This window comes from Gorilla gorilla, chromosome X (genome assembly GCF_029281585.2).
Source record: "Gorilla gorilla gorilla isolate KB3781 chromosome X, NHGRI_mGorGor1-v2.1_pri, whole genome shotgun sequence".
NCBI classification, from domain to species: domain Eukaryota; kingdom Metazoa; phylum Chordata; class Mammalia; order Primates; family Hominidae; genus Gorilla; species Gorilla gorilla.
The window spans coordinates 48,588,174-48,866,017 of record NC_073247.2 but is presented as its reverse complement, the minus strand read 5'-3'; the positions used below and the strand labels follow the sequence as shown (position 1 = coordinate 48,866,017).

The following is a 277,844-nucleotide window of genomic DNA, read 5'->3' as shown; positions in this document are numbered from 1 at the left end:
TCTGTCGCCCAGGCTGGAGGGCAGTGGCACCATGTTTGCTCACTGCAACCTCCGCCTCCCGGGTTCAAGCAATTCTCTTGCCTCAGCTTCCCTAGTAGCTGGGATTGCAGGTGCCCACCACCACGCCCAGCTAATTTTTTTTTTTTTTGTATTTTTAGTAGAGATGGGGTTTCACCATGTTGGCCAGGCTGGTCTCAAACTCCTGACCTCAGGTGATCCGCCCACCTCGGCCTCCCAAAGTGTTGGGATTATAGGTGTGAGCTGCTGCGCCCAGCCATTTTATCTATTCTTGATGACCAAGTGGAAGTTATGAGGTTGATCCAGCTGTAGTTTAGGAAATCTGACATGCAAGGGAGCATGTTAAGATTTTATGGGCCATTAAAAAGACAGAATTTTAAATGATTACTGAGATCAAAATGTCATTTATTTTCATAACAAATCAGTGGTTTGGGATTTGTTATTCCCAAAGTGAGTATCACTGAGGCTTTGGGCATATAAATATGCCCAAAGGCATATTTATAAATATATGGGCCTTTACCAAACGTGTGAAGCATCTAGTTGTTTATATTCACTTAATGACTGACTCTTTGTCTGCTTCTGACGTGTAGTTAAATGAGCTTGTTGTTGGCTGATAAATCCTCCCAGGACTGAGGAGGTCAAAGTAAAGAACCAGCATTTTGTGGCAACCCATGATCATCTGTCTTACTTCCTTGAGGAAAGAGAAGCCCTGAGCTGAGGTGATCAGCAGTAGGCAAGAACTGATTAATAGGCATCATTTTTTTCTGGCTGCTTTGTGTAAGCAGCTAGGCTAGACTAGTCATGCCTCTGAGAAGGGGTAAAAAATGACAGGATGAATTGGGGAAGCAACCAGGGAGTCATAATCCTGGGAAGCCATTTTTTCACCTGGGTTTAGTAGTTTCTAGAGGAATCCTGCGACCTTGCAACAAGTGTCAGTGAATTGGGCTGGACCATGTGTTATAGGCTAGGCTTTTATTCTGGGAAGTCTACTCTGAGGTGGAGCATAGGAGACAGGATGTTCATTAGGGTGCACCCTTGGGACCAGTATCTGGGGAAAGGAGGGGAAAAAAGCAGAAGCAGATAGAGGGAGAAGATAAACTGTGATGCAGGCCCAACAACAGCCTAGGCAGACCCCCAAGGTAGCTCTGAAGTTAAAATGGCCTTTCAGAATTGCCCCCAGTTGGGCCAAGGTGGCTGGGAATTTTTTTTTAAATTTTTTATTTCTATAGGTTTTTGGGGAACAGGTGGTATTTGGTTACATGAGTAAGTTCTTTAGTGGTGATCTGTGAGATTTTGGTGCACCCATCACCTGAGCAGTATACACTGAACCCACTTTGTAGTCTTTTTTTATTTATTTATTTTTGAGACTGAGTCTTGCTCTGTCACCCAGGCTGGAGTGCAGTGGCATGATCTCGGCTCACTGCAACCTCCGCCTCCTGGGTTCAAGCAATTCTCCTGCCTCAGCCTCCCAGGTAGCTTGCCACCAGCCACACCTGGCTAATTTTTGTATTTTTAGCAGAGATTGGGTTTCACCGTGTTGGCCAGGGTGGTCTGGAACTCCTGACCTCAAGTGATCTGCCCACCTCGGTCTCCCAAAGTGTTGGGATTACAGGCGTGAGCCCCTGCGCCCAGCCCTCCAATTTCTGGCCTTTTATTCCTCACTACCTTCCCACTCTTTCCCCCTAAGTCCCCAAAGTCCATTGTGTCATTCTTTTGCCTTTGTATCCTCGCAGCTTAGCTCCCACTTATGAGTGAGAACATGCAATGTTTGGTTTTCCATTCCTCAGTTACTTCACTTAGAATAATAGTCTCCAATCCCATCCAGGTTGCTGAAAATGCCATTAATTCATTCCATTTCATGGCTGAGTAGTATTCCATCATATATATATATATATAATTTTCTTTATCCACTCGTTGATTGATGGGCATTTGGGCTGGTTCCACATTTTTGCAATTGCAAATTGTGCTGCTGTAAACATGCGTGTGCAAGTGTCTTTTTCCGAAAATGACTAATTTTCCCCTGGGTAGATACCCAATAGTGGGATCACTGGATCAAATGGTAGTTCTACTTTTAGTTAAGGAATCTCCACACTGTTTTCCACAGTGATTGTACTAGTTTACATTCCCACCAGCAGTGTAGAAGTCTTCCCTTTTCACCACATCCACATCAACATCTAATATTTTTTGATTTTTTGATTATGGCCATTCTTGCAGGAGTAAGGTGGTATTGCATGGTGATTTTGATTTGCATTTCCCTGATTATTAGTGATGTTGAGCATTTTTTCATATGTTTGTTGACCATGTGTATATCTTCTGTTGAGAATTGTCTGTTCATGTCCTTAGCCCACTTTTTGATGGGATTTTTTGTTTTATTCTTGCTAATTTGTTTGAGTTCATTGTAGATTCTGGATATTAGTCCTTTGTCAGATGTATAGATTGTGAAGATTTTCTACCGCTCTGTGCATTCTCTGTTTACTTTGCTGACTTTTTCTTTTGCCATGAAAAAGCTCTTTAGCTTAATTAAGTCCCAGCTATTTATCTTTGTTTTTATTGCATTTGCTTTTGGGTTCTTGGTCATGAAATACTTGCCTAAACCAATGTCTAGAAGGATTTTTATAATGTTATCTTCCAGAATTTTTATAGTTTCAGGTCTCAGATCTAAGTCCTTGATCTATCTTGAGTTGATTTTTGTATAAGGTGAGAGACGAGGATCCAGTTTCATTCTCCTACATGTGGCTTGCCAATTATCCCAGCAGCAAGGTGGCTGGGAATTTCTATTCCTGCATTGGTAGGTCATTGGATATGGACAAACCCAGAAGGTTATCAAGGAAACTACCTCTTGGTCACAGTGGTTCACTTCAGCTGAGGCAATCCCTGAAGAAGCTTAGAGCTAAGGGCTGTCTGCCATCAGTGCTCCTAGCACCGGAGACAACAAGAACCTCATTGAAGAGGGATCTGGACAGTGCACCAGAGTGGCCAGAACACCTGGTAAAATTTGGGCTGTGGCTTATCTGAGTGATTATGCCGGGTAATGGGAACTAGGAACTGCAGCGCTAGTTATCAAAGGCAAGTCATGTCACTTGAATTTTGTTGCTTATGTCTCTAAGATACATTTTATTTCAAGACCTGACAGGGAACGGCAGACTTGAAGAGTTCTTGACCTGGCCCCAGCTCTGTCTACAGCGGTAGGGCAAAGCTAGAGTGGAGTCAAGAGAGGAGGTGACACAAGGCTGGGTTGTGCATGGAACATCAGAATGGTGGGTGGGTTTGCCATTCAAGGCCTTCAGCAAGTGTCAAGCAGTCAAGACAGGGCATCTAATATGAAACATGGGGTAACAGTTGGAAGTCCATGCAGTCTATTGGGATGTAGGGGAAGGCAAAGCACTGGGACACAAATGATAGCAACTGCCCCTTGTTAAGTGCTTGTAAGCACTTAACAAGCACTTAATAAGGATCCCTGCTAAGTATTTTACACATACCATCTCATTTAAAACTGCTTACAATTTTGTGTAGTATGTATTATTATTTTCATGTGTATGGGCAAATAAACCAGTTCAGAGAGGAGATTATTCAAAATTATACAGCTGGTAAGTGGCAGAGATTCTGGAGACAGACTGCCTGCATTTGAATTCTGTCGCTTACTAGATGTATGACCTGGAGCAAATTAATTAACGCCTCTGTTCCTCAGTTTCTTCACCTTTAAAATGGGAATAACACCTACCTCTTATAGCTGTTATGCACATTAAATGTATTAATAGCATAAGAGCCAAGAGCAATGCCTAGCACAACTTAAGAACTATATAATTGTTTATGAACTAAGTGAATAGGCCAGTCGAACTCCATAGCCTATGTTCTTGACTATTATGCTACCTTGGCAGGACTCTGATTCCCAGGATGTGCAGTGAGAGAGCTAGGCAGCCTAAGCAGTAGGAAGTACCTAAGATAGTAGGCGACTAATCACTCATTCATGTACTCATTCACAAATATTTATCGAGAATCTTTATATATGGGCTAAGCATTTTTCTGGGTAGTAGAGATAAAGCAATGAACAAAACAGCCAAATTCTCAACCATCATATAGCTTATATGCTAGTGGGAAGACAGGCACTAAACAAAATAATTGATAAATGTGTGAATAATGGCAGGTAGTGGTAAGAGAAATGAAGGCAGGGTAAAGCACAGGGAGCCCTGGAGCTGGGGCTATGGGAAAGGGCTGAGTGTGTGTTATTTTAGAAAAAGAGATAAGGAAAAAGCCTTTCTGATGAGGCGACATTTGAGCAGAGACCTGAATGAAGTTGGGAGGAATTCAGGCAGTAATCTGGGAGACAAGCCCGGGTAGAGAAAATAACCAGAAAGGCAGGGATGGCCCTTCAGAGTTGCCCCAAGTTGAGTGATGTGGGCTGCCTTTAGAAGGAGAAGAAATCTTGGGTGGGGCAGTTTTCTTCAGTGGAGGCAATATCCAAAGGGAGCTGACAGTGGATGGCCATACCCCTGCAGTTCTCCTAGCAGCTGGGGAAAGAAGTGTTTCATTCCTGAAGGGCAATCTGGGTGGTACAACTTCCAGCACCCTGTGCCTGTCTTCAGTAGCTTGTTCTACTATTTGGCTTGCTCCTGAAGAATCCAATCTTTCCCACCAAAGAAGTTATGCTGGACATTTTGAAAATTTCATCAAAGTTCTTGTGTAAAAGGGCAAAAGTTGAAACGTTATTTGGGGTTTAAGTACTAAAAAGTAAATATTGGACACTGATTCCTGAACAACACAGGGGAAAGGAGCAAAAATCTAAATCTGAAAAGTTTTTAGGAAGGGAGTACTTGGCAGATGGATGATTTTAAAATGTGATGCCATGAATTCTTTTGCAACTTGATAACACATCAGCACTGCCCACACATTCTAGAAACCATGTGAATGAAGAAGGCTGTCATTAGAGCTGAAAATTGCATTGTGATTTTGGCAATGGTTCACTCTTAGGCCAGGTTCAGATTTCCCAGTTTCTGAACTCTAACCAGTAATTGCTATTACTGTGTTCGGGAGATGATTGCTGGAGATTGTGGCAAAAAGATAGAATTCTCTGCCTTTTAAGGCATCTTAATCACAATTTTGGCAGCATGGAAGCCTTCAACTTAGTAAACTGAGCAGCCATTTCCATAGCAGAGAAATAAGCTACTGTTTGACTCAGAGATGGCGCTTTCAGCTGTTGTTTGTTGACCTGAGCTGAGGGAAACAAGATGACAGATTGGACAAGCAGCACACTATGCAATTTATGCCCTTCACTGACTGTCAAACATTAATTTAAATTAATTTTAATCATTACCATCTGGTACTTATATAGAAAGTCAGGCCCAGATAGATATTTCCTTATCTTGAATTGGTGAACAGAGCTGTGTTTTGGCCTGCAGCAATGTCCATACACCCCAAGGAAGGGGCAAGAACACTGTGGGAGGGCAGATTTGTATGAATGCCAGGCATGCAGCTATCATCAGCCCTGAATGCTGTAAAAGGGACCTGTTGGTGCTAGTCCCACCATGGGTCATGGCCCCTTCTCCTGTCCCACTCATGGAGGCATAAATGCTCAGTCATGTCTTTGTATTCCTTGACACTGAGAATGGGAACTGGCTGAGGATGGTCTCTGGATGAATTGAGGCATCTGACTCTGTGGCTTAAACCTCTTAAGCAGGTAAAGTGACCAGTAGCCACATTTAATCTGTTCATTAGGAAATTATTAAGCACTGATGACCTTTGAGGTTCCATTACTCTGAGCATCAGTTATTTTTTCTGTCAATCATGGTGCCAGACCCAGCAGGGAATATGGAAGAAGTATAAAGCAACATTCCTGTCCTAGAAGCCAACTCAGTCCCAGGAGGGATTCGCTTTTCTTCTCAGTCCTCAGACTGAACCTCAAGTTGTTGGTGGCTGGTAGGGAGTAGAAGGATTGCCAATGAAGTCCCAGAGGAGTAAGGGAGGAAGAATGGATGAGAAAGCCCTCCATGTTCCTGAATTTTAATTTTTTCATGCAAAATAGCTTGGTGCCCATGAGGCTAAAGGATGCCTTTCAGCAAGCTAGCTCTGGCTTCAGGAGACAAACACTGAGCCCTGTTCATTGCTTTGTGGGCAAAAATCATATGACCTACTTGAGAAAGGACAGCAAGTTTCCCCCTTTTCTTTAAAAATAGAAACAGGTCTTTTTCCCCCTGATTTCCTGCAGCAATGTTAAATACATGCTTATTGCCCCCAAAATCAGATAATACAGAAAAGAAGAAAGTAAACACTTGGTCACAGACAGATAGAGACGACTGTTCATATTTTAGTATACACATCTTTATACACACACACACACACACATCATATATATATATACACACAGATATATATACATATATATACACATATATACATATATATATATACTTATACACACACACATACATTTTTAAAAATTGGATCATGCTATAGTAAGGAAAAGCAAAATCTCCTGTCAGGTGATTTCCTTTTCCAACCAGATTTCAGTATGACCAGAAAGTACAATCGGGGGCTTCAAGCAGGGAAAGAGAGAGTGGCATTGCAAAATTTGCCACTTCAAATTTCAAGGCTGGATGTTGTTTCCAGCTCAAGCTGTATCTGTCCAACCCACCTCTTGGCAACTGCCAAGGACAGACTTGCCAGCTCTTCTGAGATATGGGGCCACCTCTATTCAGGATATGAATCTTGTTTCTTTCTATGAAACATTACATTTTTCCTTTGAAAAAAGTAACAGAAAGCACTGTTCATCATGGAGGGAGAGAGGCAAATACAGCATGGAAGAAACATTTTCAAGAGTTAAAATAGAGCATGGTAAAGAAAGAGAGAATCACTTCCTGCCCTCTTTTCTGACTATAAGAAGTTTAAACCATATTTTAGATTTTTCTTTATGTTAAAAGAGAAGACTATTCATACAAAACTCATTTTGATCTATGTGCATCGAAATTAAATGGACGTGATCTACAAGTGTATTTTGCCCCAGGTCAGGATGAGATTGCAGCTATCTCCTTGAGGGGATTCTAAAACCTTCTGGGGAGAGACCAGAGAATAGAGGCCCACAGAGCCAGGCCATGTAAAGAATGGTGGAGTAAGCCAGGTATGTTTCCGTGGAGGAGGGGGAAGTCTTAGTTTAGTGGAAAGATGGGCTGGACTTATTTTTTATTATTCTGGAAGCTAGAACCGAAATGAAAAGATCAAAAGTATTATGAGGTACAGAGCTGACACATGAGATTTGAGAAGGTGGAGAAGAAAAAGGGGTGAAGACAGCTAATATTTATTGAGCACCTACTATGTGTCAGAAGTTGAGCTAAATTCCTTGTATTATCTTATTTAATTTTCATAGTAATCTTAAGAGGTAGATAATATTGCTGGTATTTTATAGCTAAGGAGAGTAAGATTCAAAAAAGTTCAGTAACTTGCACAAGGTTGCATAGCTGTTAAGTGGCAGAACCAAGTTTAAATTCACATTTGTTTGGCTCCCCTACATCACACCCTCTAAAAATGGCATGGGCGAGCTTCCTGAGCTAACGTGTTCCTGGGTACCTCAGTGCATTCAAGAAAAGACTAGATGGTTATTTGTTGGGGATGTTCTTCAAGGGATTTGTGCATTGGTATAGAGCTGGAACACAAGGTTTCTAAGGGCCTTTCTAACTGGATGTTCTAACAAGGTCCCTCTAAAACATGCCACTCTTGCTTGTCTTCAGGACACCTACTGGGGGATGATTAGAATTTTATTTTTGGCTAAGGCATCATCCTCAGAAAAAGAAACTGAAGATAAATCCCCATACATGTTCTCTTGGAGGACCAACTCCAGCAGACATTGTTGGTATGGTACTCATAACCCCTCAGCACTCACCATGCCCATACATGCCCATGAAGGTTCTTCTGCAAACACCTACAACTCTCTATCTCAGGACTTGCTTTTGGTTCTTCAAGGGCAGGCCGGAAGTGCCAGAAAGTTAACATCTTTGGAAGTAGTCCTCAGCTAATGACAGAGGGGAATTAGAAGATAACTATTCCAGCTTCCATGGCCTTGTTTGGGATAACTCTAAGGCATGTTCCACACAATCTCCCGGAGTTCCTCAGCAGGAATGAGTCCTAGGTCCCCATAGGGGTAACTTGCTGTTACCCCCTCACTTTCTCATTTTATTATTATTTTGTTTATCCCTTCACTCTCTCATTTACCCTCTTCCCTACTAGTGCTTCCAGGGATCACCTTCCAAATAAACTAGTTGCACTCAAATCCTTGTCTCAGGGTCTGTTTTTGACGAAACCTACACTAAGACACCAACATATACAGGGTTTCTCAACCTCAGCACTATTGACATTCATTTGGGGCTGGAGATGTACAAAATGACAAATACACATAAACCATTTTACTGTTTGTGTAACATCAGTTTGGGTTGCGAGGGATATTTTGACTTCTAAGTACTTGTGTGAAGCTATTTACATTTGTACATATACAGATGTATTTGTTTGTCTGATGCGGGGGAGAGACAGTGCACAGAACAGTGTCTCCCCTTAAATACTGATTTTTAAAAAACTGATGTAGAGGCCAAAAATGCTGCTCTACACAGTAGATACCAGTTGTGCCCTCTCCCCAACTGTGACAACCAAAAATATCTTCAGATATTGCCAAATGTCTTCCAGGGGACAAAATCAGCCCCAGTTGAGAAGTGCTGCTTGCTTGAGGTACCTGTGGGAAGCACAGGGAAGGTAGGATTTGGGGAAGCAAACCTGTTAGGGTGGGCCATGGGCAAGCTTCTCAGTGATTTTAGTGGAGGGCACAGGTGGGGTGAGGAGGAGACTGAGTGTGTGTGTTTTGGGAGAAGAAAATGAAACAACTCATTTCATAACTGCCTGGTGCAAGGTGGTCCCTTGTCTAAAGCAGAACAGCTCAGAACTGAACTCAGTACCCCTTACAGTCTCTTTTAGAAAAATGACAAATACACAGAAACCATTTTACTGTTTGTGTAACATCAGTTTTCAGTTTTCAGGTGAGTTCAGTTTGGATGACAGGTCCTTAAGCAGCTATTTCACAGCCTGTCAGTTTTTCGGTTGCCAGGGATATTTTGACTTTTAAGTACTTGTGTGAAGCTATTTAAAAAAATCAATATGTGGTTCCAATATGGGGAATGCTGTCAAACGGAGTAGAGGGTCAGATAAAAGATGCAATGCTTTCTTAGCTAGAGCTTTGGACCTGATTTGGCTGGTATGTTTACAAATGAGGACCCCTGATGAGAGTGACGGAGTTTCAGGGATGGTAAAGGAGACTACAGATGTAGGTTCCAAAACCGCTGTATTCCCTGTAAATGGAAGTAGCAAGGAAGAATAAATATAGGTTAATACCTATAAGACAGTCTTCATCTTATCTATTAGATTCCTGGTTTAAAAAAAAAAAGGTTCTGATTGGGGTTCATCATTACCACTGAATTCTGATACCTTCCAAGGTCAAGCAGGGTAGCAAGCTGGTGCTGGATACTGTACACGCCCTACCCAAATTCCCTTCTCCCTGTTTGATACGCTCAGCACCCAATTTCAGGGTGCTTTTCTGCTAGTTACTAGCACCTGTGACCTTCTTTGGTGGCTTTCTCTTGGGCTAATGGAGTTGCTTCACTTGTACATACCTCCCATGTACCCTGGGAGTTTTTTATCACCCTGGGGAGGCCCACGACCATTAGGCAAGAATATAAAAGCCCAGTTCCCTTGTCTCATGTTGAAATAAACTCTAGGTGTGATTTGCACCCCAGAGCTCCACCTTGAGATCATGACTAAGCTGTGATATTTCCTGACATTGAAGCTTTGTTTATTGGCTTCTTTCTCTGTCCTGCTTTCCCCACTTTGTTTTGGTCTCCCTGGGGGAGCACCTTCCCCATAAATCACTTGCACAGGAATCCTCATATCAGGGACTACTTCTGGGGAATCTGATCAAAGATTCTCAAGGCATCCCAAGGTTTATATTTGAGTGAAAGGGAAGGTGAATTTTACCACTCACGTGTAATGTTTCAGAATCTTACCCTATCCTACAAAATAGGCACTCATTCTTTTTTTTTTTCTGTAATGGATAATTGTCTTGGTCTGGAGAACTGAGAAAACATACTTCTGCCACCTTTGCACTGCTCCTCCTGCTTCCACAACGATCAATGCCTCGGGAGGCATTGTTGATGCTTGCTAAGCCAAGGGAAGTAAGAGGAGCTGCCTTTGCTTGTGTTCTAAATGCCTTGATCTTGAACACTCAAAGCTGTACCTATGTGCTTTCGTGCTTGAAAGGGTGTAGCCACCCACAGAGGGTGATTCAGCAAAACAGGTCTAGCAGTGAGAAAACTTGGATCAAAAACATATTGGGATCTGCTTCTGATACTTACTGGGGTTTGAGAGGATCTCTGAAATTTTGTTCCAAAACTGATCGATCATATAGCACCATTTTTTGAGTTCTTTCTACTTGTTTGGCAGCATTTTCTTGTGCATTTTATCACTTAACCTTTGTAGCATACTTGTGAGATGTTAACATCTCCATTTTATAAGCAAGAAAGCTGAGGCTAATAGAAGTTATATTACCTGCCTAAGTTCACACTCACAGTGACGAAGCTGGGTTTTGAGCCTACCTTGGTCTGATTCTAACGGCTGTGTGCTTAACTACCTCCAGAGTATGGCTCTGATATTGGCTCTTTTTTTTTTCTAAAGTAATGACGGAAAGATTTGTCAACATTTGCACAAGGCAGAAAACTATCTCATCTGGAAAGGTTTATATAGACATTTTTCTCTTCCAAGAGGAATAAGTAAATGTATAGGAAATTGAAATATATTAAATGACCCTGACATGCTGCAATGCAGATAATATTTTATATGGTGAAGTTTTCTCTAAGCTTAGCATTTCCTTATTATAAGGTCAATATGATGATTAATCGTTTATGTACAAGGTAGAAAACAATCATTTTCTTTGCAGTCATTTGGAGAGCATTGCATCTGGTTTAATTTATCTCTTATTTAGTTACCTGCTAGGGTTGTTCTTGGGTTTGAATTTTTGTTTTTCCTCCTCCTCTACACTGCCAGCCTCTTTTCTGCCCTAGAACCAAGGCCAGGAAGACTGCAGAACTATGCACTCATGTTTTATCCAGTTAATTCCCCCCAAGATTGAAAAATGTGACTATTTCTGAATATTAACAGTTTTTGCAAACTTCAAATGCAATATGAGAATACTTCTGGACTACAACCACCCATGAAATTAAAAATGACAATATATCCTGTATTTAGATAAAGGATATGTGTTCATATTTTACCTTAAGCAGTAAAGGAAGACTCCAGGCTTCTTTTTGAAATTTTAAGATGTCAGTTTTCAGCAACAGAGAAAATACAAATTGAAAGCTGCTGAAAAAAATGAATTTTTATTTTTATTTAGTCTGAAGTCCAAAGTTCAAAGCAAAACTCTCTTCTCTGGGGTTCAAATCTTGTTTACCCTGAATAGAATATGCCTTCTTGTTTGTTAGAAAACACACGAAAGTGTTCTAATTGTGAAACAGCACCAGACAAGTGGTATTTAGGAAAGTAAAATACTAAGCATGGACTCACAAAGCCAGAGGATACCCTGTGAGAACATCTTCCAACAGGAAATGGCCAACTCATTCAACTTATATGGATTATTTTCTATTTTGGTAGGATTTATAAATCTGTATTTTTTGTCTTTTGCACTCATTCACATGTTTCAGTTAATGGAGCAAGGTCCTGAACCCTAAGAAGCCACCAGTACCTAACAAAACACCTGGTACATATGCCATTCAATAGAACTTTCTAGAAGAAATAATTAGGTCAATGAATACAAAATATAAAGTGATGAATAGAAAATTTATGATAGGGTTCTTACTGGTATGATTAAGTAATAAAATGGAAACAAATCATGGTCAAGTTCAATGTTTTACAAATTCTATTCATAGTATAGGTTTTCTTTTCCTTCTCAATGGGTAAGGTGACCATGTAATATATATTCCAAATAAGGACCCTTTTGAGAGGGAAAGGGGTGCTATTAATCATTATACCAAGACAACAGGACCACTTTGGACAAACTGTAACTAATGGTCACTCCCAATGAGGGATTAGGAGCAGGAAAAAAATATGTGTATAAGCCTCTAAATTTAAAAATAAGGGAGTTTTAACTCACAAATGAAGATTTAGAGGGATTTCACTATGAGTACTTTTGATGTTCTTACCTCATCTTAGAATTATGGTAAAAAATGAGCCAAATGACAAATAAAGACTCCTTTCTAACAATTAGGAAAGAAAGAGGAATTAAATTGTTATCAAAAGCTACAAGGAGAACTATAAAACACTGGTAAAAGAAATCATAGAAGTCAAACACAAAAAATAGAAAAACATGTGCTCATGGAATGGAAGAATCCATACTGTTAAAATGACCATACTACCCAAAGCAATATACAGATTTAATGTACCCCTATCAAATTACCAGTGTCATTTTTCAAAGAATTAGAAAAAAGCAATCCTAAAATTTACGTGGAACCAAAAAAAAAGAGCCCAAACAGCCAAAGCAGTCAAGCAAAAAGAATAAAGCTACAGGTATCATATTACCTGACTTCTAATTATACTACAAGGCTATAGTAACCAAAACAGCACGATACTGGTACAAAAATAGACATATAGATCAATGAAATGGAATTGAGAACCCAGAAATAAAGCCACATACCTACAATCAACTGATCTTTGCCAGGTCGACAAAAATATACACTAGGGAAAGGACACTATATTCAATACATGGTGCTGGAAAAATTGGATAGCCATATGTAGAAGAATGAAACTGGACCCATATCTCTCACCATATACAAAAATTAACTCAAGATGGATTAAACACTTAGATGTAAGACCTGAAACTATAAAAATCCTGCAAGAAAATCTAGGAAAAACTCTTCTGGACATTGCCCAAGTCGAAGAATTTATGACTAAGACCTCAAAAGCAAATGCAGCAAAAACAAAAATAGAAAAATGGAATTTAATTAAACTAAAATGCTTCTGCACAGCAAAAAATAATCAATGGAGTAAACAGGCAACCTGCAGAATGAGAGAAATATATTTGCGAACTATGCTTCCAACAAAGGACTAATACCTAGAATGTACATGGAACTCCAAAAATTCAACAAGAAAAGAACCAAATAACCCCATTAAAAGTGGGCAAATAATATGAACAGATATTTCTCAATAAAAAACATACAAGCAGCCAACAAATATATGAAAATGCTCAACATCACTTATCATTAGAGCAATGCAAATTTAAACCACGTTGAGATGCCCTCGCACACCAGTCAGAATGGCTATTACTAAAAAGTCAGAAAAACGAGAGATGTTAGAGAGGATGCAGAGAAAAGGGAACTCTCATACACTGTGGAAATGTAAATTAGTACAACGTCTATGGAAAACAGATTGGAGATTTCTGAAAAGCTAAAAATAGAACTACTAAGATCCAGCAATCCCATTACTAGGTGTCTACCCAAAGAAAAATAAATAGTGATATCAAAAAAACGCCTGCACTCCTATGTTTATCACAGCATTATTCACAATAGCAAAGTCATGGAATCAACCTAAGTGTCCATCAATGGATGGTTAGAAAAAGAAAATGTGATATATCTACACCATGGAATACCACATAGACATAAAAAGAAATCATGTCTTTCCCAGCAACATGGATGGCCCTAGAGACAATTATCCTGAGTAACTCAGAGACAGAAAATCAAATACCACATGTTCTCACTTATAAGTGGAAGCTAAATAATGGATACACATGGACATATAGAGCGAAACAATAGACACTTGGAACTCCCAAGTTGGAAAGGAGGGTGGTGAGGGTTGAAAAATTACCTATTGGGAACAAAGTTCACTATCCAGGTGATGCGCATCCTAAAACCCCAGACTTAACCGCTATGCAATATACCCATGTAACAAAAGTACATTTGTAGCCCCTTAATCTATTTAAAAAATTAAATTTCTTTAAGAAATTAGAATATGTGCAATGTTACTAATAAACCAGGGTTCTGGCTGAATGATATCATCAAAATAAATCTTACATGCAAGAAAAAAAAAAAAGAAAAGCTAGGCTGAGAGATTCTGCGCCCTGTGATCCCGCCCAACCCCACCAAGCCCCACCCTCCCCACCCCGCCTCTCCCCACCCTCCCCACCCCGCCTCTCCCCACCCTCCCCACCCCGCCTCTCCCCACCCTCCCCACCCCGCCTCTCCCCACCTTCCCCACTCTGCCTCTCCCCATGCTGCCTCTCCCCACCCTCTAACCCTGCCTCTCCACTCACAACTTCCGTGACTATCTGCTCAATTATCTCTCGCTTCTGGGACCAGCTAACAAGCTTTTGTGGTTAGCTCCTGGTTGCCCGCCAACCATGAGCACCCAGAGCCGCCAAAAGTATACCGCTGGCGTGGAGGCCGCTATTGACCGCCTGATCAACATGCATCTGCAGGCCTCCTACACCTACCTCTCTCTGAGCTTCTATTTCGAAGGCGACGAAGTGGCTCTCAAGGGCGTGGGCCACTTCTTTCGCAAGCTGGCTGAAGAGAAATGCGAGGGTGCCAAGCATCTTTTGATGCAGAACCAGCGCAGCAGCTGCGGCCTCTTCCAAGATGAGCAGAAGCTGCTCCGAGATGAGTGGAGTGGCAGCCTGGCCGCCATGGAAGCCGCCCTGGCCTTGGAGAAGAACCTGAACCAGGCCTTTTTGGATCTGCATGCCCTAGGTTCAGCCAACACAGATCCCAATCTCTGTGATTTTCTGGAAAAGCACTTCCTAGACCGAGAGGTGAAACTCATCAAGAAGATGGGCAACTACTTGACCAACCTCTGCAGGCTGGCCAGCCGCCAGGCCGGGCTGGTGGAGTATCTCTTCAGAAGGCTCAAGGACGACTGGGAGCTTCCAGAGCCCAGCAACCTTTGAGGTGCCCCTCTGCATTCTTCTGGCTTCGGGATTTCGGCCTGAGCTTCTCAACATCCAGAAGTACTCACCAAGCCATGGACCAAATGGAAACAATAAAAGGTTCTTTTTGCAAAATTTTTTTTAAAAAATGCTAGGCTGAGAGGGAAAAAAATGTTTGCAGAGTAGCACGCAGGATCTGCAGTCGGTTTAATGCTCTAGAGTTTTTAAGAAATTGTTCTTTTGTGAGTCACGTGTGTATTTTAAGGATCTGATAAAACTGCATTTTGTCTGTCAGGAAAAATACAGTTTCCTATTCACAAAATGCTGCATACAGTTTTAGTGGTTTAATAATTTCCCTGAGGCCATTCTGGGTACTGGATTGTTCTAACTGTTATCTTTGGTTTTGCCCAGCAGAGCAGAGAGGTGAGTATCTAGAATATATCATATTGTACCCCTCCCCCCAAACCCCTAAACTCATGATAAAATTGCTTTTCCTGATTTTTCCAGTTAATGCGATGCCATCTACCTTTTCAGAGAAATGCATTACGAGCCCTGTGAAATTCGTCTTTGCATCTCCCATTTGGTTGCTACAGAGAACGCTGGCAGTTACATCACATGCTGACCTCTTTATGAAGCCTCTCAAGAGAAATTTTGTTCTGGTCTTAGTATTAGGAATACTAGCACTTCACTTGGATAATTGGTTTGTTTTTGTTTTACAGACACTGTAAGCGATGTAACTAATTAAGTTTCCTTTTCTAGACTGCCTGCTAGAAAGCTTAGAGACAAATTTGTAGTCTACCCAGAGTAAATGAGTAGAATTGTATAAGCATTTTAGTATAAGCTTCATTCTTGTCCCATTTGTTATTCATTTCTTGGTGTATGTTATGGATCCTTTGAAGCCACCTTAAACCCTCCCTGGAACAAGGCTGTGTTTTAAGTAGATAAATAAAGTAAATTTTTAAAATGCAGATTAAAAAAATGGCTCTGCAGTTCATTTTAGAGAAAAGGGAAGATAATTTTAAGGAACACTAAGAGAGCCAAAGCAATTACAATGGAGGTGGGTCAGATGGAGGCTAAATTATAGAAGCCAAGAGAGGAGAAGCAGCAAGTGTAGCATTTTGTTTAAAATGCGTTTCATTTTTCTGGCCAGCTATTTCCTCCTAAATCCATACATTTGTGTCCCACAGATAGTAATAGGTGTGAATTGTTTTCTTTGCACTTTGAAAAGCTGGAATTACAACTTTGTCTCAAACCTCAAAAGTGAGAAGAAAAATTAATTCTTTTCCTACATTTCCTTTGCTTCCTGAAGCAGGAAGACCAAAGGCATGCTATCGTTTCTTTTATCATGGAAGGGTCAGAGTCATAGGAAGAATATTTTGCAGAGACTGGGACAACTATTTCGCTTAGTTAAGGAGAAAACTGTATCTTCCTGTTTTCGTGCAAAGTATTTTGATAATAAAAAAGAATATACTGGGAACTGTTTCCCTAGAGAAAGTTTTTCCCATTTGCTGGTTGTTGGCAGTGAGAGATGTTCAGAAGCAAACAATTGTCTTTAGATTTGGATTGAAAACTCATATCTCTGTACTTAAAATATGTACCTAAAGTTATTTTCAAATTAGCACACAAATATAGACACATAAATCTGAATGAGAAAAAAAAATCACCTAATCCTATGAGACCAATTGAAAGGCTGTAATTTGAGGTAAAATGTTTGTGAAGAAGGATGAGAAAATGTATTTCCAAATAATACATAAAATTTGTCAAACCATTACTTATTATGTTTTTTAATGTCAAGAATGGGGCTGTAGAAGAAAGCTTTATTAAAGTCTCCCAAGTAGGTTAAACTGTTCTTTGGTCATCAAATAATTCTTGGAAAACACTTACTTGCTAATGACTTAAGGTTCTCGGCAAATTTATTTGTGGAAGATGGGAATTTGATGACATTAAATTTCAAGAGATTAATTTGGAAACAAGTCCCACAGTGATTTCCTCTATGGATAAACATTGTGTGTGTGTGTGTGTGTGCGCGCGTGCGCACGCACGCGCGTGTGTCTGTGTGTGTGTGTGTACTTGCACAGAGAATTATAATAATTCTTGTATGACTAAGTTCCTTATACCAGCCTTCAAGACTCTTCTTAGTCTACCCTGTGTAATTTATTAATACCTTTTAAACTGAATTTTCTATTACTTTCCCATTGTTGAAGTTTTGGGGGTGCCAATTGCTCATCTTTCCTTGCATCCAAGAAGCCAGATTGGAATCAAAATAGCTTTTCTGATGGTGAAGCCAAATTGGAGAATGTGTGAGAGCTTCCTACTGCCACCCCCTGAATTAAACAAACCTCATGGAGACTCAGAGGAATGCTGGCAGCCCAAAGGAAGTGGGGAGGGCTTGGCAGGCCCATCGCCTTGTCATTGCAGTGCCGCTGTGCCCTGGCTAATATGCACCAATAGTCACTGGGCTCTGAGAGTTCTTCACATTCACCCTGCTACTTCTCATGGATTAGAAGTGTGATAAAGGTCTCCTGCAAATGACTGCAAGAGCTCTCTGCCATAGCCAAACTGCTCAGTTTGCTGGTCCCAGGACGTGTAAAGCTCCTTTGGTTCCCCTCACCTGGAATGCTCTTCATAGCCCACTTCATTAAATCAAACCCAGCCTGCTTTTCAGCCTAGTTCCAATCTGCCTTATGTGAAATTTTCCCTGACCAACTCAACCCAGTCATCTGGCATGGGTTCACCTTGTTTGTTTGTTTGTTTTGTTCTCCAAATATTTATTGAGGTCCTACTATATACAAGACAATGTACTTGAAATAATGCTGTTAACAAGACAAAGAAGCTCCTTAACCTAAGGAACATGCAGTCTAGTGTTAAAGGCAAATACTAACCAGATAATTCCACCAATAAGCTATCATGGACTATGGTGAATGCTGTGAAAGAAAAGTTATGGGTAGCCATGAGAGGATCACATCTGGGGGCCTGATATGGTCTCAAGACAGTAGGTGAGGTCTCCATGGAAAAGACTTTGGGTTACATTCTGAAGGATGAATAAGAGTTATGTACACAAGGGATGGGGGTGGAGGAAGGATGGTGAGGAGCTGTCCAAGCAGAAGTAGCAGCATGTGCAAAGACCCCCCAGGTAAGAGAGGGCACAGCGCATCTGAGGACCTGAAAGAAGACCAGAGTGGCTGACAGCAGAGAGCAAACAGGAGAGGGGCTCGAGAGGAGATGGGAGAAGGTGTAGGTAAGGACTTTGGCTTTTATCCTAAGAGAAGTAGTGAGCTATTGGAGGTTTCTGAGCAGGGGACTGATATGGTAAGATTTGTATTTTATAATCACTCAGAGTGCTCTGGGGAGAATGAACTAGAGAGGGCCAGAGAGAAAGTGGAAAGACTAACATGGAAGATAAAAGTATAGGGAGAGGATATAGAGAATGGGAGCATGTAACCGTATGTTGGTCGAGAGGTAGTACAGTAGAGTGTAAAAACAGTGGCTGTGAAACCAAACTGCCCAGCTTTGTGCCCTGGTTTTGCCATGTACTGTCTGACCTTCAGCAGATTACCTAAGTGTTCTCAGTTTCCTGATCTCCAAAACGGGGCTAGTACCTGTCTACTTCTTAGGTTATGTGAGGATTAAATGGTGAATACATATTTAAAAACTTAGAACAATGTCCAGCACACAGTAACTTATTAAATGTTGTGGCTACTCTGTTAAACATAAATTATGCCTAGAACCACAGAATGGTTTTTCTCACTAACCAAAACAAAAAGAAAACATTCTTCTGCTTGATGATGGGCATTCAAACTGTTTTATTTATTTATTCATTCACTTTTTAATTTTTTAGAGATGGCATCTCACCATGTTGCCCAGGCTACATGCAAACTCCTGGGCTCAAGCGATCCTCCTGCCTCAGCCTCCAAAAGCAGCCGGGACTACAGGAATGTGCCACCATACCTGTGCTCAAAGTTTTTCAATAACAGTGATTCTGCGAGAGAGTCCACAAAATGGACAAGAATGGCCTTGAAGGAAATACAGATCTCAGAAGGGTATTTTTTAACAGAAATGCCCTTGAAGGAAGCACATGTCATTCCTGGGAAATTTATGGTTGGCTTCACCACCAGCCTGCTTTATTCACTGTGGCTCCGCCTCTTTGCCCCTCCTAAGCCATTGCTCTGCCTGGTTTCAAGCACGGACTTGGTCAACACTGGGTTCTGAAGATTTTACTGGGGACGAGGAAGTCCATGCATCAACCATACGTTTCATTCCAGGAATGGCCCCCTGATATTTCATGTCTTGAGGCTAGTCAGGTCACTAAAAGGTAAGAACAGTGCCTATAAACCAATAACCCAGCCTGATGTTCTGGAATTAAGTCACAATGAGGGACACTTGGACTACTATGTGCCAAACACCTGTTCTAAGCCATTCTCAACATTCCTGATTATAAATGCAACCTCCTAGTGATTCTGGTTTTACATCTATGGGACTGTGTGATCACAAGAGCAAAAAAGCTCTCATGTATCTGAAGACCAGGGTGGCCTATAAACCTGGAACTAGCTCAGGACAAAGGAGAGATCTCACCAGCCCAAAGAAAGCACCAGAAGGTCAAATAGCTGGGAAAACCTGGGCAGGGGAGGCCCTCTCCAGAAAAAGTAGGCTGCTGGACCACACAGCCACAGAGACACAATGAGAAAACAGACAAGCACCCTACTCAAGATCACAAGGACAACAGTTTTTCACTGAGAACTGGGCTAGGAATAGGAAAATTGGCAATAGGCCAGTTGTCCCTAGAATAAATCAGGTAAATTCTGCTCCAGAGAGGGCAGAGCTGGTGGTGCTGTTCTTCAGGGCAGCACAGCCTCTTTCTGCCACACCTTACTCAGCCAGGGCCAAGTTTGTAGACTGCAGCTGCTGGGTCTCCTGGCAGATGTTCTACTCCACTGTGCCACACTCAGCTAAGAATGTCTCACCTTTTTTTTTTTATCAAACTTTTCTTTTTTGATCTATTGTCTTTGAAATTTTCTGGCAGGATCAGTGTGTCGATCTCTTCCAAGATCTTCATAAACTGTTTGGTTGTGGCTTTTCCTCTCCTATCAAGTTTGCAGAGAGCTTCAGTTGGCAAATCCTTGGCCAGAAAACCTTGCTGGAGTCCAGTAAGCTGTTTATTCAACTCTTAAAGTTCGTCAGCTTTCTTCTCCACAGGCTTCACCAAATCTTTCAATTTCTCCAGTTCAACCTCTTCCTCTGGACTGTTCTTTTTCCCAATTAACATGACTTGGCAACCATTTTGTATTCCACATGCTGACAAAGGTATCTCCATTTCCTTCAGAGATGTTCCCTTAAATATGAGTTTCTGAAAAGACAGTGGAACCCCTGTGGCCTCTCCAACAACCTGGGTCAGGTCTTGGGCAATTGGTTCACCACTGGACCTGCTGCAGGGTAACATGAAGGTCATGCTTCTCATTGCTGTGAGTGACGGTCATGCTGAGCTTGGCTGCCACCATTTCCTCCTTGGTCACCTTCTCGCTCCAGGCTGAGCAGGGGTGGATTTTTTTCTTCACCCGCGGTAAGCTTGGCCAGGGGGTCCAGGGTCTCTGACTGGTGAGGCTCCTGGCCTAGCCAGGAGCCCATCCACTTCCAGTCTGGATTCATCTTCTTCTCTTAGTTCTTTTATGACTCCCACTAGACTATAGGCAAATGGAAGCTGGAAGGCAGGTAGCACAGTGGTTGAGCAATGGGCTCTGGGCCAGACTACTGTGGTTAAATCCTGCATCCATTCTAACTCACCTTGGCCCAGTCCCTTCACCTTTCTCAGCCCCAGCTTATTCATCTGAAAAACTGGACATATATGCTCATAATCATAACACAACCCAACTCATAGATCGTAGTGATGATTAAATGAGATAAACCATGAAAAGCCCTTAAACGATGGCCTAGCATATGCTAAATGCACAATAGATGTTAGCTACTTTTATCAACTGTGTCCTAGCTGTGCTAGTAACATCTCAAGTTTGCTTCCCAGTTTCAGTAAAACAGGCAACTTTAGATTCTAGAATCTCCTTTAATGAGCATTCCTCCCTCTAAATAGCTCCTATAGGAATAGGAAGTAAAGTGTAGGAATTTGCTCATTTTTTGATGTGATGTTCAGTGAGTAGGAGGGGAGAAAAAGAAAATGAAGGAGGACCACTCTCTCCTCAACCAAACAAGTAGAGCCATCTTATTTAGGCCCTGGGATTGTTTTAATCACTATACCGCTAAAAAGCAGCCATGGCAGCATTTTAACCTCTTTCTCAGGAAGGACAAGCTGCACAAAGGGGTCGTTTCAGAAGTAAAACTAATTAACTAGCGGCTGCTAGTCTGCATAGTTTCCAATTCTTGGAAGTTTTCTCCACCCACTCTTCGCCCACACATCCTCCTCCTTCCACTTTGTGGTAGCCTTGGATATACCAGAGTGAGAGAGCAGGGACTGAATTGGCACAATCAGAACTCTAGGCATCACTGAGGCCTTGAACTCTTTTGCATTAGGGCCTGTTTAAAGCTCTTGCTCTTCAGGGACCATTTAGAGGACTCTTCCTCTCTGGAAAGAAGCACAGTCTTACAGGTTGAGTTACAAGTGCTACTTATTTAGAAAAGGGAAATATCTTTATTACACTCATGTCATGTTATTTATCTCTGTAAGCCGTTTAGCCACCCTGATGAATAATTTATTCATTGCAATAATAATAAAGCAGGTACTAATCCCTGGGGGATTGGGGTGGGGACACACATTAGGAATGAGTTTTGAATTAATGTAAGCTTTCTGCTTAGTGTAAACTCCCCAAGAAACAAATATTCTCCTCAGGATTTTAGCAATTCTGATGGCTAAATTAGAGATCATAGGAGAAAGCAGAGAAAAGTCTGGATTTCACCAGAAAAACCTCAAAAGCTTCCCAATTGCGCACAATGTCAGGTCAAAGTGAGGGAGATGTGGGTAGAAGCAGCTCTTCTGAGATTTTAAATCAACCACTTATTCCTGCTAAAAATTTGTACCCTGAATATCCTAATGAGAAATACCACATACATCCAAATTGAGGGGCATTCTACAAAATAACTGGCTTGGAATTCTCAGTGTTAGGGTCAAGAAAGACTGTGGAATTACCCTAGGTTAACAAAGACTTCTTAAAAAAAAAAGAATGACAAAAAAAATGGACCATGGAGTGGATAATGGTCTTGTATCAGTGATAAACTTCCTGACTTGAATAATTGCATGGTGGTTAGATAGGGAAATTTTCTTGCTTTTTGAAATCACACATTACGAAAAAGATACTTGCACACGCATGTTTATAGCAGCACAATTTGCAATTGCAAAAATATGGAACCAGCCCAAATGCCCATCAATCAACGAATGGATAAAGAAATTGTGTATATATATATATATATCTATATATACTACTCAGCCCTAGAAAGGAGCAAATTAATGGCATTTGCAGCAACGTGGATGGAACTGGAGACTATTATTCTAAGTGAAGTAACTCAGGAATGGAAAACCAAGCATTGTCTGTTCTCACTCATAAATGGGAGCTAAGCTATGAGGATGCAAAGGCATAAGAATGATAGAATGGACTTTGGGGACACAGGGGAAAGGGTGGGAGGGGGTGAGGGATAAAAGACTGCAAATTGGGTTCAGTGTATACTACTCTGGTGATGGGTGCACCAAAATCTCACAAATTACTACTAAAGAACTTCCTTGTGTAACCAAATACCACCTGTTCCCTAAAAACCTATGGAATTAAAAACAAAATTAAAAAAAGAAAACATGCACTCAAGTATTTAGCATTGCTGGGCGCAATATCTCTAACTTGCTTGCAAATGGTTAGGAAAGCAATTGGTAAATCTGGATGAAATGTAAACCAGAGTTCTTGTACTATTATTGCAAATTTTCTGTAAGTTTGAAATTATATTTAAATAAAAAGTTGTCCCTGAAAAATCAATCTCAGATCATTTAAATCAGACTGACTATTTATTGGGACCCAGTTGCTCAAGGCTATACTTTCTCTATGTCTGGCAACTGTTCTGTCACTTCCTTTGCCAGGGGTGGAAACTCTGACAGGGAGTTAGTAGGTTTGTTTTATGTCAGTGATTGTTTGTCTCCTCTGATGGACTGTAAGCTCTTCTAGTACAAGAATTTGTTTTATTCATCTTCGTAACTCCTGCATCTACCATGGTACCTAACTTATACTAAGTGCTCTAAAACAATTTGTTGAATAAACAGTGTAATGGCTTTTAAGTGACCATTTGGAATTAGATTTCCAGTCGCAGGGCTTCATAAACAATTTAACCAACAGAAAATTCTATATTCCTTTTTTATTCCAAAATATAAACTATGTACTTTCAGATTTGTTATCTAACTCTTATCACCCAAAAGTATGTCAACAATTTTTTAGAAGAGAGAATAACCAAAACAAGGAGGCAAAGGAAATCCTATTATTTTATTGCTACACAAGTGATATTGCTGCTGGATTAAGTATTTTAATTTTTCAGGGCTTATGGTTTATATCTTCAAAGGAGGATCTGTGCTTCTTGCTTTTCTGTTGAAAAAATCTATTTCTTTTAGCCATTATATACATTTAGGACTAAGCAGAGCTTCAGGATTTAATATTCTTTTCAACCTGAAAGGTCACAGAGCATGATGGAAGATCGAGTTTGCTTTTTGGTTTTAGTCTCTTCTATTCAGCTCTCATTTCACCCTTGCGACTGCTATCAGTACCTGTACATATAATCTTATTCTTTTGGGCCTTTCTCTCGTCACCTCAAAAAAAACATCTCCTGATGTTCAGAACTTCTCTGATGTTCACAGTTACACCTCAGTATTATTACAAGCTGACCAAATGCTCACAGCCAGGCCATTTTTTTTTCCTGTGGAACATAAACAATCTCACAGAATACCAAACACAGATAAAGATAACCTGAGACCATTAGAAAATGAAACAAAACAAGGTCACTTCATAATTTTGAATTATGCCATTTGAAGCATAATTTTGTCTAAGCACAGACAAAATCCGAGCCACTGTGCCTTTCACAACAGGCCCAATCATAGGATTGACCCCACTTCTGACAGCAAATCCCTGCTTCTTTGTTCCCCTCCCCAACATTCATCCAAAGCCCCAATTTTATAATAGTTTCTTTCTAACACACTCTTACTGAGACACTGTAAGGTCCCCCATGATGTGTGTTTCCTCACTGCAACGAGTAAAAACCCATGTTGTTGAATTATAGCCATGTTCCTGGTCATCCTTGGCTGAAGAGCATTGGCACACTATTCTGGGGAATATTCTTCCTGACCACACATTCAATCAAATATTTGAGGGGAATTTTAGGGTATCCAAAGAGGGTATGTCCAACTCCTTGTTTTATTTAATCAGAAGTATCTATTGGTAACATTCATTAATTCATTCCAAAAGTATTTATTGAGCATTGAGTCCATAGCAGGCACTGAACTGGGTGCTTTGGATAAAGACACATTACTTTCTCAATGAGCTCACGTTCTGATAGGCAGGACTTCAGTACAGTATGATAAATTGTACAGTAGAAGTAAGAACCAGGTAGTGGTTTGCAAAAGAGGGCATGATTACTTGGGGAAAACTTGGAATACTTTAAGAAAGAAGAGCTACTTAGCTGATCCTGACAGATTATCAGTGTTGACCCATTGGACAAGGGAGGAAGGGGTATTCTATGCAGAGAGAAGGCACTTGAGGAATGGCTGGGATGCCTGGGATGAGAAAGTGGATGGTAAAGAAAAGTCTGGAGAGGAAGGCAGGGCCCCCCAATCATGAAGGACTTAATGGATTTAATCTTGCAGTTGTAAGGAGCTCACCAGAATTTATGGGGGGAATCAACACAAATATAAGCTGTAGCCCCTGCACTCAAAGAGTTTTCATTGTTGTTGGTGAGATAAAACTCACACATAAAAAACAACCAGGGAGCAACATAAGCAATATAAAATTGTAGTTCTCCTATCCTCTTGCTCAACCCTAGAAATTTCCTGTAAATAAGTCCCATACCCATACGATTATTTGCCAGAGGGCGCTCTCTGGCCATGGGAGCATGCTTGGTTTGCCAGTAGGGTAGGACAGAAGTGTCAAGTGTTAACTTCCACCCCGTCCCTAATAGTGACCCTAAACTGATTAGGGATGGAAATGAGTGGATACATATCTGAGCATCCTCAGCAATCAGCAGGATATTTCTGAGGCATATTTTACCCAATATCTCAGAAGGTGGCCAGTGACATTGAGCCCCAGTTGTCCACAGTAGTAACCCTTTCATTTACACCCAGTATATTGATTTTCCTTCTTTTCTTTTGCCATGCTTCCTAAGATTATACCCCCTCTTCCAATAAACGAATTGCAGTCAAATCCTTGCTCAAGGCCCACTTTTTCCAATCCTCATACAAAGACAAGAGTCAAGTATTAAATTATGTTTTACAGTCTCTATCGGCTCTAAGAACTTCTGGAATAACCCATTTTTTTCTTCCAACCAGCATGCCTCACCCTTCTGCCCCCACCACCTTTGCTCTATATATTGCTCATTACCTTGCCCCTAGGTAGGTACCAGACTATCCTCAGGGTGTTGATGACCCCAGAGGATACTCAGCCTGGAAAGCCTCTACTCCCATGAAAAGCTACTGCTTTTCTTCAGTCTCATCTAGGTGAGTGAGTTGGCTGCCTTGCAACTTTCAAAAAACTCGTCACATTTTAGGTGCACTGAGACCAATGCCAGTCATTTCAGCTTCCTAAACATTCATAAATACAACAGCTGGGGCTTGGTAAACACATTTTTCCAGCTAGGGGTCACATGGAGTTCTGTGAGTAATGATAGCCTTAGTGCTGGGCTTGGCCATAAATTTATTCCTCTAAGCATCCAGGGCATGTACCTACTCAGACTCGAGAAGAACATTTGAGCCTATTTCTCTGAAGCAAATATTAATGAGCCGGATATCCATTCTTGAGTCAGCTTACATTCCAATTATTATTAGCTGCTTACATCACTAAACTTGTATTTAGCATGACACCTGTTGCAAAGAGGATCATGTTTCTTTATGTCTGTAATAGCAATTTAAATCTCTAGGATCACTCACAATTTGACATTTAATTTATTTCTATTACAACATGGACTGGAAAAAATCTTTTCGGCATGGTGGGATCGAGTAAGAAGCAAAACCAAAAACAGAAATTTGAATGTGATACCTTTTTAATAATTGGCCAAAGCTAGTAAGAACTTTGAGAGTATATATTAAAACGTGAAATTTAGTAAGTTAGCAGGTTATGAAATCGACATTTAAAAATCAGTGAGGATGGTGGTTAAATGGGTATATATTTTTACTAAAACTCATTGAACTGTGTACTTAAAATCTGTGCATGTTGTTGCGTGTAGATTAGACCTTAATAAAGCTGATTAAAATTCACATATACAAACAATGAAGTTAGAAAACACAATGGAAGAGAAGACGTCATTTAAATGGCAAAGGATAAACCAAAATAAGTAAAATACAATACCTAGGTGAAAACTTACTTTAAAAAGTTTCAAAACCTACATGAGAAAAACTAATGTATTCACATTTCTGAAATACATGAAAATGCCCATGAACAAATCAAAAGACATACCATGTTCTAGGTTAGGAAGATTCATTATCATGAAGGTGTCAATTCTTATAAATTTGCATACTGACTGAATATTTAACAGTATTAAAGAATTATTAATTTTTATGTGATAAAGATATTACAATTATATTTTAAAGTGTTTAATCTTTTACAGATAGATCTTCAAGTATTTATGAATAAAATAGTATAGTTATCTGGGGTTTGCTTCAAAAGAATTCAGTGGTGGGGAAAGGGGGGAAGTAGGTGAGAATATAGGTGAATCAAGACGGTCATGCATTTATAACTGTTGAAACTAAGTGATAGTACAAAAGAGTTTATTATTCTACTCTCCTTAGTTCTCCGTATGATTTAAATTTTTTTATATTAAAAATTTAAATAAAGCATAATCTGTTTTTAAATAAAGTATATTTAGAGACATAATTAATAATTTTCTATTTCTCTCCTTGTTGACCAAACAAAACCTCAAATATAAACCAGTATCTTCCAAAGCCGAAACAAAAAGAAAGAAAGGGGGTGGAAGAAAGAGAAGAAGGAAGGAAGGAAGAAACAAAGGAAGGAAGAAAAATATGTATTGTCAAATAAGGTTAGAAAATATTGCAGACTTTTTTTTTTACTCTCATAGATTCACAGTACATATTAGCCAGTAGTTCTTTCTAAAATTGATTAATTTTAATTTTTTTGTGTGTGACAGTCTCGCTCTATTACCCAAGCTGGAGTGCAGTGGCACAATGTCAGCTCACTGCAATGTCTGCCTCCCAGGCTCAAGCCATCCTTCCACCTCAGCCTCCCAATTAGCTGGGACTACAGGCACATGCCACCACACCCAGCTAATTTTTGTATTTTTCGTAGGGACAAAGTTTCGCCATGTTGCCCAGGCTGATCTTGAACTCCTGGGCTCAAGCCATCCACCCACCTTGGCCTCCCAAAGTGCTAGGATTATAGACATGAGCCACCATGCCTGGCCAATTTTATTTTTTTAATTGACAAAAATCGTATATATTTTTTCATGTACAAATGTTGTTTCGAAATATGGATGCAACTGTAGAATAGTTAAATTGAGCTGATTAACATATTCATTACCTCACATAGCTTTTTTGTGGTGAGAACATAAAATCTACCCTCAGCAATTTTCAAGAATACAATACATTAATAACTATAGTCACCATGTTTTACAATAAATGTCATGAACTTATGCCTCCTGTCTAACTGAAATGCTGTCTCCTTTGACCAACTTCTCCCCAGTCTTTCCCCTACCCTCACCCCACCCCCTTGGTAATCACTGTTCTATTCTCTACTTCTATGAGTTCACTTTTTTAGCTTTCAAATATGAATGAGAACATGTGATATTTGCCTTTCTGTGCCTGGGTTATTTCACTTAACATAATGTCCTCCAGGTTCATCCATGTTGTTGCAAATGACAGGATTTAGTTCTTTTCCATTCCAATATATACCACATTGTCTTTATTCATCCATCTGTTGACACTTAGGTTGATTCCATACCTTGGCTATTGTGAATAATGTTGCAATGAACATGGGAGTGCAGCCATCTTATTGACATACTGATTTCACATCCTTGGGATATATATCAAGTAGTGGGATTTCTGGATCATATGGTAGTTCTATTTTTGTTTTTTTTTTTTGTTTTTGTTGTTGTTGTTTTTGAGACAGAGTCTTGCTCTGTCAGCAGGCTGGAGTGGAGTGGTGCGATCTTGGCTTTCTGCAACCTCCGCCTCCCGAGTTCAAGCAGTTCTCCTGCTTCAGCCTCCCGAGTAGCTGGGCCTACAGGCGCACACCACCATGCCCAGCTAATTTTTGTATTTTTTTAGTAGAGATGTGGTTTCACCATGTTGGCCAGCATGATCTCGATCTCTTGACCTCGTGATCCACCTGCCTCGGCCTCCCAAAGTGCTGGGATTACAGACGTGAGCCACCGTGCTTGGCCTTATTTTTGTTTTTTGAGGAACCTCCATACTGTTTTCCACAATGGCTGTACTAATTTATATTCCCACCTACACTGTGTAAGTGTACCCTTTATCCCACATCTTCTCCAACACTTATATTTAATGTTTTTGATAATAGCCATTCTAACAGGTGTGAGGTGATAGTTCATTGTGGTTTTAATTTGCATTTCCCTAATGATTAGTGATGTTAAGCATTTTTTTCATATGCCTGTTGGCCATTTATATGTCTTTTTTGGGGGGAAATGTCTATTCAAGCCCTTTGTTTATTTTTTAAATCAGTTCGTTTTCTTGCTATTGAGTTGTTTGAGTGTGTTATAGATTTTTGATATTAACTTCTTATTAGATGTATGGTTTGCAAATATATTCTCCCATTCTGTAGATTGTTTCTTCACTCAGTTGATTGTTTCCTTTGCTGTGTAGTTTTTTGTGTGATATAATTTCATTTGTCTATTTTTGCTTTTGGAGTGATATAAAAAAATCATTGCCTAGACCAATGTTATGGAGGTTTTCTTCTGTTTTTCTTTTAGTAGTTTACAATTTTAGGTATGTTTAAGTCTTTAATCCATTTTAAGTTTATTTTTGTGTATGGTGTGAGATAAGGGTCTGATTTCATTCCTCTACACGTGGAGATCCGGTGGTTCCAACATCATTTATTGAAGAGACTGTTCTTTTCCCATTGTGTGTCTTGGCACCTTCGTCTAAAATCAGCTTAACCAAGAAAGTGACATGCGTGTGCACTGAAAACTATAAAACATTGCTGAATGAAATTGAAGAAGACACAAATAAATTGAAAGATATCCTGTGTTCATGGATTGGAAGAACTAATATTGTTAAAATGTCCATACTATCCAAAGCAATCTACAGATTCAATGCAATCTCCACCAAAATTTCAATGATTTTTTTTTCACAGAAATAGAAAAAAACAACCCCTAATTCATACTGAACCACAAGGACCCCAAATATTCAAAGCAATTCTAAGCAAAAAGAACAAACTGGATTATCACATTACCTAACTTCAAAATATGTTATAAAGCTGTAGTAACTAAACAGTGTGGTATTGCCATAAAAAACAGACACACACACCAATGGAACAGAATAGAGAGCTCAGGAATGTAGCTGGTGATTCTTTATCAGGGTGAAGATCGGAAATATCCAGAGAGGGATTATTTTCTGTTTCCTAGATCTTGGTGGGGCCTAGTCAATTATAGCTTTTAAAAGTTCCCCAGGTGATTCTAATGTACATTGAATGAGAGTCACTGATTGCAAGCATATAAAATGCCTAGAAAATTTCTGCAGTCAAGAAACTTGTTTGACATTGCTTACCTTGATATTTCCTAAACTTATGTGACCAAGGAAACTTTTTTTATCATGTAACAACTATTAAGAGCTCCCCAAAGCTGTGTTCTGTAACAGAAAGCAAAATGCAAGTTTGAGCTTCTTTGAATGCTGTCTAAAAAGCAGGAGTTTGGGTTAGATTACCTCCAAGGTGTCTTCTAGCTGTAAAATTTGCAGATTGTAGGGTGCAGATCTTTAGAGTTTAAAGAGTGACTACTGACATATTTAACTTGTGCCTTTGAATTCAGACAAATGATTTCTTCAATTAATAATGTACCAGCAAATTTAAATATGCCCTTAGTCCATATTTTTGACAGCTTTCTGTCCTCCAAACTCACTCTCCTGTCTCCTTCCCCCACCTTTCAGCTCAAATATAACATCTGAATAAAATTAGTAAAACCTTCTAATGTATTTTTTTCACTTTTTAGTGGGAGGAATAGAATTTACGGCACTACCTTAAAAAATAAATTCTGCCAATAGGATAATTACAGCTTTCAAAGAGAAAAGTTTAAGAAGATATCTTTTTATTGACTCTTCCAATTAAAAAGCAAATATCAATGGGAGCTGAGCCCTTTGGGAGTTAGTGATTGTTGCTAGGGTGACCAACCATTCTGGTTTATCTGGGATTGAGCTATTTCCAGGAACACAGGACTTTCAGTGCTAAAATGAGGACAGTTTCCAACAAATCAGGACAGTTGGTTGCCCAAGTTGTTGCCAACCACTGTTTGAAAAAGATGCGGAAGGTGGGCAGGTTTCTCTGTGGGTCAGGGGACATTATACATTTGCCTTTATCTTCTAGCTTTTTTCTACTCCTACCCTCATAGTGACAGACTGTCGCTCAATGTCATCCATCTCATTATTACCTTTTCTTGCCTACTCAAAGGATGCTTTCAGGCAGCTGGGGTAGTTGGAGGGCTGCATCTTTTTCTATTTTACATCTGTCTTCTCTGACTTCTGATCTGTAATCCCATGGCAACCAGAGGAATAAAGAATTGGAAAGACATCTTTGGTTGATTTCCATTTACATGACAATGTGCTGTATGTGGGTGAGCATGCAGGGGCAGAGAGAGGCACACGTTGGGAAACATGCAGTTGACTGGGAGGTACTGAACACAGCTTTGCTTATGGTTGAGCAACAAGCCAGCTGGTGCCCAATTTGTACTGTCCCTTATCGATTGATTAATTAATTGAAACAAGCACAAAACCAAAGGCTTATTTTGGATGCGTTAAAATAATATCTTTACCCAATCCTCGCTGGTAATTTATTTGTTGTTTACTTGGTTCCAAAGTTATCAAGTACCTATCACGTTGGAAAGTTAATGCTTTTCAAGCAGTTTATCACCACCATCCTAGCTAAGTTTATTGGACCATAAAACCACCAGAGGTGATAGATTATTAGTTAGCATCTATTGGTAAGTCACTGAGCTGGAGGTTTCAAGTGTTACACTGAATAACAAGGTTGACTCTCTGTTTTCCAAGCAGCAGTCTTTTAAAAAATACCACACTCTGTTTGGGCGTGGTGGCTCATGCCTGTAATCCCAGCACTTTGGGAGGCAGAGACGGGTGGATAGCTTGAGGCCAGGAGTTCAAGACCAGCCTGGGCAACATAGTGAAATCCCATCTCTACTAAAAATACAAAAATTAGCCGGTATGGCATGCCTGTAGTCCCAGCTACATGGGAGGCTGAGGCATGAAAATAGTTTGAACCCCAGAGGGAGTGGTTGCAACCTAGGTGACAGAGTGAGACCCTGTCTCAAATATATATATGTGTGTGTGTGTGTGATATTTTATATATATGAAATATATATATAATTTATTATCTCTTATTTTTTCTGGGTCAGAAATCCAGGCACAGCTTATCTGAGCCCCCTGGCACAGAGTCTCTCATGTGCTACAATCAGGATGTTGACTATGGCTGCAGCCTCATCTCAAGGCTCCAGCAGGGAAGGACTCACTTCCAAGCTCACTTATGTGGTTGCTGTCAGGTTTCAGGGCCTCAATTCCTCATTAGCTCTTGAGTGGAAGCCACTCTCAATTCCCTGTCACATGGGCCTCTCCAACAGAGCAACTTGATTAATCAAAGGCAGCAAAATGTTCTGCTAGCAAGATAGAAGCCAGTCTTGTATAACTAATCATGGAAGTGAAATCACTTTAGCCACATTCTATTTGTTAGGGGCAAATTACTAGGTCCAGCTCACACCCAAGGGGAGAGAATTGTACATGGATGTGAATACCAGGAGACAGGGCTCATGTGGGGCCATATTAGAAGTCTCCTTTCCATGAAGTAGTTTCAGAAGGAGTATAGCAAACTGGTTGACTGAGCTGCCTCTGAAGCCTTGTTTGGACTCTTGGCATTGCCACTTACTAGCTATATAGCCTTGAAAAAAGTTACTTAATGTCTTCAAAGGCCAGTTCACTCATCTATTAATCAGAGTAATAATTAGCTCTCCAGGCAGTTAAGAGGATTAAATTAAGGGAAATTACAGATGTGGACATTTAGCATAGTGCCTGACACATGGCAGGTACTCAAAAACATGACTTGTCCTAGCCACATTTCCCAAGCAGCAGACCCTGAGAGACAGAAAGATGGATTCCTATCTCATCTTCCTATGAAGATGAGATGAACAGAGGAGAGGAAGAAAGGGCGAAATTTCGGCAGCCATTCTGCAAGAGGTAACTTCAGCCTGATCCTGCCAGGAAATTCTGCAGTGTGAGGCCTCCAAGTTGTATCATCCTGAAGTCAAACAGTCGTGCTTTCAAAGTCCCACATTCTATAGCCATTGGTTAACAGTCACCACCAGGTAGAGGTGAGGGATGAAAACTCTCAGAACTAATCCTCTGACCTGTGGGCAAAATAGCTCCAATAGCCTGAGGGCAGCTTTCAAAGAAGAGCCCACTGAAAGGTGGCAATTCAAAGAACACTGAAATCAGTGGAGGAAAGACACATATAGTAAAATGGCAAAGAAATCTGAAGGAACCTATCTGGAGCACTGACACTGTTCAGTGTATTAGTCAATAAAACATAAAGGTTCCAGTCTGAGTAGTGACATAAAACAAGTTCACAGAAAACTGTAATCAAATACACAATATAATACTTTCTGTGATGGGAGTTTCAGCTGGGGTCTTGGCAGAAGTTTCAACCGGGTCTTTACAAGAGAAGAGAAAAGAGAAGATGTCCAAATTATACTGAATATTGGTCAGGGTTTTAACAAGCGGAGATGAAGGTAGTGGCATGAAAAAAAAGGCATGGAAGTAGACAATCTGGGGACAGGTCTAGGGAACAACAAATAATTCCGTTTTCTTGTAGGGTATGGTAGAAGCCAAGCATAGATGGACTTGGATAGATTACAGAGGAACTTAAACAGAGGGATGGTAAATTTTCACTTAACTAAAAAGAAGCAGGAGCTACTAAGGTTTTTGAGCAGGTAAGTAATCATTGCACTCCTTCAGGAAATTAATTTGACTTTTTTGGATATGATGGGTTGGAGTAGGAAAGGAATGAGGGAAAGGGAAAGATAAATTGGAAGGTTATTAGAAAAGACAATATGAATGATTGTGAGGATTGGGAGTAGGGTAGTGGTAGTGAGAATGGAATAAGGGGGCAGATGAAAATGTTGCAAAGGCAGAGAGCTTACAAATTTGGCAATTGATTAGATACTGGGAAGAGCAAAGATAGGCTTTGAGCTTTTGGGAAAAGGAGATAATTTGTGAGAGGACATAATGAATTTACCTTTGGACCTGTTGAGTTTGATATGCTGTTGGATTATTCAGGGAGTAATGTCCATCAGGAAGTTGTGAGCATATGAATAGAGCTTGAAGAAATAACTAAATTAAGAGAAATAGGTTTCGTAGGTAAAACAATGGACTTTGATTAATTCATCAAAGTTCAAGAGAAAGAAAAAATAAGAACCAAGGACAGAGTCTTGGAGAGCCTTTAGAAGCAAGAGGAGGAAGAAAATCAGTGCAAGAGTCAGAGAAGGAGTATCCAAAATTAGGAGAACAAAGAGGCTTCAGTGTCATAAAAGTCAGGAGAAGAGAGGCTTGAGAACATCAAAAGAGGGAGAGAGGTGGAGAGGAATAGAAAGAAGGATATAGCAATTGGATTTAGAATTAGTAGGTTATCTGTGACACTGGTGAGTGGTTTCAGAAAGGTGGCAGAAATGAAATCCACATTTCAAGGGGATAAATGGTGAGAAGATTATGAGAATTCTTTCAAGAAGTTTGAGTGCAGTGAGTTTGGCAGCTCGTGGGAGGCAGGATATAATTATTTTTAATGTAGGATAGACGTAAAAATATAAGTGAGGGGAAGGGCCAGTAAAGCAGGTGTAATTGAAAATATAAATTGATGGAGCCAGCTCTAAAGTGTCACCAGAAGACAGTGAGATCAAGAGAATATTCATATTCTTCCTTTCATTTTGGGCTCCAGTTGAGTAAGTAAACCCATTCATGACAGCTTCCTGTAGCTGATGTTATTATCAGCGCCCCCCGCCGATTCCCTTTAAGCTTAGAATCTGTCAGATTGTGAGTCAAATAGTGTCTCTAGTAAAAAGTGCTTAATTTCTGATGAAGCTTGCCATTTGAAAAGTAAAATGCAAAAGATGACTATATCAGGATGATGAATAGCAGATGCTTAACTAGCAGTGAGAGCTCACAAATCTACCCACAACACTCATCAGTACGGAGGGAAGCAAAAACCCTAAAACAAAATGCAATTTACAGACCAAAAGGTTTCTGTGAACTAAAGTTTGCATCAGCATACAGACAAAACAACCTTCAATTGGACTTCATGTGCCCAGTCACTCTTGATATCTATAAAGGTAAAGATTAGGGGACAAGTTTGTTAGTCAAGGGCTCTAAATAGAACCAGAAATAGAAGGATCTTAAAACTAGTCACTGTATTGTTTTTCATCTTCAATTTGTTTTGTTTTTTTTCGGACTTCTTTTCTCAGACGCTAGGAGAAGGGATTTGGGATTCTAAATTAGGCCTGGAATGAGGAAAATACAGCTATCTTTACGACATTATTAGTATTTTCCCAGAGTATTACCCTGGATTACAAACATGATATTGAGCTTCTTAGATCCACCAGGACCCCAACTTGTACAGAAAGGGGCAATGGCAGCCCCTGTTAAGAGTTTAGTGGTGGGAGTTAGGACCTCTGAAACCAATTCAGAGCCAAGCTATACTGTGTAGCCACCTTCCTACTGTTAGGTTTACATATGCCATGTTAAACAAACTGGAAGTTAATTTTGCCATATGGTGTGTACATGGAGTGGTTTCTTTTCACCAATCTGTAGCCCACATGACAAAAAAACAACAACTAAGGGCCAAACAATGGAATTAAAAAAAATTCATAGATGTAAATCAAGAAAACATTGCTGAAATCAAAGGAGCCTTGAATATACAGATTAAAATGGTGTACTCAGGAAAAACTGGTACTGAATGCACATTCCAGTTATTAATATCTCAGCTCCAAACCTACCCTTCTATATTCCACTTGATGATGCTGGGGCTGGGACCTGCAAATTACATTTTTCATCAGCCAACTGGCTCCTTGTTAGGACCTGCCAAAGAGCGGATGTGATGATTAATATTAAGTGTCAATTTGACTCCATTGAGGGACGCCTAGAAGGCTGGTAAAGCATTGTTCCTGAGTATGTCTGTAAGGCTGTTTCCAGAGGAGACTGACATATGAGTCAGTGGACTGAGAGAGGAAGACTGCCCACTCAGTGTGAGTAGGCACCATCCAATGGGCTGCCAGTGTTGATAGAACAAAGCAGGAAGAAGAAGGGGGTATTCAGCTTGCTTGCTCTTCTTTCTTTTGCTCGCTCTCTGTCTCTCAGAGCAGTATACCCTTTCCTCCCCATGCCCTTGGACATCAGACTCCAGGTTCTTCAGCCTTGGACTCTGGAACTTGAACCAGCAGCCACCCCAGGGCTCTCAGGCCTTTGGCCTTAGAATTGGGATGCACTATCAGGTTTCCAGGTTTGGGGCCTTACAGACTTGGACTGAGCCATGCTACCAGCTTCCCTAGGGGCCATGCTACCAGTTTCTATCTTTCTCCCCCTGGCAGAGAGCCTGTTATGGGACATCACCTTGTAATTGTGTGAGCTAATTCTCCCTAATAAATTCCCTTTCATGTATGTATGTATGTGTATATATATACATATATGGTATACATTTTAACGTTTTATATATGTCCTATTAGTTCTGGTCCTCTTGGAGGACCCTGACTAATACAGAAAATTGGTACCAAGTAGCAGGGTGTTGCTATAAAGATACCTGAAAATGTAGAAGCAGCTTTGAAACTGTGTAACGGGCAGAGGTTGAAGAGTTTGGAGGGCTCAGAAGAAGACAGGAAGACAAGGGGAAATTTGGAACTTCTTAAATATTGGTTAAATGGATGTGATCAAAATGCTGGCAGAAATATAGATAGTAAAGGCCAGGCTGACAAAGTCTCAGATGGAAATGAGGAGCTGATTGGGAACTGGAGCAAAAGCAGCCCTTGTTACCCTGTAGCAAAGAACTTGGCTGAATTGTGCCCATGTCCCAGGGCTTTGTGGAAAGCCATACTTAAGAGTGATGACCTAGGGTATCTGGCAGAAGAAATTTCTTTTTTGTCGTTGTTGTTGTAAATAAAATTTTATTGGAATACAGTGGGTCTCATTCACTTACAGCCCTTACATTCACTTATATATTATCTATACTTACATATTGTCTAGTGCTGTTTTCACCTGCAAGGGAGGAGTGGATTTATTGCAACAGAGATCTTATGGCCCTCAAAGCCTAAAGTTTTGAATATAGGGCCCTTTACAGAAATGTCTGCTAGTCCTTTCAAAGAGTCACAGAAAAATGTAAAAGGGATGAAGACTACATAACTGACCCCTTTTTCTTCTTTTAAAAAATTTTATTATTATTGTACTTTAAGTTTTAGGGTAGATGTGCACAACGTGCAGGTTTGTTGCATATGTATACATGTGCCGTGTTGGTGTGCTGCACCCATTAACTCGTCATTTAGCATTAAGTATATCTCCAACAATAAAGCATTCAAGAAGTGGCATGACTACTCTTAGCAGCTTACAAACAGATATGGCAGCAAAGAAGTAATCTAAGGTTGAAATTTATAATTAAAATGGAAGCAGAACATATAAATTTGGAAAATTAGCAGCGTGGCCATGTGGTAGAGAAGGGAAGAGCATTTTCAGGAGAGGAATTTAAGGGTGCTATTGTGCATCAACTTGCTAAAGAGGTCAGCATGACTAAAAGGGAGCCAAGTGATAATAGTCAGAACAATAGGAAAAAGGTCCCAAAGGCATGTCAGAATTCTTTGACACAGCCCCTCCTATCACAGGCCCAGAGACTAGGAGGACAGAATGGTTTTAGGGGACAAGCCTGGGGCACTGCTACCTTGTACCACCTTGAGATACTGCTCCTCACATCCCAGCTGCTTTGGTTCCACCCACAGCTTAAAGGGCCCCAGATACTGCTCAGGCCACTTGGCCTTCTGGAGGGTACAATCCATAAGCCTTGGCAGCTTTCACCTAGTGTTAAACCTGAAGGCTCCCAGAATGCAAGAGTAAAGGAGGCTTGGTGCCTTCCACTTAGATTTCAGAGAATGTATTGGAAAGCTTGGGCTCCCAGGCAGAAGCCTGCCACAGCTGTGAAGCCCCCACAGAGAGACTCTACTAAGGTGATACCAAGGGGAAATGTGGGCTTGGAGCTCCCACAGAGAGTCCCCACTAGAGCATTGCCTAGTAGAACCACAGGAGCAGGACCCTACCCTCCAGAACCCAGATTAATAGAGCCACCATCAGCATGCAACCTCAGACTAGAAAAGCCAAAAACATTCAACTCCAACCAGTGAGAGCAGCTATATGGGCTGAGCCTGGCAAAGTCATGGAGTCAGGCTGCCTGAGACCTTGGGAGCTCACCTCTCACACCAGTGTGCCCTAGATGTAGGACATGGAGTCAAAAATTACTTTGGAGCTTTAAGATGTAATGTCTGCACTGTTGGGTTTCAGATTGTATGGGGTCTGTTACCTTTTCCTTTTGGCTGATTTGTTCATTTTGGAATGGGAATGTTTACCCAATGCCTGTATTACCATTGTATCTTGGAAGCAAATAACTTGTTTTTGACTTTACAGACTCATAGGTGCAAGGAACTTGCCTTGAGTCTCAGAAGAGATTTTGGACTTTTGAGTTGATGCTGGAAAGGGATTTGGGGGGACTATTGGGAAAGGATGATTATATTTTGCAGTTTGAGAAGGACATGAATATGTGGGAATGGGGTTGAATGATATGGTTTGGATGTGTGTCCCCTCCAAATTTCATGTTGAAAGACAATCCCCAGTGTTGGAGGTAGGGCCTAGTAGGAGGTGTTTGGGTCATGGGAGCAGATCTCTCATGAATGTCTTGGTGCCATCCTCATGGTAATGAGCGAGTTCTCCTTATACTAGTCCCCATGAGAGCTGGTTGTTAAATAGAGCCTGGCACCTCCCTCCCCTCTCTCTTGCTTCCTCTCTTGCCATGTGATCTCTGTACATCATGGCTCCTCTTTCCCTTCTGCCATGAATGGAAGCAGCCTGAAGTTCTCATCAGAAGCAGATGCTGGCACCATGCTCCTTTTACATCCTACTTAACTGTGAGGCAAAAACACCTCTTTTCTTTACAAATTACTCCCCTTCAGGCATTCCTTCATAGCAACACTACACAGACTAAGTCAGGGGCCCTATAGGGATATTGTAAGGCAGGAGAAGAGACCATTCTTTCTCATTTTTGCATAATGCTCCTGGCAACATTGCCCCAGCAACATCAATTTGTTGGTTCCTATCTCCAGTTTCTTTGGCATTCTCACAACTGACTGATCTTGCCCCTTGAGAGACAACAGCAGCAGCCAAGAGTACACATTCTTCAGAGGTCTGAGGATCAGCTCTGCAGGGCCTCTTCAAGCTCCTGAAATGCTAGCACCAGACAGGCAGCACCCCTTCCTAGAAGGCTGGGGTTCCTGCCTCCAAGCTTCTAGGTCCTGATAATTACTTCCATTTGTTCCCACCCCTCCCACCCCGTCTTAGGAATGGTAGCTGTTTCCTGCAGGTATTATCTCTGATGATCATCCTGTGTACTTACATAGTTGTCCCGTATTTTAATTGTATCTTATTTTTAAGTTTAAAGATTAGATATTATTATCTTTATATTCACTTTTTTTATATTCTCAATTTGGATTTTATCCATTATTATTCCTTTTTGCATTTCAGACCTTATGTCTGCCATTATTTTCTCCTGCTTGAATGACAATCCTTTAGAATTTAATGACGATCTACTGATAAAAGCCTTTTATTTTTCTTTGTCTAAAAAAAGTTTTTTTCATTTTTGTTCTTGAAATATAGTTTCCGTGGGTATGAAATTCCAATTTGACAGTTACTTAATCTCAGAATATTAAAGATATTCCACTGCCTTCTGGCTTCAATGGTGGCTATTGGTCTGACAGTCATCCTTTTATAAGTGTTTGTTAGTCTATTCCTCTCTGGTTGCTTTGGATATTTTCTGTCTTTGTTAATTCACAGTTTCACCAAGATATATGAAGATGTGGATTTTTCTTATTTTTCCTGTTTGGGATTTATAAGAATTTTATAATGAGGTTTGGGTCTGTCAACAATTCGGGAAAATTCTTATCCATTATCTCTTTGAATAGTTGTGTTCCACCATGTATTTTAAGCTTTTCTTTAATAGATTTTATCTCCCATCTCTGGGCTACATTCTAGATTATCTCTTTAGATCTCCCAGCTCGTGCTATCACAACACATTCCTCTGTGGCTCAGCCTCTTGCCTCCCATACTGCAGTGGTGCTGCAGGACCGAGGCTCCCAGTTGCACTTTCTTTTTGTTAATGTGGGCCCTATCTTATGGCCCTCTCAGGAAACATGAATTTAAGTGGAGTTTGTTCCTGGCACCCTCTCTGTTTCGTAGTCATCTACCTTGCCACGTCCTCCCAATTCTCATTTCCCTCCTCCAGGGACAGTCCAGCAAGTTGTCTGGCCTAAGGAGACATCCAATGAGAGAGTGAAATTCCAGTCTCCTTTTCTAACAGGCTATAACTTTATGAGTGATTCTCTTGAAACTCCCATCTTGGTTTTGACAAAGGGAAGTACCCTCGCCCCGAGGTCAATCAGAGAAAGGTTGATGGTGATGGTGAAGGGTCACAACGGCTTACTTTACAGATATAGAGTCACGGACTCTCCCTGAGTTCTCCCATAGTATATACTAAGAGAAGGGAAGGGTAGGGTCTGTTTTGTTTTTTTTTTAAATTTCCAGTTCATATTCTTTGCAGTGGAGCAGCTGGCCTCAACTCTAGATGGCTATCTAAACTTAGATTTAGGGTACTATTTAGTCTTTTATTATCAGCTTTAGGCCTTAACTTTAATTCCAGGGAAACAGAAAAATCTCACTCAACATCTAATCACACATTATTTTTGAGAGAAGTTGCTCAACCATTGGGATACTCAACTGTTACTGTCAGTTGTATTCCTAACTTCACTCGTTAATATACTGTGCTTAACTCAAATAATTTAATGAACATGTGTTTAGAAGAATTATTAAATCTTTCTGAGCTCTTAATTCTGATATAGCAATTTCTTTTATAATTTCTAAAATTCTATCTAAGGGATAGTTTGTTAAACACTTTAAAATGTATGAAATCTATGCAACTCAACAGACCCTATCTTCATCTTGGGTATTCCCTAAAACAGCAGCAAATAAACAAAAACATCTACTTCTGGTGAGCTTTTCAAATTAGAGCAAGTATAAGCACAATCTATTGATTGTCTGGGATGCACACACACTAGCGTCATCCATTAACAATGTTAATTAGAGGAATCATCAATTAAAGTATAGCAAGCCTTGGGCTGAGAATAGACATCACAGAAAACAGTCATGATCTGCTAATTATCTAATCACTAATGGACTTTAGTGAGTTAAACAGCATTTTGACACTCATAAAAACAGTAAAATTTTTAAATAAGATGGCATACGCTTTTTGTAAAACAAGTTAAATAAAACAGAAAAGTATTAGAAAGAACATAAAAATCCCCACAAATCATCTGACCTGGAGGTGAACACTGTGAATATTTTGGTAAACATCTTTATAGACAAATTTTAAAAGAATCACAGTTTGTCATGGTTTTGTGTATCACAAGCACTACCATTTCAGATGCTTCTCAATATTCTCCATAACTTCTTCATATTCTTTCATTTTATAGAAGATTAAAGATTCACCAGTGTCTATTTGCAGACATTTGCATAAGGGAGTACGGTTAACCTCTGGTAAACTAGAATGTAAAGAGGTCATGGAGCCTATTTAGAAGCATCAGACTTTAAGAGTTGCCTATAATTTTAAGGAAATTCCTGAGCTTTAATGAGGAAGACTGTATCTAAAGGCACAACACAGCAAGTTAGTTTTGCCCTGTTGATCCTACGTTGGTATTAAATCAGTGGCAAGTCATTTTTGGTTTTCTTCTGTGTGAATCTTTATAGTTGTCTTTATGGTGTCTCCTTTAATTGCTAAGCAGGACTGCCACCTAGCTTCAATTGCCTAAGCTTTCAGAATGTCAGAGCTTCCATTAGATAATGAGTGGCCAACTTGAAGGTCCCTTCAAATGCCTCTATCACTGTCACTTAAAGTGCCTTTATCCCAGGCCAAAGGAGGTCTTCATTTGGCTTTGCTGTATTATCGTTGCAGACAATGAAGATTTTGGAAGAAAAAATAGAATTATTACTCTTTGTGTGATCCGAAGATAACAGGAATGAGCAGCCCCTTTGGCTACCCAGAGGATGGAGCCAAAGGTACGCCATGGTCAAGTATGGTGGGCAGGGACATTCTTTTTCCCCAAGGAGATCTTAAACTTCATACATCACTCACAATACCAGTTATTTTGTAATAGAAATAATTATTTAATGACTGCCAGAATCAATGATTCTCAACCCTGGCTGCATATTAGAATTATCTGGGAATCTTTTAATCAGTATCAATGATTACGTCCCACCTCCAGAGACGCTGACTTAATTGTTCCAAGATTCTTCCCAGACACTGGTATTTTTAAGCTTCTCAGTGATTCTAATTAATGCCCACGTTTTCAAACCACTGATTGAAATTAATAGAAAGGAGAGGAAACCTCATTATATCTATAGTTTAGATAATGAAAGAAGCCAGTCTGGGGCCAGGTGCAGTGGCTCACGCCTGTAATCCCAGCACATTGGGAGGCCGAGGCAGGCAGATCATCTGAGGTCAGGAGTTCGAGACCAGCCTGGCCAACATGGTGAAACCCCGTCTCTCCTAAAATAAAAAATAAAAAAATTAGCTGGGCATGGTGACGTGCACCTGTGATCCCAGCTACTTAGTAGGCTGAGGCAGGAGAATCGCTTGAACTCGGGAGGCGGAGTTTGCAGTGAGCCAAGATTGCGCCACTGCACTCCAGCCTGGGCAACAAGAGTGAAACTCTGTCTCAAAAAACAAAAACAAAAAAAGCCAGTTTGAGCAGATGCTCAAATTTTGAGGAAGGAAAAATGGGTAAAAGTAATATTTTTTTCATCTTAGTCATGGTTCAGTGCTGTTTCCTTATAGCCAGGATGACCATATAATTTATCATCCAAATCAGGACACTTCTGAGAGTGAAAGAGGGAGCTATTAACAATTATGCCAGAACAAAAATTAACTATAACTGTCCAGGCAACTTGGGACCAGTTGTTGCCATGCTTAGGTACATGGCTTGCCTGTCTTCTTGATCTCAATAGTTGCCCAAAGGTAAGCTATACTGTTGTTGATGTTTTAGTATTTGCCCATTGGAAGACTTTTAAGTCACTTTTAAAACTATGGGTCACCATCATATCAAATTCTAGCAGTCATTTTTTGGAAAATTATTTTTTGTGTGTTTAAAAGATGCATGTTCTCAATATTCTTGTTTTACTTCACCACCTTTCTCTTGCAGAAGAGATAGGAAATGCAACCTATATACATTGCCTTAAAAAAATTTTTAACCACTATGGATACTTTTTAGTACCTCCAGCCAAAGTTAAATGAGACAGAAGTTAGAAACCACTTGCTGTAATTAAGTTTTTAGCTTGTGTGTGGATCTTGCACACACAAACTCAGTCCATTTCCCATTAACAAGGATAATTAAATGTTAATTGGACTTAAGACATTTGTGAATGTATAGTCTTAATTAATTACATTTATTGATTAGCTTTATTCTTCTGGCTAAATGAAATGTCTGTGAGAGCTCTTTAAAGAAGTAGAAAGTGCCATGTAAGTGAAAGACATTATTATATCACTGAAGTTTGTGTTTTAAAACAAATAATCCTAATTTTCCTATGAGATTTGGTTCAATGGGTTTTCAATAGTTTTCTTAACCTGAGAAATACTTCAGCAAATGAAATTTTACTTAGAAGCTCAATATATAAAATAGGTTAAAGACCTGCTGCTTGGGTTGAAGTGGGAAGAGGAAATTGGGGTGGGGACGAGGGGAAGGAGGCAGTACTTTGGCTATTCAGTTCACTCCCCCTCTTTCAGAATAAAGGTATAGGAAGAGAGTGGGAGAGAAACTTTGGGCTTTGAAAATATATGTTGTGTTCCTAGTTTCAGTCCCAGCTTTCTGCTAAAGCCCAAAATATTAACTTACTTCCAGGGGTTTCCTTTTCAACTGATAGAGGATAAGCCAAGCTAATAGATTTACATGATCTTTTACCCAAATTTCCTTCTCTTACAACCACTTTCCCATCAATTGGTGAATGAACAAATTGTGGTATATCCACACAATGGAATATTACTCACTAGTAAAAAACTAAATGAACTTTTGATACACATAACATATCTGAATCTCAAAACCATTATGCTGAAGGAAAGAATCCGGGCACGAAAAAAACCATACACCCTGTGATTCCATTTATATGACATTTGAGAAAAGATAAATCGAATCCGTGGTATCAGAAGGAAGATTAGTGGTTTCCTGGGGCTAGAGGTGGGGAGCATTGACTAGAATGGGGGTGCAAGGGAGCACTTAGGGGTTTGGGAAATGTTTTGCATCTTAACCGTTGACGCTTACACAAGTTTATACATTTGTCAAAACTAATCAAAATATACACTTAAAATAGGTGCACTTTAGTGTATATAAACTACATGTCAATTTCATTGATTAAAAAGTTTCATTTTCTTTCCAAAGAAAGAAAGGTATGGGAAGAGAGTGGGAGAGAAACTTTGGCCTTTGAAAAGTTTTCTTTCAGTTCTTTCCAAACTGGACAAATACTAGTTTGTTCTTGGCACTGATGCCAGTGGAACAAGATGAAATATTACATTGAAATACTCCTATGCAATATATTGATCAGTTGGTCTGCTGTTATCTCCTAGACACTATCATATCTACTTCTAAAGCTTACACTCTAGATGCGAATGTTATTATTGTTTCTACTTCTATGTTTACTCTTAGCTTCATATTATCCTCTGATTCATTTAATTTTCTTTCATCTAATGCTTTCTATTTTTTAGGATGACATGCAGCCATACAAGCTATATGTACTAGAAGTACAAGGTAGAGTATAAATTTTTTAAATAAAATAAAATAAACTTATTTGGGTTTTTAAAAATTATAGCCAAGAGCAATGTGTATTTTTAACTAACTGTATGTATATGTATGCATGTATATATATCTATATTTATATATATAATACAGCATGCATCTCACATACACAAACACAATTACTAACCATTAATAGATTTAGAAATCCAATGAAGTTGGTGGATTTGGGAAGATAGTTCATAACTGTGACAGGTTCAATAAATGAAATATTTGTTGTGTTCTATGAGTCTTCTCCTAAAATAGAAACTGATCAAATAGGATTAACAGTGGACACCCTGTAGTTGAGAAACTTGGCAAAAAATAACTCTAAAAAAACTCATTAGAAAAGCATAGTATGGATTTAGATGTCGCTTTTCATGTTACTAGTAGCAATGGAGGTGAGTAACAATAAGCCCTGCTCTTTCCTGGAATCAAAGCTATCTCATGACACCAATGAAATGTGTTGTTTAAAGGAGATTTGCTGCTGGGAATAATGCCCAAAGAAAAGTAAATAAATAAAGTTTCAGATATGGAACTGAGGGAACAAATTTAGGAAGAACCCTTATTAAGTACTTTCATATCTTATATATGAAATATATAGAAATATGTCCTTGTAATAAGGATAAAAAACATACAATTCTATTTGAAGGTACAGATGGTGCCTGTATGTGACTGAGCTAGCAATTGGCAGTGCAGACATGCTAATAAAATTAAAATTATCTAAGAAAATATCAAGCTCAAAATTTGTTCAAAATCCAAAAAAGGAAACTAAACAAATGATACAATATAAAACATATAGCAACAACTGCAATCTACAATTCTTGCATCAATTAAAATGCTAATTTTTTGTATGTTGAATACCTTTCCTTTAACTTTTTCATAAACATAAATGCTCTATTGGCAAGTGCATTAATTTCTCTTTCCTTCACCATGAATAGTCATAAAGAAATAAGATTATCACATAAACACTTTTCTTTCCTTAAGTTCAAAGTTCAATAAACTAGGGCCAGGCATGGTGGCTCACGCTTGTAATCCCAGCACTTTGGGAGGCCAAGGCTTTTCTTTCCTTAAGTTCAAAGTTCAATAAACTAGGGTCGGGCTAATTTTAGCTGGGTTAATTTTAGCTGGGTTCATGCCAGTAATCCCAGCACTTTGGGAGGCTGAGGCGGATGGATCACATGAGCTCAAGAGTTCGAGGCCAGCATGGTCAACACGGCAAAACCCCGTCTCTACTAAAAATGCAAAAATTAGCCGGGCGTCATGGCACACCCCTGTAATCCCAGCTACTCGGGAGGCTGAGGCAGGAGAATCACTTGAACCTGAGAGGTGGAGGTTGCAGTGAGCCGAGATCATGCCACTGCACCCCAGCCTGGGCGACAGAGTGAGACTCCGTCTCAAAAAAAAAAAAAAAAAAAAAGTAGTTATAAACTAAAATTAAATTTCAAGTGTTGAAATGTGCAACAAAGCTTAGCATCAATATTATCCCTACCGTTGACCCTTGCTACTTCAAGTGTGGTCCACAGATGGACCAGAAGCATCAATATCACCTGAAAACTAGAAATGTAGACTCTCAGGCCCCACCCCAGCCCTGTTGAATCAGAATCTGCATGTTAACAGGAAATTCGCGGATTTTGAATGCAGTTTACCACGAGAAGCCCCGTCCTAAACCAGTAATATAACCAGAATTATTCACAAAATGGCTAAACAACCATTCCAGTGTGCCCTATGTCTGAAACTTTCAGTGCTAAAATTGGGAAAATCCCAGGCAAATCCAGATAAGACGGTCACCCCAGAATTGATCAAAATTCAAGTTTAGAATTGAGGAGGAAAAAAATATGGATGTGGAGAAATTACATCCCGGTCAATTTCCATTCATGTTAGCTCTTCTCCCGTAACCTGTTTCCACTCACTAATTTTAAGTAATAAAATAAAATAAATGAAATGAGGAACAGCTTTCTGCTCTCTGTGATGTTGAAATCTGAGAGCTCTTTAGGTCCTCCTATAAATCAAAACATGAAAACCAGGGTCAAAGGCCTAAGACATAAAACCTGCTTTGTCAGTAAACTTCTTGCCACTGGCTAAAATACTTGATAGTTTCAAGCAAGGTATTCTGTTCTATTTCTTTCCTGGTTTCTCATTCAGGATTGTTGAGCTGTACCTCTGGCCTGTTGTGTGATTATCTTATAGTTGAAAAACCTCCAAGGAAGGCCACCTGGGATAGAACTGTTTGCTCTCATTAGCTGAGAAAACAAACCTCTGTTTATTCCTCTTGCTAGTGTCAGGGGAACTCTGGTTTAATTCCAACATAGGTCTGGGTGTTGATTTCACACAAAGGGATTACCCTATGCATCAGTGAAAATTCTAAGGTACCCTCAAAGGAGACATTTGACTCAACACTGTGTGACTAGGGAAAACTGGGTGTACATAATACATCATAATTTTCTTTTAATACATGTGATTAGCAAATTGTTATAAAGTCAAATCAAGTAAATAAGATGCCAATAATATTGTCTCATCTATCATGGACATGGATGTTTATATTGAAATCATCCCTGATACATGTCTCTTCTGTACGGTGCTGACCTCCTGTGAGTGTGGAATGGGTAGTCACTCATTAAAGTAGTTACCGCCAGTGCTCTACCCACAACCTCTTCAATCTCTTCACCATGTTCATGCTTTCTAGCTCCCTGAAGGCTTTCATTTCCAATATCTACATTTCTTAGTTGGATGACTGCTCTCAGGCAGTTGAAGCCTGATTTGCCCAGCGATATAAAGAGCTGGAAATGCCTGGGGGCCTGTGTCCCCTGAGAGCAGCCCTTAACCAATCAGTGACAGACAGTGAAAAGAAAAAAATATTCTACCTCCCTTGCCACCTGTAGAGGACAATTCTGAGATGTGTTTCACATGGTCTCCATAACTCCCCTATGAGATTGACCCAGAGCAATATTCTCTGGAACCTTGTTTGCTGTCACACCCTGGCTTAGCCTCCTTCTTTTTCTTGTCCCATTTTTCATTTAGTATACTGCCTTTTCGTGGAAATACCTGCTAATAATTCACGATCACATGAATCCTTGTCTTACGGTCAGCCTCTGAGGCACTGAAACTAAGACATTCATGTTACATAATTTGAAGAGCATTTAAATCTCTTCTGTCTTAAAGAGACAGACTGTCTATAAAAATAGATATACAAATGAACCTCAAGCACATGCAAGGATGCTCTACTTAATCATGGTAAGATAAACACATCCAAATTTAAACTACACAGAGATACTATTTCTCACCCATTCAGAGGCAAAACGAATCTCAAGGTTTGACAACATACTCCATTGGTGATGTTGTGAGGAAACAGGCATTCTCATTGGAAGTGCAATGTTTCTGGAGAAGAATTTGTAACATTAAAAAAAAATTATATATGTATTTATCCTTTGACCAGCAATTTCATTTCTAGAAGTCTAGGAAAAATTCAAGATGACATATACCAAAAACTTCACTTCACCACTATTTGTAGTAACACAAGCTTGGAAATAACCCAAACGACCCTCAAGGAGACTGGTTGAATAAACTATGCTACATCTAATCAATGAAGGACTAGTTTATGTTGAAAAGAATGAGGACGATCTCTTTATACCATTGTAGGTAATCTCCAAGATATACTGTTAAAACCAAAAAAAGCAAGGTGAAGTAAAATATGTATAGCTTGCCACCTTTGGCACAAAAAAGGTCTTGGGACACACACACACACACACACACGCACACACACACTTGCTTCAATAAGAAACAATGGAAGGAAAAAATTAATAAAGAAATATTACTTAGAGGAGGGGGAAGGAAATATGTGGGGATATGTGAACAAGAACAATGAAGGAAGTTAGGACTCTCTGAATGTACCCTATTCTATAATTTTGACTTCAGAATCATAGAATAATTTTTACACAAAACCAAAATTAAATTAGACTGTAGTGATGGAATCTAATTATAGTTCAGTTTGGTGGCATAACCACAGAAGTACTATTTCAAGTGATTTTTAAATGAAACCCTTTTAACCCCCTTAAATTCTTTGAGGAATATATCCTAAAGACCAAATAACCTCAAAGAAATCTTACACTACACTCAATAGTCTTGTTTTTAATAATAATATTGTTATTTTTGAGACTATGACATATAAAGCAGGAAAATCAAATGATCAATTATTAATATGTTAATATTATTAGGATATTTTCCATTTAAGAGAAAAGGGATACACATCTAAAATAAGTTAAAAACCCAGTAATCTTAAATTTTTCCTTGGAACTAACAGTATAAACTCATGATTTGCTTTTCACTTTCTAAAAATGTACACATTTTGTAATTCTCTTCACTGAAAAAATGTAGAAGCAATGAAAATCCAGTAGAAACTAGAATCCCTAATGTCCCAATTATGGTCTCTAAATAGCATTTGCCACAAAAAGGAATCAGGGCTCCTTAGAGTAATGTTTGGTTCCACGTCTGGAGCAGAAATGTATAAAAAGAATCTGAGACATCACATTGTTCCACAGAGCAAGGAAGCTATTGAAGCCTATTGAGGTCATGACAAAAAGGCAACAGCATGAGGGGGCTACTGCTGGTGAAAGATGGGACAATTTGAGCATCAAAAGAAATAACGAAGCACACCAGATATGTATATATTCATGGATTCACAATATTATTTGAAAAAAGGGAGGCTTCTTTGGAGGTTACTAGAACATCAACTCTTCTGAAAAATCAATAAAGAGACATAATCAAACATTTATTCTATTTCTTGTACAAGCTATACTTTAGGTAATGACATAACTGGTGCATGGCATTTCTAGCAGCAATCATCAAAACCTATTAACATCATTAGGTGGATGTCAATGGGGACCTTTATAATGGAAGAAACAGACTTACAGCACCTGAACCCAATGTCATCAGTCAGGTCACAGAAGGAAACAATATGGCACAGCCAAATAAGACAGTTGATGACAGTTTAATAAAAAGACTGCTTATTATGGTATGGAAGTGTTTAAGGAAAACCAACAAGGAATAATGAGGTACCCTAGGAGTCCCACAAGGCTGCCATTATTGCTTCTCGACCTTTTGGCTAAGAGAAAGTGTAGTGGAGAAGGATGCCATTAACCCAGAGCTTGAAGAGATAAAGGGAGCAATTACTGGAACATAGAGAGAGAACTGTAGCTATAAGAGAAGGCCAAGCAATGGGAGTTGTGGCCTTTGGTGGAGAAATACAACCACTGCCAACCTGTGGCAACTCAGAAGAGAAGAAACCAAGGGAATAAATACTCTGACTTCACTCCATTCCCATGCAATGATCTACATGTGTCTACCATTAGACAGCCAGGAATCAGAAGACAAAGAATTATGTTAATGCAATCTATAAAAGTCAGCTCCTGGGGCAAAGAGCATGGTAGAGAGCAGTGAAGAGTATAAATAGGAAAAACATATCTGACATGCAAGTGATAAATCCTTTCAGTACCAGTCTGAATCTTCAATAGACCCAACCAAAAGACCAGACTTCATAAGGATGCTCCCAGCATTTAGGATTTTTGAATTCTTCCCTCACTTTGAAAACCAATAAGAAGCAGGCTGATGTTGCCATCAATTCCAACAGAGTCCTCAGGATAGAGGCCATAGGGACCCTATTTGTTCATCCCATTTTCCAGCTGACACACTAAAACACCCACAGTGAGATGCAAGATTTGGTAGGAATTCTGAGCTTCAGGAACTCCAGAAAAGGATAAAACTTGTAACAAATTCAATCTGTCTGGCCCCTTGCAGCTCCTTTAAGTTGATTTTAAACATAAAATTATCTTCAACAAAATCTTGGCAAAATTTTAAATCTTTCTTTCTCTCTGACTAATTATTTCAGAGTTCCTATCCTTTCTACCCATGAAAAAAACCTAATGACTTTTGTCACTTGATAACTAGGGTGAACTCTCAACAAACTAGGTATAGAAGGAATATACCTAAAATCACTAAAGGCCATATATGACAAATCCACAGTCAACATCATATTGAATGAGGAAAAATTGAAGGTCTTTCCTCTAAGATCTGAAACAAAACAAAGGTGGCGCTTTTACCACTGTTACTTAACATGGAACTGGAAGTCCTAGCCAGAGCAATTAGGCAAGAGAAAGAAATAAAGGGCATCCAAATTGGAAAGGAAAAAGTAAAATTAGCCTTGTTCACAGATGACATAATCCTATATTAGGAAAACTAAATACTCTACCAAAAAAAAAAAACCCTGTTAAAACTGATAATTGAATTCGATGACATAGCAGGATACAGAATCGCCATACAAATATCAGTAGCATTTCTATATACCAACAGCAAAAAAATCTGAAAAAGAAATCAAGAAAGCATTCCCATTTATAATAGCTACAAAAAAAACCTAGAAATAAAGTTAACCAAAGAAGTGAAATATATCTATAATGAAAACTATAAAACACTGATGAAAGAAGTCAAAGAGGAAACAAAGAAAAAAAGATATCCCATTCTCATAGATTGGTAGAATTAATATTATTAAAATGTCCATACTATCTAAAGTGATCTGTAGATCCAATGCAATTCCTATCAAAATACCAATGACATTCTTAATATAAATGGAAAAAACATCCTGAAATCTGTATGAAACCACAAGAGACTGTGAATAGCTGAAGCAATTCTTAGCAGAAAGAACAAAGCTGGGGCATAACACCATTTGACTTAAAAATGTACTACAAAGCAATGGTAATCAAAACAGCATGGTACTGACATAAAAACAGACACGTAGACCAATAGAACAGAGTAGAGAACTCGGAAATAAATCCACGTATTTACAGCTAACTCATTTTCTGCAAAGGCACCAAAAACTTATATTTGGGAAAAAAAAAACAGTCCCTTCAAAAAATGATGCAGGGAAAACTGGATATCCATATGCAAAAGAATGAAACTAGACCTCTGTTTCTTATCACATACAAAAATCAACTTAAGTCAGGTGCGGTGGCTCATGCCTATAATGACAGCACTTTAGGAGGCCGAGGTGGAAGCATTACTTGAGTCCAGGAGATTGAGACCAGCCTGAGTAATATAGGGAGATCCTGTCTCTACACACAAACACACACAAAATTAAAGTGCTATCCAGGCATGGTGGCATGTGCTTGTAGTCCCAGCTACTTGGGAGGCTGAGGTAGGATGCAGTGAGCCATGATCATGCCACTGCACTCCAGCCTGGGTGACAGAGCAAGACCCTGTCTCAAAAAAAAAATCAACTTAAAATAGATTGACTTAAATGTAAGACCTGAAACTATGAAACTACTAGAAGAAAACATTAGAGAAACACTTCTGGAAATTGATCTGAGTAAAGATTTTTGGGGCAAGACCATAAAAGCACAGATAACAAAAGCAAAAATAGACTAATGGAATTACATCAAACTAAAAAGCTTCTGCACAGCATGGAAAACGATCAACAGACTGAAGAGAAAACTTACAGAATGGAAGAAAATATTTTCAAGCTATCCATCTCGCAAGGGGTTAATAACCAGAACTTGTAAGAAACTCAAACAACTCAATAGCAAAAACAGAAAACAAAAATAATCCAATTAAAAATGGGCAAATGATCTGAATAGACATTTCTCAAAAGAAGACATACAAATGGCCAAGAAGTATGTGAAAAATTGTTTGACATCACTCATTATCAGAAAAATGCAAATCAAAACCACCATGAGATCTTATCTCACTTGAGTTAAATGGCTATTACCAAAAAGACAAACAATAACAGATGCTGATGAGGATGTGGAGAAGAGGTAATGCTTTTACACTGTTGGTGGGAATGTTAATTAGTACAGTCACTATGGAAAACAGTATGGAGTTTCCTCAAAAAACTTAAAACAGAACTACCATATGATTCACATATCTGACTCCTGGGTATATATCCAAAAGAAAGGAAGTCAATTTAGCAAAGAGATATCTGCACTCCCATGTTTGTTGCAGCACTGTTCATAATAGCCAAGACATGGAATCAACTTAAGTGTCCATCAAAGGGTGAATAAATAAAGTATGGTATTCAATAAGATTCAAGCTGAGAGCCAAATCAGTAAAGAAATCCTAGATAACATAAACAAACACAAAAACATTCCATGATCATGAATTGCAAGGATTAATGTACTTAAAATGTCCGTATTGCTTAAAGCAGTCCACGAATTCAATGATATTCCTTTCAAGCTACTCATGTCATTTCTCACAGAAATTTAAAAAAAAACTATCCTAAAATTCATATGGAACCAAAAGGGAGCTCTAATAGCCAAAGCAGTACTAAGGAAAAGAAGAAAACTGAAGTTGTCTCATTACTCAACTTCAAACTATACTACAAGGCTTCAGTAACCAAAACAGCATGGTACTGGTACAAAAACAGACACATAGACCAATAGAATGTCATAGAGGACCCAGAAATAAAGCCATACAACTGTAGCCAACTGATCTTTGACAAAGTCAACAACAATAAGCAATGGGGAAAGGATTCCATATTCAACAAATGGTGCTGGGATAGCTGGCTAGTCATATGCAGAAGAATGAAACTGGCCCCCTACCTTTTACCATATACAAAAATTAACTCAAGAAGAATTAAAGATTTAAGTGTAAGGCCTCAAACTTTAATAATCCTAGAACAAAACCTAGCAAATACCTTTCTGGACATCAGCCTTGGGAAAGAATTTATGACCACATCCTTAAAAACCATTGCAGGCTGGGTGCGGTGGCTCACGCCTGTAATCCCAGCATTTTGGGAGGCCGAGGTGGGTGGATCACTTGAGGTCAGGTGTTCGAGACCAGCCTGACCAACATGGTGAAAGCCTGTCTCTACTAAAGAAAAAACACAAAATTAGCCGGGTGTGGTAGCGCATTCCTGTAATCCCAGCTACTTGGGAGGTTGAGGCAGGAGAATCGCTTGAACCCGGGAGGCGGAGGCTGCAGTGAGCCAAGATCGTGCCATTGTACTCCGGCCTGGGCAGCAAGAATGAAACTGTCTCAAAAAAAGAAAAAAAAAAGCAATTGCGACAAAAACAAAAATTTTAAAGTGGGACCTAATTAAACTAAAGAGCTTGTGCACAGCAAAAGAAACTATCAACAGAGTAAACAACCTACAGAGTGGGAGAAAATATTTGCAAACTGTGCATCTGCATCTGACAAAGGTCTAATATCCAGAATCTATAAGGAAATTATACAATTGAACAAGCAAAAAACAACCCCACTGAAAAATGGACAAAAGGCATGACCAAACACTTCTCAAAAGAAGACATACAAATGGCCAGCAAACATATGAAAAAATGTTCAGCATCACTAATCATCAGATAAATGCAAATCAAAACCACAGTGGGATACCATCTCATACCAATCAGAGCGGCTATTATTAAAAAGTCAAAAAATAGCAGATGCTGGCGAGGTTGCAGAGAAAAGGGAATGCTTATATGCTGTTCAAGGAAATGTTAGTTCAGCCACTGTGGAAAGCAGTTTGGAGATGTTTCAAAGAACTTAAAAATAAAAGAGAATTGCCATTTGACCCAGCAATCACATTGGCTGGATATATACGCAAAAGAAATACATCGTTTTACCAAAAGACTAATGCACTCATATGCTCATCACACCACTATCCACAATAGCAAAGACATGGAATCAACCCATCAGCGTGGATTGGATAAAGAAAATGTGGTTCATATACACCATGAAATACGATGAAGCTATCAGATACAACGGAGTCATTTCCTTTGCAGCAACATGGATGCAGCCAGAGGCCATTACTCTAAGTGAGCTAACACAGGAACAGAACACCAAATACCACATGTTCTTGCTTATAAGTGGGAGATGAACAATGGGTATTTGTGGACAATAGACACTGAAGACTACAGGGGAGGAGGTAGGAGGGGAGCAGGGGTTGAAAAACTACCTATTGGGTACTATGCTCAGTACCCGGGTGATGGGATCAATTGTATCCCAAACCTCAGCATCATGCAATATATTCAGTTCACAAACCTGCACATGTACCTCCTGAATCCAATATAAGAGTTGAACTTATTTTTAAAATGTGGTATATATACACAATGGAATATTATTTGGTCAAAAAAGAATGAAATTCTGTCATTTTCAGCAACATGAATGGAACTGGAAAACATTATATTAAGTGGAATAAGCCAGGCACAGAAAGATGAATATTGTGTGTTCTCACCCATGTGCGAGCTAAAAAAGTTAATCTCATAGAAGTAGAAAGTAGAATGATGGTTGCCAGAAGCTGAGAAGGGTAATGGGGAAGGGAGGATGAAGAGTGGTTGACTAATGGATATAAAAATACAGTTAGATAAGAAGGAATAAGTTCTAGTGTTCAATAGCACAGTGGGGTGACTATAGTTAACAGTAATTTACTATATATTTCAAAATAGTTGGAGATTCGAAATGTTCCCAATACAAAGAAATGATAAATGTTTGAAGTGATGGATATCTTAATTACCCTGATTTGATCACTACACATTGTATGCATGTATCAAAATATCACATGTACTCCATAAATATGTACAGTTATTATGTATCAATAAAAATCTTTAAAAAATGACTAGGGTAATCATAATATACAGTCAATTTTCATTATTCATGGATACTGTACAGATTTGCTTACTTGCTAAAATATATTCATAACACCAAAATCTATACTTGTGGTGCTTTTGCCATTGTTCATAGACATGCTCAGAGTGACAAAAAATTTTACCCACTCAACATGCATTCTCCTTGCTTAGGTTGAACAATGTGACACCCTGCCTATTTGTTTCAGCTCTTACACTGTAAGCAAGTGCTCTTTTCATAGTCTGTTTAGTGCCACATTTTCCTCATTTTTGTGCTTTTACTTAATGATTTTGCTGTTTAAAGTGACCCCTATATATAGTGCTGAAGTGCTGCCTATTGTTCATAAACACAAGAAGGCTATAATATTTCTCTTTTTTTTTTCTTTTTTACTTCTTCTTTTTTTTTTGAGATGGAGTCTTGCTCTGTCGCCCAGGCTGGAGTGCAGTGGCGCCAATCTCTGCTCACTTCAAGCTCCACCTCCCAGGTTCACACCATTCTCCTGCCTCAGCCTCCTGAGTAGCTAAGACTACAGGCGCCCACCACCACACCCGGCTATTTTTTTGTATTTTTACTAGAGACGGGGTTTCACCATGTTAGCCAGGATGGTCTCGATCTCCTGACCTAGTGATCCACCCGCCTTGGCCTCCCAAAGTGCTGGGATTACAGGTGTGAGCCACCGAACCCGGCCTATAATATTTCTTAAAAAGAAAATGTATATGTCAGATAAGTCTCCTTCAGGTGTGAGATAGTGCTGTTGGCCGTGAGCTTAGTATATAATCTATAACTATATGTTAACGTATAATGAACCAACAATATACATTAAATAAGGTGTCTTTAAACAAAAACACACAGAAAACAAGGTAATGTATTGATTGGTTGCTAAAAATGTTACCAGAGCCTTGCAGGAACCTGACCTTATGTTTTCCCTAGGAGTGATAGTTCAGTATTCACCAATTTGGTGTTTGCAGTGAATTTATAGAACATAACTACTGTGCATAGAAAGAATAGACTCTATTAAATAAAATACTCTGGGAAGTGAAAGATGGCTCGTATGGACAACAGATACAAGCTGCGGCTGCCCTGGACACCCCACTAGTAAGATTATATCTAATGTGTTGTAGCCAGCTCCCACTAACCTGCAGAACTGATTGTGGGCACCCCTTTCCAACTTCACATTCATTGATTCCACATTGCTAGCTTGATATTGGCCATTGTGGGATTATTTACACCATGGAAATAGTCAAACCCTGTAAATCATGGATTTTTCCCCCCTGGGAGAGCCAGTTGCTAAACACTTACCAGCACACCACTGACTATAACTCTTCTTTTCTGTAATTCTCCCCTCAAATTTTTCACCAGTTGGAGGGGTCTTTCCTCAGGTCATTGATTATCCCATATACTGCCTAGAAAATGGAATTAATTTCTTTCTCTAGTTAATTCCTTTTTTGAACACTTCTTCTCAAGTGGAATTGACTAGGAAGCCCCAAATATCCCAAACATAACCATGACAAAATGTGATGAATGATCTAGATCTCACCAAATATGTTGAATTACAGGGAAGCTACCACCAATGATATCAGCTGCCTGCAGCACTGAAGAGAGGAATGCTAAGGCAGATGCCTGGAAGTGTGTGGCAAAATCCCATGCTTTTTGTCTTTGTCTGCTGATGCCCATTGCCTTCCATTGTGGAATAATAGCTCCTCCTTCATTCCACTTTCAATGTCTCTCATATCAAACTCTAACTGGAACTGTGATGGCAAAAGAATCTGGGAAATATAATTTCCAGGCTTTCAGTCCTTGTGGTACAAGAGAGAACTTAGAAGGTGTGGATAATAATGAATATCAGTAAACTCTATGTGACATAGAAGGTAAATAACTCTGATATTAATATATATTAATAAATTATTCAATAAATGTTTCCTATGTGCAAAGCAATGTGCTAGAGCAATAATTTTCAAATTATGGGTAAAAATCTGTAATTGGTTGTAATATAAATTTACTATGTTGTGTTCAATATTATTTCTTAATACAATTAAGGCAGAATAGAAGAGAAATATCAAAGTGTATCACACGTAGTATGAGTAAATTTTTTTTGTAAAACTTTTAGATAGATATATGTATGTATCTACTTGTTTGCTAAGTAAAATGCATTTCTTACTGTCAATTACAGTCAAATAAAGTTTTTTTTAAAAACTCTGCTGGCCGGGCGCCGTGGCTCATGCCTGTAATCCCAGCACTTTGGGAGGCCGAGGCGGGCGGATCACGAGTTCAGGAGATCGAGACCATCCTGGCTAACACGGTGAAACCCCGTCTCTACTAAAAATACAAAAAATTAGCCAGGCATGGTGGCGGGCGCCTGTAGTCCCAGCTACTCGGGAGGCTGAGGCAGGAGAATGGCGTGAACCCGGGAGGCGGAGCTTGCAGTGAGCCGAGATTGCGCCACTGCACTCCAGCCTGGGTGACGAGCGAGACTCCGTCTCAAAACAAACAAAAACAAACAAACAAGCAAAAAAACAAAAGAAGTTGCTTTAGAACAGGGATCAAAAAGCCTTTTCTGTAAAGGGCCAGATAGTAAATATTTGAGGCTTTGAGAACCATACAGTCTCTGTTGGAGCTACTCAACTCTGCCTCTGTAGTGTGAAAACAGCATATATAATAAATGAATGGGCATGACTGTGTTCCCATAAAACTTTATATACAACAACAGGTAGGTGACCAGTAAGATGTGACTAACAAGCCATAGTTTGCCAACTCCTGATTTAGAGCGGTGCTTCTCAAACTATCTGCATTAAAGCACCAGTTTTGTTGTTCTTTTTATTCCTAATTAATTGCAAGCCAGACCAATACATGGTTCTGCTGCCCAGGGCAAGTGTACAGTTCACACCACATGCAAGTCATTCTAGCCAGTTCAACAACACTCAATCTGGCCTATGCCTTGTTCTACTAGACGAGCATACTCATCATGCACTTAGACAGTATGGTAATAGTACATTTCTATAAAAGATCTTAAATATTTACTGTTAATGTGTGTTCTTATCTTGTTGCAAACTGGCAACCAACTGTTCCCAGACCAGCTCCTCTCCATGAACCACATTTCACTGCTTTAGAAAATACAAAGAAATAAAAGATACTGCCATTGTATTCAAAAGGTTTGTAAGCTAATGGAGATGAACTTGTTAACAAAGAGCAATAATACGAAGTAGAATACAATAGGTGCTCTAATACAAAAGCTAGCTCATAGCACTCAAAGTACATGAACATATTTTTCCCAAACCTAATTTACCTGTCTGGAATGGCATATGCCACTTACAAAATTTCAAATAAATTATTTAATGCGTATCAGCCATTATTAAAACTTTGTATTTGATAATAAGATATATGTGTGTGTATCAGAATTATATATATATAAAATAATTTTTTACCATCATTTTTGTTTTGAAAGGTGCTCTGTGAAATTTAAGAGGAAAAAGTACTCTCAGACATCATTATGAACAACTCTTTGTGAATGAAGACTTGGAAAACATCCAACTCAATTACTGCTGGAGCTGCGGTTGACCAACTAGAGACAGAAGCTATTGTTATTTCCATGTCAAATGGCTTGCTTCTGTCTCCAGTGAGAACCATTACTCTCCATATGCTAGTAGCAAAACAATTTAGGAAATATTTTTAGATTTATAAATATATAATATGGTAGATGAGAGCCAGATTATAGTGCGATGGAGTCAAACTTCTTGACATGAAAGTTTCTGGCAATTCCCCCTCCCCATTCCCTCGAAAATGGACTGTTTTCTTGCTATTTCTTTTTCTGCCCAGCAAGGACGGACTTCTGATGACAGACTTGTTTGAGAGCTTCTATGCTGGAGAATCAGAAGAAAATGGTGAAGCAGGGTGTGTGATCAAGAGTTGCATGGAATCCTGATTTGCCTAGATCCATGCAAGCATGGGTTGCTGATGTCAACTTCAATTTTAGTTATGTGAAATGTACTCCTTTGAAAGATAACACTATGTGAGGGATGGTTTTATAACAGTAATATTGTTGCCTTTAAACTAGTAACATTAACTAGCAACGTTTTACCTTGTCATTTTCCTCCCTCAAAGTACTCAATGTTTGAAGCTAGATCTTCAAAATCTGTCAGAGCTACTTTTTTTTGATGAATGCAAAACCAACATGGATAATGCTGAAAGAATCCCATGAGTCATAGATTTTAACACTATTTTTGGCTCTTATAATATTGACTCAATTAAAATTTGGGCATTTTCCCCTTTATAAGAACCTATGAAATGAGGAAGAGATAATCAATATAATCTCAGTTTTACAAACAGATAAATTTAGATGCAAGAGATTAGATACTTGATCTAGAGTCACTTGGTGAATTGGGTCTCCTGATAAATTAAATTACAAAACTGGCATGGACTCACAGAACTTTTGTCCCAAAGAGAATGTCTAGATGATTTTGTCAATTGGAGCAGCTACAGACAAGAATGAAGAGAAGCTTCAATCAGCTACTGATGTTCCAGCAGGCTCCTCATCCTAATATCCTGCCATGAACACCAGCATGCTCCACAGAGACATTACTCTTGAAGAAGGATCATTTGGGACTTTTTGTGCTTTGAAAAAGGCTTCACTCCACCTATATCCCAGACCCCCACCTCCAGCTTCTCCTCTGCTCACATATTACCCAAGAAATGTCATACTCTTCACTACTTTAAGTTGGACTCACAACTGGGGGTATTTGGGACAATGCATTTTTATAAATAAAATTTTTATTTTATACAGTATGTTTTGAGGGGAAAAGACGCAGGAAATATTACCAGGACAAAAATGGGACAGAAAGAGGACAGAATATGAATTTTGCTTGAGTTTATTTTTTATTATGCCATGAAATAGAAAGCTTGGAACTATTCTTGATAGCATATCCATGAATAAATGGGCCAAGGAGGAGCACTCTGAATCAGTCCTGTCACTAATCAGAGAAGGGGAAGTTGCCAGGCTCTGAAATACTTCCCCATGGGCAACAGATCTATTAGGTAGATATCGTCCCTCTCCCTGCTGGCAGAACACGATTAATATCATGGGAAAAGCTCAAGGATGATTAGGAAGCACACATTTTATTTTTAAAAAGCCTAACTGTCTAAAACCTGAAATGTATGTATTTAATTTTCTCCAGAAATTGTTTGCAATCATCTTCCCTTGTCACTGCATTTTTCAGGATAGAGAAAGCTCATGCCTTGTGTTTGTGGTACACTTCAAGTTCTTGGAGTGACTAATAGCACTGCATTCTTGGGTGATTCAGGAAGGACATTTAGTATTGTTAATGTATTATTTTAATAAGTAAATTTAAGGCAGACTATTTCTCCAACTTAATTGCCTTTGTGAAATTCCACTGAGTCTTCCTAGTTTATATAATAAGGCTGACTCTGTTGGAAGGGTGACCTGCCTGCCTGGCCAGAGGGAAGATAAATCGCTTTTTGGCCTAAACTTACTGCCATCATTGATTTATTTTCTCAGATGCTTCAGCACAATCTTACTTACCTAGATCAAGGATACTGCAAGAAAGAAAGCATTGATCTGGGTCAAGAATGGCTCCATATTGTGTTTCTGGTTTTTCTAAGGCAGGAATGCAAACTCAGCATCTGGCAAATGGGTTGTATACAACTTTTTTAGGTCATAAACCTTTTGAATATCTGATGAAAGCTGTGTTGATCCAGGTCCTCTGAGATGGGATTAACTGTGCAAGAGAGTCATTGAGGGAAAGACCTGTGAGGGAAAATGGTGAGAGACAGGTGGTTAAGAGTGCCATCCGATTCTTAGGGTAGGCTAGGAGTGCCATCAGACTGAGAAGCAGATTCTGATGCCCGGTGGAGGAGAGATGAAATGAAGGTAGGCTAGGTGGAAGTGCCTTAGACTTTAATGCATGTCTAAGAAACTTTTGGCAAAGCTGATAAGGAGTCCTCAGTCCACAGGGGCAGGTCAGAGGAGTCCTGCATCTCCCATTGAGGCACCTGCCCTAGTGTCCCTGCCGCACTTACTCATGGCTGAGAGCAGCTGGTGGGGGGCATGGCTTCAACGAGCTGATGGATTTCAGAGCAGCAGTAGGTCAATTATAATCCTGATAGTCGGGTCTGAGAGGGACATTCTCATGGCTGCCACAGTCTCCTTGCACTGCACAGATCTACTTTGCCACACAAGGTCAGGGAGCAGATCCCTACATGGTTTCCATGAACCTCTTTTTCTGAGGAAAAAGCTTAGTAAACGAAGGTTAATAAGATGAATTACAACCCCTGTTCTGCAGCAGGTCTTGGGGCTGCCTCTTCCTCAACTGTCACCTGTGCAGGTTTTACTGGCTTTCCCTGATGGTTTAATCCAAATCTTTTTTCCTGAGATGTCTGAGCCCTTGGGAATCATACACTTCTGAAGTTGCAGTCACCACACTTGCCCATTCAAAGTCATAAATGGGCAAGAGAGTACCTGGAGGCACCAAAGTGTATTATCTGGGCAACACGCACACATTCCTCTATGCTCCCATTGTATAAAAACAGCCCTACTTCCTCCTGATGATTGGCATCAATTATTGCCATAATTGTGACCCCTTTTCTTGCCTGCTGGCCCCTGGACACAAGTAGTTCTAAGTGTCCTGGTGGCAGCCATAGCTTAGAGTTCCGTGGGACCCTTCCTACATCCCTTGGCAAGAATGTGCCCTCTTTGAGGAACATAACCACCAACTCTGCAGAACCCAGAGTTGATGAGACAGGAAGCACAACATCCTCCAGTGGTAAGTGAGGCCACTCATGCTTCCACCCTTTGTCCTCTGGATCTATGTATTTTTTCCTACTGCGGACACAGCACCAGATAAAAGTCTCATATTTAATACATACACTGTGTCCTGAAGGATGATGCCTCCTTCTTTCAGAGTGTTGCTTTCAAAGCAACAATTTAGTTACCCCTTTCAAAGACCATTCCAGCATTGGTTGAGGCCAGCTGCCTCTGGACACTGTGGTACCTGATATGACCAGTGAATCTCATTATCATGGGGTCATTCTCACCCCTCCTTTGCAGTAACATGAGTCTTCTGGTCAGATGTTATGTGGCATGGGATTCCATGATTATGAATCAGGACTTTCATAATCCCTCGATAGTGATGCTGGCTGAGATTCTGCAGGAAGGAACAGCAAACCTATGCCTAGAATGGTTATCTATCCCTGTGAGGACAAACTGCTGGCCCTTGCAGAATGGAAGGCGCCCAGTGTTTTTGACTTGACAACTGACCAAGGGATAGTGTCATATCTGGGAGCTCAGTACGGGTCTCTTTTGTTGACAGGTTGGATGTTCAGAGGCAGCATTAACTAGATCAATCTTGGTAAATGGGATTCCGTGTTGTTGGCCTACATCTCTGCCAAAATGACCCCTCCATGTAGATGCCATGGTGCCAATTCTGGGCTGGATGATGAGAAAGGCTGGCTAATATTAACTGGCTGAGTCATTTTGTCTGCTTGTGTGGCAGATATATTCTGGTGGATATTTATGTGTGATACAAAGATCTTCATACTTTGTGCCCACTCCCATATGTCCATTTACATACCCCTACCCAAGCATCCCTGGTCTCTGATCTAGTCTTCATTTCTAGGCTTCTGACTAGGTGGACAGACCATTGGCCACTGCCTGTGAATCTGTATATATTATTACTTCAGGCTACTTCTCCTTCCACAGAAAGTAGATGACCAGATGTACCACTTCAGCTTCCCATTAGTAGATTTTCCCTCTCACTGTCTTTCAGGGCCACTCCTGAATGTGGTTGCAATGAAGCCATCGTTCATGTTTAGCTTTCAGTCACATAAAAAGCAGACTCATCTGTAAACCAAGAAAGAGGTTTATTCTCCTTCAGCTATTTATATATGAACTCTCCTTCATATGGCTACAGGTGCAGACCAGGGAAGGAGAACTGGTGCATCATTTATGGATGACATGGGGGTCTGAGCTACCTGCTCATGCAATTTACTTGTGTTCTTGAGTCTTGCTTGGACTCCTTCCTAGATGTACCATTTCCGTAGTATGATGGATTGATGGTAGGTCTATCCGACTTTATGACTTGGGTGGGTCAGAAAGAACCCAACTCATAATGAGTAGTTCTGGCTGCATGGTCACTTGACACCCATGGTCAAGTGTTTTGTCTTTATTGGGGCCCAGTAACATGCCAGGACCTGTTTTTCAAAAGGCATAATGTTTTTTGCTGTGGATGGCAGGTCCTTGCTCCAGACTCCTAGGACCTACATTGTTTTGCTCCCACTGGAGCTTGCCATAAACTCCACACGGTATCTTTTTCCACCACTAACACCTGTAATACCATATGGTCTGCTGGACTGTATGGCCCAAGTGGCAAGATTGCCTGTACCATAACCTGGATCTGCTGCAGATTATATTCCTGCTCAGGATCCTACTCAAAGCCAGCAGCCTTGCATGCCACCTTGTATACAGGCTAGAGGAATATTCATAGGGGTGGAATGTGCTGCTTCTAGAACCCAAAGAGACCTACCAGGTGCTGGACTTCGTTCTCCACAGTAGCGCATGTAAGATACAGCACTGTGGTTTACTTTAAAAGTTGTATCCAAGCATGATCCTGACCACTGAACTCCTCTATTGGGACATTTTCCCAGGTCACTACCAGCGAAATCTTTAGCAATAGAGCTACCACTTTGTGCTAGGGACTAACCAAACCCCACCTGTTAACCAGGACAACTCCTGGTACCACTTGTATAGTCCAGCTCCTCCAAGAAGTAGATACTACATGGAATTAGTCATGGAAGAGATGTATTAAGGACAGTGCCTGTGAGGGAAAATTGGGAGGGAACCAGGGAAGGCTCAAAGCAGATCTGACCCTGGGTGAAGGACAGAGAGAAGGGAGGAAGGAAGGATGAGAGAAAGGTTGAGTGGATGCATCTTAGACTGAAGTACAGTTCTGAGGGAGTTCAGCAAGGCTATCAGGGAGCCCTTGAGCCAGAGTTGCCATCAGAGGAGTCCTGCGTCATTGTCTTGGAGCAAGCTGTGGGAAGTGTGGCCTTGGCATCAACTCAGTAATGGATTTCAGAGTGTTGGAGCCATCAGTCAATATGCTCTTGGCAGTAGATCTGAGAGGTGCATATTCATGGCTTCCCAAAAAGCTCTGATTCCCATCACAGAAAAAAGTACTAATATACACATAAAATGCTGTGTATAATTTTATGCAGTTAATTGATCCACTCAGGTATATTCATTGCCTCTCATGGGTGGTTAAGAAAACCTGTTTTCAGAGTTCATTGTTGATCTCACTTAGCAAGAATAGATTTCTGTGAGCTTTTATCTGAAGGATATGCAACACATCAAAAATCACTATAAATTGCTGCTATGATTTGAATGTGTGTATCCCTCCAAAATTCATGTGTTGGAACTTAAACCCCAAGGTGATGGTTTTAGAAGGTGGGGACTTTAGGCGGTCATCAGGTCATGAGGGCTTCTTCATTGTGAATGGGATTAATGCCTTTTTAAAGAAGCTTTACACAGCGTTCATCCCCTTTTGCCCTTCTGCCTTCTGCCAAGTGAGTACATAGCAACAAAGCACCATCTTGAAAGCAGAGACAAAGCCTTCACCAGACACTGAATCTTCTGGCACTTTGTTACTGGACTTCCTGCTTCCAGAACTGTGAGAAATAAATTTCTGTTATTTATAAATTACCCAGTCTCTGATATTTTGTTACAGCAGCGAGAATAAACAAAGACAACTTCTTGAGGAGATATATAGCCTCTTCATTTATAAAAAGGGACCATATACTCTTAATATAATGTAAAGTACTGTATGAATTGTAGATAATCTGAATTTGTCAAGTGGGTATCAAATAAAGATACTAGCCAAAATTATCCCATGTTAGAGATAGCTTTAGCAGTAGGAGTGAGAACTAGCAATGTCTTTTCAATCTCTTGTTTTCCTCCTTTCCCCATCTTTCCCCTGGTCTTTCAATCTTGAACCCCTCTCTTTTCTCGTAGTTTGGCAGAGCAGAAATTTGGTGAATCTACCAACTGCAGAAGGTTCAGACCCTCATTCTAATAAAGAAGGTGCCCAATTTATTTAATCAAATAAGATGATTTAAAAATGTAATTCCTCTTTGATAGGCAGTTCAGTTGAAGTGATGCAGTAGAATACATTTCCAAATCCAGACTAAAGATGATCTTGGGCAACTCATTTATTTCCTTTGCTTTGGATTTCCTTACCTTTCTTAATGTTTACAAATATACAGTTATTTATTTACTTATAATTTTAATAGAGATAAAATTTAAATACTCCCCACTGCACAAATACTAAGGCAACAGCTCAATACATCCTTACAAACAGTTATGTAACCACCAACCAGATCAAGTTAAATTACTGGGTCATAGGACATATGGATGTTAGCTTTGCTAGATACTGCTAAATAGTTCTGCAATGTGGTTGTACCAGTTTATAGTCCCATCAGTAAGGTATAAGAATTTTAGGGCCAGGCACAGGGCTCAAGCCTGTAATCCCAGCATTTTGGGAGGCTGAGGAGGGTGGATCACGAGGTCAGGAGATCGAGACCATCCTAGCTAACATGGTGAAATCCTGTCTCTACTAAAAATACAAAAAAAAATTAGCCGGGTGTGGTGGCAGGCGACTGTGGTCCCAGCTACTTGGGAGGCTGAGGTGGGAGAATGGCACGAACCTGGGAGGTGGAGCTTGCAGTGAGCAGAGATCAGCGCCACTGCACTCCAGCCTGGGCGACAGAGCGAGACTCTGTTTCAAAAAAAAAAAAAAAGAATATTAGCTGTTCCATATCTTATCCTTACATACACTAGGAACTGCAATGCCTTTACATTTTAGCCATTCTGGTGGGGATTTCCCACTTTTAAGTGAGACTAACTGAGCTACTATCACTCTATATCACTCTGAGAGCCTCTTAGAAAGCTTGGGATTGTTTTATCCTGCTAGATACACAGAGTTGTGATGTGGATTCATTTTATTGACTACATGTTAAAGTATTCTTAGTTCTTTGGAAGAGAGCTTATAGAAATAACCAAAAAAAGGAGGGGGTGTGGCTTTAACACTACAAAGGCCCTCAGAAAAAAAAACACTGGAAGTGATTCCTGGAAACTGGAAGTTGTATCTATAGCCACAATTGAAGTGGTATGAGGAGGGAAATGGCCTCTTCAGGGACCAGAGAAGGGGTCAGGTCCAGAGAAAAGAATGGACTGTGTATTTTATTATTGTAAATAACTGTCTGCTCTTACTTAAATATGTATCACTTCTTCCCAAGGCATTTAAATAATTTAATTATCAAAGAACTTGAGTTGTGTTGGGTCAGCAAAACAGATGTTTATAGCCTAAGTTTCAGCTGAGATTTTCCTAATAAAAGGGGAAGGAGAGGGAAGCCATAAATAATCGTAACTAAGTAGTTACTCTTCTTCATTCTACTCTCAGACTCATGAGCAGCAAATAGGTTTGTTTGATGTCTTAGAGTGTAAATAAAATTTGAAGACAAGAAGTATAGATTCAGTATCTTCTTTAATCCTTTCTTTCCCTTAGCTACTCTCCTCCTATCAAACTGCCTTGATTTGTCTATGAGGGTTCTATTTCCAAAAGTATAAAAATAATTTAAAATGAACAAACATTTATTAATTGCTTTCCTTATGCTAGGCAAGGGGCTAGGAACTCTTGCATCTATTATCATATTGATACGTCACAGTAAGTATCTTGCTTAAGTTCTTCTCATCTCTGTGAAGCTAAGATGTTATATTTTATTAACTCTGCTTTAAAGATAGAACTATTAAGGGAAAGAGGCCAAGTGGCCTGCTTTTATACATCTCATGATAATTTTTTTTCAGACCTGGGGCCTCACTCTGTCACACAGGCTGGAGTGCAGTGGCACAACCATGGCTCACTGCAGCTCCAACTTCCTGGGCTCAAGCCATCCTTCCACCTTAGTCTCCTGAGTAGCTAGGACTACAGGCACATGCCACAACTACTGGCTTTTTGTTGTTGTTGTTGTTGCCATGTTGCTCAGGCTGGTCTTGAACTCCTGCTCTCAAGCAATCCTCCCGCCTTGGCCTCCCAAAATGCTGGGATTACAGGATGAGCCACTGCAGCCTACCACGATAATTTCAAGTTCAAATTGATTATTCTTTTCTTTGACTTTTAGATTCAACTGCCAAGTCCTGACAGTTTTCTCTTGGCTCAAATCTTCCGTTTTCATGACTACTGCCCTTGTTCAGGGAACAAACTAGCCAGGAGACTAGTTTCCTAAGTAAATCTACACAACACCACCAGATTAATCTTGAGGAAGCACTGCTTTCATTATATCCCTCTTTAATGTCAAAATGTTCCATGTTCCCCAGTGCCTGCAGGAAAAATTCCAAACTTAGTACCTTATTAATGAAGGTGCTCCTCACTTTCGTGCTAACATACTAAAGACTTCCACAAACAAATCCTCCACTTCAAATCATGTGGACTACTCACTGACCATCAACATCCTCATCTCACACATTTACTAACAGTCATGCCAACTGGAATGCCCTTCTTTTTCTTTGCCCATCCAAATGTTGCCAGTCCTTCAATGATCAAGTTACATCCATCCACTGACCTGAAGGGGTTCCTTATCAGTCTTGCAGGTGGCATTTTCTCACTCCTCTTAGGTCTTGTGGCATTTCATAATTGTATAAAACAGAACAAATATTTACAGAGTGGCAACAGAATGCAAGGTGATATGGTAGATTTGAAAATAAATGATATACTCCTTGAACAGAAAATGCTCAAAATGTGAGATAACAGTAAAAATGGAAAGTTTGAATAGGAAATACGTGATATGTCACTAATATTTTTGAGCACGCGCTATGTAGCAGGCCATGCTCTAAATATTTCCCTGGACTTGCATATACATTTCTATAAGTAGTCATTATTACTATCCTCTGTTTACAGATGAGAAGTCTGAGGCTATAGGACTCAGTCAAGGGCATCCAGCTAAGAGGACCAGTAGGATTGGAATAGCTGATATTCTCATCCTTCAGGCTAATCAAACTAAAAAAAGAAAAGGAGACAAAATCAACATAGAGAGTTTATTTGGGCAAAGATTGAGGATTGCAGCCCAGGACACACTTCCAAGTTGCCTTGGGGAATGCTCCATTTGGGCCTTTTTGTTACAAGATTTTTAAAGGCAAAAGGGGACAAGGAGTTTTCTGATACAAAGTTGTTTGACAGGAATTCTCACTGGTTTACAGCAACAAGATTGGTTAGAGGTTGGTTATGCATTGCTAAACTATGGCTATGAATTATGGTGTCTAGCATATGGCATTTCATAGCTACTTGGCTTCAGTTAGTCTAGAGCCCATATAGCAAGTGCCCTCAAGATGTAATTATTTAGCTCAAGTGGGAGTGAGATTTCGCTGCTGTTGCATTTTAACACCTCTCTGGGCCTGATAATTGAAGAGGGCTTGCATTCGTCAGACAAAAAGTTTCTTTTCCTTCTCAAGGCCATCCTGCACTTAAGATGGGATCCCAAGTTCCAATTCTTCCAGGAGAAAAAAAGATTGGGAGGATGGAATGCATTGAAAGACTAATAGGGAGGTGAATACAGAGAAGCAGAGGAAGGCAACAATTAACAATGGAGAAATGAAGAGATAGAGTGAAGCATGAACCGGTAAAATGGAGCTCAGAATCCTGGAGCTAGTTCTGCCAATATTGATTGTCCTCCCAGGTACCTATTTTATAAACAGATGTGTTGTACAAACTCAGGGTTGTCTTCACAGAACACTTTTGATGGATAGGTTGTGTCAGTGGCTTCCCATTGAACATAAAATAAAAAACCAAACTTCTTATCTTAGCCTCAAAGGCCAATATGGACTGATCCCTGCTGAACTTTTCAGATGTGTCTTGTGCTCCTCTCTCTCTTGCTCGCCATACTGTAGCTATACTCTCTTCTTCCAGTCCCATGAAGAAGACAAGCCCTCTTTCATCTCAGGGCCAACCTATGTACTATTCCCTCTAGCTGGAATATTCTTCCCCTCCATTATTCACTTAATTATGTGGAAATCAGAAATTAAATACCTTGATTTCTTTTACTGGCCTTAAAGAAATGTAATTTTTACAATTATATTTAATGAAAAGCCTTGAGGGGAGACAATCTTATTAGCATAAGCACTTTGAGAATTAATTCAAAGTGTCATGCTGGTTGTTAACTTCTCAGCAAGACAACGAAGAGAGTTTCAGAGAACTCAGAATTTATCGTTCAGTGACTATGTAAAACGACATTGTCAGAAAAAAGAGCCAATTGCGGTGAAAGGTTTTAAAGGTAAGGATATGTGATCTGTCCCTTGCTAATGGGATAAGTCTTTCAGAGAGATGTTCCATGACATGGTTAGTAAATACAAAATGTCTAGTGTAACCACTCTTGCTCATAAAACATGTTTGTTACAGGAATCCCTCTAGTCATTCACTTAAGTGATCAAATGTATTTGTAATAAGAAATAGAAAGGGGTTAATTAAGCTATAAATAAACCTCTCAGCCCTACAGCTGAAGCACTGGCATCACCTCAGACAAATCTGATCCAAATCCAATGAAAAGCCTGTTTTTCCCAATTATTCTCATCAGTCAGGACTCAGTTTAAGGTCACCTTCTTTGAGAGGCTTGCTCTGGGAACTATATTTAAAGCAGTACTACTTGAAATTTGGAAAATCATTTGGTAAAAATACAGAGGCCCAGGCTTTCCTTACTTTGATTAAGCCAGGACAACTGTATTCTTTATTAGCTCTCCAGTTAATTCTGATACCCATAAAAGTTTGAGAACTACCAATCCAAATGTTTATCCTTCCTTTCATCCCTTTATTTTCTATTATAGCATCCAATTTGTTTCCCACACAGCTCTTATCACAATATCTATTTACATGTGGTTGTCAGTCTCCCCTACTAAACTATAAGCACCATGAGGGCAGTGATCGTGTCTTTCTTGTCAATTACTGTATCCCCAGAACCTAACACAATGCTTGGCACACACTTGGGGCTCTAAAAATAGACAGCTTTGTATGCATAGAATTTTTTTAAAAAACTTCATTGTAAATTGTATTCATAGTACAGTCAAGACTTGTTTTATAATAGTAAATCATAAACTTTTTATTTTCTACCAGAATCTTTTTGAGGGAATGCTAATAAATATTACAGATAAAACCAGAATGAGAGCTGGGCCTGGTGGCTCACGCTTGTAATCCTAGCACTTTGGGAGACTGAAGCAGGTGGATTACTTGAGGTCAGGAGTTCAAGACCAGTCTGGCCAACATGGCAAAACCCTGTCTCTACTAAAAATGCAAAAATTAGCCAGGCATGGCGGCAGGCACCTGTAATCCCAGCTACTCAGGAGGCTGAGGCAGGAGAATCACTTGAACCAGGGAGGCAGACGTTGCAGTGAGCCGAAATCACACCACTGCACTCCTGTCTGGGAGACGGAGCAAGACTCCGTCTCAAAAAAAAAAAAAAAAAATCAGAATGGGGTCAGTTGTTCTTGTTTAATCAAAAATGTTTTTTCTTGTTTAATCAAAAATGGTTGTTCCAAAAATGGAAGCCAGAGTTCTGCCTTCTTGGCCTCTCTTGGATCTCTGAAGGCAGTATAGGGCCATGCTTTACAAAGGGTGTTCCCTGGAACAGCAGCATCAGCAGATGATGCAAAAGAAATGGTGAGAAAAATTGCTGACACCTTAGCACAAATCAAAGCAGTAGAACCAAAAATCATTGTGTTCTTCACTATCACACAGAGGCACTTAACAAAAAAGCCAAGTTCACTTAAGAATGTCTTCGATGGCCAGGGGCAGTGGCTCACGCCTGTAATCCCAGCACTTTGGGAGGCCAAATCAGTCCAGTCACTTGAGGCCAGGAGTTCGAGACCAGTCTGGCCAACATGGTGAAACCTCGTCTCTACTAAAAATACAAAAATTAGCTGGGCATGATGGCAGGTGCCTGTAATCCCAGCTACTCGGGAGGCTGTGGCATGAGAATCGCTTGAACCTGGGAGGCAGAGGTTGCAGTGAGCTGAGATCACGCCACTGCACTCCAGCCCGGGTGACAGAGCGAGACTCTGTCTCAAAAAAAAAAAAAAAAAAAGTATTTGATGAAACAGTAAAAATTGTTAATATTGAATTTCATGAGGACACATCTTTTTAATACTCTGTGTGATGAAATGGGAGGTGAGCATTAAGTCCTTCTGTGGCATAATGAAGTATGATGGTTGTCTTGAAGAAAAGCACTTTTGCAATTCTTTGAATTGTGCATTTAACTAGCCACCTTTTACATGGGACACCAGTTTTACTTGTGAAAAAAGCAACTGACAAAATGGTCATTGAAACTTGGATATTTGGCAGACATCTTGAAAATGAACAAAGTGTACCTGTCACTTTAAGGAAAGCAGTTGGCATTATTTCTTGTCAAAGACGAAATTTGAGCATTCAAGAGAAAACTAGAATTGTGTAAAATGTGTATCTACTTCTCAATGCTTAAAGATTTTTCTAATGAGATCAGCAGTGCTATTAACAAATATGATTTTCTGATTTTATATAATGAAATGTGCCATTATTTGGAAGATCTGTATAACTCAGTGAACTAATATTTTCCAAATGATCAATGTGGAATCATGTGTGAGTAAAAGGTCCATTCAAAGGGCAAGATAGACATGAAATTGAATGTAACGGTGTAGAAAAGTTAATTTATATGGTTTCAGATTCCACATTGCAACTAATCTTTAAGGAGTTATAATCAGTTGTGGAGTTTTAGTGTAACAACAAAAGATATCCACAATTAGCTGCAAAGACTATTAAAATAGTCACTTTTTCCAAAAACATATAATGTAAGGTGAGATATAAAACAAGGTTGGCCACTCCATTGATTAACTTAATTTTGTTGTGGAAAATGTAGTTATTTCTCATAAAATATGTTGCCTATGTTAACCTGTAATATGTTTATTATTGTTATAATAAATGAATCAATAAATAAATATTTCTAAAATTTGTTTTACTTTCTAGTGTGGCTTATACCGATATATCCCACATAAATAAAAGCTTTTTAAGATCTTCATAATTTATAAGAGCATAAAGAGTTTCTGAGTCCAAAACTTTTGAGAACTGCTGCCTTAAGAACAGTGTGAAAACTTCCTCTTTTGAGCAGTGCTATTCTCAGACAAAGATGGATAATAAACCTTGATGAGTCCTTCCTAATCTTTTTCCTCTTTTGCCAGCTAGACCTCAAGTCCAGCAATTACTGAATGCCCCTGATTTATTTCACATAAATATATATTCCTGTGATGCCTTTCTAAGCAGAATTTAGTCACCTTGATTGGATTTTCAGACTTGTTGGCCTCCATGATTCCATTTGGCAATGAGCCAAGTCACTCCCCTGAGTTGCATATTTACAAACCAGCTCCTAGACAGAAATGACTAAATAAAGTGTCAGCTGCTGGGCTCTGCCAATTTCAGAAGACAAGCTCATTCCTTGTACTTTTTTAATACCAAATATTCCACTCAATATCTTTCTGATGATGGGATATAAATTTTTACAAAGGGCTAAAGAAAAAATAGTGTTAAAAACAATTGAAAAAATAAAAGGGGGCTAATATTTGTTTAGCATTTGCTGTAAGCCAAATACTATTATATATGTTACTGCATTTAATTCTTCCAACAACTCTATGAGATGAGCATTATTACTCTCATTTTACAGATCAGAAGAGCAGGGTTGGATAACTGTTATACAGTAGAGGAGGGATGAAACCCAGGCCTCAGTGACTCCAAAGACAGAGCAATAGTCAGACAATCTGGGTTGTGTCATATACTTTATAGTGGTATTTTACGGATATGGGGGTGAAAACCCTTCATATAAGCCTTCAGAATTGCCTCAGACCAGTGATCTCAGTGTGGTCCCTGGACCAGCAGCATCAGCATCCCCAAGAACTTGTTAAAGTACAGATTCTTAGGCCTCACTTCAAATCTGCTAAATCAGATACTTTGCAGCTGGGGCCCAGTAATTTGTGTATTATCAAGCCCTCCAGGGGATTCTGATGCACACTTAAGTTGGAGAACCACGAAAACAAGCTTGTGCTTGTCCAACCCGTGGCCCATGGGCTGCATGCAGCCCAGGACAGCTTTGAATGCAGCCCAACACAAATTCGTAAACTTTCTTAAAACATTATGATATTTTTTGCAATTTTTTTATTGTTAGCTCCTCAGTTACCATTAGTATTAGTGTATTTTATGTGTGGCCCAACATAATTCTTCCAATGTGGCCCAGAGAAGCCAAAAGATTGGACACTCTTGCACTAAAGTATGCCAACACAGCCTCAGGAAGCTAGGGCAAGGAGCAGACCAACTGAACAGCTACTGGGGTTGCCAATCTATAAGGGTACTAAAATGCCACAGAAATTAATCAGAAATATTGTGGCAGTTAACTTAAATCTCCTCTTCTCTGGGGAAAGTAAATTGTTCTCATTCCTATTCCATGCAGGTAATAAATTTCCTGTTTTGAATTTGAATATGTGACAGAAAAATAGTATTTGTTATTTTTAATATTCTGCTGTCTTCTACAAAAGGTTGATCCTGGTAACTGGAAAAGTTTTTGCTTGCTGAACATGAGCTCTTCCACATTTGTCTAATAGCCTCTTAGCTCTCTACTCCTCCTTGACGCCTGAAGGATGAGCAGTACAGACCCACAAAAAATCTTATTCATGGATCATCTTAGATTTTATTCCCTAAAACATAGCCTGAGATGGGGATTCTTGTGCCAGTGATTTATTGAGGACACACTCTCAGCAGAAGGGAATCAGGTTGAGGTGTCAGAGAGGGGTGGGGCGGGTGTGTGGAGGGAAGCTAAGCAAGGACGTGGTCTCAAATGGTTACTAGTTTTAGCCTGATCCCACCCACGTGGAGTTCTGGGGCTGAAATTTCACCCACACACCTGGTCCTGCCTGGAGGGAAGGGAGCCAAGTTTTTATATCCCTATATCAGTCACTCATTGACTGTGGGCTACTAGTGGCCAGGTTAGGGTGAGAGTCTGACATCCTGGGCTAACAGTAGTTCCTGGTGGCTGAGAGCAGCACTTCAAAGAAAGAGGCAGCTGTGAGGCATTAGCGCGCAACCCTGTCAGCAGGTGGGGGATGGACGAACCCAGGTGAAAGGCATCTGGATGGGGCACCACCAGCATCTACTACATGGATGTAATTTTAGGTTTCTGTTTGTATCTCTGGATATCAGTGTCCACCTCTGCCTAAGGTGTGAATTTTCCTCTCTATCCCTCGGCCTTATAGAGCCATAGCCCTGGACCAGCCAGCTTCCCGTTCCCCATTCAGCCTATGGGTAAATCAAATCAAGCAGCTGTATGTGTAGGATCCCAGATCATTTGCAGAGGGGCATTTAACACATGAATTATCCCTCTCTATTGAATATATTTCTATACTAGGAACATTGTTGTTATTTCCTAGTTTTTTTCTCTTGTGAAATGAAGGGATAGACTAGATTTTTTAAAACTCTGTTCCAGTTTGAAAATTCATTTGCCTAATGATTTTGCTCCAGAAGGCAGTCGTGCTTGCATTTTCTCTGGGGATGAGTTTCACAAAAGTGTGTATTAGAGACTAAGTCTACTGTCATGGACATAAGTGAGGCATTAATAAGACTGTGAAATGTTTTAGCACATGTCAGGGAATTCAATTCCATTTTATCTGACCATGATTCTTTTATCAATGATTGATTTTAATTTTTCTGAATAATTATTAGGGAAGGATTTCTTTAAAATATTAAATAACTACAGGGTTGATTCTCAAATACTTGTTTCAATGATTTGTGTCATGTGTTTGCCACCCAAAATGGACAGACACTATCATTTTCACTATGGCATCTTAAGGAACCTAGCAGAAACTGAGGCAAGACACCAAAACTATCAGTGCATTGTATGTGTCTCATTGCCCTCAAGTACAAGGTGATATTGAAATGTAAGTTGTTGATGGCAGGGTCTCCCCTACTAGACACTGATCCTTTGTGTGGTTTAAAGCAAAGCACCTATTCGGGTATATGAAATACTAAAAAGTGCCCCCTCTCCATGGACAACATACAAAAAAGGTTTTCCTTCCTCCTGGCTACAAGGCCTGTAAGGAGACACAAGACTTGGTAACTGAAGTGCAGACTGGGTCTCAACCTTTATTCATTTCTTTCACCTGAGACCTTTACACAAACCACAACCTGCAAGGCAGTATGTGGCATTCTTGGTTATAGGAGTCTGATCATTGTGACTTGAGTGGTTTTCTGTTATTTAATATGACCCTTTATATTTGTCAAAGGATATCAACCCTACAAAATTGCCGAGCGGTACCATGTCTCAGATATGCCTCAATCATCTCCATGTAAGACATCGATGAGAGCTTCCAAGACAAAAAGGCTCAAAAGGAATGTGTTCTGAATACTTTTTTCTTATGTAGTCCTCACTCATCTTTATCACATGAGAAGACTTGCTATGGAACTTTGGCACTGGACCAAGGGGCCTCTGACATTTTAACTGAGGTTCTAGGGTCACTTGTATAGGAGATCTACAATGGCATTGCCATGCTGATTCTCTGTGGAGATCTTTCTACCCAGGGACATTACCAAAGTCAAGTAATTAGCACAATATCCAGATAGAAATATCTGATATTGAGGCCAGTTATGGTGGCCCACGCCTGTAATCCCAAGCACTTTGGGAGGTCGAGGTGAGTGGATCACTTGAGCTCAGGAGTTTGAGAACAGCTTGGCTAACATGGTGAAACCCTGTCTCTACTAAAAATACAAAAATTAGCTGGGCATGGTGGTGTGTGCCTGTAGTCCCAGCTACTCAGGAGGCTGAGGCAGGAGAATTCTTTGAACTCGGGAGGCAGAGGCTGCAGTGAGCTGAGAGCATACCACTGCACTCCAGCCTGGGTGACAAAGTGAGACCCTGTTTCAAAAAAAAAAAAGAAAGAAAAGAAAAAATGAGAAATATCTGACATTAAATTTTTTTTTTTTTGACGGAGTCTCGCTCTGTCACCTACGCTGGAGGGCAGTGGTGTGGTCTCAGCTCACTGCAGCTTTCGCCTCTGGGGTTCAAGCGATTCTCCCACCTCAGCCTCCCGAGTAGCTGGGATTACAGGTGCCCACCACCACACCCAGCTAATTTTGGTACTTTTTTAGTAGAGACGGGGAGTTTCACCATGTTGGCCAGGGTGGTCTTGAACTCCTGACCTCGGGTGATCTGCCCACCTCGGGCTCCCAAAGTGCCAGAATTACAGGCATGAGCTACCATGCCCAGCCCTGACACTGAATTACTTTTCTGAAGTACCTGGAAACTTTTCACTGAAAACAAAAACAAAAACAAAAACAAAAACTGATGACATTGAAATCATTGCAGTGTAATCACTTGTGGTGTCTACTCCCAATGTTATTGTGGAGAAATCCTGGAAGAAAAGAGCTCTTTGGCTAGTTATATTAGGTGACAGGATTTATTATGTACACCAAAGATGCAAGGGTCATTTCTAGAATTTTCGTTAAACTTTGGAGTTGTAATAGCTATATAGGAAAAGGGGTAAGAAGAAAGAGGAGACGAAAACAGCTTTGCAAAAGTTAAGGGTGAATTTTCCTCCCCTATTTTCTTTTTTCCTGACAATATAAATAATGTCTGATTAAGATGAAAAGTTAAGAAAGCAAATACATTCCTACAGAATTGGGCTGAGAATGAGGTTAAATCGTATGTACACAATAAAGAAAGCTATAGAGCTTTTTGAGGAAAAAATGACTATATTTTGGCAAGAAAATTATTACAAGTTCTTTACAAGTGAGGGAAGAAGACTATACCATCCATTTAGTTCAAAGAATAACCAGGAATGAGATGGGAGCTCGTTACTATGGCCGACCATTTGGTAAGTGGAAGAACACTTCTTTCTATGTAGGCAATTTGAGGGTGAGCCTTCCACAATCCATATGACACCTTGTTTTACTCTCTGCTGAAAGATATTCCTCTAAACTCCACTCTCTTTCTAAGTGCTTCCAATAAATTACCATGAACATGAAAGTCACCTTTTACATTTACTGGAAAATTTGATGTTTTTTTCTGTAACATTATGAGCCTCTTTCCCCCACAAAAAATGTTTTATTGCACCTTCATTGCAAATCTAATTTGTAATTCATCCCTTGCTTACTCATTTAAGTCAGAGCTGTGTGCTGAAGAATATCAGTCAACCAGCCTGGAAACATTTTTTCTAATAGTAAATGTAGAATGTAAAGGAAATTACATTATTTTGTCTTCTGTAAAATGTATAATTTTTTTAAAAAACTTCACTTATGTTATTTAACATTTTAACTAAAAAATTCAAATTATATCATAATAATTCAACAATACAAACGTTAGTCACCCACAAGAGAAATCTAGTTGTAATTACATTATAATAATTCAATAATGTAAATTTTTATTACCCCAAAGAAAAATTAGAGGAAAAAGATTGGCTAAAATGTTGCAAGTAGTAGATTTATGGAAATATTCAGCATGTGGTGTGAGTAGATGCATGATAAGCACAGATGTGAAAAAAATTAAATTATTCTTGTTGGAGAATTTGAACCTAAGAAAATGCTACTCTAGGTAACCATGGTTTTACCACTTGCTAACCAAAGCTTCTTATGGCTTGTAACAGTAAGTACTCATTACAGAGAAGAGATACATGCTCTTGAAGGATTCCCCACTACCACATTCTCACAAGTTATTGGAAAAAACTTCGGAGTTTGGGCACAGTAATAGCTATATTTTAAGAATTTCGTTATTTGCCTCCATAAATGAATGCCTGTCTACCTCATTGGCCTGAAAATTGTACCACATCTGCAAGATGAATCATTTGGCTTTCTAGTTGGTCCTGGGGGACAGGAACACAGCCCACAGATTTACCAGTAGCTGACTGCCTGGTAAATGTTTACTTATAAATTAGTGTGGGTGATTATTTAGGTAATAAGCATAGATTACACTTAATGGCTTAGACATTATACATTATGAACACAGTATTTTATGTTGAAGTAAATGTATATGATAATTAATATGATACGTAAATGTAACTCAGAAATTGGGAATTAGAGAGTTTAAGCAAAGTTAAGCATGTATTACAGTGCATCAGCACTTAAATTAAAGGCTTAAGGAAAGTTTCACAATGGCAAAGCATATCATACGGTTCACCCATACCATGTGTTAGGGATTTGTTTATTTTTTAGATTCTCTTCTCCTTTCCCCATAAACCAACTCATTCTGCTACTGAAGAACATTGCTTCTTTCTTGACGAGTGACACAACATCAAAATTTAGGCTTCTGGAGCTGAGGTGAGTAATCTGTCAGCAGGGACACCATGACAGCCTGATGACACAACAAAGAAAGAAATGGATAAACATTAGCGACAGTCTGCTTAGGGACCTAGAGAAGGTGAATTAGGTTTTGGCTTTGCAGGGTTACGGTTAAAATGTGTTTTCTCAAGAAAATGGTAAGAGAACAGTTCTGAACTAATATTTATTTATTTATTGGAGGAGGGTATAAATGAAAGTCAACAGAGATCAGACTGATCTAGACCCACAAACACTGCATAATTAGGCCTCATTCCAGGACTAGTGGGTCACAGAGTTGAAATGAGATGCTACAGTGGTAGCCATGACTGAATTTTCCAGTCATAAGTAAAGCATTGGCTAGTTTTAGAGAAATATCATCTCTCCTATTCCAGATCCTTGTGTTTATACTGTGGTTTGATCTCTCGCAACCTAGAGAAGTTTAGGATGAATCAGATGTAGAGTAATCTGAGCAATGTCTGCTCTCTGAAGCTGGGTATTCCTGAAAGAGTATTATCTCTATAGCCAGGAGTATACCGCTTCCCCTTGGTCTGTCAATCACAAATAGTAATTTTCACTTTTATTCTTCTCAACCTCCACAAGAATGACAATAATAATATCAGAAACTATGGTGAATGTTAACTGAGTGCTTACTAGGTATTAGATAGAATACTAAGTACCGTATCATGTACTGGTCAAGAAATATTTTTCAAGCACTGTGCCAGGAGCTTTGGTGAGCTAGAGGGAAATGTTCACGCATTATCTCATTTAATACAACAAAATTCTAAGGTAGCTTTTATTATTATCATTTATAGTTGAGGAAATCAATCCTTGAGATGACAGATAGTGCAGAACTGGGTTGGAACCCAGGTTTTCTCTGACTCTATTCTTTTCAAAAATTATTATTTTTGATTGATAAATTATAATTGTATACATTTATAGAGTACAGCATGATGTTTTGATATATGTATACAATGTGCAATGATTAAATCAAGCTAATGAACATATCCATCACCTTACTTACCTATCTTTTTTATGGAGAGATATTTGACATTTCTTCTCTAAGTTATTTTGAGATATATATTATTATTGACTATAATCATTCTGCTGTGTAATAGATCTCAAAACCTATTCTCCCTGTCTACCTGAAACTTTGTACCCTTTGATCAACAACTCCCCATTGCCTTCCTTCCCATCCCCCATCCTCTGGTAATCATCATTCTACTCTCTACTTCTATGAGTTCAACTTTTTTAGAGTCCACATATAAGTGAGATCATGTAGTATTTGTCTTTCTGTGCCTGGGTTATTTTATTTAGCATAATGTCCACCAAAAAACTGTTAGAACTGGTAACGGAATTCAGTAAAATTGCAGAAAATGAAATCGACATACATAAATCAGTAGCATTTCTAATATACTAATAATGAACTATCTGAAAAGAAAATTAAGAAAATAATCACATTTGCAACAGCAACAAAAAATTACTTAGGTATAAATTGTATCAAGAAGGTAAAAGACCTGTTTACTGAAAACTATAAAACACTGATGAAAGAAAATAAAGAAGACACAAATAAATGGAATGATATCCCATGTTCATGGATTGAAAGAATTAATGTTGTAAAAATGTCCACACCACCCAAAGTGATCTACAGATTCAATGCAACCCCTATCAAAATTCCAATGTCATTTTTCACATAAATCAAAAATACAATCCTTAAGTTTGTAGGGAACCACAAAGAACCCACATAGATAAAGCAATCTTGAACAAAAGGAAGAAAGCTGGCAGCATCACATTCCTTGATTTTAAAACATATTATAAAGACATTTTAATAAAAACCACATGGTACTGTCATAAAAACAGACACATTCACCAACAAAACAGTAAGGAAAGCCCAGAAATGAACCCATGCATTTATGGTCAATTGCTTTTTGACAGAGGTGCCGAGAACACATAATGGGGAAAGGACAGTCTCTTCAGCAAATGGTATTGAGAAAACTGGATATCCACATGCAGAAAAATAAAATTGGACCCTTGTCTCACACCATATAAAAATCAACTCAAAATGGATTAAAGACTTAAATATAAGCTCTGAAGCTGTAATGCTACTAAAAGAAAACATAGGGAAAAAGCTCTGTCTTAGTCCTTTCTCATGCTGCTGATAAAGACATACCCGAGACTGGGAAATTTATAAAGAAAAAGAGGTTTAATGGACTCACAGTTCCAATGGCTAGGGAGGCCTCACAAACATTGCAAAAGACAAAAGGCATGCCTCACATGGTGGTAGGCAAGAGAGAGAATGAGAACCAAGCAACAGGGCTTTTCCCTTATAAAACCATCAGATCTCGTGAGACTTATTCAGTACCATGAGAACAGTATGGGGGAAACTGCCCCTATGATTCAATTATCTCCCACCAGTCCCTCCCACAACACGTGGGAATTATGGGAGCTACAATTCAATATGAGATTTGGGTGGGGACACAGCCAAACCATATCAAGCTCCATGACATGAGTCTTGTAATTGTTCACATATGACCCTGAAAACACAAGCGATAGAAACAAACATAGACAAATCAAATTGCATCAAAGCTTCTGCACAGCAAAAGAAACAATAAATAAAGTGAAGAGACAATCCACAGAATGGGACAAAATATTTGCAAGCCATACATCTGTTAAGGGATTAATATCCAAAATATATAAGGAACTCAAACAACTAAAGAGAAAGAAAACAAATAACCTGATTAAAAAATGGGCAAAGGACCTGAACAGGCATTTTTCCAAAGAAGACATACAAATCATCAAGTTCATGAAAAAATGCTGAGTATCATTAATCGTTAGGGCAATGCAAATTAAACCACAATGAGATATCACCACACACCTATTAGAGTGGCTTTTATTTTAAAAAAAATGAAAGATAAGTGTTGACAGGAATGCAGAGAGGGGGGATCTCCTGTGCATTGTTGGTGGGAATCTAAATTAGTACAGCCTTTATAAAAAATGATATAGACATTCCTCAAAAAACTAAAACTAGAACTCCCATATGATCCAGCAGTCCCATTTCCTAGTATGTATCCAAACGAACTGAAACCAATCTGGTGCAGGGATATCTGCACTTCCATGTTCACTGCAGCATTATTTACAATAGCTAAGATATGGAATCAACCTAAGTGTCCATCAATGGATGAATGGATAGAGAAAATGTGGTGTATATATCCAATGGAATAGTATTCAGCCTTAAAAAAGGAAATCCTGTCATTTGTGACATGGGTGAATCTGGATGACTCTACTCTTAAAAGGTAGTTTTGTGGTCTCTCAGGTACTTGTTCTTACACTTCAACCATACTGTACATGTGTTCCTAGCCTATATCAAAAGTGCAGGTCTTATATTTCAAAGGTGTTAACTGAATATACTTATCAAAGTTATCACATGCCAGGCCCGGTGCTGAGTGCTGTATGTGCATCATACCATTTAATATCCTTTCCTACTGAATGAGATGGTAAGAGATGTAAAATACAGATCGAGAAACTGAGATGTAGGAATTTTCCTGAGTGGTGATGGTGAGAGGTGGATCTGCACCTACCTGTCCCTGGGTCCTGACTACAATGCTCACATGACTCTGATCTCATTGAATCCTCATAACCTTAAGAGGTTGGTTCTATTTTTTATCCTCATTTTTCATATGAATAAACTGGTCTTAGTGAAGTTAAGGTACTTGCCTAAGTTGATTAGGAGCCCAAGATCACAGAGAGAGCCAGAATTTTAACCTGATTTCCAAAACTTATGTTCTAAAACCAATTCCCTATATTGCCTTTAGGCTGCAAAAATGTATTGAGTCCATATTTAAAGTATGTGTCAGGCAAACTTCTAGGTATAATAAAGAACGTTACAGACAGGATTACTGCTTTCATAAAGAAGTTTTCATTATAGTGGGGGGACAGGCAACAAACAGACAAAAAAAAAATAAAAATATCAAGTAGTGCCATTAGAAAATAAAATGTAAAAAGGAGATAAAGGAGCCTTGGGAACCACTTAAGAGTGGGTGGTGTGGGAAGATCTTGCTCAACAGTAACATTTAAGGTGATGTCTGAATGACAAGAAGGAACTAGTTTAGCCAGGGCAAACTTTGGCATAAGAATGTCTACCAGGTAAAAGACACTGTAAACTTCTTAATGGGTTCCTGGGAGCCCCTCTCATTTTTGCTTTGTTTTTAATTGTCTATGGATTGTGTCAACCTTATTTCCAAATAAAAACTTACAAATTCAACTTGGATTAGGATTGTCAGATTCAGTTAAATAAACACGGACAAACAGTTAAATAAGAATTTCAGATAACAACAAATATATATTTTACTGTATGTTCTAAATAGTACATGAGACATACTTAGACTAAAAATTATTCATTGTTTATCCAAAATTCAAATTTAACTGGGTGTCCTCTATTTTATCTGGCAACTCTAACTTGGGGAGAAGTAAATGACTATAAAATATTGTGAATTACATTCGCAATGGTGTTTTGGACTTAAGAGTCATATGTGGATAACAGTGCTGTGAAGTGTCAGCATTTTTTCTTTTTTTCAGGGTCCCTTTAGGTTATTTTAGCTCCAGTGTAAAATTTATAGGCAGAGGGAAAACATCTATCTACTTTTTGTGCGTCCTACTGCCTTATTAATCACTGAAAAATACAAAAGCAAGCTTCATGGGGAGGAAAAGTGTGATTTTTGTTTTTAAACAAAGGGATCCAAAGACCTGTGCACTATGAAGAGAATGAGGCGATTAGTGAAGCGTTCTGAACAGGACTACTGGAAATCTCTTAGCATGGAGGCCTTAAAAAGCTACTCTGAGTGCTGAAAGAGGACACTTCTGCTTTAAAAAATGCTACACCATTAAAGAAAAAGCCCTTCATCCTATTTTAGTGTAAACCTTACATCAGTCATTACAGGCATCTCAGAACTGGAGGGCCACATTGTGGCTTTCCTTTCTTATTTCATCCTGATTTTAAATCAAGTTGCATGTGTGGAAATTATTCCCTAGAGTAGTGCTGTCCAATAGAGCTCTCGGCAGTGATGGAAGTGTTCGATGTCTGTGCTGTCCAATACCAATAGTGTAGCCACCAGCCACATGTGGCTATTGAGCATTCAACAACTTGGTTAGTGTAACTGAGGAACTGAGGAACTGAATCTTCTCTTTTTTTGTTTGTTTGTTTGCTTGTTTGTTTGTTTTGAGATGGAGTCTTGCTCTGTCGCCCAGGCTGGAGTGCAGTGGCACGATCTTGGCTCACTGCAACCTCTGCCTCCCAGGTTCAAGCAATTCTCCTGCCTCAGCCTCCTGAGTAGCTGGGATTACAGATGTGCGCCACCATGCCAGGCTAATATTTTTGTATTTTTAGTAGAGACAGAGTTTTACCATGTTGGCCAGGCTGGCCTCAAACTCCTGACCTCAAGTAATTCCCCTGTCTCAGCCTCCCAAAGTGCTGGGATTATAGGCATGAGCCACTGCGCCTGGCCTGAATCTTCAATTTTGTAAAATTTTAATTAGCTTAGATTTAAATTTAAAAAGCCATATGTGCCTACTGGCTACTGTATTGGATAGGGTAGTCTGGAGGAAGACAAGTATTAGAACATCTTAGAAAAATGTATCACGGCAGTGTTGAACCTAAAGGCCATTCTAAATAAGCTGTATAAGAATAATTTATTTGCGGCCGGCTGTGGTGGCTCACACCTATAATCCCAGCACTTTGGGAGGCGGAGGCAGGTTGATCTCCTGAGGTCAGGAGTTCAAGACCAGCCTGGCCCATATGGCAAAGCCCTGCCTCTACTAAAAATACAAAAATTAGCCGGGCACAGTGGCGGGCACCTGTAATCCCAGCTACTTGGGAGGCTGAGGCAGGAGAATCACTTGAACCCAGGAGGCGGAGGTTGCAGTGAGCCGAGATCCTGCCATTGTACTCCGACCTGGGTGACAGAGCGAGACTCTGTCTCAAAAAATAAAAATAATAATGAAATAATAATAATAATTTATTTGCCTATAGAATAGGAATTTAGCGTGGATAGTCTCTAAGGTCTCGTCCCACTTGAAAATGTTATGCTTCTACGAACCGTACAGGCTGTGTGGTGGCTGCATACTATTCTCTTTTTTTCAATCTCCAATGCCTGGCAGAGGACCTGGCATAGAGTAGATGCTCACTATATGGCTGCTGAAATGAACTGAACTCAAAGGGACCTCCAAATCATCTAGCTCAGAGATATAAAGAGCGCAACACATGTATCACCACCTCCTTTCTAGCGTCCGTGTAAGGCACGCTAATCAGTTATGCCACTCTTTCTGTCTCACACCATAGGCAGGCTCAAAATCCTTCTCAACAGAATTCCTGTAGCCTGTTGATGAGATTAGGGATCTAAGAATTAAAACTCATTTGCCATCTCTATGGCTCAATCTGCTTATTTCATGGGAGAGGACACTGGGACCTAGAGAGTTAATACTCAGACGCTAAGATGGCACAGCTGACTAGTATTAAGGCCAGTTACAGAAGTCAAGTCTCATCACTCCCAGGTGAGCATTCTTTCTACTTTAGACTCTCTACTTTCATTTTAACATGATTCTGTCTCTTGGTTTCTTTAAAATATTTTCCTCTAATAATAGTGGGTAACTCAGGGGTATGGGGAATGGGGAGATGGCGGTAAGATCTAGATGGATGGAAAAATGGATGGATGTAAGATTTCACCATAAATATTTCAACCATGTGAATACATTACGTATTTAATTTTTCAAGTAAATTGGTTTTAAAGATGTTGTTTAATAAGCTCTTTAAAAGATAAGAAGTTCAGAGCATCTCCATAATTGGTGTTTTGGAAAGTTTCCTTCTAGTTTTCCCTACTGAATTTCTACAAAGGATCTACTTTGATGGATTTACTTGATTTATCTTTGTAACTTCAATTGTCTTCTGATGAAAAACAGAGCTCAAGGAAAATGTTTTGCTGTGTCTCTTCCTGAGGTATGTGGTTGGAGAGCTCACATTTTCTTTGTCATCTAGATCTTTGCTACTCAAAATGTGGTCTGCAGGACGGTGGCACCTGCATTAACTGGGTCCTTATTAGAAGTGCTGGCCTGGCACGGTGGCTCACGCCTGTAATCCCAGTGCTTTTCGAGGCTAAGGTGGGTGGATCATTTGAGGTCAGGAGTTCGAGACCAGCCTGGGCAACATGATGAACCCCCCCCCCACCACCACTAAAAATACAAAAATTAGCCATGCATGGTGTCACCTGCCTGTAATCCCAGCTACTTGTGAGGCTGAGGTAGCAAAATTGCTTGGACCCGGGAGGCAGAGGTTGCAGTGAGCCGAGATCACACCACTGCACTCCAGCCTGGGCAACAGAGCGAGACTCTATCTCAAAAAAAAAAAAAAACAAAAAAAATAGATGTGCCAAATCTCAAGCTCCATCTTAGACCTACAGAATTCAAATCTGCACCTTAACAAGACCCTCTAGGTAATTTAAATGCACATTAAGGCTTCAGAAGTACTGGCCTAGATAACAAGGCAATTGACATTTTGGCCAAAGTTAGTGTCCTGAGGTGGCAAGCTGGAAAGATGCAGTGAAAAAAAATCATCCCTGTTATTAGATATGACAAATTTAGGCCTAATATACAAACTTCTATTGAAAAGGGAGTCATGGTTGGCTGCCAAGCAGCCATAGTTGAGCTTGAACCCCTGCTTATTTTATAGGGTCTGTATCAGATCAATAGTGAAGATGATGATAATGAGGGTAATAATTATAACAATATTTACCATGTGTTATGTGTTATGTACTATACGAAAAGCTTTACACATATTACTTTAATGTTCACAATAACCCTATTCCAATTTATAGATTAGATAAATAATTAGAAGCTAGTCCTTTCCAGCTTGCTTTTCTCTACTCCAGAGGCTGAAAGCTAAAAACTACATTTCCCAAACTCCCTTGCAGCTAGGGTACAGGCATCCCACTCAGCTGCATCTACTCCAGACTTGGGTGCAGAAGTGAACAACATGCAGAGGAAGCCATCTTCGGAGAGATTGGATCTTCTGCTACATATGCAGGTAGAGAAATCTATTTCAGCTGTGGTGGCTATAATGGAGTATCTGACATCTAGTTTCAAGGGCCTTAGGTACCAGGCTGTGTCAGTGGTGTTCTGGCTACAAAAGAACCACAGTGTCATTGGGCAATTTTTCTGCCTGTGTTGTCCCTGGCTATATGGTGTCCAAGAATTATTCACTGCACTTCCTTTCCCAAAAGATTCTGGGAGCCGCTTAATGTCTCTTAATACATTACTTTCCATTTATCTACCTAGAGTGGACTCCCGTTTGCAAGTAAGATCCTGGCTGATACAGTAATTGAGACCAGTTAAGTCACTAAAAGCTAAAAAATGGTGGAGCTAAGTTAGACATGCCAGTACTATTTTCCAGAGCAGGTGACATTTGGGATATTGTAAAGTAGACATATGGTTAATATTTCCTAGAATGACAGTGATGAAGATGAAACTAGTGGCTTTATCTGAAAGGAACCATTAATTTTTAAGATAAGTTTTGCCATGAAATTTGGAAATGTTCTATACCTAAAAACACATATATCCCTATGGCCAAACGCAAAGAACGAAAACAAGTATCTAGTCCAGTCATAAAGTAAGGCATGGAATGAGGAAAAAGAGAAGGGAAAAAGTAAGATGTTTTGAATGCCCATTTTATACAGGAACTGAATTAGGGGCTTCTCTAAACATGAACAAAGAGATTCTAAAATAAGAATTATACGACTTATAATGGTTGGCAAACTGGTGGTTGGTGCTCAGGCGGATCAAGGGTGGTAAGAATTTTGGTTAAAATGGATTTATTTGAAAGGAGATTAATCTCACTCCATGCAAATACACTATAAATGCTAATAAGCACTAATGATGTATTATAAAGTTTCTGGAAAAAAAATAGATGTTACATGAGCAAGTAATGTAGTTGGATAATCTCACTTGCCTATTATTTCCCCAAAGGCATGAATGACCAAGTTGGAACCACACAAAGAACTTATCCTCCATTCCTTGTTTCTTGCTTACCATGATTGTCCACTTTCTGTTTTCTGCCTCTGGGAACACTAGTGATCGAGGAGAATAAAAGACTTCATCGTCCACTTCTTCTGGCTTTCTGGGCAAGCAGTGTAAAAATGTCCAGTCAGAGGCAGCAACTTTAGCAGTCTAAAGAGATGGGGATAAGACCACTTTTTGACTATTATATGTGGCAGTCATATTTGTTTTCTTCAGTATCTAAAAACACACATGGCCTGTAGTCAGAGATCAATGCAAAGGGAGAGACAAAGGAGCAGAGTGATGGTTTTATCTCAAGACACCTAGGAGAAATGTACATGGTACTTTCAAATTTTTTTTTTTTTTTTTTGAGACAGAGTCTCGCTCTGTCACCCAGGCTGGAGTGCAGTGGCAAAATCTCGGCTGACTGCAACCTCCGCCTCCAGAGCTCAAGCAATTCTCCTGCCTCAGCTTCCTGACTGGCTGGGACTACAGGCATGCGCCACCATGCCCAGTGAATTTTTGAATTTTTAGTAGAGACGGGATTTCACCATATTGGCCAGGCTGGTTTTAAACTCCTGACCTGAAATGATCCGCCCACCTCGCCTCTCAAAGTGCTGGGATTACAGGCATGAGCCACCGTGTCTGGCAAGTCTTTTTTTTTTTTCTTTTTAAATTTAAGAGAGTACCACTTCAAGTTACACCAGTAACTCAGTTTTCTGGTATTCTATTTAGTGGAACAGTAGACCTTTCAGTAAAGAACTCTACTAATGTAATATGTGGCTGATAGCAAAAGTCACCAATTATAGTCCACTATATTTAAAAAGTTGCTTTGGTGTGATATTATATTTGGAGCTTATCTCCAAATTATTATTTTTAGCACTTGAAGCATACTCCATCACTAGTTAAAACAATTTAGATAAAGGTACTGAGGTAGGGGTGAATTAAACAGGATTATAAGCACTATGCATTAGATTTTTTATTCTTAATGCAAATGTACTAGCAGTTTTAATTTTCTCCAACAGTTAATTCCTGAAAGTTACATTTCCCTATATATTTCTATTGTTCACATACAGATTCAAAACTACATTCCTTCATACTTTCTTACCTCAAAATTACTGCCTTTGTACTAAAATTTTGTTTTACCTCCCACCCAAGCTCTAGGTTCAGGACATTTTGAGTTTCTAAAATACCAGCAAAATTACATGGAAAAAAGTAACATTTATAAATGCCATACATCAATAAAATGACTGTTCTTCAAGCCTACAGTTCCAGCACCAGAAACACATATAAGATTGGCCAAGCAAGTGTAAGTATGAGGCGATTTATATAATTTAAAATATCTCCATGAAAATATATTCCACATGATAAGGGATTAGCCATAATATATAAAGAGCTCCTATAACCAATAATAGAAAAGGCAAAAAAATAGAAAATGGGCAAAAAATGTAATAGCAATTTATAGAAAAAAGGGCAATGCCCAATAAACATAAAAAGATGCTTAACTTCATTAGTAATCAAGGAATTGCAAATTTTAACAAAGATGAGGTGCCATTTTTCCTCCAGATTTAGAAAAATTAAAAATGTAAATAAAAGCTAAACATGGAGAGGATATGGAAAAATAACTATAATATACAGCTGCAGCAGTATACATTTTTAATCTTCTTTGGGTAAGCAATTTAGCAGCACTCTCATATTTTAAAAAATTTATACCACTTCACCGCAAAATTCTTCTCCTCAGGATCTTATTCTCCAGTAATATTTGCACAAAGAAATATGGATAAGCAAGTTCATTGCAGCATTTTTGTAATCGGCATTCTCAGAAATAGCCTAATTTATCAATAGGAAACATTTTAAGTAAATTATGGTTCCACTTATCCTTTGGAATTCTATGCAGCAACTAAAAAGAATAAAAAATATCTAAATGAATGAGCAAGAAAATCTAAGATTTGTTAAGTGGAAAAAGTAAGAATAATAATAAATAAATAAATAATGTCTAAAATATCATTTACAAAAAAATCAATAGTTATGTGTGTATTGAGGCATACATATGTAAATGCACAGAAAAGGTCTGCAAAGAGACACATCAAATTATTAAACAGTGGCTACCTCTAGGAATAGTCTCTGTTAAAGAGATGGGAGAAAGACATTTTTACTTTTTATTTTTCAAACTTCTGTTCTATTTTATATATAACAATAAAGAACTTGTATTTATGTGTTACTTTATTAATATAATATTAATTGTACTTGCTTAATCCCTTTCTCCACCAAAGTAGATTTGTTGCTTTGCTGACAAAACCCCTGTGCATTTGGCTTTTAGGGTATTCCTCCAGAACATTGCTTCTCAAAGTGTGGCCCTGGAGGCAGCAGCATTGCATCACCTGGGAACTTGGTAGAAATGCAGATTCTCAGGTTTCACCCTGACCTACTGAATCAGAAACCCTGGGGGTGGGACCCAGCCAGCTGTGTATTAACAACTCCTCTGGTGATGCTAATACCTGCTCAAGACTGAGAAGCATTGTTCCAGATCTTACTGGAAGACAGCCAAACAGATGAGTCCCCTGGGAATGCCCTGGAGGGCGTTAGCAAAACTAAACTGGATTTAGAGGTCCTTGGAAAATAGAGGCAAGGACTAGCCTGAGGAGCATAGTTAAGGGGCTTTTCTTAGGGGAGAAATCATAAGAAACTGCATGCATCAGAAGTAACCTACTTTCTCTAAACACACAAAGAGTAAAACACTGCAATGCCTCGATTCTTGTGAGAGGGAAAAGCCTGCTCCTCTCTTCTCAGTGGGTTTCAAATTCCTTCATCCAGCACAAAAATGCCTTTCCAAAGGACACAGCTAATCTTTGGAAGGAGAGAAGTCCCTAGGGGATACAGTCAGTGAGTCCTTTTATAGGGAATGAAAGGACAGTCTGCTCCCCCTAAAGTGAATGAGTGATTAGATGGTTCTGGCCTTTATGAATGGAATTAATGAACCTTCAGAGAGGCATCAATTTGTACCTTCATTGTAACCTGGTAACCTTGGAAAGCCTGGAGCCGCTTTTTCTTCTCCTCTTCTTGTCCCATGCTTATCCAAGTGTCTGTAATTAATACATTGCCTCCATGCGCTGCTTCCAATGGATCATTTGTCAGCAACAGCTTGGTACCATTCTAGCATACATAAGCACGCTGGTTAAATAACTTCATGGGACAGTAAAAGGCAATAATAGCTTTACATGTAAAGAGCATACCTCTTTGGCATACTGCTCTGCCAACTTGGTTACACTAGCATCCGGCTCATAACCCTAAAGGAGGAAGAATTTAAATCTTATTTAGGTAATTTTATTATACATGTTTTCTTACATATATATTATTTTCTTTTCAATATCGCATCTCCTTCCCTTTTTCAAGATGTGGTCCCACCATGTTCAGTAGAATATGATTTTTACATCTAGAATTCCAAAACTCAATAGTGCCTTTTGGAATTTAAAAAGACAACCAATTGCCCCAGCTTTCACTATCTCCGACTTCTTTAATCATAAAGGCAAACATAAGGCATGGTGCTTTCTAACTCTTGGAAGCACCTCTTCCGGTTTCCATAATGGCTTAAGACGATTATATTCAGAAGTGTGCAAATGAATGCATGTTTGTCTATCTTTGCACATGCTATCCTTTTTTGTCTGAAATTCTTTCTTCCACCCATTCCATGTGGATAACTTTTTCAGGTCTCAGTTGAAATGTCCCCTCCTCAGAAAAACCTTCCCTGACCATCCCAGCTAAATACTAACAGCTCCCCCTCCCCCATTACACACCTCTCATTCTTTTGCATTCCCCAGCAAGCCTTTTGAGGGCAGGGTGCTTGTTTTGAAAGGCACTGACAGAACAAATACATTGTTTTTGCTAAGATTATATATTTGTCCGGGATGGTTTGGTGAGGGCAGGGTCAGACTCTGGAGAGGCAAGCGAGGTGCCTAGGGCAAAACATTTAAGGAGGCGCTAGAAAAAATTTAAAGAAACACACATTCTCAGCGTCATGCATGCACAAATTCTGCACCCTAGGTGCCTCGCTTGCTCAGCCTAGTTCCTACTCTGGGTGAGGGGACATCATGGGAACAGCTAAAGCTCCCCAAGGTATCCCAGGTTCCCACAGGCAACCTCCCTGCCTCTACCCTCACTCTCCAACCTATTCTGTACACAGCAGCAAGAACTGTTTTCTCTGAAGCCTCTGATGTTTACTACTTGTTTCTTAAGTCAAAGCTGATTAAGAGCATCAAGGCTCCCCACCTCCATCCTCTGCTTCTGTCTCTTTTAATTCTTCTCAACAACTTGCTGCAGGAAAGCCAATCTTATTGTCATCCCTGTACACATCTTGCCCTTTTCTGCCATCACAGCCTTTCACCCTTGAACACCTCCTCTCTTGTCCCCTCCTGGGCTTCTTCATCAAAATGTGTCAGCTCCTCAAAACTCTAGCCCAGCCTCACCTCCAAGACCCTCCATATGGAAGTCTTGTCAGTTCAAACACCGTAATTATCCTCACCTTCCTCTATCCTTCTCATTTTCCCAAGTTCTTAGCATTGATTATGAGTTGATTTTTATCACTTTTCACTGAGGCATTGTGGTGAACGCTGTGGTATGCTCCCGAGATCCCCCTCCATGAATAATCATGAATAAAGGACTTATTCCCCCAGCTGCTGGGAGTGCTGCCAGAAGACGGCTTTCAGCCGTCAGCCCCCTTTGGGCACTGCCTCAGCTGCAGAGAGCAGCCGCACCCAAGGTCACACACCCTTTCGGGGCAACCCACATTCAATGGCTGATTGACAGGAGGGTATGAAAACCTGACCCTCCTCCGCCCAACTCCAGACAGCTGAATGGACATCTCAGATCCAGAACTTTCCATAAGATCAGCCAAGGCTGTTGTTGGGCCTGCATCGCAACTCAGATTCTCCCTCTTACTCCTGCTTCCTTCCCTTCCTTTCCACAGTTGTTGATTTCAAGGGCACATGCTAATAAGCATCCTGCCTGTCCTGCACACTAAACTCTGAGTCTCCTTCCCAAGAAACACAACCTGTGACAGGCATGTCTAGGTTTATTTGTGAAATTGTGTTTATTTGCACGATTGTCTACCATAGTTTCTTCTTCTATTAAAGCATTCTTGAAAGAAGAAACTACTCAGATGTTGATGAAGATGCCTGCAGACATTTTAGCAGCTTTACCACCCTCATATAGCCATGAATTCTGGAGCCTTGTTTATAGAGATTTGGGGAAAGTAATCAATAAAGGCTAGCTAATTTAGCAACTAATGTTGTGAACAGCCATACTAGTAAACAAATGAAGAGACTTGGATATTCCCCCAGGTGCCTCCTACCCTGAAAATTTAGCCTTCCCTTTGGAGAATAGGTTTTATACTCCCTAAGTACAATAATTCTTAGAAAAGGAATCAAAAAGTACTTAGAGAACCAACAGAGAGGTCTGGAAATTAGAAAATCACCCAACCTTGCATGCACTGAGGCATGACTTAGAATACAGAGAGGAATTCTTTACTCACATCTCAGCTTTCAATACTAAATCACTCACTAGCCTTTACATAAATTTTAAAACCAGACAAAGAAGGTGATTAACACACCCAGTTCAGTCTAAGTATTCACTTAGAACAATGTTAAAATCATTACTATTGATAGTTTATGGAGCAGTTTTACAATCATGGACAAAATTATTTTTTCTTGAACATGTAAGTTATTCTTGGTTAAAGAATGGGGAAATAGATTAATCATGGCCTTGGAAACGTTTCAGTGTTTCTAAAATTTACAATAAATCTCCTAGCTTTATCTTTAAAGGAAACAGGTCTACTAACAACTGAAGACTTACAAATTGATGGAATGACTTTTGCACTATCAGACTTTCCAGAAGACTTTGCAAAACTCTTACTCCCACCAAGGTTTAACCAGGCTTTAGTACTCTTTATCATTTAAATGAGTTTCTCCTTAAGAACAATACTGCAATTACTCTGTAATATTAGAATTTTTTCCTTTGATGTTAATAAAACATCTCTGGCATGCAATAAAATGTTTAAACCATATATTTCTTCAACAGAATAAAGCCTTCCAAAAGATCTTCATAGCAGGGAACAATTATTATTAATGTACGTTTCATCTGTGGGAACCAAATGCAATAAGAGTTTGCATTAATACAGAGCCTTTCTTCAAACTAGCTTTGTATAGAGAGTGTACTCACCCTTCCCATAAAGTGAATAAAAGCCACTTTAAGCACATATCGGATCTGACCCTTATTTCAGTTCATGCTGAATAAAAGAGGAGAATTATCTGTTGTAAGGGTCATCTCTCTGAGTCCCTCAAATTTACTATAATAGGATGACTTCCACTGCATGCAGTACATTTTTTTCTATGGCAGGTGTACTTGGTTGAATAGTGTTCTTCAAAATTCACGCCCACCCAGAAACTCAGAATATGACCTTATGTGGAAATAGAGTCTTTCCAGATGTAATTAGTTAAGATGAGTTCATACTGGATTAGAGTGGGCCTAAATTTAATATGGCTAGTGTCCCTATAAGAAGAGGGGGATTTGTACAGAGAGATACAGACACAGAGGGAAAATGGGAATGCCTGGGGCTACCAGAAGCAGGAAGAGGCAAAAAAGGATCCTCCCTGAGAGGCTTCCGAGGGAGTGTGGCCTGTCAACACCTTGATTTCAAACTTGTAGTCTCCAAAACTGTGAAAGAGTAAATTTGTATTGTTTTAAGCTGTGTAGTTTGTAGTAATTTGTTATGGCAGCCCTAAGAATCCAAGACAGAAAGACAAAAACACCTGGTGAAAGCATTTGGTGGTGGTTAGTTTTGTTTTGCAGCAGATGATGTTGGTGATCTACTCAGAGGCCCCCGGGGGATCCCTTTTCATGGCTTCTGCTCCCTTCCCCAGTTTCAGTGTTTTTAACACCTAGTGCGTGCAGTTTGTCTTCAGGGGACAGCTCTCTGGCTACCAGGCTGCTTTTCCCATCAAAAGTGCCAGGGGATTTACCACTCCACCTCTTCTGCTACCCTTGACCAATGCTGGGATAACTTTAGGGCATAACTTACACTCCAGAGCTCACCTGTGAGATCAGGCTGAAGCTACTTTCTGTGGGACTGTGCATGACATGGGACTAGGGTGACCAAATCACCTTGGTTTGCCCGGACTGTCAATTTTAGCACCCCAAACCCCATGTCCCCAGAAATCTCTTGATCTTGAGCAAATCAGGATGGTTGGTCACTGTAAATGGCATCCTTGCTTAGATTCTTCCCTTTCCCTGTCCTGCTCCCCCTAATCCCTTAGGGATCTCCCTTGGGAGTACTTCCTTAATAAATCACCTGTACACAAATCCCCACGGTGGTGTGCCTGTGGTGGTGTGCCTGGCCTAAGGTTGATATTTAGTAATGGTGCTGGAACATTTATTTTTCCATGTGAAAGAATATATATAAATAAAAATATATACCATCTACGTTTGTGTAAGTACACGGTATGATGTTCCCACAACAACAAAGTCATCGAAGGACCCATTTCTCAGAACGTATCCCTGTTATGAAGCCACACATGACTGTACGGTCAAAATAAAGTCTCCCTCCTACCTCTATCCTCAGACCTCCCAGTTCCTTTCCTCAGAGGCAACAATTATTACCAGTTTCTTGTGTATCAAAAGGTTTACATTGGGCCTGTGAAAGAAGTCATGTATTCCATACATGCTGTGAGAGATAGCAGCAAGGTAGGAAGTATGCAGGGGTCATTTTCATAGCCATGTGGGGCTCAAATTTTCTAAGCCAAAAGGCCCCCAGAGTTGAGTTTTGAAATACTAAGCTGGTGTAGATGCCATCACTGTGATCCTCACATTGGATTCACATTTTTCTACCAAATTGCAGCGTTAGAAAAATGACAGTATCATTCCCACGGGTTGAGAATTCTATGCTGCCTGGATTTTATTGCTTTCTTCAGCCTTTGTGGTGGTAATGCACAATGCCAGTCATCATAATGGCCTACAGCAGGGTATTCAAAGGGATAATTCAGACATGCTTTTAACACTAACTCATAGAATAAAAGGCATCAGCCAAGACTATCTCTTATTGTAGAGATGGGAAATTGGACTCTCAAGAGGCCAGATAGCTATTTAATAGTAGGGCTGGTAACGTAACCTAAATTCTGTGGCCTCACCTGTGCTATAATTAAATGGAAGAGAGCTTTTTTTGTCACTGGGTAATTGCATCTGAGGATGATTTAAGAGAGGGGTTAGTTTCAAGGCAAAAAGTTTCCCTACCTTTGGAGTAGCTGCCTGAAGGTGCATTCCAAATTTCGCTGCGCTCATCATGATGGAGTGCAGGATATTGTTCCCATCCCCGATCCAGCTGAGGGTAAGACCTTTCAGAGAGCTATAGTGTTCCTAAAAGGCACGGGATGAAGGAGATGAAATCCAGGCGTAAATTCGCTTATGTGTAGCAATTATTAAGGTTAAAATAAATAGTCTTAATCTCAGTATTAGTGCCTTGTTAAAAGGAATGAATTCCCAATATTTTTGCATTACACAGAGCAACTCAATAATATGAATGTACAATCCCAAAAACGTGGTAAAATGTCTTAATATCTTAAACCAAGACACCATATGAACTTGAACAGAGACTAAGAGTTTCATACATTTCAAATCTGAGTCTTAGTTGTATTCACTCATTGGATACAAATGAGCACCATTAACATCCAGACACTGAGACACTGTCCTTGGCCCTGGAGATACAACAATAAACAAAGGAGACAAAAATCACTGCTTTTATGGAGCTGAAATTCTTTGGTATGAGAAAGGGGAAATACAGAATACCTGGAACAGTGTAGCATGGTGGCTCAGAGCATGTTCCCATTATATGAAGTTGACAAAGATGCTCAATAATACTGTTAGTTGGCCAGGTGCAGTGGCTCATTCCTGTAATCCCAGCACTTTGGGAGACCAAGGTGGGCGGATCACCTGAGGTCAGAAGTTCAAGACCAGCCTGGTCAACATGATGAAACCCCATGTCTACTAAAAACACAAAAATTAGCCAGGCGTGGCACACACTTGTAATCCCAGCTACTCCGGAGGCTGAGGCACAAGAATCGCTTGAACCTGGGAGGCGGAGGTTGCAGTGAGCTGAGATCATGCCACTGCACTCCAGTCTGGGTGACAGAGTGAGACTCTGTCTCAAATAATAATAATAACAAAAATAATAATAATAATACTGTTGGTTGTTTATGGCTATAGATATGTGTAAAGACACTAACATCAGGATAATAACATATTTGTGGAAGGGGAGAAAATGAGATTAGGCAGAGTTACATGGTGGGCTTCAACTCTATCTTTAATGTTTTATTGAAAAACAGCAAAGAATTATAAAGTAACTTAACATCATGTTAAGAATCGACAAAACTGTGTGAACACATGAATGTTTGTTTTATTTTCTTGAAGTGTCTGTAGGTTTCATATATTTTATATATTTAAAAAGATTAAAAAGGAGAAAGGCTAAGCAATTTGGAGATCACAGAACTACTAGTTAGCTAAGCTAGAATTTAATTCCAGATCCATCTGATTTAGATTCCATGCTCTTAACAAGCTGCTATTTATTCATTCAGCTCCTACTTTAAGTATCTCCTATATGAAGGCATTGCACAAGGTCCTGCAGGGGACATTATGATGAATAGGACAGCTCATTTTCCCTCAATGAATTTATAATCTAGTAATGATAAAGCCCCAGGGGGAAGCATTAAATTATCTGGTGTATATGTAAAGCCACACCCACAGACAGCCACTTTGGTATCTGACATAATTATATCATCTTCTCTGCATGGATCTCATCCTCATGTCCAAAGTGTTTTATTTTGAGCTTAACCTCACATTTAAATGTGTGTAGTTTATTCAAATGTGGAAGAAGATGGGCCTATCCAGTTTATCTTGTCTCCTCAGAGTTATCCATAGACATAGAAACCATGGCTGTTAGGATTTCCAGGGGCAATGTAATGTAGATTGGCTGTGGCAAACCAAACAAGAGGAATCTTTCAAAGTTATTCAAGTTCCTAATTTGGGAGGACTAGAATGGCTAAATTTGAGCCCCAATTCTATAAATTCTGCATATTCTTAACCCTACTTTTAAATAACCAGTTTATTAAAATGATAGAAAGTGGCCCCCTCTTCCAGAGTGACTTAGTAACTAACCTTTTTGAATATTCAAAGCACACTCCACCAGTCTTCACTCCCAAGCCACACACCTGATGTCTATAAAATCACATATGGCTTGTCCATTTTGTATGCTCCAGTGTTCTCTATTCATTCATTGTGTTAAATATGGCACCGAAAAATCAAAGGGATTGACAGAACATAAGATGAGATACGAGCTAAAAGGGTTTAGGAATAGAGTTGAGTGCAGAGCGATCTTAGAGTCTGTTTTTAACAATGCCCTGTTTTCCCCAGAAAATGCACACATAAGCTGTAATTCTTTGTCAAGCTGGTATTTGAAAATAAAACACCAATACCATGATTTAAGTAAACTGTTTCACTTAAAGCAAGTCAGGAATTATTTGATTTTGCTCTTTTGTAAGACAAATAAATAAACCAACCTGGAGCGTGAGGTAATCAGCCAGGATCTGGATAGGATGGTACAAATCTGACAGCCCATTGATAATTGGGATGGATGCTTCTTTAGCCAGGGTGTCCAAATCTGATTGTTTATACACTCGAGCCAATACTGCATCTGTCATGCTAGACAATACACTGTGGCAAACCAAGAAAAAGATAATCTAAGATAATTATGCTTAATAATGCCTTATTTAATATAAGATCAGAAATAATAACAAGAAATACTAATAAATAGAATTTTTACTACATGAAAACCTACCAACATTACAGGTTTAAAAGGTAATATTAAACATGTATTCATTACATAAGCCAGATGTTCTACCTCCCACGACTTATCCAGTGACCAGCGATTTTACATTTTTTATGGAGATAATTGTGGGCCCAGCAGACATAATGATGAGTTATAATTAATAAATGGCCATTGGTTAAAAGGGACAAGACCAAAAGCAAGATATACAGAGAAACATTAATGACCTGCCATATGGCTAATTTTCTTTCACATCATCCAACAGAAAAAAGATAGATTTTCACTGTGGAATTGCAAGTCCCAGTGTGGCAGCCATGGAAGTGCACACACAGATCGCCCTACAGAAGAGAACTTGCTGTGAGGAGAGCCATTGGCTGAAACTCTAGCTGCTACACCTTCGGATGCCCTGCAGTATTCCTGCCAAGGCCACCCTCCCCAGGCTGTTCCAACCTGATGACAGAACACAGTGGGGAGAATAGCGCTGGGCCATTCCTGCCTGACAGGGACCTCTCTGATGGACAGTCTGTGCTCTGGGGCTCCCCACCAGCCTGGCTGAGACTTTCTCAGAGCTGCGCTACTGGCTGAGGCTCTCCCTACCCACGCGTCCTTCTTTCCCACAGGGGTCAGACCTGCCTCCCTGTCTGAAGGCCCTCTTGCCCACTCCTGCTGCCTCTCTCTTTATGTTTCTTGGTGTTTCCCTCAATAAATCTCTTGCAAGTCTAATTCCTTCTTGAAATCTGCTTAGTGGACCTGAACTGACACAGAAAGCAATAAACTCTGGTGCTTACAAAATTAAAGTACTGCTTGGCCCCAGGGATTAGAGAATCAAAGATTAAAAACTATATTCCTATAACAATATTTTTCTAGACTTAAGGATCAGGTTTTTTCTAATTTTTAATGGATTTATCATGCCCATGGCTCCCAAATTTTCAAATTTCATGAACCAGCAAGATTTCCAAAAATATGTGGAGATCAACATAAGATTTGCAACTCTTTATTTACCAAATTAAGAGCATGAGAAAAGCAAATAAACAGGTATAATGTTACTACCTTAATTTAATTTAAAAAGGATATTTTAACATCAAAAAGGTGTGAAAGACAATTTCTTTTTTTTTTATAACTTCTTTTCTTTTTTTTTTCTTTTATTATTATACTTTAAGTTCTAGGGTACATGTGCACATTGTGCAGGTTAGTTACATATGTATACATGTGCCATGCTGGTGCGCTGCACCCACTAACTTGTCATCTAGCATTAGGTATATCTCCCAATGCTATCCCTCCCCCGTGCCCCCACCACACAACAGTCCCGAGAGTGTGATGTTCCCCTTCCTGTGTCCATGTGATCTCATTGTTCAATTCCCACCTATGAGTGAGAATATGCGGTGTTTGGTTTTTTGTTCTTGCGATAGTTTACTGAGAATGATGATTTCCAATTTCATCCATGTCCCTACAAAGGACATGAACTCATCATTTTGTATGGCTGCATAGTATTCCATGGTGTATATGTGCCACATTTTCTTAATCCAGTCTATCATTGTTGGACATTTGGGTTGGTTCCAAGTCTTTGCTATTGTGAATACTGCCGCAATAAACATACGTGTGCATGTGTCTTTATAGCAGCATGATTTATAGTCCTTTGGATATATACCCAGTAATGGGATGGCTGGGTCAAATGGTATTTCTAGTTCTAGATCCCTGAGGAATCGCCACACTGACTTCCACAATGGTTGAACTAGTTTACAGTCCCACCAACAGTGTAAAAGTGTTCCCATTTCTCCACATCCTCTCCAGCACCTGTTGTTTCCTGACTTTTTAATGATTGCCATTCTAACTGGTGTGAGATGGTATCTCATTGTGGTTTTGATTTGCATTTCTCTGATGGCCAGTTATGATGAGCACTTTCTCATGTGTTTTTTGGCTGCATAAATGTCTTCTTTTGGGAAGTGTCTGTTCATGTCCTTTGCCCACTTTTTGATGGGGTTGTTTGTTTTTTTCTTGTAAATTTGTTTGAGTTCATTGTAGATTCTGCATATTAGCCCTTTGTCAGATGAGTAGGTTGCGAAAATTTTCTCCCATTTTGTAGGTTGCCTGTTCACTCTGATGGTAGTTTCTTTTGCTGTGCAGAAGCTCTTTAGTTTAATTAGATCCCATTTGTCAATTTTGGCTTTTGTTGCCATGGCTTTTGGTGTTTTAGACATGAAGTCTTTGCCCATGCCTATGTCCTGAATGGTAATGCCTAGGTTTTCTTCTAGGGTTTTTATGGTTTTAGGTCTAACATTTAAGTCTTTAATCCATCTTGAATTGATTTTTGTATAAGGTGTAAGGAAGGGATCCAGTTTCAGCTTTCTACATATGGCTAGCCTGTTTTCCCAGCACCATTTATCAAATAGGGAATCCTTTCCTCATTGCTTGTTTTTCTCAGGTTTGTCAAAGATCAGATAGTTGTAGATATGCAGTGTTATTTCTGAGGGCTCTGTTCTGTTCCATTGATCTATATCTCTGTTTTGGTACCAGTACCATGCTGTTTTGGTTACTGTAGCCTTGTAGTATAGTTTGAAGTCAGGTAGTGTGATGCCTCCAGCTTTGTTCTTTTGGCTTAGGATTGACTTGGCAATGCGGGCTCTTTTTTGGTTCCATATGAACTTTAAAGTTGTTTTTTCCAATTCTGTGAAGAAAGGCATTGGTAGCTTGATGGGGATGGCATTGAATCTGTAAATTACCTTGGGCAGTATGGCCATTTTCACGATATTGATTCTTCCTACCCATGAGCATGGAATGTTCTTCCATTTGTTTGTATCCTCTTTTATTTCCTTGAGCAGTGGTTTGTAGTTCTCCTTGAAGAGGTCCTTCACATCCCTTGTAAGTTGGATTCCTAGGTATTTTATTCTCTTTGAAGCAATTGTGAATGGGAGTTCACTCATGATTTGGCTCTCTGTCTTTTCAAAGAATAATCCTTGAAATGAATTATTTGAGCTTTATGAAATTCACTATATAATTCTTATCCTTATTTTTCTTATTCTACCACTTCTGATGGAAGCTTCTCCACACCAGGGTCAGTGGGGATAGAGATTTGTAAACCACTGCTTTGAACTACCTAAGCGTGCTATATTTTATAGCATGAGAAGTGAATAAAAGAGCCATTTAAAAAAAATGTGATATTGGTTAACTTTTGATGGTGGACTAAGACAAGGGGTCTTCAAATTTTGCTGCACATGAAAGTCACTTGGAAAATGTTTGTTTGTTTTTGAGATGGAGTCTTGCTCTGTCTCCCGGGCTGGAGGGCAGTGGCGTGGTCTCAACTCACTGCAACCCCCTCCTCCCAGGTACAATCGATTCTCCCACCTTAGCCTCCCAAGTAGCTAGGATTACAGGCTCGCCACCGCATCCAGCTAATTTTTGTATTTTTAGTAGAGACAGGGTTTTGTCATGTTGGCCAGGCTGGTCTCAAACTCCTGACCTCAGGTGATCCGCCCACCTCGGCCCCCCAAAGTGCTGGGATTACAGGCGTGAGCCACCGCACCTGGCAACTTGGAGAGTTTTTTAAACTCTTGATGCCCAGGCCATATTCTCTATCAATTAAATCAGAAAAATCAAAATCTCTAGGAGTGGGACCTAGGGATCATTATTTTAAAAAATATTCTTACTATATTGTAACGTGCTGCCAAAGTTGAGAACCAAAGCTGGCACCTTGCTCCTCAGAGTAGCAACATCAGCATCATCTGAGAGCATATTAGATCTTCAGAATTTCAGTCCCCACCCAGATTTACTGAAGCAGAATCTGCATTTTAACAAGATTTCCAGGTGATTCATTTGCATATTAAAGTTTGAGACTCCTAAGAAAGAGGGAATTGAGACCGCCATATTTTTGAAAGCATCATATATTATTTTCTTAAAATCCTAACCAGCCAATATAACAAGAGTAGACAAAGCTTCTGAGATGGCAGCCCACAAAAACAGAAGACTCTGTCTATAATATCCTTGGCAGGGAGTGAATTGAGGGAAAAAGGCAGCTAAACTCCTCTGAGCAAAGAATAGTTCACCACCTTCTGTTAAGGCCCTTCTCGTTAGAGAAGCAACTACCCTTACTTATTTGATGCCCTAAGACAATGGTTCCCAGACTTGGGTGTGTATCGGAACTAAGTGAAGAACTAATACTAATAGATTACACAGAAATAGAGTAGGTCCTAGGCCTTTGTCCTCTTACTAAAACAGACATTCTGTTTTTCATACTATAAGAATGCAGTCTTCCGTCATGGAAAAGTAACTTAAGTGGAGGTAGATATGTCAATAAGGTATATAATTATAATCAACTATCAATTCCCTATATCAGATGAATTGGTTAATTTTATGATGTCTAAAACCCCAAGAAAGAGAGAGAGAGAAGGAGAGGGTGGGGGCAGAGGGGTGTTTAATCCTAGAGGTCATACTTCAGACTTCTTTAAACATGTAGCACTCCCTAAAGTGTGTACAGACAAATAAAAAAAGTCTGGATTAACATTGCAGTTGACCTTCTGGAATCTCATAGCCAGAAAAGCAGATTTGACTTCTATTATAGCCTCTCAAATCATTTTAGGCAGCTAGGACCTTCGGCTGCCAACCTGTTATGGTTTTCTCGAACTTTACAGTATGTTGTTGAATTTTGCTAGATTTAGTGTGTGTCACATGCAGACATTATCTTAACCTCAAAGATGAAGAAATCAAGGCCTTTTAAAACCTTGAAGTAATTAGGGCAAGGTTAGGAAGGAGTGAGGAAGATGAGACTGAAAGACAGAAATGCTAGCAGAGCAATTGGAGAAGTCAACGACCTGTACACATGAGTCTTTCAAGAAGATTGAAAAAAAGGCAGGTGTGTTTTTCTCTCTTTAACAAGTCCCCATCCCCAAAACTCCTGAAGCAAAGCAGTCAAAAGATAAGCATGCATTTAATTTTTCTGTTTATAATGTCAAGCTGGTATCCCTGGAACCTCTGTGGTGTAATTTCATGGGAGTATGCCCGGTTGGCTTTATTCAGGTTGCAACACTTTTCTAGAACAGAGGTTCTTTACTTTGGCTGCACATTAGTATCACCTATGGAGCTTTTACAAAATCCTGATGCCATATTCTGCTTTTTGGAAGGTTAAATCAGAAGCTATGATAGTGAGACCCATATCAACATTTTTAAAGCTCCCCAAGCTAATCCAATATGAAGACTAGGCTGAGAACCATTGTCCTAGAAAACGGAGTGAGAGAGAAGGTGGGAGGAAAGTGGGCTACTGTGCCGCTGGGTGACACAGTGGATCAATGTAGAGGAAGAAACTCTTAGTAATTGCTGAAATCTCATACAATAAGAAAAGTAAGGGATAACGATATGATAAGCTATACTGGAAAGAATAAGATTTTACACACTTATAAAAGAAGTATTTTCTTTAAGCTCAGTCGCTACCAAGAGAAGTCCCAAGGCAGCAGCAGTAGCTGTAGTCTTTCCCCACTTGACACTTGTAAACATCCCTAGTGACCAGATTTTTGTCTCTAATATTGTTCTATTTTTAAAAAAAGAACCAGAAACCATTAGAGGATAGTCAATTTCATGTTATTGGACAGAATAAAATCAGAATAGGTCTGTAACATTTTGTTCTTGCCAGGAAACAAGAGTGATTTGTTTTTTAAATGGCAGAGGCACTGCTGAAAGAAAAACAGTCAGCTTAAAGGAGCTCCCATTTTTCAAGTTGTGATCATTTGTAGTAATAAAAATCATGAAATGAAATAAATTATGCTTCTAAAGGGACATGATGCACATAAGAAAAAAGTTAATGTAAATAAAATGTACAAAATTATAATAGTAATATCAAAGAAGAGTGAATATTATGTACATGTAAATTTATTTACTTAAATAAGTAGGAAAGTGTTTATATATAACTATAACTATAGATAGATATTTGTGGGGTTTTGTTAAGTATATTTCTGTTCATATAGTATAGATATGTATTGTTTTTATCTGCATAAGCCACAAATTACTAACATAATTTGTAAGCCAAACAGTCCTAGAATTAGTAGAAACTGTACCATGAATAAACAGGCCTCAGCAGCATTTGCGGTCTTATATATAAGTGAACTAGAAAAGGAGTCCAGCGGTTGGCTAGCACCAGTCGCATATGCAATTTCCAATGAGGAAAACGATAACAACCATTTACTCCAAAATACTAACTTAGTTAAATGTCCATAAAAAGAAGTCTAAATTTTTTTTTTTTTCAGATGGAGTCTCGCTCTGTCGCCCAGGCTGGAGTGCAGTGGCATGATCTCAGCTCACTGCAACCTCTCCCTCCCAGGTTCAAGCAATTATCCAGCCTCAGTCTACCGAGTAGCTTGGATTAGAGGCATGCGCCACTACGCCCAGCTAATTTTTGTGTTATTAGTAAAGACGAGGTTTCACCATGTTGGCCTGGCTGGTTTCAAACTCCTGACCTCAGGTGATCACCCGTCTCAGACTCTCAAAGTGCTGGGATTACAGGCGTGAGCCACCGCACTTGGCTAAGAAGTCTAAATTTTAAGATTCACTTTTCTGTTTCTCTGGAAATGAAACCTTTTGATGATTCAACTAATTAATTACAACACAATGCCAATAAGAAAGGTGAATGTTTTTAAATATTGAAACCAGGCCAGGTTAATATATTATTAAATATTGCAATGAGTCATGTGCTGCCAGAGATTAAAAACAAACAAATAAAACTTAAATCTTCTAAATTTCTTTAAAAATCAGAATCCATGGCAGGGCACAGTGGCTCATGCCTGTAATCCCAGCACTTTGGGAAGCCGAGGCAGGCGGATCACCTGAGGTCAGGAGTTCGGGACCAGCTTGGCTAACATGGTGAAACCCCGTTTCTACTAAAAATACAAAAAAAAAAAAAAATTAGCCGGGTGGGGTGGCATGTGCCTATAATCCCAGCTACTCAGGAGGCTGAGGCAGGAAAATCACTTGAATCCGGGAGGCAGAGGCTGCATTGCACTCCAGCTTGGGCAACAAGAGCAAACTCCATCTCAAAAAAAAAAAAAAAAAAACAGAATCAATTTAAAAGATAAAAATACGGCTGCTCTCTCTCATCCTCTGGCCTGCCTAAACGTTCAGGGGACAATGACAGAGTGTAATTTTGATCATGGCCATTTCAAAAGCATTTGAACTGGAATTAGTTGGCCAGGTTGGGTTGGGCCACCATAACTTGCATGTCTATCTCAGGAAGACTTGGCTTTCAGAGGGGGGAGCACTCAGCCCCAGGAGGAGCCTGCAATTCGTCCTTATCTCAGAGTTTGTGCCATCCATGGGGATACAGGACAGTAAGGAACGAAACAGAACCTGCTGTCTAAATGAGGGAACCTGCACGCTGGGGTGCTTTTGTGTCTTCCCTTCCTCCTATGGATGGAACTGTGAGCATGTTGTGTGCAGAGAGAGCTGTGGGTCTGTGCACCATGACATCTGGCTGCCCAAGATGCGTTCTATGTGTAAATGCTGGCATGGCCAACCCCTCTGCTTTCCTGAGGCATTTCTACCTGGTTGTGATGGCCTTGTGATGTTTGAGCACCTCATGGCTCCCAGGACTCTGGAATACTACCATCTGCATGTACCACTTTTATGCTAGCTGGCACGTGCCTTTCCATACAAAGTTACTATGAACTGACATTTACCTATTTCCAGAAATAACTTTAGATATCATGCAAATTTCATGACCAGTAAAGTCTGCTGCTCCAATGTCCTAACTGAAAGAAGATCATTTGTTAGTTGCCTTAAAATAATGAACACAATTTTGGGAGTCTGAGGCAGGCAGATCACAAGGTCAGGAGTTCGAGACCAGCCTGGCCAACATAGTGAAACCCCGTCTCTACTAAAAATACAAAAATTAGCCGGTTGTGGTGGCATGCGACTGTAGTCTCAGCTACTCAGGAGGCTGAGGCAGGAGAATCACTTGAACCAGGGAGGTGGAGATTGCAGTGAGCCAAGACCATGCCACTGCACTCTAGCCTGGGTGACAGAGTGAGATTTCGTCTCAAAAAACAAAAAAAGAATACATTTCCATAATGGTCCCTAACACTTCCTCACTTCCTTCACGTACCAATTACTTCTTACCTCTGCCCTGCCCTCCCCTCAGAAATTACTTTCCTTTTTCAAAAGAAAGTCAGCCGTATGTACATTGTGCCCAAGTCCTATGTTTCTTGATACATGTAACTCTACCAAGGTCTTATTAACATGGTCTTTTAAACAATTGAATTATATCTTCAGATTATTAAAGGCTAATCCTAATGCGAAACTGAGGATAAAATTTTGAGTAGAGTTGATCAAAATCAATTAAAATGGTCTCTTTAAAATGAAAGAAAGCCTCTTTAAAGGGAGGCGATGGAGGGAAGGATCAGAAAGCGCTGGGGTAGTAATAGAAATCTGTCTGCATGTGTGCCAGGGAGATGGGGTAAAAAAGAGGAAGCAAATGGGAGAGATGGACAGGAAAAAAGAAAATGAATTACTTGACTGATGATTAGGTGGATGTAGAGAAGCAAGTTAAAAGGCTAAATTGAAGGGCAAGTTTCCATCATCTACAGAAAGTTATATAAGACAGACTCTCCTTTTTTCTAACAGCATTGTAAAAGAATGAAATCTCCTTGGAAAAAAATTATACCTAAATTTCCCCAACAAGATTGCTTAGTAAATTATGTTTTCTCCAAACTATGCAATTATTTTAACTGTTATAAAAGAAAATGTTCACAATATATTTAGTTGTAAACCAGGCAATAAAATTACATATTGTAAAGCCTAATTAAAAAATACATTGTGTATATGTGTATGCACAGTAAAAATGGGAAATACATTGACAAAAAGTGTCATGTGGTAGACAAAATAATGGTCCCCAAAGATGTCCATGTCCTAACCCACAGAACCAATGAATATATTGCTTTACTTGACAAAAGGAATTTTGAAGATTCATATTCATAAGTTAATGATCTTGAGATGGGGAGATTACCCTGGGTGGGCCCAATATAACACTAGAGAATAAGAGAGAGGCAGGAGGTTAGAAATGAGAGGAGAAGCTATGAAGACACTGGGTTTGAAGATGGAGAAAGGGGGCCTCAAGCCCAAGGATACAGGCAGCCCTTGAAAGCTGGAATGGACAAGGAATTGGATTTTCCTCTGGAGCCTCCAAAAGGAACACAGCCCTGTACACTCATGTTAGACTTCTGCCCTCCAGAACTGTAAGATAATATATTTGTATTGTTTTAAGCCACTAAGTATGTGGTAATTTGTTAAAGCAGCAATGAGAAAACAATATAGATTCCATGACAAAAACCAAAAACTATGTGATAAAAAAATATTGTCTAGTGGCCAGCAGCTTGAGTTTAAGTCACCTTGAATTTAGCAACCAGTTCCCACTAACCAACCAAAATTAAGTGGCCAGTAATCCACTTAACCTGTATCCCTGACTTCCCGAGGTGATATGTTTGTTCTTTCCAGTCTGGAAAAATTACATAAACCCTGAGAAAGTATAAAGAGTCTCTTGTAGAATTCCCAACAATCCAGCAATGTACAGAAGTTTAAATTCCAGGACCATACAAAAGTAAAAATAAAAGGAGATTTAAGAATAAAAAAAACAAAATTAAATCTATGATATTAATAGCTTTGTGCCCAGTTTTGTTGTCAAAATAATAATCGGCTCTGTAATCAATGTGGTATTTTACGTGTATTTTTTCCTTTGTAAGATGTTTAATGCAGGGAAATCTGAAATGTTAGGCTTGTGATTAAGTTAAATGTTTAAAAGCATTTCATTAAGTTTGCAATCAAAGTGTAAATGGTTGAGTAGATTTGTTTCGTTCACTTAATATACATTTGATTTATTGGTTGTATAAGTAGTGTGTGAATATTTAAAGCAATGAAAATTTGAATATGCATCAGAATTACCAGGAGGACTTGGTAAAACACAGCCAGCTGCTTCTGATTCAGGAGGTCTGGGTTGAGGCCTGAGAATTTGCATTCTGAAAAGCTCCCAAGGGCTATTTACGCCGTTGACTTGGTAGCTGTGCTTTGAGGAACGTTTATTATTTTAGGTTTAAAAAATGCTAAATGTTTGACAAATTCATAAGGTTATGAAATTGGACTGTAAACAAAGGACAAAGAGTGCGGAATATCCCTGTAGGCACAAAAAGTCCCTTGGACGTTAAAACATCTGTGGGCAAAAGGGAGCGTGACAAAGCCTGGCAGAAAATGCCACTTTAGTCCTCTTTCAGCCACAGGAGCTTCAAGTAAGGTGGAATCCAATGATATGGAGGTTGAGAGGGAGCAGCTCCTAGGTTGCTTTCACATTGGACTCACTTAGGGGAACAAAGATATTAAAGACACTTAACTAGACAATTAGTTCATATTATTTTGTGAATGACATTGGTATCTACTTCATGCTTAAAATTGCTAGAAATCACCATTTTAATTCTTCCAGGCTACTAAAGACCTTTAAAAAATAAAAACAAACCTTTTCACTGGAAACAATGACAACCCTGTAACTAGAGCTGGACTACAAGCACATTAATAGTAATCTGGGATTTATAGAGCTCTCCATCAATCTAAAACCCCAGCTTTAAACATTGTAAGAGCTTTATTATACGTGCTACACATGAAAAGTTGATAAGTTAAAAAAATACTCTCTGGTTCTGTAATGACTTTTCATTTTGCCCTCTTTTCATTTCTATTAATATATACAGTACTGTTTGCCTTCCAGTGCATTCTTACAGCTCTGCAGACAGTCTTTGGCATTAGCCAACAATGGTAGCAAAAAGGCTTTTGCAAAATCCAAATTACTCAAATTTAAAGTTTCCCACATATACCAGCTTGCCCTGGAAGTTTAATGGCCAATATTAGGATTTTTCAAAAATGATTAACAAGTTAAAACATGTGTTCAACCTATTTTGTCTAAATATTTAAAATGTCTAGTTTCATTCATCATCTCTTTTCCTACTGTTTAGAAAAAGGAAAGGCACGGCATGAAACTTTAAGTGGAAAGATGGTTCCAGAGATAAAATGTTAACATCCATTATTTCTGGATGATGGTGGTATCAGTGGCTCTATTTTTTAAATCTTCTTTAGTATATTCTATCAAAAGGAATATTATTTTAATAATCAGACAAAATATCATTCAAGAAAGGAAATTTCTCCCAAGTGTGACTTTGAAAGTAATTGAAAATGCCCCAAGTCTTCTTAGAGCAATGGCTAATTCTTGGTCTTAATAAAGAAATGTACAAGATGAGCCTGGAACATCTTGTCACACCACAAAGCAAGAGAGTTATCGAAGACTGATGGAGTTAGGTCAAAATGACCCAACTTGAACAAAGATGACATTGACCAAATATGGGACAATTTGATAATTAATAAGAATAATAATTATAATAAATTGAAACCTTCAAATGTATTAGCATCCAATGAGTTTATAAAGATACTAATAAAATGGGAGAACAATGAGAAGAATCATAGCAAGACCAATTCTAACTCAATTTCAAAGACAATTCTCAGTCAGATTGTATAAACTTTTGATGAGAACAGTCAGACTACATAGATTTCAGACAAAATAGCTGAGTATGTAAAGAGTGCCTTAGTACTGGGTACTTTTTTTTTATACTTTAAGTTTTAGGGTGCACGTGCACAATGTGCAGGTTAGTTACATATGTATACATGTGCCATGTTGGTGTGCTGCACCCATCAACTCGTCATTTAACATTAGGTATATCTCCTAATACTATCTCTCCCCTCTTCCCCCACCCCACAACAGGCTCTGGTGTGTGGTGTTCCCCTTCCTGTGTCCATGTGTTCTCATTGTTCAATTCCCACCTATGAATGAGAGCATGCGGTGTTTGGTTTTTTGTCCTTGCGATAGTTTGCTGAGAATGATGGGATGATTTATGCAGGGCTCAATGACCATTTTGAGAGAGTGATGGTCACTCTCTCCATGAAAAGGATGGTTGCTATAAATAAATCCTTTGCAACCCTTAGTTTCTGTTGTTGCTTGGTGTTTTTTCTTTTGGTATAAGATTGAAACTTATTTAGGAATTAATGAAAACACCCTGAAGGCTGAAACAAAACAGAGCAAAATGAAACAAAAAAAGACAATAAACAAAGCCTCTCATGACCCCAGGAAAACCTGGTGCAGAGTTAGTGTGGTTGGGTGAACAAACACTAAAAAATAAAAAACAAGTAGTGTGCTGGGCCAGATCAAACATGGATGTTGATGAGCAAACATGGATGTTGATGAGATGGACAATCATACAGCAATCCTGGTGCTCTTAAAAGGAGTTCAGTTGTACCTAAAGTATTGGAATATGGTGCAAGTGTCTCAAAAGCCAAAGGCAAACAGAGGTTGTATTCTCATAGGGTCCTGTTATCCATTTTCTCTTTTGTCTCCATCCTGCCTTGTTTGAATCAGACTGCATGCCCTCTAAACTCCAGTTTCACTGACAACTCTTACCAGTTGAACAGCTGACTGGGAGATAGAGGAAGGATGTTTTGGTTGTGCATATTACATCCTTGAGAACACTGTAATCACTTAAAAATGGATGTTTCTGATTTTATTTTTTGTCAAATTCAGCCAAGTCCCAAAAGGAGACTTAAGCAGACTTAATCTCTATCCCCAATGTAAATTGATTATGAGATAAACTCTCTGAGTCTCCCTCTAGGAAACAGAATATTCTAGCCCTCTGGCATCTCTACCCAGATGATTTTAGTTATATCAACATAAGAATGATGAGGAAATAAGATAGATAATACTCTCAGCAAACCTAGATGGGTTCTTGTCAAATGGGCTGGTGTTGGAAGAAGCCAGAGATGTTGAATAAAATTGCCATATTCAATTTATTAATGAAGGATCTATAATGGCCAGGTTGTTTTGATTTAAATGTTAGATCCCAAGTTTGAAGACCTTAGAGAAAAATGAATGGGGTATAATGGCATTTAGAATAACTTCTTCAAAATATGCTAATGGAAGTTCAGTGGGTCAGTGTAAGCTGTTTAGGAAAACCACAGAGATAGCCAAAATTAAGTCAGTGCTTGTCTTGAGATTGGGTTAGATCATAACTTAATTCAACCAACATTACTTGAATTTCTTCTGTGCGCGTGTCCTTTACAAGCACGATCTCATTTACCCTCATATAATGCATTAAGATAAGTATAAGTATCTCCATTTTGCAACTGAGGAACCTGAGACTCAGAAGCATCTGGCCCAAACCATAAGGGCTAGCATGTGGTAGAGCTGTGAATTGAACCAAACTGTGACTCTGCTTGAAGCCCCTGTCCTTGACGCTCTGGCACATTGCCTCTAAGAGAATATATCATTGTTCATGGTGTGAGAGACTGTCTTTTGTCATCATTTTTCCCAATAATATAGAATTTTCATACCTGCTGGGTTCTTGGTGTTCTCTGTAAAGATTCATGGAAGTATCATATTTCCCATTAGGTACCAATTTATTACTACCTCATGAGATATATATTTCCCATTAGGTACCAATATTTTAAAACATTTTACCAAAAATCGTAAAACATTTAACATTTTTAGTCTGGACATAATTGATATAAATACCTGAATAACAGTATTCCAGCTTTTTTTTTTTTTAGAAATATTCCTTTTAATATGACAATGGTTCACTCCTCTTGAGGATTGGGCCTCATCCACAAATCCCTCTATAACTTTCATTATTTGAGAATAGCAATGATTGGAAACCCCTTTTATGGTGTCATAGGGACATGTGGATATGTGGTTATAGTGGGTTGAATGGCATTTCCCCAAAATTCATGTCTACCTAGAAACTCAAAGTGTGAGCTTTTTCAGAAGTAGGATATTTGCAGATGTAATTAGTTAAGATGAAGTCATATGGAGTAGGGTAGGTCCTAAATTCAATGACAGATATTCTTATAAGAAGAGGAGAAGATACACAGAGAAGCCCAGGCAAAGATGGAGGCAGAGTTTGGAGTGATGCCAAGGAATGCCAAGGATGACTGAAAGCCACTGGAAAGGGAATTGTGGTCCTGTTGAAACATTGATTTTGGACTTCTAGCCTCCAGAACTGTGGGAAAATAAATTTCTGTTGTTCTAAGCCACCATGTTTGTGGTAATTTGTTGTGGTGGCCCTAGGAAACTAATATAGTGGTCTACATTCATTTTCTTTTCTACTGGTTTTACAAATTAGCTGAACACATTTTAGCAATCACTACCATAAGTAAATTACATCTATAGGGAAAGAAATTAGAGTAGAACAATGTTACATTATTTGGTTTCATATGGAGCCTTTCATACATGTGGTTCCTGAAGCTGCATTACTAAGTACTATATTAGAAGACAAATGACTGGGAAGCTATTATGCACTTTTCAGTAGTACGCTGAGCATTAGGCATGAAAAGCTGTCATTACAGAAGAAACAGAAAGCCTTGAAACTGGAGTGATAATGCTCCACTTGCTGTTGCTAAATTCCATATGATTTAAATCTTCTAAAAAATCAGTGATCTGAGTCATGCAAAGGTGTCACTTCTGGTGTCACATCTAAAAGGACAAGCCCAGAGCAAGAAAAAAAAAATATCTAGTTCATAACCCCAGTAGAGCACCTGGTAAATGACAAAATCTGAAAATACCCTCACATCTGAAGTAAACTTAACTGAATATCTACGTGTATGTTTTGTGTTTTCTGATATGTTAGGGGGTGAGAAGGAGCTCCTAAGAGAGACTCTTCAATAAAGGGAAGTGAGCAATAGGACTGATTCTATCCAGGGGAACCTAGGCCTCCAGGGATCCATACTGAAGCAAGAAAACAACTCAAATCTTAAGGCTGTCTTCCCATGGATATAACATACACTCCCTTACCAGTTACAGTACATCTAGGTAAAAGAAATTGAGCAAAATTCAGAAGAGAGATGAGAGCCTGATTATGCAGAAAAAAGCTAACATAGCGCCTTGAGGTGGCTGTCCTTCAAAGGGCTGCTTACAAGGCTAACCCTTGGCTAGCATCTAGGAACTTGGACTTTAGGAGGGTTCCCACCATTCCCAGAAATGAGAAGGGTGGTCCACTGTGCCCAAACTGTTTGGATATGCACTATGTTTTATGCTGAACACCTGCTTTCCTTCTGGGTGTCTGGAATTTGGGATCACACTAGGCAGAGGGCACTTTTGTAACCAGTCCCCAGTAAAAGCCTTGGGAACTGGTTTGCTGGGAAAATTAAGCACATCCTGTGTGACACCACTGGGAGGGGACTTGTGGAAGCTTGTGCCTAGTCTCCCCTAGACTTTACCTCATGCACCTTTTTTCTTGGCTGATTTTGCTTTGTTTCTTTTGTTGTGATAAATCTTAGCCATGAGTATCACTGTATGCTGATCCCTGTGAGTCCTTCTAATAAATGATCAAACCTGAGTGTGGTGTTAGAGACTCCAACATATCAGCTCCTCCAAAATATCAGTGGACAGCTCCACCTCAGTGCTCCCCTTCAGTCACCTCTAGATTATACAAAATGCAACTCAGACCAAGCTAACGAGATTTCAGCCACAATATTCTGTATAGTGAATAGGTTTTATTATTGTAACAAGGAAGAAAAGAACAATACAGTTTTTTCTCTCCTTAATTGTCAGATCTTCTTTGGGATACTTGTTTATTACGATCTAATTTTTAAAATCTTACTAACTCTAAATGTAACACTTTTTTATTGTAATAATACTTCAAATGAGATCTAAAAAGCTTCTGCATAGCAAAAGAAACAATCAACAGAGTGAAAAGGCAACCTATGGAATGGGAGAAAATATTTGCACACCTGTGTCTCGCAAGGGGTTAATGTCCAAAATATAAGGAATGCCTACAATTTAACAGCAAAAAAATAAAAGTCAAAATTAAAAAAATAGGCAAAAGATTTGAATAGATATTTCTGCACAAAAGGCATACGAGTGGCTAAAAGGTATATGAAAATGTGCTCGATATTACTCATAATTAGGGAAATGCAAATTAAAACCACAGTGCAATATCACTTCACACCTGTTAGGATGACTATTATCAAAATGACAAAAGATAACAAGTGTTGACAAGGATGTGGAAAATTGGAATTCTTCCACACCATTGGTGGTGATGTAAAATGGTGCCACCACTATGAAAAACAGTGTGGAAGTTCCTCGAAAAATTGAACATAGAATTATCATATGATTTAGCCCACTTCTGGTTATTTAGCCAAAGTAATTGAAATCAGAAACTCAAAGAGATATTTGTATTATTGTGTTCCTTGCAGCACTATTCACAATAGCCAATATGTGGAAACAACCTAAATATTCATCAACAGATGAATGGATAAAGAAAATGTGGTATATATTCACAATGAAATATCATTCAGCCTTACAAAGAAGGAAATCCCAGCATATGCAATATCACGAACGAACGCAGAGAACATTATGCTAAGTGAGATAAGTCAGTCACAGAAGGACAAATATTGCATGAGTCCACCTATGTGAAGTATTAAAATGGTCAAATAATTAAAAGGAGAAAGTAGAATGGTGGTTGCCAGGGGTTGGAGGTGGGGGGCAATGAGCATTGCTGTTCAACAATTATTTCAGTTATAGAAGATGAATGAATAAGTTACATATATACATATATATATATATATTTTTTTTTTGAGATGGAGTCTCACTCTGTCACCCAGGCTGGGGTGCAGTGCTGTGACCTCAGCTCACTACAACCTCCGCCTCCTGGGTTCAAGCGATTCTCCTGCCTCAGCCTCCTGAGTAGCTGGGATTACAGGCACACACCACCACGCCTGGCTAATTTTTGTATTTTTAGTAGAGACGGGATTTCACCATGTTGGTCAGGCTGGTCTCAAACTCCTGACCTCGCGATCTGCCCACCTTGGCCTCCCAAGGGGCTGGGATTACAGGCATGAGCCACTGCATCGGCCTTTTTTTTTTTTTTTTAACAGAGCCTTGCTCTGTTGCCCAGGCTGGAGTGCAGTGGCAGGATCTGGGCTCACTGCAACCTCTGCCTCCTGGGCTCAAGCGATTCTCCTGCCTCAGCCTCCCTAGTAGCTGGGACTACAGGTGTGCAGAATTTTTTAAATTTTATTTTTAGTAGAGATGGGGTTTCACCATGTTGGCCAGGCTGGTCTCAAACTCCTGACCTCAGGTGATCTGTCTGCCTCGGCCTCTCAAAGTGCTGGGATTACAGGCGTGAGCCAACACACCCGGCCATAAATAAGTTCTAAAGATCTGCTGTACAATACATTGGATTTTGAATGTGTATTTAGGATTTTTATTCCTTGTTCTGATTTTATCTTTCCTTTCTTTGGTGGGTGAGACTGAGGACCAATCTGTAAGGTGCTTTTTAAAAAAAAAATCAGGTTCAAAATGTGTTTGTTTGAAGATTTTAGAACATTAATGGCTTCCCTTCTGTTCCTGAACACATCCAGCTTGTTGCTGCCTTAGGCTTATGCATCAGCAGTTCTTTCTGTGACACTCTTCCTACAGCATTGCGTACCTGGCTCTGTCATTTTATTGAGCTCTTAACTTTCACCTCCTCAGAGAGGCCTTCCCTGACCACCCAATCTAAGGCAGCCGCCACCCCACCAACAAATAACCCGGCTTTAGCTTCATCATAGCACTTATTTCAACCTGCTCTTCTATTCATGCTTTATTCATTTGTTTAGCAAAAGCCTCATCGCTCCAGAATGCAATTTCCACTCCAACAAGAAACTTGTTTGACTTGATCAGCGTTTTATTTTATTTATTTATTTGAGACAGAGTCCCGCTCTATCGCCCAGGCTCGAGTGCAGTGGCACAATCTCAGCTCACTGCCACCTCCGCCTCCCGGGTTCAAGTGATTCTCCTGCCTCAACCTCCTGAGTAGCTGGGATTACAGGTGCCCGTCACCACACCCAGCTAATTTTTGTATTTTTAGTAGAGATGGGTTTCGCCATGTTGGCCAGGCTGGTCCTGACCTCAGGTGACCCACCCCCATCCCCCCAGCCCCTCGGCTTCCCAAAGTGCTAGGATTACAGACGTGAGCCACCGCACCCAGCCTTGATCAGCATTTTATTCTCAGTGCTAAAACAATGTCTGGAAGAAAAATGAGGCATTCAATAACTATTTCTGAATAAATGAATAATTAAATCATTTGAACAAATAAGTGACACTATGGAAATTGCATTTAACAGCTTTCAAGAGACTGGCCCGGTTTTCTTTCTTTCTTTTTTTTTCTTTCGGTTGCTACACTCACTATATTCTCCCTCAGGCTCTTCTTTCACCAATGTGCAGGCACTTTTTATCCGACCAGGCCCCCAAAGCAGCTGGACCAGCAATGAAGAAGCAACACCGTCAATCAGTGTCAGGCATGCATGATTCTTTTGATTTGAAAGGGCCAGCAATGTCATTTAATCATCCTCCAATCCCTTTGCACCTTAAAATGTTAAACTTCTACAAAAAGCAAAGGAGGCGATTGCTGAGGGTTACAAGGTGCATATCAGCAAGGTAGATGTCATTAAGATTTGCTTCCTTGCATCTCCTATTCAATTGCATCTGTGGAAGGCGGTAGATTTATCTTGTCTTCTTCAATTTAGCTTTATTGAATTTCTGAGTCCCAGCATATCTTGTTTGTCAGATATTTTGGCAGATTAAGCAGTAATGACGTACACAAAAGAAAGTCAGATTTCTACAATAGCTACTCTACTCCTTTTTCTGACATCCCCCATCTCCCATGCCAGCCTCTTCTGATATTGTACTATCCTTGTTCTCTTTGTGCCCTGAGGATTTCCTCCTCCCCCTCCTTAATTGCACCTGTTCTCATGGCACAGCCTTCTGCAATTCTCCCACATTGAGACCATGGAGGTAATTTTTACCACCGAGCTTATATTTCTTCAGCTCTCAACTTCACTCAAGGTCTTTATCTCCAGTGACTTGTGAACATTTGCACTCAGAGGTTCAAACTTTAATGCAATATGTTCAGTGCCTAATCTGTCATTTTCTCCACAAAGCAGAAACTCCTTTCATTTTCCTGCTTCTGCCTTTTCCCTTCATTGATTGTGCTTGGTATACTTTCATTGTAATAAATCATAACTATGAGTATGACTATATGCTGAGTCCTGTGAGCCCTCCTAGTGAATCATCAAACCTCTGGGTTGTCCTGGGGACCTCTTGACGTGCAAGTCAATGTTGTCAATGTTTTCTTTTCTTTTTTTTTTTTTTGTCTTTTCTTTTGAGATGGAGTTTTGCTCTTCTTGCCCAGGCTGGAGTGCAATGGTGCTATCTCGGCTCACTGCAACCTCCGCCTCCCGAGTTTAAGCAACTCTCCTGCCTCAGCCTCCTGAGTAGCTGGGATTACAGGCATGCGCCACCACACCCGGCTAATTTTTGTATTTTTAGTAGAAACGGGGTTTCTCCATGTTGGTCAGGCTGGTCTCGAACTCCCAAACTCAGGTGATCCACCCGCCTCGGCCTCCCAAAGTGCTGAGATTATAGGCATGAGCCACCACGCCCGGCCCAATATTTTCTATAACTTGTTCCGCTGCCCCTCTCGTGGGCTGAATAGAAGCAGCATTATGGGGTAATCAAAACAACACGGCCTTAGAAAATAAAGACAGCTTGATTTAAACCCTGACTTAGTCAGCTTCTAAGCTCCATTAACTTCTCTGAGCCATGCTTTCCTCATCTATAAAACCAGGCCAATAATACTTACTTTGCAAGATTTTTAAAAAGATTTAGAGATAATAGCACAAGAGGTCCACGGCAGACAATCTTTAAGGAGTAGCTATTATTTTCAGTGTTTTGGATAAGATAAAATGGTCAAAATGAATTATATGGACTCCATTTCATGGACCCATGTATTCATGTAGCAATGGAACTATAATAATTATATGGACTCAAAATGTCCCAATCATTTTGGAACTTGTAACAAAAAAAAAAAAAAATCTGTAAGCAGACTGTTTTGCTCAGCATCTATGTAGAGCTCCTCTAACTGAGGACTTGCAGTGAGAATTGTGTGGAGAGCAAGCCCAGAAAAGAGCACGTTTATACCCATCCTCAATTTTCAGCCCATGCTTGGCTGTTTGTCTCTTGCTCTTGGGATCCTGCCCACTGCACTGATTTCTGGATCCTGACCTCTTTCTGACTGCCAACCTGCACTGCTCAACTCCTTTTTTGGATGCTCAGCTGTTCCTCTCACTGAACCCTCTTCCAACCAGTGCTTTACATATGACTCATTCACCATCTTTCACCTGGTCCTATATAGAGGATCCCCACTGAAACTTTGCTTGGGTATGTCTCTGGCTTCATCCCTTGATCAGCTTGTAATATTTGCTTTTGAATAAAGTATATTTTCACTTTTGTGGAAGCAGAATTATCAGACAAATATAATCCAAGTCAGAGGCAGATTATTTGGAAGAAAACATTTATGTTCCTTGATTCCTTTTGTCCCTAGAATCCAGAAGCTAATCACACTTCTTAATACTTTCATTGTCCCATCTGAAATAACATAATTAAAAGGCTTAAAGAAGAGTTATTTGAAATCTCTTCAGCAAGTCAAATGAGGTGAATTCTTTAGTATATACTAGGGTGGTTGCCATAAAAAGCAGACGGTATCTGCAAGAAATAACTTTATGGCGTATCATTTTCAGGAAAAGAATCATTAGTCTTCTCTTTTGAGGGCAAAACTTTTAACAAAGACATTTGCTCTGGATTTTTTAGCCAGACATGATGTAGTGGTATGAGCATTGCATGGGGAGTCAGGAGGCCTATGCTTCAGTTTCATTATAATATAGTGGGGAAGAGCCTTTCCCCATCTCTCCCTTCATCTAGATGGGAGTGAGCTACTAGTACTTCCTAATGAAATATAAGTGGAATTGTTTGCACTGCTTCCCTGCTAAGGTGGCTTTGAGACAAGTATGCCTTCTCCATGCTCTATTCTCCTTGGTCCTGGCTGGATGTTAACACCCAAACTGACCTTGGAGGTCACATGTTGAAGATGGTAGAATCACTCTCAGCCAGTGTCCCTGAATAATCCACATAAATTAATAACCTGTTCTTCCCTTTTACCAATCAGGAACATCTGCACTATGTTCACATATTGATATTTGAGATTTTGTGTTATAGCAGCTAGTCTGTGCCTAATTAAGTTGTTTCACTACTTTATGACAATCTGTTTGGGTTGTTATAAGGATTAAACAAGTCAGAAAAATACCTAGCACAATAAATGCTCAATAAATGTTATTAGTAGTTATTAATATTATTACCTAGTCTGATAGTAACTAGTTATGAGTCACTGAATGTCAGTTTCCCTGGACCTTCATTTCCTCCTCAACTGTTAAATCTAAGAGTCATAATTGATGAACTCAAAATTTCCATAAGTTTGAAATTTTATGATCAGAAGCTTCTTCAAAAAATTGCCAAGAAAAAATATTTCAACCGACGGAAAGTGGCCACAGGATGAGGGAGAGGCATTCAGAATATCAGGGAAAGAGGGAAAATGGAGAACAGAACAATTAGAGGGAAAACCATTATTTAAAGAGAATTTTGTTTTTGAAATTTATCTATCAGATTCTGAAATCAGCTTTGGAGAGAAGAAAATATTTACAAACCGGGCCGTGTCCGTGAGACTTTCATTCACACCCAAATGAATATCTTGTGTGGTAAGAAAACAAGGATGTCCTCCCAGAAGTGCAAAGCCTACAATAAAAAAAAAAAAGAAAAAAATCATTTTGAAAAAACAACTAAAGTGGAAAACAAAATTACAAAGAATTGGCATCATCTCAACTGAAAAGTCAAAATCTTTAAAGCTCTCCAACTTCTCTGATAGAGAATTCCCATGCAAAGCAAAATGAGGAATTGAGGGAAGTAGATAAAATTTTGTGCTCAAGTACTTAACTCTCCTTCACATGTGTGCCCATTTCTCCACCCTCTTATTCAAGACCTGGCAATAACGAGGCATCATTCCCTCTTTGGGGCTATGCCTGGTTTTGGTTCTCTAAAATATATAAAGCTGGCTGTGTGCAGTGGCTCATACCTATAATCTCAGCACTTTGGGAGGCTGAGGCAGGTGGATCTCCTGAGGTCAGAAGTTCAAGACCAGCCTGGCCAACATGGCAAAACCCTGTCTCTACTAAAAATACAAAAATTAGCCGGACGTGGTGGCAGGCGCCTGTAATCCCAGCTAGTCGGAAGGCTGAGGCAGGAGAATCGCTTGAACCTGGGAGGCAGGGGTTGTAGTGAGCCGAGATCATGCCACTGCACTCCAGCCTGAGCAACAGACCAAGACTCTGTCTGAAAAAAATAAAAAATAAAATAAAATATATGACGCTGTCTTGATTGGAAGATAAGGAAAACAGTAAAGTGGCCCTTTGACTTTTTTTACTCTTAGTGACTTGAAGCCACTATCTCAATGCTTACTTTCTTTTATTTTCAAGCCTTTCATTTTTATTTATTTATTTTTTGACACAGTCTTCCCTGTCACCCGGGCTGGAGCCCTTTCATCACACGTTCTGGGGAAAACTATGGGAGATGGTGACATCCAATCAGAACTTTACTATCTCATTTGAGACTGGTTTAATGCTCAGAATTTCTCCAATACATAAAGGCAAATACACATAATTGCAAGATAGAGATTTGTCCAAGGAATTTTACAAACATTACTTTTCCCCTCCTTATTATGATGTGCCTGATTTAGCTTTTGGGAAATAAGCAACAGTCACAATTTGCTAATCCCATCTGTTTCCCATAAACAGGGAAGAAATCATTAATTGCACGGTGAATTGGGGAATGAGGAGTTTCAGATCCACAAAGGAGAATTTGACTCAAAATCTCATGAAACATCCTACTGAAGCCTTAACACAGTTTGAATATGGACTGATATTAAATGATATTAAGGAATCATTATTTTTGTTCAGTGTGATCATGACATCATAGCCATATAGGACAATATCCTTATTTTTTGGGGATACAAACTGATGTATTTTGGGGTAAAATATCATTATAACTTTAATTTACTTTAGTTCAACGACCAAAACAAGTAGACGAAGAAGGCAACATATTAACAATTGTTAGACTGATGTAAAGGGTATTGGTATGCTCATTATGCTAATCTTTTTACTTTTCTGTTTATTTGAAAGTTTCACTATAAAAAGTAAAAATCAGAGGCAGGTGGATCACGAGGTCAGGAAATCGAGACCATCCTGGCTAACACAGTGAAATCCCATCTCTACTAAAAATACAAAAAATTAGCCAGGCGTGGTGGTGGGTGCCTGTAGTCCCAGCTACTCGGGAGGCTGAGGCAGGAGGATGGCATGAACCTGGGAGGCAGAGCTTGCAGTGAGATTGCGCCACTGCACTCCACCCTGGGTGACAGAGCAAGACTCCTCAAAAAAGAAAAAAAATATTAAAAATCAAACCCACACAAAGCAATGGTCCTCATTTCTGTTACTGTATATAAAATTAAATAATTATAGTCTACCTATTTTATACTCAAAAGTGTTCTCTTAAATATGCCTAGACCAAATGGTCTTTAACTAGAGACCACCATGTTCTGACCCTAGCAATGACTCTTCACAGAGCATAATCATATGATGGCACATTATTAACATTCTTTCATTGAATCCCTTAGTCTGACAAAGTGTACAGTAGATATTACAAGAATTTTATAGAAAAGGGTTCTGAGAGTCAGAGTCTAAAAAATTGCGCAAGATTGTTTTTAAGTCTCCACAGCCCTAGGCCTTGCCATAGGGAAGCCAGCTATTGAGTCAGCTCAAAGTGTGATCTACAAAGACAGAATGACATGGTGGGACTGGACTCAGTCTTCTTCATCTGAAAAAGAAGACAGTTTGCCTAGAGTTGTAAGATCCCTTGCAAATCTTATGTGCTAGGTGCCAGGTAGGATCAAAGAATATGAAATGCCCAAACAGTCTTACTTGCTATGGGACCTGTAATGAACATTCTGACCCCATTTCTGATGTTTGACTGTCTACCTCTCCCTGCCTTCAGCCCCACATCTGGGCAAGCTGATAAGAAAGTTCAGGTGCTCACTCCTTTGGCACTAGCAGGAGGTTCAAACTGCACAAGCCCTTCCCTCCGCATGGGAATCCTCATCCCAGCCCCATCGCCAAATCACACTAGAACTCCACATCGTTTCTCTGCTCTCTGAGGCTACTTTCGGACCTGCTTGGGAACCAGACCTACTATCCCCAGAAAGCCACATGATGTGAGTAATAAACTTTTTCATATCTTCCTGGTGCATGTGAGATATTCTCACTGTCAGCAACCAAACCAAATTTTAGGTGTATGGCACATCTCATGTCTGTGGAGTAACTACACACCACAACAAGTCCTGGCCTCACTGTATGATTCTGAAATTCATTCATTCTGAAAATATGTGCCTGGTGCTGTTCTAGGCACTGAAGAAAGCATTGTAAACAAGATACAAGTCTTTGACTACTTATTAGCTCTAATAATACTTGCTTTATATATCTGGGTGCTCTAGCATTGGGTTCATATATATTTATTGTTGTTATATTCTCTTGCTGAATTGGCCCCTTTATCATTACATAATGGCCTTGTCTTTTTTTTCCAGTTTTTGTCTTTCAAATGGGGAGAGACAGAGTATAAACTGAATGAGTAAATTAAATATATTGTATGTTAGATACTGATAAGTGCTATAAGAAATACAGAGCAGGGAAGGAGAATAGGAAATTTACAGGACCCAAGTTGCAATTTTAAGTAGTATGGTCAAGGAAGCCACAATGATTGTGGGACTTTTGAGTAAAGACCTGAGGAAGATGGATAGGTGAACCATAGAAAACATACGAGATAGTGGGAAGAGCATGTGCAAAGTTCCTGTGTGAAGGTCATGATTGGTGGGTTCAAGAGACAACAAGAGGCCAGGCGTGGTGGCTCATGCCTGTAATCCTAGCACTTTGGGAGGCCAAGGTGGGCGGATCACCTGAGGTCAGGAGTTTGTGACCAGTCTGGCCAACATGGGGAAACCCCATCTCTACTAAAAATACAAAAATTAGCCGGGCATGGTGGCGGGCGCCTGTAATCCCAGCTACTCGGGAGGCTGAGGCAGGAGAATCACTTGAACTCAGGAGGTGAAGGTTGCAGTGAGCCAAGCTGCACCATTGCACTGCAGCCAGGGTGACAGAGTGAGACTTCATCTAAAAAAAAAGAGAGAGAGAGAGAGACAACAAGAAGGTAGTGTGGACAGTGCAGAGGTGAGGCTGCAGAAGGAAGCTGGGGAGAAGGAACAACTTTGACTTTTGTCTGGATAAAATGGGAAGCCTTTTAAGGCTTGGAGCAGAGGAGGGACATGATTTGACTTACATTTTAATTGGACATCTGTAGCAGGGCAAAAGCAGGGAGACAAGTCAGGAGACTGTTGCGAAAATCTGGGTGAGAGTTGATAGGCTGGAACAAGGTGGTAGCAGCTAACGTGTTGAGAAAATGGTTGGCTTCTTCATATGTTTTGAAAGTGTATCTTTTCAAAAAACCAACTTTTTATTTCATTGATCTTTTATATTTTTTTAGTCTCTGTTTCGTATATTTCTGTTTTGATCTGTATTATTTCTTTTCTTCTACAAATTTTGGGTTTGGTTTGCTCTTGCTTTTCCAGTTCTTTAAGATGCATCATTAGGTTATTTGAAGTTTTTCTATTTTTTTGATGTAGGCATTTATTGATGTACACGTCCCTCTTAGTACTGCTTTTGCTGTATCCCACAAGTTTTAATATGCTGTGCTTCCATTTTCATTTGTTTCAAGAACTATTTACATTTTCTTCTTAATTTTGTCAGTGACTTAATGGTCATTCAGGAGCACATTTTAAAATTTCCATGCGTTTATATTTTTTTCCAAAATTCTTCTTGTTATTAATTTCTAGTTTTATTCCATTGTGGTCAGAAAATATATTTAATATAAGTATTTTTAAATTTGGGGTACTTGTTTTGTACCCTTGATAATGTTCCATGTGCTAAGGAAAAGAATGTGTACTCTGCACCTGTTGGGTGAAATGTTCTGTAAATATCTATTATGTCCACTTGGTCTACAGTGCAGATTAAGTCTAATGTTTCTTTGTTGATTTTCAGTCTGGATTATTTGTCCAATGCTGAAGGTGGAGCGTTGAAGTCCTCAGCTATTATTGCATTAGGTTCTATCTAACTTTTTAGCTCTAGTAATACTTGCTTTATATATCTGGGTGCTCTAGCATTGGGTTCATATATATTTTTTGTTGTTATATTCTCTTGCTGAATTGGCCCCTTTATCATTACATAATGGCCTTGTCTTTTTTTTCCAGTTTTTGTCTTGAAATCTATTTTACCTGATATAAGTATAGCTACTCCTGCTCTTTTGTAGTTTCCATTTGCATGGAATATCTTTTGTCATCCCTTCATTATCAGTGTATGTATGTCTTTAGAGGTGAAGTGAGCTTCTCAACTGTTCACCTTGCTTCCTACCTCACTGAAAAAATTACAGCAATAAGAGGAGAACTTCCAGACTCTACTCCATTTCCCGACTAGTCAGCATCTGTACTCATATACTCTGCTTTCCTTTCTATTAAGCATAGATGAATTTTCCATGCCCCATGTAATGCCTCCACTCGTGCACTAGAAGCCACTCCCCTTGCCTACTCAAAGACATTGCTCTAGCAATTCCTCCCTTTCTCCCTTATGTCACCAACATCTTGAATGGGTTGTTCTCATTTTTTCACACATTATTTAAAAACAGATACAGATTTTCTCTTTGTCCTAATTTCCCTGACAAGTATTCCTTTGTTTGCTCCCCTTTGCAGCAAAGCTCTTTGTTCTTCTTTCTTTTTCTAGTTCCTCTCTTCTCATTTCCATCAAACCTATAAGGCTTTGTCCCCTACCACTGCTGCACCAAAACTCCTCTCACCAAAGTTATCAGTGACCTTCACGTTACTCCATCTAGTGGCCATTTCTGAGCCCTCTTCCTTCACTTAGCAGTATTCAACAAAGTTAATCTTCATTTTCTACTTGATAAGCTTTCTTCACACAGTGTCTAGGACATCACACCTGTTTGCCTTTGCATCTACCTTGGTAGTTGCTCCTTCTCAGTCACCATTGTTGGTTCCTTCTATTTTTCTTGACTTCTGAATGTTGGTGTGCCCCAGGACCAGCCCTTGCGTCTCCTCGCATCCTTCAATCTACGCTTACTCTCTTTATAATTGTATCCAGTCCCATGGCCTTAAATATCATCTATATGCTGGTGACACTCAAATATCTCTAGGCCAGATTTCACTCCCAAATTCCAGACTCATGTGCAACTGCTTTTTTTTAACATCTTTGCTTATATGTCTAATAGACACTTCAAACTCAATATATCTAAGACCGAATTCCCAACCTTCCCCTTTCCATTTGTTCCATCACCGGCCTTCACATTTGCTCAGGCAGAAATCTTAAAGTCATCCTTGACATCTCTCTCTTACCCAATACATCAGTAATCTTGTTGTCTCTCTCTTCAAAACATACCTAGGATCTGTTCCTCTTACCCTCTCCACTGCTACCACCACAACCCCAGCTTCTATAATTGACAGCTATCTATTGACAGGCTTCACTACTTCTACCTTGCTTTCACCCTGGGCTCCCCACAGTCTATTCCACAGTTTATTCTCAGCCAGAGGTATCCTTTTAAAATGCAAGTAGATCATGTCCCTCCTTTGTTCAAGATCATCCAACGATTCCCCATTTCACTCATAATAAAAGCCAATGTCCCAATAGTGGTGCACTTGTTTTTCCCTCAGTTCCAGACACATTCTTCTCCTTGCTGAGAGTACTTATCATCTTCCAACATACTGTATCATCCACTTATTTATTATGTCTGTTGTTTATTGTCTGTGTACCCACTAGAATGTAAGCCCCATGAAGGCATGGATTTTCATCTGTTTTGTCTACTGAGGTATCACTCCCGAGCACCTAGAATAAAACCTGGCAAATAGTAAGTGCTTAATGAATTCTCATTGAATGAATAAAGGAGGAATTTGACTCTGAAGAAAGGACCCATTCTTCTCATTTGTGAACAGCCTCTCATTTTGCTAACAGAAAGAACAGAAATTTCTATTATCTATGAAGCAACGTAATGAAGTTTAGTGGTGATTATAATCACTAATCACTCTTGAGTACTTAATTTCTTTATAAACAGGCAACGTCACCTAAATACATATAAATACCGCACATTCGTCAAAAAATTATTTATTGTGCACCTACTAAGTGCCTAGTACAAGTATGAGTACCATTGAGGGTTGAGGACTGTGGATGAAGACTTCAAACAAAGTTTCGGACCTCCTGGTAGGTCTATTCCAAGTCACACTCTTTCTTTGATGATAAGTCATTTTGCTATAGCAACTCAGGATTAATCTGCTGCCCTTCTACTTCCCTGTTTGTGCTATACAGAAGATCGATACGGTGCCTGGACTTATGAAATAGGGGTAGGAAGAAGAGTAACAGAAAGTGTGTACAGGCAGGAGCCAAAGACTTCAGCAGTTCGTGAAAAAGATTAAATGGGGAGGAAATACTGCCTCTGAGAAGAAATTGCCTTTGCAATTTTTGTCACAGATCAAAAAGAAGCCTCAGATCCCAGCCCAAAAGCACAAGTCAAGAATTTGCCGGTTTACCAGGTCTGGATGGTAATACGTGCTTATGAGGGGCATCAGAGGTTTTGAGCAGCCACTAGAAGCTGCCATTGCCAAGGAGAAGAGGACAGAGAGATGGGCTTCCACTCTTTCTCCACCCTTTATCCAGAGAAGCCTGCTTTTACCTGTTTCATTTGTTTATGCTTTCACATCAGCTATTTTTGAACAAAGCGTTTCTTCTGTTAATTTCTTCTTTTTTTTTTTTTTTTTTTTTTTTGAGATGGAGTCTTGCTCTGTAGCCCAGGCTGGAAGCAGTGGCGCGTTCTCGGCTCACTGCAAGCTCCGCCTCCCGGGTTCACGCCATTCTCCTGCCTCAGCCTCCCGATTGGCTGGGACTACAGGCGCCCGCCACCACGTCTGGCTAATTTTTTGTATTTTTAGTAGAGATGGGGTTTCACTGTGTTAGCCAGGATGGTCTCGATCTCCTGACCTCGTGATCCGCCTGCCTCGGACTCCCAAAGTGCTGGGATTACAGGCATGAGCCACCGTGCCCGGCCTCTTCTGCTAATTTCTTAATTTCTGTTTGGGAAAATAAAAGTAAATCTTATTTTGCTCTTTTACTTCCCCATAGATCCTTGCCTGCTTTGGTAAAAAGAGTATAAATAGAATTCATTCCTTGGAAATATAAGGGATCCGAGTACCCTTGCTGGTAGAACTAAGGCAGTTATTAATCTCTCTGTGCTTGGCTTTTATAATTGCACAATAGTATCACAATTTTTACATTGGCATCTTTGTACAGACGATGATTTTGAAACAGCTGTTAAAACACCAGTTTCTATTTCACCTTGAAAGTGAAATACCAATGTTAAATAATGAAAAGAACCATCTCTTAGAATGCCTTTTGCATCTGTTATCAGCTACTGCATTTACTGAGATTAATAAATGTATCTGTCTATCAGCTCAATTCATTTGCTATAAAAGAATATAATCATTGGTAGACTCATAGGAGAATTGACTGGTTTGCCAGGCAGGCACACACAAAGAGTGGATGAGGCATGAATGATCTACAACTACACACAGCTACATCGATACATCTCATAATGTTGAGCGAACGAAGTCAGACACAAAAGAGCGCATGCTGAATGATCCCATTTATATAAAGTTCAAAAATAGGCAAAATGAATCTGTGATGTTAGAAGCCAGGATAATAGTTACCCTTGGGTGGATGAGGAGTAGTGACTGGAAGGAAATGAAGGGTAGTGGGAAGCTTCTGGGTGCTACTACCATTCTGTTTCTCTATCTGGGTGTTAGTTACAATGGTTTGTTCACTGTAAGAATTCATCGATCTATACGCTTAATGATTTGTGCACTTTTCTGTTTGTGTGTTACACTTTAATAAACATGTTACATAAACAATTACTATGGTCAGAGTTGGGTGGAGAATTTGATTCTGTCTCCTGAGATAAGTAGGAATGTGAATGTAGCTCTGAAACTCAGGCTTGGAACAGAATTGCCAAGGACTGTCCTGTGAGGATCATCTCAGGGGCTGGCACGGATTTGGGGCAGTAACAGTTATAATTACACCTATTTTAATTCTAAGCACCAAAGTAACAGGTGGTACTTGTTGAAAAATTGTACCAAAGGACAACTGTTAAGATGCACATACTCACAATAGGAATGTTCTGTCATGATTTTGATTGGGGTTTACTGTTTCTGTAAACAATTAGGACAGCTACTCGCTTTCAGTGATTCTACTGTTGAGTTTGGCAGGATGCCATATGCAATTATTGAGGATAATGACAAATGCTCCATGAACTATAAGTTTTAACAGTCATACGCTCCTTGCTTCATTTATTTGTTGTTATTATTTACGATTTGGGGCAGGTTTCTAAGGATTTCTTTATAGAAAACCATCATTTAACAAAATGCTTAATGCCACCAGTAGAAACAATTTTACTAGAAGAAAACATGACTATTACTTGCCACATAATTAAATTAAATCAATAGATTTAGTTTATTAAATTAGGTATTTAAAAATACATATAGTAATAGCTTCCAGTCCTGGGTCTGCCATTTATTAGGTACGTGCCTTTGAGCCATTTGCTGGCCCCATTTCAGCCTGTTTTCCTGAATGGTCTTGCTCTCACAGAGTTGTCATGAGGATTAAGTGAGATAACACACATAATTAATGTAGAACACCTGGCACAGGGTCTGCCTCCAAAAACTTATTAAATTGTCACTCTCATTTTTATTAATAGATTAACTACCACATTATTATAAATGGTGAAACCAATCATTTATTCAGAAATATTCTGGTTTCAAACATAACATTTGAACAGGGAAAAGTCATAGAAATGCCATGAACTCAGCAAAATCCCTTTTAAAAAAACTTAAATTTGAGAAATTTCTATGTATTAAACAATTATTTTGGTGACTTCAAAAAAGAACAATTCTCTTAAGTACTAATGGTAAAAACAAAAATATATACACACAAGATAAAATGAAATAAAATAAAATTCTACCCAACTCATGGAATACTAGTGTTGAAAGGGAGCAGAATTTGAGAATTGCTGACTGGTTTATTCATTTTTTCCCTACCATCTGTCAGATATCAACATGATCTCTTATAGCAGCCAGCTTTAAACAGCAAAATGTTCTTATCTGTTTTCTTCCTAGGGCTTTAAAGATTAGCACCTTATATATTTCCCTCGTCCTCCTTCCTTCTCTTTAGGGGGAAGGGGTGTGCATTAGTAAGAATAGTGGGCTTCAGATCTGAATCTTGGTGCTATTTGTATTAATTGAGTGAATTTGGCAAGTCGCTTAATCCCCCTGAACTTTCTTTTTGATATCTGTTTGGTAAGCTTCATTATTAATCATTGCAAGGTAAAAATCACATGTAATAGTTGTTTGCTTCTAAGCCCTAGAAAGCTCTGATACTCGTAAGGTAGAATAATCTATTTGAAATATCAACCAATATGTTTTTGTTTGTGGTACTTCCTCCTTGACCCTGTCTGATTGCTCATTTGGGCAGTCATATTATTGATTCAAGTGAGGTCTGGTAGAGCAGAAATGCAGAGAGAAAGAAAAGAGGCAATTTGTGGCTTACGAGTTTCAAAGTGTCCATTTTGAAACTGCAGAGATAATAGCTTGAGGAAAAAAAATATCCTTAACAGCCTAGAATTCTAGGCACAATTTGGAAGAGTCCATGGATAGTCAGAGCCAGTTTTTCCTCCTGCTTTATTTCCTGGCCTCCAATACTGGGAACTGAAAGGGGAAGAAGAGAAGCAAGAGAGGAGAAGCAACAGAAATAAAAATTGATGGACCTTTGATACTGTACTCTGCTATGTGTTCCCCGGGTCAACTTCTGAAGGATGGGGGGCATGCTGGAAAGCTCCATGAGTTTGGAGAATTCCAGAACTGAGGACAACCTGTCTTGCTTTTAAGACAGACCTCTAGAAGGCAGTAAATGTTATAGAGCTCCCTGGCACCCAGCATGAGGAAGGAACAATAGAGTAGAGGCAGCCTTGTAGTACCTCTGTGCCTAATGTGTCTCGGAGAGCTGCTAAGAGGTTGAGAGAATGAAACCAAGAGATATATTGTTGTAATGGGGTCCTTGTCACAAAACCGTGAAATATTAGGCTCACAGACACTTTGAAGGGTGAGAAGAGCAGGGTTTATCGGGTGAAAAGAAAAAAAAGGAAAACAGGGACTCTCAGCAGAGCAAGAGTCCTGCTAGTTGTCTTCCCGCCTCTCAGATTGAATCCCAGTTTCCACCTCGGAACAGGAGAGGCCAGCTCTTCCCCGCACAAATGGTGTGAACTTCCTGAGGCTTCAGCCCCGTGTGCACTCCTCTCAATGTTCAGGCCGGTTGGAGGTTCTCCAGTGACCCCTTTATACTTGTTTGTCTCAATATGAGTTCTTTCAATGAGAGTGAAGCAAACCTTGCAGTAAGTGGGAGACAGCCAAGATCCAATGGGAATATAGAAGTCCCAACAGAACCTAGCATGGATATTTGATGATGATGTTCTAATGACCAAGGACCAGATCCCCATACCCCTACATGTCTTGACATTCAGATACTCTCCATGATTTAACCATGACTGTGGGGAAATGGAGGGGAGACCCAAAATGGACAAAATAAACCATAAAACAACTGAGGATTGCCTAACATTGCAAAGATTAAATTTCCACCATCTAGCAGAATTGAGACACACAAGGAAATGTTCTTTACATGCTAGAAAAATAGACATATTTCTTACCCACATGAGTTTGAGGCCTGAAAATGTGTGCCCACCTACATTTCTTTTCTGAACATGAAGAGTTATATGGAACTTCTACTCAGTTCCTTATGGAATTCTTACAGATGAAGCTAATTTTTCTGCTTGCAGCTTTTATGAGAACTGGAAATCTCATTCACAGGCTTGCACTGCTGCTCCCAGTAAAAATGATTTTTTCTTTGTGGTTGCTAGAGGCAGACAAATCCCCGCACTGGGTTACCCCTCCAAAGTCTTCACCCTCGATCCCTCTCTTCAACACAAGTGTGAATTTGGCAGTGGACTTACCTGTTTCTGTAGACAATCTTGTTCGAGTACTTCTTTTCTCAAAAATCATGCCTAAGGACTTCCCTTGCAATAAAGGCAAATACTATAAATCAAGGACAAGAATAGAATTAAAATATATCTTATATATAAATTATGTTTTAAAACATATTCTTTATTAGAAAATAAGTAATAACTACCCCCAAATAAGTGTTTAAAATATTGTTTAAAAAGTGAATTTAGGCCAGGTGTGGTGGCTCATGCCTGTAATCCCAGCACTTTGGGAGGCCGAGGCAGGTGGATCACCTGAGGTCAGGAGTTCGAGACCAGCCTGGCCAACATGGCAAAACCCCATCTCTACTCAAAATACCAAAAAAAAACAAAAATTAGCTGGGAGTGGTGGTGGGTGCCTATAATCCCAGCTACTAGAGAGGCTGAGGCAGGAGAATTGCTTGAACCTGGGAGATGGAGGTTGCAGTGAGCCAAGATCTTGCCACTGCACTCCAGCCTGGGCGACAGAGCAATATTTCATCTCAAAAAAAAAAAGTAAATTTAAAATTTTTTTTATGTACTATGCAATTGGGGAAAGAGAACAGTAACTCCCACAGCTTATTGACATGTAATTAGAAAGCAGTATTAATTGTTCTGGGTTCAACATGTGAATTTTTTCCAAAATATATTAGTATTTCATACTGGAACCACCTTCTTACTTAGCTCTATTGAAATCCCCATTCAGTTTTCAATGACCTCGAAGGTGTTTGGTTTGGAGGTGTTTTCTCAGCTAGGAAAATGTTACTCTGTTACAACATGGGGCACTACAACTTTCGCTTAGATCAATGATGAAGCCCTAGTGTTTTAGCTACACATTCATCATGCATCCTCATGGGAATACAAAGACTTTGCTTCTGGAAGTCGTTTGAAAACAATCTGGAGAGTCTGAATGTGGGGTGGGGCGCTTCCTCCTTCCTCTTCTGTAGATGGGCTTCCCGATAGAAGGAGTTCTGGAACAAATAGATTCCTGCCAGCTAACCTCCCTCATCCACAAAGTGTCAAGAACATAGGCCTGGGCCTGGGGAGACCTTTTCTCTTATTTCAGGTGTTTTATAGGAACATCAACCCATAGCAGTTGCGGTCACTCCTGTCCTCAGTTTTTCTTAGGAGCTTGGAGAGCCAGCCTACTAGATAAAATCAAAGCTGTGTCAAACTTTCTCAACCTGAAACCAACTCTTTAAAAAGGCTGAACAAGCTTGGAATACGAAAATGCTTTCACAATTAAGCAGTCCAAATGAAGCTACTGTATTAATTGTCTTTCGAAGATAAATTGCTCAAAATGCAGAATTATGCTTATAGCTAAGAACCATATCCCATCTCTTCTCCTACCTGGATACCATTAATTGTTTCTTTGCTAATCTAAATGCTTTTTAAAACGCTGTCACATCATTGTGAATTTTTTGACATTATCCTAATGATTCTATATCTGATATGCATCCAAAATTAAAATTTATCACTTGGAAAAAAAGGATCATCTTCTTTTTTTGTAGATGGAGTTTCACTCTTATTGCCCAGGCTGGACAGCAATGGCACTATCTTGGCTCACTGCAACCTCCACCTCCCGGGTTCAAGCAATTCTCCTGCCTCAGCCTCCCTAGTAGCTGGAATTGCAGGCATGTGCCACCATGCCCAGCAAATTTTTTATTTTTAGTAGAGACGGGGTTTCTTCATGTTGGTTGGGCTGGTCTCGAACTCCCCACCTCAGGTGATTTGCCTGCCTCGGCCTCCCTAAGTGCTGGGATTACAAGCATGAGCCACTGCGCCTGGCCTTCATTTCTGACTTGATAGAAAATACACAGAGAAAAGAAAAGGGGTATAAAAATAAAATCTTGGCCAGGCACGGTGGCTCACGCCTGTGATCCCAGCACTTTGGGATGCCAAGGTGGGCAGATCACTTGAGGTCAAGAGTTTGAGACCAGCCTGGCCAACATGGTAAAACTCCATCTCTACTAAAAATACAAAAATTAGCCAGGTGTGGTGGTATGCACCTGTAATCCCAGCTACTTGGGAGGCTGAGGCAGGAGAATTCCTTGAACCTGGGAGGCAGAAGTTGCAGTGAGCCAAGATCACGCCAATGCACTCCAGCCTGGGCAACAGAGCAAGACTCCATCTCAATAAATAAATAAATAAATAAATAAATAAATAAATAAATGCTTTTCAGACAAATGATTTCTTAGGTTCGATCCAGTTAATAATGAATTTCAGCATTCCACGTGAAAAAAGTGCAATGACTTGTCATTTAATAACTGATTTTTATGCTTTTTTGTATGCCTGTATGCTCCATGATAATCAATTACCTTGACTGTGAGGTTTCATTACTTAGCTACTGTTTAAGAATTTTAATGTGTTTTTTTCCCTCTTTCTTTGGGAAGGCTGCCTTTAAAAAGGGGGACTGGTAGTAATGGAACGTAAAAAGAAAATGTTGCATACCTCTCCTTTCTGTTTTATCCTAAATTTCAGATCTGCTGATAGCCATAGCATATATTTAATTTCTTCTCCGGTAAAGTTTTTTAGAGTGAGAAGGTCACGGCCCTTCAGCTGCACTTTATTTTGTAGTGGTTGTCCACACCTATAAAAAGAGATTTAAAAGGAGAAATATGTATTTCAGAAAAGACCCATGTACTATGGTGATTCATTGTTTTATTGTTGATAAGGCATTCTTTTCTTTTTCTTTTTCTTTTTTTTTGAGACAGGTTCTCACTCTGTGGCCCAGGCTGGAGTGTGGCACAATCTCAGTTCACTGCAGCCTCTGCCTCCCAGGTTCAAGCGATTCTCCTGCCTCAGCCGCCCAAGTAGCTGAAACTACAAGCACATGCCACCAAGCCTGGCTAATTTTTGTATTTTTACTAGAGACGGGGTTTCTCCATGGTGACCAGGCTGGTCTCGAACTCCTGAGCTCAAGTGATCCGCCTGCCTCGGCCTCTTGATAAAGCATAGCAAATGCTTTATCTTCTTATTCTTGATAAAGCACAGCAAATCACATATAACCTCATGTGTTTCTGCAAAGTGTTAATGCGTTGAAATTTGATATGGCCTTGGTTTATATTTTATATGTCCAGTATTTTGGATGTTTGACAGAAAAAAAAAGAATTTGTGAAAAGAGATTGAATTCTTATTTGCTTGAAATAGCCACATGAGTGGCTTTGTCACTTACTAGTCACACAACCTAGGGCAATTTACTTACCCACTCTCTGCTTCTAAATTTCTCACCTGGAAAATTACTATAATAATCTTATAGAGTTGTTGTGACAATGAAATTATTTAATACATGTAAAGCAGACATTGTCTGGAATATAATAAGTATTTGATAACTTTTAGCTATTATTATTAAAATCATTAGGCTGTACAAGCAGCATTTGTAATGCACAATAGAAAATAATTTCGTATTTTCCCCCTACCGCCCTTCAAATCTGTTCTCAGAGCTTGTTCTTTTTATTCCTGGATGAAAATACAATGGATGCTGTAGCTTTTCTACTAACTCAGAAAAATACAAAAAGCCCTCTGCTTATTTTACTACCTCAAAGAGTCTCAGTAAAATAACATGTAACAAAAATATAATAATAATAATAGTGATTTTAAAAAAACCTTAAGAAATTTGCTGCAGGTTAACACCTTTTCCCTTCCAGCTTATGCCTGATTAAAGCTGGCCTCCTCTATGGGGAAAGAGGGGCCAATGTGCTATTTCCTCGTTTCCTTACTTTCAGTTCCTCTAAGTGAAGCCAAGGGAAGGTGAGGAGTTAAGAGCCAGCAAAAGCCTGGTTCTGCTCTAGCAATCTAGCATTGGTGCAGGTGTCTCCAACACCTGACTCTCTTGTGATGTGTTTTTGGAGGTCCTTTGGAGAACCCCCCTTATCATTAGGAATTTCTCATAGCAGTCTTTGATGCAGACAATTACATTTCCTCTGGCATCCAAGGGAACACATCCAGCCTCTATTTTGCTGAGATTTCCCCCACCCCTCCAGGAGGTCTCTTGGTCATGATCTGAAACAATACCATGCTAGGTCTTTTTATCTCATTCCCTATTGGTTCATGGGAAGGTCTCCATGTTCTTTGCTCTAACAAGTGTCAGGTCCATCCTGGTATAGACTCCATCTTGTTCTGCTATCAGAACAGCTAACTAGCCTGTCTTTCCTACTTTAAATTTCTCAGGTATCGTCCTGACATCAGTTTACTGTGGGCCCTAGTGGAGCCATTTTCTTGGGCTTGAAGTGAAGGAAGAGTATCCCCTTCATGGGGGAGGGGGCACATGATACACAATAGAAACACTCTCTATAAATTATCTTCTAATTTCCAACCCCTCTCTTGGTTTCTGCAACACATTTTATAAGCTGAAGGTGGTAACCAAGGGATTCCAAACTGAATTTTGTCTGTTTCCTTTGCAATTCCATTTTTAGTGGTCTAGCATCTCTTTAGAATGAGGGAAGAATCAGTACCTACTGGGCCTGGACAGAAACCAAAACCGAAAAAGATCAATTTTAACATTTTGTTATATTGTGATGACAATAATTGTTATTTGCGGTAATCATTCTATAAAATGGACATCATTTTTCTCTCATCATTCCCAGTGTTATCTGTGTTTAACAATAATTGGTATTTTCTACCATTCGAAATTATAAATAGCCAAAGGCAAATTGTGGTTCACCACGTGTACTAAACATTAATTTTACTAGAAGTAAAATAACTGTCACAAAATGATCATGCTTTAATTCTAACCTAACAAGAGAGCCTGTGCTACTTGGGATGAAGAGTTAATCATCTGTTGGGATTTATGGAGGTCTTTTTGCAATGGTGATAAGCTTATAGGTGGGAAAAGCACAAATTCACTCAATTTGTTGTTTCCACTGCATGATGTCAGTAACTTAGACAAGTGAATATTGCACTACATATGTTTCTTGCAGAGTTGATTGGTTCATTTAAAGTTCAGTGGGTGAATAGATATTTTTTGGTAGACATTTTGTGAGACTGAGCCTTCAGAGGTCTAGTTAGTAGGGAAGAGAATTTCCATAAGGATTGAGAGTTTGTCAGTTGGTTGGCTAATTGGTTGATTGAATGATATTTTTTTTTTGAGATGGAGTTTTGCTCTGTTGCCCAGGCTGGAGTACAGTGACGCGATCTCTGCTCATTGCAGCCTCCACCTCCTGGGTTGAAGCAATTCTTGTGCCTCAGCCTCCTGAGTAGCTGGGATTACAGGCACCTGCCACCACACCCGGCTAATTTTTGTATTTTTAGTAGAGACGGGGTTTCATCATGTTGGCCATGCTGATCTCAAACTCCTGAGCACAAGTGATCTGCCCACCTCAACCTCCCAACGTGCTGGGATTACAGGTGTGAGCCACTGCACCCAGCCAATTGACTGATTTAATCTAAGACATTGATGACATATTCAACTACAAATAGAAATTACTGTTTTCAGCTTATATGTAGAAACAAAATTTTAGTTAACATTGCTATTTCAAAGATGTATTATTGTCTTTGACTTTTAAAAATATGTGAGTCATGGGCTCTCCAAATGGAAATTTCTTTAAAGCAGTGGTCCTCAACTTTTTATTACGTACCTCTAACAGTAAAAACTTTTAAACATGGATTCATAATGTATGTTTTATTTGTTTATATGTGCTGCTATACTAATAGATTATGTACATAACAAAACATACACGAAAATAAAAATTTAAAAAGTTTAGACTAAGAAGAACCAAATATTTTATTATATTTATTTATTTATTTATTTTTTCAGATGGAGTTTTGCTCTGTCACCCAGGCTGGAGTGCAGTGGTGTGATCTCGGCTCACTGCAACCTCTGCATCCCAGTTTCAGGACATTTTCCTGCCTCAGCCTCCCGAGTAGCTGGGACTACAGGCATGTGCCACCACGCCCAGCTAATTTTTGTATTTTTAGTAGAGACGGGGTTTCACCATGTTGGCCATGCTGGTCTTGAACTCCTGACCTGAGGTGATCCAACCACCTCAGCCTCCCAACGTGCTGGGATTACAGCACGTGAGCCACCACGCCCGGCAAAGAACCAAATATTTTAAAAATAAGTTTGTAGATACACAAAGACATTTTGCTGGCTAAAGAAGTTTCTAGACAGCCCTTCATTTTCTTCCTTCTACTGAAACCCTAGTTTCAGTAGAAGAAACAACTGTGCCCAAGATCTCCATCATAGTCAGCAATTTGATAACTTTGGAAGCAAGGCATTTAGGCAGAAAATTTGTATTTACGTACAAATTTTGGTTATGTATTTTCTTCTGATGATATTAATTAGTGATAATATTAAGCAACACTTGGAATACCAAGTACTGATAATGTTAAGGAGTAAACACTGACTAACAGTCATGCATTTTTCAGGGTCAACTGAAATCTTCTTCTGGGGATTATAAAACAGATTTGCATATGTGGCCTGAAATGAAGGCACGGCAGCTTAATCTTTCTCAATTCACAGTTGGGGCAGATTTGAAAATATTTTTCTTCTGGAATAAGATCCAAGAAACATAAAATTACAGAAGATAAACCTTCTTGACTACATGTCTTACAATAACACATTAATATTCCTTGGCTTAAGACTTCCTCTAATATTATTTTAAAAGGGGAAGAATACTTTGCTGGAAAACCTCACTCCCTCTGTTTCAAGGAATTTGAGAAACATCACTATAGCTGTTGAACTCACATCCATCAACCACAGGAAAAACCACTCATGAACTACTTTTGAGGCCCTCAATTTTTTATCTTGAGTTCAAGCTCAGACTCCTGGTTATTTTGGAGCCCACAAAAGCTGAGTCTCCAAACTGCTATACTTAAAGGATTCAATATCATCCCCTATTCTCAGCCTCTGCGGGATTTTGTTGTATCCTCTTACTTCTGAATGCTCACAAGGCTACAGGCTTTATTTAAGAGAATGTCATAGATCTTAGAATTGTGTTGTTCTTGTTGAATCTCAGAGAAATAGAAGTGGAAATGAAAATTTTGCAAAGGACTAAATTTTTTCTCCCCAATTTCCATAAAAGGAAACAGGAAAGAGGAGGACCAACAATACCTTACCTTTTTTTAGTACTCCAAAAGCTCCAGCTTCCAGTTCTTATTATCCCCAATAGAAGACAGACTGGAGAAAGTAACAAGTTTCTGGGGCTTCCTCAGCTTTTGTTCTACATACTTAGAAGTTTCTAAGTTGGAAGTGAAATTAAGCTTGTAGTTAGGGTTAGGGTTTAATGTTCTGCTGTGTGTTTGCATTGTGAGATGCTGCTGTTTCTATTTCTCCACTGACAGAAGATTTGAATATAAAGGTAGAAAGAACACACAAACATCCTGCTTGAACCTTTCCTTTTTGTCAAGGCCTTTGATTTTCAAATGTATATAGAACAGAAACTTTATTTCAATATTTTTCCCTTGGACTACAAGTGATTGGAAAAATCTCCCTTTCTGACTCTAGACTTTCCATGGCAGCAGCTGATAATGCTGCCCTCACTCTTGCTGCCCTTGAATCACATCTCCAATAAATGTTAGCAGATAACCTTCCCCCACCCCAGAGTTTCCTTGTGCCCCTTTGTGTTTTTGTTTGCTGTTTGGTTTTGCAGTAAGGACACTTAACATGAGATCTAGTCTCCTAACAAATTTTGAACTGCACGACACCATATTGTTAACTATAGGCACTATGTTGCACAGCAGATCTCTAGAATTTATTCATCTAGAATAATCGAAAGTTTAGATCCATAGAAAAACTCCCCTTTCCCCCACTCCCAACTTCTGACAACCAGTATTGTCTGATGTTTTAAATTAGAATCTATGAGTTTGGCTATTTTTGATTCTTATATAAGTGAAATCATATAGTATTTATCCTTCATGGCTTATTTCACTTAGCATAATGTCCTCCAAAACTGTTTTTTTTTAAACACAGGCAGTTTTTAATTTGCATGGTAGTGTGTGGGACTGTGAATAGCCATTAAATCTGAAGCCATGTAAAGTAACCTTAATATTTAGTGGGAAAATTGTAATCGTTCTGTGACTTTTAAAAAATTGTCAGAACATTAAAAACTTTTATTGTCAGTCATAAATGTGTAGGGAAGTGAAAAATAGTAAAACTGATGTATTTTTTAGTACAATGTAATTTAAAACATTAGAAGCATTGAGAATTGTAGTGCTTTATTTCCTTGTAAAAACTCTATCAAGAGTAATTTGAACAGTGCTTGCTTTCTCATCATAGAACTTATGATATAGAGCAAGCATCTTTTCTATGTTTTGGTAAACTGTCATAATTCTTTCTAAGTTTGGATAAACTTTCAACATTTTCCTTTGCACTTTGAACACTGTGTAATATCTGTGAGAGTTCCTTTAATGTGAAGTGTTTTGCTGGTGTTACTTCCCCTGGGACATCTTCATCCTTTTTGTCACAACCACTTTCTGCAGTTATGTCAATAACTTTGTCTTCACTAAGTTCCTCTGGCTGTATATCTACAGCCTCTCAAACAGCAGCAGGGTAACAATCACATAGTCAGCTGTTTCTTCCATAACTCGATTTACATTCAATCCAAATTTAACTTCCACTGCTATCACTTTTTTTTTTTTTTTAATGGAGTCTCGCTCTGTCGCCCAGGCTGGAGCACAGTGGCACAATCTCAGCTCACCGCAACATCTGTCTCCCAGGTTCAAGCGATTCTCCTGCCTAAGCCTCCTGAGTAGCTGGGATTACAGGCATCTGCCACCACGCCCGGCTAATTTTTGTATTTTTTAGTAGAAACGGAGTTTCACCATGTTGACCAGGCTGGTCTTGAACTCCTGACCTCAGGTGATCCGCCCGCCTCAGCCTCCCAAAGTCACTTTTTATTTCTCTGCTGCACTTTCATGTACTGCACTGTCATTATCCATTTTTGTAAAATGCCCATGGGTTTATCACTGGGAGAAAAGGAGGCAGCACAGCTATATACTCTTTGCTGTCTGTATGCAAACTGAATGACAGATGCACAGTGACCAATCACCAACAGACTTTGAAAGAAGTGATGTAATTGGTCACTGACCATGACGTACTGTGTATGTTATTTACATGGTGATTTGTAGACTGAAGAGTTAGCAATGAAGTTTTGCTTTATGAATTACTCATAATTAATATGCCATGTTGACTGAAATTTGAACTGTGTTCATAGTGGCCTAGTGTTATTAACTAAACTGTGGTAATTGAAATTTGTGCACATTGGGATATTGCAAAGGAGGGGCTGCCTGTACTCCAAAAGCTTTCCCATCACAGGACTCGGATATACCATTCCCTTTGTCCAGAACACTCTCCCCTCAACTCTCAAAGCTGGCTCCTTCTCATTCTCAGCCTGTAAGCTTAAATATCACCTCCTAAGAGATTCCTTTCCTGACTCTACTGTCTAAGTAGTCTTCACTTTACCTTCATTTTGTTTGTAATACTTATCACAATTTTAATATATATTTATGTGTTTATTTATTGCTACTTTTACTTTTCTCACTGGATTACATATGATCCACAAATAGCAGGGACCTTTCCTGTTTTATTCACTAATATATACCCAGTGCTTAGTACAGTGCTTGGAATGTAGTAGTCATTCAATAAATATTTCTTAAGTAAATGAATAAATGATAGTAGGTCATTAGGGCAAAAGTAAATCAATTTGTATAAGAAAGAATTCAGACACGGCATAGTGGCTCACACCTGTAATCCCAGCACTTTGGGAGGATGAGGCGGGCAGATCACTTGAGGTCAGGAGTTCTAGACCAGCCTGGCCAACGTGGTGAAACCCCGTCTCTACTAAAAATATAAAAATTAGCCGGGCGTGGTGGCAGGCACCTGTAATCCCAGCTACTCCTTGGGAGGCTGGGGCAGGAGAATCGCTGGAACCCAGGAGGCAGAGCTTGCAGTAAGCTGAGATCGCACCATTGTACTCTAGCCTGGGTGACAAGAGCGAAACTCCGTCTCAAAAACAAAAAAAAAAAAAGAAAGAATTAATTCCCAGCAGATTTCTGGGATGAATGTCGAAAGATTTGTCATGATGGATTTTCAACATCCTGACCAAATTCTGATGATAAGAAAAGACATAGGCCAGGCACGGAGGAGAGAAAACAGTGCACTTTGATTATTCACAATGTCAAAATTTAAAATGAATGCCTTTTAAAAAACATCACTTCAGCCAGGTGCGGTGGCTCATGCCTGTAATCCCAGCACTTTGGGAGGCTGAGGCGGGCAGATAACCTGACGTCAGGAGTTCGAGACCAGCCTGACCAATATGATGAAACCCCGTCTCTACTAAAAAATACAAAAAATTAGCTGGGCATGGTGGCGAGGACCTGTAATCCCAGCTACTCAGGAGGCTGAGGCAGGAGAATCACTTGAACCCGGGAGGCAGAGGTTGCAGTGAGCCAAGATGGTGCCATTGCACTCCAGCCTGGGCAACAAGAGGGAAACTCCATCTCAGAAAAAAAAAAAAAGACAAAATTTATGTTGAGGGAAGAGCAAATATAGGGTATGGCCCAGGCTGAACACAAGGCCTGAAAATCATGGAGGATAATTGACTGTGGCCTAGTGTGTTGCTAAAGCTGAAATCCCCTAGAACCCCACCACTCTGGTATAGTATTTGCACTACTGGGAACAATGATTGGACATATGTATGTGAAACAAGAGTGGACTAATCTTGGATCCTAAGCACAGCACTATGAGTCAAGGGCCAAAACCTGGAAAACTGGCAAGTACACCTTATAGGGCCAATGTTTGCTCATACCACCATGAAGGCTGAACTGGAAGTACAGTAATAGTGGACTACACTGATACTTTGGTTCTTTCTTGCCACAAACTCCTTTTGGACAGAATAAGTTGTCAGGGTTCTTGGGGACAAAAGCGGTAGAGAGGTAGATGCTATATATCTGGTCATACCAGCATCTGAGGGCTTGAGTGATTAACTAGAATTTCTTTTAAAATTGCACCACAGCTGGCCGGGTGCGGTGGCTCATGCTTGTAATCCCAGCATTTTGGGAGGCTGAGGCAGGTGGATCACCTGAGGTCAGGAGTTTGAGACCAGCCTGACCAACATGGTGAAACCTCATCTCTACTAAGAATGCAAAAATTAGCTGGGCATGGTGGCAGACGTCTGTAATCCCAGCTACTCGGGAGGCTGAGGCAGGAGAATCACTTGAACTCTGGAAGCAGAGGTTGTGGTGAGCTGAGATCGCGCCGTTGCACTCCAGCCTGGGTGACAGAGCAAGACTTCATCTCAAAAAAAAAAAAAATTCCACCACAGCTAGTGAGGGGGGGTTATGCTGTTTATACCACCGAAAAATCATTAGAGTAGTCACCACCTTTCTCAATTCCATCCAGGAGGTGGGGCAGGAAATGTTAGCTTGGGAAAAAGAGCTGTTTTTCATAGATATCAAGAACTAACCAGGGAAATTTATCACTGGAAGGAAAGCAAATACAATGGTCCCAGTTTAAATTCCTATCCTGTTTACTGTCTCCTCATAGACCTCCCCTTGGCTCCAAAATGGAGTTGCCACACCTCTTTCCTAAGCTACATAAAAATTAGAAGAGTTCCACAATTGTACCACATTAAAACAGTTCTGACACAGGCCTCCTTTTTTTTTTCTGGTCTGTATCAAGCATTTTCTTGCTTTTGGGTGATAAAGCCACGCTTGAATTAGCCAGGTAAGACTGCTGGCATCAATGGCTATTAAGTTCCCCCTAGAGACCTCATTCTTCAATAGGAGGCAGCCTGCTCTGGTTCACAAGCACCAGAACCAGGGCCAAATGCATTATTCGAGTATCCTGTAAAATGCTTGCTTTTCTTGTACCAAAGTGTACAAGAAGTAAATCAGAGTAAACAAGAAATCTCCTTGGTACACCAAACATAAACCACATTATTATTATTCAGGCTGCACATAAGAGGGAGGATACAATGTTGTGGGAAACAATGAGAAGCACATACAAATATTCCATCAAAACTGTCACTGCAGTCTGGTCAGAGCCAGAGCCCTTTAAAAAGGCAAGTCTAGCTCCTTATATTCATTTTATTCCTTGAAAAAATAATTACAGAGATTTCTTAACCCCAAATCACTGAATGCTAAGAAGCTAAGCCAAGGTAATAAGAGATCCTTGTATTAACTTTACCCAAATATCTTCCTAGCTACAAAATGGAAGAGTATTTGCTACTTGCAGAATGAAGCCTTTCATTGCTAGTGTCTGCATTTTCCAACTCTGGTAAACTGGGGGGTGGGAGAGACTTGGATGTATTCCCTGGTATAATTGTATTTTATTGGAAGAGAAAGTGCTTGATTTGAGTAAAATGTGGTCAGTCAGAAACTGATTTTGCCAGAGTAGGAAAAAATTCAGTGTTAAATGATACTCTGATCCCCATGGACAATTTGAGATAAAGACTTTAACTTCTGGAGACATAAGAGGGGGCCAATGGGCCTTATGGCTAAGATTTTTATGTTTCTTTAACCTTGCATTAATGCAAGAGCTAAGGCATATTTTCTTGTGTATGTTTTTTTTCTTTACTGAGATATTCTGGCTATACCTAAAAAAGGATATTAGGCAAAGGTAGATTGGCCAGCTTGATCAACTGGAAGGGATCAAAGTAATACAAGCAATGAAATGAAAAGAGCAGTGCCTTCAAATATTTGAATTGTAGTCCTAGTTCAGCCCAGATTTAGGAATAAACAATGGCCTTGGGAAGGTTATTTGCCATCTTGAGCCTCAATTCCTCACCTGAAAATTTAAGAAAGTGAACGAAATCAGCGATTCTCTTTGTCTATGTCTTCCCCCACACTCATGAAGTTTGTAAACTGGAGCCACATGAATTTTCAGTGGCCTAACTTTAATTCTATCCCTTTCTTTCCTTCTCAAAAAGGCATATTAGAATGCATGCAAAAGAAAGGAGCTGTATTTTCACAAAAAAACACTTTGCAGTGATCCCACTGATGTGAAAAAAAACTCACAAATTTTTTCCAAATTTATGCTTATTAACAATAACAATAATAATGTATTAATAAAAGTTTACTTGAAACCCTCCTCACCGTTGCCACATACCCATATGTGATATAAATTATTGATAGAGACAGGAGGCAGCCAAGGGCCCCCGACCCCACGACCCCCAGCGAAACCCCACGTTCAAGCCTAAAACAGCCTGTAGGCTGATGAACAGGACTGCCTGTCCCAGATGAGGCCCGCCCTTTCCCCCCACTCCCCCCGACTGATTCTTTCTGAATAATGCCCACCTGCACACTGGGAGGACAGGGTGCGGCCTTGGGGAAGTTCACACTGCACCTTTTGGAGTGGGGAGGAGCTAGGCCTCTCCTGTTCCTGTGTGGTAACCTGGCATTCAGTCTGTGAGATGGGGGCCTATTAACAGGAACCCCTCTGGCTTTGCTGAGTTTTTTTCCTTTTCACTCAATAAATTCCGCTCCCCCTCACCCTTCAAAGTGTCTGTGAGCCTAAACTTTCCTGGTCGTGTGAAAAGAACTGTTTTTTCTACAACATTATTATTGAGCACTGAGTGACTAGTAGTTTCTAAGACACCTTAGATCATTAATATTCTAAAATTGTGAAACTTCTCATCTGAACATTGAAGAATTCAGATGAAGGCTAGCTTTCTGCAGACCTACTGTTAAAGATCTGGAAACCTGAAACTGTCAAAAATCAGTGGCTTATTTTATCTAAGTTAAGTTACTCGATTACTAAAAATAAACTAGGAAACAAATTCCACTGTTGGCCAAGGAAAACATCATGACCCCATTCAACTTTTGGTCCCATCTCTTCTATGGTTTTCTGAAGTGAAGTGATTTTTTTTTTTTTTTTGAGACAGAGTCTCGCTCTGTCACCCAGGTGGCTGGAGTGCATTGGCGCGATCTCGGCTCACCGCAACCTCCGCCTCCCAGGTTCAAGTGATTCTTCTGCCTCAGCCTCCTTAGTAGCTGGGACTACCGGCGCATGCCACCAGGCCCAGCTAATTTTTTTTTTTTTTTTTGTATTTTTAACAGGGACAGGGTTTTGCCATGCTGGCCAAACTGGTCTGGAACTCCTGACCTCAGGTGATCCACCCATCTCGGCCTCCCAAAGTGCAGGGATTACAAGCATGAGCCACCGCACCCAGCTGAAGTGATGTTTTTAAAAGGCATTCATTTTAAGATTTGACATTGTGAATAATCAAAGTGCACTGGTTTCTCTCCTCTATGCGAGAACATGAATGTCTTATAATCACATTGTCTGGATGTCCACGTGTGTATGGATGGGCATGTGTGAGAGAGGAAGGGAGCATAATGAGTTATGTGAGCCCTTATAGAGGTCTGGAATGAAATACCTGAAAACTCGTCACCTCTGGCTCCAATCCATAACCTCCACAGAATTGGGTAGCTTAGCTCAATATTCTCTGAAGAAATTTCTATTTGTGAGATGAAATTGAACTGCACTTACAAATTGGTCTTTTCTGATAAAGAAAGAGATTTTTTTTTAGTGGTTTCTTAAAAAGCTTTAAGTGGTTTCCCTAATAGGCAACAAATCACAGGATATTCTCTATTATCCAAACATAGCAAGGCTTTAGAGCCTTGTTTATGACATGGAAAGCCTGTGAATTGGGTGTTTTCAGCAGTCTTGGTTTCTGATCCTATCGATCTTGTTAAAAAAAAAAATTTAACTGACTAAAAGTGATTGATCCAGGGGCTGTGTGGATGGCTTCAGCCTCACTTAAGCTATTATTTTATCATGTCCATGGCGACATGACCGCTCACTTCAAAACTGCGATTCCTATTTTGTGGCACCATCAAACTCTAACCACATATTTCCTATTATTCTGGAGTAGTAAACTCACGTGGTATGTTACATAACAAGGGCCCTCCACCTTTCCCAAGAGATGTGGGAGAAAAAAATAACTTGAATCCCTGTGAAAGGCTGAAAATCAAAGCAAAAATATAGAACAGGCAGAGTTGACAGGGAGTTTTTCTCTGTTGTTGAGGGCTTTGTCAAAGGTTATAAGTCTTATTGGAGACCAGAAATTCTGAATTTATCTAGCTGACAGGTAGTGCAACTAACCAATACAGTAGGAAAGAAAAATACCTATGCCACGTGAGAATGCATGTCGAAACCATTTCAACATTATCTCATTTTTCAATAGAGATTCACATTATTGAGTTTCTAACAACATGGGTGACTCGAGGCTTTCACACTTTCAAATAGAAAGTTTGGATTTGGGCCGATTTAGCCATACTTTTGTGCCAGCCCCCATTCACTGTGAGAAATAGCTCACCAGGATTTTCAGAAATGTAGTCTGGCTACTGGATATAGACAGTAGTGTATTAGTAAATACAAAAAAAAAAAAGTCCAACTGTTTGGAGGAGGTTTTACTTGCAAAATTTAATCCGTAATAATTATTTTAAAAATCAATTATCATTGTAATTTTCAAAGAACAGTATAAGTTCCAGGCCTTGATTATTCATTCAGTTGGGTGTTTTCAACTCAGTGATGATTCCTTGTTAAAAGCTATAGTATAAAATTTCATCACATTTTTATCTGATATAACTCAGTGTAATGGAATACTAAAATAAATAATGAACATTGGTCTGTCACTTTTTAGGTTTCATATACATTATCTCACTGATTATCACTAGACTATGAATTCATGTAGCTGGAGTGAAGTATATTTTTACGTTATTTACCACCGTATCTCCAACTCCTTGATAGGGCATGGCACAAAGTAGATGTTCAATTAATATTTGTTGAATGAATGATTGAACCACCCTGTAATGTAGGCAGAACAGGTATTATCCTTTTTTCCATTTTATAGGTGAAACAACATTGCAGAAAAGTTTAGTGACTTGTTCAAGGTCATATAGCCAGCAACGGTGGTGCTAGGCCTTGAACCTAGTTCTTTAGACTTTTCTCCAGGTTGTTATCTGATCTAACTCTGGCACTAATTGGTAAACCCCACAATCATTCTGGGCTTTTTTTACCTTATACTTAAGAGAAGTGAAACAATTTCAATTGAATATTTGAGCTGTTTAAGAAATAAAAATCACATTTCCTCCCAAAATAAAATAAGAGAAGGCATTATTTCATGGCTCTGAGGTCTCAACTAGGTCTAATATTATGGGCTTAATTTACAATATTATTTACGGTGTCATTCTGACTTCTGAGAGCCTTATATTCACTAAAGAAGTAGTGCTAATGGTGGAGTCCAGAGAACCTAGAACTGTCAGCTGCTCCAGAGAAGGGATGCCCAGGGCCACTATCACAGGTCCACTTACTAATAATAAAAGAAAACTTCAGACCAAAAGCTTCTTCCTTAAGGAAGTCGGAAAGGTTGCTTTAGGTTATAAAGAGGCTCTGAAGAAATTCTATCTCGTTATTAACATGAAACTGTTCTAGAAGCTTTCTGGTAGTGATGTCTCCACCTGATGGCCTTGTTTACCCAGCTAACTCATCTCCCCTGTTCCCTTCCCCTTTCCCTTCCCCACAGACACACTCTATGCCATCTTCAACCACATGCACAATGGTTGTAAGCAGGATGTAAACTTTTATAATGAATTCATTGGAGACAGCCTGCTTTGCACATGCCAGCAAGAATTTCAGGGATGGTTTTCAAACTTGTATTTTATTTAAAAATGTCGTTATCCCCATCACATATAAGGCTTCTTTGCAGCAGCTTTGTCAGTATTTATTAGTTGCTACTTGGAGTCTGTTTTTTCAAAAGAACTGATTAGTCTCAACATCTTAGAGTGATATATTGTTTTATAGCAAGCCCAAATACAAGCTGAAGGCCCTGTGTAAATTACTTCCCCTAATTTCCTTCAGCCACTTGCTCGTTTAGAATGTACACAAACGAAAGATGTCAAGAACGTTTAGTCTGTTATACCTGCCATGGGAGGCTTCCCCTACAGCACACGGTGAAATCCGATTACAGAAGGACTGAGAAATGAAAGCTTTGCTGGAATTAGAGGCAGCTGTCTCAAATAAGAGTAAAGCAGAGCGTGGCACTACATTCTGCAGAAAGAGGCCTTACTGCAGAATATAGTTTTATGCATCACCATGATTCCTAAATCAAACCCAAGTCTCTGACCATCACTTACCGAAAATTTCGAACCACGAAGTTGTGACCATTTCTAAAAGCTGCATTGTTTAACAGGATCCTCAGATTAAACAGCATCTTCTTTTAATTGTGTAAAGGATGATTCTATGCCCTTGAAAACTCCACAGCAAGTTAGCCAGCGGGGGCCACCTAAAAACTAAGAAATGTGTTCAGTTGCAGTGAGGGAGCAAAGGTAATATCACCCTTCAGCTTCCTTATCAAAGTCCCCTGGTTAGAGATACTGCAGGGCAGGGTGCAGCAGCATTTGAACTTTATGCCAAGCTCCACCACTGTGTATTTTTTTTGGAAGAAATCCTGACTCTTTTATTGCCTGGCCTCCTCATTTTTCATAATATATTTATACTGTCACACGCATGTACAAAATCAATTGACAAGTACTCATTGAGGATATAATATATGCAAGGCACTGCAGTACTGGCTGCTGTGAAGGTGAGTAGAAGTAACTCACTCAGAAAATGCAAATTGGCACTGCAAAAACACAGATGTAGATGTGACAGCCCTGAGTAGTACTATTTCCATTTATTTCACTTTTCTACTTCTAATTGCCAGTCTTTCCACAAAAACAAATAGAAACAAGTGCCCTGGAAGCTATTTGGGGGGTGCAAGACGATAGAGAAGGTATAGTAAAAATATCTCAGTCCTGGAGCTCCCTTTGTGCCTTGCACATAAGTCTTCAATAAAGAAATAATTGCTGGCCGGGCACGGTGGCTCATGCCTATAATCCCAGCATTTTGGGAGGCTGAGGCGGGCAGATCACTTGAGCCCAGGAGTTCGAGACCAGCCTGGCCAACATGGTGAATCCCCGTCTCCACTAAAAATACAAAAATTAGCTAGACGTGGTGGTGCACACCTGTAATCCCAGCTATTTGGGAGGCTGAGGCATGAGAGTCGCTTGAACCCGGGAGATAGAGGTTGCAATGAGCCCAGATTGCACCACTGTACTCCAGCCTGGGTGACAGAGTGAGACTCTGTCTCAAAAAAAGAAAGAAAGAAAAAGAAAAGAAATAGTTGCCTATTGATTCTAACAGCACCCCACAGTCAGTACAAGTGGGAAGTGGGAATACCATATGCTCTTCCCCTAGCAGCCTATTCAGATCACTAAGGGGCCATCTGCAACTTCACATTTATTCATTTATCCTCAGTTAGAAATCAGGTGATTCAAAGTCAATTCTGTATCAGATACCGGGCTGCACTGAAGTTTCAGAGAGGGAAGATGACATCACCTTTGCAGAGTTCACAGTTCAGTAAAGGTGGTATGATTTATAAACAAATATCCATAATACAAGCCCATAGGAGAGGTCCAGACAAAGTTGTCTGGCTTCGAAGAAGCGGGAGCCCTCTAAGGTAGGAAGGGTAGGAGGAAGGAGAGGAGGGGCAGGGGTAGGGCTGCCTCTTCTGGTCAATTTATATGACTTTAGCAAACCCAAGTAAATATTTTCCAGAAGTTTGTGGAATACCAAAAAGTGTTATTTAAAAACCAACTATGGCCACCTCAGGAGCCGAGATGTTTGTGATGTCATAATTAATACTAGTAGAGAAATAAATATTGTCACCATTTCCTTCTACTTACAGAGAATGATGTGAGATAAAGTGAGGGGAAAGACTGACATTTCCCAAACTCTACCAAATCTTCCATTCTGGAAAGGATATTCCAGACAGAAGCAACTGCTTGCAAAGGTACAGAGGTGAGAAGGGAGAGAGTGAATTTGAAAACATAATAAAGCATCTTTGAAGAGGCAAACAAGGCCAGTTATTGAATAGGTTTCAGAGAGCAAAAGCGCTCCACATAATACAGGAATGAAATTGAATGTTTGCATGGAGCCTGAGGGAGATGAGGCCAAACCACAGGCTAATATAAAGCCCATAGCTTGACCTCATATCTTCACTGAACTGTGCTAGCCATACACACAACTCATATTGGTAATGCTTGGGGAGAAATCAAGAAGTGTCTGCAATTCCATGCTAGAGAGTACAGGCAGCATTTTTGAGATGCCAAAGCAACTCACAAACCCTCCTAATGCTACAGATGCAGAAGCTCAAAGCCAGAGGGAACTAAAAAAAAGTTAAGATACCAATAACTCCCAGATAAATTGGAAAAGGGGAGCTGCATCACAAGTGGGATGAAGTTAAAAGCAATTTCACCGAATCTCTAAAGGCAGGGCATCTCAATGAACTTGTTGAGGGGTAGATTTCAACTACCCAGCTTCTGCTGATTATGTCATATGTGGAGTCTGTTTTACTTTACAGGCTTTGATGTTCATCCTCAGAATTCATCCAGGGGCTCTTGCTGACCCCATGATTTCTCTAACTCAATTTTAACTTTCTTGTTTCACTACCTATCTAGTTCTCTTTGTTCACCTAGCCTTTCATTCATCCATTTTTCTCTGCCACCATCAACAATTGTGCAGCCATCATAAGCCAATCCTCTGTGCTGTGTGGGTTCTGAGAGACAGAGTGATAAAACAGGAATGATGAGTTCCTTCCAATATTCACCATTTGGAATGACTCCAGAATACAATTTCTGTCTCTGCTCTCTGACCCCAAACATCTTAACCAGGTGGAGGGGCTTGTTACCTGCTCCCTTGCTTCAAGCCACAGGAGACCTCCAGCTTGACGTGACCCTCTTCTAACTTCTATCATCAGGAGGTGGGGATTAGATGGGGTTCCTGAAAAAGGTGGCACCGATTTTTGATGAATTGCGAGAATCAGAAAATAGTCAAAACTGGAGGGAGCTACAAAGGATATTGCAGCAAAAAAAGGAACCTGTGAGTAGACCTAAAGGAAGGAACAAATAGAGTGTGTAGGGTAAAAACAAATGATATATAACTGGAAAAATACATTCCATCATTGGCCATTGAAATGAAGCCCCACCACCACCAAGCACGCTATGAAAACAAAAAACTATGAGTGTCTGTGTCTTGTTTATATCCCCTTGGCATTCGGTCTTCCCCTACATACCTGCCACTTCTTAATGCAAATACCCACTGCTGTCTTCTTGAGGATAAACTTCTCATATTCCTCACTCTTTGTGTGGGTGGCTTTGTCCATTTTGTGTTGCTGTAACAGAATACCACAGACTGGGTAATTTATAAAGAAAAGTTGATTTGGCTTACAGTTCTGGAGCTGGGAAGTCCAACAGAATGGTTCCGGCATCTGCAGAGGGCCTTTGTGCGTTGCCATTCCATGGCAGAAGGTAGAAGGGCAAGAGAGGGTGAGAGTGAGAGACAGAGAGGATTGAACTTGCTTTTATAACAACCTATTCTCTTGATAACAAACCCACTCCTGTGATAACCACATTAATCTATTCATGAGGACAGAGCCTTCACGTTCTAAACATCTCTTAACAGTCCCACCTCTTACTACCATCACAATGCCACTTAAATTTCAACATAAGCTTTTCAGTTGACATTCAAACCATAGCAGTGGCAACTATGAAGCACATTCTACATGCTCCCCAAAAGGTCCCCAGTGGAATTGAACCTCAATTGCCCACAGTAATAACCTGCTCATCAATCTACCCTGTATTAGCCACCTTCCCTTCCCTGTCTCATTTCCCTCACTACCCTGCCAGTGCTTCCTGGGACTACCTCCCAAATCAACTACTTGAACCCAAACCCCTTTCTCGATGTCTGCTTCTATGGAAACTCAACTTTTGCCCAGATCTACCTTCTCAACAGTTTTGCAACACAGCTTCTTTTTCTTTTCCCCCTGGCCCTCCTATCTTTGAGTTGGTACCTGAGCTTTCTGTGTCAACAACTTGGTCCCCAATACCATATTGCACCCTCACTCTCAAGTTTAGTCCCAGTTAGCCTGTAAATAGTGGTATGCTGGTAAATGTTTAATAACTAGCTCTTCAAACAAACAAACAAAAGCTCTGAATTGTAGCAGTCTGACTTGTAAGGTGTAAATATTCCCACCACAGCCAATTTCAAGCTACTAATGTGACTTCACTGAACACAGAGATGAAGAGAGGTATAAAAATAGTTCTTAGGAGATCGAGACCATCCTGGCTAACATGGGAAACCCCATCTCTACTAAAAATACAAAAAAATTAGCTGGGCGTGGTGGCGGGTGCCTGTAGTCCCAGCTACTTGGGAGGCTGAGGCAGGAGAATGGCGTGAACCCGGGAGGCGGAGCTTGCAGTGAGCCGAGATCGCGCCACTGCACTCCATCCTGAGTGACTGAGCAAGACTCCATCTCAAAAAAAAAAAAAAAAAAAAAAGAAAAAAAAAAGTTCCTGCAAGCTACTGTGAGCTGGCTCCAGTATACCACTGTCTACTACTCCCATCCAGAAAGGAGGATTTTCTCAAGGTTTGGAAAGAAATATTGAAGCCAGATTGCTGAAGGCCTTGAAAGCCAGATTATAGAGTTGAGAATTTAATCTGTAGTCAAAGGAAGATTATTAAAGTTTTGGAGCTGGGGCAGACAAGAAGACATATGTCATTATTTGCATTGGGTTTTGAAACCATTAACCTGGGGCCATTGTGTGAGAAGTACAATGTGAAGAAAATAGAGGCAAGGAGACAAAGAGGTTATTGTGTGACATATATGAGGCCTGAATACATATTAGGGCTGTGGAAATAGAAAACAGGAGATGGACACAAGAGCGATTTAGAAATTAGAATTCACCTATCATGAAAATTGATTGGCTGTTGAAAGAAGGGAGACGAAGAAGTTAATGAGATGCTAGGATTTCACATTTATCCTATTACTGAGAATCAAATTCCAAATAGCCAAATGTTGCTATTGGGGATATAAAGAATGTTAGTTCTCTGACATTTTGAGCTTTTAAGTATCTGTATAAACTTGAAATATTTCTTTGAAATTGCCAGTGTGCTTCCCTAGTGAAATCCAAGCACTGAAGAGGGAATCAATGTGATATAAAGGAAAGAATGATGAGAATGATGTTTGAAGATCAAATGTGACCTCTGGCTCAGTCACTCACTCATGGTGAATTTGGCTAAGTCATTCGGTAACCTCAGAGTCCTCACCTGTCCAACTAAATAAAATGAGTTATTATGGTGCTGTGGAAATTTTAACATGCTAATCAAACATGAGGTATAGTGTCTAAGAGCCCGGGCATAGATAGCTATTATCAAAAAAATACTGCAAATTTGAGATCCATACAAACAAGACAGATGGCGATTACTGCAGTGCGAAGCTCTGATTTGTTTCAGAGTGTTACTAGTTACATAAATAATTTTTATAGCTGGTTGCCTAGAATCTTTAAGATCCTAAGAAGCCGCAGCATTTGCATGCAGTACACACTAGTTAAGTCTTCCGAGTTCTGTGGGACTGTTGCTGGTGAGCTATTTTCCACTGGATATGGACAAAGAAGCTTGTATCCTTGTCTGAGACCAGTAGCCACCCTGTGACAATGAGAGGAAGTAGCCTTATAAGGAAGCTGTGGTTGGCTGAGTGGAAGAAGGAAGGAATCTTAGTCATTTAGGACATCACTGAGTTGCAAAATCAACCAGCCTCATGAGTCTCCCTACCACCTGCCACTTCATTATGTGAAATAGCAAATGTCCTTATAGAAGAACAATCCCTCTGGATTGGGGTTTTCGTTACTTGCAATCAAATGCATGCTAACTAATACACAATTTGGCTTAGGTGTTTGAAGGTTTGTTTCTTATATAACAACAGGAAAAAAATAATATTCTAGAAGTGGATTCTAGTTCAGAACCTATTTATTGGTTGAATAACCTTGGGAAAGTCAGTTTCCTTATCTGCAAATGGAAATCAATACTCTCTCACAATTTTTCTTTTGTTAAATGAATGTACTTGATATGTTTTATTATTTAAAAAATGCTTACATCAGTATGTAATAAACTTAACATTTTTTAGCCTACAGTGCTATGAGTTGTAACACATGTGTAGATTTGTATAACCATCACCACAATCAGAATACGCAATGGTTGTATCACTCCAGAAAACTCCCTTTTAAATTCCTTTGTAATCACATCCTCTTCTTTTCTAATCCCTGGTATATTGATCTTCTCCTCTCTCCCTGATAGTTTTGCCTTTTCCAGAATGTGACATAATTGGAACCATACACTATGTAGTATTTTTGGACTTGCTCCTTAGCATAATGTCTTTGAGATTTACCCATGTTGTGTGTATCACTAATATGTTCCATTTTATTGTTGAGTAGTATTCCATTGTATCGTTATATCACAGTTTATTTATCCATTCCCCCATTAAAGGACAATTGAGTTGTTTCCCGCTTGAGGAGTTTGTAAATAGAGCTACTACAAACATTTGCATATAGGTTTTTGTGTCAACATAAGTTTTATTTATCTAGGGTAACTATCTAGGAGTAGAATAGCTGTATATCTGGTAGTTATATGTTATGTTTAACTGTTGAAGAAACTGTCACGCGGTTTTGCAGAGTTAATATACCATTTTGCAATCTCAGCAGTAATGCATGAGAGGTCCGTTTGTTCCACAACCTTTCCAGCATTTGGTATTGCAAATATTTTTCATTGTCACCCCAACAGTTATGTAGTACAAATTGTGGTTTTAATTTGCATTTCCCTAAAGGCTAATGATGTTGAGCATCTTTTTGTCATCCATTTATCTTTCTTGGTAAAATATCTGTTAAATATTTTACCTACCTTTTTTTTCTTTTGAAGACAGAGTCTTACTATGTCACCCATGCTAGAATGCAATTGAAACCACCTTTGCAAAATTATGACTGAGACAGTGAAAGAGATCTAACTTAACCGAGTCCATCTTGCTTCTAACCTCCAAGCTGTCTTTGTTCATTCCTGGGCAGAGGCTGAACTAACTTTGGGAGAAACTTAGTTCACAGTTTATGGTTTAAACAAAGACGATAATGGCCCTTTCCCAAAGCAGACCTCCTTCCTGCTTGGGGACTAGATTGCCTTTGTAGTAGAAATTATGGTTTAGGGTCGGGCACGGTGGCTCATGCCTGTAATCCCAGCACTTTGGGAGGCCAAGGTGGGCAGATCACTTAAGGTCAGGAGTTCGAGACCAGCCAGGCCAACATGGTGAAACTCTGTCTCTACTAAAGATACAAAAATTAGCCAGGTGTTGTGGCACATACCTGTAATCCCAGCTACTCGGGAGGCTGAGGCAGGAGAATCACTGGAACCCAGGAGGCGGAGGTTGCAGTGAGCTGAGTTCGCACCACTGCACTCCAGCCTGAGTGACAGAAAAAGACTTCGCCTCAAAAAAAAAAAATACATGGTTTAGGAGTTATGCAGCTGGAGGCTACAAAATTCTGACCCTCCCTAAACTGCTTCTAAAATCAGTGCTTGGGGTATCAGTACTGTGCTTGATGGATCAGCTGGCACCACCAGATCAATAAACTGGCTCATCTGATCTTGTGGCTAATGTTAGGCCTACAAAGGAAGTCTAGTCCCCAGGCAGGAAGGCGGTCACTTTGGGAAAGGGGTGTTACCGTCTTTGTTTAAACCATAAACTATAAACTAAGTTTCTCCCAAAATTAGTTCAGCCTATGCCCAGGAATGAACAAGGACAGCTTGAAGGTTAGAAGCAAGATGGATTCGGTCAAGTTAGATCTCTTTCACTGTCTGTCATAATTTTGCAAAGGCGGTTTCACAATAGTGTGATCATAGATCACTGTAACCTTGACCTCCTGGGCTCAAGCGATCCTCCAACCTCAGCCTCCCAAATAGCTAGGAGTATAGGTGTGTGCCACCACACCAAACTAAATTTTTTGGTAGGTATAGAGTCTCACTATGTTGCCCAGGCTTGTCTCACATTCCTGGTCTTGAACAGTCCTCCAGCCTTAGACTCCCAAAGCACTGGGATTACAAGCGTGAGCCACTGAGCTTGCCTGACCCCCATTCTTCTTCTTTTTTTTTTTACTTGAATTGTTTATTTTCTTAATGTTTAGTTTTGAATGTTCTACATATATATTCTGGATACAACACTTTTATTGGATATGTAACTTGCAAATGTGTTTTCCCAGTCTGTTGCTTGTCTTTTCAGTCTCCTGACTATGTTTTTCACAAAGCAAAATTTTTAAATTTTGATCAAGTTCAATTTACCATTTGTTTCCTTTCTCTGGATCATGCTGTTGAACTCTTTGCATAACCCAGGGTAACAAAGATTCTCTCCCCATGTCTTCTGAAAGTGTTGTAGCCTTACATTTTCCATTCAGATCTGTGATCCACTGTGAGTTTTGTCTAAGGCTTGAGGTTGAGATTGAGTTTTTTTTTTCCACATGTGGATGCCCAATTTCTCTTTTCTTAAGAGTCCTCTATGTCCCAGGTCATATCTAATGTGCTGAAGGACCCAAAAATCTTCATGTGTTAATATTCTAATATTCCCAGAATGTTTTATAAGCTGTAAAGCTCTGCTCTGTTGTGAGACGGTATTGTTTTGCGGCTTGGACCTGTGTGGAAACTGGCAATAAGAAATAAATTAGAATTATTATAGTAAAGGAAATCACCCATTAGCTGGCTCCTTTTTTTCTCTCCACGTGTGTGTGTGTGTGTGTGTGTGTGTGTGTATATGTGTGTGTATATATATGTGTGTGTGTATATATGTGTGTGTGTGTGTGTATATATATATATATATATATATATATATATATATATATATATATATATATCACCAAAAGAGCTCCTGATTTACAGAGAATCTGGGAATTACTTTATTTTTTATTTTTTATGTTTTTTGTTTGTTTGTTTGTTTGAGACAGAGTCTCGCTCTGTCACCCATGCTGGAATGCAGTGGCACAACCTCGGCTCACAGCAACCTCTGCCTCCTGGGTTCAAGCGATCTGAGAGTTACTTCCTAATTAACAGATGGTAATAGTAATGGTAGTTTGTCTAAAAATATTGATTCAGGGGTGTTTTCTTGCTACATCACCACTAGGTATTTATTCAAACAGGTGGGCCCTAGGGGAAATTGTGAAATCAGTGAAGATGATCTCTGACCCCCTCTCCATCCCTTTTCCTGCCATACCCTTTCAATTGAGGCATTTGAAGAAGGTAGACAGGGTCCTTCATAAAGGCTAAAATTCTGAACAGAGTGTGAAATGCCAATCATCAAATTCAAGTATAATCTCGCTTCTCTCTTGTCATATAGACCACATTTCCATTGAAATCACTATTCTGTTAATCATTTGCCCTGGAAGTTATTGATTTTAAGCAGAATCCAGAATTTTTTGAGCTTAGATATGGACAAAAGTCTCAAGTTTCCATACCTGGTTCTTTTTATTTTGTGATCTGGTAAATTTCTGCACAGAAGATAAGATTAGGAAATGCACAACACAATTTATGAGGTAAGAAAGGGGTAAATAAATAAGGTTAATGACCCAACTTTGTGTCAGAGGCAGTTGAGATGCAAAGCGCGAGGTTCTCTTTCAAGGATGCCCTTTTATCTCTTCAAGTTCCCACACAGAATCCTAGAGCTATTTCTTCTCCCATAGGCTGATTCCAATTCCTCCCCATTGGAAGTACAGAGGTTAAACTGCATAAAGGAGATTTGTTAGCAGACTGAAAGCTATCAGGCACAGAGCAAACAGGGAAATCACAGAGGCTCAAAGTTCACCAGTGTCTCAACAATCAGCCCTAATGCTCCCTGTGACTACCAGACACTCCCAGGGCCTGAGCGATGGGGACCCCATGAGATCATTTTCATTGCTTTCTACTGACCAGGGTTTGGTCTAGGAGCACTGTCCCAGTAATAATTTTCATGGCAATATTCTCCCCTTGAGCCCAGGAAACGTGTCTTGGATGGCTTCAAAAGTCACTGCTTGGTGAATGCCTTCTCTGCCCATTTCTGTTTTTTGGTGAAACTTGAAACCATCTTTGTAGTTGGTGCCTCTCTTCAGACCCTACTTGGGAGGTGCTCTTGACCTGCTATTGATTGCTTTATTGGGCTATATCTACTAAGCAGGGGCTCTGCCCTCACCTTAAGCTAATGATTAAACACAGCCTTCTTCTCTCAAGGCTGCTCCACTGGTAACAACTCTGTGGCCTGTAAAGATGTGACCTGTTTAGGGTCTGGAAGATAGACCATGGGAATCCTGTCTTCAAGATTCAAGAGAAACAAGCCCTTTTCATGGGGCTTTGTTGAGTGTTTGGAGCCTAGGTCATAGGTGCTACATATTCACCATTATTGATTTATTCCTCCAGAATTTTTCAACTGGAGTTCACCATTTCTTCCAGGGAACCAAGGAGTTCATGGATTTCCAGGTCACCTTCATTGTTATGCAATGTATTACCATTAAGAAGTAAGTGAATCATCTGGCAAGCAGTACTAGCAGCTCCTACTCATAGCTTTGTTGTGAGTATGAAATGTAATAATGAATAGAGAGTACTGTAGCACAGTACCTAGCTCAGTGTTCAATAAATGTTAGCTTTTGTTAACTACTACCATTGGCACATGTGGTGAGAGGCCCCATCCCTGGCTCAGTTCTTGGCTTATTCTAATCACTTTCCTACAAATAAAAGTGTTGAGGTGTCCGTCTTTCTTTCATACCCCCACCCCACTCCAGAGCTGTATTAAAAGTGAAATTCAGGCTGGGCATGGTGGCTCACGCCTGTAATCCCAGCACTTTGAGGCGGGCGTATCACGAGGTCAGGAGTTCGAGACTAGCCTGACCAACGTGGTGAAACCCCGGCTCTACTAAAAATACAAAAATTAGCCATGCATGGTTGTGGACACCTGTAATCCCAGCTATGCATCGAGAGGCCGAGGCAGGAGAATTGCTGGAACCTGGGAGGCGAAGGTTGCAGTGAGCCGAGATAGTGCCACTGCTCTCCAGCCTGGGTGACAGAGCGAGACACCGTCTCCATAAAAAAAAAAAAAAAAAAAGTGAAATTTAAGAAAATAATAAATTTAAATAGAATAAAATAAAGAATAAAAAAGACAAAAAACAACAAACAAAGAAATCACACTCTTGTCGTCTAAACTAGTGGAAAATAAAAAAGAAACAGTGTTTCTTACTGAAGACCTATGATGTGTTTTCTTCTTTCTTCTTTTCTCTTTTTGCCTAAATAATGTGAAAGCCAAGAACTTTGTTCTCCCTCAGTACAACTGTCTAACATTACAAGTTTCTAATCTTTTATTGTCCTTCTGTGACCCTGTTATGCTAACCAACCTATCCCATTTAAGATGAAAATAAGATTAAACAATAAATGATTGTTAAGTACTTCAAAAATACAAAAGACTCTATAAATGCCAAGAGTGATTATTGCCTTCCGGTGTAATGAAGATGTATAATAAAAATGGATCATAAAATCCCTTCACTACTCTTTTTGCCAGTTAAAATTTACAATTACAGTCTGTTTATTCAAAGCAACAGGGGACATGGAAACAACTCAGTCATTTTCTAAAGTAGGTTCCCCCAATCACTTGAACACAGAATGACTCTAGAGACATCAGTGATACATTTTTCAAAATCCATATGAAAATAACACATCAAGATCATCTTCAGTGTCTATATAATGTCACTGAAACCTCCCCATCCCTATACTCTTTTTCTCCAATGCATATGTTGTTCACATATCATCTTCTGTATGTATTGGTTAGTTTATATTACTACGAGGTATTTTTTCTTATGTGCATCATGGCAATAGGAAACTAGACAGAGAGAATAAATAATCCAGATAATTTTGGGTTAGGAAGGGCGCAAAACAATATGAACAATTTCACAGACATAACATTGAGTGAAAAAACTAGATATAAAAAAGTGTGTTTTTCATTTACAGAAAATTCAGAAACTGGCTGGGCGCAGTGGTTCACACCTGTAGTTCTAGCACTTTGGGAGGTCGAGGCAGGCGGATTACTTGAGGTCAGGAGTTCAAAACCTGCCTGGCCAACATGGTAAAACCCTGTCTCTACTAAAAATACAAAAAATTAGTGGGGCATGGTAGCAGGCGCCTGTAATCCCAGCTACTCAGAAGGCTGAGGCAGGAAAATTGCTTGAACCCGGGAGGCAGAGGATGCAGTGAGTCGAGATCGTGCCACTGTACTCTAGCTTGGGTGACAGAGCAAGACACTGTCTCAAAAAAGAAAAAAAAAATCAGAAACTGACAAAACCAATCTATGGTGATAAGAGGATACAAGAGTGATTAGATTTATAATGGAATGTTCATTAAGAGGGCACAAAGGAGGCCTTACTTTTACTTTAAAGAACCATATTATCTGCATATTATAACTTTGATTCTTATTTGTTTCATAATGTTTTACATATGTTATTATTCTACCAAAAAATTAAATACTATGGGGGGTGGGAAATAAGCATTTTTGCCTTCTACCTAATTTTAAAAAGAATATCCTGGTTTATAATTTCTCTTGTTTAAAAAGAAACATGCTTGATCTTGTTTGCAAAAAAAAACAAACAAACAAACAAACAAAAAAAACAAAAAAACAACGAAGGGAGCAAACTGTGAATGTATTCTTTAGTTTAGAAGAAACTATTTGATCAACTTAAAGTTAAAGCTATTTGCTAATATTCCCATTATAATTTCAAGTGGAAAAGCATTTTAAACCTGCCAGATGTAACTGTCATTCCTGGAAACCCACTTATTTCTCTGGGTCTGGGGAAGCTTGGGGACTTTAGTAGAATTCTACAAGTAATAAGATGTGTGGAGGGATGCAAAAAGTGGGGTTTTCATTGGAGGGTCTGAACATATTCTCGACCTAGGATTCAGGGTTATTTTCAACCAAATTCATATAATAGTGTTTCACAATTTTGAAATTTACCACAATTTTCAACACATTCTGTGCTATTTTCTTCTTTTTCATCCCAACACTGCCCTTTGATTTGACAAAGTGATGTTGGCACCTGACACTATTCCTTAATGTTATTAAGTGAGTATAATTAAAAGTTATTTGCGTTCAATTATTTGCTTATCTGCTTTTTTGATTGTGCTTTCTCTTTTCATCAATACCAATTTTAGCTTCATTTAATCAAACTGGTGAAATAATTAGATAGATAAGAAATTTGAAGTAAAACTGATGCATCAACCTTGATAAGACCCTAAGGTCTCCTAGAATATCAACTTCCTTTATCACCATTCTCCCTAAGGTTCACCTTGATTTTTATAAGCATTTTAACTTTTGTGGGCTGGGGTGGAGTGGTTACTGAGGGGTCCATTAAAATAAATATAAAACGTTAAAGGGTAAGTAAGGTAAAAATGCTTTAATATCAACTATTATAGGGGAATTCCATAAATATGTAGAATCTAACATATGTAAAAGTTTCATATTCAATAAGAAACTGGGTCAAAATGATCATTTAAAACTACCCATTAGTAGGAGGAGGGAGAGGAGCAAAAAAAAAACTATTGGGTACTAGGCTTAGTACCTAGGTGGTGAAATAATTTGTACAACAAACCCCGTGACAGGAGTTTACCCATATAACAAACCTGAACATGTACCTCTGAACCTAAAATAAGCATTTAAAAATAGCTTCCACTTAGATAAAGGGAACGATCTTGGACTATGTATGCATTTATTAAACTCCTCATGTAAGCATAGTACCTTCCTTACTAGATTCGTGAGAGGTCTAAGATGATAGAGCATTAGACATAGATGGATTAGATACAGATGGGCCCTGAATATCTTAGTTTAACTCTCTCCTCCAGAGGACCAGAAAGGTACAGTGATTTCCTTAAGATTAGGTAAAGGTGGGAGAAACAGAAAGAAAGCAAGTGTTGAAGTGAGAAATAGAAAACAACTTCTGGACTCCTAATGAAAGCACTTTCTACTACTGATTCAGACAAAATAAGTTTTCATTGCCTGGCATCCAAACCCGCCCCCCAACTAGTTCCCATTGTGTGAGTCTTAGTGTAAAGTATTACTCCCTTTCTCCACCCGCTGCTAAGCCAGGTCATGGGCACATGATCCAGTCTGGAATGCTCCCCACCTGGGGCTTTGGATCTTGAAGGACTAAAGTAAAAGAGGCAGTGAGATGAGATTTACCAACCAATAATGCTGACTGTGTCCCGTGGCTAGCAAGTCCTTGCCATGGTGTTTAGGTCCAGCAGTGGTTGTGGACTTCAGCAAAGTCAGCAGCAACATCCTAACCCAATTTCCTGCTACCTCTCTTCCCTAGTTTCTCACCTTTGCCCAAGTATCTCTTTCTAGACTTTCCGTAAACTCTATGCATTCCCTGATGATTTTTTGCCTTCTACCTAATTTTTCAAAGAATATCCTGGTTTATAATTTCTCTTGTTTAAAAATAAACATGGTTGATCTTGTTTGCAAAAAACAAATAAACAAAAAAAGGAAGGGGGCAAAGTGTGGATGTATTATTTATTTAGAATAAACAATTTGATCAACTTAAAGTGATCCCACTAAATCCTTTTTATTTCTCAAGAACTCTGATGGATTCAGAAACCGGTGTCACAAAACAAGCCAGAGGCAACTGACTCTCAGGGAAAATTAAAAATCAGGACTGGTTGACTGACAGTAAACTGAACCTTAGAAACACAGCTGCAAAACAACTTAAACAGTTGCCTATGGTCACCTGGAATGCCCATTGAGAGTATGATTCAAGAATGGTATAAAGGGCATGAGGAGTTCAATGACAGCTGATGAGGCGGCTATTTCTTATAACAAATAGCTTAATGGTGAAAAAAGTCATTTGCCTCAGCAGATCTGAGATGGTCAAAGATAAATTCAGACTTTGGTTTGATCCTGCATGCTGATCAATTACAATGTCAGTAGTACTCACAGCCCTGACAGGTTTCTTAGGTGGATATTGTGGCATTATCTGAGTTAGACTGAAAGCTGGAAAATTGACATGGAAATACATGAGAGGATTTAGAAGACCCCATGAATGCCAAACCCTTAATTCTCATTAAATCTCTTTTGCCAGCTTCAGAAGTCTCTCTTGCTTTGTCTGATGAAACTGTTCTTCCCTTGATTGAAGATGCTTTTTTTTTAACCTGAGGGAGTTACTTGCAAGAGAAAGCCAGTTCTCATCATCCTCCTGTCTTCTCTATCATTTCCCAAGATTGTCAGATTTCAGCATGGCCCTTGGAGGACGGTAGCAATAACAAAGTCAAAAGCCAGACAAGGCCAAAGAGCTTCCAGATTTCTAGTTTATAATGGAAAAAATTCAGGGAATTGTGTATGGGAATAGAGTGTAAGGATGATTGATGAAGGTTGAGAAATGTAATTATAGATTGGTCTGGATCCAACAATTCAAGATTCATTGTCGGTCGAGCATCTATACTGAATTCAAGCGGTGAATACGGCAAACCCTCCCAGTGAGCAAACCTTCAAGCAGTGCTTCTCACTGCATTTTATGTGGAGGGAGAGAAGACCGGAGGCATAGACCTATACCAAATCATGATCAGGGGTTAATGGTTTGGCCAGATATTTAGGGACATGGAAGGAACAAGATTAGAGACTGGAGGCAAGGAAATTTGGAGAAAAATGTAGATGGACTTTTCAGAGTGAGAATATTTGTTGTCCCTTGTGAATGCATATCAGAAGGCACACAGTGCAGAGGAGTCTCTTATGTGTGTCTCATCTTTTACTCTGTTAAAAAATGTTACATTGCATTTTAAGGATATAAATACAATATAAATGTTTCCTACATAAACAGCAGCCAAGAAAAACACAACATTGTATTGAGAGACATGCATCTTCAATGAAGGTTAGGTATCAACAAACCAAGAGGTTTCTACCAGGAAAATGTTGACTAAGGCATTGCTATTTGGTGGGCCTGTATGTGTTTTTTTGATGGCCCAGCATTTGAACTTACAACTAGATTTGGTAATCTTAATGCTGCTCTCTCATACAAAGATCTGGAGAGATAAAGGGGCTTTCCAACGATCAGGAAATGGAGGAAGGAAGGAAATGAGGGAGAAAAGATAAAGAACTGGAAATAAAAACACAGATCTCTGTACTCTTGTCTGCTAGTTTCCTGTTGCAGATTAATAAAGATTTAGGAGGTCATTGTTAGTGGAGACATCTTTTTTTAGAGGAGAGAGAACTACCTTGTTTCTGAGCTGTTTCTTAATATCTACAAATCTCTAATTGTGTGAGTCTTGAAAAAAAGCAGAAGTGCAATTCCTACCAGGGAGCGCAAAGGCAAGCAATATTCTTTCTTCCCACCCCTTGGCAAACAGGGTGCGGGCAGGTGAACTAGCCTCAGCCAATTGAATACTCTCACCTAGGACTTTGCTCTGGAGACTATGACTGAAAAATAAAGGGACAATAAAATTAAAAGTATGGTGAAAGCGGTACCTGCATCCAGCAGTGGTGTCCTAGCCAGATTGCTCCTGCTGGGTAGCTTTTCTTGATCTCTCTCTTTTTTTTATTTTTATATTTTTATTTTTGAGCTTCATTTCCCACTGATTGTGTGCACCAGCTGACAGCCTCAAATACTAGATACCTATGTATGAAAGCTGATTTGAAAGCTCATTTGCATGGCTACATCAATGAGCTCTCATATCTTCTAGCTTCTGGTTGGGTTTGGCCAATGAAATCCCAGCAGGAGAATGGAGGGAGGGAGTAGAGTAAAGTCAGAATTTTTATTCTCCCCTTTCTGTAAGGACATCTTGGGTTGGCTTGCTCCTTAATAGAAATTCACTGTTTCTCTCAAGATATACTGCTCTACAAAACTCTCTTTCCTTCCAAGTTCTAATAAACTCTCCATTCCTTTCTCTCTTTGGGCCAAAGAATAGTAACAGGTCTAATGCTGTTATCCCTGGATCTTCTGCACAATGCCTCATGGTTGCCCCAATCTCCTTCCAACCCCTCAAAATTAGTTCCTTTATAAATAAATCCTTCTCAAATTATCCTAACAAGAGGGTGTAACCTTAGTTGGAAGCCTGATTGATATGCCTTCAAGGACATTTCTTTTCTGGTTAACTTTGTGCCAAAAAAACCCAACAGACTTAACACTCTAAAAGGGGGTTAAAGAAGGAAAAAAAAAACTCAGAGTTGGGATCAAAGGTGAAATTTTTAGTGAATGGTAGTAAATGAGACTGAATGTTTTCAAGGGACCCTGTTAGGAAAAAGTCGCCCACAGAAAGGCATAGATAAAAATGGCTCAAAATACACTCAGAATTTTCAAGCCTGATTCCCAATCACAAAGGGCAGTGACTAACAGCTGATGTAAAAGGGAGCTTCTGTTCACAGATATACAATTGCTGAACAGTTGGGCCATTCATTTTTAAGTGTCTGACAGTCAGTTAGTCCTCCCTTTCTTCCTCCCTCCCAATTCCTATAGTGCTTTGCACAAAGTAAAATGCACATAGGTTTTTCCAGATGTCTCCTCAATTTTCTTTTCTGTCAGAGACACAGCTGTGCCATATTTGCAATAATGCAGCATGAAAAAGCTATTAATCTGGCTCCATCTAGATGCGCCATGTCTAACTGCAGGGCTGCCTGCAGCTTAATTACAGGAGTGGGTAGGAAGCAATGAAATTTTAAAAACACAGCCCATGAAACACAAATAATAGGAATTAAAACTCTGGGAGAAAATAAGTAATAAGTAAAGAGCTTGCTGAAAACCAGACACTACAGGTTTTGTACACATCATATCATTTAAACCACACAACAATCCTGCAAATTAGGAGGTGTTATCCTGATTTACCAGATGAAGAATCAGAGACAGAGAGTAAGCAGCTTGCCCAGATTACTAAAGTAGTAAGTGATAAAGCCTGTAGTCAAAACTGTGCTATCCCAAGCCTATTCTCTAAACTGGGGTGCATGTCCCCTAGGGCAGCGGCCCCCAGCCTTTTTGGCACCAGGGATCAGTTTCCTGGAATACAATTTTTCCATGGACCAGAGGGTGGGGAATGTTGGGAGGATGGGGCTGGTTTTGGGATGAAGCTGTTCCACCTCAGATCATCAAGCATTAGTTAGAGTCTCATAAGGAACGGGCAACCCAGATCCCTCACATGCGCAGTTCACTATGGGGTTTGTGCTCCTATGAGAGTCTAATGCCTTCATTCATCTGACAGGAGGTGAAGCTCAGGCGGTAATGCTCTACCGCTGCTCACCTCCTGCCATGTGGCCCGGTTTCTAAGAGACCATGGACCAGACCAGTAGAGGTCTGCAACCCCAGCGGTTGGGGACCCCTGCCCTAGGGAATGCTCAAGACAATCCATCTTGGTGGAACAAAACAAATAATATAACTTTTAATTATGTTTATCTCACCCTTTAAAATCTTTTGTTTTTTGTGTATGCTTTACAATATACACAATATAGTAGTACAGTAGCACATGCATACAAATATATAAATACACATGTATTGCTTCTGCTGAGTAATCTTCCTTGATCTCTGGCTTTTTTTCTCAGCCTCATTCCTCAATCTTCTGACTTGAGTCTGTGCACCAGCTGATCGCCTCTAGTGCTAGATATCTACCCAGGAAAGCTGATTTGCATGGGCTACATTAATGAGCTCTCATGTCTTCTGGCTTTTGGTTGATTATAAATGAAGATGTGTAAGCTAAAAGGTCTGAAGACTGCTGTTCTGTGCTCTTTCAAGAAGCAGTAGAGTGTAGTTACTAGGAACATAGATTCTGGAACCAGGCTTCCTGTGTTCAAATCCCAGCCCCCACCATGATTTCACTAAGAGACCATGGGCAACTTAACTTCTCTGCATGCCAGTTTTCTCTTCTGTAATACGGGAATTTAAAGAGTTAATACATAGAGTGCTTAGAACAATATCTAGCAGTAATAAGAGATATTAACCTAAGCCATTATCATCATAGTACATGATCCTTCAAAGTAGTCATTCAGGACATTACCTATTCATACAACTACTGTCACAGATACCTCAAAATTCTTCTTTTGAAACTCTACCCTGAGGAAGGAAAGTGCAAAATTTCTTCTCTGGCATAATAAAATGTGCAGTAGACTGTACCTGCCTTCTGTTTCTTGTTCATGAATAAAACTCCCTGGCTTTGGACCTATGAGTCCTCAAATCATATATCCTAGAACTGCACTAAAAAAGTTTAGAAATCAAAGAAGTAATTAGAATCTGTTTTGTAAATTTATATGCTTATGGGATTTCCCAGCGGAGTTTGTAGAGACACACCTGTTTATCTGATTCCATATAGAGAAATAAACAGCGATGGCAGCTGCATTGTAATGCTACTTAAAATTGCAAGCCTTGGACGTTTTGTTGAATGCTGTCGAGAAAGAAACAAATACAGCTAGGAAGCATAATCCATCAAACGTCTTCCTTGTTCATACATGCCTCTATTTCTAGTTGACATACAATGCTCCAGAAATGAATAACAACTTGAATTAATAGAGGAAACTGCTAAGACTTGTGCACGTTGTCAGACATGTCATGGCTTCTGTGTATCAACATGATTTCCTAAGGAGCAGAGGAATATTTGGCCATGTATGAAGGGGACACCAAAAGCATGCGTGACCGTTGAGAGATATAAAATTATACCTGCCTTCTCCAACATGAGGGAGGTGGCTCCACAGGCTTAAACCATCTGACTGCAGGGATTGTGGCAGAGCTGTTTACTACTCACTGAATGTCCACTGGCTCTCCCACATTTCCCAGCCTCTCTGCAGTGCACAGAGGCATATGACGCTAAATCCAGCCAATGGGTTGTGAGAAGGAAAAACATGTTACTTGTGGCCTGAAACATTTCCGTTTATATCTTTTTTTTTTTTTTTTTGAGATAGAGTTTTCTCCTTGTTGCCCAGGCTGGAGTGCAGTGGTGCGATCTCGGCTCACTGCAACCTCCGCCTCCCGAGTTCAAGTGATTCTCCTGCCTCAGCCTCCCAAGCAGCTGGGATTACAGGCACCCACCACCACGCCTGGCTAATTTTTTGTATTTTTAGTAGAGACAGGGTTTCACCATGTTGGCCAGGCTGGTCTTGAACTCCTGACCTCTAGTGATCCACCTGCCTCAGCCTCCCAAAGTTCTGGGATTACGGCATGAGCCACCGCGCCCAGCCTGAAACATTTCATTTCTAACTTCCTCTCTCTCTTGCCCTGCTACAGCAACCAAAGAGGTCATGTGTTGTATATGATGTTGCTACAAGGTAGTTGAATTTCCATATGTAGCCTAAGCCCCTGCTTGAGCAGGTAGAGCAGATCCTCCAACTGACCCACACTGGAAATGCAGCATTAGTGAGAAAGAAACTTCTTTGTGTTAAGCCACTGAGATTTGGGTGTTGTTTGAGCTGCAGCATAGCATGGGTTATGCTGACTAATACAGTGAGCTGCCTTTGCCTTATTAATAGCTAACACTGTTGAATGCTCCACTATTCCAGGCACCAAGCTATAAGTTTTGCATGCATTACCTAATATTTCACAACCACCTTCTGAGATAGACTATAGTATTATGTTACATGATATATATATAGATATATATATATATAGATATATATATAGATATATATATATATAGATATATATATAGATATATATATATATAGATATATATATAGATATATATATATATAGATATATATATAGATATATATATATATAGATATATATATATATATAATCTAGGGCTACAGCATAGCTATATATACACATCATATATATCAGTGGTCCACAACCTTTTTGACACCAGAGACCAGTTTTGTGGAAGACAAGTTTTCCACTGACAGGGGATGGGGGGTGAGGGGAGGGGTGGGGATGTTTTTGGGATGATTCAAGCACATTACATTCATTGTGCACTTTATTTCTATTATTATTACATTGTAATATATAACTAAATATACAAATTTATGTTGGTATACATTATGTTATATACAAATATACAACATAGTGTAGAATCAGTGGGAGCCCTGAGCTTGTTTTCCTGCAACTAGAGGGTTCCCATCTGGGGGTGATGGGAAACAATGACAGATCATCAGGCATTAGATTATCACAAAGAGCACACAATCTAGATCCCTCCCATGTGTAGTTCACAACAGGGTTCACACTCCTACAAGAATCTAATGCCGCCACTGATCTGACAGGGGGTGGAGCTTGGGTGGTGGGGAGTGACTGTATATACAGATGAAGTTTCACTTGCTCTGCAGCCCTGTTCTTAACAGGCCATGAACCAGTACAAATTCGTGGCCTGGGGTTGTGATATATAATATATAGCTCTGGATCATATATATCAATAGTATAGATGGCCAGGCACAGTGGCTCATACCTGTAATCCCAGCAGTTTGGGAGGCTGAGGTAGGCGGATTGCTTGAGCTCAGAAGTTCAAGACCAGCCTGGGCAATGTGGCCAAACCCCATCTCTACAAAAAATACAAAAATTATCTGGGTGTGGTGGTGTGTACCTGTGGTCCCAGCTATTCGGGAGGCTGAGATGGGAGGACTGGTTGAGCCCGGGAGGCAGAGGTTGCAGTGAGCTGAGATTGCGCCACTGCACTTCAGCCTGGGTGACAGAGTGAGACCCTGTCTCAAAAAAAATAGTATATAGGACAGGCGTGGTGGCTCACGCCTATGATCCCAGCACTTTGGGAGGCTGACGTGGGCGGATCACCTGAGGTCGGGAGCTCTAGACCAGCCTGACCAATATCATGAAACTCCATCTCTAAAAAAACAAAACAAAAAAAAAACCAAAAAAAAATTAGCTGGGTGTAGTGGCGGGTGCCTGTAATCCCAGCTACTCAGGAGGCTGAGGCAGGAGAATTGCTTGAACCCGGGAGGTATTGCAGTGAGCCAAGATCATGCCCCTGCACTCCAGCCTGGGCAACAGAGGGAAACTCTGTCTCAAAAAAAAAATACTATATAGATAACATTTATATCCTGTTATGCTAGAAATGTATCTCCTCCTAGCTAAGGCCAGCCCCTCTACATGGGGTCAGGATGACACCTCCTCCTGGCTTAAATTATTATTTTTATAGGTTTATTGACCCTCAGCCTCTGCATATTTGAGAACTTGCTATTCATTAATTCTGCCATTCAACAGATATTGTGTAGCTATTATGGGCCAGGTACTAGTCTGGCACTGGAGTACAACAATGGACAAACCTCTCTGTCCTCATAGAACTTGCATTTTAGTAAGCTATGTACCAGACATAGTGCTATGTTCTGGCCAAAGAGAGGTAGTGCTTGCAATGCAGGAAATGAAAGAACTCAGTCTAGTGGAAAGACAGCCACAAAATCACATCACACTGTATAATAAGTGCTGTGATGAGGCATGTGAATGTCCTTGATGCATGAAGGGGTCATGTGGCCTCATTGCAAATTTGGAGAGGGCTCCCAAGAAAACACAACACAGCCTCAGAATTGAATGATGATGAAGCAGAGATTGCTAGGGGGCTCTTTGGAGGAGGCAAGAGCATCCTTGAAGACGTGTGTGCATTGCTGCATGGACTTGTAGGGGACCCTCAAGGGTCCACACACTTTCATACTGTAGAGCTCATGTGAATTTGCAGTACAAATGTGGCTCTGGAACTGATGGTTCAATCCTGCATCTACCACTTGATAAATATGGGACCTTGCAAAATTATGTGATCTCAACCTCAGATTCTTCTTCCCAAAAATGAGACTGAAGTTAGTACTTCATTTAGGGTTCCTGTGAAGATTTGATGAGATCAACTATGGTGTGCTAGTTTTCTCTTGCTGTTGTCACAAATTACCATCAACTTGGTGGTGGCTTAAACAATACCCATTTATTATCGTACACTATTGTAGTTCTGAAGTGTGAAACGGGTCTCACTGGACTAAAATCAAGATGTCAGTAGAGTTGCATTCCCTTCTGGAGACTCTTGGGGAGCATCCACTTCCTTGCCTTTCCCGGCTTTCAGAGGCTGCTTGCATTCCTCCGCTCATGGCCCTTACCTTCATCTTCACAGCCAGCGCTGTTGTATCTCTCTGACCACTCCTGCATCTTCACATCTTTTTGTGACCACAGCCTGGAAAGGCTCTTCACTTTTAAGATTTCATAGGATTTAATTGGGCTTACCTGGTTAATCTAGAATAATTTCTCCATCTCAAGGTCCTGAATCCAGCATCTCACAACTGCAAAGTCCCTTTTGCCATGTAAAGCAATAGACTCACAGATGCTGGAGATGATGGCATTATTGAAAACTAAAGTACAGGGTGGGAGCAGGCCCTAGCACAGGGGCTCAAGAGCCCCTTTACAGAATTTTCTGGGATTTTATTACCCTCTAGAGGTTTCCCACTGGTTACTTGGTGCCATTCCCAAGTAACCATTGGTATATTTCCCATTGGTTACTATGTAAATGAACTAGTGGCCTTGCAACCAATCAGAGGCTGAAGTGTAGTTACAAAGGTTACACCCTATTCAAACATCTGATTGGTTGTGGAAAGCAACCAATCAGAGGCTAAAGTGAAGTTACAAAGTTACACTCCCATGCAAATGTCTGATTGGTTGCAAAAAGCAACTAATCAGAGATACTTTCAATTTTCCGTCTGCCAAGCAGAAAAAGGGGGTGGGGGTTGCAAAGGGAGTAGCCTCTGGTTCTTTTGTTACTTAGGTATGGAAAGTTGGGGTTTCCTTTTGATTTAGTTCTAGGAAGTCAGCATGAATTGGCCTTAGGTTTCCTGCCTCCCTATTCTACTGCCTCAAATCTACAGTCACTTTGCAGTGTTGCAAGTATCTCAAGCCTGCTTTCACTATATAGACCCAATCATTCCTCAAATATGTGCCTCTTTCTGGGGCTTCTGCTCACCAATTACCTGCTCAGCACCTCCAATTTGATGTTTTAATGTGCTCAAGGATGAACTCATTATGCTCTTCTTGCCCCATTTACCTAACTCCAATGTCGCCAGCTCTTTCCTCAGTGTTCCCCATCTCAGTAAATGGTGCCCCCCTCCTGCTATTTGCTTATGTTGGAAACCTTGGAGTAGGGCTGCATCAATATCTTCTGGGATGCTTAGCACCAAAATGTGCCTTACTGTATTTTGAAATAAAAACAAATGACTGCATATTAAAAAGTAAATCTTTAAAAATTCTCATTTGCCCATAGTAACAATTATGATACTCTAAAAATGAATATCAAATCCTTTTCAAAATAATTTAGGGCCCTATCTTTGCTGTTGCTCTAAGAACTATTTGGTAGTCCAGCACTGTCTAGGAGTCAATAGTCAGAAACCATTTCCTGTTGATTCTACGACCTAAAATATTTTCAAATCTGCCTGCTCCTCTCTGGCACCAATGAACTGTACTCCAAGCCATCCTGACCACATGTCTGAAATTCTGCAATAGCCTCTGAACCCTTCTCACTGCTCCAGTTTATTCTCTACAAAACTTCTAGACCAGGCAGAATGATTTCAGGGACACACATAACTGATCCTGTCCTGTTGTTCTACTGCCTAAAACTTCTCAGTGGTTTCACATTGTCTTTAGGATAAAATCTCAGATCCTTAATAGGCCCAAGACCTTGCCACCTCGCTAGGAACCAGCCTCGCCTCTTGGTGTTCCTGGAAAGAGTCAAGCTCCTTACAAACCTTTATACACAATTTACTCTCTGCCAAGAGCTCTCTCCCCCTCCTGGCTTATCTTTCTCCAGTTCTTAGATTTAATGTTCTTTCTTCAGATAAGCCTTTCTTAACCTCCTACACCAGGTCAACGCTTCTTGTTAACCACTTCCTTAGTAACCTCCACTTTGCTTTGTAAGTAAATGATTATTTGTGTAACTAATAGTTTAACGTCCCCTCTTCATGTTAATGCAAACTTCCTGAGAAAGTGTTGGTAACACACAAGAGTAATTCAGGGATCCCTGAATCCAACTGTGTCTGATTCTAGCGCCCATGTCCACAACTACCAAACGTACGTAAATCTGCTCATTCTGGAAGATGGTTTTTTACTTCTTTATTTCATGATAGCCAAATGTTGATGCACGGGAAACCCTGCATCATGTAACATCGCTGAGCAAATTCTAGAGCAATGATATTGGGCTACTCCTTTGTGTATGTTCTGTGAGTAGTGGACCATATACACCTCAGCTTTTACTTTTGTTGACTACAGGCTGGACTAGCTGGACTAGCTGCCCACATGCTTAAACAGAGGTAACATTAACCACTTTACAGGGTTGTAATAGTACTCATTTGTCCAATAAATACGTAATGAGCATTCAGTATAGGCCAGATCTTGGTTTAGATGCTGGGGATACCTTTAGCAGAGTGCTTACCTCCTTTAATGTTCCAGCTGGTCACTATTACTAGTAGTGTCATAATTGTGTGTCGATGTTTGCTTATGTCACGGAGTATGGGATTTGTGACGTTTGCCACTCATGGGCAGGGTCCCTGCGGCTCCTGGACCTCCAACGGCACAAGGGCGCGGACTCCACAGCATCACTGCGCGGCGTGGCCGCCTCTCTGCTCCAGGCCGCCAGAGGGCGCGTGGTCTCTACCGCCCCTCCGCTGTGCCTGAGCCTGCCCCTTACCAGCCACCCGGCCTCCGTTCCCCTCCCCAACGGCGCCTGTCCCGCCTTGCATTCCCAAGCTCCGCCCCCGTTGCCCGTAGCGGCTGTTTGTTGACTTCCGGGAGCGCGGTTGTAGTTGATCCCCGGAGTTTCGCCATGCGGAACTGGGGGGCTTTCGCGGCCCGCGTCGGTGCGGAGTAGCTGCCTTAGCCCCGACCAAACCGTCCTCTACAGCCTCCTGGCCCAGGCGCAGGCTGCCTGTACTGCCCGTGGCATGAGGGAGCCGGAAGAGCTGATGCCCGGTGAGTTGCGCCCGCGCCGGTGGCGGAAGGCCGGGAGGGAGGGTCCGCGGGCGGCCGGGCCCCGCCTCCGGATCGGCCCTGTAAGGGGACAGGCCCCAGGCTTGGCAGCCGGACTAGGGCGGGATCGCTGGTTGCGCTCCCGCGAATGACTGAGGGCAGAGGACCGGACGGGAAGAACAGGATGGGGAAGAACGGGAAAGAGGGTGCCTGTCTTTCGTATGCTTTTTAAGTAAGCTCTTGATGAGCTTCTTGAAGGCAGGGACACTTTTTTTTTTTTTTTATGAGACGGAGTTTCACTCTTGTTGCCCAGGCTGGAGTGCAATGGCGCAATCTCGGCTCACCGCAACCTCCGCATCCCGGGTTCAAGCGATTCTCCTGCCTTAGCCTTCGAGTAGCTGCGATTACAGGCATGCGCCACCACGCCCGGCTAATTTTATATTTTTAGTAGAGACGGGGTTTCTCCATGTTGGTCAGGCTGGTCTCGAACTCCCGACCTCAGGTGATCAGCCCACCTCGGCCTCCCAAATTGCTGGGATTACAGGCGTGAGCCACCGCGCCCGGCCAGGGAGGGACACTTTCTGTAAACTCCCCAAAGTGCGGACTCCAGACTTGTGCACTTTGGAGGTCCTGAGCTCCCGGTTATGTATTGAATGCAGTAAAGAGTGAGTGATCAGGGCTGTGGGGTAAAAGGGGATACAGGAAATAAATTGGACAAAGAGGGAGAAGAGGGACCCTTTAGCGAGTGTTTTTTAGCCTTTTTTTTCCTGAGCTCCGTAGTTAGAAATACTTTTGACGTTGTGACCCGATACTCCATATATACCGTGTAACAGAAATAGATGTCTGGTGAAGCAGTCCTTGTTCTAATCACTTAGATTCCACACACACCTTTCTGATAATGCATTCTTTTAAAATGCTGATCGTGATCCACTGAATTGATTTTCTGGCCCACTAATAGGTCACGACCATTTTGAAAAAACACTGGGTTTGAGCAGAATCATACCTTCACTGAAATATGTATGTTTTCTTCCATGCTCCTGGCCGGAACTGACATTCCTGGCCTGCAGTTCACAATTTAGTGAGACATACAGGAAAGTAAACAAAATGACCATATAAATTGACAGTAGATATTACAGGGCCAGAGCAGAGCCACCAAACCTTGGCTTGGGATGAGGGTATCAGGGAAGCCAGGGGAGCCAGGACAAAACAGTTAAAATGTTAAAATAATTCATTCTGGGGAAACTCAGAGTCTGTTCTAGATCCTAGTCTCCCAACTCAATTAGTTGGAACTGAGATGCCTCACAGTGGTTCTCAAAAAGTTGTCCACAGTGGCTAGTCTCTTGCGTATTAATATTTATTATTAATACTTATATTCGCTATGTTTTCCTTTCTGGTACGAATTAGTTTATGTGTGATCACCCCCCTTGGGATTTCCCCAAAAGCTGGACCTGGCCTACTATTTGGTGTATGTGTGTGTTTAAATGGTTATTGGGAAATGGTAGGGGTTTTTAGTCTTTCTTCAAAATGATGCTGTGCCACAACAGTTTGTGAATACTACTCAGATCAGGTAATGACTTGATGTAAGAATGTTAAAATCTCAACATCCCCGTGTACTCCTCTCCCAATCTCCTAGGACCGTGGCATTTTGCGATGATGTTTTGGGGGGAAAGATAAACCGTCCTTTCCCATGTACTGTTTCTGGAAAGAGAAAAAGACATCTCTATAACTAACTATAGTGCATGAGTAAGATGAGAATTAGAAACTTCCTGAGTAGCTGTGTTGAGAGGATCTTTTCATTTTATACTGGATCCCTAAACATTCTGAATTCTCAGAAATCAGGAAAAGCTGAAGTGCCCCTTTGTTGACAACTTGGTAACCTGTCTTTTATATTAACAATGTTGAAAGTTATATTTGACTACAAACTCTCCATTATGATGAATTAGTAAACAAAACATTCAACAGTTATGAATATACATGTGTGTAAGGGGGACCTTTTCTGTGTGAAAAGTAGAACACACAAGGGCTACTTTGTGCTAGGCAATATGGGTAGTGCAGACAGTTTATACCCTCTGTAACCTTAGAAAATAGTTGGAAAAAAACAACATTTGGGCTAACAAATGGTGAACTCTGTGTTTCAACACAGAAAAGCAGTGACTTTTTTTTTTTTTTTTTGAGACGGAGTCACAGTCACACTGTCGCCCAGGTTTGAGTGCAATGACGCTATCTTGGCTCACTGCAACCTCCACCTCTGGGGTTCATGCAATTGTCCTGCCTCAGCCCCCCGAGTAGCTGGGATTACAGGCGCCCACCACCACACCCGGCTAATTTTTGCATTTTTAGTCGACACGGGGTTTCACCACATTGGCCGGGCTGGTCTCGAACTCCTGACCTCAAATGATCCACCTGCCTCGGCCTCCCAAAAGTGCTGTGATTACAGGCGTGAGCCACCACGCCCGGCCGACATTTTTAAAGTATAGCTTTTTATTGCTTTGTGATGACCTCATCTTACATATTGTGCTACCTACCAATCTCTCTAATCAAACTGTTACACATATCTTGCCGAGATTTGTAATCTTGCTGATTTGTGTAACAGTTTGATTAGAGAGATTGCTAGGTAGCACAATTATTTGCCATATAAATTCTACAGATCACATAGTTCAGAGAAGCCAGTGATCATTTCCAACTCTTATGGTAGAGGAAGAGTTTACAGAGGTAGCTATGAGCTAACACTTTGAGGATGCTAGGCTCTGGGCTAAGTTCTTTATACATGTCATCTCATTTAATCCTTACAACAACCTTTGAATACCTAATTGCCTTTAAAGCCTATGTTTTTTTTTCTAGCTGCTTTCCCTTAGTTCGAATGAAAGAGATAGTGGTGGAGTAATTTGTTTCTCTCTGTGCTGTCTCCGGTTTTATGGGTATTCATTGGGATTACCAACAGAGAAATTAAGAGTTCACCATTTTGGCCAGGTGTCATGGTTCACGCCTGCAATCCCAGCACTTAGGGAGGCCGAGGCAGGAGCCCAGGAGTTTGAGACCTGAGCCTGAGACCAGGAGTTTGAGACCAGCCTGAACAACATGCTAAAACCCAGTCTGTGCAAAAATTACAAAATTTAGCTGGACATGGTGGCACACGCCTATAGTCTTAGCTACTCCAGAGGCTGAGGCGGGAGGATTGCTTGGGCCCAGGAGGTCGAGGCGGCAGTTAGCCGTGATTGTGCCACTGCGCTTCAAGCTGGGTGACAGAGTGAGACCCTGTCTCAACAAAAATAAAAAGAGTTCACCATTTGGGCTAACATTGTTTCCCTTACATGAGAACACTGGAGGTTCCTTGGAAAAACTGGACCAAAGAAAATCCAAATTGACTGATAGAGACTCTCCCCATGGATAGCCTGATGATGTTAATGAGGAAATGAAATACTGTCCTGTTTCTGTGTTTGGAGAAAAGCTCTCAGTCAGAGGCCAGACCATGAGGTGTTAACTAGAACAAGAATAGCACAGATTGTGCCATTTCATTCCAGGGAATAGACATCTACTTGGTGACAGCAGAACTATTAGTAATAGATGACTGCCTTCCTTGTGATAGTATATTTCTTACTTTATGCCAGTGTATGAGTAATACATGTTCAATTTAGTAGATTTCATAGATAAAACTAGAATGGAGTCTAAGGAATAAGAAAGACTGAATTAAGGTGGAAGAAGGAAGGCTTAAACATTGCCAGAGTTGGGGCAAAGCTGTCATGAGACAAGGGGTTTGTATGGATAAATTACTCAAAAGTTATTTTAATAACAAGCAACATAGTAAAAGTTATAAAATAAAGACCGTCTTATATTTGCAGATTCGGGTGCTGTGTTTACATTTGGGAAAAGTAAATTTGCTGAAAATAATCCCGGTAAATTCTGGTTTAAAAATGATGTCCCTGTACATCTTTCATGTGGAGATGAACATTCTGCTGTTGTTACCGGTTAGTATTACAATCCTGAATAAGGACAGTAATACTTAGAAAATTCTAAATATTTTGTTATAGATATGCTGCTGTGTTTTAAACATGTTGAAAATATTATCAAAAGTGTTGTTTTTTACTTTGCCAGAGAATTCTTCACAAAATAAGTCATCAAGAGCATCTTTTAAATTTTAAGTTTCCTTAGTATATTTAAGTATGATTTTCTATACACACAACTTTCTTGGAATGAATCTATTTCAATATAATTTTTAAAAAAACCTGTTACCGTATAATTTTAGAAACTCTTTTCCACCTAATAGAAACTGGTTATACATAGATGAACAAGGTAACTTATTTCAACACAGAAAAGCAGTGACATTTTAAAAGTATAGCTTTTTATTGCTTTGTGGTGACCTCATCTTACATTATGTGAAAAATGCTTCAATTGATTATTTCTTTTTCCCTCCTACCAGGAAATAATAAACTTTACATGTTTGGCAGTAACAACTGGGGTCAGTTAGGATTAGGATCAAAGTCAGCCGTCAGCAAGCCAACATGTGTCAAAGGTTTGGGATCTTTTTATCTTTTCACAAACTGTATAAAGTATTTTTATGTTGACTGTGTAGTTCTTTAATGTCATAAATAATAAAGCCTTTAGTTCTTTATTTTCTGACATTTGCTTGAATATTATTAGCATTTAACTTATCTTTTATATGATATTCAGAACTGCTTTTATATGTTAGGGTCTAAAAATCAGATTGATTTTAAATCCAGGGATCACAAAGGAAGTAATGATTTTACAGTATTGCATTTGAATATCCCCCATCTTTTTTTGTTTGTTTGTTTGTTTGTAAAACTACTTACATATTACTGTTGTTGTATATACAGAGAACAAACATATGTTAGAATTTTGAGCTTTTTTCATTTAATAGAGTTGTGGACATTATGCTTCTATTTGGTTGCTGGTTTTATAAAACATACTTATCCTGCTTTATATAGTGACTAGGTGAAGTAAACGAAACATCGAGACTAGGGATTGATTAGTACTAGTGTAAAAGAACAACAGGACAAAATATTTGAAATCAGGAGTGTTCCAGAAAATATTAGATATATAATACCCTTACAAAGCTTTCTGGATGTTATATGCAAAACCTCTGTTTGGGTATAATCTGTGAACATCAGCTAAACTTGAAAGGATGATGGAGATTCCTTGAGAAGCAATAAGAGCAGTATTTTTTATCTTCCTGGCTAAATTTTAATTTCAGCTCAAAATTTCAGTGTAGCTTATCATATTCATGCTGTTTATGGGAATTGTTATGGAACTTTTAAAGTATTCCATGTGTTCAAAAAGTATTTATTGAGTATAGTCTAAACACCTGAGGATAGTCACAGTGACCATGACCCTTACTCTCAAATATCTTATCTAATAGACAAGCTAACAGGATTGTTTAGACTACGGGATCCTTGAGACCAGGGATTCTATCTTAGTCATCTTTTTGCAGCCCCTATGCCAAGCACTTAGGAGATGTTCTTTAAATGTTTTTTGAATATGTAGATGAATGAATGAACAACTTTGATTGATAGGTGTATGCCTATCAATATTGGTCTTTCGGTTTTTCACTGAATGTGGTAGAAGGTGAGTTTGATAACGGTGATGGCAGGTTAGGTAATGGATCAGGTTGGTGAGGAGGCAGCATAATAGAATACAGTGGGTCTCAGCACATATTAATTACCTGTGAAGTTGTTTTTTTTTTTTTTTGAGACAGAGTCTTGCTCTGTCACCCAAGCTGGAGTGCAGTGGTGTGATCTCTGCTTACTGCAGCCTCGACCTCCTGGGCTCCAGCCATTCTCCTACCTCAGCACCCCCTCCCCGAATAGCTGCAACTACAGGCATGCATCACCACACCCAGCTAATTTTTATTTTTTTGTAGAGAAGGGGTTTCACCATGTTGCCCAGGTTGGTCTGGAACTCCTGAGCTCAAGCCATCTGCCCGTCCCGGCCTCCCAAAGTGCTGGGATAATAGGTGTGAGCCACCACACCCGGCCTACCTGTGGAGTTTATAATTATATATATAGATGCCTAGCCCGTGCTTCAGACCCACTGACTCAGATTCCATAGGGATGGGGCTAAGATATCTATATTGTATTCAAAGCTCCACTGGTTATGATGGTACACAACCAGTTCTGAAAACCTCTGGTTTGCTCATTAAGAACATTGACTTTGGAATCAGACAAGCCTGCTATTAAATCTCGGTTCTATCACTTAGTTACCATTTGTCCTGGACTACTGTTCATTTTCATTGCTATAAAATAATTGTCCCATTTTAAATATTTTTAGCTCTAAAACCTGAAAAAGTGAAATTAGCTGCCTGTGGAAGGAACCACACCCTGGTGTCAACAGGTATAGTGCTCAACCTGTATGATTTCCTGCCTGACTTTGAGAACTGAGGTCTCATTCCAGTAACGTGGCTTTGTAAAATTAATAGAGACTATACTTTGGCAACAGTAAAATTAGGGTTTTTTAAAATGTCAATGGCTAGTATACGTTTGCTTTTGCAAATATACACATAAATGTCAAATGGCTGAAGAAAAAGCTTCTTTTCTTGGATTCTATCATGGGACAGCATCTCCTAACCTGTGTGTCCACCTTAAGGGCTGGTTATTCCTGTTCTTGCTCTTCTCTCTTCCTTACTAAGGGTGAGTGGAAGGCACCCAGAAGGCTGTTGATGTGAGTGAGCATAATTCCCATCAAAATCCATACGAGCTTTTGTGTGTGTGTGTGTTTGTAGAAATTAACAAAGTGCTTCTAAAATTTATATGGAAAAGCAAATGACATAGAAGAACCAAAACAGTTTTGAAAAATAACAGAGGACTGGCACTACCTGGTTTCAAGACTCGCTGTAAAGCTACTGTAATCAAGACTGAGGTATTGGCAAAAAGATAGACAAAGATAAATGAAACAGAATAGAGTCTACAATTAGACCCATATGTATATGCCCACTTGATTTTTGGCAAAGATGCCAAGGAAATTCAATAGAGAAAGGATAGTATCTTCAGCAAATGCTGCTGTAACATTTAGACCTCCAGGACCTGACCACTGAGCAGTACTTCCTACCACCTTCCCCCTGCCCCTGCCTCTTGCCCCGCCCCTCCCCCACCACCACTTATTCTATCTTCAGGATGTTTTCACTGCCTCAGCTCCTCTCCACCTCTCCATACCTTTCCCTTTCTGAAGTGTCTTTTCTCTTTCTCTTAGCCTTTTAAGATTATTTCTTGAGATCCCATTAAGTGTTACTTCTTTCATGGAACATTTTGTGACTGTGTGTTCATTTATTTGTTTGAATTATTTCAGCATCTCACCAACTCTGGTTTGCTCCATGTGTGTGAAATTGTGCACTCCAATTGCATGTGACCTTGTATTTTCCATTTGAAAGCTAGTCTTGTTTCCCCAATTAGGTTTCGTCTTTTTCTAAAAACAAAAAATAAAAATAACAATAACTTTAAAATTTTTACTAAGTCAGGCTGATTTTGCCCTCATTTCACCTTATAATTTAGCAAGGCTTTAACTTCATTTATATATTTATGACATAGATAACTAATTTATGTGTTAAAAATCTTCATTAATTTACAACTTACTGGAAATGTTTATAATCTAGGCATGATGTACTTTTTATTTAATTAACAGAGTAATTAACAAACATTTTTACATACTTTAAATGAGCCAAATGCTGTTCTAAGAATTTTACAAATCTCAACTAATTCAATCTTCATAACAACTCTATGAAGTAGGTACTATTATTATCCCATTTTATAGATGAGGAAAATGAGGGACACAGAGATTATGGCTTGCCCAAGGTCCCACAGCTTTGGTAAGTGGTAAGCCAGAATTTGCACCCAAGCAGTCTGGCTCTGGAGTCTTTCCTGCTAAACAGAGTGCTATAGTGCCTTCCTATTTAGCTAGGAAGTTAAAATAAATACAAAGAATTATCATGTTTCTAATTAGATTCTTCTTGGATTTGCCTTGTTTTACTTATTTGTACTATTATATCTTAGCTTTAATGGTTACAGAAGTTAAAATTAATGGACACATCTCTTTTAAAATAGATTTGCATTTTAAACTAGTTTGGAAGTTACTTTCCTTGTTTTTACTCTGAATTAATAAAGTGCTATATTAGCAAGAAATAAATACGTTCCATGCATTCTGTTCATTTCAGTTGCTAGTTACATTCTAGATTGATTTCTAAAATCTCACAAAAATATGTGGCCTTGCTTGTTTTGCTTTATTTTGACGATGAAATGAAGTTGTCTCCCAAATAATAGGATAGTGATAGCTTTCAACTTTCTTCACTGTTAATGGAGGAAATCGCTGCTATACACTGACCTGTCTTATAAAAAGGGGGACTCTATAGTCTATTGACGTTTTCTTTTCCATGTGCAGAAGGAGGCAATGTATATGCAACTGGTGGAAATAATGAAGGACAGTTGGGGCTTGGTGACACAGAAGAAAGAAACACTTTTCATGTAATTAGCTTTTTTACATCCGAGCATAAGATTAAGCAGCTGTCTGCTGGATCTAATACTTCAGCTGCCCTAACTGGTGAGACTTGTTTCTTTTTCAGTCTGGGACACATTCCTTTCCTGTAGATCAATATATGCCAACTCAGTAAACCGAAGGGAGCATTGCTGTTTAGTTTTCTTTCATCGACTATCTATGTGCTTTCAGAAAACATTTAAAATATAACTTTAAATCTTGACATACTGCAATTTTATGCTTATTTATGCTTATTTTATGCTTATTTGTGCTTATTTAAATATACATTTAAAAAGTAATTGGCAAATAAGCTCTAAGCTATGCCATCTGTCTACTCCTTTAGATATTCTTAAATATTATTTTTGTTGTGTGCTCTTAAAGTTATACTTGCAGTTTTAACTGAAGTTGCTGTCAGAAACATCCACAGAAATCTGTTGCAGCATATGTTGTTAAAATGTGGTTTGCAACGGTCATTGTACCTCTCTGCCCTCCCTACCAAAAGCCCATATGAGACATTTCTTTAAAATTTGGAGCCAAGATCAGCTTGATCTTACTGAAGCTGCTGGTTAGCTGCTTTGTTTCAAGCAGGAGACTGTATAACATCCGGTGTTACTCTATCAGGAAAGTCAGAGTTGTCTCTGAAGCTCAGTCCTTTAGATTTTGTCAGCCCTTAAGTTAGCATTTTGACATCCTTCTTTCAGTTCTTATTTTCATTTATTTGTTTTGCATTATTAAAATACTTCAAAAATTTAAATTATTTAAAATATATAAATAAATAAGTCTTGATAATTCCTTTCTAAAATATTTTTCCTGGATTAACTTTTTCTGACATCAAAACCCTTATCAGAAGTTATATGTTACCTATTTTTGAGATGCTGTACATGCTATTGTATCTTCATTCTCTGAGGCTAGATTCTGTGTTTTCAGGTTTAAATTATAAGGAAAAAAAATGTAGTGAAATACGTTTCTTCTGTTCTTTTTTCAAAACATCATTTCCACAGTGCTCCCAAGAGCAAGGTCTTCCAGGCTTTTTTGACCTGCAGGTGTCTAATGTGACCTGTGCTGTCTTTCAGTTCAGTTGCAGGTAGGCTGCTTGGAAGGAGGAGAACATTTCTGTTTAGAAACATCAGAATGGAAGGCCGGGCGCGGTGGCTCAAGCCTGTAATCCCAGCACTTTGGGAGGCCGAGGCAGGCGGATCACGAGGTCAGGAGATCGAGACCATCCTGGCTAACACGGTGAAAGCCCGTCTCTACTAAAAATACAAAAATTAGCTGGGCGTAGTGGCGGGCGCCTGTAGTCCCAGCTACTCCGGAGGCTGAGGCAGGAGAATGGCCTGAACCCCGGAGGCGGAGCTTGCAGTGAGCCGAGATGGCACCACTGCACTCCAGCCTGGGCATCAGAGACAGACTCCGTCTCAAAAAAAAAAAAAAAAGAAACATCAGAATGGGAAACAGCGATTATAGGAAAGGGCATTCTGTCTTTGCTATCGAGATAAAAATATGGTCAGGACTTAAGTGATTTACAACCAGGCTGTTCTGTGTTGTTTATCATTATAGAAGCATTTCACAATATAAATTGAACTCAAGTAGCTAGCTGGTGTAAATGTCTTAGTAGTACTTTATTGTTAAGATACATAATTTTTATGAACTATAAAATAAATGGTCTTTTGGAAGTATAATAGCTTCAGAGCCTGGCTACCTTTTAAAACCTTTTCTCCCCCTTTTATTTTTATTTATAGAGGATGGAAGACTTTTTATGTGGGGTGACAATTCCGAAGGGCAAATTGGTTTAAAAAATGTAACTAATGTCTGTGTCCCTCAGCAAGTGACCATTGGGAAACCTGTCTCCTGTATCTCTTGTGGATATTACCATTCAGCTTTTGTAACAAGTAAGACACATTTTGAAGTCATCATGTTATCTCCCACTTCTATGTTGTTATTAAATTAATAATGAAATGATATAGTCTCTGGTTCTATAGAAATAATGCCATGGTTGTCCATGTAATGAAATTATTTTGGTCTGTTTTAGGTCACAGTATTTCCCCATTTATATAATAAGAGTTCATAATTTCAAACTCTGTCTGACATGATCACTTTTTAGGTGAATATAGAGAGCTCAGCATGGGATATAGTTTCCTTTGGTGGGACTTTCTCAGCATTCCCAACTTCTCCCTTTCCTGGACCCACTGGCAACCTTTTCTGTCTTTAAAATATTGGAAACGTTGGGCTCTAGCTGTTATAGTCTATATCTATCTACACTAGTCATAATAGAGGAAGTGTGATTATGACTTTCCATCTAATTGATGGGATTTTTTAACAGTAAAAACACCTAGAGGAAATAGTTTATGGACCCTCTTAGACAAATCTTTAAATATTTATTTTATACATTTACTCTTTATTCCATATACCACAGGCTCAGGGTTAGAAAATGGTAATTCACCCATTTCAGTGCCCCCTAAAGTTACCAATGAATTGGTAGCAGCATGATACCAAGAGAGAGTAAACCTGACTTTGTCAGTATTTTTCACCACTGCATCCCTGGTGTCTTGAACAAACTGATAATCAATAAATATTATTGAATGAGGGAGAAAGTGAATAAATGATGAATTGATTGCATTCCTTGAGGCAACACTACCTACCAACTTATTGGCAACTTTTGGCTCCTGGGGTTGGTATAGTCTGTACTCGCTTTGTTCATGAAACAAAAACACAAATGGGAAAATAAGCCAACCAAACAACAAAAATACCAAGTAAAAGCATTGTATCATATTTGGGCTTTAAGAAAACTGCCTGAATGAATTGTGTGAATGAACTCTGCATTAGCCATTAGGTGAACAAGTGGAATAGTTCATCTTAACCAACAGGCATTACATTGAGCTTTTTTTTTAGTTTGTTTTTATGCCTTTTTTTAATTAAAAAAAGCTCAGCTTTATTGAGATATAATTCACATACCCTACAATTCACCCATTTAAGGTGTACAATGGAATGTCTTTTAGCATATTCACAGGTTTGTACATAAAATGAACTTTTATACTAAGCATTTTGCTGAGATTCATTTACATCAGCTGATATGAACTGTCAGTAATTTTCACACTAGCCATTATTTTATGACTTTAATCACTTAAAGCAACTTTTTATAAATTTTGGAAATAACTCAAGTATAAGGGGTTTTACTTAATATGTATTTCATGATAGAGGAAAATGTTATATAGAAAAGCATTATTTTTTTCTCTTTGTATGTTGAATTTGTAGATCGAAAAAATGGATTATTTTTAATATTTAATATTTGTGGGTACGTAATATATATATAGTGGGTACTATAGATATATGTATAGTGGGTACTATAGATATATGTATAGTGGGTACTATAGATATATGTATAGTGGGTACTATATATATACTATATATACATATATAGTATATATATGTATACATATATACATATATAGTATATATATGTATACATATATACATATATATGTGTATATATATATGTATACATATATACATATATATGTGTATATATATATGTATACATATATACATATATATGTGTATATATATATGTATACATATATACATATATATGTGTATATATATATGTATACATATATACATATATATGTGTATATATATATGTATACATATATACATATATATGTGTATATATATATGTATACATATATACATATATATGTGTATATATATATGTATACATATATACATATATATGTGTATATATATATGTATACATATATACATATATATGTGTATATATATATGTATACATATATACATATATATGTGTATATATATATGTATACATATATACATATATATGTGTATATATATATGTATACATATATACATATATATGTGTATATATATATGTATACATATATACATATATATGTGTATATATATATGTATACATATACATATATATGTGTATATATATATGTATACATATATACATATATATGTGTATATATATATGTATACATATATACATATATATAGCAATAATCACATCATGGAGAATGGGGTATCCATCCCCTCAAGCATTTATCCTTTGTGTTATAAACAATCCAATGATACTGTCTTAGTTATTTTAAAATGTACAGTTATTTTGATTGTAATCATCCTGTTGTGCTATCAAATACTAGAAATTATTATTTCTAATTTTTGGACCCATTAACCTCCCTCCTACACACACCCCACTACCCTTTCTAGCCTTTGGTAACAATCCTTCTACTCTTTATTTCCATGAGTTTGTTTTGATTTTTACATCCCACAAATAAGTGAGAACATGCGGTGTATGTCTTTCTGTGCCTGTTTTATTTCATTTAATGTAATGACTTCCAGTTCCATCCACGTTATTGCAAATGACCGGATCTCATTCTTTTTCATGGCTGAATAGTACTCTATTGTGCATAAGTACCACATTTTTTCTTGTTTTTTGAGACAGAGTCTTGCTCTGTTGCCCAGGCTGGAGTACAGTAGTGCAGTCCCGGCTCACTGCAACCTCTGCCTCCCAGGTTCAAGCGATTCTCTTGCCTCAGCCTCATGAGTAGCTGGAATTACAGGCACCCACTATCATGCCCAGCTATTTTTTTTGTATTTTTAATAGCGACAGGGTTTCACCATGTTGGTCAGGCTGGTCTTGAACTTCTGACCTCAGGTAATCTACCCTCCTTGGCCTCCCAAAGTGCTGGGATTACAGGTGTGAGCCACCGCGTCTGGCCCCACATTTTCTTTATTCAGTCATCTATTGATGAACACTTAGGTTGCTTCCAAATCTTGGCTATTGTGAACAGTGCTGCAACAAACATGGGAGTGCAGATATCTCTTTGATATACTGGTTTCTCCTCTTTTGGGTATATACCCAGCAGTGGGATTGCTGGATCATATGGTAACTCTGTTTTTAGTTTTTTGAGGAACCTCCAAACAGAATAGTTTATTTCCTAATAAAAATACAGAACATATTACTAAGATAGTTATGTTTAAGACTTCCTACAGATTTTTCACCTACTAGTATGTTTAAATGCTCATGTTCGTGTTTTAAATTCATGTTCTCAATTCAAGTTCATATTATAAATTATATAAAATACTCAATTTTTGGATCTTATAGATAAATAAAATCTATGGAGTTTTCAGGTATTATCCCTGATTGCTGTGCCTTTTCATCTGATATGTTAATGGTTGGGTCTGAGCATTTCAACCAGTGATTCACTGTATTAGGTGTAGTACAATAGGAGATATAAGTAAATGAGTTGGGGTCATGGGAACTGGGGGCAGGAATTTGTGGAGCAATCTTCAGATACTGGAGAATAGAGACTTGGCAGTGTGCTTAAGATCAGAATCCTGGGGAAGGTAGCTGTCAGAGCCAGGTAGAGAGTTTGAGGAATCCAGATTTTATAAAAATTAATAGGCCTAAGTGAAGTAGATATAATTGATATGAAATGACCTATTTATTCTTCGTGATAAATGTTATTTTATTTTTTATATATAAATAAGAAAAAGACCTTGGAATTAAATAAAACATTTTATATGGATTAAAAGCACTCACCTTCCCCTTTAAGGAAGGTCCTACTGATAGCTACAGGAAATATCTTTTCTAACTCTTTATAGCAAGCTCGTCCAACCCGCAGCCTAGGATGGCTTAGAATGCCGCCCATCACAAATTGTAACCCTTCTTAAAACATGAGATTTATGCACAGACCTTTTCTTTTTTTAGCTCATCAGCTATCGTTAGTATTAGTGTATTTTATGTGTGACCAAAGACAATTCTTCCAATGTGGCCCAGGGAAGCCAAAAGATTGGACACCCCTGCTTTATAGGTAAAACATTTTACTTTAAAAAGTCGACACTGTAAGAAACTTCATCAACTTACTATGTAAAAGTCATTTTAAATGATATTTCTTACAATACCAAGTTGATTAAAATGTAGTACCTGCCCTTCTGGAGTTTACAGTCAAATTATAGGATGTATAGTTTTTTCCATGTACAAAGCATTTTCAAGTACGAATATATTTCATTTAATCTCCCAACTACTCTGGGAGAGAGGTGGTGGTATCTGAGATTCCATATATGCAGGCAGGTTTAGAACATAGTTTTATTCAAGGTGATGCTGCAATTGAGTTGCAGAATCAGAATTCGAACTCCAGTCTTCCAGTTCTAAAAGCCTGAACAATTTCTACTGACATGCAGTTTCTCTCCATATACAAGAGGAAGAGGAGGATGTGGTAGCAACTAATAATGACCAGGCACTGATTATGTGTTCTATGTGCCTTTGAATGCATTAATTCGGTTATTCCTATGAAACAACCCTATCACATAGGCCCTTTTATCCCCATGTTACAGGCCCAGTGATTGAACAACTTGCTCAGTATGACTCAGTAAGTGGCAGAATCCAGATGCAAACAAGAAAGTCTGACTCTGTAGCACATACTTTTTGCTACTGTGCTAGACCAATAACTGCAATATACAGCAGACCATGATTGGTAACGTAAGACATTTGATAGCAGAGTCTTATGTGAGATCAAGAAAGAAAAAATATTATTTCTTGTTAGGGGCGTCAGGACGTATTTCAGAGAAAGGGTGGTATTTGAGATTAACCATGAAAGATGGAAACAACTCTGAGAGAGACAGAGATGAGGGAAGAACAATCCAGGCAGAGACAAAAACATGTGCAGAGATATAGAGACAGAAAAGTAAATCATGTATTTGGAGATTATTGCATAGTTGAGTTTGTTTAGAGGTTGTTTGTTTAGAGGTTAGGGATCATGGATCCTAAAGGAATGTGAACCCCTGAAATGATATGCTAAATTTGGTAGGTGCATTTTTTTTTTTTTTTGAGCCAGGTCTCACTCTGTTGCCCAGGCTGGAGTGCAGTGGCATAATCATGGCTCACTGTAGCCTAGACCTTCCGGCCTCAAGTGGTCCTCCCACCTCATTCCTCCGAGTAGCTAGGACAAAGATGCGTGCCACCACACCCGGCTAATTTTTGTATTCTTTGTAGAGACTGGGTTTCACCATGTTGCCCAGACTGGTTTCAAACTCCTAGACTCAAGCCATCCACCAGCCTCGGCCTCCCAAACTGCTGGGATTACAGGCATGAGCCATCACATCCTGCTGGGATGTGTACTTTTTTTATAGAGCTGTCATCAAATTCCCAAGGAAGGATGTGACTCAAAAGAGAGTCACCAGGTTGGGGAGTAGATAGAAATATGACTGGTTAGTAGTCCGGGAACCTAATATGGAAGGTCTCTTGTAACAGTCTGCAGTTTATACTTGATACATTTATTTTTTTTTATTTGGAAGTGTCATAATTAGAGCCTTGTTTTTGGAAGATACATCTGATATTGTGTGGGTATGTTAGACTAGAGGTAGGAAAGACATTTGGAAAACTTGATCCAGGTGAAAATTCATGTTAAGGTGTAAAGGGAATCAGGAATCTATAGACAGAAATGGAGAGAGACTCATCAGGACTTAGGAACCAGTTTCCTATGGGAGGCAACAAGCATGGGAAAATGGAAGGGTGCTAACTTACTGGGCACCACTTTTGTGCCAGTGTTTGCTAAATACTTCATAGAAAACTGTGGTCCATAAAACTTCATTTTCTGTGCAGATCAATTCAGAAAATCAATATAGCTGTGTTTACAGTATTTGAGCAAGTTCTAAGTGGTGCATATCTTGTGCATTGGCTGTCCCACACCTTCCCGAAGTTCTGTGATTTTTCTAGAAGGACTCACAGTCTTCAATAGCAGATTATACTTATGAATAAGATTTATTACAGCAAAGGATACAAAGCAAAAAGAAAAAGTGGGAAAAAGATAAGCATCTGCAGTGGAGTCCAGAGAAGTCAAGCTTGGGCTTCCTAGTACTTTCTCTTAGGAAACCACACAGGGCATGTTTTCTTAGCAGTGAACTACAGGGACATGTGTGGAATGTCTCTGCCCAGGGAAGCCCATTCTGTTGCTTCTAGGGGATTTAGGGGGCTGGTCACGTAGGCACCTCCTGCTAGCAACTGGCCACAGCAGCTGAAACTCAGGACCCTCAATAATGAAGCCAGGTGCACATCATCAATGTTGATGTTTGTGCAAGCAGCCCTGACAAACCTAATCTGGCATAGTTCATTGCTCTCGTATATATAACAAAATCATTAATCATTCACATAAAGAACACTCCAGGGGCCACCTTCTCAGGGGTTGGGCAAGGATCAATCATGGTTCTCTCAGAGACTTGCAAAGAATAAGCAAGCAGATCTGCTCTGTTGTCTCTTTGCTTATACCAATGGTGATATGTTCCATGTCATTCTTCAGATTGGATCATATACTTACACAAGGTTTTTAAATTCTACTTTATAGAACTCAGTTAATTGCATAGAAATGAATAAGAAAGTTCTTGCTTTCAAGAAGTTCACAGTCATAATACAGTGTGATAAATGTAATAAAGAAGCAAATTAGGCCGGGCGCGGTGGCTCACGCTTGTAATCCCAGCACTTTGGGAGGCCGAGGCGGGCGGATCACGAGGTCAGGAGATCGAGACCATCCTGGCTAACACGGTGAAACCCCGTCTCTACTAAAAATACAAAAAAAAAAAAAAAAATTAGCCGGGCGTGATGGCGGGCGCCTGTAGTCCCAGCTACTCGGGAGGCTGAGGCAGGAGAATGGCGTGAACCCGGGAGGCGGAGCTTGCAGTGAGCCGAGATTGCGCCACTGCACTCCCGCCTGGGCCACAGAGCGAGACTTCGCCTCAAAAAAAAAAAAAAAAAAAAAAAAAAAAAAAAAAAAGAAGCAAATTAATAGCGTTAGTATGGACAGGGCAGTGATTAAGTGTCAGGAACTCCTTGGTAAGAGTCTTTGGAGGAAGTGCCATCTAAATGGGTAAAATCTGCCATCTTAAGATTTATTTAACATATTTACTGCACACATAAGTGAGTTTTCTAAAACCAGTTTCATATAAAGCAATTATTCATTCATTTATTCCACAAATATTAAGTGCTTATTCTAGACAGTGCTAGGTTTTGGGGATACCATAGGGAGCAAGACGAAATTCATGTTTTTATGGGAGCTTTAAGTAAGTAAAAGACACAAGATATTCTTCACTTTTGTGAAAGCACTAAAGTAATTTTCTAGTTGTTTATTAGTAGTGGTAGTCATGAATTTTTCATGAAAATTATTGGATTAAAATAATCAAGGGGAAAAGAAAATCTAGCTTTATTTCTTTATCATACAGTAAAAATATCTCAAGAAAGGTCAAATGTATTAAGTTATCCTTGTCAAAACTTTTTTTTGACGGTAAGACCAGCTTTTTGTTCATCTATATGTCATCACTAATCACTATACTTTTCCTTCAATAGCAGATGGTGAGCTATATGTGTTTGGAGAACCTGAGAATGGGAAGTTAGGTCTTCCCAATCAGCTCCTGGGCAATCACAGAACACCCCAGCTGGTGTCTGAAATTCCGGAGAAGGTGATCCAAGTAGCCTGTGGTGGAGAGCATACTGTGGTTCTCACGGGTATGTGTGGAGTCCACTGTTCAGTTCCCTGCGTTCTGTGGTGGCTAATGAAATTTTTTTAATGTTCATTTTTTTATTGTGGTAAGAATACTATGAGAACTACCTTCTTAATAGATTTTTAAGTGTATAATACAGTATTTTTGTGTATAGGCACAACCATTGTACAGCAGATCTCTGAAACTTATCTTGAGTAACTGAAACTTCACGCCCACTGTACGGCAACTCGTCTTTCCCGCCTCCCCTCAATTCCTGGCGACCACCATTCTATTATTAGCCTCTATGAGTTTGACTCTTAGATACCTCGTGTCAGGTGGCCTTTGCATCTCTTTCCATTAAGATTCTCACTTTTTGGGCCTGGTGCAATGGCTGACACCTGTAATCCTAGCATTTTGGGAGGCCAGGAGATCTCTTGAGTCCAGGAGTTCGAGACCAGCCTGAGCAACATGACGAAACCCCATCTTTACTAATATTAGCCAGGTGTGGTCTCAGGTATTCAGGAGGCTGAGGTGGGAGGATCACCTGAGCCAGAGGAGGTTGAGGTTGAGGTTGAGGTGAGCTGTGATTGTCCCACTGCACTCAAGCCTGGGCAACAGAGCAAGACCTCGTCTCAAAACAAAAACAAAAACAAACAAAAAAAAGATTCTCACCCTATATTCCTGTACTTAATATACATTTCTGGTCTATGGAATTTTTTTTTAAATAGAAAAAAAATGAATCTTGTTGAATTGTTTCTGCTAACATAATTTACATTTTCATGACCTTAACTTTTTTTTTTTTTTGAGACGGAGTTTTGCTCTTGTCATGTAGGCTGAAGTGCAATGGCCTGATCTTGGCTCACTGCAGCCTCTGCCTCCTGAGTTCAAGCGATTCTCCTGCCTCAGCCTCCCGAGTAGCTGGGATTACAGGTGCCCACTACCATGCCCAGCTAATTTTTGTATTTTTAATAGTGGTGGGGTTTCGCCATGTTGGCAAGGCTGGTCTCAAACTCCTGACCTCAGGTGATTCACCAGCCTTGGCCTCCCAAAGTACTGGGATTACAGGCGTGAGCCACCACACCTGGCCTGACCTTAACATTTTTAATGGCAACATATTACATTATTTTTAGCTCATTTTCAGGGACAAACAATTTTTCTCATGTATATGTTTTCTATATTTATCTAAAATTGACATTTTTCCTGAAATGCCTTCTTTTGGAGAAGCTTTTTATTCAAGCTATTTTCTACATGTCATTGATAATTCTTTTCTTTGTGATATTTACAATGTTTAGCTTGGGGATTTCTTTGTAGTTGTATGTTCTGTTATAGTAATTCATTAAAAAGTGGTATGGTTTTAAATTACAGATAATAAAGGAAAGTTAGGACCTTAATAGTAATGTTACTTTTGGGATCTGAATTTCATATTTGTTATGACATATCATTTCTCAGGATTCTAATCACTGTATTGAAATATACTCACTACTTGCTAATATGTTTACTAAATTGATGCTTCCAAATTTTTTCAACATTAGATTTATTTTAGATGAGTAATGTACATAATACAATTAAGTAGTGAATTATTATTGTATTTTTTGCACAAAAAAATTAACAAGTTTGTGAAGTCACCACTTAATCTTTAGTAGCCCAAAGTTAGAAATGTTGTAGACAAATTTTGAATAATATCCAATTCTAAGATGATATGCCTAATGTTGCCAGGTAAGTGAATAATATTTTATCTTTATGTTTTTTTCTCTCATGTTACTTTTCCTCAGCTTCCTGTTCTAGCCCCAGTCGTGGTTATTAAGCTTTAGTTTCTAGATGGAATCTTTTCTAAGTTAGAAATAATTTTTTTTCAAAACTTATACTCTAAATTTGGAAATAATTCTGAGGTTTAAGATTTTTTTGAATTCCTGCTGAAAAAGTGAATTTTATATAATTTCGAAAATATTCTAAAAATTAAACTTTGAAATTAATTTTTACACATTATCTGAAAATTCATTCTATAGGCAGAAATGCAACTTTCTGTGTTATATATTTTCTCTAGTTTATACAAAGATTATAGAAAGAATTAATTTAATAGGTCATTCAGAGTTATTTTAACAGATACAAATGTTGATTGTATAATAATAGTGTCTTTAACCATTCATTATGAAATATTTTTCTATAAAGAGCAACAAGATAATCTATGATACTTTTAATGAAAGCTTAATTCTTAATTTTAAATTCTTAATTTAAAATAAATGCACTTAAGGATGATATTTTCGTGTGGGTTTAAAGACATTTAACTTTCTGTGGACTTTGTTCTGAGCTTAAGTATAATGTTTCCAGAAATTGATTGCTCTCTCCAGATTTTTGCAAGCTTACGGATCTCACACACCAGTAAAGTTTTTTAAATTATGAGATGCATCTATTTGACAGACCTGGAACAGTTATTTTTGCCACTAAGATTTCCACTACAGATGCAAGAAAGAAGTGTCCTTGCATTTCCTGTCTGATTGTGGCAGCCAACATTGAATGGGGGAATACAGGAGAAAAACTTGGTAATACAGGGAAAAAAACATGGAGAGATAATTTTTATAATTACAAAGTTCATAAATAACTTTGTAAACAGTGAAGAGCCTGTGTTACAATCCAGAGAATAATCTAAAATTTGAGTTTAAAAAATTATGAGAACCAATAGATGGTTGTCAGCTTCTGATTCACATTTGCTTAAATATGGGCATTGAAAAACATGACTGCACCATCATATCATAAAATAAGGGAACATTTTCAAAATAAAAAACTCTTAATTGTATATAATAAAGGACACCTCCTTAAACTGTATAAATGTATATGTATGAAAATTTCACTACTTTGCCTGTTTTTCACATTTCTCCATGGACCTGTGAGAGCTTTATTATGAGCCAGCCCTGGTGAGGAACCTGGTTCTGGAACGCAGTATAGGCAGAATTTTAAAAATATTTAGTCCTAGCTGATGAAGAAATGGACCCGAAGAGTATATTGATCATCAGTGTGACTAAATACTAAACTGGATTGCTAAGAGAGTTATGGAATATTTTGTAAGACCTTAAGGAAAGAATAGCTAATCACCTGTTCCAATTTCTTTCACTAAAGAAAAGTACTTGGATTAGGTGTTTCTGTGAAGGACCTTCCCAGCCTTGTTTTTCAAAAGTCTATAACTCTTATCTTAAAAATCTATTAGAGGATCATTCATTAAACTATTTTAAAAACAATTTAGTTCATTTCTGATGAATTTATTTAAAACATAATATTTGCACATGACCGTGATAGATTAGAAAATAAAACTGGTTGTAGTGATAGGGTGATTATAGTTTCTCCTTGGGATCAGGGAAACCATGGACCACTGTGGAAAAAGTCTGAGGCTGGAACTTGGGACACACTAAGTGAGGCAGAGTGATATTTGTAGTTTTGTAAATCGTCCACAGCAGTTACCAACACACAAGAAAGGCCAGTTGTGAGATGGGGTTCACAATGAAGTCTGGGTCCTGAGGCAAATGAGAATTTATCTTAACTTCTCAGATTATGTTTGGATAAACTTAAGTTTTCTACAGGTTAACAAATTATTAGTTCTGAAATCAAATATATTCTGTGAAATTACAGTAATATTAATCTGAAGCTAACTGATGAAATCTATTTTCCTAATGTAATATTATTTATTAACATTAAATTATGTTGTTAAATGTCACAAAGGTGATATGGCCAAAAATTCTATTGGTTGTTAAATATAATGTCCTTAAATAAGAGCACCTTCAATCATTTTTATAAAATAGAAACTGCTGTCATCACTAATATCCAAGCACCTGAGTGGGAACCTACCAGGATACTGAACAAAACTTCTGTAACATGATTCAGACTGCCTAAACAGCCTCATTTCACAGGCTAATTAAAATCAGACAGCCTAAGAAATGTAGAGTAATTTTTGGTCAGCTAGAGATAGATAATTGCTTTAATTTACCCAATATTCTACTGTTAAGCTGAACATTTAGAACTGGAAATATGCCACGTGATTATTAATTAAACTAAGATGGTTTTTTAATATTAAAATAAAGATCTGTTTTGCCATTGCCTCAATATGGCTTCATATCTTTGATACAGCATATTTTCTTTAAGGAGTAATATCTATATGTCTTATTTATGAAGCAAACATTTTTATTAGAAAAAATTGTAAAACCACATGACAATAGACAGTTATGTTTTCATTTGTAACCCCCATTGATAGAATGAGTTGATTAGATACTTTTTAGAAAAATGTTCTTTACAACAGTATGTCATATTATGTTTTCAAATCTGCCTGAATGTTTTCTCTTTTAATCCTGTCAGCACCTCTGTTAGATAGGGATTATAACATCAGAGAATCTAAGTAACTCACCTGCTTGCCACAGCTAGTAATAATGAATGTTTGGGTTCTGGCCTGAATAACAAGCTCTTGCCCTTCCTGCTGTAATAGGAGAAACTCAGTGTACTAAACTCAATGTACTAAACTCAGTGTACTAAGGAGAAGTGACTAATGTAATCGACACTGCGCTTCCTAATGCAGCAGCCGGGAGCATGATGTCTCTAAAAGGACCCTTTCATCACCACTCATGTATCCTGTTTTTGTACTTTTTCATTTCTAGAAAACATATGACATAGTATTTACTGAGTTACTGGAAGTCCTTTGGAATCACTTCAAAATATCAATATAAAGAAAAGCTTTTCCCCTCCTATTATAGTTGCATTTCCTAGTAAAGAAGCTTTACTTGTGAATAAATCTAGCATATGCCCTGTCAGTTTTAATTCTCAAGACAATTCTCTGAAATTGGGTTTTATAAGATAGATTATTAAACTACTTTTATTTTATTTTATTTTATCTTTGAGATGGAGTCTTGCTCTGTTGCCCAGGCTGGAGTGCAGTGGCGTGATCTTGGCTCACTGCAACCTCCACCTCCTGGGTTCAAGCGATTCTCCTGCCTCAGCCTCCCTAGTAGCTGGGATTACAGGTGTACGCCACCATGCCTGGCTAATTTTTGTATTTTTAGTAGAGACAGGGTTTCACCACGTTGGCCAGACTCTTCTCCAACTCCTGACCTTAGGTGATGCATAAACTGCTTTTAAAAGGAAGAAGTTTTTCTGTAGGAGACACTATTCACTTTTTTATTTGACGTAGTGAGTTAGCTTAATGACAGTTGGTACTTTCTTTTTTATTTTTTGAGATGGAGTGTCGCTCTGTCACCCAGGCTGGAGTGCAGTGGTGCAATCTTGGCCCACTGCAACCTCTGCCACCTGGGTTCAAGCGATTCTTGTGCCTCAGCCTCCCTATGTAGCTGGAATTACAGATACATGCCATCATGCTCAACTAATTTTTGTAATTTTAGTAGAGATGGGGTTTCACCATGTTGGCCAGGCCAGTCTCAAACCTGGCCTCAAGCAATCCACCCGCCTCGTCCTCCCAAAGTGCTGGGATTACAGGCGTGAGCCGTTGCGACCGGCCAACAGTTGGTACTTTTTGAGCCGATGTAATTATGGGGACATTTCAGGTAGTTCCCTGACTTATGTGCCTTGTATCATACCTGTTACTTACCTAACTATGGTTATGTATAAAAGATAAAATCATAGCCATGTCATAATTTTTGTAATGATGTACCTTTTCATTTTTCTCTTCCTTCATCATTGAAAGATTTATACTTCAATATTAAGTATTCTTAAATGTTTTTTTTCCCCAGAGGCACTTAACCTTCACTATAAAAGGTTGAACATGACAGTTTTTCCAGATATGATGGTAACAGTGTCTGCTTCCATAATGCTTGTCTTGTATTTGCCCCTTTCCTTTCAGAGAATGCTGTGTATACCTTTGGGCTGGGACAGTTTGGTCAGCTGGGTCTTGGCACTTTTCTTTTTGAAACTTCAGAACCCAAAGTCATTGAGAATATTAGGGATCAAACAATAAGTTATATTTCTTGTGGAGAAAATCACACAGCTTTGATAACAGGTATGGATTAGAATTTCTGTTATATATTTATAGAACTGGGTATATTTTATTACAAAATAAATTATATGTGAAATGAATGTATCTAACTTAAGTAAAGGAATTAATGGCTGAGAAAAATGGAATTCCATGTTTACTATTCCAAAGTATAAAGTTGTGAACTTTTTATTATTTTAATTCAATTTAGAATAAATGTAAATGATCCAAAGATTTAGAACCTCACAATAGGCCGATGATGTCAGAAGTTAGACCATAGTATTATTCTTTGTCAGAAAACAGGAATCTTTTTGAAATTATATCATTTTGAAGGCTCTTAATTCTACTCAGGCCAAAAGGAAAAATCCCACAAGCAAAAACTTATTTTAAAACATTCTTCCTATTCAGTCTGACAGAGCTGCATTCAGGCGGAGTCAGTTGTTATGTTTTTGCCACCTGGAGGCGTTTTCAGGAATGACTCCTTTCCTTCTCTTTCCACGTGTTAGAGAGAAGGGACCCTCAGAGACCACTAAGTGGATTCCTTCTTCCACTCTGTGGTATCTCCTTCATGCAGGGAAATGTTCCTCTGAGCCCACTTCTCAGCCTCAAAACTATGTGCTGCTAATAATATAGGACTCAGTAAACATTCTCCCCTAAATGATTCAGTCACATATATGTAGGTAATTGATATAGTCCACAGTTTTCAATGCTTTGTGACAAAAGGGTATATAATTTCACTGTTTCTGTCTAAATATGAAGTGAAGCATTGGAAAGTCAGAAATCATCTAGTGTGTTGACGTAATCCATGTACTAGTATTTCTACTTTTTTTCCTTCTTTCTGAAAAAGCTACTGCTATGAAAAAGCTCCTGAAAAAACTACTGCTCATCTAATGGTATCTGGCTAGGGAAACTAGGAATCAGCAAATGCAAGATACACTGTTTCTTCTTCCCCAAAGAAGCTTTCAGAGAAGATGACCTGCCCATGATCAAGTATCAGTGTTCTTGAGAACGTATCATGAAATAGCATTATATAGAATATGAAAAGTATTATTCATTCATCATCCACTAAGAGTTGTTGTGTATCCCTTAACTATAGGGTCCTAATGTCACTTTATCTGTCCTTACTGTCATTTTTCATCAACTCTAATCTTCCACTAATAGTAGATACATACTGTTTTTAATCTGTCATCTAACATACAATTCGATTATTTAGTTAAATTTTCGTAGTACCTTTACTCCTGATAAAAATAGTTATAGCACAAATAATTGAACATTAACTTTGTTTGCCTTTTTGTTCATCAATCGTCCCTAGAGGGCAAGTGGTGTGGATTTTTTTTTTTTTTCCTCCAGGACTAATGAGAAGTATGTAGTGGGTTATCTGCAAGCTCTTGCCAGTTCCCCATTATAGCCAGTGGCTCATATTTTTAAAAGCTCTCTGAGGTTGAAAGTGCCATCAGGCAGCTTGGATCGGGGTTTATATTTTCAGGCAAAAGACAATCAAATTTAAAAGGCAAACCTTAAAAAACATTTGGGTAAAGAAATCAGGTTGAAAAGAAGGAGGAAGAAGGGATAAAGGTGATAAGGAGTAGATATAAAAGAAGGACATAAATACTTAATAGTAAGAATTGTAAGAGTCTACAGCTTGGTCAACATGGTGAAACCCCCATCTCTACTATATTCAAAAATTAGCCAGCGTGGCAGCGTGTGCCTGTAATATCAGCTATTGAGGAGGCTGAGGCAGGAGAATCACTTGAACCCGGGAGGCAGAGGTTGCAGTGAGCTGAGATCGCACCACTGCACTCCAGCCTGGGTGACAGAGCGAGACTCCATCTCAAAAAAAAAAAAAAAAGTAGTCTAAAGAGTCCAAACACTGAATAGTACTTACTTACATATTTACAGGGAATCTACTTATTTTTGTAAATTGATTTTTATACTTGCCACCTTACTGAATTATATTATTCTTTCTAATGATTTTTCAGTTAATTCTCTTGGATTTGCTTAGTATGCAGTCACTTTGCCATCTTAAACCAGAAGTCCCCAAAGGTGACCCAGTTGTTTCCCAGCTTAAAACCATTCATTTTCCTTCTAAAGGTCCTTAAGATAAAACTTCAAAAATCCTTCATCTGAACTAATAGGACACTCTGTGTAGTCCCTTTTCACCTCTTCAGACTCATCTCCTACCACTCTCCCCTTAGTGCTTCAGGCGTATTAGTTGCCTTTCAGCTTCTTGCCCGAGCCACGTTTGCTCTTGATTCAGAGGCTTTCTATGTACTGCTGACTCTGCCTGGAAGATTCTTTGCTCCCTTCTTCATGCAGCTAAGCCCTACTCATCCTTTAGGTTTCCCTTTGAAAGCCTTCCCTAATCCCCAGACTAGAGGAAAATTCCCCTCCTTTGAACCATATTAACACCCCTTACTTCTGCTTCCCTGGCACTTACCCCAGTTGAGATGGAGCGGCTTGAAGAAAGGAGTGTGAAGGTTCATAATAGCTGCTATGGCAGTAAGCAAAAGGACTAACTGGCGAGAAGTGACAAGATTACTCATCATCATTGTGGGCCCAGTTTCAGAGGGGACCCAGGTTTTGGTATAGGAATTAGTTAGCATTTTTGGCTTATGGCATTTACTTCAACAGTATTCCACAGCCCAGGAGCCAGATTAGTTAAGCTAAGCCAGTAGTAGAGATTTTGTGCATACCCCACTCCCCAAGTCACATGACAACGTTTGGAGACATTTTTTAATGGTCATGACTGCAGAATGGAGTTGTCCTACTGGCATTTAGTGGGTGGAGGCCAAGGATGCTGCTGAACATCCTACAGTGCACAGGACAGACCCACACGACCATGAATTATCTGGCCCCAAATGTCAATAATGCCAAGGTTGAGAAACTCTGATTTATCAATGACCTCAGGGAAAAGGAAAATAGACTGTGTTGGGATGTAGGGGTCAGAATACAAGCATCTCCTTCTCCTTCCCTTGGAATATATGATGTGTATCTCACATTCTTATTCTGTATTGCTGCTGCTCCACACGCTGCCTTGCGTGACAGGTCATCAACTTCACAAACCACCAAGGTTAATTGATTTATTCTCAGAATATTTATTGCCTGATGTTACATGCAGGACCACAGAGACCACAGAGAGTGTGGAAAGATCAATAGAGTAAATTCAATGCAGAATTTGAGGGGGATAATTATAATTGCAGTATGAGTTAACATGTGTATCTGTTTACAAATAGATCCATACAAGTAACACTTTTATAATTCTCTTCATTATTTTTGCATTTTAGATATCGGCCTTATGTATACTTTTGGAGATGGTCGCCACGGAAAATTAGGACTTGGACTGGAGAATTTTACCAATCATTTCATTCCTACTTTGTGCTCTAATTTTTTGAGGTTTATAGTTAAATTGGTAAGGGCATCACATTTCCCTGTTTATATTTTCATATTACTGTATTTGAGTCTTTCAGTATTTCATAGAAAATAAGTAATTTTCTGTTTGTATGGAAGAGTATCATATATATATCTAATAAATATACTTGTTTCCTAAAAGCCAAATGTCAGACATTATGCCACTCAGAAAATGTGTTGCTCCTAATTTTTCTCCTTTAGCATCTTCCTTTTTGCTGAAATCTTGTCTCTTCTGCTTCGTTCTCATATATCTGTTGAAAGCTGGGACTGTGCCATGCCCGCAGGCTTTGTGTCTTGTGTAGCACCCAGCAGAGTACCTTGCTCACAGTAGTCTTTAATAAATATTTGCTGAATTAAATGTTAGACTCTCAAATCCTGCACAACAGAAAGTCTGATAATAAACAAAGAGTTTTGGCAGGGCACGGTGGCTAACTCCTGTAATCCCAGCACTTTGGGAGGCCAAGGCGGGCAGATCACCTGAGATCGGGAGTTTAAGAACAGCCTGGCCAACATGGTGAAACCCTGTCACTAATGAAAATACAAAAATTAGCCAGGTATGATGGCACACGCCTGTAATCCCAACTACTCGGGAGGCTGAGGCACGAGAATTGCTTGAACCCAGAAGGTGGAGGTTGCAGTGAGCTGAGGTCGTGTCACTGCACTCCAGCCCAGGTGACAGTGAGACTCTGTCTCAAAAAAAATAAAAAATAAAGAGTTTTGAAGATACGGTTTTTTGGCTAAATTTTCTTAGGTTAAGGATGTATTATTTCAGTGTCACGTCACCATCACGCATCATACCTGTATTGTTTCTTACTATTTTTGCCAGTTAAGTTTAGACTTTTGAAAATTCTATTTACTTGATGATAATACTGAAATTTGTCCTCCAAAGACTCAGTGTCTCATAATATGGAACACTTTGATTTATTGATTTGACAGTCATTTAATGAAAGCCTACTATGGGTAAGATAGTGTGCTAAGTATAAGAAATACAAAGTACTGGTCGGGCGCGGTGGCTCACGCCTGTAATCCTAGCACTTTGGGAGGCCGAGGCGTGCAGATCAACTGAGGTCAGGAGTTCAAGACCAGCCTGGCTAACATGGTGAAACCCCATCTCTACTAAAAATACAAAAATTAGCTGGGCGTGGTGGCAGGTGCCTGTAATCCCAGCTTCTTGGGATCCTGAGGCAAAATAATTGCTTGAATCCGGGAGGCAGAGGTTGCAGTGAGCCGAGATTGTGCCATTGCACTCCAGCCTGGGCGAGAAGAGTAAAACTCCATCTCAAAAAAAAAAAAAAAAGGAAAAAAAGAAATACAAAGTATTGTATACAGTGATGAACGAAATAACCAGGACCTCATTCATTGAGGACTTATTCATTACAGTCTTATAATTTTTAAAAGGGATATACAAAAATATATATAAATTTAAAATTTTAAAGTATTATGAAGGAAAAATAGAACATTATAAAGTATCTAGAACCTATGTACGGAAAATACTGCACTATGGGTTTTTTTTTAACGTTTTCTTGAAAATGATTTATTTCTCAAAATTCTTTGAATGCTGATTTCATTTTTTATTGTTCTGTCATCACCCAAGTAATCACGCATACTTGCATTTATTTTCCTCTAAGGACTTTTAAGCATTAAACTTAGAAAATGTTCATATAAAGAAGGCTTAGAGACATAATTAGCTCAAGAGACTGATTTATACTTTAAAAAAAAATCTTCTAGTAGAACTTTTCTGAGTAATTTTTCACATTTTTAATGTTCTTCCCAGATTAAAATACAACATTTTCTAACTGTAAGGAGAAATGTAATTTGCCAAGTATTTATTCTCTATATTATTTTAAATTGAAAGTAAAATGGTGGATTAAACTTGTTCTAATTTTCAATCACAATGTTTAAAGAATATGTATGGTAATTGTGTACCTATTGTATACATATTGTGTACACATTCTCATTGTGCACACACATACATATAGACAGATTCACCAAGTCAGTCTGTCTAGGAAGCCTACCACTAAATAAATGTCTTACAGCTGATAACTGTTAAAAACTCATTTGTGTTTGAAGCCAATGTTGATGAGTTTTTCTGTGGATTTATGCTGCAGGTTGCTTGTGGTGGATGTCACATGGTAGTTTTTGCTGCTCCTCATCGTGGTGTGGCAAAAGAAATTGAATTCGATGAAATAAATGATACTTGCTTATCTGTGGCGACTTTTCTGCCGTATAGCAGTTTAACCTCAGGAAATGTACTGCAGAGGACTCTATCAGCACGTATGCGGCGAAGAGAGAGGGTACAATTGTGGCCTATTCTGTATAATAGTATTATCTAGCACTGCAAAGAAAACTAGAAGAAAAAAATCTGTTTTCTTTTTAAATCAAAGGGTCTTCTCAGATAAATTTGCTACATAAAATTATTAGAGTTGAGTGCTAACAAACTTTTAGAGTTAATTCAGAAAAATTCAGCAAAGCTTAATGCTTTTTTTAAAGACACAAGTTAGAAAATTTAAATTACAGAAAACTTTTGCATATAGACAATGGTGCTATAAAAGCATCCTTTTATAGTCCTATTTTATCACCTCACATTGAATGCTGAATTGTTTTTTCAGCTGCATGTGGACTGACTTTCACTTTGTTATATGCTTTTTTTTTATTATGGTAGTAAAAATACAACAAATACACCCCCTTAACAGATTTTTAAGTGTGCAATACAGTATTGTTGACTATAGGCACAATGTTATGTTGTTCAGAAATCTGTAGAACATAATTATCTTATATAATGCTACATTCTTTTGTCTTTCAGTTAAGCCTCATGAGCAGTGGGAGCTTATATACTATAAACAATGAAATGGGAAAACAAAGGAATAAGGACTTCAATTAGAGAGAGGAAATATTCTCTCAATTAAATTTAGAGATTTTCCTTCTGTGTTTTAAAATTATTGTTCCAATGACATATATATATGTGTGTGTGTGTGTGTTTTTTTTTGAGACAGAGTCTCACTCTGTCGCCCAGGCTGGGGTGCAGTGGCGCAATCTTGGCTCACTGCAACCTCCACCTCCTGGGTTCAAGCCATTCTCCTGCCTCAGCCTCCCAAGTAGCTGGGACTACAGGCGTGCACCACCATGCCCGGCTAATTTTTTTGTATTTTTAGGAGAGACGGGGTTTCACTATGCTGGCCAGGCTGGTCTCGAACTCCTGACCTCAAGTGATCCACCAGCCTCGGCCTCCCAACCTCCTGGGATTACAGGCGTGAGCCACCAAGCCCGGCCCCAATGACATACATGTTTTTTAAAGTAAATGGCAAATAATTTTTGAAGGTGACATTCCTTTTTTGAAAATTACTATAAGTTTCAAAACATGTTTTTTTGAAGGTTCATAGCAGTTTTATTTGTAATAGCCAACATATTTCTTTTGAAGTAAAAAGGTTAAATCTGGTGTTTTATTATGGAAAAGCATATATGGAAAAGTTGAGAAATACCCCATCAGTGTTTTGTAGTTGTTGTTAATTTACATCTCCTAAGTAATTTTTTGTTTCTTAGGGAGTGTAGAGAAAATGCACACACACTTTTCCCCGGTCATGTGAAAAATAAAGCTTCCAAATTGAAATTTAGAGCAGCTAAGATACAGAGACAACAGAGCAAAATGTTTTTGAGCCTTTGGGGATTATTAAGAAGTAAATGTTGTGGAGTGTTGGCATACTTTGAACTTTCTCTTAAATATTTTAGCAACTTTTAGGAAAGTTTATATCAATATTAAATATATAACATCATGAAATAGTTTGTTTAACCTGCTTATTTTAAAGGAGAGGTCTCCAGATTCTTTTTCAATGAAGAGAACACTACCTCCAATAGAAGGGACTCTTGGCCTTTCTGCTTGTTTTCCCCCCAATTCAGTCTTTCCACGATGTTCTGAGAGAAACCTCCAAGAGAGTGTCTTATCTGAACAGGACCTCATGCAGCCGGAGGAACCAGGTAACATTTGCTACTCTGTCTGCTCTCAGGATAAATGTGCCTTTTATTCCTGTTGTTTTTATGTTTATCTTAAGATGTTTTCTCCAGTTATTTAAATTGTTCTCTCCCTGGTTAGAGCCTAACATCCCTCATTTGAACTCAAATCCGGGAATATCCTTACAAATAGAAAGCACCATCAGTGCTCCTAAGACTGCCATGTAACCACAGCAGCATATCTTTATAGAGCAGTGGATAACAGTTTATAGTACATTCCTTAACTTTATCCCCTTTAAACCCTGAAACCACTTGATGAACTTAGAAGGGAGTTATAGTCCTCATTTTAGAGATGAGAAAAGCAAGGCTTGAAGAGATCAAGTGACTTGCCCAAGGTCACTCAGCTTATAAACGAAGTGGTCAGAATTTGAATACAGGTCTTCTGGATCTATATGAAATTCTGTATTTAGGCAGTATAACATAGCGGTTAAGAGCATGGAATATGGAGTTAAACTGGGGTCAAAAGACAGTTTTGACATTTACTAGCTGTGTGGCTGACTTTGGGAAAGTTACTTAACCTCTCTAAGCCTCAGTTTCCTTGTCTTTGAAATTTATTTAATAATACTGACTTCAGAAAGTGATTGTGAGGATTCAGTGAGATCAGGCTATAAAATAATTAGCATTGAGCCCAGCACCTCCAGAAACACCTCAGTAAATGTTGTTATGATTAATATTAATACCTTTACGTCACTACCTATTAGATACAGATTTCATGTTTTAATTTGTAATCCCAGCTCTTTCACTATTCTATACCTATTCTAAGTAATTTTCTTTAGAGATATTTGTGTATCTTAGGAGTGTCTGTATGTTACTGCAGGACATCTAGAGAGGGAATATTCTCTCTTAATTAAATTTAGGGATTCTCCTGTGTTTTAAAATTATTGTTCCAATGACACATATATTTTTTAAAGTAAATGGCAAATCATTTTTTTTTTTGAGACGGATTCTCGCTTTGTTGCCCAAGCTGGAGTGCAGTGGCGCAATCTGGGCTCACTGCAAGCTCCGCCTCCTGGGTTCAAGCCATTCTCCTGCCTCAGTCTCCTGAGTAGCTGGGACTACAGGTGCCCGCCACCATGCCTGGCTAATTTTTTGTATTTTTTTTGTAGACATGCGGTTTCACCATGTTAGCCAGGATGGTCTCGATCTCCTGACCTTGTGATCCGCCCACCTCGGCCTCCCAAAGTGCTGGGATTACAGGCGTGAGCCACCACGCCCGGCCAATGGCAAATAATTTTTGAAGGAGACATTACTTTTCTGAAAATTACTGTAAGTTTCAAAACATATTTCTTTTTTTGAAGGTTCATAGCAGTTTTATTTGTAATAGCCAACATATTTCTCTATTTGATAGGGGTAGGACAAGAAACCAGGACCAGGAGATCAGAAAGTAAGCAGTAGATTTGAAATTAAGAAGATAAACCTGTCATCAGGGACTAGGAACAGATAATTTGTGTATCTTTGAGATCAGGAAGCTAGGCAAAGGGTTGAGGTAATAAGGGATTGGGAACTCAGGTAAGAATTGTGGGCCATGGGAATGGGATATTATATATAACTAGGACCTTGATAATGAGCTGATTTCTTGCACCTGACCCACAACTTTTGTATGTTTTCTTTTGAAATAAGATCAATGTCTAATGGTACTCTTCAGCCCTGGACATGGAAAAAGTAGTAGATTCTGACAAGCAGTATGTAGTGTGTACAAGGAAAAAATACATTTATGGTTTAGGGAAAATTGTTTCTCAGTCCCAGAGATTTGAATGTGAAAATATGCATGATTTTGTAGCTAGATCAAAAGGAAATGCCATCTCTTGTCTTTTTGTGATTGCTAACACTCTCTTAAGAAAACATTTTGAAAGTTGTGTCTAACATATACTTTAACTTTTTCTAAATCATTCACAGACTTCAATCTTTATAATGGAGGAAAGTGGATCAGGATATGTCTTACTAAGGAGTTGTCATTTAAGCTAAAGGATAAAAGGAGATGGCTACACAGGGAGACTAGATGTATTTCAGGCAAAGAAAATAATATAGGCAAAGGTTTGGAGGCAGTTAAGAAGAAAAAGACAACCAGTGGGGCTAGAAAGTGAGGGAAAGGGTAAGATAAAGCAGTATTGGAGAAAGAGATGGTGAAAAATTATTTACGGTTTTATAGGCCGTGAGAGACCTACGTGATATGAATGTTTTTCTTAAGTGCGATAGAAAGTCATTAAAAGATTTTAAGCAGTAGACTGATGTGTTCCAATCCTATTTCTACTTTAAGATGATTATGATCACTTCTACCTCCATATAGATTATACAGAGGCCAGACTAGAAATAGGAAGAATACTTGTGAGCCCTTTGCAAGAGATGATAGTGTATGGACCAAGGTGTTTGCAGTGGAGATGGAGAAAAGAAAAAAGAGGGAAGATGTGAAATACATTATAGACATAAAAACCAACCGGACTTGCTAAACTTATTAATGCACCACACATAGGTGTGAATTAAAGTGAGGAATCAAGGATGATTCCTAAGCAAGAGGAAGCTTGACACATTTGAGGAAGAAATTTAAGAACTAAGCCTCAAACTAAGAACACGTTTGAGGAAGAAATTTGAGGTCTGTGAGGCATCCAAGTAGAAATATCAAGCTGATTGTTGAAACACAAGCCTAAAGTTTAGAAGAGAGCCCTGGACTAGAAATATAAATTTGGAAGCCATCAACATAGAGATGGTATTTAAAAGAGATGGGCATGGTAACTTATGCCTATAATCCCAGTATTTTGAGAAGCTGAGGTAGGAGGATTGCTTGAAGCTAGGAGTTTGAGACCAGCCTGGGCAACACAGCAAGACCCCCTCTCTGTATTTAAAATAATAAAAAAATCCATGGATGTTGGTGAAATCACCTGCTAGAGGGTAGAGTCAGAAGAGAAGAGGGCCCAGAATGTATCCCTAAGAACATCTAACATTTGAGGGGTAGAGAAGGAAGAGCCAGCAAAGAAGCCTTCCTCAGCTTTTTCAGCCAGTAAGGCAGGAGGTGGGAAATTAGGGCAGCGTAGTGTCGTGAATGCAAAGTACCGCTCAAAGATCAAGGGAAAATAGCTCAAAGAAGTATCCAATGGATTTGGTATAATGGAGTTTACTGGTGACCTCGACAAGAGCAGTTCTAGGGGGAAGATCAGGGAAGAAGCCAGAGTGTTAAGAGTTGAGTTATGAATGGGGAATGAGGGATTGAAGAGGAGATAAGATGAGCAGATAATTCCTTTGTCTATTTGCTGATAAAGTGGAGCAGAGAAATGGTCTGGCAGCTAGAGGGGGATGTGGGCTCAATAGAAAATATTGGAGCACATTTATATGGTAATGAATGAGCCAGTAGTCCTGGAGAGAGAGCACAGAAGAGAGAAAGTATAAGGAAAGTTGCAAAGCTCTTGCAAAACAGGAGGGGCCGGCATAGAGAGTGGTCTTTGGTAACAGGAAAAACACATCCTACATTTTAACAGGCAAATGAGAACTTGGGTACAAATATAGGTAGTTGTGTATGTTTGTTGGTGAGAAGATCAAGTGGATCAGATATGATCACTTCTGTTTTCTCAGTCAAATCTGAGGCACGGCCATCAGCTTAAATAATCTACTATGTATTTTCCAAACCTATATTCTCTGCCTTCTCCAGTCTATGCTGCATAACACTTTCCACATTGATCTTCCTCAGGTGCAATTCAGATGTGCTCCAGTGTCTTCAGTGAATTCCTAATATTTATGAAAATAATTGTTAATTTTCCCATATAATTCCAAATTCTAGCTTTATCTCTCAGTAGTCTTTTCCTTACAATCTTCATTTGGTAATAGGTAGTATTATGGTAGTAATGTATTATGGTAGTCTACAAATAATGGCTCGTGGGCCAAATCTAGCTGGCCACCTGTTTTTATAAATAAAGTTTTATTGGAACCCAGCCATACCCATTCCTTTATGTATTGTCTGTGGCTGCTTTCTGCTACAATGTCATAGGTTAGTTAGGACAGATACCATATGGCCCAGGAAGCCTAAGATGTTTACTATATGGCCGTTTAGAGAAAAAGTTTGCTGACTCTTAATTTTGATCAGATTGATCTCTTCAGTCTAACTTAGTGGAAAGAACAAGAGCTGTGGAGTCAGACAGACCTAAGATTGACACTGGATACCAACAGTCACTGAAACTTAATTTCTATATTTACAAAATGAGGATATAATACTTAACCTTCCTTGTTGTCATAGGGTCAATATAACATATATAAAAGTGTATGTTTCTGGCACTTGGTAAGCCTTCAAGACAAGCTTCTTTCCTCTACTGATTTGCTGAGACTACTGTTCTGCTGCTTTATTAGGAATGGGCTTCATTGTCTTCCCCTTACACCTCCATCTCTGCCTCTCAGAATTCTACTCATCTTTCTATGTACCTCTGTAGTGAAACTTTTCCTGATTCCCAACATACGGATGTAATTTCTCATAGACTAGAACTTCATTAAGAAATAGCAATTACAATTTTTTAACAGCAAACAACAAAATTGCAATTGCTAATACTTAATGAACTTATTAGTATATGTATACCCAAACATGTTTTATACCTTAAATATAGACAATAAAAAATAAAAAAGAATTAGCAATTACTTATGTTGCTATTCTGCATATTACCACACATGGAATAAATACCAAATGGTTATTTGCTCATTCAATTCAGTGGATTTAAAGGGGAGGGATCAGTGTGGACTGTCATTTTTTAGTGAAGACTTCATTAAGGAGCTACTTCCAAATGTATTGGTGATCAATGAGGGCATAGTGAGAAATTGAGAAAAATGTGAAGTCAAGTAGAGCCTATGACTTTTAATTATCTACTTTATGATGTAATAAGCTTGCAGTTTTCTGTGAAAGGTTCTAGGTGCTTATACTAGTTATCTGTTGCTACATTTAAAAAATGACCCTAAAACTTAGTAGGTTAAAACAAAAAGCATTTATTATTTCACACAGTTTCTGAGAGTCAGGAGTCCAGCAGCAGCTTAGCTGGGTGGTTCTGGCCCAGGTTCTTTCATAGGGTCGCAGTCACACTGTCAGATGGGGTTGCAGTCACACTGTCAGATGGGGCTGCAGTTATCTGAAGGCTTGACTGAGGCTGGAAGATCCACTTCCAAGCTCATTCACATGGCCATTGGCAGGAGGCCTCACTTCCTTGAGATGCTCACAACATGGACTCCTACAGAGCAAGTGATTAGAGAGAAAGAGAGGGAGTGCATGAGTGTAGCCGGGGGTGGAGGGGGAGAGAGAGAGAGCAAGAGAGCCAGAGCGAGCACAAGTGCGCATACGTGTATAACCAAAACAGAAGCCATAATGCTATCACAATTACATCTGCTTTATTTTACTGGCTGTGCACATACGGACCAACCTGGTATAATGGGCAAGGGAACTACACAAGAGTGTGAACACCAGGAGGTTGTAGGTCATTGGGGCCCTTCTTAGGACTAGCTATTACAGTGCTTGATACCTGGGTAGTTATTTATCCCAAGGGAATAGTGTTTGCCTGTTCATATGAATGAAACAATTGTAATCTAATTGGTGTCAATGTTTTTAAACTTTCACAAAGATTTTAAAACCTATGTCATTGTGAATGAATTCTTTTCAATTTCCCTGACATGAGGTTAAAGGACTTTTAGTAAAATTATACCTACACTTTACATTATAGAATAATTTCTGTTTTCTGTCCAGTTGCCTTTCACTTTTCTGTTGAAATCTGGATTTCCTTTTTCCCATTTAATCATTCAGATTATTTGCTAGATGAAATGACCAAAGAAGCAGAGATAGATAATTCTTCAACCGTAGAAAGCCTTGGAGAAACTACTGATATCTTAAACATGGTAATGATTTCCTATCTATTTATCTAAATATGAGTTTGAATTTTAGTTCATTGTGTATGTGAATGTGTGTATACTTCCTATACTCTTATATGCATGAAAGCCTCTTTCTCGTTTCTTACTTTGTTTATTTTTTAACCAACTATATTGAGGTATAATTCACATACAATAAAATGTGTTTTGATCCTCACATTATTAGTATGGCAATTGAGAGCGGATTCTATTACTATCTGAACTGTTTTCCCTTCATTTTATATATATATATATAAATATATATAAATGAAAATATACTATATATTTGTACTATATACAAATATATAGTATATATACTGTATTCTTTTTATAATATATATTTTTTATTTATTTCAGACACACATCATGAGCCTGAATTCCAATGAAAAGTCATTAAAATTATCACCAGTTCAGAAACAAAAGGTATAATATGGAGATTTGTTTTCGTTATTGTTGGTGAGAGCAGTTTAAGTTAATTTTTTGGATGGTTTTTGGAAAGAACACAAGAAACGTAAGCATTTACTTACTTTAGAATTTAAAAGACAGAGGGATACAATGTAGATGACCTCCATTTTGCCTTGTTCTGATGGTATGTATTTTCTGTAAAGAAACAAGAGTGGAAGCATTTTATTGCTGAAATTTGCTCTTTGGGATCACTAACTTAAGTTATAATAGCCATACTTTTCCTTCTGTCAAGCCATAGGTTATGATTGCAGTTCTTATGTATAGGAAAAGACTACCATTTATTGATAGAGTGGCCCTCTGACTTTGGTTGAGTATGACTTTGAATTAATTACTATGCTGACTTTACTGAATGATATTAGTATCTTTTTTAGTTTTAAAATTTTGTGATTTCAGTGAAAATCTTTGATAACCTTTTCCAATATTTGGTTGGGCTTTAATTTATCAAGAAATTGATAGCATAAAAATAAGATTAAACATTTGGAAATTAGAGACTGTTCATGGGTAGGAAAGAGAGACTTTTAATGAATAACAAATTGCAAAAGAAGGGAATAGGCTGTGGTTTTCACAACCATAGAGAGATAAAGGCCTGCCCTGAAATCCTTTGCTTTTCCTGGCTTTAAGGACTAGTGCGATGAATGAATGAGGGATTAGAGGATTAGGAAAGTAAATTGGAGAAATGTAAATTGAGGGAAGAAGTCTATAAAAAATATTTAATTTCTATTTATAGTGTCTTTGACATGTTTTCAAGTTTAAAACTCTTAAAATTGAAGTCACTGAAGTGCAAGAGAATCATGCTAAATTGTTAAAATTTAGAGCTAGTCCTCATTCGTTCTATCTATAATACTGAAAGGCATGGTGAATAACAGCATTCCTTTGAATATGGGAGAGCTGTTCGAACACAGTTGTAGAAGCTCAATGAATATTGACTGATTTTTGACTGACTATACTTCCAAGCAGACACCTTTCTTGTGTCTTTCCTTCCTCTTCCCTTAGACTCCAGGCTCTCCCTCTTCTGGGCTGCTTTATTGTGCTAGGGAAAGAAAGGCATGTGCCTTTAGAAATCAGTTCTGGCAACTGGGCCTTCCTCTCTTAGGGCTCTTAAAAGTATCATGACTTTTTAAAGAGCAATAGCAAGAACAGCCAGAAACGGAAAGCAATTCCTTTTAAGCTGACATATATTTTATACTTTCTATAGTCTTTTTAAGTTTAGGCCCTACCAGGCCTACTTTAGTAAATGAGGAAAGATTTATTATACTATTTCTGTGTATTAACTTGTTAATTTTTAACTTGTCATGTTTTAATAATTTCTTTGGCACAATAGGAACCTCTTCCTAGGCCTAACTCATCACAATTTATAAAATTTGAATTAGTGAGGTTTTACTATCCAGAGACCCAAATTCATTAGATATTTGCATCCATTAGCTTGTTTGTAGAATTTAGATCAACAATTTGGTTTTGCCTTATTTTGTCCAGCAGGAAATTAATTTTATATTGTTAATGTATTATTCAAATGTCAGTGTTTGATTTCATAGTTTTTATACAAATCTTACATTTTACACTTAATATTCTTTCCTCTTAGTGTTCTTTCATTTATAGAAATTATTATAATTAAATAATATAATCAATGCAAGGAAGAAGGTCAAAAATTTGAAAACTCATGAAGATTTTGTTTAGAAAAGAAAAATATATTCATTATTATTTAGTTTATAGATAAAAAACATTTCATGTGCAGTTTCTTCAGTTCTAGGAGTGGACTATTCATTTTTTTCAAATTTTACATTTTTATTTATTTTGTGAATTTTGTGGACTCAAAAGACAAATGAAAATTTGAAAATTAGGCCAGGCATGGTGGCTCATGCCTGTAATCCCAGCACTTTGGGCGGCCAAGATGGGCAGATCACTTGAGGTAAGGAGTTCGAGACTAGCCTGGCCATCATGGTGAAACCTCATCTCTACTAAAAATACAAAAGTTAGCTGGATGTGGTGGCATGCACCCATAGTCCCAGCTACTCAGGAGGCTGAGGTGGGAGAATCGCTGGAACCCAGGAGGCAGAGGCTGCAGTGAGCTGAGATCATGCCACTGAGCTCCAGCCTAGGTGACAGAATGAAACTCCGTCTCAAGAAAAAAAAAATTGAAAATTAAAGATGATCAGGAAAGTGAGAAAAATATACTAAGCTGTACTATGTGCAAGAAAAGTGTACATTTTTTTCTTTGAGATGGAATTTCGCTCTTGTTGCCCAGGCTGGAGTGCAGTGGCACAATCTTGGCTCACTGCAACCTCTGCCTCCCGGGTTCAAGCAATTCTCCTGCCTCAGCCTCCCGAGTAGCTGGGATTACAGGCATGTGCCACCACTCCTGGCTTATTTTTGTACTTTTAGTAGAGACGGGTTTTCACCAGGTTGGCCAGGCTAGTCTTGAACTCCTGACCTTAGGTGATCCACCCGCCTTGGCCTCTTAAAGTACTGGGATTACAGGTGTGAGCCACTGTGCCAGGCCAAGAAGTGTACATTTTTAAATAGCATCTTGCAAAATTAATCTCAAAATTTTATGTAAGGATTGATTCGGATTGAGAAAAGAGGCAGAGAATAAATATTGATGGTATTGTGATTAATGGCAAAATTATGGCAGGTAGTAAGAATCGAAAATTAAACACAGATACATGTTACTAAATCAAAATTAGATGTATCACAGACTAGAGAGTGGCACAAATGATCCTTAAAGAAAACAAAACTTTAGCAAAATATCTGGTAAAACTTGCTATTTTGATTCTCCTAAACTTATAAAAATGTAAAATCTTGGCAGTATTTAAAGTAGATAAGTTGTCCTTGTCAACTAATAGTAGTATGACATATGATAATTACTTCAAAAAATTTACAGAAACAACAAACAATTGGGGAACTGATGCAAGATACAGCTCTTACTGAAAACGATGATAGTGATGAATATGAAGAAATGTCAGAAATGAAAGAAGGGAAAGCATGTAAACAACATGTGTCACAAGGGATTTTCATGACGCAGCCAGCTACGACTATCGAAGCATTTTCAGATGAGGAAGTAGGTAATGACACAGGCCAGGTGGGACCTCAGGCTGACACTGATGGAGAGGGTTTACAAAAAGAGGTATTTAGACATGAAAATAATAATGGTGTTGATCAACTTGATGCTAAGGAAATAGAAAAGGAAAGTGATGGAGGACACAGTCAGAAGGAATCAGAAGCAGAAGAAATAGACAGTGAGAAGGAAACTAAACTGGCAGAAATAGCAGGTATGAAGGATTTAAGAGAAAGGGAAAAGAGTACAAAAAATATGAGTCCTTTCTTTGGCAACTTACCAGATAGAGGTATGAATACTGAGAGTGAAGAAAATAAAGATTTTGTTAAGAAAAGGGAAAGTTGCAAGCAAGATGTGATCTTTGACAGTGAAAGAGAATCAGTAGAAAAGCCAGACAGTTACATGGAAGGTGCAAGTGAGAGTCAACAGGGTATAGCTGATGGATTCCAGCAGCCTGAGGCAATAGAATTTAGTAGTGGAGAGAAAGAGGATGATGAAGTGGAAACTGACCAAAACATATGGTATGGCAGGAAACTGATTGAACAAGGAAATGAAAAAGAGACTAAACCCATAATATCCAAATCCATGGCAAAGTATGATTTTAAATGTGATCGCTTGTCAGAGATCCCAGAGGAGAAGGAAGGAGCAGAGGATTCAAAAGGAAATGGAATAGAGGAGCAAGAGGTAGAAGCAAATGAGGAAAATGTGAAGGTGCATGGAGGAAGAAAGGAGAAAACAGAGATCCTATCAGATGACCTTACAGACAAAGCAGAGGTGAGTGAAGGCAAGGCAAAATCAGTGGGAGAAGCAGAGGATGGGCCTGAAGGTAGAGGGGATGGAACCTGTGAGGAGGGTAGTTCAGGAGCAGAACACTGGCAAGATGAGGAGAGGGAGAAGGGGGAGAAAGACAAGGGTAGAGGAGAAATGGAGAGGCCAGGAGAGGGAGAGAAGGAACTAGCAGAGAAGGAAGAATGGAAGAAGAGGGATGGGGAAGAACAGGAGCAAAAGGAGAGGGAGCAAGGCCATCAGAAGGAAAGAAACCAAGAGATGGAGGAGGGAGGAGGGGAGGAGGAGCATGGAGAAGGAGAAGAAGAGGAGGGAGACAGAGAAGAGGAAGAAGAGAAGGAGGGAGAAGGGAAAGAGGAAGGAGAAGGGGAAGAAGTGGAGGGAGAACGTGAAAAGGAGGAAGGAGAGAGGAAAAAGGAGGAAAGAGCGGGGAAGGAGGAGAAAGGAGAGGAAGAAGGAGACCAAGGAGAGGGGGAAGAGGAGGAAACAGAGGGGAGAGGGGAGGAAAAAGAGGAGGGAGGGGAAGTAGAGAAGGGGAAAGGAGAGAGGGAAGAGGAAGAGGAGGAGGGGGAGGGGGAAGAGGAGGAATGGGAGGGGGAAGAGGAAAAAGGAGAAGGGGAGGGGGAAGAGGAGGAAGGAGAAGGGAAAGGGGAGGAAGAAGGGGAGGAAGAAGGGGAGGAAGGAGAAGAGGAGGAAGGAGAAGGGGAGGGAGAAGAGGAAGGAGAAGGGGAGGGAGAAGAGGAAGGAGAAGGGGAGGGAGAAGAGGAGGAAGGAGAAGGGAAAGGGGAGGAGGAAGGAGAGGAAGGAGAAGGGGAGGGGGAAGAGGAGGAAGGAGAAGGGGAAGGGGAGGATGGAGAAGGGGAGGGGGAAGAGGAGGAAGGAGAATGGGAGGGGGAAGAGGAGGAAGGAGAAGGGGAGGGGGAAGAGGAAGGAGAAGGGGAGGAAGGGGAAGGGGAGGGGGAAGAGGAGGAAGGAGAAGGGGAGGGGGAAGAGGAGGAAGGAGAAGGGGAGGGGGAAGAGGAGGAAGGGGAAGAAGAAGGGGAGGAAGAAGGAGAGGGAGAGGGAGAAGGGGAGGGAGAAGGGGAGGAAGAAGAGGAAGGGGAAGTGGAAGGGGAGGTGGAAGGGGAGGAAGGAGAGGGGGAAGGAGAGGAAGAGGAAGGAGAGGAGGAAGGAGAAGAAAGGGAAAAGGAGGGGGAAGGAGAAGAAAACAGGAGGAACAGAGAAGAGGAAGAGGGGAAGTATCAGGAGACAGGCGAAGAAGAGAATGAAAGGCAGGATGGAGAAGAGTACAAAAAAGTGAGCAAAATAAAAGGATCTGTGAAATATGGCAAACATAAAACATATCAAAAAAAGTCAGTTACTAACACACAGGGAAATGGGAAAGAGCAGAGGTCCAAAATGCCAGTCCAGTCAAAACAACTTTTAGAAAACGGGCCATCAGGTTCCAAAAAGTTCTGGAATAATGTATTACCACATTATTTGGAATTGAAGTAACAAACCTTAAATGTGACCCGATTATGGCCGGTCAGACAATTTAAATGCCTTGCATATAACGGGCACTCATTACGTGTTATTAAATTGATTTTATGTCAATTATTTTATGTGTAGTAAAAAAAAGCAACTGATGCAGCTGTGTTAAGGAGCCAAAGACAATAGGAGGCACTGGTAAATTTTGGCCTCTCTCAAACTAAAATTTTCGTGTATTTCCCCCCCAAATTATAAAACCATAACTAGAAAATATTAAAAGGTCATATCAGATTATTAACATATATTCATTAAAGGCAGCTTTAGGAAATAGGAATATACTACAGGAGTGTTTTGTTTGTGTATACAAATCATTCCATTTTTAAATGGCACAAATGCTTAAGGGCTATAAAAACTTCTAATTTCTTATAAATATGTTAGCACTTTTTTTAAGTTAGTGATTACAGTTTACCTACTGTATAGAATAATTTTCTAATAATGGATGGTATTCTAAAACTCAATTGAGACATTCACCTTTTAAAGAAAGTATTGTCTTTCACCTTTTATGTGTTCTTTTTGCAAAAATCTTCAAAGTGATGGCTGTGTTCAGAGCTTAGATCCCAAAAACGTGATCTCTTTTAGTTACTATCTGGGCAGATGGTAGTATATCTAATGAAATGGTGATTAATTTAAATGTATAATCTGGAAATATGTAAAACTTGAAGTATTTTTTGTCCAGGCAAAGCTACTCATTGGGCCTCAGTTTCTTCATCTCTAAAATGGAGTGGATGAGATGATGTGATAACTGCAGTCCCTTCTAACTCTTAAATTCTTTTCATTCTCACAGATTCACTCTATCATTATTGTTATTCATGTAAGAAACGTTTTAGGGAGAAAAATTACACTTTAAAATTAATTTAGTTTTCTATACAGTTGTTTTCTTTACTCTTGAAAAGTTATGACAGCTTTAACGTCTCTTGTCTTCTGTAATTTTTTACTTCTAAACTCCTATCATTTCCAAGCTTTAATTGTACTTTATCAGAGCCTTCATTTCCGGTATGTGTTGTATGCCCTCAATGTATTCATTGACTGTTCTTTAATTTCAGTTTGTCTGTTCCTTGTCAGAATGTTTCAAGTAAAATAAAAAATTAAATGTATATAGTCAGAAATTCTTTATGAAAAGATAAACTGTCTAGTATTACATACTGAATTTTAGAGAGGCTAGATTTCCACTAGAGTAATTTCAATTGTCCCTTAAAATTTTCCATGTACATAATGCAGCTAATTTATCTGATAGTTTATTTGTGGCTCATTTTTCAACTGATTTCCTTTCATAGTCCCTTTTATATCCTGGGCATGAGAGATTTCTTATACTTAGTTTTATTAAGGAGGGTTTTGATGAGAAACTTCCTGTGAATTTTGTGTAGTTGAGTTCTTTTGCACATTTGATTCTCTGAGTGAGAAAGAATATGAGGAAAAAGTCTAGAATCGTATGAAGTAAAGGATTTCCTAGGAGCAATTATAAGTTTTGCCTCAGCTGCAAGGATCTCTGGCAGCTTCCGCTAACTAACCAAATGTACTGATTTGGCATTGCAGTGCTTTACCGAATTCGACCACATTCATTAAGGGATAGTAGAAAAGAATTAATACTATGATAAAAATATATGTGCCGAACATGATTATTTAAAAAGTAGATTTAAAATGATTAAGATGGATGACACAGAATTCATAAAGAAAAAAATCTCCAGGGAAATGAGAAACTCTTAAACTCAAGTTATTAATGTAATAGCTATGGGCATTCATCTTCTACTGAAGAGATAATCAGCCAGTAATACTGAAACAACGTTCTAAAATACGCCCATCTCAGTATTAAACCTGGTATATATGTCCACGTTTAAATAGCATTTCTTCACATTTCCCTGGCCAAAAACATTTTGTGCTCTTTAGAAGTGGTAGTTCATGCAAGCATTGTTTTCTAGTGGAGAACACTGGCCTCCCTAGTCACTTTGAGACCAAAGCCCTTCTTCTGGTTTTGTACTTTTGAGCTGTCTGAACTTGGGCTAGTCTCTTAGCTTTGCAGTCCTCAGTTTCTTCATCTGGAAAATTATAGAATGAGAATGAGTGACCTAAGGGATTCTATAGGAACAGCAGTTGTTCATTACCAGCTAGAGCTCTGTCACACCCAGATTTTCTGCAATTCCTTTTTCCTCAATAAAAAATCTTGTCTCGTCACCATAGCGACCCCACATTCAAACTAACTAGTAGTTATACTAAAGTAAACAGTTATCCTAAACTACTAAGCACACACTAACTTTCTGTGCCCACTGTTGGGCGAACATTTATTTAATCACATGTGGCAGGTCTAGTACCCTCAAAAAGTTTATGGAGAGGAGTGTATTGTGGGTTAGGGGTGGGTTGGGGTACAAAAGACCCAGGTCTATCCAGGCTTTCATCGACAGAAATGATTTACATGTTTGTAAATTTTATATATCTTAGGAGAAAAAAAAGGAAGCTTAAGAATGAGACCACTTTGTCCCTCATGAATTAACACTTGGTTACATAGATTAGAATAACTGGTTCCTTCTTTATTGTTCCCATCTGCTGGTTGTTCAGGCTTTTATAATAGTTTATTACTGATCATTATTGAGGGAAGTGTGAGTAGTATATATAGAATCCATTGAGTTATATTTCCTAATGAGGACTCTGGCTGAAAAAGACTTTAAGGTAAGCAGCAAAGGATTACCTACCACAGAAACTGCTGCTGCTGCTGCTGAACAGCAGCAGTCAAGGTGAGTGCAACTGAAATGTCTTCTATTATTTCACTATAGAGAAACTTGCTATACACTTACATAGCAAAAATAAAATGTGACCATGGAAGAAGGAAAGGCCAAGCTTTTCTTGTTTCTGACCTGGAGAACTGAGTAGAAAGAGTGCTATTCAGCAAGATCGAGAATAAGGGAGCAGAAGCAGGTTTGGGAGACAGTTTTTTACTGTTGATTTTAGATTGTAGGAGATGTTCAGGAGGCAGATACATGTATGGATCTGGAGCTCACGGAGACTGCTGAGTATCGCCAGCTCATAGATGTAGTTAAAACTGGATTTGACTGAAAGGAAGTGTTCCTAGTGTGAATGGAGGAGAGTTGAAGACAGAATTCAGAGAAATGTCAGTAGGTAAGGGAGAGGTTGAGAAAGTGAAGTCTGAGAAGGAGGTGTGGGAGCACACTTACTAGGAAAGAGAGATACCACCCAAGCCAAAGAAGGGGTTTCAGAGAGGAAGGAGTGGTAGTAGCTGCAGAGAGAGCCTCTAGGAGGCAGCCTAGTAGAGGGCCAGGGGCAGAACCCACATTGCCAGGAAAGAATGAGCTCCAGGAAATCTGCTCTGCAGAGGAATAGAATCAGAACTGTGAAAATTAAATATCAGATATAGATATTTAATTTTTAAAATATTTAATTTTTTAAGCATATTTCTCAATTTAGGAAGGGAGATGTGTACTCCAGAGACTTTGGTTTTCTGGGGAAAAGATGATAAATTTTGTTCATAATTAATATATACATAAGAATAGAGTGTTATTGATGTGAGCTTATGAACCAAAAGAAAAATCTGCAATGCTTTAAACATTAGTGAGGCGGAGAAAAAAAACATCTGTGAGAACAGCCATTATTATCCTCAAATTAAATGGGCAGGTTTGGAAACAAACATGGGCTCCAAAGTCCAGTAGAACTAAGTTAAAATCCGAGCCCTCCACTGATGAGCTGTGTGGACACCTAGAAAAGTTGTGGTGGTGGTGGTGGTGGTTGTCATTTGACCTTTCTGAGTCTTATTTCCCTCATTTGATAAAGGAAGGGACTTTTGATGATTAAATTACCTAACACATGAAACATGTTATAGGCACTCAGCAAATGGTAACCTGTATCACTCTAATACTCTGTGATTACACCAAGGTAGGTGCAAAGCTACACTCATGAATCTCCAGGTCACTGACTGATGTGCGTGAGTTTAGTCCTGCGAACCTGACTTTTGTTTAAATGTAACATAATAGCAAAATATAAATTGGCTTATAGAAATAGATCTGTGGGAATAAAGTAGATTGCAATAATGATCATGCTTAAGTATAAGGTGGAGTGAAACTATTACACACCATACATTAGTCAATAAATGCCCCTAAATATTTAAAGTGTGTTGAAACGCTGATCACACTCATGTGGTTAGCCGAAAATTTAGGTGTGTTTTCTGTCACTGAACATTTCCCTCTGTGTCCTAACCTCGTTATCAAAATAAATAAAAATAATTAGCACATAAGGTATAGTCGTGGATCATGCATTTGTTTATGGACAACAAGAAAATCTTGTAAGGAAAAAGAGGAGAGATAGTAAAGACTAAATCTGAAAATGAGAATAAAAATGCTCACCAGCAAGATATTCTATACTCTGAACATTTATTTCTGTAGGCCTGCCTATCAGAGTCAAACTGGAATGTATTCAGTGGTGAGAATACAGGATTAGGAATGACATAAGGGAGTGGTGCCTAGAAAGAAGGAAGAGTTTAAGAGATTATAAAGTAGTATGATCAGCCAAGAATTTGGAGATCACAACTGGCAGCCCATGGGTACAGTCTGGCCTGCAGACTTATTTGGTGCAGTTTTTTTTATTTAAATCATATTGGTTGCCAACATTGAAGTGTCAGGAGATTTTACATTTAAAAAATGTTTCTCAGCCAGGCATGGTGGCTCACACCTGTAATCCCAGAACTTTGGGAGGCTAAGGCTGGAGGATTGCTTGAGGCCAGGAGTTCAAGACCAGCCTGGGCAAGATGATAAAAACCTGTCTCTACAAAAAAATTAAAAGATTAGTTAGGCATGGTGGTGTGCGCCCTGTAGTCCCAGCTACTCAGGAGGCTGAAGTGGGAAGATCACTTGAGCCCTGAAGGTCAAGGCTGTAGTAAGCTGTGATTGTGCCACTGCACTCCAGCTTGAGTGACAGAGTGAGGCCCTGTCTCAAATGATGATAATGTTTCTTGGACTTTTGGAAAGCCTGGGTCTGGGAGCATCACACTGTGGCAACACTGACCTGAAGCTGAGCTGAGGCTGGCACCCCTCTCCCCAGTTCCCATGGCTCCTTCCCTCACTGGCCTTGATGCTAGGCTCCTGGCTCACAATAAAAGGATGTATAGAGGACACAAAAATAAGTGGACGTTTTAAATGAACTATTTTCCAGTGATAAGATCTGGGACATTATGGGAAAAAAAAGTCCAAACTTAAACTGTTTTTCAACAGTCCTCAATGCACACTAAGAATTCTATCTTACTTTTTATGGAGGGGCCTCCACAAAATTATTTATACTTATATACAAATATATAGTATTTGCTCATATTATTTTTCTCTGTAAATAATCTTTTTAATCTTTACACAAACCCTCTGAGGTAGGTATTGCTAATGTTATTTTTCCATTTTATAGGTAGACTATAAAATACATTTACTGGGTGCCATGCTCAGGCCATGAGTGATTAGATTAAGGCTTGGAAAGCAGTGCTTAGGGCTTTGTATTTAATGCCCTTCCCACCCCATACTGCTGCTTCCATGATTTTCAGTGTAGTTAAAACATGAACTTACATGTTAACTTTTCCTGTCCAAAAAAAATATATATACTTGAAATTTTGATTTTTCTACCTGATATAACTTAAATACAAAGTTTTATGCTATATTAACCTATCTGGGAAACATTTTCTACCCTATATGACATTGAAGCATGTCAGAAATTCTGAATTATAGCACAAAATTTTATACTTTATAGTTCTGGTTTGTTTTATTACTTTTAAAAAGCTATAATACCCACAGACAAAAGTGCCTATCTCATACATGTGTCGCTCAATATATTTTTCACAAAGTGAATACACCCATCACAAACTGATCAGCATCCAAATCAAGGAAAAACACAGTACCAGCTCCCTCAGAAGCTTCACTTTAACCCCTTTCAGTCATTTCCCACTCCCAGCCCCACCCCCCAGCCCCCATCCCAGCAATCTCCTTAAAGCATGCGATGTAGTTGTGTTCTTAAGTAACCAGAAACCTCAGTAGGAACCTTTGCTCTCTTGATCTGTTCCTTAAGAAATATGAAAAGTGTTGCCTTGGGCCAGACCAGAGTCTGCACCTGACTGTGCCATGCCTGACCAATGAAACAAAGGGTCCTTTTGTGAGAGGTCAGGCCCATTCACTTCTTTATTGTGATCCTAACGCAAGACACAGACATGTACTGACCATTTCAGACTACCTGTTTACATCTTCTTAGATGGTTCTAGTGCCAAGAATGTACTTAAACTTTACCCTTTCTTTTTATAAAATGACAGTATTCTGCCAGTCACTCCCAAATTGTTTCAGTTTAAAAGGTAAGTGCTTTCTGTGACTTCAAGTAGTCGTCCAGATGTGTTTAGAATAATTTTAAATGTGCTTAGTCTGTGAGTGCTATGATGTGATTTCTAGTGAAAATGTCATTTTCTAATAGCTTTCTCAAATTTAGAAAATGATATAGTTCCAAAAGTTCTTCATTGTTATAGATTGCTTAAAGTTAATGAGTAAAATTGTAGTTTGTTATGAGTGTTTTACTTATTTCTAAAATAAGGTAAAACTCCCACGTGTCTTTTTATAATAGCATGATATTATCCTGTGGTTACATGAATACCTCAGTTAACAAGCCCAGTTGGAGTTGACCCAGGTGCTAGGTTAGCCAAACTTCCCAAGTAATTGAGTATTATGTTGGGAACACAGCTCACTGATCCCTCCCTCTGTGAAAAGAGGGGCATAGTCTGAAATTCCTTGTCTCAGGAGCACTGTTCTTTTTAGTTAACCTTTCATTTATGTATATTTATGCAGACAACTATCAGTCATAAGTGTTAAATCTAGTAATCTTCCCATTCCCTTTCAAAGTGAAGTTGTTTCTGATAATTTTAGCTACCCATAATGTATACCTGGCTAGGCATGATACACAATATAAGTCACTCAAAAGGGGAAATCAGGCTGGGCGTGGTGGCTCACGCCTGTAATCCTAGCACTTTGGGAGGCCAAGGCAGGAGGATCACCTGAAGTCAGGAGTTTGAGGCCAGCCTGGCCAACATGGCGAAACCCCGTCTTTACTAAAAGTACAAAAATTAGCTGGATGTGGTGGTGGGTGCCTGTAATCCCAACTACTCGAGAGGCTGAGGCAGGAGAATTGCTTCAACCCAGGAGGTGGAGGTTGCAGTGAGCCAAGATTGTGCCACTGCACTCCAGCCTGGGTGACAGAGTGAGACCCTGTCTCAAACAAAAGCAAAAAACTGGCGGTTGGAATCATGCAGACAAAAACAAAGCTTAAAAGTAAATGATAACTACCTCATGTTAACCCTACCCAGACTAATCAATCATCATTTGAAATAGCTGTCTGCCCTGGTACCATGTTCCTTTCTCCCACATTCCTCTCTTGCATACATTGCCTCATGACCTTGGATTAACCTAAATCTAATTCTTCCTGAGTAACTTCTGAAACTCTTTTTAAAATCTCAAAGCTTTATTTACTTAGGGCTTCCTGTCTTCAGTGGGAATGCTATTAGGCCACGCCTTTGCAATTGGCCTGAGGTTGACACTAATGTTTACTATTAAGGTGTACTGTATAAACATCCTCTTCCTAGCCTGGACTCTCGCATTTTATATTTTTACCAGAAGAAAGGTGAGTTAAATTTTAGAGGCATTGTTTTCCAACCACCTACTAAAGATTCTGTTGAGTATCAGTCAGACTTTATCCTTAGCCAAACAGCCACTAGAAAGCTGACCATCAAAAGCTAATTACAGTGTTGAAGGGAATATGGTCTGAAGCAAATATTGCCAAGGTGAACTTTGTACAAATGTTATTTGAAGGAGTAAATGCCACTGATAACTGCTTCACATATTTTAGAAGCAGTTATAATAAACTTAATTATAATAAACTATAAAGTTATAACTTTAGTGAAGTGTGTAAATGAAAAGTATGGGGGGAATCTAATGAGAAACCTAATATCTTAATGACAATCAGAGTATTTCACCCAAAATTAGAAAGTTAAAAAGAAAAAAGAAATCTCAGTGTAGAATAAAGGCTAAAACTAATATTTTCTGCCTATACTTAATAAGCATTCCATGATTTACTATCAGTCTATCAATCCATAGACAGCCTCTTTTATCGTTTGGATTAGCTGGCCAGTAGCCAGACAGAACAAGTTCTGCCTCTGTTTGGTTTTCGTTCTGCTTTTAATAACCATGAGCAAACCATTTGAATGTCTATGTTCCTTTATCTTTTTTCCTGGAATGTAAATAATTATACTTATCTTCCTCATGACTATCAGTGAATCGTACTTCTGAAGTGATTCTAAATCCCTATATTTTGGAAAATGAACATAATATATAGATATGATTATGTTATAATGCTACAGTAGACAGAAAGCTTTTTAAACTTTTCTCAAGGTTGAAAGCATTGTGAGACAACCAAGAAAGAGTATTTTTTTTTTTCCATTGTAACCTTGCCATGGGTGCTAGTAAGAATTTTGGAAATCCTAGTCATTGAAATAGAGTGGCATGCATAAAATCCTTGTTAATACGGTAACTTGATATTCAGCATGGACTATGCAGTATTTTATTCTTTGGCTTCAATATTTGAATTAATATTTTCATGGTTTTTTTAGATGACACAAATTATTTATGACAGCAATATCAAATCCTTCGTTTTTTAACAGGAAAATCTTACCCTTCTCTGATGGTCAATTTTGTCACAGGATCATGAATTTTCTAAAACTGAGGAACTAAAACTAGAAGATGTGGATGAGGAAATTAATGCTGAAAATCTGGAAAGCAAGAAGAAAACTGTGGGAGATGATGAAAGTGTTCCTACAGGTTACCACAGTAAAACAGAAGGAGCAGAAAGAACCAATGATGATAGCTCAGCTGAAACTATTGAAAAGGTATGATGATAGATGCTTAAATCCTGAGATCCTGGGAGAAAACATATGGGTTCTCTAGTTTCTGCAGAGGACAGATTCCAGTTGCCTTTGGGATCAGAAATACTCCCATGAATACCTTCATTCATGTGCCATAAGAGAAAGGCTTTGGCTTATTTGTGAACTAAGCAAACTTTGTCTCTAGCACACTTTCTAGAATGCTGCTTGGTAGCATTCTGCCTCCCGCATGAGTGGAAGTAGAATGGTATGGGCCAGGATAGTACACCGTTGGGAAATTAACCAAGAAGTTCAGCACTCAGTCCTTGAAATGCTGAAAGTGCAAAGTTAGGAGCCCTGGCACTGGTGGCAGAAATGGGGTGTGTATGTTTACATATGTGAATGATTGAAAGTTGGTCACAGCAGTATTTGAAGTTGTGATCAGTTCTTCAAAGGTGCAGTCTAGACAAAATTATGTATAGAAGGAATAGGAGAAGATATCACTAAGGAAGCAAAAATCACCCTGAAAGTGGAGCTAGAGATGCCCAAAACATAATCTCTTCCATTGGCAGTTTTGACTGAGAGTGACCTTGCTAGGAGATAGTTGGTAGGTTTGAAATCATTTGTTTGCTAACACTACTCTGGATTAACTTCAGAAGTATGGAATTCCGCAACCCAAACTGAATGACGTTGTACTGATTCATCTTTATTTTCATTTTTTGAACCTCTCATGCAGAACACTGAGTCATACCTCCTAGTATGAAACACTCTCATCATTGGTCTGTGCAAGGCTCTTCTCATGTAAATGTATTCTCTTTTAGCTCCATTCCCCTTCCCCTTTTTCCCTAACATAGATGACCACTGAAACATATTTGTCATTTTATTTGAATGTGTACTTGTGAAACATGTTTTGTGTGCATACATTTTTAATTTACAAATTGGTATTGTGGTAAAGGTCATTCTTTTGCTTGGTTCCTTCTTTATCCAAGACTTCTTTCTCTCACTAAGAAAAAAAATATTCTAGCAGTTACTGTTTTCTTTCAGAAGGAGAAAATGATTCTGTTTATAGGGAACATTTATGAATTCAGGTTAGGGTGGTCCTTAAGATTATTTAACATAGAAACATTAAATACCAATTTGACATTGTAAAATGTTGAGACAAGTTGTATGCCAATTAGCTTTCATGAATCTTCTTTGAGGAGAATTCTTGAGTCATACAGTTTTTTTAATCACACAATTTTAAGCTAGGAGGACATTTGCAATCAGTCAGCATCTAAGGCCCCCTCACTTTACAAGAGCTCAGCAAAGTGAAGTAATTGTCACATGTTTATGTCATTAGCTAGAGGCAGACTCTAGAACCTGCTTAAAGATTCAGACTTAAGTTTTCTAGAACAGCACAAAAATATTTTTTGTTATATTGCTTTGTTATTGTTTATAGAAAGAAAAAGCCAACCTAGAGGAACGGGCCATTTGTGAGTACAATGAAAACCCAAAAGGTATGAGCACATTTGATAACATACATATATACATACATACATACACACATATATATGTGTATATATGCCATAATTGGGTAATTATAAGCTTACATATAAGTTTACATTTATGCTATAATTTTTACTGTCACATGATCCTCATAACAAGCTATGAAATATGTGATACAGACTTATCTGTTCTTATATATAACCACCACAGCTTCTTCACATACAAATATTGCATTATTCATGGCTACTTATGTGTCAGTGTTAAGGAATTATTATTTTTTTTTTTTGAGACAGAGTTTCGCTCTTGTTGCCCAGGATGGAGTGCAATGGCACGATCTCAGCTCATTGCAATCTCCACCTCCCAGGTTCAAGTGATTCTCCTGCCTCAGCCTCCCGAGTAGCTGGGATTACAGGCGTGTGTCACTACGCCTGGCTAATTTTTATATTTTTAGTAGAGATGTGGTTTCGCCATATTGTCCAGGCGAGTCTCGAACTCCTGACCTCAAGTGATCCTCCCGTCTTGGCCTCCCAAAGTGCTGGGATTACAGGCATGAGCCACCACACCCGGCTGGTGTTAAGGAATTTAAGTAGCCTTTTTACTACCTTTTTTCTCTCTATTAAATCAGTATTATTAAATCAAGCTTTTGCCCCAAATTCCAATTTATATCTCTAGTGCACACTGCTAGACTCCGTTGCCCAACCAAGTTGGGACTCCTGGGCTGGCCTAAAGCCACAGTGGCCACCCAGTTATTTACCCCTGAGGGCTCAGACCTGAGTCTCTTACCGTAGATACTGAAGAGAAGTCCTTTCCCAAGCCTACCTATTAGTGTCAGAGAGCAGGTGCTGTGGAATAGAGGAGACTGTGATTGCCCTTGAGATCTACATAATCTAGACACAAATCATCTGTGTTTCTGTAGTATGACTCCCACATTGTTTCCACACCATCACACGGCAGTATGATTGTGTTCTCATAAAAAAATAACTATCTGTAATACTGGATATCTGATCTAAACTTAAGCTGAAGAACGAATAGTTTCCTTAATCCTGTTCCTTTTAACTTCTGCCACAAGAGTAGTAAGTTTTAGAATATTTTAGGCAAGTGTTAAAAAATGTATCACCTCTAAGTATTCTTAACATATAGCCTAAAGCACTACAAAGAAATTAAATAAAAGCTTAAAGTAGTTGATAATATAAAATTAAAACAATGCATATGCTTCACAAGTATACTTTAAAGATAATTATTCAGATATAGAGCATGTGGATTAATTTGAAACACCAAAAAAATAGCATGTCCATTTGAGTACAAAGAATGTAATTATAACTAGGTTAATTTTTAAAGTAATTTGTATTTTACAGAAGTCTTCTCTAACATTGACTATTAACCTTTGTAGCTATATTTGGATACTGGTCATCTAAACATTTACAACTTTGGTGAGGTCATTCTGGGCTTTTCACTTTAACTCAACTTTTCGGGAAATATGCAGTGTAGATAGTGTCCACTACTCCAGGGGTGAGCTCTTTTCGTATTACCCCACAACTCAGGGTTCATAGAGTTTCACTGAGAGCATCAGGTCTTGTCTTTTTCCTATTAGTTAAAACTAGTATTTCTGAATGATCCAATTGTAGGATACATGCTTGATGATGCAGATAGCAGTTCATTAGAAATCCTAGGAAACAGTGAAACAACACCAAGCAAAGACATGAAAAAAACAAAGAAGGTAAGTGAAATGAATTGTCTTTTTTGATCCTTTTGAATTCAATTGTTTGTTTTACTTTTCATATGGCAATCCACATAATTTAACTCTCTTAATATGAGTTTTTATGGCCCCAAAACCTGAAGAATTTCAGGTGATGTCGTGTATTTTTAATAAACTACCTTTCCTTTGGTTAGCATTTGAATGATGATCTTCTTTTCATCCTTTTACTTTATGTTTTAGATGTGTCTCTTGTAAATGGCCTATACAGCTGGATTTTGTCTTTGACATTTTTAACATGCATACCTAAAATCTAAAGCTCATCAATGTTCCTATCTTTTTCCCAAATAATGCCAGGACCTTAGAAGAATTTTCTTGCCTATCACCTCTTCTTTCTTATTTTAGAAGTTATGGTACACAGTATTTAAAATTTTTTAACATCACAAATCGTATGTTTTTAGTATTTTTCATACTACTTTTTTACTCAGATGTCCCCTCTGGAATTCTTATTCTTCCTGAAGAAATATTTTCGAAGTTCCTATCACAGATGTCTGTTGACAGTTAAAACTTTTAGTTTCTGTTCACTTGAAAATGTCTTTATTTTACCATAGTTCTTGAATGATAGTGTGGCTCGTTGACAGTTATTTTCTCTTAGTATCTGCTCCCATTATTGCTGTCTATAATTTTGCTTTAGTATAATTGCTGATAACTTTGTATATAACCTGCCATTTCTCTATGGCTGCTTTTTAGATTGTCTTTGGTGTGTTTCAGTTCACTATGAGATGCTTAAGTATGGATTTTTTTTTTTTTAATGGAGTTTCACTCTTGTTGCCCAGGCTGGAGTGCAATGGCACGATCTTGGCTCACCACAATCCTGCCTCCCAGGTTCAAGCGATTCTCCTGCCTCAGCCTCCCAAGTAGCTGAGATTACAGGCATGTGCCACCATGCCTGGCTAATTTTGTACTTTTAGTAGAGACAGGGTTTCTCCATGTTGGTCAGGCTGGTCTCAAACTCCTGACCTCAGGTGATCCGCCTGTCTTGGCCTCCCAAAGTGCTGGGATTACAGGCGTGAGCCACCATGCCCAGCAGGTATGGAATTTTTAATTTTAACTTACTTGGAATTTATTATGACTCTTGAATCTGAGAATTCATGTCATTTGTCAAATTTTTTAAAATTCTCATCCATTATATATTTGAATATTTTCTCTCCCCTCTTTCAAATTCTGATATAAAACTTTTTATTTTATGGGTACATGTCTTTTAATATCACCTTCATGTTTTCTATGTGTAAGTGACATTCTGGGTAATTTCAGGGCCTTCATCAATTTCATAGTTTCTCTTCAGCTGAGACTACTTAGCTATTTAACCTACCTATTTAAAGTTTTAATTTCAGTGATAACATCTTTCACATTTTAAGTGAAGTTGTATTTTTGTTCTTTTTCAAATCAATCTGGTCTTTTAAAATCAGTATCTTGTTTTATGCTTACTTTTTTTATTCTAGTCTTTTAATTTAAGCACACTTAGTTTACATTCTGTATTTAGTAATTCCAGTGTCATTCTTAGGAGTCTAAATATGTGTGTTGCTTTGGCTGACTTGCTAATGGTGATTTGTTTCCATATGTGTTTTGAAATTTGTATTGTGAGTTCATGTTTCACTGGGACTTTTTTTGTGGAAATCCTTTAAGGCCTCTGTTAGAGTAAATCTATCTATAGAGAGTTTGCATTAGCCTTTATTAGCTCTGGAGTGACTGAAGGACCACTTTAAGTTCATTTCTCATTTAAGGGTAGACCACAATGTTTGTAGGTAGACTTATATTAAGGGCATAGTACTTAGAAGGTCCTCACATTATGTAGGGGTCTCAGTTCCAGTTCCCCTCATTTTGTGAGATCAAATTGTTTCAAAGTTAAAAGTCTTAAGTTATGAGTCAGCAGATGCTATTTCAGTTCTTAATCACCTCTGAGGCTTCCTGTTCCTTCTTTCTTTTTTGGTCTACAAGGATTTCCCTTAGTTTTTGGGGAGATTACCTGCACATTATAAAATTATATTTTTTATACTTAATCAGCATTTCTTGGTATTTTATAGCGGCAGACTTTTTGAAGTTGTGTATTTCTTCACCATAGCAGGAACAGGAGTTCTTCCATTTTAATCCATAGATCCTTTTTCTAGACTCTTACTTTTTGGATTATCACTTTTTACCCTAGTTTCTCCACTCTTTAAAGCTAGAGGTAAGCTATTATTATTAGCACCATTTTTATTTCTGGAAGAGCCAAGTTTTCACCTGGTTTTTGTTTCCTGCTTTTTGTTTTGGCATCTTGTCAAAACCATTATTTGTGTTACCACTCTTCAATAATCCTATTTTCTTCCTGGCTACATTCTCAAAGGGCCTAAATCAAATGAAACTTTTATCACCGTCATCTCTTCTGCATACATGCCCTGTTGGCCACTCCCTTCTTGATGTAGTTTTCTCTCCTGACTTCTGAGCTGCCTAGTTTTCCCAATTTTGCACCTACAAACCTTGGTCCTCAGTTCTAGCTCCTCTTCTGCCTGCCTCTCACTCTGCTCTTTTTGCCTCTTTTCTTATATTCTGTTTTCTACCTGCCTGGAATCTCTGGGTTATCGGGGCTACTTTCATCTCTCAGCTATTATCTATATTCTACATATCTGAAGCCCCAGCCTCCCCTGAGCAGCAGCTCTGTATATTCGACTGCCTACTCAGACCCACACACAGGGCTCACACAGCCATCATTTGGCAGCACTGACTTTTTTTTTTTTTTTCTGGGACAGAGTCTCGCTCTGTCGCCCAAGCTGGAGTGCAGTGGCGCGATCTTGGCTCACTGCAAGCTCCGCCTCCCGGGTTCATGCCATTCTCCTGCCTCAGCCTCCCAAGTAGCTGGGACTACAGGTGACTGCCACCACGCCCGGCTAATTTTTTTTTTTTTTTTTGTATTTGTAGTAGAGACGGGGTTTCACTGTGTTAGCCAGAACAGTCTCGATCTCCTGGCCTCGTGATCCGCCCGCCTCGGCCTCCCAAAGTGCTGGGATTACAGGCATGGGCTACCGCGCCTGGCCAAGCAGCATTAACTTTTTTGCCAGAAGTTCTCATCTACAGGAATGGGGAGGTACATCATCCTTCTTCAGAATATTACAATAGAAATTCACTGTAGCTGCGATACACTGAGAATCACAGACATGTCCTGAAAATGACCCCTCCTGGATACATTTAAAAGTTACAATAGGTAACTTTAAATAGGTTTTTATATATTTTTTCTCTTACAACTTAACAAAGTGAAACATTAAATTTGTTCTTTGAAGAAAAAGATAATATATCACCAAGGTGTTGATGGTGTTGAATGTTAGACCCTGAGAGGTCTTGTTTTAGGGTGGAATCCTGACTGCCTTTTGGTGAAAGGAAAAACTCTAACAGATGCTAAGAATGCACCATAGTACATGTGGTGCCCCATAAAGAGATGACGAAATCACGTTCTTACGTGTTGAAAATGATATCCCCTAAATACTGTTAAGTGAATGTTTCACTTATGGAAATGAATATTTGTGTGTGTGGTTTTTTTCCTAGATTTTTCTGTTCAAAAGAGTCCCCTCAATAAATCAAAAGATTGTCAAGAATAACAATGAGCCGCTCCCAGAGATAAAATCCATAGGAGAGCAGATCATTTTAAAAAGTGATAATAAAGATGCCGACCAGAACCACGTGAGTCAGAATCGTCAGAATATCCCACCAACAAATACAGAGAGAAGATCAAAATCCTGTACAATACTATAAATATAGATTTGTTTTCACAGTCACCAAGTGTATTGTAATGTATACTTGAAAAACGTTATAAGTTATGAAGTAAAGTTTCTGATAGTAGTCTTTTAAAGATATAAGTTAATATGTTTTATTCAGCTTCTATAAGTGTGACCAGTTTTGATATTTATTTATGCTAATATTTTTAACAACTCGTTTCAAAATATGTGTATCTCAAATTCTCCCTAAAGTGTTGTGGCCTTAACTGTTCAGTGTTGCAATAAAAAATATATTTTTATACATGGAAGATTGAAATAAGATATTTCCTAGTTTTTACTAAACAATTTTACTTCTTTATAATTTTATAAGGCAATATTTGCAATCTTATGACACTGTAACAGTTTTTGATGTATTTACAATTTTTACAAAACTGAGGTAAAATTGTTTATAATGAACATATTTTAATAAACTCTATATCTGGTCAGTTCCACTGTTAAAATTGATAAGTATTAATAAAATTAGGAGGTACTTGGCATTAGCAATTGACAAAATGGGGGCAAAAATAATTTTAAAATATAGAAGTATGCAAAATGCATTTACCCCTGAGTAAAGAAAATTTCAATGCAACTGTATAAATGGTACATCTGTGGAAAACTGAGTGCAGAAGTTTCTTTGCTTCCCAGCACTCCTTTCTTTTTTTGGAGATGGAAGCTCTCTCTGTTGCCCAGGCTGGAATGTAGTGGCATGATCTCGGCTCACTGCAACCTCTGCCTTCCGGGTTCAAGCAATTCTTCTGCCTCAGCCTCCCGAGTAGCTGGGATTACAGGCACACACCACCACACTCGGCTAATTTTTATATTTTTAGTAGAAACAAGGTTTCACCATATTGGCCAGGCTGGTGTCAAACTCCTGACCTCGGGATCTGCTTGCCTGGGCCTCCTAAAGTGCTGGGATTACAGGCGTGAGCCACCGTGCCCAGCCCCTACTCCTTTCCTTAGGGAAATGACTTGCCATGAAAACATTGCAGATTATTTGGTATCATCTGGAGTGTTTGACCATTCCACTGATCACCACCATAGGAGAGGTGAACATAGCTAGGCTTGCTCATTTCAGCCTTCCCTGGCATTGACAGTGGTAACCACATTTGGTTCAGTCACACAGTGCTCTGCCACAAAGAATAGGAAGGATAAAGCTGCTAAGTCTTGTGTCAATCCATTTTTGTGTTGCTATAAGGAATTACCTGAGGCTGGGTAATTTATAAAGAAAAGAGGTTTAATTGGCTCATGGTTCTGTAGGCTCTACAGGGAGCTTAGTGGCATCTGCTCAGCTTCTGGTGAGGCTTCAGTTAGCTTTTACTCATGGCAGAAAGCAAAGCAGGAGCAGGCACATCACATGGAAGGCGAAAGAGGAAGCAAGAGAGAGAGGGTGGAAGTGCCACGTTCTTTTAACCAACCAGATGTCACATGAACTCTGAGTGAGAACTCAGTCATTATGGGAGAGGAAAGCACCCAGGCATTCATGAGGAATCTGCTCCCATGACCTAAATACCTCCCACCAGGCCCCACCTCCAACATTGGGGATTACATTTCAAGATGAGATTTAGAGGGAACAAACATCCAAACCCTATCAAGTCTATTCTGATAGAAACATTGTTTGCTTATGCTCTCAGGTACTACTTATTCAACAAAGCAAACTATCTTCATTTTCCCCATTCTAGCTTGTAAATAGAACACTTTATTCTTCAGTCACAGTGACCATTGCCCCATTTAAACAAAGAAAAAGAAACTTCATCTTTGTGTTTCGTGCACAGGGGTTGTAAGGATGTTAGTTCAGAATAGATATGATTTTGAAATCTTAAAAAATAGTCTTCTGTGTAAATGTTACATTTAGTAGAATTTTAATTTTATTAAAGGTAAGTATAATAAAAAGTGGCTGTTGCAATGATAGTACAGTATTGCAAAAATACTAAAATATAAATTATAGGAGTCAAGTGGAAGTAAAGCTCACAAGTGGTAGTAAGATATGCCAGTCGTGGTAGGCAGAATTCTAAGATGAACCCCAAGGTTCTCACCTGCTGGTGCCACATGCTCTCAATAATCCCTTCCTCATGAGTGTGGGTTGGACCAGTGAATATGACGGCATGTCACATCTTTGCTTCGTTACATTATGTGGAAAAGATAAAAGATTTTGCAGATGTAATTAAAATTCCTTGTTAGTTGACTTGAAGTTAAGCAAATAAGAGATAATCCTAAGTGGCCATGACCTAATCAGATTAGCCCTTTCTAAGAGGCTTTAAAAGTCTGACATGGAAGAAGTCAGAGAGATTCAAAACAGCAGAGATGCTCTCCTGTTGGGCTTGAAGAAGCCAGCTGCCATATTTAGGGAGAGGGCCATGTGCCAGGGAGTGGTGGACAGCCTTTAGGATCGGAAGTCCTCAGTCCTACAACTGCAAGAAATTTAATTCTGCTAGCACCCAGTGAGCATGGAAGAGGAACCTGATCCTCAGATTGGACCACAGCCCTGGCTGGCACCTTGATTACAACTTTGCGAGACCCTGAGCAGAGGACCCAGTTGAGCAGTACTCAGACTACTGATCCAGAAAAACTGTGAGATAATAAATACATGTAGTATTTGTCTGCTAAATTTATGGTAATTTATTGTGCAGCAGTAAAAACTAATAGCACTTGTATTATGGGAAAGAACCTGTCTGTATGGTGGCTTCCTTCATCATAGCCAGCAAGGAAGAGTCAATAGAGTCTGCTAAGAAGACAGAGGTCATAATTTTAGGTTACATGATCATGAAAGTGACATCCATCTTTGCCAAATTCTGCTGGCTTAGAAGCAACTCACAGGTCCCACCCACACTCAAAGTAAAGTGAGGAAATAGCACAAGGGCATGAATACCGGAAGGCAAGGGTCATAAAGACTGTCAGAACCTCCCCACTGTACTGATCATTTGGCCGGTCATTCAAAAAGAGAAAGGGACAGCTTAGAGACCAAGGAAATCAAATACCTTTTAGGCAAATAGCTTATTTCCAAAGAAAGGATTAAGTCAAAACACTTGGAGGAGGTGCATGAGACCAACCTTACCAAGCAGATGAAGTATCCCTGCTTTGTTAGAGGTCTCAAAACAATTTATACTTTTTAATAAGGTGGTTTGTTGAAAATCATCAACACCAAGAGACAATTTTAATAATAAGGGTAAATACTTCTATAAAAACATACCAGCCATCTGCCCTTGGGCTTTGAATATTTGTATTATATTTCTTTTCTAAATTTGGTTCCCTATCTGGCATTTACATTGAAGAAATACTTACCAAGTACCTCCTATATGCCAGATGTTATGCCAGAAACTAAGAAAACACAGTTACAGTTACATGTGAGTAAAATGAAGAAAATGGGGTATGACTCTGATGATGAATAGGAGATATTATGGCAATTTTAAAACCTATTTTCTAAGTGAATGGAAAGGAGATTAATGGACACTAAACTTGAAAAACAAACTAATATCTGAGAACTCTTTAAAAACACAGAAGAGATAATCAATAGAATTGAATATAATGATCAATTTTACTACTTTCAAAAATAAATGGAGTTGCATTTACTGATAACTTATTTATTTATTTGAGACAGGGTCTTGCTCTGTCACTCAGGCTAGAGTGTAGTGGCATGATCTCGGCTCACTGCAACCTCTACCTCCCAGGCTCAAGTGATCTTCCCACCTCAGCCTCTGAAGTAGCTGGGATTACAGGCACACACTACCATGAGCGGCTAATTTTTGTATTTTTTTGTAGAGATGGGGTTTCGCCATGTTGCCCAGAATGGTCTTGAACTCCTGGGCTCAAGCCATCTGTCTGCCTGGGCCTCCCAAAGTGCTGGGATTACAGGCGTGAGCCACCATTCCTGGCTGCCCTTACTGATAACTTTATAGCTTTACAAAAAGTTAAATGATTTCTTCTAATCCCCAAACTACTCATATTTGTTATGTTTCCTATTCATTCCTTTCTCCTCTCTGTAATGATACTACTTAAGGCTTTCTTACTGACCTTAATGGGACCTGAAAAATAGAATCCATTGACTTGAGCATTAGGGAGTCATTGACATTGTTCACATATATTATGGATCAAATGTTAAATAGGTATTAATTTTTTAAATATCAGCAGTGATAAGATTTTTAGGTCTTATAAAAGAGCATGCAAATCCATGTCAAAACATTTAAGATAAAGAAAATTTGGCATTTAAAAAGACCCTCCTTATATAATAAGAAAATGTAGTTTTGAAAGGTGCTTTTATGTAATATCAGTTTCCCAGGGCTGCCTTAACAAAGTACTACAAACTGGGTGGCTTAAAACAGCAGATATGTGTTGCCTCGCAGTTCTGGAGGCCAGAAGTCTGAAGTCATGGTGTTGGCAGAGCCGTGCTCCCTCTGAAGGGACCTGGGAAGGATCTGTCCCAGGTCTCTCTCCTAACTTCTGGTAGTCTCAGGCATTCCATGGCTTGTAAATGTATCACTGGAGTCCTTTGTCTTCATACCATCTTTCTGTGTGTATTTGCGTCCACATTTCCTCTTTTTATAAGGACACCAGTCGTAATGGGTTAGAACCCACACTAAGTATTCCTTTTAACTTGATTACCTCTCTAAAGACCCTGTTTCCAAATAAGATTACATTCTGAGTCACTGGGAGTTAGGACTTCAACATATCTTTTTGGGGGAACAAAATTCAGCCCGTATCGGTGCTTCAGTTTGACAGCTACACATCATACCAAGAAAACCCTTCAATTGTTTATAGTGTCTAGTCTCCTAAATTATTTCTCTAGAGACTCTTGCTGAATCCTAGATTTTTAATGATATGTCTCCAGTGGAGGCTCTTTGTGATGTTAAAACTTTCATTTAATGTATCTCCAGTTACATCAAAGCAGGAATTGTCAGGGTTATCTTTTTCAGTATCCTAGACACAATGAGCAAGTATTAAATGTTAAATGATGACTAAACAAATGATCACATCTACACTTGTAGTGTTCAGACAAGGATTTGTTTCTCAGAAATTTGTATGCACATGCTTTAAGGTTAAACTCCATTTTTTAAAATACTTGCCATACGCTTCATCGCAGTACAATTCTGTTACCCATACGCTATTATAAATCCATAAAGGGAAAACAAAGTCTTTCCATGAGCAGGGAAGACCCTGTCTCTTCCAACAGAACACCATCAGAAGCATCCAAAAGGGGAACATTTGGTCAACTAGTATTATAATCATCAAGGTTGGCAACAATAAAGAAGTTATTGTCATAGACCTCTACGCACAGGAGACCCAAGTGGCAAAAGGATTAGAGATAAGATGCAGAATAATTATTATGGGACAGAGCCATACTGATTTCTGTATTATGTTCCTCAACTTGAATTCAGAGATTTTCTGCCCACTTTGATTCTGTGAGGCAACCAAAATCGAAAGTATTTCCATACTTAATATTTCCTTTTGTCGGGGCCTGTGATTTAAATATTTCTCATCTGATAGTAGTTGTTTAAAAAGCTTAGAGTACTGGCCAGGCTTGGCTCACGCCTGTAATCCCAGCACTTTGGGAGGCCAAGGCAGGTGAATTACTTGAGCCCAGCAGTTTGAGACCAGTCTGGCCAACATGGCAAAACCCCATCTCTATGAAAAATACAAAAATTAGCTAGGCATGGTGGTGCTCGCCTGTAATCCCAGCTACTCAGGAAGCTGAGACAGGAGAATTGCTTGAACCTGGGAGGCAGAGATTGTAGTGAGCCAAAGTCGCACCACTGCGCTCCAGCCTGAGTGACAGACTGTTTCAAAAAAAAAAAAAAAAAGGCTTAGAGTATCTTTTTAGACAGAACTTTAACATGTGCTTTACTTTTTTACCTTGTAAGAATAAGAAACTAGCAAGTAAAAACAGGAGGCAAATCAAAAGTTTGGAAAATCTTCATCTCAGGAATGAGGGAGATACTTTATTGAATTGAACAAACAATGCATGTAAACTAGGAGTCACATAACTAAATTGTTTTCAGTGGCTGGGCAGGTAAGCACACTGGAGCTGCTGCCAGTCTGTTCTAGCTGGCAATTGCTCTGTTTCCCAGTATTGTGCTCTGATTGCCAGCGCCTCAGCTGTTTTAAAAAGAAGCTGGAAATCTGGGTTTTTATATGGATAACTCATTCACATACACACGTGTGCATGCGTGTGTGTGTGTGTGTGTGTGTGTAAACTTAGAAAGGGCCAAACCATAACTGCAGGCTAAATTTGGCTCTCAAGGGGCCAAGTTGTGACCTCTATTTTAAACAAAGTACATTATTTTGGCAAGAGAAACTAGTTTACAAGGAAAACATGTTGAAATAGGCCCTGGATTTATCTTAGTTGTAATCTTTCCTAATTTGATCTGAGATTTTAAGCATGAAATGAGAGTTAAAGAATTGACTAGAAAAGTGATCATTCTACTAAGGTAATTGAAGTTTCCTGTTGCATACAGATGCATACTAAGCCTTCTTTTGAGTGTGGGGAGTCAGGATCATGAGGTAGCGCAACTGTATTAAACAGTGAAGTAGAATGTTTCTGTTGGAAGAAGCTACAATAAAGTTCAGAGACAGCAGACAGACTTGATAAGCAGTCCCTCTAACAATTGTGACAGAGAACTACTTTGGCATAGTGTTACTGTACAATACTAATCACCCAAAACTTCAGGAAATGTTATCCTAACCCTAAAAATATTCACTAAAACTACAACATGAAAACTTATCTGGCACGGCAAGCTGCATTCCCAAATAGTTCCACTTGCTTCTATTTTCATCTGGTATGTATACTATGTATATTATAATAGATGAGATGTCTTAAGTAGCAGTGGGCTAGAGAACTGTATCTAACTTTAAGGAATGTGTAAGTGACAATAAGACACTTTTTATTTTCTTATCTGGTTCAGTGGTAAAAATCTGTCCCATCCTGGCTAACACGGTGAAACCCCATCTCTACTAAAAATACAAAAAATTAGCTGAGTGTGGTGGCGGGCACCTGTAGTCCCAGCTACTCAGGAGGCTGAGGCAGGAGAATGGTGTGAACCTGGGAGGCGGAGCTTGCAGTGAGCTGAGATTGCGCCACTGCACTCCAGCCTGGGTGACAGAGCGAGACTCCATCTCAAAAAAAAAAAAAATCTGTCCCAAGGTGAACACCTTTTTAATATTCTAGAAAATCTTTTGAGGTTTAAAAGCAGTCTGTCCAAGTAATTTGTTCAGAACCTGTCAAAATAGTATTACACTACTTTTAAAGTTTTTACAGAATTTCCCCTGTGGACACAAATGTTATTACAACAGAAAAGTTTTCTATTGTATTGTTTTTAGCTTATAATTACTTAAAAATCATTAAAACTCTGTGCATATGAACATTTGATTTTATATTTATAGGTAACATATGTTACAACTTGCCATCAGATTTATATTGACTCCTTAATTATTGCAATTATTTAATTTACTGCATATAGCAATTAATTAGAAAATTAATATAAAAGTTTAAACCAATTGGAGAAAACTTTAAGCAAAAGATAGACGTGTAAGTTGGTTTCCTCAGTAATTACTAGATAAGACTTTAGAAATGAAAGCTGGAAAATTTACTCTAAATATGAAACTTGTTTATTTAAAATTAATCTGTTGTGGTTTTTAAAAACTTTTATTTTGAAATATTTCAAATATACAAGAAAGTGTAATATAATAAATACCCATGAACCCATCACATAGCTCTTTCACTCATACTTTGCTATGTTTGCTTCATGTTTTAGCTAGACATCCTGACATTCCAACCCTAAATATATCAGGATGCATTTCAACAAATGACATTTTGTGCATTGTCCTTTGTAACCACAGTGCTCGTATCTTGCCTAACAAATTTAGCAATAATTTTCTAATGTCAACTGCTACCCAATCTCATATTCACATTTCCCTTGCTTTTCTCAAAATGTCTTTTACAAGCTGGTTCATTTAAACTGGAAATCAATCAAGGTCCATGCCCTGCATTTGTTTGTCTTTTAAGTCTCTTTCAATCTAAAAGAGCTCTTCCCATATTTTTTTCATGGCATTGACATTTTACAAACAGGGACAGTTGTCTTGTAAAATGTAATCATGCATTTAAAAGCAAGTGTCTAGATTTCTAGTAATTCCCAGTAAGTGACTCAGACCATCCTACCACTGGGAACAGATAGAAAATTTGGACTAAAGTATATATATTAAAACAAATTTGAAAGTATCTGAATGCTATCAGGACAGTAAAGAATTATGAGGTTCAGATCACTTGAGGTCAGGAGTTCAAGACCAGTCTGGCCAACATGATGAAACCCCGTCTCTACTAAAAATACAAAAAAATTAGCCAAGTGTGGTGGCATGCGCCTGTAATCCCAGCTAATTGGGAAGCTGAGGCAAGAGAATCGCCTGAACCTGGGAGGCGGAGGTTGCAGTGAGCCGAGATCGAGCCACTGCACTCCAACCTGAGCAACAGAGCGAGACTCTGTCTAAAAAAATAAATAAATAAATAAAATAAGAATTATGAGGTCAAAATTTGGGAGAGAAATAAAACCCAAATAGATGTGCTTGGCACATGGGGCTGCTTTTCACCAAGAGGTATTGGTTGTTTCTGAAGTTTAACATTTTCAAGGAATTAATACAAAAGAGTGAGGATTTTAGTAGAAAATGGAAGCTGTGAAAAAAATAATAAATTTTAAATTCTAGAACTAAATACAAACAGTAAAATTAAGACATCAGTGTGTGGATTTACTGATACATTGATGGAAAGAAAGTAAACTGAAAGAGTCCAGAAGAAAATATGATGTGAGAGACAAAATGATGCAAAATACAAAAGATAGTTGTTGAGATATTTGTAGTAGTATGACAAGGTCAAATATATGTGTAATTAGAATCCCAAAAAGAGAAGAGAGAATAGAACAAAAGCAATAGTTGAAGAAAAACTTCTGAGAACTTTTCAAAATGAAAGGCCACAGCCCAAAGACTCAAGAGGCACTAAAAACCCCAAGCAAGAAAAATATAAAACAACACTAATTCATAATAAAATTACTTAACACCTGTACTAGAGTGTGACTCCATTGGTGATGTTCATTGACAACTTTTAAGCCCACTCCTCCCTGTTTCCCTCTGCCCTACATCTGGGCAAGCTAATAAGAAAGCCCAGGTGCTCCCTCCTTTGGTAGTAGCTGGAAGTTCAAAACACTCAAGCCTCAGCCTGCATGTGGGAACCTTTATCCCAGCCCCACCCCTCAACTACCATAAAAATCCCAGGCCAGTCTTCTTTCTCTATTTTCTCAAGACATTTTTCGACCAGCTTAGGATGCGTGCATGCCTGCTTTCCCCAGTAAGACTCATTAGGTATGTAATAAACATTTTCATACCTTCTGGATGCGTATGTGACATCATCATAAGTAAATCTTGTGTTGGGGGGAAAATCCATTTCGCCTCTGTGAGGTGACCACAGCACCACCAAACATAAAAATATTGAAAGCTGTCAGGAAGAATGGCGTATTTAAAGGAACACTATGAAGACATAACTGACTTCTCAACAGAAACTGTGAAAGCCAAAAGGTAATGTAATTATTTTTTAATATAATGAAAGAAAACAGGCCAGGTGTGGTGGCTCATGCCTGTAATCCTAACACTTTGGGAGGCCAAAGCAGGAGGATCACTTGAGCCCAGGAGTTCGAGACCAGCCTGGGCAACATGGCAAAAACCCATCTCTACAAAAAAAATACAAAAACTAGCCAGGTGTGGTGGTGTGCTTTTGTAGTCCCAGCTACTTGGGAGGCTGAAGTGAGAGGATCGCTTGGGCCTGGGAGGTCAAGGCTGCAGTGAGCCAAGATCATGCCACTGTACTCCAGCCTGGGCAACAGAGTGAGACCCTGTCAAAAAAAAAAAAACTGCCAAATTAGAATTTCGAATCCAGAGAAAATTTATTTCAGAAATATAGGTAGCAGAGACATTTTAAAACAAAAGGTGATATTTCAAAGGGATACCTGCACCCCCATGTTTATTGCAGCACTATTTACAATAGCAAAGATATGAAATCAACCTAAATGTTTATTAACAGATGAATAGATAAAATGTGGTGTATATATACACAATGTAATATTATTTATCCACCAAAAAGGATGAGATCCTGTTATTTGCAGCAACATGGATAGAACTGGAGGTCATTATGTTAAGTGAAATAAGCTAGGCACAGAAAGACAAATTTCACATATTCTCACTCGTGTGGGAACTAAAAGTGTTGATTTCATAGAGATAGAAAGTAGAGTGATTGTTACCAGAAGCTGGGACAGGTGCATGGAACGAGGATGAAGAGAGGTTGGTTAATGGGTACAAACATATAGACATAAGATGTACAAACATATAGATAGAAGGAACAAGTTCTAATATTCAACAGTAGAGTAGGGTGACTATATAATTAACAACAATGTATTGTATATTTCAGTATCGTTAGAAGGGAGGACTTGAAATGTTTCCAACACATAGAAATGATAAATACTTAAGGTGATAGATCCCCTAAATCTGACTTGATCATTACACGTTCTAGGCATGTAATAAAATACCACACGTATCTCATAAATATGTACAAGTATGTATCATAAAAATTTTAAAGACAAAAGGTGATATTTGTCACTAGCAGTCTCACACTAAAGTAATATTAGATGTTTCAATTCCTTTAAGGCAGTATTCCTCAACCAGGGAGATTTTCCCTCTCCCCACCCCAGCGGACGTTTGACAATGTCTGGAGACATATTTGGTTGTCACAACTTGGAGTGGGGAGGTGGCGAGGAGAATGCTACTGGCATGTAGTGAGTAGAGGCCAGCGATACTATATCCTACAATGCACAGGATAACCCTGAAAATGAATTTTCCATTCCAAAGTGTTAATAATTCTGAAGTTAAAAAGCCCTGCCCTCAAGAAAGGAAAACTTAGGTTCACACAAAAACTTGTATTCAAATGTTTTATAGAAGCTCTATTCACAATCTCCAACACCTGGAAACAACACAAATATCTTTCAATAGTAATTGGAAAGCAAACTGTATTAGGTCTGTATAATGGAATGCTACTTAGCCTTAAAAAGGAATAAATTGTTGATATCTGCAGCAACTTGAATAAATCTCAAAAGCACTATGCTGAGTGAAAGAAACCAGTCTCAACAGTTTACCTACTGTATGATTTCATTTCTATGAGAGTCTCGAAAACACAAAACTGTTAATGATGGATAACAGATCAGTGGTTTCAAGGGGTTAAGGGTGTGAATTCAAATGGGTATTATGAGGCAGTGTTTTGAAATGATGGAATGGTTTGTGTCCTAATTTTTGTGATAAAGCATGAAACTTTAAATGTGTAAAATTTATAAAACTGTAGAACTGTTTACACAAAAAGATCAGTGTTATTACATGTTAATTTTTTAAGTACAATCAAACTATACTTTAAAACAACCCAATCCAGGAAAATAAATTATATGGCCCCAAAACAATGAGGTCAGATAATCTGGCTTCATCTAAAGATAAAATTTGGGTTATCTTAGAGTAGTGGTTCCTAGCCAAGGGTATATGTAAAACACAAGGAAGTTTTTCAAATATGACTGCCTATGTCTTATCTAGTTCTGATTCACTAGGTCAAGGCTAGTCTTTTGGGATATGTATCTTTTAAAATAGCTTCCTAGGTAATTCTGACACAACACTAAGAATTGAGAATAACTAATCTGAACTTACAAATTACTATACACCTTCAGAATGTTATTTGTCACAAATAAGCTTCTAGTAATAATTAGCAGAAATTTCCAGGTTATATTCTCTGAAAGTCACTGGTTGTATTAGTCTGGGAGTTTAACTGCTATAACAAAGACACTCCAATTATGAGTTGTTAAACATGATAAATGTTTATTTCTTGTTCACATGATAGTACACTAAGGGTGAGTAGTTGGCTTTGCTCCACACATTCAGGGACCTTAGCATCTATCATCTGATGGCTTTAGCATTTTCCTTGGGCCTTGGCATTTTCCAGGCCTGAAAGTGGCATGTATCACTCTGCTCACATTCCCCTGGCGTTCAATGACATGTGCCCAACTTACTACAAGGGAAACTGGAAAGTGTAGGCTAGTTGTGATCCCAGAAAAACAAGGAAACTACCACAATGGAATATACCTACTATATGTGCCAGTGAAGAGCCAACTCATGTGCTTTCACAATTAACTGAGTGAAGGAATATGACATATTTATTGTAATACTTTTTATAATTTAAAACTCATTTTTAGAAGACAATTCAAACAGCATAAAACTGTCAAGTTTTCTCCAAAGCATAAATGTGTTTTGATTTTCCTCTAATTCAGTCTTCAGGAATCTCTCTGGGGAGTGGCTATAAATTTTAGCCCTGCCCTGACAGAACTCCCGGGGAAGCTTACAAACTGCTTTTCATGGGACACCACTTTTTATTTTATTTTATTTTTTATTTTTATTTTATTTTATTTTTTTACATGAGAGCATTTTACTGGGTCAAGAAAGACACAAAAAGGATCGTGGGTCAGGGGTGGTGTTCACAGGGTTTGAAAATCTGATTCCTTCCAGCCCAGAGGATTTAGAGACCAGGCTCTTCAGGGAAAAAGCCAGGAGACTACATGTGGTCACAGCGTTGCCAGGCCAGGCGTGTGTGGAGCGGGAGAGGTGCTGATCTAGGATGACAAGATGTCAGGGAGGTAGGTACCGAGATGGTGGGACTGATCAGAAAGCAGGTGTATGTGTGCTGGGGGTTAGAGGGCAGGCCTAGATAGAGTCACATTGGCCTCAGATGTCCCCAGGTCAGGTGGGTGTGAAGGGAAGGGGAGCCATCACTTGAGCACAGGTGACAAAGTCGCTGGGCTGACTGGGGGTCGATGTGCATTTCTGGAGAGGTCAGACACACACTGACCAAGATGGTGGCAGTGAAACTGGTCACAGGGGTTTGAGGGGGCCTGGTGCATGTGGGAGGCGGGTCTGCTGAGCCCAATGCCAAGGTCATTGCCAGGTTGGGGAAAAGGGACAACCCCCCTACCCCTCGCCAGACACTGTCACAGGGAGAGCGAGCGGGAGAATCCTCGGGTCAGAAGAGATGGGGAGGGGTTCTATGTGGTCAGGTGACCTCAGGTGTCCCCAGGCCAGACGTGCGTGTGTACATGGATTGTCTGCTGCACTGGCATGACAAGCTCCCAAGCCGGGGGAGGGGGGCGCTGGACAGTCTCTGAGATGACGGGAGTGGAATCATCAGGTCAGAAGGGACGTGTGTGTGTTTTTGGGGGACCTGGATGTGGTCACGGTCGCGTGGAGTCGGGGGTCCCCGGCCCCGAGTATCACGGCGATGAGGGCGGGTCATAAGCTGGGGGCCTCGCCTGGGTCCGAGAACTGGGCTCCCAGTCCCCGAGGATGCGAACCTCCCGGAGCTCGCCGGCCCCATGCCCCCCAGGTCACCATGACCCTCACTGCGCGAGCCCACAGCGAGGGGGCGGAGAGGAGGAGCGCGAGCGCCCCGGAAGCGGGGACGGGGCCTCGGGACACTTCTTTATCCTGGCAGACAGCCTCATTCCTAAGTGCTCAACCCATGACCAGGTGTCCCTCTCACAGGAAAGTTGTTTATAGTCGCAGACGCCCTTGTGGCTCTTGTCTGACCTGTGTCGAGTCTATTCCTGCCAAGAGAGCCACTCTCTAGGAGAACGCCAACCGGGAAAGAAGTTAGGTCCGGGTGTGTGGGTAGGGTGAGACACAGAGAGGCAGCTCCACAGAACGCGCGAAATACCAGAGGCAGCATCTTCTTTACAGATTCCTCTCAGGGCCAGCAGGAAGGAAGGAACCCTCTGGGCCATCCATGCTTAGCCAGCAGGTGGGGAGCAAGATAGAGAGTGAGGGACCTGTGGGCCTAGGCCTTTATCGGGGTCCAGGCATTCCCAGGCCGCTTCCCCGTGGGGAGTTCTCATCGGTGGGTTGAAAGCCAGCAGGCAGGAGTTCCATGGAGGCATGCTGTGACTGAGAAGGGGTCGCTGTGGCAGATCCGTGAGGCCCATGTAGAGTGTGGGGGTCAGTGGGGCCAGTCAAGTAGGTTGTATCTAGCTGTCCCGTAGGGAGGTGGTCACCAGCAGGTGACTGTATAAGGTAGATATCTGGATCGACCACATTAAGGAACAGAGAGGAGATGGAGAACAGGAAACTGTGTCAAGGGTGATTAAACCCTGCTTCTGGTATGAGAAAGTCCAATATATTCAAAATGATGCTGAGACAACATATTATAAAAATTCACTACATGTGTAGTCCTAAGAATACTAGAAAAATATGTAAAAGAGCTTAACTGAGTCCCAAATTCCCTTTCGCTAATATAAGTGCACTCTAGCTTCATATGATGACACAACTTGGCAAGACTCTTTGACCCTTTCCCTTCTCATTCCCAGTAAGTTTCCTCCATTTGACCTCTAATAGCCCAGGATTTGGTCTTCCTGTATATTCAAAGACTGGTGCCATAGCTATAACTCTCTTTTTAAAATCTTTTGGGCTTTAGAAGCCTCCCTCTCCATTCTTGCTTCTGATCACAAGGACTTGCTAACATCACCCCGATTGTTTCTCTTGTACCCGAGTGAATGATTTTGTTCTCCATGCTTTGTTCATCAGCTCTTCCTCTTCTCCAGAGTATACAGTGAAGATCCAAACACATGTGTTTTCTCTCCACCTCCCACACTGATAATAGTGTGGACTCCAAAAAAATCCGCGCAGTGCACATTCATTATTACAGTATGTACAAATATTATCCCTAACCGTAACATGTGTACTCCAAGTCTTATCACATACAGTAAATTGGATGTGGGCAGTGGGATGGGTATCACAGAGCTACTCCAAGAAAACGGCACACACATGGAATACCCTTTATCCCATTCTTCATGCTCCACTTTAGTGCTACAAAAAATGATTCTTTGGCTGTTAGGATAGTGGTGGCAGCAACATTTGTAGTGGGTATGTGTGGGAAGGCATAGGTAGAGGAGGAAACAGAATAATAGAAATTGTCTACGATTTACTAAGGCATGAATTTATCACCACTTTCTTAGATGGGCCTAAACATCAAATAAATGGAATAATCAATGCATTCTGTTTGTTCCCTAAGGCTGTAACAGACTATGTTTGAATTTATTTGAAAGCAAGTTTTGTTTCCAAGATTAGATGACTTGCAAGGGATTTTATGCCTCCTTCCTGAGAACCTGAATAGAGCATCATATTTGGGTGATATTTTAGTCATTTTTCACAATCATTAGCAAAGGGATTACTCTGGCCACGAATATATCCAAGTCAGTGATTTCAGGAGTCAGAAGAGAAATGCTCCAAAAGACTACACCCCAGTCTTCAGCATGGGGTCAGTGTCAGGACTATAAGATTATGCCTTCTTAGTGACAGGATTTCATATTTATAAAACCAGCAAAATTTACTTTCATCAAGGATTGAAATATAAGACACAGGGCTCAGACAGTGTGTGGGTGAAGCAATGCGGAAAGGAGTAAGAAGGTACATGTGTAAACTGATAAAATTGATATCAACTAGACAGTGGGTGTATGATTTACATGCCTATATGTTACTTATTCTCTAAAATTCCCCCATGATGTAAATTTTGCATTCTTGAGACCTAGCAGAGCACTTTCCTCAGGGTTGGTATCTGATACCAAGGGAAATAACCATAAAAGAGAAATGTGAGGGGTTGGGAGAAATTAGACATCAAGTAAACCATAGGACACATTAAAAAGAGACCTTGAAGGGATTGAAATGGCCAAGGTTGAAAGAAATGGAAATCCAAACAACACAGAGAAACATGGACCTCCCTCTGAACTATTTGCATTTGAGCACAGCTGAAAAAGCTGAAGAAACTTGGTTTTTTAAAGCAAGCATAGTACACTTTGCTTAAAGCAACTGCCTGCCATGACCAAGTATCTGAAAATAATATGAATTATGTTATCAATAATAATTCCAGAGTAAAAATATGACCTTCCAAAAACAACTGAAGGAAACATTGTTCTTGTATTTGTGTAAGGCTCAATGGAGTTGGCAAATAGTTTTTATGTTTCTTTTTCTTTTTTTTGAGACAGAGTTTCACTCTTTTTGCCCAGACTAGAGTGCAATGGCACCATCTTGATCTCGGCTCACTGCAACCTCCACCTCCCAGGTTCAAGTGATTCTTCTGCCTCAGCCTCCTGAGTAGCTGGGATTACAGGCAACTGCCACCACACCCAGCAATTTTCTTTTGTATTTTTAGTAGAGATGGGGTTTCACCATGTTGGCCAAGCTGGTCTCAAACTCCTGACCTCAGGTGATCCACTGGCCTCAGCCTCCCAAAGTGCTGGGATTACAGGGGTGAGCCATCGCGCCTGGCTCATGTTTCAACACTTAGTTGTTAACCACAAGAAACTTTTTAGAAAGGAAGCAGAAGCATAATAACATTTGAAAATAATTATTTTCTCTGCCTTTTATGAATAGTCTCTGTTTCAGAGATCAACAGTGTGTCATTGATTAAGTAATTTACTCTTTACAGCTGCCAAAAAAGTAAAATAGGGCTCAAATAAATTGACCAAACTGACATGTTAAACAGCTTTGTTAAAATTTTCATTACAAGAATGCCCTCTCTCACCACTCATATTCAACATAGTATTGGAAGTTCTGGCCAGGACAATGAGGCAGGGAAAGAAATAAAGGATATTCAAATAGGAATAGAGGAAGTCAAATTGTCTCTGTTTGCAGACAACATGATTCTATATTTAGAAAATCCCATCGTCTCAGCCCAAAAAATCCTTAAGCTGATAAGCAACTTCAGCCAAGTCTCAGGATACAAAATCAATGTGCAAAAATCACAAGCATTCCTATACACCAACAGTAGACAAGCAGAGAGCCAAATCACGAATGAATGAACTATTCACAACTGCTACAAAGATAATAAAATACCTAGTATTACAGCTAACAAGGGACGTGAAGGACCTCTTCAAGGAGAACTACAAACCACTGCTCAAGGAAATAAGAGACGACACAAACAAATGGAAAAACTTTCCATCCTCGTGGATAGGAAGAATCAATATTGTGAAAATGGCCATACTGCCCAAAGCAATTTATAGATTCAATGCTATTCCCATCAAACTACCATTGACATTCTTCACAGAATTAGAAAAAACCACTTTAAATTTCATATGGAACCAAAAAAGAGCCCACATAGCCAAGACAATCCTAAGTAAAAATAACAAAACTGGAGGCATCATACTACCTGACTTCAAACTATACTACAAGGCTGCAGTAACCAAAACAGACATATAGGCCAATGGAACAGAACAGAGACCTCAGAAATAACACCACACATCTACAATCATCTGATCTTCAACAAACCCAACAAAAAAGATGCAATGGGGAAAGGATTCCCTATTTAATAAATGGTACTGGGAAAATTGGCTAGCCATATGCAGAAAACTGAAACTGGACCCCTTCCTTATGTCTTACACAAAAATTAACTCAAGATGGATTAAAGACTTAAATGTAAAACCCCAAACCATAAAAACCCTAGAAGAAAGCCTAGGCAATATCATTCAGGACATAGGCGTGGGCAGAGATTTCATGACGAAAATGCCAAAAGCAATTGCAACAAAAGCTAAAATTGACAAATGGGATCTGATTAAGCTAAAGAGCTTCTACACAGCAAAGAAACTATCATCAGAATGAACAGGCAACCTACAGAATGGGAGAAAATTTTTGCAATCTACCCATTTGATAAAGGTCTAATATCCAGAATCTATGAGGAACTTAAACAAATTCACAAGAAAAACAAACCCATCAAAAAGTGGGCAAAGGATATGAACAGACATTTCTCAAAAGAAGACATTTATTCAGCCAACAAACGTGAAAAAAAGCTCAACATCACTGATCATTAGAGAAATGCAAATCAAAACCACAATGAGATACGATCTCATGCCAGTCAGAATGGTGATTATTAAAAAGTCAAGAAACAATAGATGCTGGTGAGGCTGTGGAGAAATAGGAATACTTTTATACTGTTGGTGGGAATGTAAACTAGCTTAATTTACATTGTGGAAGACAGAGTGGTGATTCCTCAAGGATCTAGAACCAGAAATACCAGCAATCCCATTACTGGGTATATACCTAAAGGAATATAAATCATTCTACTATAAAGACACATGCACACATATGTTTATTACAGCACTATTTACAAGAGCAAAGACATGGAACCAACCCAAATGCCCATCAATGATAGACTGGATAAAGAAAATGTGGTACATATACACCATGGAATACTATTCAGCCATAAAAAGGAATGAGATCCTGTCCTTTGCGGGGACATGGATGAAGCCAGAAGCCATCATCCTCAGCAAACTAACACAGGAACAGAAAACCAAACGCCGCATGTTCTCATTCCTAAGTGAGAGTTGAACAATGACAACACATGGACACAGGGAGGGGAACAAAACGCACAGGGGCCTGTCGGGGAGTGGGGGAAGGAGAGCATTAAGACAAATACCTAATTCATGCAGGGCTTAAAACCTAGATAATGGGTTGATAGATGCAGCAAACCACCATGGCACACGTATACCTGTGTAACAAATCTGCACATTCTGCACATGTATCCCAGAAATTAAAGTAAAATAAAATATAAAAAATTTCATTTCAGTTATTGTGCTTTTTTAACTCTAGAATTTGTTTTTTTATTTCACTATTAAGATTCTCTATTTGTTAACTCACTATTAACATATTTCCTTTTAATTTATCAAACATAGTTTTCTTTAATTTCTTTGACAAATTTATAATACCTGCTTTGAAGGCAGTCTCTGCTAAATCCAACATTTGAGTTCAATCAGAGTCAGTGTCTATTGACTACTTTTCCCTCTGAGTTTAGGTTACACTTTCCAGTTTATATGTCTATCAATTTTTAGTTGAGAATTGAACACTTCAGGCTACTCTCGGCACACTGCCTATAGGGTAACCCTGCTCTGCAAGGAGCAGTATTAAAAAAAAAGAGAGAAAAAAAGAAAATTGAACACTTCAGATAACATTTTATAGAATATATTGTAGTAATTCTCGATTGTTTTATTTTTCTGAAGCCTTTTTGTTTATTTTGCTTGTTTGGTGTTTAATACCTTTTCTGAACTTAAACTGCAGAATCTGCTTCACTCACCTCACTCCTAGTTTGCAGCCACTGATGTCTCTGCTCACATTTTTAATTCTTATTTTAACATTTCAGCCCAACTTTCTAAAGATTGCCCCCATCTCTGAATAGCTTAGTGATTGCCAATCAATTTGGCTGAGGTTGTGTTGAAACAGTTTGAGCTTATAAGGCTTCTACCCTCTGCTGATTGAACTGTGTGTGGTTAAAAAATGTATTCGAAGTTGCAGCCAGTTTTCATGTTTCCCTTGGCTTTCACTTTTCCCCAGGATCTTTTGGGTCTCTCCCATGTGTTTAGTTTGGCCATCCATCAGGGAAGTATGGAGAGCTTATCTCAGCACTTCTATGGTTCTCTGACTTCCAGACTCTTCCCGTTAAATATCTGGCTGTAATCACCATTCACCTCGAACCAGGACCTCAGCCTTGGGGAACAAGCAAAGCTGGGGTTTTCCCCATCTATAACAAACTAAGTCCACCACTTATATCTGGAAAATCTATGGGATTTCACCTTCCTCTTTATCATTTACATGTGTTACTCTTAATGTATCTCCTGTACATCTAACTCCATATTGGCATCTGCTTTCCAGAGGACCTAAACTGACATGACACTGTTGGTGTCATAGTTAAATGGGCCATCAACTCTGCAGTTGTCACTGATAGGATGTGTAAACTAGAATGGATGATGCACATTATCATCATTTATAAAACCAGGATTGTGCTGGAGCCACCAGCTAGTCTCTGTCCAGGCCTATTGGCTGAAATCAAAGACACTGCTTAATGCTTTAAGGAACCCCAGGGTGAAGTTCCTCCTGTAGAAAGGAATGAGGCAATCATACGGGGGAGAATTCAATGGTCATTTGAATTTGGGCAGTTGTCACCAACCTGAGGTGGGAAATTAGATTTGGAACTGAAGGAGGATCCACAGGAGATACCATTCTGGCAAAGAAAAATGTTTCTAAAAACCTTCTAGGACTTCCTGATTGTATTAAGAATTGTATTCAGCTAGTTGTAACAGAGACTTGAATACAGTGGCTAAAAACACAATAGTTTATTCTCTTGCATAAAACAAGCTCATAGGTATACAGACGACAATTGGTATGACAACTTCACAAAGTCATCAGGAATCTACGATCATCCCAACTTTTTGCCCAGCCATTCTTACCATGTAACTTCTGTCCTTTAGGTCATCCCACATCCCAGGGTGAATGCTGGAGCTCAGCCATTATATCTGTATTCCACCTAGGAAAGAACAAGGAAGAAAAGCAAAAAGCCCTCCACTGAGTTAGCTCCTTTAAACAGCCTTCCCAAAGGTTGCACACACCACCTCCACTTAATCCCATTGGCCAGAACTTGATCACATTTCTACAACAAGGGAAGCCAGAAAATGTAGTCCTTTATTCTTAGAAGCAATATGCCTAGCTAAAAATCAGGATTCTCTTATTAAACAGAATTATTTGCCACACATCCTTCAGTTTAAAAATATCTACATTGATCTGGTTTAAGCTGAACAGCATGGTCAGAGAGAGAGGAATGTGGGTAACTTTTTTCCATATGGGTCCCCTAGACACAAGAAGGCTGATGGCACGGAATCAACCATGACCATCAGGGAGAGCCCACTCACTACCCTAGAGACCTTGAAAAGAATGCAGACATAAGTCTCAATGAATGCAACTCTATGATTTTTTAAAGAGACGGGTTTTGCTGTGTTGCCCAGGCTAGAGTGCAAAGAAGCAGTCGTAGATCACTGCAGCTTCAAATTCCCAGGCTCAGGCAATCCTCCTGCTGAGTAAACTGAGCATGGTGGCACATTCCCATAGTCACAGCTACTGCTAATTTTTTTTTTTTTTGTAGAGTCGGGGGTCTTGCCATGTTGTCCAGGCTGATCTTGAACTCCTAGCCTCAAGTGATCCTCCTGCCTCTGCCTCCCAAAGTTCTGGGACTACAGGTGTAAGCCACTACACCTAACCATCTCTATGATTTTTTTTACTTGTCACTGAATACCTTTTCTCTTTTTGATAAGAGAAATTGGAAAAGCCCAGTCATACCTGTTAACAAAATACAATCAACCAAATTGGCTGTGAACATCTACTAATACAAACTCTGATTTGATAATAGCCTCTCATGCACAGACACATACACACAAATACATACAGATGTTCTAGTGAGAATTATCACCAGATCTAGAATTTAGTCTGATAAACCACAATTGTACTTGCTTGAATACCTTGGCTTTATTTACCTAAGAGGACGCCTTAACAGAAGACACAGGAAAAATTTTAGAAGTCTATTTTTCTAAGTAGATGGTCTCTGCTTTCTCTCTAATTATTCACAGAATGTGAATATATCATTGATCTAGGTCAGAAGTCCCATGTCAATGACACATGTAAACATATATGCACATAAGGTCAGTGCAAAAGTAATTGCGGCTTTGCAATTACTTTTAATGGCAAAACCGCAGTTACTTTTGCACCAACTTAATATATAAGTGATAATAATTCCTGTTACTGAGCTATAGATTATATCAGACATCTTTTTGAAAGGGAAGTATTCTGCAAGAGAGACTACAGACTTGGTTTTCCCCATTCTGGACAACAGCATCTTGCCTACAACTCTCAGGTAGGGGTCCCCATTCCAAGTAGCTATCTGCCATAACACATGGAGGAAACATTTCACCTGGAACTTCATAAAGACAACCTAGAAATTTACTGAGCATTATAAGTGTGTATCTTATATAAAGTTAAAGCATGGTTATACATAATAGTGAAAATGTTAACATTTAGTAAGCACTTATGCACCAAACACAGTTACAAGGGCTTTATTTTTATTAACTCTTTTAATCTTCACAACAACCCTATGAGAAAAGTTTTACTATCCCCATTTTATAGATTTAGAAATGAGTCACAGAGAAAAAAAAGCAACTATGTAAGATCATACAGCTTATAAATGGATTTTTGACTTTACAAAATCTGTGCTCTTAATCACTATACTTTAAATTGTGTGCAGCATTAACTATAATTATTTGATTTCCTACATTTATTTTTTAATTTTTTCTCTATGAATTGATGAATATCTTTAGCCAAGTGTGGCTGAGAGAATTGTCTTCACTTTGATTTTTTCTTACTTTGTTGTGTTACTCAAGTTCTGGGTGTCACACTGCCATCACTTTTCTGAGTCTGTATTACGTTAGGCTACGTGCAGTGGCTTTGTAGGTCAACTTAGCTAACTTGGAACTGTGTTTCTCAGAATTTCCTTCCCTGTGTGGTTCTCTTTTGTGGTGGGCCACAAGAGAATTTAGAAGGTAAAGGTGAAGTAGTACCCATTATTCTCTGCAGCTCAGTGTAAGGAGCCAGGCAATCCTGCAGGCTGTACATATTGCTGCGGATATGCTGGGTCACTTTGTTGATATAGGACAAGAGCTGGGCCCACAGATTCTTTGCCTCCTTCCTGACCTCCTTCAGTTTCTTTAAGTTCTGAGCCAGATGCATATGCAGCTCCGTGACAAAAGATGTCAACTTCTTCAGGTCACGCACATCATTGAAACTGGAGACAGTCAGTAATGGATGGTTTCCAGTTTGTCCTTACGGGCTCCAGTTTGGCCTTGCTTTCTCCCACTTTATATTCAACTTTTCTTTCTGATTTCTGGCCCTGCTACCTACAGTGACTTCACAATCATCATTGTATGCAGAGGCCACAACTCTTTTTTTGGCTATGATTTTATTTATTAGTTACTAATGTATTTATTTTCAATTTTTATTTTAGGTTCAGGGGGTACACTGCAGGTTTTTTACGTGGGTAAATTGCATGTTGGGGGTTTGGTGTACAGATAATTTTGTTACCCAGATAGTGAGAATAGTACCTGATACGTAGTTTTTCAACCCTCACTCTCCTCCCACCCTTCACCCTGAAGGAGGTCCCTGTATCTATTGCTTCCTTCTTTGTGTACTCAATGGACAACAGCTTTCTGTATGGTTCCTCACCAGCTTCCACAACACCTTTGTCAGAAATTAATTGATCTTATATGCATAGGTCTACTTCTGGACTTTCTCTTCTGTTTCATTGATCTGTTTGTCTACCTTTATGCCAACACCACATTATCTTCATTAACATAGCTTTTTAATAAATCTTGAAGTCAGGGAGTGTTATTTCTCCAAATTTATTTTTCTTTTTCAAAGTGGTTTTTGCTGCTCTAGTTCTTTGCATTTCAATATTCATTTTAGAATTTGTCTGTTAATTTCCATGACAAAAGCCTACTGAGATTTTGATTTGGACTGAGTTGAATGTAAAGATCAGTTCAGGGAGACTTGACATCTTAAAGTAATCCTTATCATAAATTCAAAATTCCATATCACTTACAGTATCTCTGCTTTCCTAATCAAACTTGAATGGATAAACCAATTCATAATATAACAAATAAACATCCAAACAAGCGGCTTAACACAACAAAGGTTTATTCTGAGCTCAGGATATAAGTTCAATGTGAGCCAACAAGGTGAGCTTTGGGGGTAGCTCTGTTCCACATAGCGACACAGGCTGATGGAGACGCTGATATCTTTGTTTTTGTTTGTTTGTTTGTTTTTTGAGATGGAGTCTTGCTTTGTCGCCCAGGCGACACTGCAACCTCTACTCCCCAGGTTCAAGCGATTCTCCTGCCTCAGCCTCCTGAGTAGCTGGGATTACAGGCATGCTCCACTGTACCTTGCTAATTTTTGTATTTTTAGTAGAGACCAGGTTTGGCCATATTAGCCAAGCTGGTCTTGAACTCCTGACCTCAGGTGATCCACGCGCTTTGGTCTCCCAAAGTGCTGGGATTATAGGTGTGAGCCACCGCGCTGACACTGATATCTTAACATTTGAGCTTCATGACTGCTGAGGCAGGAAAAGAGAAGAACTAGGAGACTCTTAAATGCTTTGCCTCGAAAGTGACAAATTTTACTTCTTCAAGCACTTTGGCCACATGCCCCCATTTATTTGTAAAGAGGGCTTGGAAATGTGGGGAAACACATGGATATTCAATGTGCACTAGATGCCTCTGCCACGGTCCACACTTCTGTTTACCAAATATCCCCTTGCTTCCATTCACCCTGTAGTAGATGCTATTGGTGCCCCCACCTTGATGACTTTCACCAGGCAGGTGCACACATCTCCCAGCTGCTGTTAATGTTGGCCAGTGGCTCACAGCTGCTTCCTCTCCTGGAAAGTTGCCTTTAGCCAAAGGGAAACTTCCTTCTGATCTAAATACATTCCCATGTATAGAATACCCTCCACCATTCCCCAAGGGAGGCCACCCAAAGTTCCATGTAATCTATTAATATAGCTTATAATTCTGCATCTCTGGGCAATGCATGATAGCCTTCACCTCTGGACCAGTCCTGGTTCTTCTTGGTCCAAAAGCCTAATGAAAACAACGAATTGTCTGGCCTCCCCTTCCAACACACACCTAACATATAATGGTGGAAATAAACATTCTCATTTGGAAAGGGAAAGAAAGAGACACACAGCAGTTACTGGATGTAGCAGTTCCAAAACTGCTCTGTGTGAGTGGAGGACCCTATCCTGAGAGTGAAGAACATTCTGAATCAGGCCCTGATTTTCTCTCTGGAAGAAACTCTCTTGTCCATTGTTCTTGGTGGTCCCTGGCCTGCCCTCTAGCAGCTCTCCTTTTTCTATTCCGCTTCTTGCCATAACTAAAGTAGTTATTGAAGAACATATATGCCCTCCTTGAGTCTATCTAGTGTTGTCTGCCGCCCTTAGAAGACTGGGCACCCAAAGATGGTTTACTTCATTAAAAAAAAATTTAATTGATTAAATAAAGGTTGTATATACTCAAGGTCCTTGGAGGATTTTAAGGCTTGAATAGTCGTCTTATTTTATTTCATTTGTTATTGCCCAGACTTGTGGCTTCTCTAGCAGTACGAGACTCTTTTTTTTTTTTTTTTTTTTTTTTGAGACAGGGTCTCACTCTCTTGCCCAGACTGGAGTGCAGTGGCCTGATCTGGGCTCACCACAACCTCCACCTCCCAGGCTCAAGCGATTCTCCTGCCTCAGCCTCCCGAGTAGGTGGGATTACAGGCTCATGCCACTACTTCTCGGCTAATTTTTGTATTTTTAGTAGAGACAGGGTTTCACCATGTTAGCTAGGCTGGGCTCGAACTCCTGACCTCAAATGATCCACCCTCCTCTGTCTTCCAAAATGATGGGATTACAGGCCTGAGCCACCGCGCCCAGCCACAAGACTCTTAAAAACTTGGTAGACTGAACAATGGGTAAACTGATTAATAAAAATGGCACACCTATGTAATGGAATATTATTTATCCATAAAAAGGAATGAAGCAGTGACACATGCTACAACACGGATGACCCTTAAAAACATTATGCTAAATGACAGAAGACAAATGCGAAAGACCATGTTTTATATAATACAATTTACATGAAATATCCAAAATAGGCAAATCCATAGAGACAGAAAGTAGACTAGTTTCCAGGGGTTAGCAGGAGGGAGGAATGAAAAGTGAGTGCTAATTAGGTATGATGTGTCTTTTGGGGCTGATGAAACTGCTCTGAAATTAGCGATATTGGTTGTACAACTTTGTGACTATACCAAAACCACTGAATTTGACACTTTAAAAATAAACTTAATAAAGCCTTATTAGACTTCTTAAAATATGATTGTAGTCAATGCCATGTAACAGCCACACCCATAGTTCTTTTGAGGACATAATTAACAGATCTGGCACACTTTTTGCTGTTTTGTAAATCCCACATCTTTCTCTCTCTATTGATTTAATAATGAAAGAATCTAGAAGAGGGCAGAGAAGGCCATCATCTTAATTACATTTTTTTTCCTGAGTAATTTTGTACAAGTAAGAGATTTTATTGAGGACTACACCCTTAATCTGATCTTCACCTTACAGCACTTTTGACAAAATGGTTTTACTGAAGTATAATTGAAATACAATAACCTGCATATATTTAAAGTGTACAGTTTGACAAATTTTAACATGTATATATACCATTACCACATTCAATATAATGAACATATCCATCACCCCCAAAAGTTTGTTTATACCCCCTTGTAACTTCTCTTTCCGCCCTTCTCCATCCCCTCCCCCAGGCTATCACTAATGTTTTCTCACTATACATTAGTTTAATTTGTCTAGAATTTATAGAATTCGAATAATAACAGTAGGTACCCTTTGTTTTGGCTTCATTCATTCAGCATAATTCTGATTTGGCTCATATGATAAGTGTGTGGTTAACTTTTAAAGAAACTGCCTAACTATTTTCCAAGTCTTTGTACCATTTGATATTCCTACCAGCAGGGAATGAGAATTTAATTTCTTCATATTTTCCCCAACATCTGGCATATATAACCAGCCTTTTAAATTTCAACCATTCTCATAGGTACGTAGTAATATCACATTATGGTTTTAACTGGAATTTCCCTAATGATGTTGAGCATCTTTTTGTGCTTATTTGTCATCCATATATCTACTTTTGTGAAGTGTCTATTCCAAATTTTGGGTGCTTATTTATTTTCTTATGATTGATTTTGGAGTTCTTCATATATTCTGGACATATAATTTACAAATATTTTCTCTTCACCTGTGGCTCGTCTTTTAGTTTGTTAACATCATCATTTGAGAAGCATACCTTTTTCATTTTGATGAAGTTCATTTCACATTATTTTCCACTTTTATAGATTGTGCTTTTGGTGTCATATCTAGGAAAGCTTTGCCTAGTCCAAGATCACAAAGATTTTCTTGTGTTTTCTTCTAGACATGGATCAAAGTGCTCTTTTTATTGGCATATAGATGTGTGATTGTTACAGTATCATTTGTTGATAATACTATCTTTTTGCCACTGTATTGCCTTGGCACCTTTGTCAGAATTTAATTGATCTTACATGCGTGGGTCTATTTCTGGACTTTCTCTTCTGTTTCATTGATCTGTTTGTCTACCTTTATGCCAACATCACATTATCTTCATTAACATAGCTTTTTAATAAATCTTGAAGTCAGGGAGTGTTATTTCTCCAAATTTATTTTTCTTTTTCAAAGTGGTTTTTGCTGCTCTAGTTCTTTGCATTTCAATATTCATTTTAGAATTTGTCTGTCAATTTCCATGACAAAAGTCTACTGAGATTTTGATTTGGACTGAGTTGAATGTAAAGATCAGTTCAGGGAGACTTGACATCTTAAAAATATTGAGTCTTCAGATCCATGAAATTTAATTTTTCTCAATATTTTAATGTTTTTAGTATACAGGTCATGCACAGCTTTTGCCAGATTTATCTACAGATCTCTCATATTTTTAATGCTATTGCAAATAGCATTATTTTAAAAATTTCAATTCTGATTGCTTGTATAGTAAATGGTATATATAACTTACTTATTAGTTCTAACAACTTTTTTGTAAATTCTATTGGATTTGGATTTTTTTAATAGACAGGATCTCGCCATGTTGCCCAGGCTGGTCTCAGACTCCTGGCCTCAAGTGATCCTCCTGCCTTGGCCTCCAAAACTGCTGGGATTATAGGCATGAGCCACTGCACCCAACCTGGATTTCCTATATAGACAATCATGCCATCTTTGAATAGACAGTTTTATTTTTTTCTTCCTAATCTGAATATATTTTATTTTCTCTTCTGGCCTGATTTCATTGACTAGAACTTCCAGTAAAATACTGAATAGAAGTGGCAAGAGCAGACATCCTTAGGGGAAAAGTATTCTACCTTCACCATTAAGTATGATATTAACTGCAGTTATTTTGAAATGTTCTTTAATGGTTTGAGGAAGTTTCCTTCCAGTCTTAGTTTGCGGAAAGCTTTTACCAGGAATAGATGTTGAATTTTTGTCAAATGCTTTCTCTGCATCTATCAAGATGATAATATTATTTTTCTTTTTTGATCTGTTAATGTGACAAATTACATTGATTGAATTTTGAATGTTAAAACTACTTTGTATTCCTAGGATAAACTCTACTTGGTTGTGATACATTATACTTTTTGTGTTATATATTGCTTGATTCAATTTACTAAAATTTAAAGAATTTTTACATCTATGTTCAAGAGGAAAATTGGGCTGTAGTTTTCTTTTTTTGTAGTCTTTGTCTGGTTTTGCTCTGAGTAATTCTGGCCTCATAGACTACATAGGAACATATTCCCTCCTCTTCAATTTTCTCTAAGGTTTTATGAGAATTGGTATGATTTCTCCGTTAAATGTTAGGTAGAATTCACTAGTGAAGTCAACTGGGCCTGGGGTTTTCTTTGTGGGAGGTTTTAACTACATATATTGGCTCTTAAATGCTTAAGCCTAGGAATAATATATCACACTTTTCACAGCCATAACCAGCCATATGGTTCTACCTAATTGCAAGAAGGCTAGAAAACGTAGAGAAGCACATAGGTATTTGGTGGTCAGTAAATGTCTACGCTGTAGGGTCTTTCTGAAAATGTATAGAAAACTATGTCTACATGAGTAATTGCTCAAAAATTACTTTAAAGTTTTGAGATGTAGCAACTATATTACTAGGCTAGTTCATCTCCTCCAACATTCTACAAAAATCCCATTGCTTTTATTGTACAACTCTGGAAATAAAATCGTATTCTCTGTGCTGTGTCTCTGTCCTCTGTTCTATGGAAACTCAGTTTTCTCCTCCTATGGCTTCTGCTCCACATTTGTGAAGGAGAGGATTTTATCCAAGTTAGGCTTTGGCAGGAAAAAAATAATTTCTAGATTGGATCCAAGGTGGAAATGGTTCCTCAGTGTCATGGAAACACAAATACCACGATTCTTACTGTCTTACACTATAAATATTCCAGTGTCTGCGCAGCTTCTCTTGGCTACGGAATCATTTAAATATTTCATGTCTGCCAATATTTGAACTACAAAACCCCCTAAAGTTTTAATTTTATTAATATTTTCATATTATTAACACTAATTGATTAGGCATGTCAGATAAGTTTGTTCAAAAATTAAGAACTTATTAAAAGTTTTATTATTCAGGGTAGATGCCAAGATGCTGTGACAGAGACCCACTGTAGATTGGCTGATTCAGGTTACATGTTTCTTTCTCAGATCACAGTCCAGAAATGTGCAATCCAAGACTAGTGAAGCCACTCTGCAATCCTCAACATGCTTCCATTTCATGGTTCAAGATGGCTGCCCAGTTTTCATCTCCTAGCCAAGATTAAAGGGAGAGGCTCAGGATAGCATGTGAACCTTCCATTATCAAGGAACAACTTGGAAGTAGCATACATTACTTCCACTTACATTCCGTGACAGAACTTAGTCTTAGGACTATATCAAATTGCAAGGGAGGGTGAAATATCCTGAGCTGGGAATTCATGTGCCTAGCTAAAGCTCAGGGGTTGTATTATTAAAGAGAGACTGGATATTGGTGAAACGTGAGCAGGATTTCAGGAGTATGCAATGTTGACAGGAAGGCAGAAGAAAAGGTTTGGAAGCAGGCAAAAGAGGGGCAGCTTTGAGTGGGCAGGGGTGGAGCACTGGGAAATAGGCATTGTAGGAACAGTCAGGGTGCTGCTATTGAAATTTTTAAAAATACAACCATTTTGTCACTTATTCTGTCTCTTCTTCTAATTCAAGGTCGAGATGGCCAAGAAAAGGTGCCTGCCTTACACTATATCAGGGAAATAAAGAAGAATCAGGTGGATGCTACTTCCTGAAACTCTTGGGCTTTCATAGTTGGACGGGGAGACATCTGGGTTTCCCATTCCACTAGATTTTTTACAATAGGGAAAGGTAGTTCCCCAGAAAGAAATTGAGGTATGATTTGTTCTGGGCTATCACAAAACACAAACAGACCACATCAACCACTTAAAATATTTGCCAGAATATTGATTCCATCATTTAATTCATTTGGCCATTCCAAAAACAAGGAAGTTTGTGACTATTATAAAAATGAAGTCACCATTGTACCTCATAGTGCCAGGCCTTAGGTTTTACTGATGCTTTCTTTGTAATATTTCTTGTACCTGTGCCTTCTTTTCCATTCTTTGTATGTTTTTCAAGCCTTATCGTCTGTTGCCTGAAGTATCCATCCTTGGCTAGGATGCTTGGGGTTCAAGTAAGAGAAAAGCCTAACTCAACTGATGCAAACAGTAACAACATTTTTACCACCTATATGAAGGAGTCCAGAACCCCAGGTAGGCTCCAGGCAACATGGATACAGGCTCTGTTTCTATTTCTCTTGTCGTTCTCTTCATTCTCCTCATCTTCCTGTGTTGACTCCAGTCTCAGTCTGGTTGTGAAATGGCTATTGTATTCCAGGCATACATTCATGCATAATGTCAGTGGAAAAAGAGGGACTTTCTCTTGTCTGTATGATTATTTTAGGAGTATAGTGGATGCTGAAATGTGCTACCTATATTCCTCTTTAGGATTGAAGGACTTATTCTCTCAGCTGCTGGAGGTGTTTTTAGCAGAGAGCCTGCAGCTGTCAGTCCTTTTTGGAAATGCCCTTTACTGAAGATACTTGCCTTGCTGAAATTCACTTTCCCTTCCTGGGAACAGCCAATATCCAATAACTGTTTGTCACCAGTACATAAAGGTCCAGCTTCCTCACCTCAGCTCAGAACGACTCTGCAGGACCATCCTTAGAGTTCTTTGTTGGGCTGGCTCAGGCATTCACTGAAACTACATCACAGCTGAAAGTCTCTCTCACCCACTCCTGCTGTCTTCTCTTTCCTCCCACAGGCATCAATCTCAAATGCACTCCCTCATGAAATTCCCGCATGCTTATTGCCTTCTCAGAGTCTGTTTTTTCAGAGAACCCGATATGCAACAAGAAGTGAAGATACCTTTCACAGGCCGCCCTTACATCTCAGTGTCCTACTGTGCCACATGCACACTCCTAATTTGATTCTTGGTAGGGGGAACAGGACTGTCATGATTGGCTTACACCAAGTACAGTTTTTCCCCTAGAGCTGGGAATGGAGTCAAGCTCCCCTAATTCTTGTAGAGCAAGGAGGGGAACTGATCAAAACTGGCTTTCTGCTAGCAGTGAAAAAGCAGGCAATGAATGTTGGGTTGACAACCAACATTGTCTGAGGCATCAACTTCCTGCCTCAAGATTTTCCTTCTTGCTCATTGCAACCACTGCGATGGTCATCTTCCCCAGAGACTGTTTTACTCATATCGCTTTTATGTTTTAAAAAAATCTCTGTGGATACCCACAGATCATATTATACTAATTTCAATCTTTTTGTTTTATTTTCTTTTTGATATAACCCACCCAGAGAAACAACATATGCTCATCAGTCACAAGGGTGTGTTGCTTACTGTTTCAATACAGAAGGGATCTTAGAAAAGCAGGAAAGAAGGAGAAGGGCACCCCAGGTAGGACAGTGTAAATTAGGCTCTCCAGAAGCATGTGTTTTTGACAACCCAGGAAGCCATATTGCATTCTCCCAGAGAATCACTCACCTATAGGTTCTAGGCTTCAGAATCAAGTAGATTTTAGCCTGATCATCAAAAATCCAGGTAACTTAGCTCCAATTTTTCTTTCCAGCTGCCTCTCTCACTATTCTCCTACATGACCATTCTGCTCTATCTTACATTGCTGTCTCTGCTTTCATTCTTCAAACCCTGCCTTAAACCTCACCACCTCCATAATCGCTTTTCTGAGCCCTGCAGTCCACTTTAACTTCTCATTTACCATACCACCCATAGTGTCAGCCAACAGATGATGTTCGGCATTCACAAAGTCCTTCAAAACTACTAAGACATCATAGGTAGATATTTCTGTATGTATTCCCAGCCTTTTCTCTAATAACATTTCAGTACAATCAAGTGATTCCTGGATGTGACCACACTACAACTGCCACGAAGACACAGAGGCTCAATCATTTTAAGAACGCTGAACAGACAGAAAATTACTCAGTCATTTCTCATACACACAAAAATAAACACACGTCTTAGTCCATTAGGGCTGCTATAACAATATACCATAAACTGGATATTTTATAAACCCGGAAATTTATTTTTCACAGCTCCGGAGGCGGGGAAGTCCAGGATCAAGGCACCAGCAGATTCTGTGTCTGGTGAGGGCTTGGTTTCTGATTCATAGATGGCAACTTCTCGCTACATTCTCAGAAGGAGAGAGAAGAAAGGGTTCTCTTTCAGGGCCTCTTTTATAAGGCCACTAATTTCATTCACGAGGGCTCCACTCTCATGATCTAAATTACCTACAAAAGGCTTCATCCCTTAATACCATCGCCTTAAAGGTTAGGATTTCAACATATGAATTTTGGGGGAACACAAACATTCAGATCATAGCAACAGAAAATGTGGAATTCTTAAACGCCAATGGTCTCTGGTAAATTCTTGAAGCATTCCATGTGTGAGCAACTGGAGTGAAGAAACCCTGTGATAACTCTTGGTATTCCCAAAGTGACTTCGCACATGGTCAACAAATGTTTGATGAATTAATGAGAATCATCATTCACTGTGCTTTGAGTCATTAATTTTTTAGTGAGAAATGTCACATCAAATAAGCCTTAAGAGGTTACACAATTAGATGCATTAAAGTGTTAATTCAAGCTTTCATATGGGAAAATTCAAACTTTCATATGGGAAAGTTTTACAAACTTGTCCCAACAATAGGAATTCATTCATTTATTAATTTACTCAAAAAGTGTTTTTTGAGTACCCACCATGTGCTCTTTGCTAGTGCTATAAATACAGTGATGAGCAAATCAGACACTGTTCCTGTGTCAAAAAGATTTAAAGTCTATCTGGGAATATAGATATTATTCAAATACTTTACATAAATAGACAAATGTTATATGGTTTCAAACAAGTTGTTCAACTAGATACATGCTATAAAGTACATGTTTCAGTTATCTATTGCTGCTTCATAATGAATCATCTCAAAATTTATTGGCTCAAAACAACAACTATTATTTCTTATTATATCTCATAGATCTAAGGTTAACGTGGCTCGGCTGGGCATTTCTCACTTAGGGTGTTTCATGTATTTGCAGTTCAACAGTGATTGGGGTTGAAGTAACCTTGAAGGCTTCCTAACTGTCATGTCAGCAGTTGATGCTAGCTGTTGACTGAGATCTCAATGACCCCTCCATGTAGCTTCATCCCAGTGTGGTTGCTGGCTTCCAATAGTTAGCATCTCAAAGAAAAGACCAGGCCAAAGCTACATTACCTTTTATGACCTAGCTTTAGAAGTCACACAGTGTCACTTCTGACATAGTCACATAGCCACCTTAAGAGGAAGGAATATGGAGTTTCCTTCATAGGAGGAGTGTCAATGTCACACTGTAAGAAGAGCATAATGGATGGAAGGTATTGTTACAGCCATCTTGGAAAATATGCAGCACATAAGACAGGCAGGCAAACTTATCTACTAGGGAGTCAGGGAGAACTTCTCCGAAGAATAGTCACTTAAGATAAGATCTGAAAATATGGAGCTGTTACCTGGAATAAGGAGTAGGAAATGCAAGCAAATGGAATATTATGTGTAAAAACCCTGAGGCAGAAAGGAACAGTACACAGACTGAAAGAAGTGTGGCCACAATATGGAATGAGGGGAAGCATGGAGGACAGAGTTGAAGCTAGATAGGTAGACAGGATCCAGATCAAACAGGGCCTTTTTGGCTGTAGTCAGAATCTTGTTCTTTAGTCTGTAGCACCAGTAATTCATCAAAGAGTTTTAAGCTGGTGAGTGACAGTTTGTTCTTAGTACAGCAAGTAGAGAATAAACTGAGGTTGCAAGAGGGACAGGAGTGGATGCATGGGACTACTTACAAGGCTGTTGTTGGGAGCCCAATTGACAAGTGATGGGATCTAGCACTGGCTAAGTGGGTGGCAATAAAGATGGAGAGACATGGCTGGATTCAACCACCATAAACAGGAAAATCAACAGCACTTACGGATGGGTTGGGTGGGGTGGGGCATGGTGGAAGAAAAGTGTCAAGGATGAACAGTGGTGCCAACTATAGAGACACATAAGACAATTAGGTTGCAGAGTAGAGGTCCTGAATTTATTCAGTAGACGTGGAGTTGGGGATGCATTTGAACAATGAAAAGAAGATACATAGAGTTAAGAACACAGACAAGGACCTAAAAATACAGATTTACGGGATCTCAGTGTTTAGCTGACAATTAAAGCTGTTAAGTATGGATAAGATCATCTTGGGAGAGAGTATAGAGATTCTCATGGAATCCAACATTCAATGGTTGCCCAGAAGCAGATGGATGGCTAGAAACTGAGAAGCATCCAGAGATGTTGGAGGCAGGATAATATTATGTCCTGGAAACTAAAGGTTGTTAGTGCTACTAGAAGTGATAAGTGGTTATTAGTGTTGAATGCTTCTGAGAGGTGTGCAAAGATGAGGACTGAAATATTTCTGTAGGTGACAATAACATGCAGGTCATGACAGCAAGAGTTATTTCAGAGGAGTCATGTGGGCAGACATCAGATTGGACTAGGATATTGGAGATAGAAGGTTTAGGCAACATTTTTGAAAGGAAGAAAGTTGTAGGAAACGATATAATATGACCATCATGCAATGGCATCCATTTGAGAATAAGATATACCAAACATTGGATTTCATATACCAGATCATATACTCAAGAGACACATCACTGCATGTTCTCCTTTTGAGAGAAGGGAACATGAGGCAAATGGGGGAAAGTGCTGATAACTTATGTGTTCCAGATGACCACAAATTGAATCCACTCCAGCAGAGAGAGAAAAGAACCAGAGCAGGAAAGCAGGAAAAGCTTCAAACAGCTGCATGAAAAATATTACTGTAGAACCCCAATGCTGATAGCTCAGAATCTGCATTTAGTGTGGATGTGTTCAACTCTCATGGGTCTCTGTGCAAGTCTTGTAACCTTTCCATGCATTGACTTTTCTTTGGCTATTTACCATGGTCAGAGAAAGGCCGATCCTTGGAAAGCACTTGGAACAAAAAGTCCAACAGGATTTGACTAAATGAAGCATTTGATTAGTTATCACTAACAGAATGATGCAACCCAGGAAGGACTATTAATTCATTGTTTCTAAACTTTGCCATTTTTTTTGTACTTGGCTCCAGCATTAAGAGATCTTGCCAAACAGCAGGGTTTCTGCATGTGCTTTGGCCTCCCTGAGGACCTCATAATGAGCCAGAAACTCTCACCATCCAGGAGAGGTCTTTAGGAAAAGAAGGGGAAAGGGCATGGGCACAACCACAGGGAGAGGCAGCTTATAGTGAGCACACACATAGAGAGAGTGGGGAGGACAGAGGACAGAGTCCAACAGGGGATGTACATTAGCTGTTCTTGCAGCTGGAAACCCTTCTCTAGCCTCCAGGACAAATTTTCCAGTCTAAGTCCTGGCAGTGATGCTGACCTTTGGGTTGCTTACAAGAGAGTAAATGAAAGCTTTCCCTCTCCTCCAACACATCCTTCTTTGACTTGAAACATGTGACAAGGCTGTTACCTCCAGCAGATGCTTGCTGGATGAATCAGCATTCTAAAAGACCAAGGCCCCAGGATGTGCCAAAGCAGCAACAGAATCAGTAAGGATTAAGAAGCGAGTAGGGAGAGACAGTTCAATGAATGCAGCCTTCTGCAAGGGGGCATTTGCACCATCTTTGAAGTGGGCAGTCCAAAAATCTTATTGAGAATAAAGGATAAAAGGGTGAGAATTATGTGTGCAGGACCCGGAGCAGACCCAATTGGGCCTAAAATGGGTCTTGTTGGGGGAATCAATATGATAATAGTTGAATGGAAGCATCATCTCTGAGGATAGTCTCTGTATATTAAAAAGTCCTAGTCCCACACCAGTTATTTTCCTTTTCAAACACATAGCCTCAGGGATACAAATTGGGGGTTTCCTTTTCAAACGCATTGCCTCAGGGATACAAATGAGGGTTTCCTCATTACCACATTAAAGCATTCCTGCCTCAGAAGTGTTGTGGCCTCCTTTTTCTCTGTTGCTGTGTTAGGCAGAAAGGGTAGTTTCACAAACTCCATTAAAACCCACAGTGAGGGCTTTAAGGTTATGGAGCTCAATCCTCATAGGAAAAAGATTGAGCCACAAAATGTAACTGATGTGTCCTCATGTTGTTCCATTTTTCAGTCTGCTTCTAGTCCTGGGTCATGTGCCCTTGTGTATATTCCCTCGGGTCCTATCTGGCAAAAAATAAAGGCCTTTCCTCCTTGGGATTTGGATGTCGCCTATCAAGATCCAGAAGCTGATGTTTGCTATGGCTTCCTTCACTCCCCTCTGTTCCAATTGTATATTGTCTTTTTTCCTTTCTTCCTTTTTCACCAATGTTCCCAAGAATCTTATCCACTGTGGTGACTTCAGCGTTTACCTCCATGAAAGCATTTCAAATCTATATTCTCTCCTTATCTTTCTTACTGAATTCCAAATTATCTTACCTGTAGACATTTTTACATTGTTGTTTCACTTGCATTGTAATCTTAACATGTTTAAACTCAATTCTCTCCACACTGGCTCCTCACCTGTATCCGTCCAAGACCAATCAAAGAAGCAGAATCAGTAGGGGATATGAATTGCATACAGCCAATATGGATTTGTTACAGGGAACTGCCTTTATGGAATTGTGAGAGTTGGATAAGCAGTCTCTGTATGATTATTGTTTCTGATTCTGATGATGGAGCTTGAAGTCCATGGGGCAGGCAGTAGGGAAAGAAAGACAGGTAAAGTGGGGAGATCAAGAACAAGTTGGAACCAACAAGCACAAGCTAGAACCCCATGAATAAGAACTGGAATACATGTTAGTTCTTGTTGCCTCTGACCTTGGTGATAAGGGTATCTAGCAGAAGTGGGACTTTTTGTCATAGAGCTAGATACACATACCTGGCCTAAGAGTCACAGAAACCAAAAGGCAATCAGGGCAAAAGTAGAGCAGTTACAGGCCCAGCTGTTGCCTCAAACCAACGAAGTGAGTCAGCAGATCGACAACAACATGTGTGAGCTGAAATAATGGCCACTGTTTCTCTTCCAGCCTTCAAATCTCCCAAGAATCTCCCATGTGGCCAACCCTAACTGGAAACAAACAAGAGAGTGAATTCTGGGAAGTGTAGCTCAGCCTAGGCAAGTTGATAACATTACAAAGCCATTAAAATCCACCCCTAGACAACTTGGCATCCATATATATCTCCTTAAAGTATACTTAATCACTGAATAATGATAATACCAAAGGCATGCCTCTGCCTAGTGTGATACAACTATCTCTCATACAACTGAAAAAAAAATGCTAACCCTTTTCCCAAGTTTCTTTTTTTGTCCTTGGGTGATGTTTATTATTTTCCAGGCTGCTTCACATATATCCTTTTATAGCTTGTAACTTAAGTGCTAAGATATAAAGTAAACTATTATTAAGACAACTTGTGTTAGATGATAAGGGGCCATGAAAGCAAAAAAAAAAATAAAAATATCTGGTTAATATATAAAAACATATTTATATTAAAATAAGGAAGAAATACTTAACAACTCTTATAGTCCTTGTTTCTGCAAGGGTCATATGGTCATAGTTAATATCAATCACTACCTTTTCCCCATATTCTATCTATTGCTATTCTTTTTGCCCTCAGCAAGCACCTCAGCTGGTCATAGTTCTTTGCTTGGTGGAGTGACACAAAACTTCATTCTTGAAAGCTCTGGGGTATTAGCAGTCCTGCCTGAATTGAATTGTTACAGTTTTTTGTTGACTTTAATCTAGGACATGGAAGTATTAAGAGGCACTCTTGAAGATTTCCTGCATTCCATATATGCTTGTCACTCTATTGTGTTACTAGTAACAATTGTGTTGCTACTGGTCACACAATTTTTCCCTGATAGAACTGAACACCCTAGCCAGAAAATAATCTCATTTTCTGCCTGTTAATTCAATGGCTTAAGGTATCCAGAGTAGACAGGCAGCAGTCTCATCTTCCATTTCAGTGGAATTAATGTTGGGTCCCCTTTTGAAAGTATTACTCCCTTAGAACTACGATCTCTAGACTAGTAGAGCCTACAACATAGGGATGGGAAGCAACATTTTGCTAATGGATTAGTAGAGGTAATAGTGAGTGCTGCTACTCCTATTTTCACCGCTGGCTTTTTAAATCTATGACTATATATCTATATCTATATCTATCTATATATATATCTATATCTATATATATATATATATCTATATCTATATCTATATATATATATATATGTTTTTTTTGTTTTTGTTTTTTTTGAGATGAGTCTTGCTCTGTTGCCCAGGCTGGAGTGCAGTGGCGCGATCTCGGCTCACTGCAAGCTCTGCCTCCCAGGTTCATGCCATTCTCCTGCCTCAGCCTCCTGTGTAGCTGGGACTACAGGTGCCCACCACCACGCCTGGCTAATTTTTTGTATTTTTAGTAGAGACAGGGTTTCACCGTGTTAGCCAGGATGGTCTCGATCTCCTGATCTCTTGATCCGCCCGCCTCGGCCTCCTAAAGTGTTGGGATTACAGGCGTGAGCCACCGCACCCAGCAGATCTATGAATATTGACTATGGGAGAAACAGCACCATATAGTGGACTCTGACTCAAAGCATCCTGGAAGACATTGCCCAGCCCTGCAAGGTGTTTTCAAAAGGCCATAACAGCATTTTCAAAAGGCCACTCTGTTTCTATCAAGCCAGCTGCTTCAGGATGATGGGGAGCATGGTATGACCAGTAAAGTCTGTGAGCACGGGCCCATTGCCATGTTTCATTTGCCGTGATGTGGGTTCCTTGTTTGGAAGCAGTCTAGTATCATGATAGCAGATAAGGTAAGTTTATGGATGGTAGTTTTGGAAGAAGCTTTGTGGACAGAGAAGGTAAATCCATATCCAGTATAAGTGTCCATTCAAGTACCCAGGTAGACTACTCAAAATCCTGCCCACTGTGAGGATGATTTTCCCCTCATCCCTGTCTTTCAAGGCTGTTATTGAGCAGCACTGTAGATGCTGCCACTATCTGCTTTCATGTAGTGTCTTCATGTCATGCAGCATCACCAGTAAACCAAATCTGAGGTTTTTCTTCCTTCCCCTTGTCATAGGGAATTCCCCACCAGACCATCGATACAGGTTGGAAAAGTGAAATTATATAGCAGAAGTAGGGGCCATGAGCATTTGGGCTACTTCTTTTTTTTTTTTTTTCAGATGGAGTCTCGCTCTGTCGCCCAGGCTGGAGTGCAGTGGCATGATCTCGGCTCACTGCAAGCTCTGCGTCTGGGGTTCACACCATTCTCCTGCCTCAGCCTTCCAAGTAGCTGGGATTACAGGCACCCACCCCCACTCCCGGCTAATATTTGCATTTTTAGTCGAGACGGAGTTTCACCACATTGGCCATGCTGGTCTCGAACTCCTGACCTCAAATGATCCACCCGCCTCGGCCTCCCAAAGTGCTGGGATTACAGGCGTGAGCCACCGCACCTGGCCTGGGCTACTTCTTCATGCAACTTACTTGTGGCTTCAAGGCCTGATCAAGTCTGATCACATATACGCCTCTTCCATTTGATAATGGAGTGCTTCTTTGCACACACAACTTTATGGCTTATCTAGTTGAACAACCTCAAACTCACAATGGGGAGCTCAGGTTCCATGGTGAGTTAGTGGCTCATGGTTAAGCATCCAGTCTCTACAAAGGCTCAGTAGCAAGGCAAAAGTTGTTTCTGAAAAAGAGAGCAGTTATCTGCAGAGTATGGCAGTGGTTAGCTCCAAAATTCTAAGGGTCCAGTTTTGTGTCACTTATAGGGGCTTGCCAAAGACTTCAAAATGCATCCTTCTCTGTCACTGACACTTTAAGCACCACTGGAGCTCCTGGGTCATATGTCCCAAGTAGCAGAGCAGTTCGCACAGCAGCCTAGACAAAAGCCTTCTCTTATTCTGGGCTCCAATCAAAACTAGCATTTCTTAAGTCAAATTCATACAATGGCCAACCAAAGAGGAAAATAAGAGGCATTCTCTCAATCAGCTTCTGTCTCAAAATTCCCTAAGCAAGTGTCTTATTGGCCTGCCTGGGACCTGTGCCAGTTCCTCTAATTGCAATGTCTTGGGAGTAAAGTTCTACTACTGACGCAGCCTCATTCATGCAACCACACCCCATTACTAGAGTTTGAGGTATCTGTGGTTGTTAGGCCCCCTCCAAAACCATATTAGTTCCCCAAATGATGTTCTGGGAAAACAAATCAATGTCTACCCCTAGAAGGATTAAGCTCTTTATGGCCTTCACTGTCTTCATTCATGAAGACAGCATATCTTCCCATTTAATTAAGTATTTTCTCTATGGCTCTTAGTTACAATTTTTAGAATATGTGTATATGTACATGTGGTGTATCATACATTTGTTTTACAGCTTAAACCTTTATTATCTAGTTATTTTGGGTAATAAGCTATTAATCTTCATACATTTTCTATTTATATACTTTACTGAACTCTCTGTGGCAGGCAGAATTCTGAGATGGCCCCCACGACCATTACTTCCTGATGCTACTCCCATGATTACATTAGGTTGCATTGCAAGAGAAAATTTCTAGATGTATTAAGGTTACTAGTCTTGACCCTAAGGTAGAGAAATTTCTGGGTGGGCCTAACTTAATCACTAGTCCTTCTAAAGTGAAGTCTTCTCTAGCTGGTGGTAGAAGAAAAAGTCAGAGAGAGATTCAAACTGTGAGAGAGATTTGATGCAAGGGAGGTTCTCTGTTGCTAACATGGAAGGATCTGCAGGTCAAAGGGACCTGGGAGTGATATCTAATTGCTGACAGTAGTCCCTGACCAGTATTCATTAAGAAAACGGAACTTCAGTCTTATAACTGCAAGGGCCTGGCAGGCTAGAACTTGTGCTGTATTTGATGTTTGCTATATGTATCACGTGAAAGACTAAATCCACTAATCACAGTTGGTGCCAGAGACCTCACATTCCTCTAGTGCGTTTTTTTTTCTTTTTCTTTTTCTTTTTTTTTTTTTTTTGTCTCCCTGCTTGACTTTGGGATTCCTTAACACTCCCCCTCAGGGAGAATCTGGATCTTGCTGCTCTTTCAGCTGGAATTCACTGTCATTATGCTGGAGCCCTGTTGGTGTGGTGGTAGGGTGTGGGGAGGAAAAGTGTTCTATAATATTATGATGAAATCTCAGCCTTTTAGTGAGCATGTGACCTTCGGCTATGACCTTCGCAGATATTTCTTAGTTTTTTAAAACTTCCCCTCTTAGGTGAGACAGGAAGGCTAAGGAGGCTGAAGTACAGGAAATGCACTTCTGCTAGGTGGGATAAGCCTCTGGTAAAGTAATTCCCCTTAATAAAGTAGTCCTTTTTTATGGAGAAGTCTCTGGGCATATTTCAAATGATTAGATTAATCTTCCCCTCCCGCTGCCAGCACAGGAAGGGTCTTTCTTGGCCCTTCATCATGAAAACGTGGCAGGGTTCTTGGAGGTAAAGCCCACAACAGTGTGGGGGTCCCAGCTATGACTTCAGCTCCCATGGGTCTTTCAATGTCATATTAGTCGACACTCAGCCTCCAGCAATTTTTCCAAACTGCCATTTAAGTTTATGGTTCCAGCATGTCTTCTGCTCCAGGTAAGCAGAGCTTGACTGTGACTCTCTGGACTTCTTTGTCTTTCCAGATGATGATGGTGGCAATTTGCCCTGAAAACTCAGTTCTCTGTTGGGTCAGAGAAAAGACATTGATTTTCAGTGTGTGCAGATTTTTCTTGTAAGGGCAGGAATGATGGCTTGTAAGCACATGCAGGTGAAACAGAAAGTCATTAACTTTAATTTTTATTTCTGCATTCTTATATTTCTCAGTTCTCTTTATGACCACCTATTCCTACTTTAAAAAAGAATATTTCATGAATCTTTTATTGAAAGCAGCAATAGATATTCTGTAAAATTGCTTTTCACTTTTGTAGTTTATTTTCATAATAGAGATCTGTTTTACTTTGAACCTTTAGTAAAAATATTCTTTTTCTTGTGCTGTAGAATTTTTTCAACCCCAGGAGCTTGTGTTGTTTCCTTCTGAATATTTACGCTAGAAAAGGAAGAAATCTCTTTAAGCCAAAGGATTGTAAACAGACACTATTCTTAGACTGTCTTTATCTTCTTTGATCTTGACCTTGAACATTCTTACTTTAACCCCCTCAGAGCTAGATTTTTCATTTTTTAATTTTCTATTTTAATTTCTGAAATACATGTGCAGAACTTGCAGGTTTGTTACATAGGTATACATGTGCCATGGTGGTTTGCTGCACCTATCAACCTGTCATCTAGGTTTTAAGCCCCGCATGCATTAGGTATTTGTCCTAATTCTCTCCCTCCCCTTGTCCGCCCCCCACTCCCGACAGACCCTGGTATGTGATGTTCCCCTCCCGGTGTCCATGTGTTCTCAGAGCTAGATTTTTAATATATATGCATGAGCACAAGCATCAACCCAACACACCCTACTTGTCTGGCATTCGTTTCACATGATTTCAATAGACTCAGGTCAAATCATCTTGCCCTTCTATTCTTGAATTCTTGAAAAGTCTGATACATACTGTAGTTTGTACAGACGTATTATGTGAAAGAGTAAATCCATGATAACTGTGCTGCTCACAATGTGTTCCCTGGACTGGTGCTGCTTTCTGAACTGTTTTGTACTGGTCCACAATTAGATACGTACAGAAATGGAGAGTATGACCTTAGAGACTGTGATAACAATTTGATAAAATAATTTTACATCTGCTGGGCATGGTGGCTCACGCCTGTAATCTCAGGACTTTGGGAGGCCGAGGCGGGTGGATCACCTGAGGTCAGGAGTTCGAGACCAGCCTGGCCAACATGGTGAAACCCCGTCTCTACTAAAAATACAAAAAATAGCTAGGCGTGGTGGTGGGTGCCTGTAATCCCAGCTTCTTGGGAGGCTGAGGCAGGAGAATCACTTGAACCTGGGAGGCGGAGGTTGCAGTGAGCCGAGACTGCACCACTGCACTCCAGCCTGGGCAATAGACTGAGACTCCATCTCAAAAAAAAAAAAAAAAAGAAAGAAAGAAATAATTTTACAAATTATTATTATTATTTACAAATAATAGATTTGTGGAATCTAATGAGAGAACCTTGAACTTTTGCTTTGTGTATGTCGTTGGCTTGTTTTCTCTTTTATTTTTCTACTTAGTCATCTTTACTGATTTTACCAAAGCATGGATCAATGATGGATTGGACATTAAAAAAAAAAAAAAGTCCTTTGCCACAGGTAGTTTGAGAAGAACTGCCTTAGAATGAAGCACTCCTAAATATCTCTTTGACTTTTACTCTACTGGCAACCCATTTCCCAAGGTACAGTGAGCCACCACATTTCCCCTTAAACTTCCATCACTTTCCTGTGAAAGGATACAGAAAGAAAAGAACTGGGTTTATTAGGGAAGCAGAAGTAGAGTAGGAAAGCCAGACTAATGCCATTTTAAGTTAACCTCCATCTTGAGACTAACAAGGCACATTCCTTGCCAGTCATGACCCGTGGTCATGTTTACATTTAAAGAAACAGCTTAATGATATCTGCAAGGACATATTCCTACAGCAACAGAGTATCCCTATGTCCCAATACCCATAACAGTATATGATTTCAAGTTCATTATAGTTATGCTTTAATGTACTTATGTCAATTATGATGTATTTATTTATTTATGCTTTGATGTATTTATAGTATTGCTTTGGTGTATTTATGCCAATTATGATGTATTTATTTGAGATGTATTTATCCTTGGCATCCTAAGTGCCAAGGATAGTTTTATTTAAATCAGCCAAGTAATACATTTTGTCATACTTTCAGCCCACCCACATGTAGACATAACTTAGCTTAGCTTTTACATAGATAAGACCCCTAAACAAGAAAAACTTAAAACAAAGATGAGGCATTCCTCTTCTTGATTTCTGAGGACACCCTAATCTGTAACTGAGTAGCTTTTAATAAACTGTCTCTTCTCACTGTACTCTGCGACTTGCCTTTAACTCTTTCCTGCTGAAGATCCAAGAACCCATTCTTGGGGATCCCTTTTCTGGCAACAGCTTGAGAGGGCTGGGAGAATGAGGAGGCATGGGAAAATGGGAGGGGCATAACGGGGCTTTGATTCTTAGAAAATACCTCTCCTGCAGTACGTAGATGGCTGCCAGGGTCTCTTTCAATGCTGTCTCTGAGTCGACAAGCTCAAGGAAGAAAGTTGGGGGTGGGGAGGTGACTCTTGAGAATCCTTTTCCTTCCTTGTCTCCTGGGGCTCACTCTGCTCTGACTCAGGGGACAAGACTGTTTTGTTGACTACAACCTCCTCAACACTGCACAGAGTGGAAAGATACCTCCCTCCTCCTGCCAGACTTTGATGTCTGTGTTCTCTTCTTCTCACCTCTGGTACTTTGCCCAGTACTCAGGAATGCTTCAGATGACAAGACAGACACTGTCTGCATGCACCTGAGGTGCCTTGGAGACTTAGCTTATAGGCAAATAGATTGCACTGTCGTAGGTTGTACTGTGAAGCCACTACTGGCAACCCCTACTCTGTATCGGTGTGATTTTTTTTTTAAAGAAAACATTTTCAATGATTTGTTTAATTTAAATAAGAAATATCATCACATGCTTACACATTTAAACAGTACAAAGGATTGTACAGTAATAAAAAATTATTTCTCCTACTGACTTCCCCATACCCTGATACAGTATCA

General features: G+C 39.2%; 3 protein-coding genes and 2 pseudogenes across 7 annotated transcripts; 3 read left to right on the top strand and 2 right to left on the bottom strand.

The window, feature by feature from the left end:
• Nucleotides 1–14,425: 14,425 nt before the first annotated feature.
• On the top strand, nt 14,426–15,123 carry LOC101151945 (ferritin light chain-like). Its single transcript, XM_055376062.2, has one exon. The coding sequence runs from the start codon at nt 14,426–14,428 to the stop codon at nt 14,969–14,971; it is 546 nt and encodes a 181-aa protein (XP_055232037.1). The 3' UTR covers nt 14,972–15,123.
• A 4,191-nt stretch (nt 15,124–19,314) lies between these two features.
• LOC101151580 (BAG family molecular chaperone regulator 1-like) lies at nt 19,315–20,746 on the bottom strand (annotated as a pseudogene).
• A 55,817-nt stretch (nt 20,747–76,563) lies between these two features.
• On the bottom strand, nt 76,564–173,930 carry OTC (ornithine transcarbamylase). Of its 2 annotated transcripts, XM_055375568.2 has the most exons (13): nt 173,614–173,930; nt 151,517–151,615; nt 151,133–151,333; nt 148,539–148,694; nt 133,914–134,052; nt 131,457–131,538; nt 119,903–119,990; nt 98,067–98,220; nt 95,749–95,871; nt 90,702–90,755; nt 90,472–90,621; nt 87,502–87,639; nt 76,564–78,466 (listed from the first exon to the last, which is right to left on the bottom strand). In XM_055375568.2, the coding sequence occupies exons 4-13, from the start codon at nt 148,613–148,615 to the stop codon at nt 78,407–78,409; spliced, it is 1,065 nt and encodes a 354-aa protein (XP_055231543.1). In that variant the 5' UTR covers nt 148,616–148,694; nt 151,133–151,333; nt 151,517–151,615; nt 173,614–173,930; the 3' UTR covers nt 76,564–78,406. The 2 variants fall into 2 exon arrangements, with proteins under 2 accessions (XP_055231543.1, XP_004064050.1); XM_004064002.4 differs by lacking the exon at nt 151,133–151,333 and having other exon boundaries at nt 173,614–173,811.
• Nucleotides 105,453–106,003, top strand: LOC129530119 (protein Cripto-like; annotated as a pseudogene).
• On the top strand, nt 173,771–233,476 carry RPGR (retinitis pigmentosa GTPase regulator). 4 transcript variants are annotated; one of them, XM_055375563.2, is made up of 19 exons: nt 173,775–174,149; nt 177,986–178,111; nt 178,564–178,656; nt 180,429–180,491; nt 182,529–182,687; nt 184,361–184,510; nt 191,986–192,144; nt 197,953–198,108; nt 201,366–201,490; nt 203,598–203,783; nt 205,293–205,461; nt 211,256–211,347; nt 211,714–211,779; nt 214,700–214,880; nt 215,496–215,647; nt 225,894–226,079; nt 227,491–227,548; nt 229,163–229,254; nt 232,807–233,476. In XM_055375563.2, exons 1-19 carry the CDS (start codon nt 174,122–174,124, stop codon nt 233,011–233,013), a joined length of 2,448 nt encoding a protein of 815 aa, XP_055231538.1. In that variant the 5' UTR covers nt 173,775–174,121; the 3' UTR covers nt 233,014–233,476. The 4 variants fall into 4 exon arrangements, with proteins under 4 accessions (XP_030861978.2, XP_055231540.1, XP_055231538.1 ...); XM_055375565.2 differs by lacking the exons at nt 214,700–214,880; nt 215,496–215,647 and having other exon boundaries at nt 173,773–174,149; XM_055375567.2 differs by lacking the exons at nt 173,775–174,149; nt 214,700–214,880; nt 215,496–215,647 and adding an exon at nt 174,179–174,352.
• Nucleotides 233,477–277,844: the final 44,368 nt, after the last annotated feature.

Excerpts from the sequence above, each read along its gene's own strand:
- LOC101151945 (XM_055376062.2), top strand. The coding sequence starts at position 14,426 with ATGAGCACCCAGAGCCGCCAAAAGTATACCGCTGGCGTGGAGGCCGCT.
- OTC (XM_055375568.2), bottom strand. The coding sequence starts at position 148,615 with ATGCTGTTTAATCTGAGGATCCTGTTAAACAATGCAGCTTTTAGAAAT. Across the intron at positions 131,539-133,913 it reads GGATAAAACAGAAAGGAGAG|TATTTGCCTTTATTGCAAGG; the intron begins GTATGCAACATT and ends CTTGATTTATAG. Across the intron at positions 119,991-131,456 it reads AAGATTGTCTACAGAAACAG|GCTTTGCACTTCTGGGAGGA; the intron begins GTAAGTCCACTG and ends TTTTTATTGTAG.
- RPGR (XM_031006118.3), top strand. The coding sequence starts at position 174,122 with ATGAGGGAGCCGGAAGAGCTGATGCCCG. Across the intron at positions 174,150-177,985 it reads GCCGGAAGAGCTGATGCCCG|ATTCGGGTGCTGTGTTTACA; the intron begins GTGAGTTGCGCC and ends TTATATTTGCAG. Across the intron at positions 205,462-211,255 it reads CATGCAGCCGGAGGAACCAG|ATTATTTGCTAGATGAAATG; the intron begins GTAACATTTGCT and ends TTAATCATTCAG.